Source organism: Canis lupus, chromosome 15, assembly GCF_003254725.2.
Source record: "Canis lupus dingo isolate Sandy chromosome 15, ASM325472v2, whole genome shotgun sequence".
In the NCBI taxonomy this organism is placed as follows: Eukaryota; Metazoa; Chordata; class Mammalia; order Carnivora; family Canidae; genus Canis; species Canis lupus.
Window position 1 is genome coordinate 54,439,298 of NC_064257.1, and position 288,358 is coordinate 54,727,655.

The following is a 288,358-nucleotide window of genomic DNA, read 5'->3' on the forward strand; positions in this document are numbered from 1 at the left end:
CTCCCTCACTGAGCAGGGAGCCCAACTCAGGGCTGGATCCCAGGATCCCAAGATCATGACTTGAGACGAAGGCAGATGCTTAACCAACTGAGCCACCCAGGCGCCCCTGTCTTCCCCTATGTTTCACTTGAGGTATAGGATGGGTATGGAGATGAATTTTCCCATGAATTTGAGAACACTGACACTAGACAGTTATCTTTCTAGGACAGTCTAAGGTAAATATATTTGAGCCAGAGTGAATACCGGTCACTTGAAGGAGCGGAAGCTAGCCTTGGGGTGGAAGGCCACCCAGAGCGTGGGCTAGCGTGAGCATCCTGCTTATCCTGGCCAAAGTTAGTCATCCAGCTAACGCCTTGTCCTGGACCATCTGTGGGCAGTCATTTAGAGAATCCATCTCCTTGTCTTTGAGGACAAAGGGAATGAATTACCATTCCTCCTTTCCTACCCATGATTGCTACTGAATTAAGGCATCAGGGGTGGGAAGGAATACACTTTTCCCAGTTGCTCCCTTTGAAGAATCAATTTCTGATTAACTAGAGACCTCAGAGTCCAGGCCCCTCTTATTTACAAAATTCCTCTATGTATCCCTCCATGTGTTCCTAATTTAAAATTCCTGATCTGTGGGTGTTTTTTTAAGCCATAAGGTGAGGCAAATTTGCGTTTTCATTGATAATATTACTCGGTATTTTTAGATTAGTTGGAGTTATTCAAAGCAGAAAGATTGCCACAAGAACTAACTAGTGACTTGTTAAGCCCTCAGGCAAGCAAAAGTGTTCAAATGAAATTCTGATTCCTTAGATAAATTCTATTTGTAGCTGAAGGCCATACCTTGTGGGAAGACCCTCTTGGTGGTCATTTTTATTCCACTGGATAGCAAGAGGGAAAAAAATTACTTCTTTTTTTTTTTTTTACAAACTGCTTTTTAAACACACATAAAAATAGATTAATGTGAGAATCAGCTAATTATTAAGTTATAGCTACTATTATTCATATTTATTGAGGCAAATTGTACTACTATGAATCCGTAAAAAATAGTATTTTAAGAATTCAAAGCACTTCCTAATATCTTTTTCTTTCTGCCTCCCTAGATTTCTGTTTGAAGATTGTTATCATGGTCGGTATACTTCCGTTTTCAACATTCTCAGACCTGTCAAGGGAAAGAAATTTCTCATCCCCGAGAATCTCTCTATTCTGCTATAGGAATTAACTGTCAGCTATTCTGTGAACTATAGTAGCCTGCCTACTTCTGTTTTACATCGTGTGGAGCTGATGTCACGTTATTAATTTTTTTAATTGGCATATTCACAAGGAAGTTCTCTGCAATGAGATCCTGTACCGCTTATTAAACAATTGATAAATCAACTGCAACAACTCTCTGAGTAAATATTAACAGAACCCACCTTAATCCTTATGTTCCCATGCCCCCCATCTCATCTAGCGCAACGCAAAAGTTGTAGTGTCTCAAAAAAATGCATTTCAAACTTATTAAATTTACATTTATATTAAGCATTCGGTGTCTATTTTAGAACTCCACACAATCCCGGTCATAAATACATAACTTAAAATTCTATTGCCAACAACAAATAGCAAATCATTCTGAGTTTGTACGGTGCCCCAAGCGTACTAAGCATTTAGTCAATGAAAATGTCACCCCATCTTAGACTGAATGCCCCTCTCAGTGGCTATGGAAATGAGAAATGAATCTTCTGAAACCATATGAAGGAAAAATAATCTGCTGCCCTTTTTCTTAGCAATAAAACTTTGCCATAAAATGATCATTAACGTGTTGCTGGTTCTGACAACCTCTGATGAGAGAAGCACGCAACGTGTATTCAGATAAGTTCCTGAAGGAAATAGTAGGGAGAAGCACACTTAGTGACATGACTGGGTATTTTTTGGTGAAGGTGAAAATTATAAATAGGAGAGAGTTTCTGTTACCACTAACCTGGAGATTATCATGCACTTTACAAAGCAGCACCATTAATGTCGGGAACATGATTGCATGCTCTCTGGCCCAAGAAGTTACAAAGTAAAGTGAAAATACATTATTGCGGCACTCAGGGGGTTCCCCCTTATTTTGTGTACCCCATCAATCTTCATTTGCATTTGTTCCCACCTCAAATGTAATCCTTCTCTTCTGGAATTATCTACCCGGCACACAGAAGCCTTCCCACTGCCCTCTGCTTAAGCTCCTTCAAGCTCTCCTCCAATTGATTACCCACTTGATCTGCTTAACACAGAAAGCTGATGCTCTGTTCTCAAAGTTTTGCACACAGCCCGTCCCCCTGTCCTTTGCCTGCAGGGTAAGGTCGATGCTCCTCTAGGCAGGCTCTGGCCTCCATACGTGCTCAGGTCTCACACTCTTTGAGCATCTTGCAGTTCCCGACACCACAATTTATGTACTGGTACTTACCGTCTTTGCTTCTTTTTAAATTTTCCCTCCACAGGGGATCCCTGGGTGGCGCAGCGGTTTGGCGCCTGCCTTTGGCCCAGGGCGCGATCCTGGAGACCCGGGATCGAATCCCACGTCGGGCTCCCGGTGCATGGAGCCTGCTTCTCCCTCTGCCTGTGTCTCTGCCTCTCTCTCTCTCTCTGTGACTATCATGAATAAAAAAAAAAAAAAATTTTCCCTCCACAGTGATACATAACCCAATATAGCACTTATTCTACCCTTTGTCACTTTTCTTCTTGTCCCCTTTAGCACGACACTTATACTGCACTTAGCAAATAATAACAGCTAACTCTTCTCAGGTGCCAGGCACTATTTTCAGAATTTCAAGTTTATTCATTCCTTTGTCCTCACAATGAACATGGGGGGTAGGTACACTTAATAGATTTCATAGAAGAACAAAGTAAGATGCTCAGAGGCTAAGCAATTTGCCTAAGACCGTATGCGTGGAAAAGTGATAGAGCTGGACTTTAACTGTGAGGAGTCTAACTCAAGAGTCCATGCATCTGCCCATCACTTTGCCTCTAATAGTGTTCAACCAATTTTTGCAGGCGGTATAGACTCCCAGTCCTTATCTAAGCACTGAAGTCAGAGACATAAGCTAATATCTTAGCCATTACATTTAAGGAAATGTATGCCAGACCTGATATTCACTGCTGTCCCCTAATGTCACTTAATAGATCACTAGGACTATAAACAGCTACTAATAGAATCTACCTCAGGAATCTGTAGGAAATAAATGAGACAAAGTGTGTAAAGCCTTTGGTAAAATGCCCTGGATGTTTTAAATATGCAGCACCTGTCATCGATTATGTCATTGACTTTCTTAATTATGAAATTAATTTTTTTCTATTTAATATTTCCTCTTCTTTTTTTAAAAGATTATTTTATTTTAGAGAGAGAATGAGAGAAAGAGCGAGCATGGAGGAAAGGAGCAGAGGGAGAGGGAGAGAGAAATTCAAGCAGACTCTGGGCTGAGCATGCAGCCCTGTGGGGCTCCATCTCACAAGCTTGAGGTCTCAACCTGAGCCGAAATCAAGAGTCAGACGCTGTAACAGACTGCACCACCCCAGCATACAGTCTATTTAACATTCCTGACACGTCTTATATTCAGTGTTAAAAGAAACTTAGCAACTGTCCTTTTTTTTCTCTCCAAAAGGTTACTTCAATATGAAATTTTATACTCAATGGTGCCTTAAAAATGAAAACAACACTAAATCATTTTTTGACTAAATAAACAAGACTTTACCTATCATCTCTCCCTTTTTTGCCATCACCAACTAGAGCATAGGAATACATCTCTCGTCCTTCTAGAAACTTTCCAAGACAAATCTTAAACCTCGCTGTCCAACATAAATGGTTACATTCTCTAGTTTTGTTGATATACCTTCCTTGCAATTTATTATAAACTCTTTGTTGGCAGGAATTTGCATTCTCTTTTAAAAAAGAAAAACAAACCTGCTAACCATCCCAGCCCTTCTTCCTTACTGCAGTATCTAACACTATATATGTGGATTTTCAAGCTTATCATATCTTTGAATGGGTGGTAAGCGAAATCAACAAAAATGTGAAGTGCCCACATGCGGATACACCCAAATGCAGATAAATCTTCCTAAAAGAAAAATAGAGGAAGAACAGCTACTTCTGACATAATTAGGGTGACTGGAGCCATGTGGAGTTCATTTTCTTGCTTGGCTGTCAGTCAAAATTGGGGATCTTGTAAAAGGAAGCACTAAATTATGAAAAACAGGAGTCATGCTGTATTAATCTCTAAACTCACACCTAAGTAAAAATAAATTCATATAACTTGTTTTGTTTGATGAGCTGGAAAGAAGACCAGGTAGGCATTTTCCAAACTGGGAGAAATGCACAATCAGTCTTTTCATGAATACTATGGTCACATTCATTCCAATATTACAAGGTTATTTCCAAGGCCTGGCAAACAGCCCAAATTCATGTTGCCTGACTGGTTTAAATAGAGTTAATTCTTTCTGATAGAGAAATTTTACTTAACAGATGGTTCACAAACCTGTGTCTATTTAACAGCCAATCTGTTATATCCAAGATGTCATCATTTTGGAAAATAACTTCTATGAAGTATCGTCTTCATAATTTGAAAATATGACGTCAAATGATAATCTTTTTTTTTTCTTTTTAAAGTGTATATACTACGATTTAAAATATGTGTATCTGTGAAAGTATGTGGTCGTGAAATAATCACTGACTGCTACTGCCTGGATATGAAGTATTGCTATTTTATGAATATTCATATGTAAAGTAAATTAATAAAATGAAAATTCATTTTTCATCTCATGTGCTTTGTGCAATTACTTTTGCTATGAAATCTGAGACTTCAGCTCTCAGTTAAGTCTTAAAAAATAAAGAAACTTAAAAAAATAAAATAAAAAAATAAAGAAACTAAAAAAAATAAATAAAATAAAAAAATAAAGAAACTGCCATGGACTGAACCAAACATGCCACTTTGTGGGATGTTTTTTTTCCTTCTATCTGGTACCAATATAGGACTTCAAAAGCAGCATATATTCCGAGATTTTATCTTATGAAATAAATTACTTAATTCATATCACAATAGTAATAAGCTTCCTTAATGAGCTCAGATAAAAGATATTTAGTTGAATGATTCTTTAAGCTCATAAAAATTGCTTCTATTTATTGTGATTATAAAAATGCTGTTTATGATATCTCTTTAATCCTTGGTAGAGTTCATCTGATACTTTTCATACGCTTAAATGCATTTGCAGCTGACACGATAGTTTTCAACCACTGCTCCGTTTAAAGGTCCCTCATGAAATCGAGCAAGCACAAATTTTCATAGGAGAAAGACAGCATAAATTTCTGAAACTAAAAATGAGCCTTCATTAGTAATTTAATTTGAAAGTCTTAAAAATATTTCAAGACACAGCCATTGCTGTTCCTCAATGTAAATTTATTGTAGGACATATGATACAATGATAAGAACTCATAAGTAGAAATTCTAAATTCTACTATAATTAGACATGGAACTTTAATAGTTAACTTTTCAGCTCCTCAGCTTCCATAACCAGAAAAATGAAAGTTTACCTGACTGATTTCATGATTCTTTCCCTTATGAGCATTTTCTGATTCATCTGGTTCTTTTATTTCTACTAGAGAAAAATATACATTCTCATACATTTGTTCTTGTAGGAAGGGAACTGCTTCTTAAAGAATCTTTTTTTTTTTTTCCCCTTGGAGAAAAACAACTTTAGTCCAGAGAAGTACCACTTAGCTGGATATCCCATTAAAGCAGTTTTTATTTCTTAAAAACCTTTCTATCTGGGGCTCAAAGACATTTCTGGCCAGAGAAAGAGTGTAGATGAGGGTAAAAAGATCTTAAAATCTTTGAAACAAAGAAACAGAAACTTAGGAGGAAGGAAAAGAAAAAAGGAAGGAAGCTCTCAAGGGAGGAAGACAAAGTTCTTATACTTAAAATTTCCATTTGTTTAGAAAAATCTATTTTCCAAATTTTTCTTCAACTGTTGACAAGGTAGGATTTTAATATTGTCTTTGCTCATCATCTTTTTATACAAATTTGAGCTGCTAAATGACATTGGCCAATTTCTATTTTGGCCTGTACTGGTGGTTCTGCAGGAGCAAGACTATGTTGTTTGCACCCCACATAGCCCTGTAAAAGGATATTGATTGATGGATCCGTCTATTCTTCTATACATATGCAAATTATGTTTGCATTAATATGAATATTTTCTAGTTACAAAAGGGTATATTTCCTTTATAATTATATAATAATATAATGATGAATATTAATATTCTCTATATTTAAATGTAAACCAAAAAGAAAATCTCTAGTTAAAACTTATGATGTGCTGCTTTGGACCTTTTCTTTGCCCTCCTATGAATCTAATATTGTGTTATTATTCACACTGATAACACCAGGAGGCACATAGAGGAGACTCCGCATCCGTTACTATGGTAACTATTAGACATATTTTAAAGGAGAGCAACCGTCATGTATGCATAGATTTAAAATATTACCATCCACCTTTTTTTTTAATAATTATTGTAGAGAATTAGATATCCGATTTTAAAATCCATTCAAAGTCATATCCTTCCTAATTTTCTTCTCAAGAAACGTATAGTTCGTCATGACAATACAAAAAGCTGAGTTTTTAAGGATAATAAACCACAACTTCTGTTTTTCTCTAAAAATATTTAAATCATTACTAAGAAGTACATAAGCACTAGAGACAGCTCGATCTGGCTGAGTCATAGCTCTGCCACTTATTTGATTTTTCCTGTCATCTGTAACTTTAAAAAAATCATAAAAAGAAATTGGAATATGTAATGGATATATCTTATTTGAATATGCTGACCAAAATCATTTTTAGAATGAGGAGACAAATAAATTTTCTTGTAGTACCTATTTGATTAAAGTGTCATTATTAACATCTTAGGAAGATATTCCTTTCCGGATCATGAATCATAGTATGGTGTTAATGCAGATACTTTCTGAGCTTGTATTTTCAGTATTTTTATTTACTCCTTTTGTCAACACGTATTAACTATGAGTATCAGGCACTATGCTAGGTTCTGAGAGACAACTGGAGTGCCTTGAGAAAAGAAAAGGACCCAAGGTGAAGCCCTGCAAATCTCTAATATGTAGACTTTGGGTAAAGAACAATTGAAAAAAGGGGCCTAGGAAAAGCCAGTTCTTTGAAATGTAATAAAAAACAAGAGATGCAAGGAGCGCTGAGAATAAAGAACTCATTCAGTGGCCAGAGGTAAGGAATGTAACTAATGGATAGAATATAGTCAAAATAGAAAATGAGTATAGTGTATTTGGAAACATGGAAGTTATTAAATTTGGAAACAGGAAATTCAGTGACCTTGACAAAAGCAGTTTTGATGATAAAATAATGACAGAAGATAGAATAGAATGAGCTGCAGAGTTCATTGTAGATTGCTTTTTAAATTAAAAAAAAATCCATTGGAAAAAAATAAAAAATAAAAATAAAAATAAATAAAAATAAATAAATAAATAAAATCCATTGAGGGCAGCCTGGGTAGCTCAGCGGTTTAGAGCCGCCTTCAGCCCAAGGTTTGATCTTGTAGACCCAAGGTCGAGTCCCACGTCAGGCTCCCTGTGGAGAGCCTACTTCTCCCTCTGCCTGTGTCTCTGCTTCGCTCTCTCTGTGTGTGTCTCTCATGAATAAATAAATAAAACCTTTAAAAAAAATTAAAAAATCCATTGAAGCATAATTTATATACAATCAGTGCATGCATTTTCAGCATACAATTAGGTAAGTCATGTCAGATGTACATTGATGACATGAAATGTTTCCATCACCTTTATCCCAATTCCAAGGTAAGCACTGACTTGCTTTCTGTCACTATGGATTAGTTCACATTCTTTAAAATTCTGTATAAATGGAATCATACTGTATTTACTCTTTTGTTTATTGCTTCATGAACTCTACTTGATGATTTTCTAAAATTTCTTTACGCTGTTATAAGTAGCAGTTTATTACTTTTTTTGGGTTATTACTTTTTATTGCTGATGATATTCTATTGCATCATTGTACTTATTTATGTATTGTTCATTATTTATTCACCTATTGATGGACATTTTGAAAATTCCTAGGTTTTTTTTTTTTAATTTATTTTATTTTTTTTTACTATAATAAAGCTACTATGGAACATTCCTTTTTTTATTTATTTATTTTGGAACATTCGTTTAAAACTCTCTGTTAAACCATGTATGTCCATTTCTATTAGATAAATACGTTCCAGTGGAATGCTAGATTGCATGGTAAATCTATATTTGTTTAAGAAATTGGCAGTTTTTCAAAGTGGTTGTACCATTTTATAAAAACACCATCAGTGTGTAAGAGTTCCTGTTGCTCCATGATTGGTATTGTCAATATTCTTAATTTTAGGCATTTTAGTGATGTAGTGAGAGCTTACTGTAGCCTTAATTTGGATTTCTCTAATGATTGATGATGTTGATCAGTTTTCATGTTTTCTTTTTTTTAATTTTTTTAATTAATTTATTTATTTATGATAGTCACAGAGAGAGAGAGAGAGAGAGAGAGAGAGAGAGAGAGGCAGAGACACAGGCAGAGGGAGAAGCAGGCTCCATGCACCAGGAGCCCAACGTGGGATTCAATCCCGGGTCTCCAGGATTGCGCCCTGGGCCAAAGGCAGGCGCTAAACCGCTGCGCCACCCAGGGATCCCAGTTTTCATTGGCCGTTTATAACTTTTTTTTTTTTTTTTTTTTTTTTTTTGTGAAGTATCTCCATAAATGTTAGGGGCTGAACTGTGTCCCACCCCCTAAAATTCATATGTTTTCTTCAATAACTTTTATAGTTTAGGTTTTTATTTTTAGGTCTTTGTTCCACATCAAGTTAACATTTGGCACCAAGGTAAAACAAAATACAATAAAAAATTTCCCCCACTATGAATATCTTATTGTTCCAAAACCATTTGAGGCAAGATTTTATTTTCCCATTGGATTGCCTTGGACATTTGTTGACAATCAATTGAACATATATGTGTGAGTCTAGTTCTAAATTCTTCATTTAGTTCCCCAAATTTATATTTTTATCCTGCCAACACCACACTATTAACTATTGCAGCTTTATAGCAAATCTTAAAGTCTAGTAATGTAAGTGCTCCAATTGGTCTTTTTCTTTTTTAGATTGCTTTGACGATTATACATAATTTGAATCAATTGGTCAAATTCTTTGAAAAACCCTGCTGGATTTTGGATTAGGATTGCTTTAAATCTATAGCTAAATTTTAGTAGAATTGACATGTTAATGACATTGAGTCTTTCAATCCATGAGCATTTTACCTCCTATTTATCCACATCTTTAATTACTCTCAACAATGTTTGGTAGTTTTTAGTCTATAGATTTGGTACTTATTTTGTGAAATTTTCCCCTAAATATTTCCTAATTTTTGAATATGATTATAAATTGAATTGCATTTTTAATTTATTTTTCCAATTGATTTCCTAGTAAATAAAATATTAATTGTTGATTATTGATCTTATTGACCTAGGTAAATTCACTTGTGAAGTCTAATAGATTTTTTGTAAATTTCTTATGATTTTCTGTGTACACACCATATCATCTTATTATGGGTTGAATGCATCCCCCAAAAGATAGATTGGAGTCTAAACCCCTAGTACCTGGGAATGTGACCTTGTATATAAACTGGATCTTTGCAGACTTAATTAATTTAAGACAAGGTCATTAGGGTAAGCCTTAATCCAATCTAATTGATTCTTTATAAGGAAATGGAAATGTAAAGACACAGACATATTGAGAGAACAGCATGTGAAGATGGAAGCAGATACTGGAGTTGAAAGAAAATGAATGTCAAGGACTGACCGACATCACCAGAATCTAGGAACAGACAAAATAGAATCCTCATTCTAGAAGTTTCAGAGGGACCATGCACCTTGATTTTGGACTTCTAGCCTTTAGAATATTTTTTGCTGTCTTTAGCCACCTGATTTGTGGTACTTTGGGGTAGCAACCCTAGGAAAATAATATTCATCTATAAATAAAGTCAGTTTTATCTCTTTCCAACCTCTATGCCTTTTATTTCTTTCTCTTGTCTTGTTACAATAAAATGTGGAATAGAAGTAAGGAGAAGGTGCATTCTTGCCTTGACCCTATATGACCATAATCGGAGAATATGCATTCAGAACTTTCACCATATGATGTTAGCTATGAATTTTTATCAGGTAGAGGAAGTTCTCTTCTATCCTGAATTTGTTAAGAATCTATTGAATTTTATGAAATGCATCTATTTAGATAATCATAGTTTTTCTCTTATGTTCCTTTAAGTTGGTGATAAATCCTCAAATGTTAAACCAAACTTTTCATTATAAGAATAAATCCTACTTTGTCAGTCTGTATTTTTCTCTGTATGTGCTGTCACTTTTAGTTGGATGACACTAAATTTATAAAGAATTTGTTTAAAAATTTTTGTGTCTGTGAACTGCAGTTTTCTTTATTTGGAATATCTTTTCTAGATTTGGTGTTAATGCAACAGTGGCCTCCTGAAATGGTCTCTGTAGGTGAATGTTCAAACTGGAGAAGTGCATTGAAGTATTGTAGTTATTAGTTAAGGTGATTGATAGTATCATTTAGACCTTCTTCAGATCCTTGTTGATTTTCATGTCATTCTAGTAAGGCCTCACAGTGTCTGGTTTACTAACATTGTACAAAACATCACCTTCATCCAAGGGACCCCTTTTGAGGTAAATGAGGTGAGACAATAGGCATACGATATTGGAATTCACTGATTTTGCCATATATAGAACAATCTGGAAGCTCTGGGTCTGATAAAATATTGGAAAAATCTCATAAAGATGTAGCTACAGTGTTATTTTGAATTAGATATCCTGTAGGGGTGAGGCTGTGACCTTCAAGATGCCATGAATACTTTAAATTATGGCCATTATATGGAGCTTTGTCCCCCAGTAGCTAGAATATATGGTTTTAGAATCCAGGGTGGAATAAGAGGGGCTCTGTTGGATTAGTGATATTGGTTCTTGAGTGTTTGGCCAAGGGAAATAGTCTACTGGAGACAACATTAAGAGTTCTGCAAAAGTGTAACCACCTCCTGATCTCTTTTGGGTTCATCATGCCCACATATTAAGAATAAGGAAAGGGGATCCCTGGATGGCTCAGTGGTTTAGCACCTGCCTTCGGCCCAGGGCGTGATCCTGGAGTCCCAGGATTGAGTCCCACATTGTGCTCCCTGTGTGGAGCCTGCTTCTCCCTCTGCCTGAGTCTCCGCCTCTCTCTCTCTCTCTCTCTCTCTCTCTCTGTGTCTCTCATGAGTAAATAAATAAAATCTTAAAAAAAAAAAGAATAAAGAAAAACTAGAGTAATTGACACTAATTATCATAAGGAGATAGGATTGCTACTCCATAATGGAACAAGAGGGGTGATGTTTGGAACTCAGAAGATACACCCTGATGCCTCTTTCTGCTTCCATGGTCCATAATAGCAGTGAACAGGCAATTACAGTAATTACCGTTTGACAAGGGAATAGTCCCCAGGGACTCCAACCCTTGAGGATGAGGTCTGGCTCAGAGATCTTTCCACAGGGAAAACAAACAGGATCACCAGAGGTGATAGTTGTGGGTGAGAGGTATCTAGAATGAGGTAAAGGAAGTAGTTGATAAAGATCAGTTGAATCATTTATCCTGAGAGTTGCAGATGGGACTGTACTTGGTTCTACAAATCCTTCTGCTGTAATTTTCGTTAACATAAATTGTCATCAGACACCACCTTGAAGAAGTAGTGACAGGACAGAATGAACTTGTCGGGGGCATGAGTAGATCTCAGGCGTGCCTCATTCTTCTCTTAGCCTTCGCAGGGTGAACTTCAAGCTGCCAGCATCTGCAACTTTTTGACTGTTTCCTTGTGGTCAGAACTGCTTGAAAGCCAGAAGTACTGGGGAATTCCCCCCCCCCCCCCCAGGAACAATTCTTAACCAATGACTAGTGGAAGCTGGCATATAAACAATCCAGTTCCTTTGCCTCTTGAGCGGACCAACACAGGCTTGAGTTCAAGACTTATCGCCTTGCTAGAGTTTCAGGGAATTAAGCCACTTACACAATGGTAATTTGCTTGTAAAATATCCTTATTAGGTCTAACATCTCTATTGCCTTACTGGTGTTTCTTGGGATCATTTTCCAAATAAATTCGTTGCACTTTAACCCTTGTTTTGGGGCTTGCTTCTAGGGGGATTGAGACTATGACAATATCTCCAGGACCACGGAGAGAACATCATGGCCTGACTCAGATCACTGGATCCCTAAAACTTCACCAACATATTAGGCCCACAATCTCTTTAAGCTTTTTGGGCTGGCACACATGTTTTTCACTAGGGCATCCAGAGTTATTTGCCAATTCTTATTCACCAAATCTGATTAATCAGCAGTATCATCTTATATAACAAAGCATTCTTTATTACATATGTCTAATATAAAATTAATATGTGCCTTGAGCCCTATATGAAAAGGGGCTATTCAAAATATTTAACAACTTGTACAGCACCTAAATTGGCCATAGTGCTGAAGCAGATTCATGGAGGTCTCATGCTGGACCAGGGGCAAATCTTTGTTACTGGATCTTGGAGAAGCCCAAGGGATCCTGGAGAAGCTGTGAGTTGGTCAATGCACTTGAGGGGTGTGGCTCAAAACAGGCCAGAGGGAAGGACAAAGAGCCCAAGCCTCAGTGACATATCATCCAAAGCTTTGTGCCTGAAGCAAGAACTACTTCTAAAATTTTTAGTCTCGTTTTTCTAAAACCAGTTTGAAATGAGTTTTCTATCACTTGTAAAATAAATTCTTATAGCTGATCTATCACCAGGCTAGAGTCTAAGAAAGCAACCTCAATTTCTCTTCTCTCCCTCATAGCTCAGATACTTCCAATTTGGTCTTTTAAATATTTCTCCAATTCATCCTCTCCTTTCTGGTCCTATTATTATTGTTCTATTTAAGGCTTCATGATCCTTGCCTGAGCTATTTCACTTGCTTCTTAATTGATCTTGCTGTTTCTGGTCTTCCTTAAATTCATACTTCTTTCCAAATTTAACCACGTCATTTCCCTTCCTAAAACCAGTCAGCTCTTCTCCATTGCTGCAAAATGGTGGCATGATCTACACCATCAGACTGTCAGCCTGTTTTGCTTCCTCTCTGAGCACTGCTGCTTTGGCTTCAGGTTCCAGCAATATCAAACTGTATGCATTTTCTCCCATGCATCAGGTTCTTTGTCACCTTTATACCTTTACTTACCAACTTTTCATTGCCCTTTTTCCTCCCTAGCTCATGTTCGTTTATATATGAAGTCATAGCTCAGACATGATCTCCCTCTAGAAACTCTCACAGACCCTTGGGTTGAGAGAGATGACTCTCCTCTGTAATCCCACAAGGATTTGTGAACATTTCCATCTCTTCATTTACCACATTGTGTTATAATCATCTATTTATATGTTTTTACCACCCACTCTAATCCCCAAATTTTTGAGAGAGACTGTGTTACAAAACCAGGCACATGGCAGATGTTCATTAAATGTTTGCTAAGTGAATAAATGCATGCACATGTAAGCTAACATTCAAATATGATGCTTTAAAAAGTATGTTTTGAGTAACGTCAGCCTTATGGGTATAGGTGATTGATATCCCAACGGGTCTTTTGAGTCTAGCAAAGCACTTTTGGGTAGATGACTATTAAAACCTAAATTAGCCATATTCACTTTTGAACATAGATTATTAAGTATAAACTAGAAGGTAAATTATTATTATGTCATGAATCTACTAGAAAAGCATTTCTTGAAAGTACATGTAACAAATATGCAAACTGGGGTTTTATTACCTCCTCGATCCCAGTGTAGCTGATGCAAAAAATGCAAAGAGTAGCTTTGGATCAAATGATAATTGGTGAGTTTTACTCACACAAATAGGAGAAGATTAAAAGTATGGTGTTTTTGGAAGCTCATGGCACCAAGTCAAATGTTAGTAGGCCAAATCCTATGAATGTATTCAAAATCTAATAGATTCCAACAAGGATGTGTATGTCATTGAGCTATCATGTTCCCTGTTACCAGATCCATGGTAATGTAGGGAAAGCCATTTGTTTAATTTTTTGATGGTAAATATTTTTTATTTTACAATACATACTTACATATCCACGAATGCTTATGAACATTTGTTAATTGTTAAAAAAGATTATTGCTCATCAGGCATATATTAAAAGAACATTAATCAGTAAATGTTAGAATGCAGTGAATTCATATTTTAAAAATACTAATAAGTTCTTTCCACATCTTTCCCTTCTTACCAACAGAAAGGTGTACAAAAGATAAAGTAATTCTAATATCATATAATAAGACTGATAGATCAAAATTTAGTTCTCATTTTACATATTGTGCTCAGTTGGTTCATAACTAAAAAGTTCATTAAAATAAAAATATGTACTGAGGTAGGTTAGCCACTAGAGGGATCACTTCTCTGAAATGATTCTTTTATGGAAGAGATTCCATTAAACATTAGCAAGCACTTATTGAAGGCTTCTAATGTGGGCCATCCAACACTAAAATGAAAATATGTTGTTTCTTACGTACTGAGAGACTCATGGGGGAACACATTCATAATTACATTTTTATAGTAAAATGTTGAAGTTCTGTATAAGAGAAATATGAACAACTGCTGGAACGCCAACGGAGGTCCTTGTAACTGATCCAAAGAATATTGAGATCAAACTCTAGAATTGTAGAAGGGTTGGAAAACCAACACTGGTTCCATTTCAGAAGACAAGAAGCTTAATTCTTAATTTTAGTTTCAATAATTGAATGTGTCTCCCAGTAAACTTTGATACTCACCTATTTACTGATGCTCTATAGAGTGTCTAACACATGCCAGGCATATGCTAGGAACCAAGGATCAGCCAGTGACAAAAATCCCAGCTCTTACAGAATCTGAGCACACTTGGAACACACAAGCATGTGTACAAGCCACTGTAGCATAACGCAACGAATTTGGATAGAAATAGCTAACATCCATAGAATATAGAAAGGCAATTTAACCTAGATGGGGGAGTGGTGGCAAGGACGACTTTCCCAGAGGGAGGTACTTTTAAGCAGGGATATCAAGAACTCACAGGAGATATTCAGGTAAATATAGAGTGAGAGAGAATTCTGATCAGAAAGAAATATCATATGTTAAGACCTGGAGGCAAGAGGGAATATGGCTCACTGAGGGAATTGAAACAAAGATATGTGGAATTACTGGCTTTTGAAGACTAAGGAAAGGGAGGGGTCATCATTAAAGGGAGCAGTAAGCAGGGTTTGCATGACTCATGTAGAGTTGGGATTTTCGTCCCAGAGCAAGAAGGAGTAGAACAAATGACCCAATTCAAATGGTATTTTAGGAAGATATAGCAGTGCCCCGCCCCCCCCATCTTGAATTTCACTTTCAGAGGTTTCAGCTATCTGCAGACACTTGGGTCTGGAAGCAGATGACCAAATCATCAGAAGGTCCAGAGTATCCTAACGCTACATCACAATGTCTATGTCATTCACCTCACTTCATCTGGTTAGGTAGTCATTTTATCAACTCACATCTTTACAAGAGGGAGGGGGAATAGGGTACAATAAGATACTTTGAGAGAGAAGACACATTCGCATAACTTCTATTACAGCATGTTGTTCTAGTTTTTCTATTTGTTATAAATCTCTTACTGAGCTTAATTGACAAATTGAACTTTATCACAGGTATGTATGTTTAGGAAACAACATAGCACATCTAGGGTTTGGTACTAGCCCTGGTTTCAGGCATCCACTGGGGGTCTTGGATAAGAGGAGATGCTGTGCTCCAGTTGCAACGTGAAGACTAAATCATAGACCTATCAAGGACAACAGGGAGATCTTTTGGCCCATACAAAAATCCAGAAATATCCACAGATTCTTGAGTGCTCCAGTTTCTTTTCACATTTTCCAGGCCTGGGGGCTCTTTTCGAGAGGGGATGACTTACAGCAAGTCCTTTCTTGAAACTCCCCTTCAATCTGTTTTCCCATGGGTTCAGGTTCTGTGAATTCCTTTACTAGTGGCCCTCTTGGCCTTTGGCTGTCCCTTCCTCTCTTCCTCCTTGATCCTCCCAGGATGGGGGAGGAGGTGGAAGAGGAGTCAGAACGGAGAATTTCAAAGTCATCTCGATTCTAGATGGACGATTTAAAAGAAAATCAGAGTTCAAAAGTAAATTTTAATCTCTGTCTGGAACACCTTCAACAACGTGCTGTCCAGGATTTTGCTAAACAGGTGTTGCCCTTTCCTTCCTCTTCAAACAATCTTTTAAAATATTCTTTTATGATGTTGATATTTTCTCAACAATTTAAATCTGTGAACGTTGTGTTAATCATCTGATGTGAAATTCAAATCATAGCATGGCGCATTTTATTACCAGATCTATACATACCTGCAAACAGTGACCAAGAAAGGGTAGCTTATGTTCGGACAGAAAACTTTGCCGTGATACCCAAAGCAGGTTCATAAAATTAGTTGTACTTGATGGGGTGCAAGCGGAAGCAACTTTGCTCTTCCACCTCAGCTCCATGGACTTGCCTTTGGGCTCCTCTCTTCTGCTTCTGCGCCATATATTGGACAGAGGCCTCGGCCTTTTGGTGCTTTCCATCTATTACTACAATCTCAGTTTTAGTTATGGAAATGTCTCTCCAATCCAATAATGTCATAATTTTGATCTGTCACAGCTCCTCCCTGTCCCAGCTCAGACCAGCCTGGGAATTCGGCAGCTTAACATGGGGGATGGCAGATTGCTTCACACTTACCCCAGTGTGCCCCCCACCATTACCCTCTCTCCTCTCCCATGTTTGCTGATGGCTCCCCGGGATGAGGAGAGGTGGAGGAAGGAGAAGAAAAGGACACATTCCTCAGGAACTGTTGCTCTTGCAATATGGAATGTGGGCCTTCTGTCATGGCAAATGCCCAAATTATGCTTCTCTCCTATTGGGCCTGAGAACGCCACATTCCCATCTCCACCCCCCTTCCCCAACACTGTACTGTTTCCTAACTCAAGCAGTGAATTTTTTGGCTAATGTTTCCCTTACAATTGCCACTCGACTCTTGCCCCAACAGTATTCACAGAGGAGCAGTCACTGGTGTAATGTTCTTTCCCTATGACTCACACCTGGCTACCTTCCAGGCTATTGCCTCTGGCTTTGAGAAATATTACACTTTTCTTGCCCACCAAATTCTTTACAGACTGGCCACTTCCCTGGCAGCCACAATCCTTGCTCTGATTTTCAAGTCACTCCAGTCCTAGATTTTGACTCTCCCAGAGAGGAATCAATCACCATTGTCTCAACCAACCACTCACCCCCAAGCCACAGGGATCACATACTTCCAAGGACCTTGCCACTGTGTTCAGAAAGAAGGTTTGAGTTTCTGCAGCTTCGTGAGCACCCAGGTGGTTACAGAGATATATTTCCATGTTTCTGGCAAGCTGACAAACACTTCATTCTTCACAGAGAAGTTTCTCAATCACCCACATCAAGGGTTCTTATGCTTTGTCCTCAGCTTTGGGACCTGAACCCAAACTCCCAGATAATAGGAAAAGCTTCACCTTCCCTTAACATCCTACTACAAAAAGATGATTGATGGTGGCTTCAGGAGATCATATTTAGGATGGTGCTAGGGTTCCAGGAGCTTCAATCCACAAACACAAAAAAGATCAAATCGAATCACAAAATTAATGACCCTGGGTTGAAATTCTCCATTAGGACATCAACTCCAATTCTATAGCCAATAATTTAGTTAATAGTAAAAGAATCCTTTTACTCTACTTGAATATCCTTGGAGACAAAGAAATCCCTACATCTCAAAGCTGACTACCCCATTTCTGTATAATTCTATAATTGGCCAGTTTGGATTTACCTTAAGTTGAACTTGACCTCCACGTGAATTTCACTCCACGTTTCAGATTTATCCTCTGAAAACTCATAGAACCTGACCAGTCATTTTACCACAAGGTAGCCATTTAGTTTTAGGGGAAGAATGATCATTTCCCTTTTAGATTTCTCTTCTCCAACCTAAGTTTTTCCCAAATATTTCAAATGTCTGCTGTATGGCAGGTCTTGAAATTTCCTTATTATTTTGGTGTCCCTTCTCTGTTAGTTCCCATTTATTCAATATCCTGTTTATAGTATGGGGGCTGGAATTTATGACAGTATTAGGAAGGATGAAATGGGGACTTGTTTCCTTTAAAAGTTAATTTTCAAACAAGAGAAACATCATGACTCTCATGCAGATATAAAGATGAGTACATGTTAAAGATTTCGTTAAACTCAGAATCAGGGCAGCCCAAGTGGCTCAGCGGTTTAGCACTGCCTTCAGCCCAGGGCGTGATCCTGGAGACCTGGGATTGAGTCCCACGTCAGGCTCCCTGTATGGAGCCTGCTTCTCCCTCTGCCTGTGTCTCTGCCTCTCTATCTCATAAATAAATAAATAAAATATTTTTTAAAAACTCAGAATCAGTGAGGAAACCAGGCAGATATAACTAGCTTAAAAGAGAAAAAAAAAAAAAAAACCAAAAACAAAGACTGGAAACATTTATAGATCAGGAATATTGAAATGATTGTGCAAGTGAAAGCAAAATTTCCCATAATGGTGGAGGATTGTCAATTGAATTCCTGCTGGACAGGACAGAACTTGCGTGTATATAGACAAAAATGATTTTACATTGCTAAGAGCTATCTGCAACTTATGGAGCTGTAAAATAACTTTCATAGTTTCTCCAGGACCAGAATCAGATAACCCAGAGGTTGTCCTCTAGAATCTCAGCAATGCAGATTTTTCCAACTGAAACACAGATTTTTGCCTACACTTCTCATGCTCTAGATACTATTTTCTTTGAATTATGGAAAATAATGATATAGAACTCAACATTTATATCATCAGAGAACTACCACATAGCTTTTTAAGAAGTTTTTTTTTTTTTCATGTTTACAAGGATTGATAGGAAATCTCAATAAACACTGAAGTTAGCCTTAGCTTACTTAAGAAAAAAAAGTAAGATCAAAACCATGTTTGCCCTTCTATGGGTATCTAAATGAGGTTGATGTTAGCAGTTTGCCCCCACCCCATCAAGTTTTCAACCTTACAGGGACCCTTGGGTGGCTCGGTGGTTGAGCATCTGCCCTCGGCACAGGGTGTGGTGGTGGTGGTGGGTGGGGGGTCCTGAGATCGAGTCCCGCATCGTGCTCCCTGCATGGAGCCTGCTTCTCCCTCTGCCTATGTCTCTGCCTCTCTCTCAGTGTCTCTCATGAATAAATAAATAAAATTGTTTAAAAAAAATGTTTCAACCTTACGTAGTCTCTGGATTTATCAGCTCCAAACTCGTAAACAAATTCAAGGGCATTCAACAAATGCCAACTTAATTCATAAGCCTTAACCATGACAAATAAGAGTAAATAAAAGTGTACATTTGTTTGAGGAGAAATTATATTCTGGTTGGACAGGGTAAGGGGAAGATGTGTATGAATACATTTATAAGACAAAATATAACTCATTTATAGGCAAAAAATAAACTGGAATGTTTCCAGTGAGCTAATATTTTAGGTCAGAAGAATAAAGAACAACTCAATGGGAAGATTGCCTTCCCAGAAACTGTGACAGGGTACAGAATACTCTTGGAAAAGGAAGCAAAAAGAATGGATCCTAGATTAAAATGGTTAGAAATATTGCTAGGTCACTCAAGAGTCTTGAACGTCAAGCTGAAGAATTTTTATGTAACTCATAAGCAAAAGAGAATAATGGGAAGTTCTTGAAACTTTTATTTACATGATAAGAACAATATTGTGATTTATTCCGGCAGAGCTACGAGAAAGACTATAAAAGGCAAAGACTGAAGAGAGGATGCCACTAGGAAGTAAAATTTATAGGACTTGGTAGCAATTTTTTGCCATGGAAGTAAGTTAGGGGTGAAAATGGACAAGGAAGAGAGGAAAAAAAAAAAGGAAGATAAATCCAAGGTTTCTGATTTAGGTAAAAATCTGCATTAGATTCCTAGGGCTGCCTTAAGAAATTACCACAAACTTGGTAAGCTAGAAAAAAATTCTTTCACTGTTTGGAGGTCAAGGTATCATCAGAACCATGTTCCCTCTAAAGACTGGATGGACTCTGTTCTAGCTTCTTCCTAGCTTCCAGTGGCTCTTGGCAATCCTTGGTGTTCCTTGGCTTACAAGTACATCACTCTGATTTTTGCCTCTGTCTTCTTGTCACCTCTGCTTTGTTTTTTTTCTGTGCCTCTGAGCACCTCCTTCTCTTTTTATAATGACATTGGACTTGAGGGTCCACCCTAATCCAGTTCTCATGATCCTTCAATATTTGCAAAATAACTTACTTCCAAATAAGGTGACATTCTGTGAGGTTCCAGGTAGATATACATTTTGGGGAGACGTTATTCAATCCATCACAGATAACCGGGAGAAAGATGGGATTTTAAATGCAAATAAATGTTTTGCCCTGTCCTCTTGGAAAAGCAGGTTTCTGAGAAGGTAGATTCGAGTTAGAGTTCTGACAGCCAGAGTGGTGGAATGGTAGGTGTTGGAGTAGACTGACTCTTGGCTCAAAATGTAGAGCCAAAGATGATGATGATGATGATGATGATGATGATGATGATGATGATGATAGATGGAGTCAGCAGCAAAGTTAAAATTATAAAAAATATAAGACATTTTAAAACAGATATTCAGTCTACACTCATGAAATAAAGGAAAGAAACCAGATAAGAAATAGTTTCCTGGCTCCCCAAATACTACCAAAATGAGCTGTTGAGTTCATTACTTACTATGTAAGGAAGAGTACTGCCCCCCACAGAGCTTCCATAGTGTCTCAGAACAGGGGCGGGGGAGGTAAGGTCAGAGTTTATTGACAATGGGAGTTGGCTTAAGATGGGTCTTTCAACACAAGGACTTGATTAGGCCTGGGTAGGAATCACCTACAACAGTCCAGGATTGCCAGAAACAGCAAGATTAGGATTTTTGAGAAGAGAAATTCAAAGAATCCTAGGGTTCAAACATTTAATGCTTTCCATTGGAAAGACGATAGAAAAATTTTGTAGTGGATAAGCCCATCATTTATCTGGGTAAGAGTCTACAGAGAAAGTAAAATGCTAACGAAGATAATGAAACAAATAGCACATTTTTAATAATGTAGACAGTGAGCTGTTTCCGTTCTCGGTGACCTTTCTGAATATGAGAGTAGATAGCTTCACAGTAGAGACACCAAGTCACAGTGAGCAGATTTAGGATAAGGAGTCAGAAAGAGAATCTAGAGGAGTTCCTTCACATGCAGACCATAAAGGCCAGGCAACTAGGTGTTTTTTTTTTTTTTTTTCTTCTTCTTCCTCTTTTCTTCTTTTTTAAGGATCTATTTAGCCTTGTCAAGGGTTAAAAAGCAATTTGGGGCACCTGGTGGCTCAGTTGGTTAAGTAGCCAAATCTTCATCTCAACTTGGGTCTTGATCTCAGTGCTGTGGATTCAAGCCCCATGTTAGGCACCATGCTGGGCGTGGAACCTACTTAAAAAAGCAAGCAAGCAAGCAGGAAAGAAAGAAAAGAAAGAAAGACAAGGATAAGAGTTCTGAGTTTCCAGAGTTTGAAACACAAGTAATAAATATAGGAAAAAAATGATAATAAAAATAAAAGGCATTAGGAAAGCTAGTTGTATTTAATAGCAAACAGTGAAGTTTGTTTCAATAATGTGGTATATAGGGATCCCTGGGTGGCACAGCGGTTTGGCACCTGCCTTTGGCCCAGGGCGCGATCCTGGAGACCCGGGATCGAATCCCACGTCGGGCTCCCGGTGCATGGAGCCTGCTTCTCCCTCTGCCTGTGTCTCTGCCCCTGTCTCTCTCTCTCTGTGACTATCATAAATAAATAAAAATTTTAAAAAAAATTAAAAAAAAATAATGTGGTATATATAGTAGACCTTGGTAAAGTTTCTCAGTATCCAATTATCATCTTTCTGAATTTGTGGAGTACTATACTTCCCAGCCTTCTTACAAATAGGCAAAACTATGTGACTAATTATGATAAACGAACTGTGAGGAGAAATAACGTCAATAACTTCTACATGTATATTTTGGGCTGAGACCATGATAGTCTGTTGCATGATTCTCCAACTCATACCTTTCCAACTACTGTGACTGTGGGGGCTGTACACTGGGAATCTGGAGCCCCTAGATAGGACCAGACTGGATCCCTGACTCATTTGAAGGAAGTTTCTCTGAGAACCACTGGGCTTGAGTAGACTTTCTACAGAGAAGAAATACATTGTGTGTATGTGTGTGAATCCATTACAGTTTGGGTATTTTATTTTTTTAGCAAAGCTTATCTTACTCTGGCTGATACTTGTAGTAAAACTATATGCCAAAGTGTTTTTTTTTGTTTGTTTGTTTGTGTTTGTTTGTTTCTTAAATAGGCTCAACACGCAATGTGGGGCTTGACCTCATGACCCCAAGATCAAGAGTTACATGCACTACCCACTGAACCAGTCAGGTGCTTCATTATATGCCAAATTATAAGAATGACAAAAATAAACAAGTGATGGAAAAGTAGCTAAAAAAGTATAAATTGTCGTCTGAAGAGCTTCGATGATGAAGCAAAGGAGGAAAATTAATTCTCAAGGTTCTAAATGATGTACACTTTGATACTATAATTTTCTAAAATTTGGATCATAGAGCAGCATTAAGAAATTCCAAATTAACTTTTTAGATTTTCTGATCATAAAATTAAACCTCTTTTAGCAGATAATGCCACTTGTTACCTTCTGTTCCCCATGTTTGGTTGTAAAATCATATCAGAATTCACACATTTGGTGATTTGCCAAGAATTTGACCTCATTGCCAGGAATTTGATCTTATTGAAACCAAGGGCCTATATTAAGTCAACTTATTCTTTCCAAAAATATTTTCTGACACTGGATCCTCTGGATTGTTGAAATATATTTAGGTATCATTTATATAAGAAATACTTTAAATTGTTCTTAATTTATCATACACTCTTTTCTTGGGCAATTGTTTTTATACTTTTTCCACCAGTTGCCAGTTAAGTACAATGTGTTCTCATAATTCCAGGAAGTAGTGTTAGCTGTCAAAAATGATGTGTTGCATAATCAGTAACAATAAATAGGCTAATTCTTTGAAGCAATTCCTGCTGGAAGGTGTGTAAGAATATCCATTGGAAAGTGCCAGAGTATACCTGCCAACAACTGAAACTTAGGAGTTGAAAGACTTAGGGAGATAAATAAGGAAATATGCTATAACTGTCTTGAAATATTGAAATATTAGACCAGGAAACTTTGTGAAAGTACACAGTGATCCCTTGTTTTATGTGGCAAAGTGTCTCTTATAGGCAAAAAGTTATCTATTATTAACCCACTTGCACTGCTGGATCCTAACAGTGTGTTTTGTAAAACAAAAAAATAAAACAAACAAACAAACCAAAAAAACACACACATGTCAATATGGAGGAAAAAGAATCCTTTGCTATTCAATACCCATCCCATGGAAGGTACTCTATAAATTTTTGGTAAAAAGGGAATGAATGAAATGTAGTCACTGAGCAACTAGTCTGAAGAGTAAAACCCTCTCCCTGTGAAAAATTTAGAAAAGGCTTAAGAAAGAAGACTCTAGTTAACAATATAAAAGCTTAGATGATTAGTAGATAATCTTTCCTCTTGGAAAGGGAGGGAGTCAGAGTGTTAAGTTGAGGTCTGAATAGTAACTGACTGAGTTAGGGTTGGGGGCCTAGATCACTTGACTATAGGCCTAAGTGGCTGAGCCAAGTTGAGACTGTGATTTGAGAGGCAGTCTTGGGAAGAAGCCAAAACAGAAGTAGGCAGATGTCCAAAAGAATCACCAGAAGTTCTCTTCTGAAACAGAAAAAAACAGGTTGAGGTAATGGAGTAGAAACCAGGAAAAAAACTAGAGGGCTGGGGCCTGAACAAATTCTTGGAAACTAAGGAAAATAATTGCAATAGCTTAGAAAATAAAGTGAAGGCACTAATGTGGAGATCCCTAGTAGTATTCTGATATCTATTCCACCCTTACTGTCTTAGTAATAACAACCTTAATGTTCATTGGATACATTGTGATTTAGGAAAAAAGTAAGGACATTCTTCCTTCCTCGCAGCTAGTTAGGGCCAAGTGACTACATTTTGGCAATGAACTATAGCAAAATGCTAATATGAATCAGTGGCAATACTTATTGCATCAGGCAAAATCAGACATTGTTGCATGGAAAAAAAACAACTTAAGAATGAAATTTCATTTTTATGGACCATGTAAGTCAGTACTATATATTAGTCTCATTTAATTTAATATATTTCCTTTTTTTTTTAAATGTTCTTTTTTTAAATTTTTATTTATTTATGATAGTCACACAGAGAGAGAGAGAGAAGCAGAGACACAGGCAGAGGGAGAAGCAGGCTCCATGCACCAGGAGCCCGACGCGGGATTCGATCCCGGGTCTCCAGGATCACGCCCCGGGCCAAAGGCAGGCGCTAAACCGCTGCGCCACCCAGGGATTCCAAGAAGTCTGGCAAAATCCTGGAATAAAAAACAAAATGTAAACTTAAACTCATATAACACATTGATTAATAAACATTAATCCAAAGACATTGTAAAAATTGTCCAAAAAAGAGAAAGATTTCAATGCAAATTTATATTTTCCATTGAACGGAATATTGATGAATACAATAATAATTTGATCTCACAGCAATCTGCTTATAATTATAATTTATTACCAACTCCAGAAAAAAGTGAGCAACGCCTGTTGATAACGATTAAAAAATAAAATGTACTTGAGCTTGTGATTTGATTGCGTGAATTATGATGAGAAATCATTCCTTTTTGGGGTTGAAGGAGTAAGCTACTGACATGAGAAAATTCTCTCTTTCATCTCTCAAGGTTTTGAGTACCTCATAAGCAGAGGCACTGACTGCTTTTGTTATAGGTTATCTTTCCACAGATATTTGTATAGCAAACAGCCTTGGAATATAGAGATACTGTCTCCCTCTGGGACAGAGGGCTGGTTTGTTTATTGTCTACTATAACAATGAAGATAATGTCTCTCTCCTGAGCAAAGGTTGTGTGTAGATTTGCTTGTAATCTTACACAAGATTAGAGTGTGCTAAGCCAGAGAACCCTTTCCTGTAACACAACCCCCTGTGTGTATAGGCATCAAGAAGCCCTGCGGTAACTGGGGTCTGTGGAACTGGTGCAAAGGAATGCTGATGCTCGGGTTATTGCTATTGGTGTGAGTAATCAAGTTGCCCTCACTCTGATTCAGGGTAGTGAGTAGTGTCTTCTGTGCATCTACGAAACTGTGGCAATCTAACTTCGCTTGCAAGCAAGGTACAATCTCAAACCCTTCCCAATTCTTGGTAGCTACTGAAATTTGGAGACCTCAATACTGTCTGCCATATAGAAGTAAAACACTTCTATCTATAGAACACTTCTATCTATACACCCCAAATCACCAGGAACAAATAAATGGAGTAACCTCCTTATGCGGGAAGTAACTCATGACAGCCTAAGGAGTTACAAGAAATCATCTTCCAATTGGTTTGGGATAGGCCAACACTCCTGGAACACTTAGAATGTTTTTAGCAGCAGCTCTAAAAGAAGCCAACTCAAAACTCAGATGTAGAAACTTCCTATGTTGCGGCCTGGCAACAAGAGGTAAGTGGGACCAATCGAAGTCTTTGTCCAAGGATGCTGATTGGGAAAGAGAACCCGACCGCAGTTGCTACTGCCTGGACCCGACAATGAGAAGTGCTACTAGGATCTAGTCAGAGCTGGGAAATCTCAGGCAAGTCAAACTTCTGAGGAAGAAAAATGCGAGTAGAGAGATAGAAGGAGAGCTACTCTATGAAAAGTTGGAAGAGGAAAAGTGTAAATGCACAGAGGGTAAGAGAGAAGCAATGAAGCCGCTTGGCCTGAGAGAAAGGGACGGAGAGCCGGAGCGTAGCTCATCCTCGGAGCTGCATGGTCTCCTGACTGTTGCCCCCTTCAGTTTCCTTTCCTGTCCATGCCCGTTCCCACAGTGAGACTCAGTTCTCATTAAATTGTTTGCATGAGTTTATGTTCCTTGCAACAATGACAAAACTCTACAGAGAACATATACCAATGACGTTAAGGTACCTCCTTTGTTTCCTGTTAAGGGTTAATTCTGAGCCCTCAATAGGAAAAAAAAACCCTGAGTAGTTAATAAATCACTTGTAAAAAAAATCACAAACACAACTTGCAGTCCATTACTCTTAAAATTCAAATCATTACGTGTATATGTATTGTTATTGGATAATCATCTTGAACTCATTGAAAATAAGTGATCAAAAGGGACCTTTTACTTGTTTTAAGATGTCACAAAACATTTCCTCCACAAAGGTTGCCAGAAGTTTCTTTTTGTCCTGATGGCATCAGAAATCACATAAAAAAAAAAATCTATGACTAAAATGTTTTTTTTTGTTTGTTTATTTATTCACTTGCTCCTTCAAACAACATTTCTTAAGGTGCCTTTTATACTCTGGGTACGAAAAAAGGGGGAATATTAAAATAAAAGCAAGATACAGGTGTTATTTTCTGAAAATACAGTCTAGAGGGGTCAATAGAGAGCAAAACGTCAAAACAAAATCATGTTTGTACAGACAAGAGTCAGGTTCATAGCAGAGCTACTGTGGTGAACAATTTCAGGAGGCACCATTGACTCAGACCCTGCGCATTCTTTCTGTATGTTCTTTGTATTCAGCACCTTGTATGAAAATGGTACCCTGAGGACTTGAGCAGCGCTCTGGTCCTGACTTACAGCCTCGTATCTCATCACACGGAAGGAAATACTAGAGCTGGATGTGGGAGTGTTACCTGTGGTCAGCAAAGAAGAGGGGTGGAATGCAATCCAGACAGTAGATATCGTTCATTCTGGATTTGACTCAGCATCCCTTCCTCCTTCCTTCTATGTGCATGCCTGAATTACAGGGAGAGAGAGCTAAAACCCGTTTCCTAGACCTCCTGGTAGCCTCGTCTGAATGCAATTAGGTTATGCTAATTAGATGCATTCATTCGAAATTTGGAATGTGGCTCTTCTAGTAAAAGCCATTTTCTTGCTGTTATTTTAACTAGCAAATAGTGTCATAGAGACGTTAGAGTTTATAAAGAGAGTCGAAGGGGCACCTGGGTGGCTCAATCAGTTGAGCGTCGGAGTCTTGATTTCAGTTCAGGTCATGATCTCAGGGTCCTGAGGTCCAGCCCCACATAGGGCTCTATACTCAGAGTCTGCTGAGGTTCTCTCCTTCTCCCTCGGCCTCTCCCTCCTCCTCCCGCCCTTCTTTCTCTCTCTCCTTCTCTCTAAAATAAATAAATAAATCTTGAAAAAAAAAAAGTCTGTAGCAGCTAGACTTACTATCCAAGCGTCTGGTGGATCTAAAGGCAGTTAGAGAATCAGCATACCTGGTTCTAGTTACCAGCATCGTGTGCCTTTGAACTCATCACTCCGGTAGCAGACCTGTGACTCTCCTCTGCCAGCCCTTCTAATCACTTTGTAAGCATTTAATTTCCTGCATGAAATCCCTTTCTGCTTGAAATATCTGTCTACCACACTAAACCCTGGCTGATACAGCGTGTTCAAAGGCGAGGAGATATGAGCAAAAATCTTGCGGTCTGGGAGTGACTAGCTGCTAGGTATGTTGAGCCAAAGATGCTTTTAGTGGCAGAAAATACAGATGAAAGAGTGTGTTTTGTAAAGATTGTACAGAGTTTTAAAGTTCTGCTTCTCCCAAATACTTGGCATCTAGTAGATTTTCGTTAAATGTTTGTCATATGAAATAGTATTTAAAATCTGTGGTGTTTGGTCTTTGTCTTCTTGTAGAGGTGGAGCCAGTGGAGCTAGCAAAGAACAATTAAAGGCTTCTTAAGGGAATAACACGATGAGATTTGTGTTTCTCCTTTATAATTCTCCAAGGATAACTTGAGTTGGAAAGGGCTAAGGATAGAAATGCTATAATAGATGGGTCTGTAACTTATAAGGCTATTGAAAAAAAAACCAAGTTCATAAATTTGGTCACATTGTTTGCAAGGTTTATCATGTGATTTTTAAATAGTTAAAATATTGATAAAGTTTGAGCTAATAAACATAATAAACTTTGAGTTACTGAGAATCTTTAAAAAATTAAATATTCATCAAGATCACTTACTTTGAAAGCTATCAGATGGAGGTAATTATAAATTTGTTAACATCATTGCCACACAGTGGCACCAATTTGGCTGGGTAAAAAGATGTTTTTCACACATATTTAGCCACTATTATATGAGTTTGTTTATGGGCCTCAGACTGTCTATGGCTGATATGGGAACACAAGGTGGTATTTTATCATATAAAATGATTATGTAGGATGTTTTTGTATTCTTTATCAGTGTCAAATAGAGGTCATCTATAGTCATGCATTACTGCATTCGCTGAGTAATGTGTCCCCAAACTTTGGAATGAAATTTGGATGGGGGAAATTTGGAGAAGACCAAACTGCACAGCCTATCTTGCTAACTCATTTAAGAGAGGAAACTTTAAAATATTGGACATTGTTTGAGAATATGAAAAGGAAATTTCAAGCTACAAGGTGACAAAATAGTTGGAGAGTTGCAATATTTAAGAAGACACTTTCTCTAACTTACATTTCTTTACGGGAAAATCAGCTGAATTATGTGAGTTTTAATTTATAGTCTTTGGAAACTTCCTTTTAAATAAAATATAACCATCTACACATATCTCTGTTGTATCACTTACCAACATTGTATTATAAATATTTTCAAGTATGTCTGTGTGACAGAGAGAACACTATGTGCTTTTTCTGCCCATTTCATTTCTTTCTGGCCAAGTAGATTCTATTTTCCATCCTTCTTTATCATCAGGTTGGGACCAAATGATGTATATAACTAGTAGGCTTGCTTATAAAACCCCCTACACAGTTTTCCACATTCTATCTTCCTTTTCCTCTTTTATGGCGATTTTAAAGATCACACACCGAAGTTAATGGAGCCACTAAATAGAAAGAGCCTGAATTTCTGAGTCACTGCCCAGAAGACTCTCACGGTCAACAATTCCCCTCCCCTACCGCACACATATTGATCCATATGAGGCTGTGATAGAGGCTGGAAATTAACCTTCATTATGTTAAGCTGCTGTGCGTTTGATACTGTTTATTATAGAATCAAACCCACTTTGTCTCATTAGATTGTGCACGCTCCCTGAACTCAGAGGTCTTATTTTACTTATCTCTATCTCTAGATATTTACTGTAATATCTGGGACAATGCCTAACATCTATTAAGTATTCAATATATGGTGAACAAATAAATAAATGAGTATTCTAGACAAGAGATTAAGAGGTACCTTTAACTGCGACATTGACAGGAAGTAGTACAGGCGTATCTATTTACAGAGATCTTCATGGATGAAGGGGAGTGGGAAGTACAGGCTTCCAGGTATAGAATGAATAAGTCGCAGGGATGACAGGCACAGCATCGGGAATGTAGTTGAATAGTTGATGGTATCGTAATACCATCAGGTGACAGGTGGTAGCCACACTTGTGGTGAGTATAGCATACTACATAGACTTATCAGACCACTGTTGTATACACCTGGAATTAATGTAACATTGTGTGTCAACTATACTTCAATTAAAAAAAAAAAGATGTCTTCGGTTGCAAAATTTTCTTAAAAGAGAATGCTTACTTTCTTAAATATGCAGTTCTTCAGAAAACAAGCTGTATTTTAAAAGTATATGGCTTTTAAACACACAGCAAATACTGTGTCAGTATTCACACCTTTTTAAAAACTTTTCTGAGTGTATCTGGGATTGTTATCAATGAGAGGCAATGCAAACTGAAATTAGTTTCATGTACAAGTTTTGGAGTCAGTTTGATTAATTTTAATTCGTGATGCCACATGTTGTAACCTAATTAACTCTTTAATTTATTATGTGATTTAATTTTTAAAGCAGTTTTATGTCTACTGGAAAATTGAGTAGAAAATTCAGGGAGCTTGCTTATAACTCTTTCTTCCTCAGTTTTTCCTATTATTAACATTTTGTGTTAGTGTACAAGACTTTACATTGTGCAAGATGTGTTTAATTTTTTGTTGTAATTGATTAGCCAATCTTGGCACATTATTACTAACTAAACTCCATACTTTATATTAGGGTTTACTTTTGGGTTCTTTATTGTGACGTGTTGTAAATGTATGATGACATGCAGCCACCATTACAAGATTAGATAGAATATTTTTATTGCTCTAAAAATTCCATCTCCTCTTTCCTCCTTCCTTCTGAAGCTCTGGCAACCACTGATCTTTTTACTGTCTCCATAGTTTTGCCTTTTCCAGAATCTCATATAGGTGGAATCATGCAGAATATAGTCTTTTCAGATGGTTTCTTCTACTTAGCAATATGCATTTAAGTTTTCTTCATGTCTTTTCATTGCTTGATAACTCACTTCTTTTTATCACCAAATGATATTTCAATGTATGGATGTATCACCATTTATTTATCCATTTACCCATTAAAGGACACTTTGATTTACTCCATATTTTGACAATTATGAATAAATCTGCTTTAAATATTCATGTGCAGATTTTGCATGGACATAAATTATCAACTCATTCAGGTACACAAAGGAGTGAGATTACTGGATCATATGTTAAGAAAACTGCCAAACTGTTCTCCGGAGTGGCTGTACCATTTTGCATTCCCATCAGCAACAAATGAGAGTTCCTTTTGGTCCACATTCTTATCAACATTTGGGGATGTCTGTGCTTTGGACTTTAGCCATACTAATAGGCATGTCATGGTTCTTAAATTTTTACTTCATGGTACTTAATTATTTCATTTATTTATTTATTTATTTATTTATTTATTTATTTATTTATTTATGATTTTTAATTTATTCATGATAGATACGCAAAGAGAGGCAGAGACACAGGCAGAGGGAGAAGCAGGCTCCACACAGGGAGCCCAACGTGGGACTCCAGGATCACGCGCTGGGCCAAAGGCAGGCACTAAACCGCTGAGCCATCCAGGGATCCCTCTTTCATTTATTTTTAATGTAAAAATAGGAAAATAGTAGGGAATTGAGGTCTACACCTGAGAATCCAGGCTTAATTGATGTGGGTCTTAGATCCCTTATTTAAGTGTTAGACTCAACTTTAATTTATGAACAAGAGGAGACTTCAGGTGGAAAACATGCCTCTGAGAATTAAAATTCTATGCCATTTATTTTATCCTTCACTCACTCCAGTATCTTCTGGCCTACATTCAAGTGCAGGTCGAACTTCTGTGATGACTGAATGAAATGACACTGAGGAGACAGTCTCGACTCTGGAACAAATGGCCCCACTCTTGGCCCTGAAAGTAGTTGTACATAATAACCCTGCTTATAAATTTGAGCTTGTTATAAAATAAGCAGGTGGGAAATGGGCATTAGCAGCTGGCCTAAAACTCCTTTAGATGCACTGAATCTTTTACTCTCATCCCTGCAGCTGGGAGTTCTGACACACGGATGCATAATGGTCATAGAATGGCTAAATATTAGGACACAGGCACAAAGCTAGGGACAGTGATACAGTTGCTTATTGCAGAGCACCCGAGATCTGTTAACATTCTGCAATGACTATCAGGTGCTGAGTGAGATTTTTAAACGTGCTGAGAATGGATAAGCTAAATTCCTCACCACAAAAGCACATTCTACCGTGGTTCACACTTCCCTTTTGGCATAAGCTTCAGGATGACTGCTCTAAGCTTGACCTTCATATGTAAATATTATTTGAAAGATAAAGGTCAAAAATTCACGCAATTCTGAAAATTTCCAACCGCTTCTCCACTACTGATGCTGAGAGGAGAAGTTGGAGAATGGGCGGTAGATGTTTTCCTTTATGCCTGCTTGGTCATGTTATAGAAAAACTTATTTTTTTCTTATTTTTCAAATGGAAAGCTGGGGTAAACCTGGCTGACAGGCCAACTGACAATGTTATGATAGTACTAGAAGCCAACTTATTTGCTAAATATACTTCAGTGCAGCTCCCTGGTGATTTAATGATATTGAAGTTTATCCAAAGGGGTCATAAATTCACTTTTATATGTTTTGACATTATAGATAAAGAAATTACTGACACTTTTCATAATTTAATTATAAGTCACACATAGCTTGTTTAGTACTAGATCTAAATATCCTTAGAGCATGCTCACTTACTGCAGATATGTACAGAAGAGAGCAAGAAGAAGATGTTTCAGCTTGATTTCAAAATTAAAGCTAGTGTGTTAAAGCTATTTTGTAAATACCAGACACATTGAGGGTATTTGTTCCAACTAATCATTAGTTATATAGTATGATTGCTTAGACATCATCCTTTCCTTTCCTTGATTCACATCATAGTAAGGCCAATAAATGTTTACTAACTGTGGTGAATTATATATTCTTTTTCCACAAATATTCAGTCTTTTCTCTTGCCACTGAGAGAAATGTACTTCTATACCCTGTGAGTTCTGGGTCTGATTGTGTAGCTCGCTTTAACTAATGGAATATGGTAGGAGCGCCATTTTGACAATTCTGGACTTTAAAAGACAAGTTTCCACCAACTTGTGAAGCACACGTAAATCCAATTCACAACCTGAAACACAGCTTTAGCACACAGCCTGCAGCCAACAACAAGCAATATGAATAAAGTCTGAGTATTTGTAGTGTAAGTCATTAAGATTTTGAAATTTTTCTTTCTTTTTTTTACAACGGAACATAATATTCTTGAAGCTAAAAATGGAGGTATCAGCACTTAGAAATGAACCATTTTCCACAATAACAACAAATACATAAATAGTTCTAGCATTGGCTTGGGTCTTTTTGGTGTGCGGCAAGGAAATTTATAGGAATCCAGAAAAATGGCCACCCATGTTATGCAATAAGGAAATATTTAGCTAAACTGTTGAATGAAAATAGCTAGGAGGCTGAGAATGTACTTAAGATATTTAGTGTTTGGAGCGGGTTGTCATTTGATACGCTTATAAAACTGCTATAAGAAAGAATAAGCTGAGAAAGGATCTCTGTGGTTTGCAAGGGAACATAGAGAGTCAAAGGAAATCTAGAGGACTAGAGAATGAAATGGTTTCTCATCTGCAGGTAGTCAAGATGAAAATGAGAAATCTCTTGAGCCAAAATGCTAATTGATACTCATGACATAGCCTGGGGGGCAAAAACAAGGCAAGGCTGTGACAATCACAGATTTCTTTAAGACTTCTGATTGGATTTGTGTGGCCTCCGCTAATTCTCTTCAACTGGATAAAATGGCTGAGGAAAAAATGACAAATCCCAGGGAGAGCTGATAAACATAAAACACTTAGAACTAAGTCTAGTGAGGGAGACATGGCTCAAAAGGAATTTTGACATGGCTATAGCCCTGGAATAAAAACCTAAGTTAACAAAGTTTCTGAAAGAATTATATTACTAATGGTACGGCCAGCCTGGATGTAAAAGGCATATGACTGTAATAAACAGAAACGGACATTTGGGCCTCAGTTCTGTGGGCTGGGAGCTGGCTAAGAAAGCAGTTCAGCCCCCCAAATCTCATAAATCTCAATGGCCTCCTAAATTAGGAGCAAAGAAATAATGAGGGAAAAGGTCTTCCCAGATGGTGGTTCCAATACCCATGGAGGAAGTGGATCAGGGATCTATTCCCAGGGAGCCAAATGGGGCCTATCAAGAAATATCTCCTACCCCCAAGAATAGGGAGGATGTTGCAACAATTGGCCAGCAGGATTTCCAAATTGCTGTGGATCAATGATTGTTTTGTGTCTCCCACTTTGCCTTTTCAGATGGTAATGTTTACTGTGGTTAACCTGCTTTGCCCTGAAATGATGCTGTGTGTGTGTGTGTGTGTGTGTGTACACAGATAAATTGTGTTTTTATTTCATAGGCCTCAAAATCAAAAGGATCCACATTTAGACATTATATAGACACGATCAAGACATGGAGTTGGACCCTGGTGCCATGATTAGAGGACACTTTTGGATGTCTTCTTTTCCTGCAGTGGAGGTGAGTACATTTTGTGGGGAAAGATACAGATGAATGTGCTCAAGATGGCAGACTGAGGTAGATTGTATTACTGTTCATCAAATATTCATTTGAAATGAGTGTATTTCCCCATCCCACTGAGGTTGGGCTTAGCCATGTGACTTCCTTTAGCCAAAAAAATGTGGAAGTCACATTGTAATAGATCTGAGATGAAACTTTATGGAATATTTGAATTCTCACCAGCTCTCCTGTGCCCTTGCCCTTCATCACATGAGCATCGCATCCCAGGTGGGGGTGCTCTATAGGTGCATCCTGGGATAATAAGAGATGCAAGGAGCATACCTGGACCTGATCCACAGATCTATCTGCATGTAATGTGGAGGAGAGGTCAATATTTGTTGTCAAAAACTACCAGGATTTTGAGGTTTATTACTCAGGTAATCCTGTGAAATCTAATACTGTCATTTCCAAAATCATAATTTCCTAGTGCCAGAGCCAGAAGAGAACCTGATTGCTGAATGTTTGGAACAGTACTTTGGGCAAACAGAATGTTTTAAATAGTCCTAACAGATAAATATATTTGCAAAGCCAAGTATTAGAAACTATTGACTAGAGGGGTTAGAAAAAAAAAATCTCAATAAGTAAAACCTCCTGGTGTTTCCTCACACATATTAAAGGACAGATTGTATTATTCACCCATATTCACTCCTCCCTCCAACAATTGGCTAAGAATAGACAAACTGAAAAAAAGATATATTTGGTAATGATGATCAGCTTCCATTTTTTAGACCAGAGGGTTTTGATGATCAGTGGAATCATTTTCACAGAGAAAAGTAATTGAACTAATATTTTTTCTCTGACTTTATATACTTGTTTTTATTTCTGAGTGGTGGCAACATATACTACATTGGAAAAGGGAGGAAAAAGTCTTTTTCAATTATTACTGAAACCTGTAACATATAGATTACTTAGGGACAGTCTTTAGAGTATTTTTGTAAAAATTCTGTCTCTTTGACCTTCTAATGAGATCTGCCTCAAAGCTCTCTTCTCTGAAGCTGTGATGACTGAGTACATGATTAATGTATTCAGAGGTAGCCAAAATATGTTATTTAACTACTACTTATTTAAATATTATTCCCTCTTTTTTTTTTGTCATAGAAAAATGAAACACATACTGTTAGACTGAAGAAGAAGGAAAGGAACATTATGTGTGGGGGAGCTGAGGATGCTTTGACACCTGTGGGACCTCAGTCTGGTCTGGGGGATTATTCATATTTGCTATTTTTGAGTTCATGAAACAGGTCCAAGTGGCAGAGGTAAAGATCTGGGATGTCTCAGTCTGGCACTCACATTTCATTTGGGCTTGATACCAAGACTAGCAGAGTGACAGACCCAAAAACTCCAGATCAATGATCTTCCCAGCTTGATACTTGCAGCTTTCATAACAACTTCCTGGGTAGTTTTGAGTAGTTTCTGTTATATGTCTATAAAAGCTGCATTGAAGCTCTCCCAAGGAGCTTGGGATTGAGGTAAATTGGGTTGCCGTCTGAGAGTTCAATAGTAAAGAAGGTTTAAAGAGATATGTATTCAGTGGTAGAGGCCCAAGAATTTAGCCCTGGGGCAAAAGTATCAGGTAAAAATATTAATGTAACTGAAAAATAGACGGGTCCAACCAAAGGAGGATTAGTCCTATAAGGTAGACTTATAATTCTGACAATTATAAATCTTATAATTGTCAGAAGCAAGTGTTGACTGTGCCTCTCTATTGTCTAGGGCCCCCCAAGATTACACTAGAGCACCGTGCTATACTACAAATGTTCAAGGGAAGCACAACGATACTAATATCCATCTGTTAGACGCTGAACAGACTACTAGGCACCTCATGGTTCGAATATCAGACAGTACTACATTCCTTTCAGTGAAGTCATATCCTTGGAGAGCTGGGTGTTCAGCAATTTCTTTGATTAGTTGCAAGTACCACGTGAAAATCAACATGGAATAGAAATGGGGGTGTTGTCACCCAATCTGCTTTCAAGGTTTGAAAAGCTGTGTAGTGTCCAACAGGGGCATGCCTATTAGTTCTTAATAATGAAATATACATATATATAGTCTTTTCAATTTATACTTTTTTTTTCAAATGGCTCTATGTTATTAACAAATGAGTACTTAGGAAATTAATGAACTCTATTTACTCTCCAAAAAGAACTGTTTGATATTTCCTTCATCCCATGGGCACTGTGAAAAGAATTGTGAGGTACTCAGGGTATCATGAACTGAGAAAATTTGGAAGCCTCTGGAAGCCTGCCTTCCTTCCTTCCTTCCTTCCTTCCTTCCTTCCTTCCTTCCCTCCTTCCTTCTTTCCTTCCTTCCTTCCTTCTTTCCTTCCTTCCTTCCTTCCTTCCTTCCTTCCTTCCTTCCTTCCTTCCTTCCTTCCTTCCTTCTTTCTCTCCCTCATGTTTAAGTAAGTTCAATGCCCAATTTGGGGCTTGAACTCATGATCCTGAGATCAAGAGTAACATGCTCTACCGACTGAGCCCACCAGGCACCTCCATTCTATTCTCTTTAATGTCAACACACAGTGGATTCACATGCCTAACTTCTAGTTCCAGTTCCTTGTCACCAAGGTTCAATATCCATTTCCTTTGGAGGAATATTGCTCAGATCTGAGAACTCTGGCACTTGGGCTACTTAGCAACTGCACCATTAATTATAAATTAATAAACAAGTACCTTTTCTATTTCCCTCACAGCTTTCCTAAACAAAGAGAATGAAGTTCTCGGGGGGATACAAGAACCATACAAATTCTCACTATAAATTTATACCATAGCATTCTGATTATGCGTCAGTCTCTAGTTACTCCTGAAAGTCCATGGCTGGTTGGATGATAGATATTTTTGAGCTTGGAAGGCTGAGAATCAGACTCTGGTCCTTAGAATTTCGATATGGTAATGATGCAATGCTGTTAGGCTTTTTGGAATACAACAGTCTGTCTTACTTCAGGTACTATCCTTGGATTCTTTTTTTTTCCTCTTAAATCTGGAGGAAGTCTGCCTGGATTCAAATCTCATCTCTGTCACCCACCATCTAGCTGTGTGACCTTGGGCAAATTACTTAATCTTTCTGTATTTCAGCTTTCTCATCTATAAAATGAGGAAAATAATTATTACTTTAGAAAGTAGTTGTGAGTATTAAACAAAATAATACATGTTAATTTCTTAGAAGATATCTAGCATATTCTAAACCCTAAATAAATATTTCTTCTTATTTTTGTCTTGTTCTTCTGAATTGTGTTATTGCTATTTTTGGTCATGTTTGCCATGTTTCTTTCATTTTTCAAGCTTCTACATTTTCATCAAATTTTTCTATGTTCACACCTAACACTCAAATGTAAGTTGGATGTCTCATGAAAGTCCTGACTATAATCCAAGTCTGTGAGTGTGGAAAGTCAGGAATACCAAACATACTTCATTTGCTCATCTATATTTGCATGGTCCTCTCAGTTAGAAGAGCCATGTGGCCAGTTTTGGTCAATTATATGTGAGTGAAAGTGAAAAGGGATTTTTTAAGTGATTCTCCAGTCTTTTCCCTACCTCAACAAACAGAAAGAACTTGTGTCTTAGAAGATGTAGCTATGAGATAGTGGTGCCTCCACTAAGCTGGATCCTTCATAACTTAGTGGAGTAGAGTCAGCAGACAACTTATATTATATATGTACTATCATTAAGAAATAAACATTTTATGTGTTAAGCCACTGAGATTTCCCAGGTTAGCTGTTCTACATCATATCTAAACTCATACAGTGGGTGTAAATGACCCGTAGGCACCTACTTCATAATAGTGAGCTAACATCAAAGGAATAATTTATATTTAATAAATACTTGCTGAAAAACCTGGAAGTATAGTGTATACATCTTCTAACTTGGAGTCTCTAGAACATCACTGACAGTTGTCAGCTGGGGCTCTGTTCATTTGTAAGTCCTACTGATTTGGCGTCCAAGCTGGCTCATTCACAAGGCTGTTAGTTGATGCTTGACTTTCAGTTGAGAGCTGATTTGGGGCTTTTGACTAGGACAGCAATACTTGGCATCTCTGTGTAGCTTCAACCTTTCACTTTATGTCAGTTGGCTCCTCAGAGGGAATAAGCCCACACGAATGAGCATCTTAAGAGAGTCAAGGATGCAGCCACAGTCATTGTATGGTCTAAGACTTGGAAATCCCAGAATGTTCCTTCCAGTGCATCCTATTAATCAGATAAATAAGTCACTGAGGGTAGTCCCCATTCAGTTAGAGTTTACTTCTCAAAGGGAAGAGTGAAAAATAATTTGCATTTACAGCCATCTTTAATCTATCATACCCCCTCTAAAACACATTAACTAACATCCACATTAGTCATCCATATTAATTAACACCACATTAAAATCCACTCACACGTTAAAATTCTTGCAAACAGAGCATTCATGCTTTATCATAATTGAATATCTGTACTAGTGCCTATTTCCGAGATTTTGTCCATTATTTATGTTCATAGTAATTTAACTGCTGAATAAACTCACCAATAGCACAGAAACATCTTCAAATTTTTCCCGAGGTCTTCCACAGTGCCTAGATTTTAGATATCTAATAAATCAATTTTGAATAAATGAAATGAGACATATATATTCTGTATAGAGGGTCAAAGTTAAAAGCTTATCAAATCAACATGTAAAACGTAAACACATCAAGAATTTTTTTTCTTTCTGTGTGGGTGAAGACTTTTTAGTAAGACAGTAAAACAAACAGTTAGAAGCTTCAGGAGTTATTTTCAGTTTTCATATAAAGAGTGATAAATATACTCTTTTGGCCAAATGGATATTGACTTGAGTAAATAGTGTTTCTTAAAAATGCTAGGAAGAACCAAACATTTCAACGCTTAGGAAAAATGTCCTAAAGTAAAGATAGTGTGTGCATATATATATATATATATATATATATATATATACACTATATATAGTATATATATGAAATATGAGATATTTATATATATGAAATATGAGATATATATGAAATATGAGTATATATATGAAATATATAGAGAGATATATATCTCTTATATATATATATATCAAATATATATGTATGTATTTGTAGTGCAGTCAGAAGAAAAGAGAAAGAACAGATCTCCTAAGAATTCTTAAGAAAAGTATTACAATTAGTGTTATTGAGAGTTTAAGACATTTTCCCCCCAAGTTTACTTGGTTTGTGAGTATATTGGCTTATTCTGAGTTTGCATCAGTTTAAAACTCAGAGGATTAAAATAGAATTGCCAATATTATGTCTACATATTCATGGAAACCAAATGAAGCTTGAATCATATAATTTGTAACAGGACTAAAGGAGGATTGAACTTGCTTCTCCCCCTGCCGCCCCTGTCACCACGACAGAAGCAGCCTGAGAATGGCAGAAAGAATATATGCCTTCTAAACTAAAATCTCGAGTCATTTCAAAACTCTTTCCCTTTGAATTAATTACATACTTTAGTTTGATGCTATGTTCTAATGTAGTCTCCTACATGAGCCCAAAGATTCTCCAAAATAGTCCTTAGAATTCTATTCAGACAAGAAAAATCTGTTAGAAATGAGTATATATAGCACAATATGGAAAAAAATTGTTTTAAATTTAAAATGGGAAAAAAAAACTTTAATTCTGTTTGTAAGACCAAAGGCTTACAGTGTTTCTTTTCAACACATACTTCAAACATCCTTTCCATTGTTATTCATGAATTTTATTATAAAATTCCTTGGCTTCAAATTGCTCTAGGGTTACCAGTTTTTTTCCTAAACCTGCGTGAAAAATTAAGTATTTCTCTATTATTTTGCTGATTGTTCTTTACTATTATAGAGTTTTCTCCCCTCTTGTGCATTTACTTAAATAATTCCATTTAAATTTAAATCGTAAATATATAAATGAAAATCTACTCAATATACTAGTAAATTAGCTATTTACTTAGATATTTACATATTTTGGAATTCAAGGGAGCTTGATATTCTTTTTGAACTACTCAGTGAAAATGAATTTTCAAAATTCAAGAACAATATTAATTGAAATTCCTATCTTAATGGTAAGTGAATTTTTAGTACAAAGTAAGACTTTTCTGCAGTAGTTTGAATAACTGATGAATTAAAGATAGTTTCCTCTGGAAACTACCAAATTATAAAGCCACATCTAACTTTATAAAGTATTGATTGATTTATAAAACTGGTCAATATAAATCCTGCCTTAATGCGGCATAAAAGACCTGATTATAAAGCTGGTAATTGTCTTCAAATGTTGTTAATTTGAAAAAGAGCAATTTGTATTGATTAACTAATAAATCTGTAATGAAAATAATAAGACAAATTTTTATCACCATGCCTAGAAAGGGCATTGGAAAGGAGACCCAAGGAAGGAGTATTATGTAAGACTACCGAAGGCACCTTATGTGCCCTGTGGTGCATGGGCATATGTAAGCGGAAGAATCTGGTGGTGGCTGGGAGGGAGGTCGACAGAAATAATTCTCTGATATTTTTCTGAAGGCTTACAGGCAGTCTTCTGGTGTCTAATATATTTGTATTTTTTAAGGGCTTATTGCAGATGACCTTCTTGTGTATGTCTGAAATAAACTTTGTTAGAGTGGTCAATTGCAAGAATTTAGGGAAGATTACTATCATGACTCTGTTTCTAAAATTCTAAAAGGAAAGCAGCATGAATTCAATACCCACTAATTCAGACAGTTACATGATATCCAAAATAGTAAATAGATGAAAATGTTGTATCTTCTTTAGGTTTATTTCCTTTGAAATTTTAGGAAATTTATATTGTACAATTGGGTCTTAAGAGCAAGACCTAGGGATTGCACAATGATAAGGAAATTGTCTAATTAGCCGTTTCTTTCTTTTTTAAAAATTTTATTTTTATTTTTTTTAAATTTATTTGACAGAAATTTTTATTTTATTTATTTGACAGAAAGAGAGAGCACAAGCAGGGAGAGCAGCAGGCAGGGGGACAGGGAGATGCAGGCTCCCCGATGAGCAGAGAGCCCAACACAGGGCTTGATCCCAAGACCCTGGGATCATGACCTGAGCTGAAGGTAGATGCTTAACCGACTGAGCCACTCAGGCACTCTTAATTATCAGTTTCTATCTTTTTTTTCCCTGAAAAAAAAAAAATCTGAAGTCAGGAAATAGCTGAAGTTGAATAATAAATAGAAAATAAATAATTCCATCTAGCCAAGAGGTTAACCACATACAAAAGCCGGGCATTTTTATTAACTACAGCATTATTTTCCTTCTACATTACCTTGTTAATACCTCCTTCCATATCCATGGTATCATCTTTAGAAACTGAGTCTTATAATATTATATTATAATATCTGCTCTTTTTTTAAAAAAAGATTTTATTTATCTATCTATCTATTATTTATTTATTTATTTATTTATTTATTTATTTATTTATTTATTTGAGACACAGAGAGAGGCAGAGACACAGGCAGAGGGAGAAGAAGGCTCCATGCAGGGAGTCCGACGTGGGACATTGGACGCGATCCCAGGTCTCCAGGATCATGACCTGGGCCAAAGGCAGCGCTAAACTGCTGAGCCACCAGGGCTGCCCCAATATCTGGCCTTTTAAAAACCATACTCACGAGAGGAATTTAAGTGGTGACTATTATTACTGATCTATAGAGATCTGTTGTGTAGTAAATATTTGCCACACTTGGTGGTACCCAGCATTTGCTGATGGTCTTCCTTTACTTGAGAATGCAGTTCCATGGTAGAATGTGAGGAGTGTTCCTAGCTGCATTGCCTTCAGGCATGATTTTCTGTGTATTTGGTTGTTTCAACCAAGATAACTCATGTTTTTCATCTCTCTCTAACACACACACACAGACACGCACACACACAAACACACACTTCCTGACAAAGAGGAGAAAATGCCTTATTATCAGATGTTGATTTATTAAAATACATAATATTTATATATATTTACTAGCATTTTCCAAAATACATAAGAAAAATGTCTTGAGGAGAAAAGTATTATAAATGAAAAATATTTCACATTCATCAAACTTCCCTTTTTTCATGTGCTGGACATTGGAATTTGATGATGAAGATAGAAAGAATATTATCAGGGCGCCTGGGTGGCTCAGTCGGTTAAGCATCTGCCTTCAGCTCAGGTCATGAGGCCGGGGTCCTGGGATTGAGCCCCATGTCAGGCTCCCTGCTCAGTAGGGAGTCTGTTTCTCCCTCTCTCTGTCCCTTGCTTGTGCATGCTCGCTCTCTTTTTCTCAAATAAATAAATAAAATATTTTTTTAAAAAGGAATAATTTCAATGGTGAGGCTAGTATGCAAACATTTCTCTCATAGTGATCTATATACGTATCAAATATTAAACCAGATTAATTGCATACCCAGTGTGATTTTCTTTAACACATACACGTATTACAGGGTAATTCCTGATATCAGAGAGACCAGCAGGTGTGCTGAGAATGAGTTGCATGCAGGCTAGTCAAGGTGCAGTATTTGCAGAGTAGTCTGTGCCCCATTTACAGTCGAGCTATCCAAGGTGCACATCTCTCAGACAGACCAAGTCAGATTCTTCAGGGAGTGGAGCAAGGGATATTCATTTTTCATATGCATTCTCTGGATGGTTGTAAGATACACTATGGAAAATTTGAGGGTAAAGTGTAAATTTCTTCTCCAGAAAGACTTAACTCTTAAGATGAAAATAGAGGAATTAATAATACCTTTAATATTTTGCAGCATATTTAGCACATTCAAAACGTCGGGTTGTAATTGTTACCTTTTTAAACTGCTAAGTTTAAGATGACAATGTTTTCCTCATCCGACAGAAAACTGCAGCAAAAATGCATGGTTTCAAATTCTTCCAATTAGGAAAAGTCCTAAGATTAGGATTAGAATACAATAGTCTTAAAATTCCAGTTGTGTACACCATTTAATTCCTTGCTATTTTGATTTCTTAAGCTTCTTTTCTGCCGCAACACCACTATGTCAAGCTTCCGCAGTAAGGCACAGTATTAAGGCAAGTATTAATAGACCAATTTAGGCCATAACCCCCAAGTGTCTCAGCAATCTGTTTAATTTGGCTATGACAACTAACCCAGCTATAATATTTCAACAGGTTTGAAAAGTCACCCAGAACCATATTTTAGAGTATGACTCAGGTGTAGGCTGGACTAAAGACTCAGAGGTGTATTTCTTTATGCCAGCATTTGATTGACCATGCAGAACTTTCTAACAGGTCTGTTTTTGTTGCACTATTTGCCCTGGCTGGGGATCCTAGTTTTCTGGTGTTGAGTCCTAATATCACTAGAATCTTGAGAAATACCTGTGTCTTCAACCCCTTACCTCACTACAGAGCATAATCGGTATTATAGTCCAAGCAGGTAGACTAATATAGAATTATAATAAACAATTTTTCAACATTTTCCTTTTGGCTAGTGCTAGTTAGAACTGTTGTATCCTTTGCATGCAGAATTACAACAGCTAGTAGAAATGAATTAGTTAAGTGGGTGTTAGAATACGGTGAAGATTCAATGGAATGGCTCTGGGTTTAAAGTCTTAGAGATTAGGGAAAATCTTCACTCTGCCTCGGTGATATATTCACTGGGATCATGTCCAAATCTATCCTTGGAAGAGGCAATTGTAGTACCAGCTTTTAACCTATGTTTTTTTGTGTTCAAAAGGTGGATAGGTGACATCCTTTAGAATAGTCATGCAATGCACTAACATCATTGAACACATTCGTTCTTTTGCTTACTTTTTCCAATGACATCCAGTCTTTGATGTTGATCATTTTTGTTGGCTCATTAATTCAATTTTCCTTTGTTCAATAAAATCTCCAAATGCTGATGTTGAATTGCCAGGAATAAAGATACTGATGATAGAAATGGCACCAGAGAAATCATTGCTATTCTTGGCCACAGACATTTCCAGTCTGAACAATAGCTGTTTTCTTCATGGCTTTCACCAATGTCATATTTTAAGCAGAGATTTTGTGAGCTCAACAAATGAATGGAAAAGGCTGCAAAATACCTTGCAGAAATATTTCACAGGTAAGCAGGAAATTTGGAATAGATTATCAGAACAGAAAAGTTATAAAGAGATGTCTAGGGCAAAAGACAAAGCAAAATTGCTGAAGCGTTCTTTAAAGTACGGTGTGATTCAGTCAGCAGCTTAGCTACTATTTTTGGGTCCAGCTGATTTTGAGTCCATGGCTGTATGGAGAATTAAAGGAGGGAGGTCAAAAGATTAGGCTATTTGAAGATTTAAAAACTATTAACAATGTAAGTTTCATAAGAATATAATGATCTTAAGGTATTTCATAGCTCAGTATAATATAGTTCATATACTTTATAATGATAATTAATTGCCTAAATCAAAATTTTCAGATTGCAAATAGAGTCAAACCTAGAGTTTGATGGATATAATGATAATTAGGGAGGATAGAAGTAAGATGCTTATGTTATAGATTTCTTTCTTTCCTGGCTTTTCCATCAAAGCATGAATAGAAGGTAACATATCCAAAGAAAACTATAATTGCCAAAACCAAAAGTTCAGAGTAATAAGGAGTTTACTAAAAATTATCTAAAACCTAGGGAAATTTTCTGAGTTTATTCAAATCTTTATCTTTTTATCTCTCCAGAGACCCTCAAGAGTGATGGCCGCCCCTTCAACAGTTCTTCCAATCTTCAAAATCTTTTTTTTTTGCTATATACTGTTTTTTTCTCTTCACTCCTTAGTCATCTCTATATAATTTGAATCAGTGTCATGATAATGAAGATAATCCTTCTCAGGCTCTTTCTTTTGGATCACCGCCACTATTCCTGGCAATCAGAGGTACAATGAAAAATTCTCATTATTGGATAATAGTAATGACGGTTGGTGTGGGGGGAGTAGAAAGACATATACTTTCTTTTTTGTCTCAATATATAAGTAAAAAAAAATGCCCCGGCCTAACATCTCTAGTTCTCAAGGCTCTTAAAAAATAGACCAAATTGCAATACGTCTCTTGTTTTCCCACCTGCCTGAAATGACAAAATAGTTAGTGTTCCTCCTTTTTTAATTTAATACGACACATTTGTTTACACCTAATGTAATGGTAATGTTTAATGGTAAACATTAAATAAGTATGCGCTGAAATGAATTTTACACTATGAGACAAAAATAGTAAGGCTGGGCATAAAATTTGTAGTTTAAAATTTATCTGAGTGAAGAATCTATGGTATACCAGTGAGTTATACACTTTCTAAATTATAAAATGTGATATAAAACTCATGTGTTATTATGATTTTATATCTTTTTTTCTATGTGCTATGCAAACCAAATCTTGTACTTTGAATATAACTATTACTAACAATAGATTTGATGATAGAGGGAAGAGTTGGAGCCACTTCTCTAACAAAATCTTTTGAGAACCAAAGAAATACAGAATGTAAATAAGCTAAGATCTATGATATACAAATATAATGTAACCACATATTTTTTTTTCTGCTGGAATAAGTAAAACATTAAGGGAACTGCTCATAAAAGCCAACCATAATAAATGTTTTGCTCAGTAAAGCCTCTAATCTGAATCTTACATACAGCCTTTTCCTTGGGAAAAACAAAGTCACATAGACCCCACAGATACTGCAGTGTAAATCTGTCCTCAACTCATTGCCTCCTTGTTGTCCTAGGCTGTGGTGGCTGGAGCCTACTGCTACCCGCCAACTGCTAAATATTGTTAGATATTCTGTGAGCCAATTGTTAAAGACAGCCATTAATAAATATTAATTTACATAAACTTACAAATAAATAAATTACATTAAAATTAAAGACAATAATTAAAAGTCATCACTTTTTAATGATATTACCACTTGTCACAATTATTCTTTCAGTATTCTTTTGAGATGATTTATGTCTGATGATGGAAGTACTATAGAATTTGGTGATATTGTACATCTCTTCCCAAATCCATAATTAAGGATCTCATGTCACACAAAGAGTGGGAATATTTTACGGGACTTGGTAAATGTTATAAATCAGGGATTGTTTCCCCCCTTGCAGAGCTGGTTGTTAAACATTTCCTAGCACATCACTATTTCTAGGTCACCATTTCTGTTCAGGTGTGTATAAGAATATGATGAAAGTCATCTGTATAGAATAAATTGCATCCTCACCATCCTAGAAATTATTCCCCAAGGCTACAGTTAGGAAAATATTATCATCCAATAGCCTATCCATTTACAACGAAAGAATGGAAATTTCGATATCCTCTGTACATGATGCATGAGAGCTTTTGCTCCTAGCCACAGCACCGCACTGACTTCAAATTCTAGTTCATTCGTATTTGACATTAAGGTTCTTGCCACATGAGAATTTTACCACTAAGTGTGCTTGGCCTTGCACTGGCAAAGCATGCGGACTTCCTAACACAAAGATACCAAGTCCAAGTCTCAGGCAAGTCTCTTGACTATTACTGATCTTAAAGCTTCTCAGGTATATCTAAGTGTTGAAAAATTAAAACTGACTTTCAATTTTATCATTAATGTATCTTGTCGTGTTTTTTATAAGTCCCCACTAATTGCATATTTCTCCTGTCCCTCTCATATTTTTGTTTCCTAAAAGGCAAAGCAAGAAATTCTTTGCAACGTTTTATTAAAGAAATTAAGTCCCACTGAGACAAAATAGTCCCCTAAAAGTGTCACATTTATGACACTTTCTAACAGAGAGTGAAATTATCATTTGGTGAGTGGTCTGGGGACCTGTTAAACTAATTGATTCAAATTCAGGTATGGAAAAAAAAAACCAAATTCAGATATGGTTTATAATGATACATATTTTAGATGTGTTTCTCAATCATTTTTACATATTGCCTCTCTAAAGAGAAAAAATAAAAGTAAATATAAATTCTTCCTAACAAGAGAAACTAAATACTAAGGAATATGGTTTTGTCAGATAAATTTGAGCTTTGGGGGTCATCAAACAGTACCATACATGTTATCTTTGCACCCCCACCCCCTAACCCAGAGCCAATTTTCATCATGTTGGGGGTAATGTCATCCCTGTTGAGAATGCATATGTCCTTCATTCTGAGAGTGTACTTCAAAATGTCCAAGTTTAGAAGATTTGCCTTTTATTAGAGAAGCTGATTATATGGAGACATCGCATATATATTTATCAGATTGGCTTCTTTCAGTTTTCAGACACCAGGTTAGACATCCAGGGATACTGTATTAACTCATAGGCAGTCTAGAGAAGTGGCATTCACTAAAATGATCACTGGATATATGTAGCAATTTATAGTTAAATTAGCAAAATAAAAAAATTCATTTCACTTGTCATAATTTGCATACTTACTTGCCAATTATGTCTTATTTCTTTTATAAAAGAAATAGTACAGATAATAGAATATTTTCTTCATTACAGAAAGTTGTATTGGTAACACTGCTCAAGAGCCTCCTACTCAAAGTGTGTTCCATGGACCAGGTACTGCTGTCTAGTTAATTAAAAAAACAGATTCCTGAGCTCCATCCCAGACCTACTGAATCACAATTTGCACTTTTCATAAGATACCCAGGGTTTCATATGAGAACATGTCAGTGCCACCAAAAAGTCATTCTTTGTCTGCCTTTAAATATTAACTTCCTTGCAAATACACCACATTAGGATGTGCTTAGTTCTTGAGATGTAGAGGTCAATACTCTATCTGCACTATTTTTTTTTTAAACCCAATGCCCAAACAACAATTAAGTCATTGTAAACTTATTTTATAGATAAGGATGATAATGATATGTTTATGACTTTCCAAGTTGTCTTGTTTAACTAAACAAGTTAATCATTTGCTATAATTGTTTGAACCCATACATCTTTTAAATTTAGAACCTCTCCTTATTATTGGGGCCCTCAGAAAAAAGAGGAATGCAGCAAAAGAAAATCACAGGCAAAGTGCTGTTTATCATAATGTGCCTCTTTTTTGAATCATGAAAATGCTTTGGTCAAGATAAGAGGACCAACTTCTAATAAAGGCAGCTCTCCGGGAGTGGCAGTAGATATTCACCCTTGTAACTGCAAATTTTAGTGAAGTTAAACTAATTTTTAAAATAAAGATAAAAATTAATCTATTCATCATTATCTATACCAACCCAAAGATACTTAATATCACTGTAAAATTTTAAAAAATCAATTGAGTTCTCAAAGTTGCAGAACCACTCACTGTGGCCTCCTTTGAAACTGAGAAAAATCTCGCTTCACACATATTGTATAATATCTCTTCACTTTGCATCAATAGTAAATTGTTTTATGACAATGATATTATTAACATGTCAAATATAAGACTTATTACTGTGAGTCTTAGGTAAATCATTTGAATATAATTATGTTCTACATACTTGTTCTTGAAGATGAGTATTCATTTCTTCACAAAAAGCCAAGATTCTAAGATAAACAGTTCTTGTAAAGATGTATAGGGCTTAGTTCAGGCTCTGAAGATAATTAGAAAGTTTTGCAAATGGGCTGGTCCTGAATTCCAACTCTTGAGATAAACCAGGGATCCAAATAAAATAAGCTAATCTGGCTCAAGTTTTATAAAATCATGCCAAGATTCCATCTTTAACTGGTTAAAAATACAATATACTTTGTGATGGCCAAATAAAAAATAATCACATTATTTTGTGATGAAGACTACGGTCCATGTCTTTCTTTGAAGTGAGATTAAATTTATTTTCTTCTGGCTCAGCTTCCTCAGTTTCAAGAGTACAATTTGTATACCTGAATTATTAAAGCAATCCTTTAAAGTGCAATAAAAAATTTCAAACTTCTAAACTTGTAGACCTTCGAGGAGACCTTTCCTTTCACTCACCCTCACAGAGATCTTTTCCCTCTTGCTGTATTTGATACTACTTTCCAAAGCTGAGAGACAGGATATTAAAAATATATGTACATGTGATAAGGACTCAACAGCCCCCACCTACAATGGTTCCCAGTCAGCATGCTGCACTAACTAAAATCGGTTTTATGTTGCAAAGTCCTGGGGTAGTTTTCATTTACCTTCTACTGTCTGAATTATCAGATGGCTTATCTCCAGCTGTGACAGGTTACTTGAATTTTAAGAAATGTGACTGGGAATATATGGGACAGAACATCATACTAGAGCCTAGAGCACTATCTGTGGACGATAGGCTTGGCCAGGATACTGAGAGGACAGTTGGAGCTGCCCTATACTCTGGGATGACATGGATGGAGAGCAAGGTATTAGAGAGGGAAGATGAGAGAACAGGCTCATATTTTATCTATGTCTCATTTTGTTCAGGACTAAATGAGAAGACTATTAGCTGAACTAGAGCTTCCTAATTCAATCAGGAACCCTGTATTTAAAGTCTGAAGCTTGGGGCTCCTGGGTGGCTCAGTCAGTTGAGCATCCAACTCTTGGCTTTGGCTCAGGTCATGATCTCAGGGTTGTGAGATTAAGCCCATGTTGGGATCCCCACTCAGCACAGAATCTGCTTGAGAGTCTCTGCCTCTCCCTCTGCCCTCGCCCCCAACTCATGCTCTCTCTTTGAAAGAAAGAAAGAAAGAAAGAAAGAAGAAAGAAAGAAAGAAAGAAAGAAAGAAAGAAAGAAAGAAAGAAAGAAAGAAAGAAAGATCTTAATAAAAACGAAGTCTGAAGTTTGGTGAATTTTAAAGACTAAGCTTTATTAATTAAGCAGCTGGTTTTAATTCAAAGGTTATGCCAAGCAAAGTATACAAAGCAGCAAAGACATTTCAAATACCAATAAAGATGACTCCAAAAAACATTCTTGTAAAAAAGTTTTTGGGTATTTGTTAGAAAATAACTTTTTATCTGAATACTCTGCTGATACTTCTCTCAAATATCCACTTCACTGTTACATAGCTCATGGTCCAAGATAGCTATATTATAATTCACATACTTCTGGAATATAATAGTCCCTTTTGTCTTACCAGAGAAAGTATCGTAGTAAAGTACTTAAATAAAAAATAATAAGTAAAAGAGAAGAATACATTTTAGTAATTGAAAATTATAAATTTATACTGTTGCAATATGTTTATAATTTTCCAACTAATTAAATAAGTTAGCTATTTGCCATAATTGTTTTTACTGTTAGTTTGAGAAAGTAGTTTTTCTAAAATTGTATAAAATAACATGCTTAAATAATTGCATAGAGAATAACATAATTGAATAAACGTATGGAGAACAGGACTGATAGTGATATAAATTCTAAGAGAGTGTAAAATTGCCTATAAAAATTATCAATAAAATTACATTTCCAAGAATCACAAAAATTCACCTGAATGAAATTAACTATATTAAAAAACACTAATCATTATACTTGTGATTATATAAAAAGATTCCAGGGCATCTGGGTGGCTCAGTGGTTCAGCATCTCTCTTCAGCATGGGGCGTGATCCTAAGATCCTGGGATCAAGCCCACATCCAGGTCCCTGCAAGGAGCCTGCTTCTTCCTCTGCCTGTGTCTTCCCCTCTCTCTCTGTGTCTCTCAGGAATAAATAAATAAAATCTTTAAAAAAAAAAAAAAAGATTCCTACCTGTAAAAACTTGCATTTAAAAAATCCAACACTCTTTGTGTATCTTTATGATATAATGTATCAACATGATGAGAACTACCTTCAGCAAAACATTAAAAACAACAGTTTTGAAAATAGATTTTCATGAGTATTTCAGAGCAACATTATATCCTGTTTATAAATTAACAGAAATTATAAGGACTTATTTTGTTCACTCTAGTTATTAAATCTTCCTAGGAAGAATCCTTACAAAATACATGTGCTGTAGAAAGTATATTAAATCATTTCTAATTAGCGGAAGTACTTCTATGCTTATATAAGCATTTTAAAAGTGTCATATTTATAGACAACTAAAACTTGGCTAGCTAACATTTACTTCTTGGATTCCAAAACTATATCCTAGGAAACATAATAACATTTAAATTTTTATATCCCCCACAATTCTCCAAATATCTGACTTAGTTGCACTATTTAAATATAAACTATAAAATTTCAGCCATAAATGCTTAAAAACAAAAGCAATCATTTAAATTATATTTTGCATTGAGTACTATTAAAAGTACACTGTGCATTTTATACACATTTTATATAAATACATTCAATATAGTACGTTACACAGAACTACATGTGATACACTCACAAACAATTAAGAGATTTTCAAGGATAATTTGATTGAATCTTATTTCTGTTTTGTGCATTGGCTTTAGAATCCAATTCTGGGATGAAATCTGTTATTTTTCATGATTAGTTATTTGAGTGATGTTTATTTATTCTAAGGTAGGTAGACACTTAGACATTAAGTGTCCCAATTTTCTCTATCTCTTTCTCACTCTGATAAAATGGTAGAGAATTTTCTAATGGTAGAGAATTCCAAATTTACAAAATTCTGAATAATACTGAAAAACAGATGTCAAGTCTTCTTGATATGGATAACCTCCTGTGTCAGATGTCAGAAGTTTTCAAACAGGAGGATTTAATACAGGGATTTTGCTACTCACATGTAGCAGGCTATTTAGGAGCAAAGGGAATCTGCAAAAAAATGGAGCAGAAAGTAGCTACCACCCCAGGGTTGGGGAGTAAAAGGAAGAGAGCAGGGTAACCAGAAGCTGCAGGCAGACCTCTGAGTAGCACTCCCTTCCTGACTGTGGCTGAGCCCTCCGAGCAGGAAGAGTGAAGCAGAAGAGGCTGACTGCTGAAACTATCTGCCTGCCACTCTCCCTGCTTGTGCTCTCTCTCTCTCTCTCTGTCAAATAGAGAAATAAAAATCTTAAAAAAAAAAAAGGAAAATTGCTATTGAAGGAGTCTATGAAGTGTAATCTGTAGAGATCCACCTGTAGCTTTAGACCCCCTATAGAAGGATGAATTTGGAACTAAGATGCAATGTATCAAAACCCACAACTATGATAAAGCAATTATTGGCAATATTTAGTTATTACATTCTTTTTTTTTAAGATTTTATTTATTTATTTATTTATTTATTTATTTATTTATTTATTTATTTGACACAGAGAGGGAGCACAAGCAGGGGGAGCAGCAGAGGGAGAGGGAGAAGCAGGCTCCTTGCTCAGCACTCAGGGCTCTATCCCAGGACCTGGAGATCATGACCCGAGCTTAAGGCAGAGCCTTAACTGACTTAGCCACCCAAGGGCCCCATTACATTCTTTGAATATACCTATCAAAGTATATTTAGCTCTAATTAGAAAGTGTTTACATCGAACTAACCAATGCTAATAAAATCTTTTTTTCTGCTATAAAGCTACAACTCTTTGATACTTAAGTTTGTCATAGACTTACATCTTCTACATATTAGATTTAACTCTACATTTCATTAAGAGTTATTGAAATGGCAAATTCAGAATATGGTGTTATGGAGAAGAAGAAAACCTCATAATTTGCATCACAAACACCAGTTTTTAATCCAATTTGTATCATTAATTGATTTTGGACAAATTTTTTAAGTTGCCTGAACTTCATGTTCCTCATTGTGGGGTTTATTTAATGATTCTGAATGTTATTTCAAAATTCATGGATTAGGGAGTATTTGATTGAATTAATTATTGAAGAAAAATACAATAAATTTTGCTGTTTTCAGAACAGTGAGATGATATGCTATAGAAGTGACCTTACATAAATTAATGGGGCTATGAAATTATAAAGAAATTATTTAATCCACTGATTTGCTTTCAGGTACATAGATGCCTTGGCATACAAAACTAACAGAAAAGATCCTCTTTAGTTATAGCACTTTGTTGAAAGAAGTTGAAAGAAGTGTAATAGAAATGGGTCTTTGTTTTGTATAAAATTGTTGCATCATTGCTGAAGTTGGAGAAAATACAATCAGATATGCCCAGAATCAGAAAGCCATTGTTAGTTATTGTCTAAATTTTGCTTTTCTCCATAAATGTTATGGTATTGGGAGGAGTACAAAGTAGTTATTTTAAAAGTCAATAAATAGAAATTCCTAAATGATCAATCTAGCATATATAAAGGGATTGAGATGTGGAATAACTTAGCATTTAGAAATGTTGCCATTTTTCTGAAATGTCAAAATAAGAATCAAAGTGACATTAGCAAAAATATTGGTTTCCAAAGCACAATAAAATTCAGTACTTTTTTTTGTTTAAATGGAAAGGACCGACCAGACAAAAATATAAAAGAAAAACCTGGAGTCTTGACGCTGAACCCAAGCTATTATGATTCTGGAATTTATTAAAAGGAATAATTCATGGGACATTTGGAAGTAATCTTTCTGCTGTATTATGCATTCATGAGCTCTTTATTAGGATATTGTTGCTACTTTTTGGTCACCGCACTTTTTAAAAGATGTGGACAAACTGGAACAGATCAGTGAAGAATGAGGAAGGAAAATGAATAAAAGGATAGAAAATAGTAACCTGAGGAAAGATTGAAAGAATTGTGTTGCTTATAATAGAGAAGAAAAGCCCACAGGGCAGTCTGAATATTGTAATTATATATGTGAGGTATTTTCACAAGATTATAACTAATTATTATTATTATTATTCTTTCTTCATGTGAATGTTAGCTAGAACAAAAGAAAGGTATGTAATTAAAGAGCATTTTACTGTGTATATATATATATATATATCCCCCAAATTAAACTGATGTTTGTTTGTTTTTCCATTTCTTTGTTCTAGTGAAAGAAGTACTAGAAAGTTTCCTCAGTAATACTTAAGAAGACAAATTTCCTCTGAGATCTGGAAGTAGATCCCTCTGTCTTTCTGAGCAAACAGAGTACACGCTTTTGTCTATTAAATGGGCTATATAGGCATCTTTTGTGTTTTGAATGGTGTTGGGCCAGGACATTTAGTCTCAGAATCCTTACGAAGGCAGATAGATAAACTGAGAAGAAAGGGCATCTGGAGTCCTTTGAGTTTTGAGAAGTATAAAGACAAGGTTCTGGAACAAGACACGTTCAGAACTGCAGAGACATCTCTTGAAAAAAATTTGAAACAGCACTCCAAGAGTCTGGGCAATGGCTGAATATGGCTCAGAGAAATAAGCACAAAGCAAGTCGACTATATCAATCAAAACAGTGTAGATATTTGTTTCATAAATTCTTAGAGAATAGATGAGAATCCTTTGAAGATTTATGGACTCCATCACCTAGCTGATTGTGGAGGACCAGTTGTCAACAGAGACACCATGTGGCAGGGAGAAGCAATGGCAGTAAGAGAATACTAAGGAATGACTTTCCCACTTAAGTAGGGAGAGGTTGAAGCTCAGGAAGAGAATTGGATTTTCCTTCTAAGATGGATGTTTCGGACTGTAATAGAGATACAACTGCATTTACAGCCCACCATGGAGAAGTAGCTATGTAAAGAAGCAGCTAAATTAAGAGAATATTTTTAAAGATAAAGGAAATAATTAAAAGGTATGAAAATAGGTTGAAAACATCTATTTTCAAAGATTGTTTCCTCACGAAAATCTGTTTTTAATATGCCTAGATGAGATTTCCCATTATCAACTCTGATGGCACCCTGAACCTCTACTTAGAAGTCATTAAAATTGAAATTCTGTATTTATTGCTATCTTACTGACAAAAGTCTGTCTCCCCCTTTAGAATATTGATTCCACAAGAACACATCTCACCTTAATATCTTCAGCATAGGCTCACTATGGGATCACAGGATCACCATTGTATCCTCAACCTCTATCACAATGGTGCATGACATACATTCCATCCATAACTTGATAGATAACATACATTGAATAAAAAGGCACTGAATATCATTCTTTAATAGTTTAAAAATTTAAATTATGTTATTTAAAAAACAACAACAACAACAACCAAAAACAACCTTCTCAAAGTAAAAATCCCAGGCCCAGAAAATTTCACTGATGTATCTTTCCAAACATTTAAAGAAGAAATGAAAATAAGAAATAATACCAGTCAGACACAGATTCTCCCAGGAAGTGAAAAGAAAAAGGACAGGGAGAGTGGGGACTAGTTCCTTATACAAATAGCATCCGCCCTTTGATTCAAAACCCTGGCAAAGAAATTACAAGAAAGGAGGGGCACCTGGGTGGCTCAGTCCATTAAGCATCTGCTTTGGCTCAGGTCATGATCCTGGGAGTTCTGGAGTTGAGTTCCATGTTTCGCTCCCTGCTAGCAGGAAGTCTGCTTCTCCCTCTGCCCCTCTCCACTCGTGCTCTCACTCTCTCCCTCTCTCTCTCTCTCTCAAAAATAAATAAATAAATAAATAAATAAATAAATAAATAAATAAAAGCCTAAAAAAAAAGAGAGAAATTACAAGAAAGGAACTTTACAGACCAAATGTAAACGTGAATGCAAAAATTTTTAACAAGGGGGATCCCTGGGTGGCTCAGCGGTTTAGCGCCTGCCTTCAGCCCAGGGCATGATCCTGGAGTCCCAGGATCAAGTCCCACATCAGGCTCCCTGCATGGAGCATGCTTCTCCCTCTGCCTATGTCTCTGCCTCTCTCTCCCTCTCTCTGTGTATCTCATGAATAAATAAATAAAATCTTTAAAAAAATTTTTAGCAAAATATTAGCAGTTAGAATTTAGTACAGTTGACCCTTGAACAACACAGGGTTTCAGCTCTGAGTCCACTTACACGTGGATTTTTTTCCAATAAATACAGTACAGCTTACTTTATTGTAAGAGTACATATATAATACATATATAAAATATGTTAATCAACTTGTATACATATACATACACACATACACCAATACCAAATGAGTTTTTTCTCATGTAAATTTGGTTTAATATTAAAAATATAATCTATGTAGTTTACCACACTAAAAAAAAAGACAAGGAGGGAAATCACATGATTATTTTGATAAATTTATAAAAATCATTTGACAAAATTTAACTTATTCACAATAGAAATTCTGAGACTACTAGAAATAGTAGGGAAATATCTTAATCTATAAGTTCTATAAGAATATAAGAGCAAACATCTTACACAATGGTGAAATATTGAAAAGATTTCCTTTGAAATTAGGAATGAGATAAGGAGGTTCATTACCACTATTTCACTTGATGTTGTGCTGAAAGTTCAGCCAGTAAATAGGGCCTTGCCCTTTCCTCTTAGGAAAGGTATATAATAACTGGTAAAGAAGAAATAAAATGATCACTATTCATAGACATAGTAACTGTGTACCTAGGAAATATAAAAAATGTATAAAAAGTTAGAATTAATAACTGAATTTAGTAAGGATATTGGATATGGGTTCAATCTACAAAAATTGTGTGCTACAAAGAAAAAGTACCATCATAATAGCAGCAAGAAACATCCAATGTCTAGGAATAAATGTATCAAAAGATATTCAAAGCATCTACACTAGAAACTAAAATTTGTACCAAGATTGAAGAAGGAAGTAATTTATGCTCATTGGAAGGCACAGTATTGTAAAGAAGCCAATTTCCCCTAAGCATGTATAGATTCTATGCAATCACAACCAAAATCCCAGGAGGTTTTTTAAAAATCAAAAGTGATAAAGTTATTCTAAAATGCATATGGAAAGAACTAACAATAGTAATATCAAAGAAAAAAATGTTAGTCACTACCAAGACCTATTTTAAAACTACTGTAATTATTAAAACATGAAATTTGTGCAAGGATAGAGAAGTTGAATAAAGGAATAGAATAGAAAGCACAGAAATAGCCCCCATATACTGTCATCTGATTGTGGTGGATGCTCTGATGAGCAGCTCATATTTTCCTTAATAAATGAAAGACTTGTTTTTAGCTGCTGGTAAGGCTCCTAAAAGACTGTTCTCAACTGTCAGCCCTTCATGGGGACTGCCTTGGCTAAAAAAAATCTGTCTCATTCAAAGCTGCACTTATTTCTGGAGTTACCAGCATCCAATGACTGATCAGCATGAGAGACGCAAAGGCCCGTAACCTCTCCCTAACTCAACACAACTCTGAAAAGCCATTCTAGCTCCAGACCTCTCCATGAAGTCCAGAGGCTCTTTCTTGTTGGGAGGCATTACAGATCCACTTCTCTCTCTGTCCAGTCTTCTTTCCTTTCTATCTCTTTTACATTTCTGGGTTCCCAAGAGCACTCCTTAACAAATGTCTGGCAAACTAATCTTTATCTCAAAGTCTGTTTAATAGAGAAGCCAAATTGCAGCAGTTAGTGCCAGGAAATGTTTAAAAAAGCAGATGCTGATATGTGATTTCAGAGCTGGATCATCTGTTGCCTGACTGCAACAGGAGGATAACTGGACTGCCACGAAGTGCGCCAAGTAGTAGCCCAAATTGTAGCTGCTGGGCCAGATGTGGTTTTCTCTCCCGAGTAGAATAATAGGTGCATGGAATATAGCCATTGATTTAATGAAAGTGTTCTTTTCCAATCTTATCAGAAAAGAGGATCATAAATAGAATTTATTTATACTATTGTAATAGTATAAATACAGGAGACATTTATAGACTTTTAGAGTTCTGTCCCAGAGCTACGATAGCTCTCTTGCACCTTGCCATGATATAGTCTAAGGCAACCTGTACCTCTCAATATCCCACAGAATGTCACTGGTCTACTATATTAATGCCATTATACTAATTGGACTGAATGGACGAGAAGTGGTTTGTGGATCAGAGGCCTTAAGAAGATACATGTGTTCCAAAGGTTGGAAATAAAACCCGCAAATTAATTAAATAAATAAATAAATAAATAAATAAATAAATAAATAAATAAATAAAACCTGCATATATTCAGGGACACATTGCGTCAGTATAACTTTTAGGGGTCTAGTGATCTTTATAAAGTAAAGGGTAGATTATTGTGTTTTGTACCACTAAATAGAAGGAACTGTGCCATGTAGGTTCATTTGGGTTACAGAGGTACCACGTGGCATATCTAAGAATATGGCTCTGACTTCTGAATCCAGTAACACAAGAGTTAGCCACCTTTAAGTAGGGCACTGAGCAGAAAAAGGCTCTAGAATCTGCTCTCTAGAAAAACTCTAGGTTATTAAAACTGACATACCCTATGGTGTTTAACGTATCAGTAGTCAAAGATGCTATGAGAAGTTCATGAAAAGTCTCAGTGAAAGATTTATAATAGACCCTTAGGGTTTCTAGCATGGTCATGTCCTCTTCAGTGGATAATTACATGCCTTTTAAAAAACAGCCTCCTGGTTGAAACCACTGAATTATAGATAAAAAGATTAATGAAACTGGATAGAGGGTCCAGAAATAGTTTCACAGATCCAAATCAGCATGGAAAAGATGGACTAATCAATACATGATCTTGGAATAATCGAATAAATATTGGGGTAAAAAAAAAAATAAGACCATTTTTTTTCATACCAGCACCAAAGTCAACTAACGCCATTTGGATTGGGTCCTAATTGTTAAGATAATAACATTTGGGCCTCCAAACTTGTTTGGGTTTTCTTGAGAATTTCATTGACTTTACAGATTAATTTGGAAAATGTCATCATCTTTACAGTATTGAATAATCCCCACTTAGGGGTGTGGTCTGGTTCCTCATTTATTTTGTTCTTTCTTCACATTCTTCGGTAGAGTTTTAAAGTTTTCTTGATGTACATATTACTTACTTTTTTTTAGGTTTTATTCCTAAGTGTTTGTTTTTCTTATTGCTCTTATAAATTAAATCCTTTTTAAGTTAGTTTTTGTTTTATATGCACTGAAAACTTTGTCATTTAAAATATTTTTGTATGTTGTATTTACAGTATGTATTATTTGTAACTATAGATTTAAAAAAACACTTGTTGAAATCTTGAAGGCCTCTCCCCAGATGTCACCATTCCTTCTTTCCCCAGGTTCAACATAAATAAAGAAACTAAAGAAATGGAAAATGGAGGCCCAAATGGAAATGTCTAAACTGTAGAATGTAACTTGATGGGAGAGCCAAACAGGCTTGCTATGTCCCAGAATTTGGCAAATGTAACCCACCTACTTATAAGCCCTGCTAAGCTGTCTTCAATTAATTCCAACAATGATGGTTTTCTCCTACTCTTCCACTGCTTACATCGCATGTGGGTTTCTGTTGTTTGTGGACTCTAACTCGGAACCATGCCGTAAACAGATTTTGGAAAATATAACCCCAGGCTTCTTCTCTTAAATATAGAGGAGACCTAAGAAAAGAGTAGCAATGATTTGAGCTGTCATTGACAGGGGCCCTAGGGGCACTTCCACCATTCCACATGCTTTTTTCAAACACAGCCACTCCCAGGAATTTCCTATGATGGCTTTCATGCTGCAATGGCAGAGGTGAATATTTGCAAAAATGATAGTATTGCTGGAAAAGTCTCAAACATTAATGATCTGGCCCTGTAGAAGAAAAGGTTTGTCAATCCTTGCAATAAAAATCCAATATGCCTTTCAATATATACTATGAGTATTGGCCTTTTGAGTCAATTATGACTATGGCTTCTCAAGTCAATTTTGGTTATGTATCTCCTTGAATATCATCTACAGCATCTAAGTTTATCCCGTATCCTTCTTCTTTTATGTCTCTTTTCTTATTACTAGTAATATGTAATATGTTCCTAATATATTTTGTTTGGTACAAAATAAGACTTTGCCAGAGGTTATTTCACTTAGTTGGTATAATTTGTTCTTTATTTTAATTAATTTTTGCTTTTGCTTTTATGCTTTCTTTTATATTTAAAAGGAAATAACCTTGTTCTTTTTATACAACTTCTTGGATTGAATGTCTAAATCATTTATTTAAAATATTCTTGTGTTCTAATAAATACACTTATAAATTTTCTTCTTGGTAATGCTTTGGTCTAAATCCATTACTTCTGAAATACAGAGATTCATGATTAATTTTGAAAGATTGTATTTTAAGTTTTGATTTTCTCTGTTACTCAAGTGGTATTTTGAAACGTGTTTTTAATTTTGTAAATGAGGGCTTTATGTGTATGTATGTTTCTAGTCATTTATAGTTAATTTCTAGTTTATTGCATTGTAGCTTAAAAATGAAGCCTTGTAGATTTTTTCCCCCTGAAATTAGTTGGGTTATTTACTATGGCTTTATAAGTAGTCATTTTCTACTATTGCAGGGGCAAAGAATTTGGGTTTTGCATAAGATTATTTAAAAATTAAAATTTTCCTTGTAATTTTTTTTGTTTATTGGTTATGAAGTTCTCTCTGTATTAAACCACTTATGTTAATTGTGCCATTCAGATTTTAGCTTCAGCATCATGTGGTCCCAAACCAGACAGAGATGGGAAAAAGACCCACAGACCAATTTAGGTGAAACAAGATCATATATCTTATTAATAAAAGAAACAAAAGAAGCAAAAAAACTGTACAAATTTTATGTCTTTTGGGTTTTCTTGTCCATATGATCTGATAATTTTTGAAAGAAGTGTGTTTAAAATCTTCCACTATGATTGTAGAATTGCATACTTCTCTTTTTATTTAAAATTTGTTTATTTTTATTATTACTTAAACTAAAGAATTTATTTGGGATTTAGAATTGCAACTTGAGAGTACAGATTCAGGAAACAACTCAAATTGTGTTCCAGTAGGGAACAAAAGTTAGGGGCTTTTAAAGACAAAAGGGAATGCTGCATATGTTGTTTACAAATAATTGTGATTGATGTTGGTGGCAAAAATCTAATCTCAGCTACACAGAATTGGTTGGTAAGGCTGTCACTGAGTAAAAGTCCATTACTGAAACAAGTTGCAGGTGTTCCTGTGGAGACCCTGGAATATTTGTGGTTTGGCCCTGTTCAGAAGCTATGGTTCACCTAAAGACTCCACAAAAAAACTGCTAGAACTGATAAGTGAATTTAGTAAAGTAGCGGGATACAAAATCAATATACAAATATCCATTGTACAAAAATTTCTCCACACTAATAATGAAGTAGCAGAAAGGGAATTTAAGAGAATGGTCCCATTTACAATTTCAAAAAATACCCAGGAATAAATTTAACCTATGAGGTGAAAGACCTATACTCTGAAACCGATAAAACACTGATGAAATAAATTCAAAATGATGCAAATAAATGAAAAGACATTGCATGTTCATGAGTTGGAAGAACAAATATTATTGAAATGTGTATACTACGCAAAGCAATCTACAGATTTAATGCCATCTCTATTAAAATACCCGTAGTGTTTTTCACAAAACTAGAACAAACAATCCTAAAATTTGTATGGAAGCACAAAAGACCTCAAATTGCTAAAGTAATCTTGAAAAAGAAGAACAAAACTGGAGATATCACAATCCCAGATTTCAAGATATGCTACAAAGCTGTAGTAATCAAAACAGTATGGTACTGGCACAAAAATAGACACATAGGTCAAGGGAACAGAATAGAAACCCAAGAACTAAACCCACAATTATATGGTCAATTAGTCTTCTCTTTCTCTCTCTCTTTTTTTTTTTTTTAAAGATTTTATTTATTTATTCATGAGTGACACAGAGAGAGAAGCAGAGGCAGAAGCAGGTTTCCTGCAAGGAGCCCGACATGGGACTCGATCCTAGATTCTGGGATCATGCCCTGAGCTGAAGGCAGACACTCAACCACTGAGCCACCCAGACGTCCCACTTTTTTTCTTTATTAGCAGAATTTTTTGTTTTCAATGTCTTGGCTATAGAATGTGATGAATGAAAGTTTGTGATTGTTCTAAATTCTTTAAGTAAAGCTACTTATACTTCTGCTTATACTTATGTTAATTGTGCCATTAACACATGTGGAAATCTGGAAACAGCCATTCTGCTGTGTCCAGTCTTCTCTAATGAGGTCGAAGGCATTCATTTGTGATATTCTTATCTTTTTTTCTTTTTTTTTTTTTCTTGTTTATTGAAGTGTTGTTGGTCCACAATGTTACATTAGTTTTAGGAGTACGACATAATAATGTGAGAAGTCTGTATGTTACGTTATGCTCGCCACAAGTGGGGCTACCATCTGTCATCATGCAATGCTATTGCACTACCACTGACTATATTCCCTACCCTGGACCTTTCATCCCTGTGACTTACTCTGTAACTGGAAGCCTGTACCTCCCACTCCCCTTTGCCCATATTGCCCATCCCGCCAGAGAGAACTTGCATCTGTGTGTCTCCATTACCCATGCATTCTTTCATGTTGCTACTTTTTCCATACTTTTCCCATTACAGCCCTTACTATACCCATCATAAGTATTTTAAATTCCCTGTTGGATAATCCCAACACCTGTATCCTATCTGAGTTTGGCTTCTGATGCTTACTGTGTGTCTCTTTAGATGGTTTCGTTCTTGCTTTTTATCATGCTTTGTGGTCTTTTTCATGAAGGCTGTACATACAGGAACTGAGGTAAATGGCCTTTAGTGTGAAGTTTTATGTTAATTGTTAATCTAGTTAACAGTTGGACTTTACTTACTGCTTGATTAGTCATCGGTGCCAAAAACTTCAAAAATTCTTCTTGGGTTCTTATTGTTGTCTCCTTTCTTGACCTTGGACTTTTAAAAGTACTTTTCAGGGAGAGTCTGTTTCTCTCAGCTTTAGCATATGGTTATTATCCAGACTTTTGGGTGTGACCATTAGGTATGGATGAGGGAGGGTGTTCTATAATCTCCTGATTAAATCTCAGTCTTTTCACTGGGGCCTGTGTATCTGGCCTGTGACCTTCACAAGTGTTTCTTCTTGTATAGCTTCCCACATAGGTGAACAGGAAGGCTGGAGGGGGCTGGAAGGAGCGAACAGCTTTGCCCCTGGAGAGTAGGTCTTTGTTACAGAGAAGGCTCTGGGCATACATCACTGCGGTTTACTCTTCCTTTCCCGCTCTCTCCAGTCTTCACTGTGACAACCTGTGGGGGTTTCTCAAAGTAAAGCCCATGAGGCATGGAGCTCCCTAGGACTTCAGCCCCCAGGAGTGTCTCACTCTCATACCAATTCACACTCAGCCTCCAGTAATTTCTCAAAATGACCATTAAAGCTTCCGATGGCTCCAGTGTATGGTTCTAGTGGCCTCTGCTCCAAATGAACAGATTTCAGCTGCAAGACTCCGGATTTTCCTATCTCTGCAAATTTAATTCTCTGATAGGTCTCAGAAAAATCATTGATTTCCAGTTTGTCCAGCTTTCTCTTGTGAGGATAGGAATTGCAACTCCCAAGCTCTTTATATCTGAAACTGGAAGGCCCTAATCTAGTCTTTATCATTATAAATATACTTGTTTGGGGCCTCATTTAATGCTTTTAGTGTTATATCTTACTTTATCTGATTTTTAAAATTATCATTTGTTTAGAACCTTCTTAGTCATGTCATTATTATTAGCTTTTCTATGTAATTTTATTTCGTTTTGTGCCTTATAAAAAGCACATAGCTGGATCTTTTCTTAATCTAACCTGGCATTTATCCTGTAATAGGATAATTCAACCCATTACTCTCATACTGTCATTGCTTTGTGTTGTGAGGATTCTGACATTTGATTTTCCGAATTGATGATTTGTTGTTAGCAATCTGTTTTAAGATTTCCCTTATTAACCTTTTTTATACAAAAAAATCATGTTATTGTTGTTTTTAAAATTATAAAACTTTTTCATCCTCTTCTAATTTTTTTGAAATGTTTTCTTATATTAAGGATTCATTTTTATTTCCTTACTCCTACTGAGGATGTCTTCCCCAGGTGCTAAGAATATAAAAACGAATTCAATCACCAGTTGGCTAGGAGCCAATGGACTGGCAAGCTGTGACACCCAGGCTGAGAGCCCTGTTTGGAAGCCTCTAGGTTACTAAGCTCTTATGGAGCGAGCAAGAAGATGCATTTTTCTCCTGGCTTTCCATTCCCCTGGCACAGTCCTTGCCTCAGTAGGATACAATAGGTAAGTGCATTATGCTTTTCCTGTGCTCTGATCACAATGCAGATAAGAACAGTTCCTCTGTGACGGCCATGGCAAGGGAAGGCATCACCCCAATTTCCTTATGCAAGTTCTTTCAGACTGCATGGTCTTGCATGATAAAAATTGCTTCTTGCAGAGCCTCTTTGTAAAAGAAAACCCTTTTAAGATTGATTCCCCACATTGGGGTGCCCAGGTGGCTCAGTCAGGTAAGCCTTTGATTAAGCCTTTGGCTCAGGTCATGATCCCAGAGTCCTGCGATAGAGCCCCACATCGAGGTCCCTGCTCAGTAGGGAGTCTGCTTTTCCCTTCGCCCTTTCCCCTCTCTCATGCTCACTCTTTGAAAAAAAAAAAAAAAAAAAAAAAGATTGATTCCTATGTGAGGTGGATGGGGGGGATGGGCATTAAGGAGGGCACGTGATATAATGAGCCCTGGGTGTTATATGCAACTGATGAATCACTAAATTCTACCTCTGAAACTAATAATACACTATATGTTAAATAAATTGAATTTAAATTAAGAAAAAAAACTAGGGGTCCCTGGGGACTCAGCGGTTTAGTACCTGCCTTCTGCCCAGGGCATGATCCTGAAGTCCAGGGATCGAGTCCCATGTCAGGCTCCCTGTATGGAGCTGGCTTCTCCCTCTGCCTGTCTCTGCCTTTCTCTCTCTCCTTCTCTGTGTCTCTCATGAATAAATAAAGTCTTTAAAAAAAAAAAAGATTGATGCCCATGCTTCTCCCTAAGCTTGTGTCCCTTGGCCCAATCCTCCAACACAATTTCTCAACACACATATGCTCACAAACTAATTACCAAAGAGGTAATTTTTAAAAGAAATAATTTATTAGTAACAGGGGAAGCCATATTTAAAGCATCTCATTAGTTATTATTAACTCTTTCCATCTTCTTGAATAACTATTAGATAAGGTAACTTTCATATTGGAGTCTGTTCAAATACAGCAATATATGTCTGAAGAAGACTGAAGAATTTTTATATTTTGTTCTTTGTAAGCCAAAGAAAGCCTTACATTTGAATTTGCTAAAGTAAAGAAATATATCTATATCTACGTAATCAGAAAAATGCTTCAATTATTATTTCGTATCTGGCCACGCTTAAGCCCTCACATTTCAAGAAACAGGCCTCTTCATTTTCACGATTTATCAGGATAGTATTTGGTGAAAATGAAGAGGCCTATTTCTTGAAATGCATTTTTGTCTACTTGTCAGCATGGAGATGACAAAGTACATTGCCTCCAAAACAATGGAAATAATATTAAATTCACTAAGCTTTATTCACATGTTAACATTCCAGTTTCTTTTGACCTTCTTAAATTTTGGCATACATCCTCCTTCTCTGCTTTTCTGATCTTCTAGATCAATTCCATTTGGAGCTACAAATTTGTTAAAAGCAACATTTAAGTGTTCATGACGAAACCAGTGAAATTGCATTAAATGCCATCTATTGTAAATTTTGAGATATATCGTTTCACTAACCTAATAAAATCTCTATTGCCTTTAGCTATTCCATCAGTATCACTGAACTTGATTTGGCATCTGGTTGAGACAACTTCTGTCTTGGTTTTCAAATGGAAGCAATTAACTCAGTCAATTGTACATAGTTTTCCCAGGAACTATGCTAACTAAAACAGAATGTCAAAAGATGAAGAATTATTTCTAGATATTTCTATATTTCTTCTGACGACACACTAAAATAAGAACAAGAACAACAACAATAAAAAACCCATAATTTTCTGAGGCATAGACTCAGGTGTCAGATATGATATTTACTTCTTTTATGTTTGTTTTCTTCAATATGTCTCATTTTATTCCATATTAGAAAAAAAGGTGTTGAGTCGTTTATCCTTAAGAAAGCCAACTAAGTGATTCATCTGGGAATTTTCCAGAACACATGGACAGAAATTTATCTTAAATAGCTAAGAATTCTGACCTTATTTTGTTATAGATTTCTTCAGAAATTAGGCAGATGAAATCCTGAACTCATAAATCTAGTGGAAAGGATTTCTTAGGGATCCTCCAAAGCCCAAGTCTGAGATACAAATAACTCTCTTCTTTTCTTTTAAATATTCTCAATACAAGCCTGCCTATTGCATGCAAATATGTAAAGTTCCTTTTATACAACTGCCTTCTGTTCTGGCCTCAAGCTTTTAGTGGCTCAGAGATCCCCACTTACTGGCACAGTAGTCAAGGTGGAAGTTCCTTGAATAGCATTGATTTGTGTTAGAGTGTCCATTCTTGCCAGTAATATTTTTATTTTTGTTTTTAGATACAAAATTATTTTGTAAATACCATTGGGAAACAGCCAGTTATCAATGAAGGATATAGGTTGATTGATGCTGAAGTTTTGTGTGCAATTAACTGGAGACATTTAAATTCTTTTAAAAATCCCACAAATAATCCTTTAAATCAATTTTACAGCTATTTAATAAAAATACCAAAAAGGAATTGATATGCCAGAAAAATGAAATAATGATAACGTGCTATGTTGGAATCACAATATGTTACATTGGAAGAGGTTTACTCTCAGTGCAAATTCATTACATTGTCTGCTTAATCTATCTTAAGGAAACTCTTTAATATTTGGAAAGAGTTCAGAATCAACATACCCTTTTGTGAATCATACTTCTTCAATGTAAATCCTCTTGTGTTTTATCCTCCACTTGAAATTTTAACTCTTCAGCATGGTGTTCAGTGTTCTTCATTACCTGATCTGACTTGCCTCTCCAGTGTTATCTTCCCCTTTCCTACAAGGTTCCAGCCATACTGTAGTTCTGAATACCTGTTGGGTTCACACTCAGGTCAAATGTCCATATACATCCTGGTCTGCATGTTTAGAAAAAAAATCTTTGCACCAAAAAGGACTTTTATCTATCAAACTTCTAGTTATTCTACAAGGTTCATTTTAATAATCTCTTTTGGGAAACCTGCATGAGTCCTCCAGTCTGAGCTATGTGCCCCAGAGTGCTCTGTACTTACCTGTGTGACAACTCTTAACCACAGTATTTTTCAAATGTCTGTTTCCACTACTTTGCTTTGTTTTGTGTTTTTAAAGATTTTGTTTATTTAATGACAAAGAGAGAGAGAGCCAGACAGCATAAGTGGGAGGAATGAGAGAAGAAGATGCAGCCTCCCCCCTGAACAGGGAGCCGGATATGGGGCTGGATCCTAGGACCTGGGGATCATGACTTGAGCCAAAGGCAGATGCTTAACCAACTGACCCATCCACATCCCCCTGTTTCCCCTACTTTGGATCACTTTCAGGTAGGTATCATTTCTTACTGGTTTTTATATTTAAGTTGCCTATGTAATGTTTGGCCCACAGTAAATATCTAAAACATGTTTTTATTCAAATAAAAATAGAGAAAAATGAGCTATATAGTATTACTTCAGTCATAATGAGTACTTTTCTTACTTAAAAAAATACTGTCTACTATTGTTCTAGCACTCTATCATTTCTATCTTCATAAGCTTTCAATAAGCAGATCACTCCTAGGTCTGATTAATTTATAAAGAAGGTATAGGAAACTGAATTGAATAAAATGGAATAATAAACAAAAGAAATTTAACACAAAATAAGAAATAAAAATCAAAAGTCCATTAACTATTTTGTCTTGGAATAAAAAGTTATTACTTTGAAGTATCAATTTTGACTAATGATGGAGTCCATAAATGCTTAGGGAATTCTCTTCCTGTTGGCACTTTTTATTTTTTATTTTTTTCCTGTTGGCACTTTGATGACATACATATGGTGTTGAAAATGTCAGACTGCTCTCTGTTAATATTTTTGGAGACTTCTATCTCTATCTATCTATCTATCTATCTATCTATCTATCTATCTATCTATCATCTATCTATCATTTATCTATTCATCTATTTTTACCAATTCGATTTTCCCTTCAGTATTGTGTTTTGACTTTCCATATATTGTCTTTAAAGTTCTATACGATAAATCATTTACACAAAACAGAGTATTTTCATGAAATGAAAATTTTAACAACTCTTCTATCTTTCCGAGATTTTAATTCTGGCTCTAATACATAGAATACATACTATGTATTTCATACATAGTATGAAATGTACATAGAAATACATAGAAAAAAATGAGAAAAGATATCTACCTCAGAGTTGGAAATACTGTACATAAAGCTTCTGGTATAAGGTAAATAATTTATGCTTGTTTTGTATCCTTTATCTCATTCTTACCTCTTTTTCTTGTGAACCTCATCTCAGTTATTGAAAATGCCAGACTGTAGTCTTTTATTATGTTAATTATCCTTTCTTAATTTTCAAAATCTCTTTCCTCTTTACTTCCAGAATTTTACTTCCTTATCTATTTTAACAATTCTTCCATCTTTCCTCTAAGTGGAAGCATCTCCAAAGAGATAGCTGGATTTCTTTCCCTGTATTTTCCCTTAGTGTATCAGTTGGTATTGTGCCTTATATTACATTGTCATCCTTGACTTTCTCCTGCCAAATATCACTATTTGGTGCCTCAAAACAATGCATCCGAAATAGAACATTTCATCTTTCTTACAACTGCCCTTCTTCTGTCCCATACTTCTATAAATATCCCATCAGCCACCTACTTATTCAAATTCAAAAACCATGAGTGGTACTTGAGTGTTTTTCACTACCCTCCACATTGAATCGCATTATAAATAACGTGGATCCTTCTTTTGAAATCTCTCTCACATATATTATTTTCTCTATTTCAGCGGCTTTTTCAAAGTCCTGTCACACATCTATCTCGGCTATCCATTCTAGTTGCTGTGTCCAAAGTCCAAAATAGTATGTCTGAAACCTTTCCTTCTACCTTCAGAATAAGAAAATAAATTAATAAACTGATACCTAAGTAGTCAATAAAATGAGAGTCTTCACCGTGCTTTTCTTTTTGTATCTGCTTATAGTACTTGTCAAGGGCTAAATTATATTTGCCCCCCCCCCTCAAATGTCTACATTGAAGTCCCAACTCCAGTATCTTAGAATGCAACCATATTTGGAGATAAGATCTTTAAAGAGGTGATTAAAATGATCTTGTTAGGAAAGAGCCTTAATCCAATAAGACAAGTGTCCTTATAAGAAGAGGAAAGGGAAGAAAAAGAAGGGAGGGAGTGCCTGGCCGCCTCAGTTAGTAGAACATGCAACTCTTGATCTTGGGGTTGTGAGTTTGAGCCCCACATTGAGAGTAGAGATTAGTTAAAAAGTAAATCTTGAAGAAGGAAGAAGAAGAAGAAGAAGAAGAAGAAGAAGAAGAAGGAGGAGGAGGAGGAGGAGGAGGAGGAGGAGGAGGAGGAGGAGGAGGAGGAGGAGGGGGAAAGAGGAGGAGGAGGAAAGAGGAGGAGGAGGAAGAAGAAGAAGAGGAGGAGGTGAGGAAGAGGAGGAGATGGGATGACCATATGAAGAGGTAGCAAGTGAGGCAAAAAGAGAGACCTTAGAGGAAACCAACCCTGCTGGCATTTTTTTTTTCCTGCTGGCATTTTGATCTTTGAGTTCTAGCCTCCAGAACTGTGACAATAATTTCTGCTGTTTAAACTCCAGTCTATGGTATTTCATTATGGTAGCCCTAGTAAATTAAAATGATTTTGACTTGGGTCAGATACTTTCCAATCAATAGGACATAGTACAGTTGAATATGTAAGGGGAGAGAAAGACAGCTCTAGCCAAAAGAGCAAGCAAAACTGTAGACACAGAGCTTCAGAGTCAGAATGTTTTTTGAGCAGTTTTATTTTTATTTCATATTGAAGTTTATTGTAGATTACCTAGCCTTTCAGAAGAAGCCTTTCAGCATTTTTGTTTTTAAATGTTGGAAGGCCTTGGTATGTTTAATGATGGAGTTAGTAGAGAAGGTTAAGATGAAGGTAAAGGAAAGAGAGAGGAGAATTGATGTACTATAGTTCCTGCATAAAACACAGGTGATAAGATTCAAAGCACAGGTGAGGGAATTGACCTTGGAGAGGACAAGAAACATAGAAGAGGAGATGTTTTATTTAACTGAATGGAAGGAGAAAAGAAAAATTCTTATCATAAGTAGATTTGTTGAATTAATCTTGAGGAATATCCATTCTGATGGCTTCCAGTTTCTCACTGGTTGACTGAGTAGGAAGTGGGATGTTCGGAGGTTTGAGAAGAGTGGAGAATGTATGAAATAACCATGGAAAACAACAGCAAACATAATAATATTGTTGTGTTTTTAAAGGGCCAAACTATTATAAATGTCATTTAAGCTACTGGTAAGTAATTAATCTGTTCACTCAGTTTTGGAGAAAGCAGGTAGTTGGCTTCACCCAGGGTTGGAGTTTTATCAGGGGAATACAGCAAAAGAGAAATGAAGCAGTGTAGTTCAGGATATTAATAAAAAAGCCATTCCTTGAAACTGCCTAACTGTAATTTTTATTCCTGTTTCAGCCACTGAACTGAAGTAGGACAAACAAAAGACACAAAATAACTACCCTATTGTTCCTCTGTTTTTGCTCATCCACATGCTTGCTTCTGCCATTCTCATTCTATCATGTTCCATATGCATTCCCCAACAACTGATCATCACCAGTCCTGGGAATTTTGCTTCATATACATCCCTAATAATCTCTGGCTTCTTCTATTTTCCAAGATGCTGCCTATGTTTGGGCCCATATAATTTTGTGTAGACTTTTACAACTTCCTCAGTACTCCTCTTGTTCCTTGTTTTGTCTCCTATCATTGTCTCCAAATGGCTGTTCAAGTAATCATTCTACAGAACAGACCTGATTATATAATTCCTTTTTCTTAAGTGCTTTGCTGCTATATTACAGCCCATAAAATGAACAACATTATATACGAGACCCTCCATAATCTGGCCCATCTCAACTTCTCCAGCTTTGTTTTCTGTCCATTTTTCCTCATATCATCAACTCTTTATATTCCAGTAAAATAAAACTACAAAAATATGGATATATCATGTAATCTATATCTATGTCTCACACATGTTTTTCTACTTGTTACGAATTCCTTTTTCCCTTTGGTCAATCTGGAATATCAATTTTAGAAAACCCAACTCAGACATCCTTTTGATAAGCAATGGGAATCCTTGCCCCTAGAGCCCCAAGCCAGTAAGAACTCACTCCTAGGAGGCCATAGATGCCTTTTACATGAGTTTTTTGTTGTAATGATAATACTCTAATGTTACGCTATTAGAGAGTGGTACATTTAAAAGAGGGGATAGTATTGTGCTTGGCTTATTTTAAGATTGATGGATATGATATTCATTGGTGTGGCACCTGTGGACCAGCACTCCTTCTTGCTCATTTTTAGTGAAAACTCTAATTTTTTTTTCTAAGGCTCAAGTCTTGGAATCATTGTGGAATTTTTCTTCCCTTCCATCTGTTGCCAAGTTTTCATTCTTCCCATTGCTAGCAATGCTGTCCTCTACTCTTGTTCTTGGCATATTATTTTAGGCACAAGACCTACCCCCTGACTGAAGCTTGTTTTGCTAATTCTTGATTATCCACTTCGTTTACTATTAGAACTCTCAAGATTTAATGCTAAATGCTGAACTCTCTCATGATGCTTGCAGTTTGTTTAAATCTATTGTTTGCTATGCTTCTCACAGAAAGAGAGCTCATTAAGGAAAGTTACCATGTTTTATACTTTCTAGAACTGTTTGTATAAACTATTGTATAAACTTTCTGAATTAAGAGTTGTCTCTTGCCTCTCCAGAATGTCTGTAAGATTTAATCATTTCTGTTTATCTTCACGGCCTTCATCTCATCCAGTCCTGTGCCTTATGTCATGATTACTCTAAGATCCTTTTAAACAGGCTCTGTGCCACTGGTCTCTTAGCTAACATTCTCCTCTTAAATAAATGCAAAAAGCATTGTTTTCACCATCCCTCTAATCTCCCAGGAGCCTATTCTTATACTGTTTTTTTGTTGGTTCATTTTATATATTGTTTACTGTTTTTTACTGAGCAGCATTTTATGAGTACTATTTCTTGGAACTCTAGGTCTATAGAAACTTAAACTTGTGGCAGAAAAAAAAAACCCAAAATAAAAAACAATAACAAAAACAAAACAACATGGATAAACACGTTAACAGAGATATTGGGTTAAATAACATTGAAATGTTCCTTTTCTTTTTTTTTTTGAAAAGTTTCTTTATGACATAGCAAAACATTGAAAATGCTAAAAGACTTTAAATATCTGAGAAGATACAATAGACAAAAATTCCAAGTTTATTTGTCATTAACTATTTCTTTTTTTTTCTCATGAAGCATACTGAGATCTGCCTTTGCATAGCACACACTTTAGGAAATGGTAACTGAGAGATTTTATCCAAACATTTTATTCTGATCCCATTTTTCCTAAGCCAACCCAATGCTTTATTGATTTTCCTGTTGGCTTCTCTTTCCCAACCAAGCCAACCTCAGAATTAGACTTTTATCTGTCATCTCTCACCCCTTCTGCTGATGCTGCTGTCCTCGAATAAATGTTCTTCTCCTGTACCAGTACTATATATAAATTCCATTGATAAAGTAAGTTTTAAAAATTAGGTTAGAGAGATATAAACTTTACAATCCACAGCAAGCTTAAGTAGTTCAAGATTACATGAGCTTAATTTCCTTGGTGAACCTGATTTTAAAGTCTTACTTTAAACCATAATAATTTGATAAATACCATGGCTTCCTTTCTATAACTTACTTTTAATATTTGTAGGACCATTACCTATTTACTTGCTTATTCTTAAAAAAAAAACAAAAACCTGCTAAAATAGAAAATAGAATGTTGGTTCTTGTCCATCTCTTATGCCATATACCTAAATTATAAATGGAGTTTACTGGTGTGAAAAATATGAAACATTTCCCACAAAGGCATAGATTTAGAATTCATGATTTGCACATTTCGAACTTTCAGTTGATCTAGCTTGATATTAGAAAACCTAGAAGAACAAATTTTTAATATTGACCATACATAGTATTTCTCTAATATTAATTGCTTACCTAGGTCTTTAAAAAAGAGAGATAACAACAAAAAAACACTGCTGATATTGTTTACAAGTTTCTAAAAAACAGATTTTTGGATTACTTTTTAAACTGATATGACATATTTGCTTTGGAGACTGGAGGAAGAGGGGATGTTGTCATCAACATTTAAGCCTTGAAATCCTGGTTGCTGGAGGAAAACATGACCTCTTCTCAGATCTGCAGCAATGATGATGGTCAAGATTCAAAGCTTGTCAAGAGAGGCAACTCTAACTTTGCTCAGACTTGGTAAAAACTGCAAATACTTTTGAAAGATTCCATTTGACTGGAAGATTTATGGGCTGAGTTACTAGTCATCTGCTTCTGCTGCAATAATTGCTACTATTGCCCCAGAGGAAGGTTTGGCTTTGAGTAGTCCTGAATAAGCCAACCTATCACATGCTAACTATGAAATAAAATAATACATAAGGTACATAAACCAATTTTTGGATGATGGTTGCCTTGTAATATCTACCTGGATGTGAAGAGCTTTGGCTAAAATCAATGATTTTGATAGAACTGATTTTGGACTAGCTTTGATGACACTAAATAAGTTGATTTCTTTTTTCCTAAGGCACATTCTTGAAGTTCAGTAGCAGTTATTTCCATGTTATTTCCATAGAGGTCAGTAATTTTTTCTCTTTCTTTTTTTTTTTTCTTTTTCTTTTTTTTATTTTTTCTCTTTCTTTGCTCAGGACTTGGGACCTATATCTGATTTACCTAAAAGTGATATCCTATCATGTAGGTGTTTTTTTTCAGTGAATACTCTAACAAAACATTAAAATCTTGATCTACTTTAAATTCTTGCACATCCAATTACAGATTGTTTCTCTCTGTGTGAGTAAGGGCTGATGAAGGATTGATAGATGATACAGAGGGCTTTTAACTGTTCAGAATTGTTTCTTAATTAGATGAAACGGTACAATGCTCAAATTCATAAATAGGAAGATCTTATTGATGTTTCTTATTTTATCTTCTCAAAATTACATTACAATTAATGTGGCGTTTTGGTTGTATATGAATGTTATTATAGGTGTCATGGGATATGATTGAATATATTATTCGTAGTCACAGGACACAAAAATATTTTAAGGGCCGTTTCCAGAATCAGACATACTTAATTGTATAACTCTCTCAATCATTGATTAGCAAAGTTATTAGCAAAATTTGTAAGAGTTCTATGATGCCTCTGAATCTCCATCTATAAGTTGTAATAAAATAGCATTGACCCCATGAAGTTGTTGAGGAGATCGTGAATTTAGCATGTTTTGTGTATATCTGGGAAATAGTATACCTTAATCAATAATGATAATTATTTTTACTGCCATTACACTGAATCAAAGAAAGTAAGTGAAAAATGATTCACATGTTAGTTCATATTTAGGCCTAACCTGGATTTGGAAGTAAGAGCCTGAATCTGTACTAGAACAGCCTCTTTGGCTTCAATTTCCTAATGTGCGATCAGAATTCTGTCTATGTCTAAAAATCAAGCTGCTTTACTCACCTATATGCAACCAGAATCAGAGTCTTAATATTCTATAGGACATTAAAGATGGAACAACCTCATTTCCTCCTCTTCCAACTCTATTATCCTAGATGAGTTAATTTCTCTTTTGAAGATTCTGATTTCTCATGAAAAGATACAGGCATGAAAATAACTTGCAAAGGTATCTTGAAGTTTTTAAAGTATAATTCAATGACATTCAATGACATTCAATGACAGTTTTAAAGTATAATTCAATGCAATTAATAAAAAGTGGCTATTATTATTTAAAGTTAGTTTAAAAATAATTAGGAGATTGGAGAACTTTTTAAGGATAATATGCTACTTGGAGAAACATGGAAGTGATGATCTTGGGCTATCAAATATTGTTTTCATTATTCCAATACGTTAAAACCGGCTGCTCATTGACAATTCCTAATATAAATTTTGCTGTCTTCTGAACTCATGAATATGTCTTCTGACATATTAATCTAATTATCCTCTGTTGTAATCTTCTCTTTATTTATATTTATAGTCCCATTATCTATTTGTGAACAATCTTTAAAGAAAATGAATTGGGGAAAAACACATCTAAAATAGCTGGACATAGGGTGCCTGGCTAACTCCTTGGGTAGAGCCTGTGACTCTTGATCTCAGGGTCATGAGTTCAGGCCCTACATTGGGTGTGGAGCCGACTTAAAATAAATTAATTAAAAAATAAATAAAACACTTGAACATGGTGGAAGAATTGGGAAAGGTGGTCAAAAGGTACAAACTTCCAATTATAAGGTAAATGAGTTCTGAGGATTTAAAGCACAACATGATGTCTATAGTTAACGTACTATATTATATGTTTGGAAGTTGCTAAGAAAGTAGATCTTAAAAGTTATCATCACAAGGAAAAAATTGTTAATTATATGTGGTGATGGATGTAGTAATTATTTTGCAGTATATACATATATCAAGCCAATATGTTGTACACCTAAAATTTATATTATGTTTGTATGTCAATTATATCTCAATAACATGGGGAAAAATAAAACAACTGGGCATGCTTTTCTTGGAAAATATATGGTGGTTATAATAGCATTTGGAGTGAAGTTATGATGAAAAATCTTATTATGATTTATAATCTGGACTACAAACAAATCAACATGATGCATAGAGAAGAAAAATTAAAAGGGAATTAATTTATATATTCCAGAGTAATGTTTTAAAACTCCTAAAGGCAATAGCAAGAGGGCTAAGGGCTTATGCCATATGAAAAACTAAGGTGGCAGGAAACACCTCTCTTTTTCTGGTGTTGGCTTCTCAATCTAACACAAGATATTTAGGACAGCATTTACATTTGATGATCAAATAAGATAAGTATTATAGGCCACATGAATCTGGGTACATAGGAAATAGGGTTCCTATTGAATATGTTGAGCTAGGCCTCATCATAGGATTCCAGGTAGATGTAAATAAAGGAACAAAAAAGCAGAAAGAATTGTGCAACAGGATCCCATTAATAAAAAAAAAAATCAATCATTCCATTAAAAACAAAAATAAAAAGAGGGGAGGTAAATTTATCTCTCTTCCCTGGACCACTTATTTAACATAAATTAAACTGTTTAGTTCTTAGAACAATTCCACAAGTTATGTGCTGTTCTTTTCATTTTACTGATGAGAAAACACAGCATTTAAAGAGGTTAAGCAAGTAGTCCAAAATTTACTCATTCATTCAACACTGTTCTAGGTGCTTAGGCAGTAACAATGGACAAAATCAGACACAAATCTCTGCCCTCATTGAGCTTATATTTTAGTGAGGAAAGACATGCAACACATATCAATAAGTTGTATGATATATTAAAAGGCAATAAATACTATGAAAAAGAAAAGGGAAAACAGGTAAAAGGGAATCATAAATCCTTAGTGGGGGGGGAGTTTGCATTTTTAAATAATATTAGATAAATGTCCTTGAGAGGGTTATGTTTCAGAACCAACTGGAGAAGTCAGGGAGTTGGACATGACTGGTTGGAGGAAGAGCATTGGAGTTTACTGGTGTGAAAAATATGAAATGTTTAAGGTTTAAGGAAGAGCTGGAGCCAACAGCCTTAGGTGGGCCCCAGTGTGGCACCAGCATGTTGAAGCAGCAGCAAGATCAGTGTGGATGAAGCCTAGAAATTAAGAGGAAGAGTGGTTCAAGAAGGCAGTATTTGGAGAGGGTGCATACCAATCGGAACCTTGTAGGGTACTGTGAACACTTGGGTTTAGAAACCAAGTGAAGTGATGAGTCATTGCTGGGTTCTGGGCTGAGGAGTGACATCATCTGACATGTGACATGTTTTGAAGATTTTTGGCTGCTGTGTTGAGAATACCAGTTGATAAGGGAGGCCAATGGTAGAGGCAAGGAGAGCAGCCAGGAAGCTATTACAATAATCCAACTTAGAGATAATGGTGACTCAGTCCATATTTGTTACAGCAAAAATAGTGAGAGACAGTTTCCTCATAGTTTGGATGTTGGGAGGGAGACCAAGAGAGGAATCAAAAACAATTTTTGAGACTTTTTGGCCTGAGCAACTGGAAGAAAGTGGTTGTCATCAAATGAGAAGGCTGAGTGTGGAACCAATTTGGGGGAGAAGAACATTAGTTTCATTTTGGATGTGTTAGGTACAAAATGTTTATTAAATGTTCAAGTTGAGACACTGAGAAGGCAATTGGATCTATGAGTCTAGTGTTCTGGAAAGAAGTCTAGTTTGGAGAAATAAATTTGGGGGTCAACAACAGTGGCACTGAAAGCCATGTAACTGGATGAAATTACTAAGACAGTGAATGGAGACTTAAAAAATAGAGAAAGTAGACTAACTCTTGATAGGATGAGGGAAATAGATTATTTCATGAAATTATCAGGAAGCTTTCCCTTTGGCAATACAAAGCAAGCTATATAAATAGAGGTGATTTGATCATTTTCATAGACTCAAAATTCTGAACTTCACAGATTTATAAATCTGGTAGAGGTCATTTTGGGTCACCAACCGTATTTCCTAAACTTGGGGCAGAAACCAAAAACGAATCTAAACCTATCTAAACAGTTGGGCATGGTTTTCTTATGAATTAACTAATTCTCCAATATTATATCTGTAAGTGGCACAATCAAAAGACAATACTAGGGAAGGTAAGTCAGTCAATTTTAGGTATTTGCAACACATAAGCTCTTCTAAATGGGTTTCTAAGATTTTGTAAGTAAAAGGTAAGTCTATTTCGATATAAGAATCTGAATATCCTATTATTCCAAACTCTTAGTGATACCTTGATTATGAGAAAACCAAGTTTAAGGTTTTCTTTGATTTCTGAACTCCCTTGGTTGCATGAAACCTATTATCCTTCTCTAGAGGATGAAAAATGATTTTCCCTCTACCTTTCTAGGTTCTTGGCTAACCTTTCCTCCCACACCCCAATAAAAGACAGATTAACAGGAGAAAGACAAACAGAAGTTTAATAACGTGTGTACCTCTTGTATGCTTGGGAGACAACCAGGAAAACTGAGTAACTCTCTGAAATGGCCCAAGCCACGATCTTAAAAACCGTCTATTATTAAAGACCAAAGAAGACGTTGGGGGGGCAGGGGGTTGTCAGGGAGGAAGGCTAGTTATGGGAGGTTACCAGGAAAAAACACAGTAACTAAGGGTATGGCTGTTATACAGATTTAAGTCAATAAGGTTTCCTATAGATTTAGATTTAGGCATCCTCCTCTCTCTGGTAGAGAGAAAAAGAGAGGGGGAGAGGGAGAGGGAGAGGGAGAGAGAGAGCAAGAGAGAGAGAGAGAGAGAGAAAGACTCTTACAAATGGAGGCTTCCCTTATAAATATGAACTTTTTTTTTTTTTTTTTTTTACACAAAAGGGTGACTTCTACTCAGTTTTCACTTATGTCTGCTGTTCCTTAAAAATAATCCACTCAAAGTTATCCTTATTCCAAAGAGATATATTTTGGGGTAGCAGATTCTGTTCCTCCCCACTTCCTTACACGGCTCATTCTCCAAAACCTCTATCTTCTTAAACTTATATGATCAACGCAGATCTCCTTTATATACTCGTAAAACCCAAAGTCCTATCCTGATCCAATTTGGAGGCTCCAAATAGGGTAGCTTTTTAAATAAAATAATGATCAAATGCTAACCTTAGCAGAACACCTTGTGAAGCTTATAGAACATGGTCATATACAGGGAATGTTCCTTTCCTATCATATGATATGGGATGAAGTATTTATTAGGGGATACACCGTCGGTCCAAATGTACAGTGCTTTCTCTCTTTTTTTTTTTTTTTTTGCTTTCTCTTTTTGTAAAGATTTATTTATTTGAGAGAGGGCCCACAGGAGTAGGGGGGGGCGGAGGAGGAGGAGAGAGAATCTCCAGCAGATTCCTCTCTGAGCCTGAAGCCCCACCACCGTGAGGTCAGGGCCTGAGCCAAAATCAGGAGTTGGAAGCTTAGTGCCTGAGCCACCCAGTGCCCCTTAGACGACACTTTCTCAATAAAAAAAAAAAGTTAATTAGCTATACCGTCAAGGGGTAAAGGGAAAGGTTTGTCTATCACCCAAAGGTGCATCGTCAAAGGCGAGGCTCCTAGAAAACCAGAGGAACCAACCAGCGCTTTACCACCAGAAGGCCAAGGTCTTACCTGACTCAAAAAGTGTAACCATCAGACGTTGAGTCTGGTAAATGGGATGTGAATCCCTTAGTACGTTCGAGCTTCACCTTCGGCCACGACCTGCGTAAGATTTAAAGGAGGCGCAGAGGTCGGGGCGTTCCCGCAGGGCTCGAGGGCTTCGCTCCCCCGGGCCGGTCTAAGGTCGCTTAGAAAGGTCGGGCTTTGGGAGCTGCTGGGGGGACTCGGGGGCCGCGTCGGGTGCAGGGGTCCCGGGACGCGCCCGCTGGGCTCGAGGGCATCCGCTGTTCTCGCGGCTCCCGGCGCGGCTGCAGCGCTGGGCCGCAGGGTCCCCCCCGGGCCGCCCCCGCCCCTCCCCCTCCCGCTCCCCGGCCCCCGCCCCCCGCCCCCGCCCCCCGCCCCCCGCTCCCCGGCCCCCAGCTCCCGAGCACGGCGGCGGCGGCGCGTCACGGCGCAGGCTCCGCGGCCCGAGCAGGCGCGTCAGGCGGGCTCGGCGGGGGCGCGGGCGGCGGGGACGCGGCTGCCCCCGCGCTGCGCCCGCCGCACCCCCGGGAGCCGCCGCCGCGTCCTCGCCGGGCGCCGCGGGCGGGGAGCCTCGGGTAAGCGGCGGGGGCTCCGCTCGGCGGGGCGGGGGCGGGGGCGGCGGGGGCGGCCGAGCCGGGCTCTAAGGCAAGTCCCGGTCCGGCGCCCGCCGGTGGAGGCGCGCGGAGCCGGCGCGGGGAGAGGGGCGCGGGGGTGCGGACGGGGGGCGCGGGGATGGGGACGGGGGTGCGGGGACGGGGACGGGGGTGCGGGCCGCGGGGATGCGGACGGGGGTGCAGGGATGCGGGGCGCTGGAGGCGCGGGATGCGGGGATGCGGGGCGCGCAGGGGATGCGGGGATGGAGGGTGCTGGGGGCGCAGGGATGCGGGGCGCTCGGGGGATGCGGGGCGCGGGGGCCGCTCAGGGGATGCGGGGCGCGGGGGGGGCGCAGGCTTTGCGGGGCGGCCCCCGGCGCCGAGCGGTCTGCGAAGCGGCTTGGGCCGGCGGCCGGCGGAGGTGGGAGGCGCCGCGGAGCGCGGGCGGCGGGGCCGGGGCCGGGGCCGGGGCCGGGGCGGGCGGTGGTCCCGGGGGGGGGGGGGGGGCGGCGAGGCGGGAGCCCGGGGCGCGGGGCCCCCGGGAAGTTGGCCGCGGAGCCGCCGCTGTCGTGCGCGGGGGCCGGCACCGAGCCCTTCGGGTGCAGGAGAAATGGTAGAAAATGAGAATTCCGGGGAGAAAGGGGGATGCGGAATACGCCGGAGACGGAGGAGAAGCAAGAGTCAAGGGCGAGATGGGCGTTAAGTGAACGGGAGGCACCGAGAGGCCCCTCCGTCTGCAGAAAACGGTGCTGGAGAAACGGTTTGTGGCCTGGAAAGGAAGGACTGCAGGAGGCTTAGACATTCCGGCTTCACGACACGCTTCAAGTTCTCCCTCTTTTTTTTTTTTTTTTTTTTTGGATGCGTCCGACCGGCAAGAATATAATTCTCCTTTGAGCATAGAAAATGTTATTAAAATAGGACTAAGAAGATTATTTGGAAGAGTCTGACCATACTTGCTGGGTTGTTTTTTTTTTTTTTCATGTTATATTACCTAGAATTTGTGATGTCGAAAATCATTTTCAGTAAATATTAGTAACATGAAAGTGGGAAAGGCAACCTTAAATCAATGTGCACCCTTTTGGGGTAAAAGGTAACTTGCAAATTTAATGTGTACAATTAAGAAGAATGAATTTAAAGTGTGAAACTTTTGAAACTAATTTTTTCTTTTATCTCTGTCAGTTCTTTAATAGTTAGAATTGTCTTTCCCATTAGAACAGCTTTATTGCTTTTGAAAAAAATATACATGCAAAATTTAAAAATAAAGAGATTTTTAAAAGAAATGAGAAACTAAACGTACAAGAGGACGATGACCATTTTAAGCACCGTGTTAGACATCCTTCCAGGTAGCTTTCTAAACATGCATTGATATACTGTGCAATTCAATGTCAATTTACGATTTTCTGTGACTATAAAATCAGAAATGTTGCATATACCTCCTTGGGATTGTATTTTCTATGGGCCGTTAGTCCGTTATTTAATCCTTACCACTAAACATCACAAATATATATTGAAGGCTAACCACATAGGTTTGAGCAATGAAAATCTCATGTACAAATGCACTCGTCCATTGGATAGTAATGGTCATACGCCTTAGAGTCGTATTATTACTGCTTTTTGTAAACATTTTCTTGTTCTTTCTTGTAGATTGATCTCCTGAGATTTAACTTTCAAGATGAAGTTTTTATTGGCGATAGCCTTTTTTATTTTAATTTCCTTGTGGGTTGAAGAAGCGTATTCTAAAGAGAAGTCTTCCAAGAAAGGAAAGGGGAAAAAGAAGCAGTATCTATGCCCATCGTACGTTCTTCATGTCTTATATTATTATATGGAGAAATGTTACTGCGTTATCAAAGTAAGGTGGTTTATTGAGACACATATCAGCAGAACTTTTCTTATCAGAATATGTACCCACGAGAGAGGTTTTAGAATGTGATAGCTAATTCCTAGTGTTTAAGGTAAAGTTTTATAAAGTTTTGCTCGTCCTCTGGGATTACATGATTTTTATACATTTTCTATAAAATCATAAAAAAAATAACTATTTATTTTTTACCCTACCTGTGCAACTATAATCAGATACTAAAATTCCATGTTTTGAGCAAATACCAGTTCAAAAAGATGGCTTTTTAAAAAAAATTCCTAAGAATGAATATCAGTTTTAAAATTAGTTAGCCAAGGTATGATTTTAGGATGTATTTAGTTTATGTTGATGCATGGAAGAAGAAAATTCACATGATAGGTCAGTTTTTTATTTCAATATTTTTCTGCAAAGGACCTAGATTGGAAAATTAGGATATTTTTCAAGAGCTGTGTCACTAAACTTGAAGTTACCTGTAAAAACAAAATTTAAATCCAAATTGCCCACTCCTTTTGTGGTTTGGACTTTCTTTCTTTTTTTTTTTTTTTTTCCAATAGGAAGGGTTAATATTACTGGCAAATAACAGCATATCTTTAATGGTACCTAACGGTTAGAGCAATTGAAGAGTATGTCAGTAAATAACTTTCACAAATATGTGTTTTTAGGTAATGAGATAACCTATGCAGTAATCTGGAATAAGAATTCATTTGCTGTTACGGGTCATCTTTTAATTAAGATTTTTTAAATGCCGTATTGGTCACGGGTAACGCTTCAGCATCAATATTACCAAAAGGTAGACTAGAGGATTCTGTAAGAGATAGTAAGGCACATTCTGGGAAGTTTATTTTGTTAAGAAAGGATATAAGAATTGGTATTTTGGAATGGATACTTTTATAAATATATGAGATTAGAAGTCTGGAGACAGAGTCATGATGCATATATAGTCTAGCATTAAATAAAGCTCCCAATTTAGAAGTATCTCCTGGTTTATAGTCTTGCATTAAATAAAGCTCCCAATTTAGAAGTATCTCCTGGTTTTCAAGTTTATTAGTCCTGCTTGTTTGAGTGCTGCAGAGTCTGATATCAGGGCCAGATTTCTGGGTTTGTAACAGGATGGCCCTGATAATACTGATGTGTCCCTCCTCGGCCACCTGCCAATTGGGTATGAAGTATCTGATGGGGCAGGTTCAGGAATAATCACCATCTGCAGCTTTCACTACTCTTGAGTGTTCAGAGTTTTTGCATCACAACCAGGAGATAAGCGTTTTAGGGAACTGGACATTGTCAGGCCTTACTCCTCCCAAGCGAAAGGACGTATACTCATGTTTTAGATATTTTTATATTAACTTTTTACTTGATGAATGTTGGCATATTGATATAAACTGTTGCATGTGTCTTACAGTCATGGTGATCCTATGTGTAGAGTCAGGCCAACTTCAGCCAGTCAGGTTTCTCTATATGTGAAAGTTGATAGGGCCTTTTTCCTCTGCCTCCTGCCCACCTCCCCTCCCCTATCAAATGTCATCAATCAGAGTTCTGACAATGGTGACAGCAAGCCTTAGGATTACCACATTATCTTTTTTAAAGATTCATTTTATTTATTTATATTTTTACAGATTTTATTTATTGCTTGATGAGAGACACAGAAAGAGAGGCAGAGACATAGGTAGAGGGAGAAGCAGACTCCCTGTGGAGAGCCTGACCGGACTCAATCTCAGGACCCTGGGATCGCGACTTGAGCCAAAGGCAGATGCTCAACCACTGAGCTACCCAGGTGTCCCTTAAGATTTATTTTATTTATTTTAGAGAAGGGTAGGGGCAGAGGAAGAGAGTCTTCAAGCAGACCACCCCGCTGAACATGGAGCCCAACATGGGCTCGATCTCACAACCTGTAAGAGCACCACCTGAACCAAAACAAAGAGTCGGATGCTTGATTGACTGAGCCATCCGGGCGCCCTTAACTACAGACTATCTTACAAGAGTTCTTTAGAAGACATTTTGTCCCTTTTCAGAATTACACTATTGTCTTACATATAAACTGGTTATATCCTTACAGTATCTATAGTTATTAAAGACAAATTTTTAAAGTTGTTTCTAGTAGGTTAAGAGTGAAACATTTAGGTTCTCTTTTGGTGAATATGGAAATCATCAAATAGAAGACCCAATATACACTTGGTAAGCCCATATCACAGTATTTTAGGCATGCTGTATAATTAATTGAAACTTTATTTTTGAAAAATTTTACCATGAAATTTAAAAGTATAATTTTATTTTATTTTATTATAATTATGAGACTAAAAGATAAAACTTTATTAACAGTTGCCATGGTGATGCTGCCAAAAATCTGAGGTATTAAAAAGTAGATGTGCCTTGGAGAATAAGATCTTTTTTTTTTTTAAGATTTTATTTATTATTCATGAGAGACCCAGAGAGAGAGAGAGAGAGGCAGAGAGAGAGAGAAGCAGGCTCCCCGCAGAGAGCCCGATGTGGGACTCAATCCTGGGATTCCAGGATCATGTCCTGAGCCAAAGGCAGGTGCTAAACTGCTGAGCCACCCAGGGATCCCCAGAGAATAAGATCTATACATTTTTTTGTTTGAGCATTTTATTAAGAATTTTGATTTATTATCACTGATGATGAACTTCAGAAGACTAGAATTTTCTGTTTGGATACATTATATTAAATTTTGTTGAACATCCAGATTAAGAATCTTAGCTATAATAATGTGCTGTAAAAGAACATGCAAATCATTTGTATATTAAAGCATGATCCAGTTAGCTTATCTCATATAAATCGATAAAGTATAAAACATTTTGACTAAGAGGAATATTTGAGATTATGAAAGTTAGGCAGATACCACCATAATGCCCTTTAATATAGCGATCTCTTGCTCAGTGATTTTTAAAATTTATTTAGACTTTTTTTTTTTAAAAGAGTTGCTGAAACAGTGGGGTTGTATACACGTATGCAGTTAATGTGTGAGTATAGCAAACGTTTCCCCTTCTACTGTTGTAACAATATCCTCTCCCCCAACCAAGACTATAAATAAGAAGAAAAAGGTTTTAAAGTGTAGAGGAAATAAAAGGCTTGGGGTCCTTAACATTGTGGGGTTTAATCTTGAGGCTGAGCTTGAATTGTATCATAAACTTTTCCTGGCTCTTTTCCTACTTTTTCTTTAACTCACATTGTTTTGAGATGCTATCACATAAATTTATGCTATTGTTTTCTGATGTATAAGTGAAACACTGGTACCACATTGACAAGCAATCTGATAAATTTCCTTTCAAAAACTTCAGAAATTTAATAATTATTAAAATATAAGAAATAAACTGTAAATGAGAAAATGTTTTTGATTAGGTCCTTGGATACAATGTTTTATCATATAGCTTGAATTTCACTTCAGCCTTCATCTGTTGGTCTCTCCTCTGACTATATAGTCTGCCTGAGAGATTCTGTCCAAACCTATGCTGTAATTACCATCTATTCACTATTAAGTCTCTATGTCCATCCCAAGGTTCTTTGAAGAATGGCATATCCATTCATCCAGTGTTTCGGGCTGGCTACCCTATTTTGATCTCAAACTCAATGTAAAATGATAAAACCTGAATTCAGAAATCCTCTCCACCTCTCCTGATACAGTGTTCCCTTCTCCAGCAAATGGTACCGCTACCTCTTTAGACCTTCTCTTTCTACAGTAGCATCTAAAATTCATTAGGGTCCAAGACTTGGCGGTTCAGAGTCTTTCTCATCTCTGGAATATGTCCTTCATTTTCACTCCCCTGTGGGCACTGCTTTAATTACTCCTCTCCACACATTTTGGTGAACACTTTATGAGTCATCCTGCTTCTTTCTTGTCTTCCTGCATCAATCATGTTGGACATTGCCCCTAGAGTATGTTTTCTAAATCTTCAGTCTAGGCAGGTAGTTCCCATGCTTAGAGCTCTTGAAGGGCCTCCCTAGCTTTCTGTGGCTCCACAGACAAGACTCTTGCTGAACTGGCCTCTGGCTCATTTCTTGGCTCCACACACAAAGCTCTTGCTGAGCTGGCCCTCTGACCCCTCCAGCAGTATCTTTCTATCCCAGCCCCCCTCCCAACCCAACACGTGTGAGTCAGGTTTTGTACACACTTGACCTTTCACATTGCCTTTCTCTGAAATGCCAATGCTTTCCTTTTATCTTTTCTTTCTTTTTTTTTTTTTTTTTTTTTTTGCTTTCCTTTTTTCTTTAGTTAACTCCTGCCTCAGTGGTTTTGCCCAAATCCCTGGCTATAAATAGCATCTTTCACTGTTCTACAAGTGGAAGGTTTTTATAGGAAGGAGAGTGTGGCAACAAGCTATCAGCAAAAGAAAGGATTGCTTCAGGCAAGTCTACCTTCCCTTAAGGAGAAGGGCAGGAGATTTTATTAGGTAGATTACCTCATCTTTTGGAGGATGGAGAGGGCACATGTGACAGATTCCTCATTGATGCTGATCAGAAAATTCCTGACTAACCAGTTAAGACTATGTCTTTAGGGTAGGTGGAAATGCAGTTGGGTTAGGCATTAGGTCCGTTTTGGTGACTTGGCTTAAGTGACACCATTTTGGGCAGTGATTTTCTTTTTAACACCCCTAAGTCTGTATGTCTGGCCCAGACCTCTGAGGAGCGCCACACCCATATAACCAAATTTTAATCTGACTGTCCCATAATGACCTCACACTCAAACCTTGCTGTCTCCTTTGAGAAAACTTTCCTAATCTGATCATTTGACTTAGATAATTGCACTCTGTGCCTTCATAGTTCCCTGATTGCCTATCATGTTCATAATACTGTATAGTAATCATCAATTGTAACTGTCTGCTTTCCCCCCCCACTAGATTGTAAGCTCCTTGGGAGCAGTGTCTTACTGACTCAATCACCAGAGATCAATTGAGTGCCTGAAAGGAAGTATCCATACAATAAAAATTTGTTTAATGAGTGAATAAAAACCTAAAGATATTTGGCTTTTGCTAAGGTACTTGATTTTTGTTAGGTACTTGAAAATAACTTATATAGTCCCTGTGGGCCATATTCAGAAATATGGTCTCAAAATAGGGGCAACGAGATGAGTTAACACCTGGGTAATTAGTGGAACATCTCTAGCTTAGTTGGTTTCCTGGCAAAATTTTGGCCTTATCATGTTTAACATTTTACCAATGACTAAAATAAGAGTGTACAGAGGAAACACCCAAACTGGGGATCATGTGATTTGGGGACATAGAATGAGTATCTGAGCTAGAACTAGGATCTACTATGATCTTGAAGGGTTGGAGTAATGGGCTAAATATAAAAAAGATAAATGGAAGTATAAATTGGGCTTTTGTCCAGAAATCATCTGTGCAAGTATAGGATGGGAAAACTTGGTATGGTAGAGAACATTTGGGAAAAAATTTAAGTAATTAATGATTTATAAAATATGTATATGTATAGTATGTATATATGTATTATATGTATATAATACAAATGATACAAATGAGTATAGCTACTTAAAGAAACCAGGATTGGTTTTTTTGAAAGATTTATTTATTTATTCATGAGAGGCATAGAGAGAGAGAGAGGCAGAGACACAGGCAGAGGGAGAAGCAGACTCCGATTGGGACTCGATCCCAGGACCTCAAGATCACGCCCTGAGCTGAAGGCAGACACTCAACCACTGAGCCACCCAGGCGCCCCAAGAAACTAGTATTTTTATTTTGCCAATTTTATGTTAAGTGTATTTTCTTAATAGAATGATATTTAAAGCAAGACTTACAGAGATTTCTGCATTGTGCTAGTCAGTATTTTCAGGGGAGAGAAAAACGATTCACATCATTAAAATCATGTCATATTAGGGAGATTAAAAAAAACTGAGATACTGAGAAGTTGTTTTGAAATGATTGAAAAACTATGACATAGATGAGAAAGTAGACTTTGCTGCTTGGCACCAATAGTGAAAACCAGGATTAATGAGTAGAAGCTATGGGTGGTATATTTTTAGCTCTCAGGAAGAACTTTCTGGTAAGAGTTCTGCCTAAATATAATTGCCTGGGAAGGGAGTTAGTGGAGTCCCATGTAACTGGAGGCACTTGGCATGAGGGGTATTATTTGACAGATACATTTTATAGAAAGTTTGAACATTGGATAGGTGGTTAGACTAGATGGTGATATCTAAGGTCATTTCAGTTTGCCAGATTTTTAAGAATCTTTGATTCTAATGTATTCTATTTTATTACAGTCTTACTATTGATCCATAGAAGAGAAAGAATAATTTGAAAATTTTATCCCAATACAGATTTAAGCCGATCTGCCTTGATTTTTGGTGCATTGTCTTGGAAAGCTCTACCACATTAAATAAACATAGCTTGGTCTGTCGTTAATAAGAAGGATTTAAAAAACTTCAGTGATAGAGTTTCTTCTTGGAATTTCCTGCACGATCATATTTTATTGTTTTATTTTATTTTTTTGAACGATCATATTCTAAAAGTATCTCTTTCAAACCCAGAAAGTCTTCCTCTTTTCTGACCTAAACCGATAGGAAGAAATATGTCTCAAATAGTGACTGGTGGATGGCAGATATTAGTGATCTAATGAATGGCTGCCATAACTTGTAAGAATGCATAGGTTTATGGGCTTGTATTTATAGGTGTTTTACATATGAAAGCAGAACATTTTAAAATATATGTTCAGAACTTTTGATTGAATAAACCAAAACACAATGATCTCAACAACAACAAAACGTTACTTGTCATTTCGATATGTGCTCCCAGCAGACATAATTACACTTTTAAATACTGAATTTAAGGGTGCCTGGGTAGCTCAGTCTATTAAATGTCCAACTTTTGATTTCAGCTCATGTCGTTGTCTCAAAGTTACGAGATCCAGCCCCACTTCAGGCTCTGCACTCCATGGGAAGTCTGCTTGACATTCTCTCCCCCTCTGCCCCTCACTCACTCGAATATGCGCTCTCTCCGTCTCTCTCTGAAATAAATAAATCTTTAGAATACATACTGAATTTGGCTGGGCTGTAACGTCTTGGCACATGCTGCCATATTTTACCATCAGTAAGCCTAGGGAACGTTTTACCACTTGTTGAGGATGGTTTGAATTTCAAGTATCTGATAGCTTACAATAAGTGCACAAATGTTTACAAGTTAAATTTAAAATCTTTGCCCATACTTGTATCTTAGGTATGGGGAAGCTTAATAATAAGCCCTTGCTTGATACTAGATGAGGGCTGTTATTATTTATATTAGTCATGTTAACTTGAATTTATCTCGTCTTCTTCATGATCTTTCCTCCAGACTGTTGGCACTCTACCTTTAAAATCATGAAAAAGAAGTTTTTACTGTGGTTTTGTGTGCATAACAGGAAGCATTGTAATTTCTTTATTTTAGTTTGTTCACAAACCAAAAAAAGATTGTGTAAAAGTATTTGGTATTTTTTATGATAATTTTTTGTCTCCTTTATAGAGAGATATTGTACTGCTTAATGATAGCATTTGTACACGTCAGTTTTATGTGGTAGAAGGGTGGGTATACTGAATAATCAAAGCTATTCTGTGTTGGCCAAGTATAATATTAGCTATTTTATACCTACCATTGATTACTAGAGGGGGTTGATTTTAGTTTAGTTCTAGTTTCTGCCTAGTGGAAATGTTCAAGAGAAGTTCACGATAAATGGCCAAAAGATGAAAGGCTGATTGCAAAAGGGTAGGAGTAGTCTTTGTAATGAATACAACTGAAATTTGCCTATGTTATTATTACTATAACATATCTAGATTGAATATTCCACTAATGTTTAGTTGCGTATTGTCTTACTACCTACTGAACAGTGCCAGCTTAATGGCATGCCATTCTTTTGCCATCAACTGAATTAATGATCTTCCCTTTCCAAATAATTTCCCAGGTTTTGAAATTGGCATCTTCATTACTCTAGCTACTCAGGCATGAAACTTAAATAGAACCTGTCCTTCTTTCTCTGAGAATGATTTCCTATATCTGTCATGTTCATTGCATTTCCACTTACCATCATTTTGAACAGTTTTCATCAATATTTTTCTAATTATTTTTCCTATTTTTTCTCTACTCATTATCATTCATCTTACATATTGTTTCCATTTTCATCTTGTTAATATTATGTTCAAGATCCACAATGGCTTCTTACTGCCTGATGGATCCCAGTGCAAACTCTTTACTTTGATTTTCATGGGTTTCTCTAGTTTGCATCCCAAACTTTATGTGAAACTACCCTCTAATTTTAGAAAGGCTGATCTATCATTGCTTCTTAACTTCTCTTGCTATTGCTTATGCTTAGACATGTTTATGTTTAGAGTGACAACTTCCAGCTTAATCTGTATAGTTTTTAACCAGTCCTTTAGGACTCATCTTAAATATTACCATGCCTTATGAAAGTCTTAAAATAATTAGAAGTTTCAGTTGAGAATTAGATTAATATAAATTGATAGCTTGCAATAGCTGCTTAATACTTTCTTGGTCACTGATAGAAATACTGTGTTTAAGAAGAAAAAAGTGTTAATATGGTGGATATAAATTCTGGTTACTATCATTTGTGATGGTTAGAATTACATGAGCGTTTGTTCAAGGAATCACGATCAGGGTTGCAGAAACATGAAAATTTGTTGTTTGATCTATTACACTGTGGATTGTTTTCCTTGAAGAATAGAAATTACCTGCTTTATTATATAAGATAACTTCTTTAACCAAGACCAAAGAGAAGCATAGAGGAAGACAAGTTCAATTTTAAAGGATATAGAACTGTCCAAAGGTAAAATGGATTTCTTTGGGTGGCTCTTTGTTGCTAGAGTGACTAAACATAGCTTGGGTAGGGCTACCAACCAAATCAAGCATCACTGGAAAGTTACAGAATCTAAGTTCTTTTCATCCCCAAGATTTCATGAGTCTATGATAAGAACTACTGTTAACTCCCTCTTCTTGAACTCTTCAAATCCTTTTTGTCCATGGTGTATGTTTTGGCATTTGATTATATTTAATACTAATACTCTTCATATGATATCTTTTATTTTCTAGTCGAACCATATTATGTATATATTGACTCTAATACATGGAAATATACACACCTCATCATATATGTATACACACATCCATCTCATCTCAAATATTTACAATTGAGATGGTTAATAATTAACTCTAACCATATATAACAAATGTCTATACACACACCTATTTAGCCTGCATAAGTGAGGCTCTTATGCAAAGAATCTTGAAGTTGGTAGAGTATAAAAGCACATATATACATATATATATTCACATATATTTAATAAATATGTGAAAGCGTATATATATACACATATTATACACATACATATACAATTTTATATATCCTACTACTTCAGAATTCTTTGCATAAGAACCTCACTATGCTTGCTAAATCAAATGGAATAAAATAGATGACTGGCTATATAGAGGAAACCAATCTTTTGGTGAGTCAGTGGCTCACTGGAATTGTGATTAAAGGTAACACCTCTGAGCATATATTATTTAAAGTTCCCTTTGTATGTCTGCTAAATCTTGATGGCTTGATAATACAGGAGAAAGAACACTGCTATACCTCAATTAGTACTTTGCTGATTGGCTTTATGACCTTTCGATAAGTCACTAATTTTAGGGAGACGTGGGTCATGTATAGGGAAAAGTTTGATCTTCGTAGTCTCTTAATTTCACTAATTCATTCATTTATGACAGCCATGTCTTTTAAGACTTAAGGGTTTTTTTTTTAAGATTTTATTTATTTATTCATGAGAGACAGAGAGAGAGAGAGGCAGAGACACAGGCAGGGAGAGAAGCAGGCTCCATGCAGGGAGCCTGATGTGGGACTTGATCCCGGGACTCCAGGATCACGCCCTGGACTGAAAGCAGGTGCTAAACCGCTGAGCCACCCAGGAATCCCAACCAAGTTTTATTTATGATTCTTTTTGTACCTTTATATTCAGGATTTTGTTGTTGTTGTTTTTAGGATTATGCTTTAAGATTTAAAACCAGTCAAGCCAAACCAACAGAAAAAGAATACACAAAATTCTGTTTCTTGACCAAGTTAATTACAAAGAAATCTAAATTTCAGACTTGATTTATCAAAATGTAGGTATTTAATTGTATCCCAAAGTAAATTAATGTATGTGGCAAGTGAATCGTTTGCATTCCTAGCTTACCAATTTTTCACAAATTAAGGAACTTGACTAACAAAAAATGTATCTTTTTTTCCCCTTTTGGTGGATAATACAATAAAACAGTGAAGAATGGAGTATATTTGCAGAAGTCTCTCTGTTCTTTTTGTGCTACTACCTGGAAGACGCACAGCACCGCTGTGTTCCAGAAAGCAGAGAACCTTTCATAAATGAGTTATAAATGGGTTCCTTTACCATACACATTTTATGAAAATTTACACTTAGAATTCATGAAGCAAATTATTCAAATTTATGTACATACAAATAGCTCCTCTGAGAGATGATGTAAATATGAAATAATATTTCTAGAGCTCTGATTGGAATAACAGCAAAACACTGATTAAATCACTAATAGAATATGTTTGGTAACTTGAAACATCTGACCTTTATTAGTTCTCTCGTAAGAGAACAATAGTATGAATTCATGACTGTTCAGGAATGCTTACTGCTCTGATTCCTGAGAATAACCTAATAAAAAGGCCAACCTATTACTGCGTGGATGTGCAGTGAGTATTCTTTTGCATCAATAGTTAGGTCTCTGTTACACCATAGGCATAACTGAAAAAATGATCCAAAGGTCTAACTGCAGCACTATTTAATATCATCCAGAAGTTTCATATTCATTTGATTATAATATTTTTGGCTTAATTCTACATATGTAGATGTTTTCAGTTATTAAGAATCTGTATTGATTTATTTTGTGTAGTGATCTAGTCTTGGCTGGGTCTTCACTATGTTTCCAATAATCCTTTACTTGTCCCTTAGTGGCTCTATTTTTCTGTCTCTCTAATAATTGTTTCATCCTTTACCCTGCCCCTTTGAGTCTTAGAATAAAGGCTTAGTTTTCACTTCAAAGAAAAAAAATAGAAGTCATTGGGCAGAAACTCCCCCAGTGTCTCTCTGTCTTCACTCTAAAGCTATGTGTAACATTATCCTTTCTTTTCTCCTTTGCATCTGACTTAACAGGAAAAGGGACTTCCTTTTGTTCATCCCTGGACCCATTTCTTCCACCCTCTTCTGAGACCTCTCTCTATTACCTTACCTTTGCTCTCCCAAGTTTTCTTTTTTTTTTTTTTTTTTTTTTAAGATTTTATTTATTTATTCATGAGAAACACGGAGAGGCAGAGACACAGGAAGAGGGAGAAGCACGTTCCCCTCAAGGAGCATGATGTGGGACTCCATCCCCAACCCCAGGATCATCCCTTGAGCCAAAGGCAGACGCTCAACCACTGAACCACCCAGACGTCCCTCTCCCAAATTTTCGATATGCTTTTTCCTTTGGCTGTTTTTTTTCTAAGGGTTTACAAAAATAATGAAGGGTCTCTCAACTGAAAAAAACAAACAAACCAGTTTTTATTTTCCTATTTCATTAACTTTTTTTCTCCCTATGTTCACTGTCATGTATCTTAAACTAATAGGCTACAATAGTCTATAGTTTCTCAGGGATGTTCATTATTCCTTTTCTTTCCTTGAATTTCTTTAAATTATGAAACCCGTACATTATTATGGTAACAAATGAAACAATATGTACCACTTAATATTCTGAATACTTGCTCTTCTGTTAATATTAACTCCTGTGACCATTGTACTTTTTGGTAAAGATACTTTTATTCCTTTTAAGCAAATCTACTGACTTTTGAGTCTTTTTGTACTGGATAAAAACTAATGATTGTCTTTTGCATCCTGACACAGTCTCCTATCCCACCCACATACCTTCTGGCTACTGCACTCAACTCATTCCTGGAACTATTTTCTACCTTCCTGACTTCAACTGATTAGCCGTCTTCACCTGCTATTCCTTTTTTCTGTCTGTACTGAAATCCTGGTTTTTACTAGATATTTGTTCTTGGTCCTTTTAGCTTCTTACTCATCAGTTTTCCCATGAGTAATTTCTACTGGTATCTGTGGTTATTCACAAATCTTTATCTCTAGGTGTAACTGCTCCCATGAGTTCCCCATAATTATTTTCAATATCCTACTGGACCTCAGAGTTAACGTATGAAGCCAGCCCTTCAGTCTGCATTTCCCAGCCTTGTATTCAGCCTTTCATGAGGAATGGCAACAGCACCTTTCTTTTCTTCATGAACTCGCTCCCTGATCATCTCATCGATTACTTAGTCTGTTGATTCTTATTGAGAAATGACTCTTGCATCTTGCTGTTTCTCTCCATCTTTGGAGGTCTTTGTCAGGCTCTCATCATTTCACCTCGAATCTCTTATTGCTATTACTTACCTAGGTGCCTGGTTTCCATCCTGTCTTCTCCACTTTAGTTCATATTGCATGACAGTAGCTCTCAAACTATTGATCTCAGCACCTCTATACGATCTGAAACGTTGTTAAGGACACAAAGAGTTTTAGTTTATGTGTGTTTTGTCTTCTAATACTGCCTTATTATAAATTGAGACAAATATTTTGAATGTTTTTAAAGCACTTCTAATAATGTACTCATTACATGTTAACGTAAACAACTTAATTCATATGAAAGTGAAACTAACTATATTTTCAAAAATAAAAATAGTGGGGAGAGTGACCATTGTTTTACATTGTTGCCTATCTCTTTGATGGCTGGCATAACGGGAAGAGAGCCAGATTCTCATGTTGGCCTTGTGATATATTGTTTTGTTTGAAGTAGGTAAAGAAAGGATGACCTCACACAGACATGTGATTAGAAAAGGGAAGAGTAGTTTAATAGCCTTTTCATAACTGAATATTCTTCTTTAATGCCATGCCAAAATTTACCAACTGATAATTATTTTAAAAGCTAGTTGCAAAAAAAAAAAAAAATCTAGTTGCAATGTAAATTCTCAAATCAGATCAGTGAATATTCTGTTTTCTGTTGCACTAAAATCCACTGGTTTTACACTTTTTTAAAAAGATTTTCTTAGTTTTATTACTCTTTATTACATTTTTTCAGTGTCTTAATTATTTTTTGGAACAATTTAATTTCTGCTTTTTTTCTAGTTTTACTAAGATATAGTTGACCTATAGTATTGTATTGGTCCAAGCTGTACAACATAATGATTTGATATATGTAAATATGGTGAATTGATCACAATAGGTTTGGTTAACATCCATCAAATCTGCAAAGTTACACATTTTTGTTTTTCTTGTGATGAGAACTTTTAAGATTAACTCTCTCAGCAACTTTCAAACATACAGTGTTATCTTGTTAACTGTAGTTACAGTGAATGGCTCTTTTTCCCTAACATGATTTTATTACATCCTGCCTTGGTCAGTAGGAAAATACCGGTTTGCTAGGTTTTACAAATGTTGACACGTTTCATTATACAATATCAAAAAATCACATCCATTAAATGTCACTTCCGATCTCATTGGAAAGTCTGTTAAGTATTGGAAAGCTGTCAAGCTCATGAGATGAATATTAACATTTCTAAAAATTCTAGTTTGTGTGAAAATTTACATTTTTTATTGACAACAAATCCCATGCCCTCTATAGTTTTCTTGAAGTTATATGCTCTCTTGATTCACTGTTGAAAATTTTTTGCTAAGTACCTAAGACTAAATTACCATAATTTTTTTATGGGGTTCCATGAAAACGATGTTCCATAATAAGTAGCTAGTTTAACTAGAACATCAGTCCCCGGAATGCTTTTCTTAGGAACAGTTAACATAGTTTGGCATGCAGTAGAAGTGCTCTATAGATCTTACCTGTTTTTTCACACAGAATATTAAGATGATGTGGATTTAAATTTCAAAATTCAATAAAATTAGCATTTTTAAACTGCTCCTTTAAGAACATTACTTAGGAACACTATTTTTCAAATTATTTATTTCTTTAATTACTGATAGCTTGTAGTAGTAAAGAATACAATGACTATTGGTATATATTGGTATTATTTTCTTTTTTTTAAGATTTTATTTATTTATTCATGAGAGACACAGAGAGAGAGAGAGAGAGAGAGAGAGAGAGGCAGAGACACGGGCAGAGGGAGAAGCAGGCTCCTTGCAAGGAGCCCGATGTGGGACTCAATTCTAGGTCTCCAGGATCAGGCCCCGGGCTGAAGGCGGCGCTAAACTGCTGAGCCACCTTGGCTGCCCTGGTATTATTTTTTTATTTGTGCACCAGCAGCTTTTATTCACTTTCGCTTTTGCACCATTAGTGCAAATGTCAGTATAGTGAAACAATGTAATATTTTTAAATTATTATTATTATTATCATGAATATAGTTTTGACTCTGTGGACCACCAGAAAAGGTCTTGGGTACCTTCAGGTGTTTGTGGACTACACTTTGAGAACTACTGTTTTATAGTGTCAACAGATTTGTGGTGCTCAGTGTATATCCAATCATTTATTTCTCTTTCTTTTTAAAAAGATTTATTTATTTGAGGAGGGGGAGGGGCAAAGAGAGAGGGAGAGAGAATCTCCAGCAGATTCCCCTCTGAGTGAGGAGCCCAGCTTGGGGCTCAACTCCAGGACTCCACAATTATGACCTGAGCCGAAATCAAGAGTCAGATACTTGACCGACTGAGCTACGCAGACATCCCTGTCCCTTTTCACTTCTATGTCTACCTCTAACATGTTCCTGGCATTTAACTTCTCAGTGGTCCAGATCCCTTTGTGAGCCTGTACTGTTGTTCCTACTGTAATCACCTCCTCAGATTTACCCTTGCCTTCTCCGTTTTACCAGTTTCATGCCTCCTTGCCACTCTAGCTCCAGCTCAGAAGTCATCCAGTCTAAGAAACTCTTACTCCATGCGTAATTATTTTTTCCATGCATAACTAAATGATTAAGAAATAAAATTAATAATGATAAATTTTAAGGGAAACTAGTTGAATTAATCGAGAGGAAGAAGAATTGGATTGATGTTCTGGAGAAGAATTGGGTTCGCTCTGTTACTAACTCATGGTGTGTCCTCAGATAAGTAACCTTCGATCTTAATAATCATGATTTGTAAAATGAAGGAATTAGCAATATGATTTATGAATTTCTCACAGTAATTGGGAGAAAAGATTATTTGGAATTTTAACATGTGGAAACAATATCTTGAGTCAGAAGACCTTAGTTCTGTTCTAGAAGACATTAAAACATTTGTGACCTTGAATGAACAATTGTTATGCCTCTCTAGTCTTCAGTTTTCTCATTTATAAATTGGAAATAATCTCTACCTGCTTCACAGAGCTTCTCTGATAATTAGAAATTGTATATGAAAGTGTTTTCTGAACTGTAAAATTTCTACAAAGTGCATTACCTATGTTTGTGTATTATTGAACCCTTTTAAGGGGTTCACAAGAATTTTGCATATTTTATTCTTGGTCCCATTCTTCTGTCATTACTTAGGCTAATTTTTATAGGCAGAAAAAGTAATCATGGAGAAAATATCTGAGAAGGTTGTTTAGATACAAGTTTCTCATCGATTCATGATGCTAGGACTTGGGTCAGTGCAACATTTGTGGCACACTCTCTCAATGCAAGGGTGAGTGCCATGTGCTTGGCATATGACCCTATTTAATTCAGTGCATCTATATAGCAGGAAACATCATTCACCCTTTATATATGAAAAGTTTCTGTTGTGGAGCATGTTCATGTAGGTTTCTTAAGTTCATAAGTTTAGTAGTATTCTAGTTATCTAATCCAGGTGGGTATTTTCGGCCAATTTTTCCTCATACAGCATATCATAGTCCGTGAGATGGAAGGCAAGAAAACCAAGATCAAATAGCTTTCTTTTTTTTTTTTAAATTTTTATTTATTTATGATAGTCACACACACAGAGAGAGAGAGAGGCAGAGACATAGGCAGAAGGAGAAGCAGGCTCCATGCACCTGGAGCCTGACGTGGGATTTGATCCAGGGTCTCCAGGATCGCGCCCTGGGCCAAAGGCAGGCGCTAAACCACTGCGCCACCCAGGGATCCCTCAAATAGCTTTCTAAAGGGCATATCCCTGGCTAGGAGCTGGGAGTAAAACTTAGGTCTTCTGATTCTTAGTCCAAGGTTTTTTTTTGTTTTTTTTTTTGTTTTGTTTTGTTTTGTTTTGTTTTTTGTTTTTAGCTTGCTTTCTTTTAGCTTTTATTTTTTATTTGCTTTCTTTATTTAGTTGTTGCTTTCACCAATAAGAACTCATTTTTCTTTATCTTGACTTCACCTATCCTTTTTATATTTTTATCATTTTCAAATAACATATTAGGCTTGCTAAGATTTAAAACTCATGGAAGTTCTGTCTCAATAATGAAATGTCAGTTTCTGAGCACACAGTCTTACAGTCTTCCTGTTCATCGATGTGTGTCCCAGCACATAAAAACCAGTCATTAGTTTGATTCGTGGTATTCAACTTGGACTTTAGTTACCAGTGGAGTTTTGTAAATCAGAAGTCATTCTGAGCTACAGTTGTCAGGAAACAGTATAGGATGCATTCTTTCTTCATATTGCATATACTCACTCAATGAGATCTACAAAGGCATCACTACAAAGGAGATGAAGTGTAAAACACTTTGGCTCTGCTTTCTTTTTTTTTTTTATAATTGTCTCACACCATTAATGAATTTTTTTTAATTTTTATTTATTTATGATAGTCACACACACACACACACACACACACACACAGAGAGGCAGAGACATAGGCAGAGGGAGAAGCAGGCTCCATGCACCGGGAGCCCGACGTGCGATTCTATCCCGGGTCTCCAGGATCGCGCCCTGGGCCAAAGGCAGGCACTAAACCACTGCGCCACCCAGGGATCCCTTGGCTCTGCTTTCAAGAGAAAAAAAGCAATAGTCCAGTTCTTTGGTGATAAAATAGGGAATTATTTTTCAGTGACCACAACAAATTTGGACACATGCATTTACCCCTTTCATATAGAATATTAGAGAATTTTAGTTTTAACTAACCAAATAATTCTAGTATCATCTTTTAGTTGCTTTGTACAATCAATCTGTCTCTATTTTTTTTTTCATTTTTTTTTTCATTTATTTATGATAGTCACACAGAGAGAGAGAGAGAGAGAGAGGCAGAGACACAGGCAGAGGGAGAAGCAGGCTCCATGCACCGGGAGCCTGACGTGGGATTTGATCCCGGGTCTCCAGGATCGCGCCCTGGGCCAAAGGCAGGCGCTAAACCGCTGCGCCACCCAGGGATCCCAATCTGTCTCTATTTTTATGTATGTATATATGCAGGTGTTTGTGTCTGCCTGGATGGGTGCATACACATGCATACACATATAATTAAATACAAATGTTATTTTGTGTGTTTTGTTTTAAACATTCTGAAGTCTAATATGCAGAGAAATGCACTAATCATAAGTAAAATAAGTTCACATTTAGCCATGTAACCAGCACCCAGATCTAGAAATAGAACATTACTCAAATCTTAGAAGCCACTTTATGTCTTCTTCCAATTACTCGCTGCCTTCTTGAAGATTACCATACACTGTATTAAACTTGCCTGTTTTTCAACTACATATAAATCCAGTAAATCTCTTTAAGGAGCACCTTAGTCTGTTCCTTTTATTTGTGAGATTCATCTTCAGTGTTCAGTCATTGTCATCGCTGCTTGTGTTCTGTTATATCATTCACTGCACTTTATTTTTCTAGTCTACTATGGAGAAATTGGAGTTGTTTTTAAACACACAGACACACATTCTGATAAAGACTCTTATTGAGGACATATAAAGAACTGCTGGAAATTATTAAGGAAAAGGCAGGCAACCTAATTGAAATGACTTAAAGTCTGTATAGCCAAAAGGCCAATAAGCAGATTCACTAGTCATTAAGGAAATGCAAATTAAAATCACAGTGAGATACCATTGCACATCCACCAGAATGGCTAAATTTTTTTTTAAAAGAGGAAAATGCCAAGTGTTAGCGAGAATCTGAATTACAACTCTCATATCCTGCTGGTGAAAGTTCAAATTGGCATAAGCCCCTACTAAATCATTTTGACAGCATCTAAAAAAATCCCTGAATTCATATTCCCTCTCACCCAGCCATTCTGTTCCTAGGTACATACTCAGTGGAAATGTGTATGTATTTACCAAAAGATACAAGAATGTTCATAGAGACACTGTATGTAATTACCAAAAACATAATTCATTTTTTAAAGCCTGGATATGTTCTTTTAATTCAAAATTTCAAATTTTTAGACTAAAATAATAGTATTGCATGAGGAATTGGAACTTTGGCAATAGATTGAGTTGTCTAGAAGAAGAATTATATGAAAAAGGTGAAATAGACATTTGGAGCTACAGTTAAAATATACACGATCAAGATTGACTCTGGAAATGTGCATATTCTTGCTGACCAAAATTATAGATATAGTCAATTCTGACTTATCAGTGGAATGGAAGGGAGTCATCCTATAGGCAGCTTAAATAAAAGGCATAATCATTATTATTTTGAGTGTACTTATATTATTCTGTGATTTCACAATTTTTAATGCAAATTTCCAACGTAGAGCAAACAGTCTTTCTGGCCCTTCACTGATATACTATCTGCTTCTCATTTCATGTTTTAAAAATGAATCATCTATAGTTTATTCAGTTACTCTTTATTGAGCATTTCGTATGTGCCAGGCCCTGACCTAGGTGCTTGGGATATAGCTTTGACCAAGACAAAGTTCTTGCTCTCAGGAAGTTTGATACTAGTGGGAGACAGAACATGAACATGTAAACATGAGTTTTTAACATGGTAGGTAGTGATCAGGGTTACGGGGAAAAATAGATCAGGATAAGGAGAATCGAGGGTGTAGGGGGGGTTGCTATTTTATGCATATTAGTCAAAAATATCTTTCTGATAAAGTAAGATTTGAATCAGGAGCTGAAAGAAATAAACAGTAAAGCCTTGGAGATCTCTCAGAGAAACAATGATTCAGGGAGGGGAACACCAAACACCAAAGTCCTTAATTAGGCTTTATGTGTTCAGACAGCAGTCCAAAGACCAAGAGCAGAGTGGGTGATGGGAAAAGTCAGAAAGTTCATAGATCATTGTAAAGGTGATTCCCATGTTTTGGGTCCAGGCAACAGAAAGCATGAAGTTTTTTTTAATTTACTGAGAAGTCTATTAAAGACTACATTAATAGTAGATAGAAGGTGAGGAAAGTCAGGAGTTTGGTCTTGGTCATACTGATTTTGGGGTCTCTATTACACTTTAAAGAGGAAATGTCTAGCAAGCCATTGAATATAGGGTCAAAAATTCTGGGGAATGGTGTGGTATGGGGCTATGAATCTGTGAGTTGTAAATTAATGAAATGGATGAGGTCACTTAGAAAGTGACTTAGGAAAGAAAAAACATCTGAGAGATGAGTGGGGATGTAGTTGAAGAAATGAGAACAGGCAAAGAAGAATGGGAAGAAGCACCTAGTGAAAGTAAGACTGTAATTAAAGATCATGTCTCTTAGACCTCAAGTCAAGAAAACCTTTTAAGGGGCACCTGGATGGCTCAGTGGTTGAGTGCCTTCCTTTGGCTCAGGGCGTGATCCGAGGTCCTGGGATCAAGTCCCACATCAGGTTCCCTGCATGGAGCCTGTTTCTCCTCCCTCTGCCTGTGTCTCTCATGAATAAATACAATCTTTAAAAAAAAATCTTTTAAGAAGGTTGGACAGGCATAAACAATATCAAATAGCGCCATTAGATTGAGAGAGGTGAGCATTGAGAATTGGTGATTGCATTTGACATCATTGACCTTGATAGCACTTGTTTCCATAGACGGTTACAAAATTATGCTGCATTGGATTTAAAAGACATTAGCAAAGAAATGGGGGCTGAAAGCATTAAAATTCTTCTGAAGAATTTTTATGTAAAGGGAAGCAGAGTAGTAATGAATAGTCAGAGGGAATGTAGAGTCAAGAGGAAGAGTTTTACAGATGGGGGTAATAAAGTGTATTTGTAAGGTAGCGAAAAGGTTCTGGTAGAGAAAGCTCATGATGCAGGAGAGCAGGGACAGTTGCTGGAGTGATTCCATAAGGGCAGAAACTCACAGAGAAGTGGAAAATGCAACCTTAAATAGCATTTTATCTCTTTTTCCAGCTTGTCTACAAGGTTCAGAATGATAGATAGAAGAAAATCAGATAAGCAATTGTTTTGCTTAAAAGTCCTGTTACATCGGGAAACATGAAAAGGGACTTCATCTGGTATCAGCATATTCCACCTACTGTCCTTGGCATTTATTTATTCTATGCAAGACACAGATACCAAAAGAAAATCTTCTGATAGATAACAGAGTTATCAACTTTATTTCTCTTAAGTCTCCATTATATAATCATGCAGGATCTGTACAACCTGTGCAGGTTTTAATTGACTGATACCCCGTGCCATGCAGTAGATAACTGGTTATGGTTCATTGACCTGTCTCTGCGGGTTCTGGAAGATTAGTTTACAGAGCTGAGATTGTTTTCCTTCCATATACTTGTTTGCTTGTCTTTGGAATCCCATTTCTAAGCCGTATTGCACCTACTACCTTTCAATAGTATGTAAAATTTTAGGAAAAAACCCACTTGAGCAAGAATATTAAGACTTCCTTATGGATGGCAGTGACCTTGTACAGGAAGGGATAAATTTTACAAGACATGAACTGCTACTATCTTTTATATATTAATTCAAGCTCTTCATCTTAAATGAAAATAGAAGTTTTATTTTTGAAATAGAAGGGTTTTTTGAGTTCTTCCTATAGAAACGACCGATTGCTGACTCAACTATTAATTAGGCCAAAGAACTTTTATTTGATTAGAAAACCAAGTTATTAAAACTCCAATTGATAGTATTCATAATTCTTAAATCTTAGCTCATGTGAAAATTCTTAAATTTCTACTTCAAAAAGTCTGCCTATGTATATCAATTCATAATCACCTTCTGTATTTGAAAGTCTTTTATCCTTATGTTACGTCCTACCAGAATCCAAAATATAGAAATCAAAACTGATTATTTGATATCAAGGAACATTTTAAATACTTATATTGAATTTTAAATCAATACAGACATTTACTTTATTAATTACATAAATAACCTATAATTATTTGAATTTTGTATTAGAAAGGACCACTAAGAGGAGTTAAAAGTTAACATATCAGGAAGTTGAAGTAGGATTCTTTCCAAAGGCCAACAACTAAATAATAGGTGCCAAGAAGCCCCATGTACCAAAATTAGGGAACAGATATCTTACACAAGTCACACCAAAAAAGGTGGCTGAAAACTGGCTTGTGACCTTTAGCTAAACACCTGCCTCGATCTTAACCTCTCAAAGGGTTAAGATTGTAGAGACCAATTGGGAGAAATTCTTTGGAGAATGTTACAGGCACAGAGATGGGTGGAAAATGTTTTTTGTTAGTCTCAAACGTAGAGAGAGGCAGAACCATGTCTGCCCCCTGTATTTGGGGAGGCTCCTAGGAGACTGGTATCTGATTCTCACTGGAGAAGTAGGAGGCATGGCTGTGACCATCGGCTAGAGGCAGCAGAGGGGGAGCTACCAGGACATGGAGATTCACTTTTTGTTCGTCGGGAAGAAGAATACTTGAGTATTTACCATGACTCAGATGTTGGTCATGTGAGAGAGAATGAGAGAAGTAGACAGTGACAGTGACAGCAAAGCAAGCAAGCAAGTACCAGCTTGATGTTTAAAACCAAGGAACTTTGCCCCAAAGGGCCTGGGAGGGTGCTGGAACCCCAGTAGTGTGCCTGTGATTTGTGGACTTCTGAATCCCTGGACTGAAGGTGGGAATCAGGAGTTGCCAGCTGAAGAAAGGCCATTTCATGGTCATCGAGATGAGAAGTTCTCGAAGATGAGATTTTGAGAAACCCACAAAGACACTGTAAACTAACAAGGCAGGAAAACAGAGCAAAAGCTAGTCCTGTCTCCAGCCCCTTGCTCAAGAAGACTTGGCTAGGGGAGGGAGTGACATTTTTGAATTAAGTTTAGGATTTTTATTATCACCAGGGACTGGGCATCTGAATTATAGGAGTGACAGTTCTAGCGCCACCAGAGGTGCCAGTGGAGACTTTTTATTATCAGAGAGTGACTGCAAATGTTAGGAGATCTGCTAGAGATTTCATCCAAATGTAGTGGAAGTACTAGCTCACAGAGAGGGTTTGGATGGGTGTAGGGGGAAAAACAGATTTTTTTTTTTTTTATCATTTATAATGGAGTCTTCTAGAATCGAGCTCCCATTCATTAAGAAGTTACATTGGTTTCCAAACACTGGTTGATAACAAAACAGGCTTATCTTTCATTATCCAGATGCCACCACATATTTTAAGGAAGCAGCTCATCCCACCGAATGACATCCGCACTTGTTGCCTTCGTACCTTGTAGTAGGATTTTTGTCTGGGACACTCATCATTGTCTGACGTGCATGCCTGCGGATGTGTTAATGAAGATATAATTCAAAAGAGATCATTTCTGCTATCTCACAAATAATCCTGCACCTTAGAAATGCCGCAAAGAGCAGTTACAGCAGAAACAGATCAATAGCAATGACTTTTCAGCAATTCACTCAGCTCACCCCTGGGTGCCAAAGCCCCTTTATACAAAGGCTCTGCGGTATTTCTTGGTGCTCTTTCCTCTAAAGGGCTCTGAAGCTTGAATGATTTGTTTCAGTTCCCGATTTCTCTCTGGCCTCTCTTAATATCTTGTTTTTAAGTCTTGGTTTGTAGTAGCAAGAAAACCACTTTTACTAGCTCAGTACCATGATCTTCTAGAGACCAGTAGAACTAGAGTCTTGATTTGGAAAATAAGATACATGATTTACAGTATGTGTATATGTAAGAAATCAAAACATTCTACATATTTGCTTAACCAGACCACCTATTAATAAATTTCAACCGGTTTGGACTCCAGTTTTTTGTTTTTGTTTTTTTCTGACTGGGTTGTCTTATTTTGTAAGAGACTTCTCTTCCTTCGCCTACGTCACAAAATAGGTTACTGTGAATTGATATATAACAAAAGTATGAGGTGCTATTCTAAGCTCTTTACTTAAATTGTCTAGTTGAATTCTGAAAACAGGTCTTTCAGGAGGAAATAATTTTCCAGGATTGTTAGCCCCTGTGCCTCAATTAGCTTACCGATGAACAGGGCTGATAATCCTGGAAAATCACTTCATTCAACATCACTCCTGTGAGATTTCACCCATGTTGCTGGTATAGCAGTAGTTCTCTCCTCCTCATTGCTGTGCTGTATTTAATATGCTGTCTTTGTATATTTGTCCAGTTTTCTGTCAAATGAAAGACAAATCCAAAATTAAGGTTTTATTTGAAAGGATTGTTGCAATAGAGAGAATGCTCTGACTTTAAGATGTGTAAGCATCTCAAAGGTGATGCCGAAAGGGCTTCTCTTGTATTGCAGCAGTAAAGGAGGCTGGAAGGAAGCAGGCATTGGGAGCGCAGTGAGCAAGTGGCAACAGTGGACAATCGTTCTTTGCCGCGAGCCAGTTCTTGGAGGGGTGCATTAAGGAGGGTTTGTTCTGCTTTCCACGTGACTGCTTAATCTCAGGGAAATGGGAAAATCAAGGGGCCTGTGGGGAGGAGGGAAGCCTAACCCAGATTGGTTCAAGTGAAGTTGCCAGGCACCTAGTTCAGAGTGGTCAGTTGGGACAGACAGTTCAGGTACTCATTTCTGCAAGGAAAAGGGGGAGTTTGGAGGGTTTCTGGTCCTGTCCTAAGTAAACAAGGGGTTAACCATGAGTCTTACCAGGGCATCTGGGGACAGGATCTTTGCAGTAAGGCACTTCCCGGATGCTAATGGGTGGAGATATTTCCTAATGTCCCAGTGTTCCAGAAGTTCAGGTAAAGTTTGAACATTCCTGTTATTACTGTTGATGAACATTCATAGTGCTTCCAGTTTGGGGTCATTGCTATTTGGGTTTATTAAAGGTGTGTTATGCACATTTTTAGACGTGCATTTGGTGGACATAAGCATATACCGAAGAGTAAAATTTCTGTATCAGAGGGTACGTGTATATTGAACTTGGGAAGATATGGATGGTTTTCTGCTTATGCTCCATCATGAATGGATGAGAGTTCCAGCTGCTCCACATTCATGCCCAAAGTTGATACTATTAGCATCAACTTGAATTTTAGCCGTCTCATGTAGGTATAATGATACTGCAGTGTGATTATAATTTCCATTTCCCTGATGATTAACATCATTGAGCATCTTTTCATACATGTGTGGAATTTTTGGCTATCCTCCTTTGCAAAGTGCCATTTCAAGTATTTGCCCACTTAAAAAATTTGTTTTTCTTTTTCTTATTGGTAGGTGGAAGTTCTTCATACATTCTAGATAGGATTCTTTGTCAAATGCATGTACTACAAATCTCTAACCTTTCTCATGCATTTTCATTTTCTTAATGGTGTCTTTTGATGAATCGAAGTACTTATTTTGAATGAGCTCTGATTTATTATTGTTAATGCATTTGAGTTTTTAAAAAATTTTTCTTTGTTCCAAGGTCTTGAAAATAGTCTATTTTGTTGTTGTTGTTGTTTTCTGAGAGCTTTGTTGTTCTATATTTTACATTTAGTTGCCTAATCTCCTTCAGTTTATTTCTGTGTATCATGTGGGGTAGGGTCAAGAGTCATTTTTTTAAAAGATTTTATTAATTTGTTCATGAGAGAGAAAGAGAGAGGCAGGCAGAGACACAGAGGGAGAAGCAGGCTCCATTCAGGGAGCCCGATGTGGGACTCGATCCCAGGACTCCAGGATCACACCCTGACCCAAAGGCAGACGCTTAACCATTGAGCCACCCAGGTGTCCTAAGACTCATTTTTAAAAAAGGCATATCCAGGGGATCCCTGGGTGGCTCAGCGGTTTAGCGGCTGCCTTTGGCCTGCCCTTTGGTATATACATACAATCAAGTATACAGTTTTTTAGTCTATTCATCTGTCAGTGGGCATTTAGGTTGTTTCTGTATTGCAGCTGCTGTGAATGCAGTGACTCTGGGAATACAGAGTCCCACATGGGGTTCCCTGCATGGAGCCTGCTTCTCCCTCTGCCTGTGTCTCTGCCTCTCTCTTTCTCTCTGTGTCTATCATGAATAAATAAATAAAATCTGTAAAAAAAAAAAAAAAAAAGACATATCCACTTAATGCAGCACGTTTATTGAACAGGCTATCCTTTCTCTGACTTCCAAACAATAGCTGCACAAATAAGTCAATAATCAGCCATTCGATTCACTTAAAACAAAGGAAACTGATTTTTTACTTTTTTCTTATGTTAAGTTGAGCAATAACTCATTCAAAACTTATTGTATGTATACATCCGGTATAGATTTTCTATTTGTAGGGTTGTCTCTGGAAATTTAAATTGTGTTTAAATTTTTCTTTTTTCATTTTATTGTGGTAAGGACATGTAGCCCTCTTAACAGATATTTGGGTGTAATACAGTATTATTAAGTATAGACACAGCGTTGAAGAGCAGATCTCTAGAACTTACTCATCTTGCATAACTGAAATTTTACCGTTTGATTAGCAACTCCCCATTTCTTCTCACTGCAGCCAACTAGCATTTTCTTCTTTGCTTCTCTGAGTGTGACTCCTCCAGATACGCCACATAGGTGGAATCATGCAGTGTTTATGCTTCTGTGAGCAGCTTATTGCACTTAGCCTAATGTCCTCCAGGCTCACCCTTGTTGCGTGTTGCAGGGTTTCCTTCTCGTTAAAGGCTGGATAATACTTGATTGTATGTATATACCACAGTTTTTTAGTCTATTCATCTGTCAGTGGGCATTTAGGTTGTTTCTGTATTGTAGCTGCTGTGAATGCAGTGACTCTGGGAGTGCAGATACAGGGAAGAGCTGGGTTTCTAGCCTACTCGCTGTGCAGCAAGGTGGTGGGGTAGAGCTGTGGTAAGTGCCATGTGCTCGAACAGCTGCTTTGTTCTGGGTAGTCCCCAGGGACTAGCGTGTGCGTTGGGTCCCATCATTGCCCCAGATGGGCAAGATAGGAGCTGGTCCCTTGGATAGCATCCGGATAGCATCATATGAGATGTGAGGTCTGACTCTCCCCCTCCTCGGGGAGAAGCTGAGAGCTGAGGACACCTCTGGATAGTATTACATTATGCTTTGCTGTGCTAGGGTGGCAAGAAGGTACCTCCAAAAAAAAAAAAAAAAAAGAAGGTACCTCCACTTTTCCTACTAATTTCATTGCACCTGCTTGGGTGTAGAGGCCTTGACTAGCTTTTGGATCTCTGACAAAGGGAATTGATCTGTGCATTGCTGCCAAGTTGGTATGTCATGAGGGGAAAGTGGGTCCAGACCTTCCTGTTCCATTTTGCTGAAGTCATTCCTAGTCAAAGCCTTCAAAGGATGCTTGCCCTTCCTCCATTTCCTACCCTACCTCTCAATATACTCCGCCCACTCCAGTCTGGCTCCCGTGTCTCTCAGCTGAAAAACAGCTCTCCTTTTTGCTAACTCCCATGGAGGGATTCATTCTTCACCTTAACCTCTCAGTGGCATTTGGTCCCATTAACCAGCCCTTCCATGAAATAGTCTCTCTCAAGTTCTGGGGCCACCACATACTTCTGGATTTCCTTCTTCCTCTTAGGCAATTTATTCTTAAGACAGTTTGTCTTAATTGTTGGTTTATCTTCCTCCATCTGCTCATTAAATGTTGGACTTCCTCAGTTTTTAATTCCATATTCTTTCACTGCAACCTCTCTTTTTAAACAAGTGATTCATTTGACTATTAGAACCATTTGAGGATCTTTTAAAATCCTGATGCTTGGACTTCATCCCAAACTAATTAAATCTGGCGTGGGATGAGGCATCAGTAGTTTGCAGTTTCTCAGGCAAATTTAGTGCACAGCAAAGCTGAGAATCTCTAGACAAATCCATCTGAACCCACACTTTAAAATACTTTTACATCAGAATAACCAACATTTGGGTTTGATTCCTTTTTTTAAAGATTTTATTTATTTATTCATGAGACACACACACATACACACAGAGAGAGAGAGAGATAGAGAGAGAGAGAGAGGCAGAGACACAGGCAGAGGGAGAAACATGATCCCTGCAAGGAGACTGATGTGGGACTTGATGCCAGGACTCCAGGATCATGCCCTTGGCCGAAGGCGGTGCTAAACCCCTGAGCCACCCAGGGATCCCGGGTTTGATTCTTAAGTGCATAACCAGCACATGGTACCATGCATGGCATACAGAAAATGCTCAAAAGCTTTGTTAAATGAATTCAACGAATGACTGAAGCCAGGGAGATATTTAACATTATAGATAATTGAGTGATGATTATGTTTCTGTTGTTCTTTAAAAAATTGTATTATTTACTTGATGTTGTAGGTTGAGTTCTCTCTAAGACAGACTATGAGATAAAGATTTCCATGCAGAAAAAGACTGCTTTGGAACAACACTTCTTGGGAAGGAAGAAGCAGGTTCAAACACAGGAGCAATGCAGTTGTATTACAGGTGCAATGCTGAGGCATCGGTCTGATGCTGCAGGGAGCTCTGAAGCTGGGATGGTCTTTCAAAGTTGTCTCAGTCAATAGGAAGAGACTTGAATGCTTTTGTGTCCCCATATCAAAGTGTTTGGGAATGTGTTGCCTCTGGGGCAAGACACCTTCCTTCAGCTGAAGGTTATTCTAGAGTGACCCAGCTCAGAGCCTTAAGCAGACAGCGTTCCTGGAGGGAGCCTCAGTTCCAAAGGGAGGATGGGGAGGATGTGGCACCTTAGCATCCGCAACAAGTAGAACCAGATTAGCAACCGAATGGGATCTTAGAGGTCACTTTATATCGACCTTTGATTTAAAGGTGAGAATGCTGAGGCTCAGAGAGGAAAGTGCCCAGTATGATGTAGTAATCTTATAGTCTGTCTGGGCCTGGAATGCCAGTTTCTTTACTAGTAGACAAGTGTTTCTTCACTTATACCCACACTTAACTTCACTGTCTGTGTGTGTGTGTGTGAGTGTGGGATCCATCTTATCACCATTTCTCTTAGGCCAGAAGGGAAACATTTTACATTTATGCTCTGTATGGGATATGGCGAGAGGATAAGTGCAGTTGTAGTTGCAGTAGTAGCAGAGGAAGAGGTATTATTATGGATTTGTATTTGTGAGGCCAGGGTGTAGTACTCTTTCTGCATAGTATGGAAAGTAATTGCGTGGTGAACGTTTTGAGGTTTGAGTTTGCTTCCTTATATTATGAGGTTTGTGTCAAATTAGTAAACCAATAAGAAGTAGTGAGAATGTGTCATGTTTTATACTATTTGAGAAACATACCATGACAGTTGAAGATCCTTGTAGGATTCATAGGATGAGTAATCTCACATGTGATAGCAAGTTAAAAGAAAACAAAAAAAAAAAAACAAAACAAACAAAAAAACACACAGCCTTTGATGAGATTGGGAAGTTGCTGGTATCCAGAATCCAACATCTCTGCAGATAGATGTTTCTACTTTGTTAAAAATGTTTTTCTTTGAGCAACGGATGATGTAATTGCATAATTGAAGGTAGACGAGATTTGAAAATGTTTCCACAGGATCCGACAGTTCCTTAAGCCCAACTGAGGGATAAATAAAACGGTTGCTGTGAAACACTGTTCTTAATTCCAATTTTTGGCCTGTTAATAACACAGTAGACCCTGCCACACAGATGCACCTATACCCATAAACACATTCTTTTCAAATAAATATAAACTAATTAAACTCAACTAATCATGTAAAAGGTATCACTCACTGTATTCATAAACCTTCTGTTCACAGTTTAATCTCTGAAAACAGAATGGAAAATAAATATAGAAGCTGTCAAGAGAGGTAATAACAAGTTATACTGTAATTAGGAAAATAAAAAACAAATAAAAACCCTCTATAATAACCTTGCAGTTATCTGGATTCATATATAACTACTGACTTAATTTGTTACCTGAATATATAAAGTGTTTGTCTGTGTATGTCTATCTGATTATCTAGAAGAGTATTTCCACTGCTTTAAAAATCCTCTGTGCTTGCTGATTCATCCTCTCACATCCTGACATTTTTACTCTCTCCATAGTTTTGCCCTTTTCCACAGTGTCCTATAGCTGTAGTCATCACATAGTAGCCTTTTCATATTGTCTTATTTCATTTAATAATATGTATTTCTGGTTCCTCTATATCTTTTCATGGCTTGGTGGGTCATTTATTTTTAGTGCCAAATAATATTCCGTTGTCTAGATGTACCACAATTTATTTATCCATTCATCCACTACAAGACCTCTTGGTTGCTTCCAAGTTTGGCAATTATGAATAAAGCTGTTATAAATATTTGTGTGCAGGTTTGTTTGTGTAGACATTAAGTTTTTATATCCTTTGGGTAAATACTGAGGAGCCAGATTGCTGGATCATATGGAAAGAGTATGTTTAGTTGTTTTGTTTTTTTTTAAAGATTTTATTTATTTATTCTTGAGAGAGAGAGGCAGAGACACAGTAAGAGGGAGAAGCAGACTCCCTGCGGGGAGCCCAATGTGGGACTCGATCTCAGGACCCCAGGATCATGATCTGAGCCGAAGGCAGACGCTCAACCACTGAGCCACCCAGCTGTCCTCAGTGTGTTTAGTTTTGTAGGAAATTGCCACCCTGCCTTTCAAAGTGGCTACACCATTTCTCATTCCCACTAGAAATGATTCAGAGTTCCTATTGTTCCATATCTTCATTTGCATTTGGTGGTATCAGTGTTGTAGATTTTGGCCATTGTGATAGGTATTTAATGGTATTTCATTGTTGCTTTAATTTGCATTTCCTGAGACATATGATGTGGAGCATCTTTCCGTATGCTTATTTGCCATCTTTATGTCTTCTTTGGTGAGGTATCTGTTAAGGTCTTTGGCCTTCTGCTCTTTTTTTTCCCCCTCAAATAAACTTTTTATTTTAGAACAGCTTTAGATATACAGCAAATCTACCAAAATATAGTTCATAAATACTCTGCCACTAGTTTCTTCTATTATTAACATTTTACATTAGTAGGATACATGTGTTTACAAGTGTTGATACACTGTTATTAACTAAAGTCCATGCTTTACTCAGGTTTCCTTAGTTTTTACCCAATGTCCTTTTTCTGTTCCAGGATCCCATTCAGCATATTATATTACATCTAGGCTTCATGTCTCCTTAGGCTCCTGTTGGCTGCGGCAGTTTCTCAGACCTTCCTTTTTTTACATGACCGTGACAGTTTTAAGGAGTACTAGCCAGGTATTTTGTAAAATGTCACTCGACTGGGATTTGTCTGATGTTTCTCTCAGGATTAGACTAGAGTTATGTGTTTTGGGGAGGAAGGTCACAGGATTCAATGCCATTCTCATCACATTTTATTAAGGGTACATAAAATCAACATGACAACACTATTGAGGTTAACCTTGATCATCTGGCTAGGGTAGTATTGTCAGGTTTCTCTGCTGAAAGTCACTCTCTTCCCCCTTCCCATAGCCTACTCTTTGGAAGGAAGTCACTGTGCACAGCGCATGGACTAAGGAGTGCAGAGTTATGCTCCACCAATTAAGAATAGGGGATCTATTTGAAATTCAAATTATTTGGATTTCTGCAAGGAAGAATTGTCTCTTCTCCTCCACTTGTTTATTTATTTAATCATTTATTTGCATCCATATGGACTCATGGTTTTTATGGTATAGTTTAGAGTATAACCCAGTATGAGTTTATTTAATTGCTTAAATCTCTCAGATTTGAGCATCTGGGAAATCTTTTCCTTGGCTTCTGTGTCCCTTTGACCCACTCTCAGTGTGTCTTTTTGAGCTTACTCTCAGTCACGACAGGATATCTGATCTTTGTTTTATTCTTCTTTTCCTCTCATTTTAGATGAGGATACAAGCATTTGTTGCTACCTACAACCTGAGGTATTCAGATCCAGGATCCCTCAGCATTGTAAACTTTGTGTGCATTTTTCAGGGAAGAAGATAGATTTTACCAGATTCTTAGTGTTGTTTATAACCTATAAAGAGGTAAAGAATCACTGTCTTTGAGTAAAGAGGAGAAATAATACAACCTACACATTTTATGTACCTTTTTCTTTCCATTCTGCTCTGTGCTTGCCTTAGTTTGTGTCCGGCTGGAAGCTTTGCAGCTCCCACACCCAGATTACTCATGCTGGCATATACTACAACTGCTTTCAGGTCTGCAAAGAACTTTGACCGTTGTTGTTGCATTTATCACTCTATAAAAACAAAACCATTCCATTGGACTCAGATTCCTGATTGGGGAGAAGATGTTGAGTTCATGTGCTCATACACACCCGTTTTGAAATGGAACTGTGCAGTAAAGGGTCCTGTAGAAATAAGACTGCTCTACAGTTAATGGAAAACTGAGTTTCCCCTTGGAAAGAAATTTCTGGATTTTTCCTTTAGTGCTGGAAAACATTACATCATCCAGCTATACAGCCTGGTACATTCCTTGCATAACTTCACATATTAGTAATGACATCGGTTCAAGTTTAGGCAAGTGAACAAAAGAAGCCTGGTTGTAAAAAGGCTTTTGATATAAAACATTATTTTCTCTAGTCATTTGATCACTTTGCCTGACTAAAGTAAGTTATTTTCTTAAATTAATATCACATTTCTATGGAATAAATTCTGTTTTATAATAATAATAGAACTGTTGAAAAAATAATAGAACTGTTGATTTCTTGAAATAAAACAAAATGACATAGTCAAATGCATAAAATATTGGATTGAGATTCAGAATATAAAGACTAACAATGAAATATGCAGTGTGTGACCTAATCAAATGCATTTAACTCTTCTTATCCTTGCTTATTTTGTGTAAATAGTACTAGGCATTTTCCCAAATTACAAAGTCTATATAGCACAGTGCAAAGGAAAATGCAAATTCTTGCAGCTCTCTGGCAGAAAGTGCTGTAGCTTTTAGACTGTTAAAATACATTTTAACATGTAGAGATGAATTTAATTTTTTTTTAGTATTGACTGAGCGAAAAAAATTATTCCTACTGTTTTCAGGAAGGAAAAACCCCTGATTTCATGCATGTGAATATGAATTAAATGGGATTTCACTTAAATTTTAAAATGTCTTTGAATTTCTAATATAAAGAAAGGTGAACTACTAATTGATACTCCTATCAGGTTAACTATAGCAGACATGAAAATATATATTGATACAAATAAGAATAAAAGAAAGAGGCTATAATGTATTTGATATATTCCTTTTTTTTTTAAACTTGAATAAGTCTTTGTTGACCAACATTATTTTTTTATGGTTGTTAATAAACAAGATTTTTTGTTATGTTTTATTTTTATTTTCATTTATTATTATTATTTTAGCTGTGGAAAGAATGAAAAACATTTGGGGATGTCTGGACGGAAGAGGTACTCTGATGAGTTATAGAAAGAGCAAATTTAGATTTTCCAGGACTAATAATTTTTGAAACTAGTAAGACTAATTAATAGAAACTCAGAATGTATATATTACACACACACACACATCTATATATACACACATTTATATAATATATATATCCTAAAGCACTATATGGATGGATGGTGATAAAATAGGTAATATTCACTTCCATCATGGCAAGTTTGTGGTGAAATGGTAACTAGGAATCCAGATTACCAGATTTCATTATTAACTCTACCACCTTAGGATACTCTCTTCATCTTGCTGTCTTAGTTTCTGTGTGTACCATGTACTCTGTTGCTCCGTTAACTCACCTACTGCATGCTCTTCTACCAATCAGGATTTTTCTCTTTCTCTCCACTGAAGAACAGCTCTCTGGGTGGTTAATAGTCTCTCCTATTTTATCAAGGGAGTGTTTGTGATAATCAAATGAAAGAATGTAATGGACATGATAGTTGATTCCTCAACTATAATTAAATTATTCACTCTGGACTACTGATCTGAGCCATCATGATTTTTTTTCTTTTTTCTCTTTGCCAGTGATGGCCATTTTTTTTTCTCCTCGGGTGAGTAATGGCCAACGCTGGGAAGCTTCTGAAGAAAACAAAAGAACAACAAAAATAATTGTTATTCTAAGAGGACACCTCAGGAAGAAATAAATGCTCTTCACCTGGATGTGATGTGTGGAACCACTCCTGCTTTAGTGCCCACAGACATCCTGAGGTTGAAGTCAACTTAGAAGAGCTGAGCAGATAGAGGGTGCCTGAGTGGCTCAGTAGGTTGAACATTTGACTCTTGATTTCACCTCAGGCCTTAATCTCAAGGTTGTGAGAGCCCCAAGTTGGGCTCAGTACTCGGCGTGGAGCCTGCTTGGGATTCTGTCTTGCTCTCCCTGTGTACCCCCCCTGCCCCCTGCTCTCTCTCTTTCTCTCTCTAAAATAAATAAATAAATCTTAAAAAAAAAGTAGAACTGGATATGGAATGTATTTGAGATAGTGTGTTTTTCATGCTATACAACTAGTATATGAAATCACAAAAATATAGAAGCCATGATTCCCACAAAAATCATGCTGTCAGGCAGCCTGGGTGGCTCAGCGGTTTAGCGCCACCTTCAGCCCAGGGCCTGATCCTGGAGTCCTGGGATTGAGTCCCACGTCAGGCACCTTGCATGGAGCCTGCTTCTCCCTCTGCCTGTGTCTCTGCCTCTTTTTCTCTCTCTCTCAAGAATGAATGAATGAATAAATAAATAAATAAATAAATAAATAAATCTTAAAAAAATCATGCTGTCTGCATTCAGTCTAGTTGGTAATATATACACAGATATGAAAAAAGCTATAATACAATTGTCAAACAGTATATTTATGTTTGTCTTCACTAGAACACAATGAGAACAGAATGAGGCAGGATTTTAGGAAGGCAATCTTAAAGGACAGCCTGGGTTTAGATTAATACAATAAGTGGAAGTTACAATATTCCAGGAAGGGGGATTTATTCTGAACCAGTAAATGGAAGAAGGACACAATTTGGTAGTGAGGTGCGAGGACTAGAAAGTCAGTTTGACTGACACAACTTACAGCCATAGGAGAGGAAAGATTTTTTTCCCTTCTATCCTCGATAGCTAGGTCTATGAAACAAATGACAACAGGCATATTAACAGGAGAAAAATATACAAATTATTAATTTTTAATATCACATTCACAGGGCCATCAGAGCAAAAAAAAGTGAATATCCAAAGAGTAGTGAGATTTAAGAGCTTATACTGTGACTTTTTTTTTTTAAGATTTTATTTATTTATTCATGATAGTCATACAGAGAGAGACAGAGACACAGGCAGAGGGAGAAGCAGGCTCCATGCAGGGAACCTGATGTGGGATTCGATCCCGGGTCTCCAGGATCGCGCCCTGGGCCAAAGGCAGGCGCCAAACCGCTGCGCCACCCAGGGATCCCTATATTGTGACTTAATAAAGAAAGGGGAGGAGCATGTGTGCCTCTTAAGGGAGAGTATGGGATTTTTAGGAAAGATGAGTGGGCCTTTAGAAGAATAGATGGGAGGTATGATAGTTTGTGACAAAGTTTGTTTGGGTGTCCTCTCCTGTGATAAGAGTCCATCTTCTTCAGTTGATAAAACTAACAGGAAGGAGGGTGATTTATGACAATTTCTTTTGAAGGATCTGTCCATAGGCAGATAGGAGTTCAGAAAAAGCCTCTCCCACATTTGCTCTTTTTCAGGTGGCTTTAACTCAAAATAATCCATGTGCCAAAGAGACATCTTCCACAGCTGGAAGAAAAAGATCAGGCTGGAAAGTTCTCTACCACCAAAATTAGGGTTAATTGTTTTTATGTTGTCTGATTATTTCATTGCTTAGAAGGAATGTACTGTAAAGAATTTTACATCAAGAGACACAATAATGCAGTCCTTAATTGATCCAGTACAAGTGTATTTTGTAATCAATCAATTCTATTTTCCTCCGCTGAATGAGAAATCTTGTAGATGGGTTTGAACACTAATTTGCATCCTAACATCCAATTTTCCCACATACTCTCATTCTCTTTAGAGTTTTCAATCTTTTGAAAAGAGATGACAGTTGGCTCTAGGGAAGTTACAATTTCACCTGAAATGAAATGGAAAATCTTATTACCAGTCCCCAAGTCCCTGTAGCTGTGATAAGGCCATGAGAAGCAATTTTTAAAAATCCATATAATCTCCTGCATCTTTAGGAGGTTTAACTGATTATCGTGTTTTCCTTTAATATTTTGGACTCTGATATCTACTTGAAAAGATTGTATCAGTTTACAGTATTTTTTTATTTTTATAAATTTCTTTATATTAGTCACATCTCACCTCCAGTGGTCATATCTTATCAGCAGATTGTATGATAATTAACTCAGAACAGACTTGCCTGATAGGGCTGAGCTTTCAAAACAAAGCAATTACTTCTAAGTCTGCTTTATATAAATTAATACCACTTTTGAAATTGACACTTCCAGCATATCAATACAGAATAAAATAGTGCTGGATACTCCAAGTAATTTTAAACTTCCTTGTGATTGTCATGGATTGTGTGTGTGTGTGTGTGTGTGTGTGTGTGTGTTAGGACAATAATTATATAAGACTTTATGAGTGGTAAACTGAAACAAACAGTAAACAATAAAACATTTTTCACTGGATTCCAAGGAGGTGTGTTTTTTGCTTGTGCTTTTAAGTTCTTTCAAACGGTACCAATTTGGTCAAAATTCATTCTTTGAGGTTAATTAAAATAGAAAAATATGGCATATGGAGAAAAGAGATAATTGTATCTTGTAGCTCTGTATTTTCCTTGTTTAAACGATCTGGTAATAGAGAAACTTCTTTTACCACGCCCCCTTCTCCCCAACATATTGAACTCAATAAGGACATTCATTGGTTATTTCTTGGGCAAAACCACTTTATAAATGTCAGCATGATAGTTTAATCAATCGTTAGACTGTCTCTCTGGCCATATCCTCTTATAGTATTCACATACTCCTTCATTTAGGCAGAGGTTAATATACATTATTAAAAAACTATTTTTTTGCAGGTTTTTTTCCCCTCTTATCTCATTGTCTGCACTCTCCTTGTGCTTTTTTACATTTTGATTGCAGATTGCTTCTGAACAAGTAAGATGTCTGCTCAATTTTATTTAAAAGAAAGTAACAGTATTTAGGACATTGTTTCATGAATTTGGAAAATTAAGTGCTAAAATATTTTTTTCATTTTTTATGACAACTATCTTTTGGGCATCTGACAATGTCTACTATTTTGATTTACTTCTGTTTGGAAAAGCCATGCTATAGTTGTGAATTTGTCACAAAAAGCATCTTTTCTCCATGGAAAATTACCCATTTCTAATGGTGGCTATTTCTAAATGCTTACGAGACCTTTGTTTTGTTTTCTTCTCTTACAGCCAGCAGTCAGCAGAGGACCTTGCCCGAGTACCTGCCAACTCCACTAGCAATATCTTGAATAGGCTATTGGTCAGTTATGATCCCAGGATAAGACCAAATTTTAAAGGTTTGTTTCTTACTCCCCCCATCTTCAATCTTTGCAGTTTAAAAAATTATGTGTATAAAATTGTTTAGTTGTGATATTCAAAACAAGGTGTCAAGTTGGCGTGTTACTGTCCTGTGATGTGCTTAGATTTAGAGCAATTTAGTGACAAAGATATTCAAAGACAAGCCAAATATTAGTTTTAATAGTTTCATACGGTTCCCAGTTAAAAGTACAAAAATAGGTATATTATGAATTAGATTAACCTCTGTCACAGGTTTGCTAAGCACTTAGTATTTCTAACCTTAGTGATTTAAATTTCAAGCTCTGGACACAGATCTGGCTTTCATTCACAGACGACAAAGTTATATTTGTAGAATAGCCATGTACTCATTAGGGACAGACAATAATAGTTCTGATATGTATTCATTCTTTTAAAATTTTTGTTAGCATATCACATTGATAAAAATTTTCCTCTACTTTTTTGCTGAAAAAGGTGGCCATATGGTTTTTTAAATCATGTTAACTTTGTGAATAAAAGCAACTGTGTTTTCTACAACATAGATCGTTTCTCCTCCAACAGAATATTACTATTTATCACACCTTTCAAGAACCAAAACCATACTTGCAATAAAAGTCACAAGAAGATTATATAGTTGTGCAAATTTTCTTTCTTTCTTTTCTTTTTTTCTTTTTTGTCCTGTTAATGAGTTAGGAAAAGCTATATGAAAAAAATCTCTAGAAAACTGTAATCCTTATTGCTGGTTGAAGATAGGTATTAATGTAGATCAGAAACATTATAAAGTTTGATATTTTTTTCTTCTTTACAGAAAAAAAATGTCTGCAGCTGTTTCTAGTCAACTGAAGTTATACAACTATGTTGTAAAAACAGGGTTTTTTGTTCATTACCAGAACCTATTCAGTTACTTTCAACAACAGCCATGGTCTGGGTTGTCACATGTCTACCATATATTGATTCACCACCTGTTTTTCATCAGTCAGTGGTTATGTGGCTAAAAGGCTAAATTCACATTTTCCCTTTGTTAGCCTAACCAGCAGCCCCACAACGAATAAAAAATGAAAAAAAAAAAAAAAAAAAAAAGCAAGCAAGAAAGAAATTTGCAACATTATACCTTAATTCTCACTCCATGAACTTTCAAATTATTTTCCAACAGGTCAGGCAAAAATCTTTATAATGGTTCTGTTATGTCTGGTTAACTTTGCATATTCATAAATTAAAAATCAAAATATAGTCATTGTAACTAAAATATATTGAATACTGCTTTACTACTTAAAGATTAGAAATGATTATAAAAATGCAAAACTTAAAACACATAAACTTTTAAAGAATATTGTACATTTTCTTAAGGTAAATGCCATAGTTCAATTTAAGATTTCTTTAAAGGTAAGCATATTTACTCAGAGTCTCAACAATTTAAGAGATAAATATTTCTGAATAAGTAACATGAGGAAATACAACTTAACTCATTTTTTATTTTTATTATGATCCCTTATTTAGAAAAATAAGTTAATAGCAACTGTGAGCAGGGAATGCTGAGACAATAGTTTTAAAGTTTTACATCCTATGTGGATTGGAAAAAGTATAAAATCAAGTTTATAAACCATAAAAATATGAAAATTCTGACCAAGTTTTTCATAGCTATTAAATCTATTCTTAATTTTTTTTTTAATTTGTAGGCATTCCTGTTGATGTAGTAGTCAACATTTTTATCAACAGTTTTGGATCCATTCAGGAGACAACAATGGTAAGATTACAGGCAGTTTTATAGTTTTATTTATCAAAATTTTAACTAGAGAATAGTGAAAGTAATAGTGAAACTGAAAAATAAGGAATAACTCTAAGGTGGATGCCTGGGTGGCTCAGAGGCTGAGTATCTGCCTTCAGCTTAGGGTGTGATCCCAGGGTCCTGGGAATAAGCCCATATCAAGCTCCTCACAGGGAGCTTGCTTTTCCCTCTGCTTATGTCTTTGCCTCTCTCTCTCTGTCTCTCATGAATAAATAAATAAAATCTTTAAAAGAAAAAAAGGAGTAACTCTAAGGAAAAATGCATACTTTCTTCTAATATGAAATATCCAACTTCCAAGGTGTGTTACATTAGTGATTTCAGTGTCTATATAATTTTGCAATTCAAATGTAGCCTCAATGCCAACTGAAACTTATAGACTTGAAAGAATTAATATACTCACTCTGAACAACTAATTGGATAACATTTGGGAAAAGTATGTATGCAATGAATATTCTGGAGCAATGTTTATTTCCTAGTATACTTATATGTATGAACATTAAAACATATTTACATGTTCATGGTTTATTTTTCTCCTAGTTTCCTATGGAGAAATTCTGTATTTCCTCTTTTATGTTAATATTGTGATGTTTGGATTGAGAACCATAAAAAGCAAAGAGGAAAATTAAGTTTTATAAGATATGGCAACAGAGCTCCCTAAAAAAAAATTATGTAACAAGGGGGAAGGTCAAGGAAAGGCAAAAAGAGAAGTGTGAGAAGATATGACAGGCAGGCTCCTGTCTTGAACAGAAAAGGGGTTGGAAGGAGTGGCTGCTATCTGTGATGAGTTGGACTGCAGGGACAAAGGCTTCTATAAAGTAGTAATTTTATTAGTAGGTTACTAATTAGTACATTAGCAGATTTTTTGAATGATGTGTGATGTAATTACCCCTCAGCTTCTTAAAAGACATTCAATGAAATCTACTTGCTGTTTGATGTTTTAGAATATTAGATTTTGTGCCCTTTTTGAAAGACTACATGATGAAATGATACTTCAAGTGGGAGAAAGAAAACCCAAGTTTTTTGTGTTTTTTTTTTAGATACTTATATTTTATTAATAATATACATTTTGGGGGGCACCTGGGTGGCTCAGTGGTTGAGCTTCTGCCTTTGGCTTAGGTTGTAGTTCTGGGGTCCTGGGATCAAGTCCCACATTAGGCTCCTTGGAGGGAGTCTGCTTCTCCCTCTGCCTGTGTCTCTGCTTCTCTCTGTGTGTCTCTCATGAATAATTAAAATCTTTAAAAAAATAATAAACCTTTGGATTGAAAGCCTAGTAATGGATAGGGCACAGTATAATGTTTCAGGGAATATCTCAGGCTAGAGAAAGAATAACTTAAAATATTTATTCCTTTATTTCTCATGGAAGCATAATGTGTTATAAAAGCACCCAAATATTGCATTTAATTTATGACACCTGTTTTTGTATCTAATTGCCATGAGAATGTTATTTTTTGTAGAAGCATATAGTAGCCCTTGAATAATTGATTTTCTTAGTGTGTAATTTTTTTAGGGAATTAATTCAAAAGAAGATTTTAGAGTCAAATTCATTTACTTCCAGTGACTTTTTAGTTCACCTAAATGACAGGAACATATAGATCACCAGAAGAGAGCTCTGGAGTTAAGAAACAGACTACCATATAGCACTCAGGAGACAAGTGTAGCACTTGTGAACTGAAAATGTGGTTAGTCTATCTAAGCACTTCACTTTGCAGTTAGAGATGTCATTTTCTGAAGGTGAAACTTTAAGGGAGTCTGTTTCATCCCTGTACTCTTCTGTGTGACCTCTTTCGTCTTTTATGTCATCATTACACTACTCCTATATCATCCCTGAAAGATGTTCTGGCCTGTTGGAAACGTTCCTACTCTATCCTGCATTTGGGGACAGCTAATGCAAGGATATTTTTTCTCATTTGCATAAAGGCTACCCATGTGTCCCAGCTCAGTAGGTATCATTAATATATCTCTTCTTTAGTAATCATTGAGTGCCTTCCAAATGTCAGACACCTAAGCTTCCCCAGGTCGCATCAGTAGTTATTTGATTCTATCAGGTTAAAAACACCGGGAAGATGCTGGAAAAGGCAGAGGAACTTTCTTACAGATTATTTGAGGGTTATAATGAAATATTGCATATTTATAACATAGTCTCATATTGTCCTCCCGCAGGGATTCATCATTGCAGCTAGCCCAGAGCACTTACTGCTGGGACCAGATTCAACTGATTCTCATCAGAGAGTCTTTGTCCCTGCTATTTATCCTTGATTTCCATCTCTTATCTTCTAATCAGAGCCTTTTATGGCTTCTCTGACTCACTTTGTGCCTTCTTTTCAATCCAGGTCTTTCATCTCTATCACTTGTTACTTAAATCTGATAGCTTCTTTACCGTAATTAAACTATCTTTGTGTGTTTTTCTCTTATTCCCTAATGGACTGTAAATCTTTTAAAATCAGGAATAGTGTATCCCACTTCTTCATTTTCCATAAAGTACAGCAGATGAAAGGTGCTCCATAAATGATAAACATATAAATAAATAATTTCTGTGTTAGCTAATATTGATCGAATAAATGAAAAACAAATTCTCCCATTTGCCTAGCACAAACTGAGTCAAAGTAGCCATAATACAATTGACAGGGGAAATTTAAATATGGACTCATGTTGATCATTTATTTGGTTAAATAACAGACTAAATAATGTTATTATTGTAGAGTGTTAATTTTGGAAATTTTAGAGACCTTTATCCAGAGGAGCCAAATTATTTATGTTTGCTATTTCTTTTTCTGAAATAACCTGGATGAAAATCAATCTGCCTTTCACTTTATGTTGTGTGAATAGCCTAAAGTTTCATGCATCGAATAGATTTAAATATTTTACTTTATTGTAATTATCATTTTTTGCTTTCAACAATGTTTATTTTGTACATTGCCATAAAACAGTTTCCTAGACATGTCTTTTGAGTCTATTATATTTTATAGATTTGCTCAGTATTTTCAAAAAACAGTCCCTCATACTTGTTCTTTCCTAATTAAGAAAGTCACAAGCTGTTATCAGTATATAAGATAACATTAAGATGTCATCTAAGGAAAAAAAAAAAAAAGACCTAAGAAAAAAATTTGTTCTTTATTCCCTGATACGAACACTGGTCAAGAATAATGATGATGGACTCAGTAGAGTAATTTAACGGGTATACACGTACGGAGAAGATGAAAGAATATTTCTTTTTATTTTTCTTCCAATCACCCACAGTGGGGTTACTTTATTATTATTTTTTTAGCTTTATTGAGGTATAATTGACAAAATTGTAAGAAATTTAAAATGTACATGATGATTTGGTATATGTCTACATTGTGAAAGGAATCCCCTCATCAAGTTAATAAACACATCATCACCTCACATGTTAATCTTAATTTTAAAAAAATTTGGTGAGAACAATTTAAGTTCTACTCTCTTAGCAAATTTCAGGTATACAGTGTTATCAACTGTAGTCACCATGTTATACATTAGATCCTGACTTTATTCGGATATTCGGACCTTATTCGTCTTAAACTGAAAGTTTGTACTTTTCTACCAACTTCTCCCTGTTTCCCACACCCCCAAACCCCTGACAACCAGTTTTCTACTGCTTTTCTGCCCTCCAGGCTCATTCATGCTGTTGCAAATGACAGGATTTCCCTCTTTTAAGAGTGAGTGATATTCCATTATATAGATATAGATGATATAGATGTAGATATAGATATATAGATATAGATATAGATAGATACACACACACAAACACACCACATTTTCTTGATCCATTTATCCATTGATGGACATAGGTTGGTTCTATTCTTTGGCTATTGGAATAATGTTGCAAGGAACATGGAAACACAGATATCTGCACGATTGTGGTTTTGTTTCTTTTGGATGTATACCCAGAAGTGCGATTACTGAATCATATGGTTGTTCTATTCTTAATTTCTTGAGGAAACTCCATACTCTTTTCCATAGTGGTTATACCAGTTTGTGTTCCCATCAGCAGTATACAATGATTTCTTTACTCCACATCCTTGTTGGTAATTGTTCTCTCTCTCTCTCTCTCTCTCTCTCTTTGCTAATAACCAGAGAACATATTTCTTAAAAACAAGCAAACAAAAAAGTCCCCCAAAACAAGGGATTGGGAAAACAGAGTATTAGATTTGTCTAAATACAGGATATACATTCATGGAAACAATATGGTGGACATGGTATAAGTTGCAATATTAGGCGTGTGCTTGAATGTGTTATGTACCTGATGTGCTATATACCCTGAAAAGAGTGAATAAATGACTAAAATAAAGCAAAAATATTTTGCCTCTCATAGTAGCTCTCTGGAATGATGACTCTTGGGTTGTCATGCATTTTCAAATTCATTTAGTATTTCATGGTAAAATCTCATTCTAAAGAAAATACTAAAGAAAATAAACCATTTATACGTTTGTTAGTAGCACCACTGTTATAGTTGTGAGTTTGTTTGTTAATATCCCCCTAGAAATTACCCCTATAAAGATCTGCTGAAATAAAGGAAATCCTAAAATCTGGGAAGCTTTAATATTGCCCCAAACTTTTCTCTCCCATTCAGACCTTTCTATGTCAACTGGCAGTTGCTTATTCCAGAAGGCATAATGCAGGAAGCAGAGCTCGGAGTGACTGTGACATCAGTAGCTGCAAGTCAGGTGGCAGACAGATGTAGGGCACCTTCTGAAAGCAGAGGGCAGCCCATTCCCTTTTCCCAGCAGATAAAGTTGATTATCAAAGAAGCAATCAAGGTTATAGGCATTCATATTTTTGTTAGGAAGTTTTAACCAATTCCATTTGGAAACCATTTCTTCACGCTTATTTGTTTTTTTAATTCAGATGCTATTGGTGACTAAACAAAAAGTAATCTCACATTTATTCAGAAGCCATAATTGTGTAGTGAGGGAGAAATTATAGCCATATTAATATTCCTTAAGATCTTCCACACTTCCATGGTTATATGCCCCTTCAGTTTGCTTTATGATCTCATTTTATAGCTTTATAATTCCTATTCCTCATTTCTGTGTGTTTTTTGCATTCACTACCTTACACTTTTGTAAGGTATCCTTATAAATACTGTAGGTGATATTTATTGACATTAATTGTAACATCACCAAAATTGTAAAATAAATGCAGTCGTCCTAATTTGAAGTTCTAATTTTATCAGCTCATATGCTGCTGTCTGTGGCAACTGAAACAAGAGTATTCAGAACAGTGAGAAGAATGGTTTTTTAGAGGTGAAGTGGCATCTGTGCTATGGTTATGTTTATAATATTTGTTGACTTTTCCATTCAGTTCCTACCTTTGGCTTAAATCACTGGGATTTTCATAATTGAAAATGTGAACTATTGCAATTGTGGGGAAAAACTGGGTAGTATGGTTTATTATAATAATCTGTACACAGACACTTCATCTCATCAGAAATACCTAAGGGATCTTTCATGGAAATACATATACAATCTATATTCTTTCTTGGTTTAGGCTTGCTTCATAATTATATTGAATTATTATTGCACTGTAATTCATGATCCTGTCAGACTTTCTATGCCTTTCTGCTGCATAACTTGCTATTTGTCTTAATAGATTTCAAATTCTTTTGAGCAATCCAGTGTGCCTATCAGGAAAAAAGAAGTCACATTTGGGATTTGCTAAAAGAGTCGAGTTCTAGTTTTTGGTAATTATTCATCTTTGTTGTTTTAAAAACAATTTTATGTGTTTCTCTTTATATAACTTACATTTTCTTCCTTAAAACTTGTCTTAGCTTACTATTCCTTTTATCTTGTTGCTTTTATTATTAGCTTTCCAGCATTACTTCATTGTAGAATAATACTAGACATTTGTCCCATTTTTTTTCTATTTTACATCTTAGATATACAAACCTTCCAAAGGTTTTTACATTTATTTTTTTTTCATATGATCTATCTTCAAGTTTGCACCCTGTGGGAGGCTAAATAATGTTCCTCCAAAATGTCCATGTACCTAATCTCGGAACCTGTGGGTATGCCTTTTTATCCGATAAAAGAAACTGTGTCTGTGATTAAAGTAAGGATCTTGAGCTGGGGAAATTATTCCGGTTATCCAAATGGGTCCACTATAATTAGAAGGGTCCTTATAAAGCAGGAGGCAGGAGGATCAGAGTCAGTAGTGGTAGATGTGATGAAGACAGCATGAAAGTGCAGTGACACAAGGAAGTGATGTATCAATCAAGGAACGTAGGTGGCCTTGAGAAGCTGAAAAAGCAAGGAAATTGAATCTTCAAATCTTCCAGAAAGAGTCAGTCCTACAGATACTGTGACTTTAGTCCCATGAAACTAATTTTGATGTTCTGAACTCCAGAACTGTGAGACAATAATTTATGATCTTTTGGTAATTTTGTTACTACAGCAATGGGAAACTCCTACATATGCTGATGAACACTTGTTAATGCATTTTTTTTTCTCCCAAATTCTGTTGGAGGATTATCTGATTACATAGAATTTCATCCCGAATGCTACTGGAGGGTTATCTGATTTTGCATATAACTTATTCCATATATGGAAATGGCAAAATAATCCATGGTTTCGAATTCAGTGATTACTAAAAACTCTCACTTGTTAATCAGAAGGACATAATTTTAAAGAGAATGTGTTTGAGGTTGTTAAAAATATATTTCTTTCTCTTTTTTGTCAAAGTTACTTTTTTAGTGTCTGCCTTAAAATGAAGAATAGTGTAATTTGTCATGGATACTCTCCTCTTCCCTTTTTCTCTCCTACCTATATTATTTAGAAGTATTGGTGATTAAACATCACAAGAGTATTATATTAGGCAATAAAGAAGGATGAGAAATGTTCAAGTTTAATTTTCTTCTTCCAGTGATTTGTCATTGTTATCAGTTGATATAGGAGAAAATAAATTAATGATATGAATAATACTAGGCAAATATCCTAACCTGTCAAAATTTGACAGTAATATGTATTAAATAGAAGTATGTTGTGTACTTTCTAAATATGCAGCCCAGCAGACTGCTAGTCTTAAGTAGTTTATAGTTAGCACCACTGTACCACCTAGCAGGCACTACTAATATACATGGAATATTGGAATAGGTCTAGAAAATTTTAAATATTCATAAAGTGTTATTACACAATAAACTAATTTTTTAACAATATGACATGTTGGGAAAAATTGCTAAAATGTAACCTAAAAAATTTTAGTGGCATTTTGTTAACTTGCAATTCTTACATGAAATATCTAACTTCACTAATGACTAAATTTAAAGCCTCTTCAAACCAGGCTTGTTACAGCTCTGTTGACAGAACTTTATTTATAATGTTGCCAGATGCTATGAGAGCTGATATCCTTTATTTCCTTGAATGCTAATTTTTTTTATTATAATGTAAAGACTACACATGAGTTAAAGATTGCTATGTGAGAGCCAGGTAAAAATTATAACTAACCAGAATAGCTGTCCTAATATAATACAAAGTATAAACAATTCTTAATTATTAAATTATCAATAATGCAACTTAACCACTTTTCATGTCTTGTGAAATGTTTTATTGCCTTGAAGAAATAGTTGAATTTGGGTGTTAATTGGGACTGAAAATTTTGGAGAACATCCATTTTCCAGATAATGACTAATAGTGTACTCTTTGGAATGAACAATGAGTAGTATTTGTCACCAAATTCTTTAAAAACAATTAAGTAATTTCCCACTGATAAAAGAAGTCTGTTTCTGATGGGAATTTGTTCATTGCAAAATAAATGATAAAGCTATAATTATTGTGATTGAATAATTGAAAATGAAAATAAATAGGTTTCAAAGATATTTCTCTTAATATAGAACATTTGAAATACCAATAACTAGCAATTATTTAGGAATGCTCATAAAACATTAACCAAAGCAACTAATGAGCTTTTGTCTTTTAATGAATGTTAAACTCAAACTATTAATTTAAACTGTAAAATTTTAAAACATTCTTAAGAGATTATAAACTAACTACAATTCGAATTGAATCATAATAATATGTAGCTACACAGCTAACAGAAAAGTATCTATGAAGCACTTTTATAATGAAATAATAAGATATAATGACCAAGACTGATATAATGAAATAAGAATTTCCAGTTTTTCAGTGATGCTCATTGTAATACAACTTTGGAGTTCTACTAAAAACTAAAGTTAGGAAAAGGATTACTGTAGAGACTTGAAGCTTATGTGGTCTGTTGAGCCTACAATGGAGGAGTTGAAAGCAAGAAGAATAATTCAGCAGATGCTCAGAAGCGTGTTTTAGCACAGTGTCAAGCTTGGTAACCTTGAAGTAGATTATTATTAAGAATAATTGCTGGTTGGGGCACCTGGGTGGCTCAGTAGGTTAAGCGTCTGCCTTCGGCTCAGGTCATGATCCCCAGGGTCCTAGGATCTAGCACCATGTTGGGCTCCCTGCTCAGTGGGGAATCTGCTTCTCCCTTAGCCCTCCCCACTTCCTGCTGCTCATGCTCTCTCTTTCTCAAATAAATATATAAAATCTTTAAAACAAACGAACAAAAAGAATAGTTGGTTGACAGCACAGTGCAGAACAAACTGAATGACTTACACTATAGGGAGAATTTTTTTGTGTGGCCAAAAAAAAATCTTCATCTGTGTTACCAACATTATAAAAGGTTAACAGCAGAATGAAGGATATATCCTAATAAGGCAGTGTGCTTGTTTAGCCCTTCATATGGCCCGGTGCAGTTCTATACTTGACATACTCACTCATTTAATCTTTATAAAAACCCTATATTTGTTGGCATATTATCTCCATATTATACATAGGAGATTTTTGTCTTCTGTTCACTTCTTACTCCTCCATGATCTTGCTTTTAATATGCCACTCTATCAAAAATTCATTTGCTAAAATTTTCAGTGGCTTCCTCATTGGCTGCAAGTATTCAGTGTGATTGTACTTGACCCCTATATGACACCCAGCTGCTATTTACCTTCTCAAAGCTTTGGCCAATTTGATTTGGTGAAATCACATTCTCAGGGTTTTCTTTTTTCCTCAGTCTTCTAGCCTGCCCTTTGAATGCCTATCCTTCCCAGGGTTATTTTTTTTGCCTTTAATTCCTACTCTAATACTTTTGGCCAAACTCTCCACTAGTCATCATCATCTTCTTTTTGTTTTGGTTTTGGTTCTGTTTTCAAGATTCATTTATGTCATATGTGTATCAGAGCTTCATTCCTTTTTATGGGCAAATAATATTCCTTAGTGTGTATATGTATAGGGGCATACCTTGTTTTATTGTGCTTTGTAGATACTATTGTTTTTTATAAATTGAAGATTTGTGGCAACCTGCAATGAGCAAATCTTTTGGTGCCATTTTTCCAATGGCATGTGCTTGCTTGCTGTCTCTGTCACATTTGGTAATTCACAGAATATTTCAAATTTTATTATTAACATTATATTTTTTATGATGATCTGTGAGCTCTGACATTAGTCTCATAATAGTTTTGGGGCAGCAGGAACCATGCTCATATAAGGTGGCAAACTTAGCTGATAAATGTTGTGTGTGTTCTGACTAACCAGCCATTTTCTATCTCCCTGTCCTTGGCCCCCTTCCCTGAGATACACAATACTGAAGTTAGGCCAATTAATAACCATATAATGGCTTCTAATTGTTTAAGTAAAAGGAAGAATCACATACTTCTCACTTCAAATGAAAAGCTAGAAATGATTAAGCTTAGTGAGGAAGGCATGTCAAAAGCTAAGCTAGGCCAAAAGCTAGGTCTCTTGCACCATTTAGCCATGTTGTGGATGAAAGGAGAAGTTCTTGAAGAAAATTAAGAATGCTACTCCAGTAAATACATGACTGCTAGGAAAGCAAAGCAGCCTTATTGGGTCAAACCAGCCTCAACATTCCCTTAAGCCAAAGCCTAATCCAGAGCAAGGCTCTAACTCTCTTCAATTCTGTGAAGGCTGAGGAAGGTGAGGAAGCTGAAGAAGAAAAGTATAAAGCTGACAAAGGTTGGTTCACGAGGTTGAAGGAAAGAATCCGCAGGTGTGGCAAGCTTCATTGTTGTCTTCTTGTAAGACATTGCCACAGCCTTGACCTTCAGCAGCCACCACCCCGGTCAGTCAGCAGCCATCAATATTGAGGCCAGATACCATCCACCAGCAAAAAGATATTATGACTCACTGAAAGATCAGGTGATGATTAGTATTTTTTAATAATGAAATATGCTTAAACTAAGATATGTACATTCTTCAGACATAGTGCTATCACATTCTTAATAGACTATAGTACAGTGTAAATATAATTTCTACATGCACTAGAAAACCAAACAATTCATGTTATTTGCTTTTTGGCAATATTCACTTTATTGCAGTGGTCTTAGAACTGAACCCACAATATCTCCAAGGCATGCCCTTGTACCCCATTTCTTTTATCCTTTCATCTCTTGATGGACACTTGGGCTGTTTCCACCTTTTGACTATGGTGAATAATACCGCAATGAACATGGATGTGCAAGAGTCTCTGCTTTCAGTTCTTTTATACCTAGGAGTGAATTGCGGGATCATATGGTATTTCTGTTAACTTTTTGAGGACAAAGTATAATTATTTAAAAGTTTAAAAAGTACACACAGAGAGGAAGTGAGGACATGTTAGTGATTTATTTAACTCATTACTGAGGGATCCAGCGGGATAGTAAAGATGCTTCAGTGAAAAATTCAGGAGCCTGAAGTGAAAGAATGAATGCTGAAATTAGATTGCTAAATTAGATACAGGCTTGTTAATGCCTCACAGGGCAATAAAGGCATAATCTTTGGAGATCTCTTTTCTACCTGACATAGAATATTTGCATCCGTACCATGAAAAAATCATTTGCAATTTATGAATCTTCTGTACATTATCTGCTTTTAGTTATTTCTAACTAATAGAAAATGGCAAGTCAGACAAAGTTCCCCTTTCCTCAAGAATCATAAAGCCCTTAGGTGGGCTTGTTATACAGTGTTTCAGCATGATATTGAAAGGGCAAGTGATCATCTTTTTTCCTTATTTCCAAATTTTGATTATTCTTATCTTTGTGTTTATTCCCTTTCATTTGTTTATACTTTGTTTTGCAGTCACTCTTTTTCCCCCTATAACTTCTTCTTCATATATATCCTTCTTGGGATTTATTACTTTGTTGAAATTTGTTTATTTTCCTTTAAATTTTGATGCATATTGCCAAGTAACCCTCCAGGAAAGTTTATAAATTTATTTTGCTACTGGTGGTGTATGAATATGTCAGGTATCCATGCCTCACCAGTGATAAATATGATTACTAATCATCATTTCCAATTCTATGGGCAAAGGGGGAAAAATAGAATCTTGTTTTTTCTTGTTTTTCTTTTCTAGTGAGTCAGAATGTATCTTCATGTTTATGGTTCTTCACAGCAAACTTTGCTATAGAGTTTTTCGTGAGATTTGTTGCTTAAGGGATCCCTGGGTAGCGCAGCGGTTTGGCGCCTGCCTTTGGCCCAGGGCGCGATCCTGGAGACCCGGGATCGAATCCCACATCAGGCTCCCGGTGCATGGAGCCTGCTTCTCCCTCTGCCTATGTCTCTGCCTCTCTCTCTCTCTCTCTGTGACTATCATAAATAAATAAAAATTTAAAAAAAAATAACACTTTAAAAAAAAAAAGATTTGTTGCTTAAAGGAAACTTGCAATATCACTGTTTTTGAGAGAACTATCAGATTGTTTCATACAAACCATATTCATACTTTTAATGTTAAATATCATTCTACCTTATATGAAAACAACCTATTTTACGAATCTGTTCTTCCGTAGTGGATTTTAGATTATTACTAAGGGAGTTTTGTTTGTTCTTTTGTTTTTGGACTATTACATAGATGTATAGAATAGACATCTTTGAAATGTATTTATGTACCAAGTACATTCATTTACTTTTAAATGTAGACTTTCTTTTTTAGAGCAGTTTTAGCTTCACAGCAAAATCAGAAAATAGAGAGTTTTCATATCCTGTGCCTCCCCCTGCCCACAGCTTCCCCAGCTATTGGAGGCTGCACCAAAAGGATACATCTGCTGCAATCAGTGAACCTGCAATAATACACCATCACCTAAATTCTGTAGATTACACTAGGGTTTGCTCTTTGTGTTGTTGATTTCATGGGTTTTGACAAATTTTGGAACATATGTATCTGCCATTATAATTTCATACGGAAGAATTCCACTACCCTAAAAATCCTCTATGTTCTACATACGTGTTCCTCTCTCCCTCCCCTATAACCCCTAGCAACCACTGATTAATTGATCGATTGATTTATTTTCTGTATCCAGGTTTTGCCTTTTCCAGAATGTCATATAATTGGAATCATGCAGCATATAGTCTCTTCAGATTGGCTTCTTTTACTTACTGGCATGTATTTAAGGTTCCTGCATGGTTTTTTATGGCTTGATAGCTCATTTCTTTTTTTCTTGCTGAATAATATTCTGTTGTCTGGTTTATCTGTTCACTTACTGAAGGACATCATGATGGTCCAAGTTTTGGCAATTATGAATAAAGCTGCTTTAAACATAGATGGGCAGGTTTTTGTGTGGGTGTAAGTTTTCAGCCCCTTTGGGTATAAATATCAAGGAATGTGGTATAGTAAAAATGTATTTAGTTTTGTAAGAAACTTCCAAACTGTCTTCCAAAGTAGATGTGCCATTTTCATATTTTCATTCCCACCATTGGCAGTTGAGAATTCCTATTGCTCCACATCCTCATTTGCATTTGATGTTGTCAGTGTGCTGGGTTTGGCCCTTTCTCACAGTAGTGTACTGACATCCCATTAATTTACATCTCCCTAGTGACCTGTAAAGTGGAACATCTTCACATAGGCTTATTTGCTATCAGTATATGTTCATTGGTAAGGTATCTGTTAAGATCTTTGGCCCATTTTTTAATGGGGTTGTTTTCTTATTGTTACATTTTAAGAGTTCTTTGTATATTACTTCTTGGTCTTGACTTTAACTGATAATCTTTCCCCTGACCACTCCAAAACCTCTGGCTCTTGCTCTGGCCTCCTCCTACTGATGATCTTGATTATTTCTCCCATTTTAAGTCTCTTGATATTCAGTGGTTCTTTTGTATTGCTAATAAAACACTTAAGAAACAGTGACTTTTGCCTCCTACTCTAGTCCTGCCCTTCCCAGACATCACCATCTGTCAGAATTTTGCCCGCCCTCAGAGAACCTCCACTGACTCACTGTCTGCAGCCTTCCCTGGCCACTGTCTGAAGTGATCATTTATTCTCTCAGCAAGTGCTATCACCCCTAGAATCCTTACCAGTTATTCCCTTACTTGTTTAATTATCACTTCCTGATAAAATTTTTATCCCTCTCAGACTGGTAGCTCAGACCTTTGAACATAGAAAATCCTTAGTGAATTACTGTTTACTAAATAAACAAATGAAGGAAGAAATGAATGATTAGCCTAGCACAGTAAAACAGATGGTTAACTGAGATTATTTTGTAATCATTGAATTTAGTCCGTAACATAATAACTAGGGAATATTTTATTTTGTTAGTCCATAAAACAAACTCACCAGTGTTAGTTGACGTATCTTAAGTGAAATCTGAATAATATTAGATCAGATATTAATAATTAATATTAATAATCAGAAATCACTTTGCCTTCTAGTACTGCATTGTATTCATCTGTATATAGCCAGTGTATATAGCCATAGTCTTTGCATCTGGTACACAAAAAATACTTTTTAAATGCTTTTCAAGATAAATAGAATTTAAAAAAAAAAAGAATTAATAGAATTAAAGTTAGTTCTGATGTTCAGTAACCAATTGAAACTTATAGGTGGCATCTTGATAACAGTAGAAAAAGAATGCTGTCAATAGTAATTGTTAGCCCTTTCAACTGGTGCTAATAATATAATGATAATAATGTTAATGATACATATAACAAATTAGTTCACATTTGAGTATTCTCTTTATTCCAGGTTTCATGCCTTAGGTACAGTCTTTCATTTGATTCTTGTGAATGATTGAAGATTCATCTTATTGATGAATTTGAAGGTCAGGGGGGTTAATTGACTTACCTTAGAGAACATAATAGGACATAATTCAGACCCAATTTGTCTAATTGCCCCATCTTCAGGTATCAGTGTAGGTGTCAATTCTCTTGGTTACTTTTAACTTATCCTGAGACTGGATGCCCCATTGCAATCTATTTTCATTTTTCATAGTCTTTTTCAAATTGTTTTATATTTGACTGATTGTCAATATAACCACAATTATTTCCTTAAAGTCTGGGAGCACTCACAGTTGTATACTTAGTACCCAGAGCATGGAAGGGAGTATGTGGTATATGATATATTCTGTAGCTAGATTTCTCAAGGATGTTTAATGGAAAGGAAACTAATTTATATAGCAGGTACTATATTAATTTTATGCTAAGTATTTTATTGAATTATCACATTAGGAATTAATATTTCTGTTTTTTTTATATTAAGAAACTGAGCTCAGAGAGTTAAGAAACTTGCTCAGGGTAAGAGCTGTAAGATTCAGAGCTAAAACTTGAGTCAGGAACTTTATAGTTCCAAACCCATGTTGATTCCATTATAGTAGACTATAATTTGATTAATACAACTGTAAAAATTATTTATGGTGATATACAGAATAAGAAAGGGGTGGCATTAAAGCATTCTTATATCATTTGTAATTTTGTAATTTTTCCCACAGATAGGTTTTGCTTGGTCAAAGCCTTTGATACTATGTAGAGAGCTTTTTTGGGCATTAATCAACTTTTGGCTGCTCAAGTGCTTTGAACTTAATAACTGATATAAGGATATCAATGATATAAAGATATTCTTAGATTGATGGAAACATTGATTAGACCTCAAGAAGGATTTAGAAGAATGAACTTCACATGGAGAAACACTATCCAAATTGCTATATAAATTTTAAAAGAGGGGCGCCTGGGTGGCTCAGCATTTGAGCATCTGCCTTTGGCTCAGGTCATGATCTCAGGGTCCTGGGATCAAGTCCCGCATCGGGCTCCCTGCATGGAGCCTGCTTCTCCCTCTGCCTGTGTCTCTGCCTTTCTCTCTATCTCTCTCTCTCTCTCTCATAAATAAATAAATAAATAATCTTACAAATAATTTTTAAAGAAAAATAATTTTGCTATATAACTTTAGAGGAGTTACCCACACCATTCTGGAGATTGAATGGTGGAACATAGAATAGAGCTCCCAAAAGAATGTATGTATGTGTGGAGATTTTAGGTAGAATTCAATATTAATGCAGGGTAATTTCCGAAGTTCTACCCCAAACATTATAAGGTGGCTTCTTTTTAATTATGAAAAGTATGCTGAGGTTAAGTCTTAGCTTTGCTTTACTTCCTGTCAGGTATTTTGAGTGTTATTATAAACTATCAGTATAATGTCATTGGAAATTAATTACTAAGATGCCAACTGGCATACATTCCAAAATGTAATTGTTTCAATCTACATAAGGAATACCAATAGGTCTTATTATCTGTATCTCTAAACATACATCTAACATTCTATTAAAATAAGAAAACCTAGTGTTACATGCAAATGAAATGTCTTGATTCTAAAAGCCACATTGACACAGCTTCCTGGAAGTGGCCTCCAAACCATGCTGACAGACTCTCAAGTATATGACAATCCCTCAACTGTTACTTTACTTTTTCATCTGTCTCTATTTCTGGCAAGGATTTGAAGTGTGTCATAATAACCAAAAAATGCAAAGAAATAATTGAAATAGGACTAAATATTCAAGAGCCCTGCAATGAATGATAGTCATACGATGATATAAGAGACAGATTATTAACTCAATTGGCTATAGAATTTAGCCTTCAGTCTCCCAGCTGCCAGGCAAAAAGAAAAACACGATGAGATTCTTTAGTCTTGCTTTCCTGCCATAGGGAGCATATAAGAGAATCAGGAGAGTATTTTTAGTATGAACTCTAAGGAATAGATTTAGTTTTGCAAAGCTTTTAGGCTACATATGCCTAGCATATACTAAATGCCTATATAATGATATTATGGTAATATATCTATAAACAAATGAAAAATTAAATAAAAGAAGAATTTATCTTGCATTATTTTCATATAGTGGTCATTGGCCAAAATAAGGAGTCACGGCTTTAATAACATGTTTATAAAAGATACATAGGCAATTTCGTCTGGTTAGGTTAAGGACCTGTATTTTATCATGACATCATGAGTGCAGGTTTTAAATATGGTAGTTTAAAGATGCACCTTTTGGTGATTTACCTTTTCATAAGACACAGTACATAGAGAAGCTAATAAAATCTTTTTAGTGTATGTAATTTTAGAATACCGATAATTTTAGCAGATCATTTCAAGGATGCTTTTTAGCAAAGGATTTGAAGTTGGATACTGTTAAGTGCTCAAAGTAATGTCAAGTGTATGTCAACCATGTGCTTTAGCTAAGGTGGCATAATTGGTATTTTATCAGAAAATAATTAAACCTAGTGGCACCTGGGTGGCTCAGTGGGTTAAGTGGCCAAGGCTTGATTCAAGTTCAGGGCATGATCTCAGGGTCATGGGATCTCAGGATGGAGCCCCGCATTGGGCTTTGCTCTCAGCGGGGAGTCAGCTGAAGATTCTCTCTTCCTCTCCCTGCACTCCTCTGCTTAGGCATGCTCTCTCTCTCTCAAGTAAATAACTCCTTTAAAAAAATAATAATTGAACCTATTATGTATTGCTTTTAAAGGGAGGGCCTGCATGTTTACCTGGAATGGATAAAAACTTGCATCTGGAAGCAACATGAGGTCTTCTGGAAGCCTCACTATGTGATGTGGATGAGCCTTTGTCTTGAATGTGCTTGAGTTAGTTCTTATCACAATAACTGTCAGATGTGAAGCAATTAAGTCCCATTATGAATTTTCAGTTAGATCTTTGTTTTGACAAACAGTTCATATAGTTGTACAATGCAGCTCTTTATTTTTCAGAGTTCTGGGCCTCCTTTATTCCCTCCTTAAGGGGATTAGATTAGAAAAATGTTATCTTTTTTTTTTTTTTTAAATCAGTGGTGTAGATATGTTCAATGTCAGTTTATATAATCCTTAATATATTTGATTTTGGTGCTCCAGTACCATCTGCCCATGATTTTTTTAAAGATTTTATTTATTTATTCATGATAGACACAGAGAGAAGCAGAGACATAAGGGCTCCATGCAGGAGCCGAAGTGGGACTCAATCCTGGGACTCCAGGATCACATCCTGAGCTGAAGGCAGACAGTCAACTGCTGAGCCACCCATGATTTTTAAAATTCAATCAATGTGTATTATATATGTTGAAGTTTTCATAAACTCTAAGTTTAGAGTAGCTATGAGATATAGGTAGTTTAAATCTTATTTCTCTCTCTGTACTTCAGTATACCTTACCTCTCTACAATTATTATACAGAGTCTGAAAATCATATGAGAAAGTAAATTGTCGAAGCTCTTTTAGACAATTACTGATCCTTTATTATGCTTTATTTTATGTTATACATATATAAAGCATGTGCATTTATGTTTAATAGATCTGTTTGTTCTTATTTCTTTCTAAAAGATGATCTATAACCTGTTCCTACTTATTTATTTGGATTTTGATTTGAAGTTTATGATTTAATTCATTTTGATCCTGTGGAAAGGTTATCAATAGTCGGTACTTTTTGAATGATTAAAAACAAGGAAGCTGAAGCCCAAAACAATGTTTGCCTTGAACACTTTTATGCATGTTCTGAGTATAGAATATAAAATTAAAATATAAAGACCAGAGCATGATGCTCATGCTAAATTTGTATATCCTAACATCCTGATTTGTGCCAGAACCCCATTTCACTTGCAGATATAAAATGTGTTAAGCTATTAAACATGTTTCTAGGTTCACATATTCTTAAAAATCTATGTCTTGACATAATTCAATTTTTACAAAGTTTTAAAATGAAAATTTTGGGGGATAGATGAAAAACAGAAGTAAAATAGCCATCTATTTAGATTTCAAAATATTTTTCTACTATAGTTAAATAAACCTAACACAAATTTTGATGTCTCATTTGTCCAACTCAGATTCTCACTACAATCATGTACATGTATGCGAAGTCAAGGATAGTTTTGCTTTTTCCCTCTTACATATATACATATGTGTTATATATATACATTGTATATGTTTGATACATATGTACATATCATTTTTTATAGTTTGCTATTTGGTAAAAAGGCAAGTAGAAATATATATTTTCCATTGGTTTCTTAAATATTTTTAATGAAAGTTTATTCTACTTTTTTGAGGAATGATAATGACAATATTTAACAGTCTCACGTTTTTACAATAACATCACTTAACCAACTGGCATAATTGGCATTTGTAGAAAGGTGAAGCAATTATTAGTAAAGCAATATTTGGTGAAGCAATTGTTGGTGCTAGCAAGTGCTATGGAAATTTCTGTGGAGAGTGATTAAATAGACACAAGGGTCTTTTTATACTGCCCATGGAGCTCTTTATATTTAGTGACCAAGACGTTTTGATACTGGTTGATATCCGAAGACTAAAAATATTTGTGCTGCTTATCACTGAAACTCTTTTTTATTCTGGTGCTGAATATATTCTTTCAAGTAGCAGTAAACACACACAGGCACACAATTTTTTTTTTTTCAGGACTATAGAGTTAACATCTTCTTGAGACAGAAATGGAATGATCCCAGGCTGAAGCTCCCTAGTGATTTTCGGGGCTCAGATGCATTGACGGTGGATCCCACAATGTACAAATGTCTGTGGAAACCGGACTTATTTTTTGCAAATGAAAAAAGTGCCAATTTTCATGATGTGACCCAGGAAAATATCCTTCTCTTTATTTTTCGTGATGGAGATGTTCTTGTCAGCATGAGGTACTTTTTAATATTTTTGTACACATATATGTATATATTTTAAGTCAGTATATCACAGTGAAACAGATTAAGAGGCTTCTAAGACCTCTGTTTCTTCTTTCAGGTTATCTATTACTCTTTCGTGCCCTTTGGACTTGACCTTGTTTCCCATGGATACACAACGTTGCAAGATGCAGCTGGAAAGCTGTATGTAAATAAGACCCTAAGTTGACTAGCAATAAAAATGCTTAAAATCTCTAGGCAGTACATTCTACTAATATCTTAGATAACAATGGTAAAACTAATGCTTTTGGTTACAAATAGCCATTAGAGCAATTTATTTAGGAACATGATATAGTTATTCTTTTGCTGTAATAGTTACTAAGGTAAACATTTACTTTCAGCTTGTGTAGGTATACTCTTCTAACTTACCCAAATTGCCATCTTCATTTGAGTTGGTAATAGAAGTCAGGTAAGGGAGAGAACAATATCTTAATACCTCTTCTGCTGTTAAAGCCACATGTTCAGAACAGAAAATATGAAAACATTGAAAAACAGTCCCTAAATCCTAGCAAGTAGCCATTTGCTGTGGATGTCTAAAAAAATATTTTTTTGCAGAGTTAGAATCTTTGTGTTTCATATATTTTTCAGTTTATGAAAGATACACCTTATTAAGGTATGAGGTATATTAATTGAAATGATCATTAAAATGGTTTATCTTTAATTGATAAATATATCAATGACTTTGTTGTGATGCTTCTCTTTTGAAAAAAAAGGTAGGACATAAAACTTGTAAAACTAACACTAATATAAGGAATCCTTAGCCTGAATACCTATAGACTATGACCTGTTTCAGCAAAAAAGTAAAAAATAGTAGCCTTGTCAAATATCTTATATATACTTGCTAGGTAACAGGCTTTAAAGTGACTTTGTGGTTATCTGTTGTTTTTTTAAAGAGAAAAATGTACTGAAGCTAGAGGCTAAATTTGAGCAATCTCTACTGCTAAGTATAAAATGAGATTTTGCAGATGTTTATATGTATATATGTATATTTTTGTGCATGTGTTGTATGTATTTATTGCCATGTGTCAATATGTATTTGTGTAAAAAATTCCAACTGAGTATTTATATTCAAATCTATTGCCAGATGCACTGGAGTACTGCTTTGAAAAATCCATGTACTTTAGAGTTGAATAGTAGGCCACTACATGCTATAAAACCCTATAGGATCCCTGCATTGTAGCCATATTACCTAAACCCAAAACGTGTGCTTCAGCATTTAGTATTAATGTCCACTTGAGGGACTGTTTTACTGCTCTCCTGTGGCAGTGCACCTCCTTTAGAGAAGTTTGTAGTTATTTCTTCAAAAATAAAAGTGATTTCATGCTTAAGTTGTTTTTTTTTTATTTTTTTCTTAATTTCCAGGTAGCATATTGTATACTTGTGAGTGAATATACTCTGAATATATTCTGAAAGCTAGTATGATTTATTTATTATTTTTTATTGACAACAGTTCAGAAATATGACAGCAAAATGTGCTACTATATGTGACATGGTGAAATTGTAACTATTTGCAATATGCTAATTGTTTTAGCTTGTTCTTTCTTTAAGCCAATTATCTGTAAATTTATGCTGATGTCTTCCTTGATAGCCATAATTTTATCTCTTTACATTTTTTACAAAGATTTCATAGAAGAATGGCCTGTTATCTTACCATTTCTATGTTTAGTAATTTGATTATTAACATATTAAATACTAATAATTATATTTCAAACTAATATTTTTATTTTTATTTTTTTTTGTTTATAGTTGGCTACACAACTGATGATTTACGATTTATCTGGCAGTCAGGGGATCCTGTTCAGTTAGAAAAAATTGCCTTGCCTCAGTTTGATATTAAAAAGGAAGATATCGAATATGGTAACTGTACAAAATACTATAAAGGCACTGGTAAGTAATATTCTTCAAATTTAACAAAACTAGTCCTATTTCAAAGATTCATTTTTAATTTTAATATATTCTAGGAACAAGTTAGGAGAAAAGTAGTTAAAAATTAGTTCAATATTTATAAATAGTTTATCTTTGCGTTCAGATATTTAAATCTTAATGTAAAATTACATTTACTAAAGTTCTTAAAAATGTTTATTACTACATAGTTTTGTCTTTCTTTATGTAATTCTAGACAAGAGATTTTCAATTTTTATTTTAGTAATATGAACTCTCCCAGGCTATGGTTTCCTTAGGTGTTGCCAAGAAACTCTGCTTCTGACAAGATTCAGTTTGGGGCCAAGTATTATGGATTTGATCAGTGTATCCGTATACACTTGTCTCTTGTCTTTTAGGCAGGTTTTAGATGTTGGTTGACGCATATTCTTAGTTTTACAAAGCATTGATCTTTATGCTGAGCAGGAAGCAGGAAGCGAGGGGAATAACTGGGCATCAGTAAATATTCCCTGTATAGTATTGTTGGCCTAGGTTATGGAACGACTAACTGTGAAAGCACAACAAATTAACCTCACTCATTACATTATCTCAAGCTTTGCAGAAATGAAAATATAATACTAATCAATACTTCAATATGATTCATATGCAACATTTGAGTCACAACTGATAGTTATAGTTATTGAGGGTTTTATATATTAAATGTAATGTTTTTCCCTTAGTAATATACATAAAAGGCTGATTGCATTTTGCTCATTACATTCAAACTAATAGTCATTTCAACTTGTAAATTACACGATTCTAATTTTCTGTGAGAAAGTAAACAAAGATATGATAAAGATGCTAAGAAATAGATACAATTAGGAGTGCCTGTGTGGCTCAGGTGGTTAAGCGCCTGATACTTGATTTTGGCTAGGGTTGTGAGATCAAGCCAGTGTAGGGCTCTGCCCTCAGCAGGGAGTCTGCTTGAGACTCTCTGCCCTACCCCTAGGGTGCTCTTCTGGGCCCACCCTCTCTCTGGAATACATAAAGAAATCTTTAATAAAAGAAAAATAGATATGATTTAGCTTTAAAATTATTGCAACATTTATGTTGGCTTACAAAAATAAAAGTATATTGTAATTGTATAGAATTCAGGAAGATCAGATATTTGAGCTTATAATGCCATCATAACATCATCAAAGGTAAAATATAGTATTTAAAAAGGCAGAGTTGGGTAGACCGGGTGGCTCAGCGATTTAGCACTGCCTTTAGCCCAGGGTGTGATCCTGGAGACCCAGGATCGAGTCCCATGTCGGGCTCCCTGCATGGAGCCTGCCCCCCGCCCTTTCTCTCTCTCTCTGTGTGTGTGTGTGTGTTTCACGAATAAATAAATAAAATCTTTAAAAAATGAAAATAAATAAATAAAAAAGGCAGAGTGAACGTTTGCATATTTACAGTGCTACAATAAAATACAGCACTTAGGTACCTTGGGGATAAAGTTAGTTTAAACACCTGTTGTCGCTGACCTTCACGTATAACTTAATGGATTATATAGCATTTACATAGAAAAAATTCCTTCTCTCATAGATCTTACATTAGAACAAGAGAGATAATAAGCACATACAGTGCTAAAATAATTTATAAGGGTTTTTAAAAGGAAAACCTGAGAGATCTTAAAAATTTGGCCATCAAAGAACTCAAGAAGTCATAGATACATACACTTTTCGATATGGAAGTGATCTTACGGACATTTCTGAGCCATTTCCTTTTTGTAAGACACAAAACGCTGAGGAGCCAGGTGACCAAGGGACTTACTGAATGTTAGAGGCGAATCAGTGTCAGCCTCTGCACTAAGCACAAAGTACTCTTTTTCTATGTACTCACTCAAATTGAAGAAATGGAACAGTGTTTATAAACTTTTACAGGTCACCTAGTAATGAAAAAATTAAGCTGGAAAGCCAAGAAAAATCTTTTTGGAATTCTTGCATAGAAGCACATATTTAGTAGATGGCTTTTGGAATTCTTGCTGTATGTCAGGCATTATTTTAAGAGCTCTGCAGGAATTCTATATTTTAATCCTCACAACAGTCCTATGAATTCAGTACTTATATTTTCCCTACTTTACATGTTGGGATGATAAAGCAAAGACACTTACCCAAGGGACCTAAGTGATGCACTGGAATAGTGAGCCTGACGTTGCTATACTGTCTGTAGTGAGTCTGTTAAACTTTGCAAATAGTTATCCACATCTAGATTATATGCTTAACATTCCAAAATGAATAGTCTCTAAATTGTTTCGAGAAATTTGAAATGACCCCATTGAAGTTTTAAACTTCGTGTAAAAATGAAAGCAAAACTAGCCATTTTATTTCTGATTTTATGAAATAGCATAAAATTACAAGATAGCATTGAAAATTCTGGGGATGTTTATTTTTTCATCGTTAAACCTTGTATCTGGATGTCTCCATTTGCCATAGAGCAAGGAATAAAGGAGACATCCCTGCCCTTTTATAGATCTATATTGTAATGTGATACACACGCAAACGAAATACACAATTCATTTTATTTCTGAGAAGACAAGATGTGCTATGTTAGAGTATCTGAGAGATTACTCAAGATTATAAGAAGTAAAGTTTCTGTGTATTTTTTGAGTTATAAATAAGTCACTCATCTCTCATTAGCTATAAAAAATAATAAAAGAACTATGTCTTACATAATAATAATAATGGTCATTTACTGTGTTTTAGTAAGCATGCTTTATCTGTGTTTCCATGAGCCATCATATGAATACGTAAAACATATTTTAATCCTTGGATAATATTTAGAAATGTATTTAGAAATATAGAACCTTTTAAATATATGAATGCTTAGTAACTGAAAAAGATATAGACAGCAACATTTATAAAATGATGGACAATATTTTCTTTAACTTGTACAGAAATTATCAGAAATAATGATTTGGCTTTAACTTTATTAAAAATTGCAGTTTTTAAATAATTATAGATTTTACAAAGGTGGGGAGAGATATATAGGAAAACAAGTATACAAAAATACTTAAATTGCAAGCCTAAGTGAATAATAATGAAATAAAACCTCACAGGAAATAGAAAGTAAATTGAATTTGCCAATGAACATTTATATCAATTAGCTGCCCACCTGCCTCTCATAAATGTAACAGTACTAGGAAAAGATCAAAAAAGATCAAGAAATGTTTCTCATAAAAGTTTATGGAGCAAATCACTATAATACCATGTATTTTATTGCCAAATTCATCCCAGTCCTGGGAAGCTCCCCTAGTGGGTGCCTTCATAAAAGGAGGGGGTGGCAACTGGCCTCAGAGTACAGGGCTCCTGGTACGTAGGCTGTCATTATACATGGTGGGATGGAATGCAAAAATTCATTTCAGAGCAAGCAACTCTATCGTACGTTGTTGTAATATTTATGATAATTTAAGTCACCTAAAAATATGCAGTGAGCACATACATGCTGTTCTCTCTGTCACAGGCACCAGTAAACATGACATGAACTTGAGTCAGCGATATTGTTGCAAAGCCAGGTACTTCAGAACCACTTTTAGGAAATAGTATGAGCCTCTTAATTGCAGAACATTGGACTCAGAAAAGATTATATTTTGGAATTTTTGCACATGATTGCTAGTTAGAAACATACGTTTTTGTTTGTCCAGGCAGGAAGTTGAGATGAGTGGTAGGAAGAGAAAAGGGAGGGGATTTTCACTGTTTGACCTCTTGTATCTTTTTAAAACCTATCCACAACTTAATTAAATTGCCTAGTTTTAATGAAATTAAATTTTTAAAAAAGACAAGCATGCTGCATTGTCATTTTTTGTTTGTTTTTTTTCTGATATAATTTGGAAACATTTGACATAATTAGAAGTCACTTCATTTCCAGTCAGCTCTTTATTTGTGTTACATATTAGCCCTCATATCTTACGATCTTTCAGAAGTGGCAGTGATTATAATTCACACTGGGAAAAGATTAGGTTTCTGATCTAAGTTATTTTATATGAGGATGTGAATAGCTATTATTTTATTTAATATTTTTTAAAACCCTCTTGTGTGCCAATACCACCAGAGGTACCATTGTTGAGTGAATTCAAAGATCATTCTGGTGCTGGAAGGGTGTATATTCTTCCTAACTAGGAAAATTAGATATTACCTTTAAAATATAAAATAGCAAAAAGTAATATTGTCCTTTCCCCATAATTATTTCACTTATTCATTCATTTATTTCAGCATTTTAAAATAATGACATTTAAGCTGAACACAAATGGAGATATTTTAACTTTCTGTTATTTTCATGTAACTTTGCTTTTTTGAATGGTAAATGACATTTCTATCAAAATTAAGCACTTTAGGCATTATATATTATATTGAAGTTGCTAACTGAAAGGCCTGACACATTTTTTTTAAATGTCTCAAACATCTAGCAGCGTCTCTTCTATACCAATGCTAGAAGATTATTTTGTCACTTCTTTTGTTTCCCAAGTCAGCAAAAGCCATTGTGAGGCTGCCCATAATTTGTGATTAATTAGGGAGGCTAGTTGGTGTCATGGCATCTCTAGAATTATTTTGGAAGGCGATTTCTGCATTTGTCTCAGCTTCTGAAAATGAAGTCCTTTCCCTCCTAAAGCAAGTTTGAGGTGCCGGAATGGAGGAACGGAGAGAATTGAGAGGAATGTCAGATATTTGCCCTTTATACTCTTTTATAGATATAGATTGAAAACACTTATTTCTTAAGCTTGCTAAGATTTACTTCCAATATGCTTAATTTTTTAAGGTTTAAATATGCATGGGAGTCTTTGTAGACTGCTATGCTTTCTAGATAAGAAGTGGGAAATGTAGCTGAAAAATTATACTGACAATACATAGTCGTGGAATGTCTCTTTTTAGACTTATTCCACTTTGATTTACTGCTCCCTATATGACGCCTTTAGATCAATTGCTCTGAGGGTACCCATGGGTAATGAAAAGTTTAAGTTCATTGCAAATTCTCTGAACAAAGACTTAAAAGCTGAGACACTGACATAGTGGAGCAGCATGTGGTATCTATTTCTCAATGTCATAATAAAGTTGTGAAAGGTCAGGTGAGACGGGTCCCATAATGTCAACCTTTTACACGAAATAAATTATATATTTATAGAAAAAAAGTCTTTTTGTGGACTTTACTTTGTGAAACTACATCAAATAGAAGTGACTTACAATGTACAGGTACACTGTTGATTTTTATAGTTGGGCGTAGGTGAGTCCCTCATATTTCTAACATGTTTGTTTCTGAAAGGGTACTACACGTGTGTGGAAGTCATCTTCACCCTGAGAAGACAGGTTGGGTTTTACATGATGGGTGTTTATGCCCCAACCCTACTGATAGTGGTTCTCTCCTGGCTGTCCTTCTGGATCAACCCGGATGCAAGTGCTGCCAGAGTGCCCCTGGGTAAAGTATTCTGTGTTTCTCTCTCATGTCAGGAACATGTTATGTCCTTACATAACTAACCATATAATCAACTATTTTTAAAACAGACTTTTAGAATTGATGGGAACCTTTTCCTTGTCTTTTTTTTTTTTAATACTTCCTTTAAAACCTGACATTGAACTAGATTTTCTTAACGTTTATGCACTCAATAACTAAGTTTTTTTTTATTTTCATATCTTTGGCTGTTGTAAACATTTAATCTGTCCTATTTTGATTTTCATGAAATAATTATTACTAAGTAATTTTCACAGATAACTGAAGTCCGAAATCCCCAATAGTCCCAAACTTAAACACAAAACTATTTTGATGGGAATCTTTCTAAAAAATATTGTATACTATCTCATACTCTTCACCAAGGAATATATGGTACAATATATCTTTTTAAACATGACTTCATGTCATTTTCTCAAACATTAATTATTGTGACCTTTATCATCAAGGAGGAGCGAGGGAGAAGAGCTGGTTATCCATGCTGTCCCATTTGTTACTTTTAATACTGTCACACAGAAACAACATCAGCCAGTCTTGAAAATTGTGTCTTCACAGGAGTGAAAAAGTCTTTGCTTCATGAAATAATCTCAAGAGCTCTTCTAATGAGTCAAATGAATAAACTTAAAAATAAGGACATGGTTAAAACAAATTTTGATTGTTTAGAGTGTTTTAAAATGTTTAATTACCATGTTGTATGTGTCTGTATGTGAGTGTGTTTTCTGAATATCACCTGGAACTTATATAGGTAAGGCTGTGGAATATCTGACCTTTTAGTGACTGATTGGTTGCAGCATTTATTTTTTATTTCCATTGAAAAGTCCCTGTACAAATCTCCCTCCTGACATGTTGGGAGAATTAAATGAAATGCAGATTTTAAAGAGTAGGAAACCAGGAAAGGGCAATGAAAATGACAGTTTTACCTGGATAAGAAATTTGATGGTTTATATTTAATAAGAGCCACAGAGACTAAATCTATATCTTAATTATCAGAAACGTGGGAAATTTCATCCTAATGTTTATGTATCTGGAATGAAGACAATGACAACCCATTAACTCCTTTAGAAGGTGAAAATTAACTATGTAGTATATTGTGCTGAGAATAAAACACCTAAAAACTAGATCTGTATTCTTAGACTTGTCAAAAAATATCATGCATTTCCCCCAAATAGTTATTTTTTTGCTTATTAGAAATATTGTACTCTTATGCAGTGATATAAATTGAAACGTCAGGCTTACAAGAGTACTCTGGAGACATTTCAATCCCCGACATGTTTTTGAAGGATTTTTCTCTGTAAATCCCCATCTATTATAGGACTTCTGATATGAAATCTCTGAACTGTCCACTTAGCATCCAGTAGTACTGTTGTATCAAGCAAAGTGTTTAATGGTTGAAAGCCAGCCCCTTCAGTTAAATCTGGATTTAATTCCTGTTCTCTGCTTACTAGTTGTGACAATTTAAACAACAAGCAGATCTAACTTCTTTAAACACACTTTGTTGAAATGTCAATAGAGATGAAAAAATACTCAAGGGTTACTTGGAAGATTGAAAATGAGTGGAAAGTGCTTATTACAAATTCAGGAGTTAATAATACACCTCATTTATACAGTACTTTATAATTTATAAAGCATTTTTACACATTTGATTCATTTGGCAAGTATTAATTGTGTGCCAGCTACATACTAAGCAATATTCAAGAAGATGGGCATACAGTTAACAAAGTAAATAGCTAATAGATAGTTAATAAAATAAATAAAACTACTGAGCCTCAATGAGGGTATTTTCTCTTAGGAAGAGACACCAAATAAATATATATGTAATATGTAAGATGGTGACATATAACTTCCAGGCATAGAACAAATAAGCCATGGAGGTGAGAAGTATGACATAGAGAATATAGTCATTAATATTGTAATAACAGCATATGATGACAGATGATGCTACAATTAATCATGGTGAGCACTGAACAATGTCAGCTAGATGTGATATTGGATAAAAATGTAATGTACGTGAAGAAATGAATCACTGCGGATATCTAGGAAAGAATGAGCCGGAATAATAATCAAGGCCAGCATTCCTGAGGCAGGAGCATGCATGGAGTATTTTGGGGATACCAAGGCCAATGTACCTGGAGCAAAATGAGTAAAAGGGTGATAAGTGGATGAGGTCAGAAAGACAACAATGGTGAGGAGACCATGTAACATCTCCTGGGTCATTCTGATGATTTTGGCTTTTATTCTAAGTGAAATGGGAAGCCCTTGAGAGCTTTTGGACATGATTTGCTTTAAATTTTAACAGATTCTCCTTGCCTGCTTTGTTTAGAACCCACTAATAGGGGACTTGAGTGGAAGCAAGGAAAGCAGCTTGGGAGCTATTTTAATAATCCAGGTGAAGCAATCATGGTATGTGGCAGGGCGTAGAGATGCTCATAAGTAGATGATGGATATGGTAGAGATCAAGAGATTTGTAGATGTGTTGTATATAGGATTTAAGAAAGTAGACTCAAAGCTGACTTCAAGAACTTTTTTTGGCTGAGAAGCTGGGAAGATGAAGCTGCCTATAAATTATATGGGAAAATCTGAATGTAAAGTAGGTTTGAGAAGGTGGGCAGACCAGAAGTTTCCTTTTAGACATGTTAAATCTGAGATGTCTTTTAGGTCGGGTTATCAGATAGTTGGATACGCAAGTCTGGGGTTTCTCGGAGAGATCAAGGCTAGAGGGAAAAATTTCAGAATTGTCAGGATATCGATGATCTTTAAAGTGATGAGCCTGGAGTGCAGGTAGAGAAGACATCTAAGAGTTCAACCCTTGAGACTGAGAAGATGAGTAACAACCAGTATGGCATATTTTTGGGGAGCCAAAAAGAAGAAGCTGTTCTAAGTGAAGGAAGTGATCAGTCAAGCTGCTTGTAAATCAAGTAAGTTTGGGGCTAAATATTGTCATTGGACTCAGCAACCTGGGGAAGTCACTGGTGTTCATGATAAGGACCATTTCCGTAGAGTAAGGACAAGAGGAAAGCTTGGTTGGAGTGACTTCAAGAGGGAACAGGAGGGGAGGAACTATTGGTATCCAGTATAAACAACCCATTGGAGATTGTTAACTGTAAAAAAGAAAAAGAGAATAGGGAAATAGCTGGGGTGGAGATACAAGTTGAGAGGGTTTCTTGTTTTTGTTTTTAAGGTGGACAGAGTCTTAGTATGTTCATTTTCAATGGAAAACAACTAATAACAAAGGAAAAAATAAGAGATGGAAGAAGTACATGAGCAGAGTCCTTAAGAAGTGAGAGGGGATGAGTTCTGGGAGACAGATTGGCCTTTGCGAGGACAAAGTGGATTTGTTCCAGGGATCAGCAAACTCCTGTAGAAAGCCTGATAGTAAATATTCTATTTGCGAGCCATATGGTTTTTGTTGCAATTCCTAAACAGTAAGAGTTGATAATACATAATTGAATGGGTGTGGATGTGTTCCAATGCCCTATGCATCAGTTTACTAACCCCTCATCTACGGTATCAGGAGCAAAGGCAGAGTATATAGGTATAGACAGAGATAGGTAAATAGATATGGTAGTGGGGGCTTGTGAATGAGTCATTTTCTCAATAAAATAGGAACAAGATTCATGAGTTGCTAGTGAGATAGAATGGATTATTGTGAGTTTCAAGAGAGAAGGTAGTGAATGGACAAGGGGTAGGGATGTATTTATGGTTTTGAGATGTATACATGTTGTTACTTGTATTTACATTTGACTGTATCTTATTGCTGAGCAGTATTTCATAGTATGGGTATAGCACAGTTTGTTTTTCTATTCCGTAATTGATGGACATTTAGATTGTTTCCAGGTTTTGGTTATTGTAAATAATGTTGCTATGAATAATTGTGTACAAGTCTCTGTATGGCTATACCTTTTTCACTCTCAAGTAAATTTCCAGGAATAAGATTTCTGGATTTTAAAGTAAAAGTATGTTTTACTTTAAAAAATTAATTTTTATTTTTATTAAGTTTTTTATTATAAATTAAAATTTTTAAATTCCAGTAGTGTTAACATACAGTGTTATATTAGTTTCAGGTGTAAAATGTAGTGATTCAGCAGTTCTACATATCAGCTAGTTCATCATGATAAGAGTCCTTTAATTCCCTTCACCTATTTCACCCATTCCCCCCTCCTAGTCATCTCCGGTAATCATCAGTTTGTTCTCTGTAGTTAAGAGTTTGCTTTTTTATTTGTCTCTCTCACTCGTTTTTTTTTTTTCTTTTGCTCATTTGTTTTGTTTTTAAATTACACATATGAGTGAAATTGTACAGTATTTGTCTTTCTCTGACTGATTTATTTCACTTAACATTATACTCTCTAGCTCCACCCATGTTGTTGTAAATGGCAATTTCATACTTTTTATATTTGAATAATATTCCATGGTATGTATATGTGTATATTTATGTATATACCACATCTTCTTCATCTGTTCATCTATGGATAGACACTTGGGCTACCTCCATAATTTGGATATTGCAAACAATGCTGTAATAAACGTAGGAGGGGCATTAGTGTTTTTTTTTGTTTTTGTTTTTGTTTTTTTTTTAATTTTAGGGTAAATACCTGGTACTGCAATTACTGGATCATAGGGTAGTTTTATTTTGATTTTTTGAGGAACCTCCATATTGTTTTCCTCAGTGGTGGCACCAGTTTGCATTCCCACTAAGAGTGTACAGCGTTCTTTTTTCTCTACATCCTCACCAACACTTGTTTATTGTGCTTTTGATTTTAGCCATTCTGACAAGTGTGAGATGATATCAAAATATGTTTTATTTTTATAAAATACTATTATAGTGATTATCAAAAAGAGGGTACCATTTTACATTCTTACCAGTTGCTTCACGTACTCCATAATATTTAATTTTCTTACCTTAGTGTAGATCTCTAGTATAATCTTGAATAGAATTGTTGAGAGATGGCTTATTCCTGATTCTAGGTAGAAATAACTGACCATTCATTATTGGATGTGGTAGTAGCTGTAGATTATTTGTAGATGTCTTAGTTGGGTTGAATAGATTCCATTTTCTTTCTAGTTGGCTAAGAGTTTTTTTTTTATCATGTATGATAAAATTTGATTGAATTTATTTAATTTGACTGAATTTTGATTGAATTTAAATTTGGTTGAATTATGCCAAATACTTCTTCTGCATGTATTTAAATATTTAGATGGGGTTTCTTCTTTATTTTGGTGAATTATATTGGTTGATTTCTAGATGTTACATGAGTTGTAAAAATTATCAGTGAAAAAATATGTTCATAATATTTCCTTATCCCTTTAATGTCTAGCTGTAGTGGTATCCCAGATTTTGTTCCTGATATTGTTAAATTGTGAATTCTATTCTTGATCATTCTAGCTAAAAGCTTATCCATTTTATTAACATTTTCAAAATCTGTTTTCATTTATCTTTTCTATTTATTTCCTTTTTGTTGATTTTTAACTCTTTATTAATTTTTCTTTTAATTAGTTTGGATTTAATTGGATATCTTTTTGATACTTGAGGGAGGAACTCAGTTAACTGATTTTAGATCCTTTTTTCCTCTTCTAATATGAGCATTTAAAGTTATAAATTTCTGTATAAGCACTACTTCAGCCACAATTCAGAAATTTTAATATATTGTATTTTCATCTTCTTTCAGTTAAAAATATTTTCTGATTTCCCTTGTGATTTCTTCTTTGGCCCATGGATTCTGTTGATTTCCAAATATTTAGAGTTTTAATAAATACCTGAACATGACTTTACTTTTATTTTAATGATTTTTTTAAATTTTGTTAGAGAATATGATTTCAAACTTTTTGTTTGTTGACACTTTGTTTTTCTTATGGCCTAGATCAGCATGTCTCCTGGTAACCATACCATGTTCACTTGCAGAGTATATTTTTGTCATTGTTGGGTGTATTATTCTGTAAATATCAGGGGAGTCAGTTGGTTGATAGTACCATTGAAATCTTTTATGTCTTTTGCTAGTTATTTTTATAGCTATTGGTGAGAGAGATATTAGATATCTCCAACTATGTAGAATTATGCCTCAGGTATTTGGAAGCTCAGTTATTAAACCTATACATATTTATAATTTTATCTAAAAAGAAATCATACTACTTTAATGTATGATTTATTGTATCACACTACTTTAATAAAAATATATTCCATGCAAATAGAAACAAAACTGGAGTAGCTATACTTATATTAACAAAATAGACTTTAAAATAGAGACTATAATGAGACAAAGAAGGGTATCACGTAATGATAAAAAGGCCAATCCAGTAAGAGAATATAACATTTGTAAATATTTATGCACCCAGCATAGGAGCACCTACATATATATAGCAAATATTCACAGACCTAAAGGGAGATAGACAGCAATGCATAATAGCAGGAGACTCTAATACCCCCATTTATACCAATGGATAGATTACCCAGACAGAAAATCAATAAATATCAGCCCTAAAGAGCATGTTAAAACATATGGACTTAACAGATATTTGCAGAATATTCTATCTAAGAGCAATAGAATACATATTCTTTTCAAGTGTACGAAGAACATTTTCTAAGATAGATCATTGATAGGCTGAAAAACAAGTTTTAATAAATTTAAGAGGATTGAAATCACATCAATCAGTTCTTCAAACCACAATGGTATAAAACCAGAAATTATAAAGATTTCTTTATTTATTTGAGAGAGTGCCTGTGCACACATAAATGGGGGGAGGGGCAAAAGAGAGAAAGAATCTCAAGCAGGCTCCCCACTGAGGTCAAAGCCTAACGTGGGGCTGAATTCCATGATCCTGATCATGACCTGAGCTGAAACCAAGAGTTGGACACTTAACAGAGCCACTCAGGTGCCCCTGAAACTAGGAATTAATTATACAAAGAAAACTACAAAATTCACACATCTCTAGAATTTAAACAACATGCAGCTGAACAACCAATGGGTCAAAAAAGAATCAAAAGAGAAACTAAAAAATACCTTGAGAAAAATGAAAATGTAACATACCAAAACTTACGGATGCAACAAATGCAGTTTTTTTTTTTTAACAAATGCAGTTTTAAGAGGGAATTTCATAGTGATAAATACTTGCCACAAGAAACAAGAAAAATCACATATAAACAACCTAACTTTATACCTGCAGGAACTAGAAAAAGAAAAATGAAGTCCAAAGTTAAGTAGATAGAAGGAAAAGAAGATTGTAGTAGAAATAAGTGGAGACTAAAAAGACAATAGAAAAGATCAATGAAACTAAAAGCTGACTCTTTGAAAAGAAACAAAATTGACAAACCCTTAGCTAGAGTCACTGAGAAAGAAAGAGAGAAGACTCAATAAAATTAGGAAAGAAAAATGTTACAACTGATATCAGGAAACATAAAGAAAGGGTCATAAGAAACTACTAGGAACAATTACACACCAACAAATGGACATCCTAGAAGAAATGGATATACAGCCTACCAAGCACAAATCATGATGAAATAGCAAATTCAAACAGACTGATGACCAGAAAGGAGATTGAATCAGTAATCAGAAACCTCCTAAAAAGCAAAAGCTCTGGACCAGACAGCATCACTGGTATATTCCACCAAATATTTAAAGAAGGATTAATACCAATTTTTCTCAAACTCTTCCAAGACATAGAAGGCAGGGGGAAACTCTTCCAAACATTTTACAAGGTCAGCATTGCTCTGATACCAAAAATGGACAAAAATGCCACACTCAAAAAAGAAAACTAGAGACCAATATCCCTGATGAATATATGTGCAAAAATCACCAACAAAATATTAGCAAACCTAATTCAGGAGTACATTAAAAGATCATACACCGTGGTCAAGTGGAATTTATTCCAGGGATGCCCAAATGGTTCAACATATATACTTCTGTCAGCATGATACACCACATTAACAAAATGAAAGACAAAACTCCTATGGTTATCTCAATAGATGCAGAAAAGGCATTTGACATATTTAACATCCATTTATGATTTTTTAAAAAATCTGTCAACAAAGTATATATAGAAAGAATGTACCTCAAAGTAATAAAAGCCATATGTGATAAGCGCACAGTCAACATTATACTCAACAGTGAAAAATTGAAAGCTTTTTTTCTAAGATCAGGAATAAGACAGGGATGTCCACTCTTTCTATTTTTATTTAACATAGTATTGGAAATCCTAGCTAGAGCCATTAGGCAAGAAAAAGAAATAAAAAGCATCTAAATTGGAAAGGAAGAATTAAAACTGTCAGTTATTCACAGATGACATGTTATGTACAGAAAACCCTGAAGACTCTATCAAAAAAAAACCTGCTAGAATTAATAAATGAATTCAGGAGAGTTGCAAGATGTAAAATCAACACATAAACATCTATTGTGTTTCTTTATACTAATTATGAAGTATCAAAAAATTAGGAAAATCCTATTTACAGTTGTATTAAGAAGCATAAAATATTTAGGAATAAATTAACCAAGGATGTGAAAGAGCTGTACATTGAAAATAAGTCATTAATGAAATAAACTGAAGACAATGCGAAAGAATGGAAAGATATTCCATACCTATGGATTGGAAGATTAATATTGTTAAAATACCTTTAATACTCAAGCAATACACAAATTCAGTGGGATCTCTATCAAAATCCCAATAGTATTTTTCACAGAAATAGAATAATCCTAAAATTTGTACGTAGCTACAAAAGATCCCAAGTAGCCAGAGAAGTCTTGAGAAAGAAAAACAAAGCTGGAAGTATCCACACTCCCTGATTTCAAACTATATGACAAAACTCTAGCAATTAAAACAGAATGGTATTGACATGAAGAATAGACATGCAGATTAATGAAACAGAATAAAGGTCCCAGAAATAAACCCATGTATATATGGTTGACTAATTTATGACAGATGAGCCAGGAATATGCAGTTGGGAAAGGACAGTCTCTTCAGTGGTGTTGGGAAAATTGGACAGTCACCTGCAAAAAAATGAAATTGAATCACTATTTTATACCATACACAAAAATTAACCCAAAATGGATTCAAGACTTGAGTGTAAGACCTGAAACCAGAAATCTCCTAGAAGAAAACAGGTGGTAAGCTTCTTGACATAAGTCTTCATGATGATTCTTTGAATCTGACATCAAAAGCAAAAGTAGCAAAAGCAAAAAAAAAAAAGTAGAACTCTATCAAACTAAAAAGCTGCACAGCAAAGGAAACCATCAGTAAAATGAAAAGATAACCTACTGAATTAGAGAAAGTAATTGCAAATCATATATCTGATAACAGGCTAATACCCAACATATACAAAAACTCAATAAATAGCAAACAAACAAAAATCCCCCAAAACAAAAAACAGGAAACCAAATCAAAACAAAACAGAAAAAAAAATCCAATTAAAAAATGTGGAAAAGACTTGAATAGACATCTTTCCAAGAAGACAGACAGAGGGCCAATTAATACATGAAAAGATGGTCAACATTCTCCCAATCTCATTTTGATTTATCTTTTCCATTGTTAGCAAACATAACAAACCTTTAGGTAAAGACTTTTGTCTTTAGCTACTTCTTTAAGTATGGAAGTAAGTATGCAAGTAATTGTGGAACTTCTATAAATCATATATTTCATAACATATAAATTATACATAAAATTCTCTTTCTCTGGTACATAAGACACTAACTGCTGCTAAAAAGGAATTTTTTAAAGTAATTTTTTAACAACTTTCAGTCATAAGTGTAAAAAGATTAATAATTTAGGTTACAACTCAGACCTCCAGCAAACCATACATACATACATACACATACATTTCTTTCTTGCATTCTTATCATCTGGAACAGGAGTTTTTCAGGAATCTCAAAAAGTGTTTCTGGATTCCCACATGATATTAATAATATTTTTCCCTTTAGTATCCTTTGATTAAGGCATTATGAAGTGATAATATCCTAATATAATTTAGTAGTACTTCTAAATGAATTTTTATTTCATTAATTATAATTCTACATATATGCATTTGATAAATAGTGTATCACTTAATGTGATAAAAATTATTTGGAGTTTAGACAGGTATGTGAACACTTGTAATGGCTTCTTGACCTCTGTTGAATTATGGCATTTATTACTGCATTAGCATTATACTCCTTAGCAACATCCTTACTGCTGCAAATGGCAAGATCTCAATTTTTTTTTTATGGCTAACATACACTATATGTATATACCACATCTTCTTTATCCATTCATCTATCGTTGGTGACTTGGTTTGCTTTCATATCTTGGCTATTGCAAATAATGCTGCCGTAAGCTTAGGGGTGCATACATCTTTTCAAATTAGAATTTTCATTGTCTTTGGGTAGATACCCACTAGTGGAATTTCCTTCAATTGGTTTATAATTTATTAAAGGTCAGACAAAATTTCACTATGCATTATTGAACAGTGAAGTAATTTTATTTGAAGACTATATTAAGATAATGCTAGCTTTGACATTTGTGTAAAGAAATACCATTTGCTCAGATTCCTTTTTTTATTTTTTTAATTAATTATTTATTTATTTATTTATTTAGATTCCTTTTTTTAAAAGAAAGATTTTATTTACTTGTTTAGAGAATAGGGGTTGGAGCAGAGAGAGAGGGAGACAAAGAAAACTGAAGCAGACTCCATGCTGAGTGTAGAGCCCAATAAGGGGCTCAATATCATGCCCCAAGATGGTGACCAGGGCTGAAATCAAGAGTCAGCCGCTTAACCGACTAAGCCACCTAGGTGCCCCATGATTTCTTATTTTGGGATAAAAAAATGGATTATTTCCTATTTTAATATGATTTCCTGAAGAGAAGGTATACAGTGATGTTCACATTATCCTCCTCCATAACTCATCTCCATTTCTATTCTTTCATCTTTGAGATGATAAAAATCTTAATAGAATTGAGATTGGTTTCTAATTTAATACCTGGAATTATAAATACCTCCTTTCTCTCCCCCCAAATCTATTAATGTCATATCCCTCCCTACAAAAGGCAGTCCCCTTCTCTGTTTCTTTGGTCTCCTTTCTCTGACACTCCAGCATCTTTTCCTCACAAAGTTTTCTGCATTTTCAGCATGACCTCCATCTGCACGATATTGGCTAATCTTTCCTTTTACAGAATTCTCCAATGCATTGTGCTGTGTCATAGTCGTTAGTTGTGTTTCTTAGCCTTTATCTTATCTAACCTAACTCAGTATTTTCATGCCAAAGTCATTATCTTTTCTAAGTCTCTTCTTCCTATCTTTTATGGGTACTTTTCTAGTTATTCTTTCAGAAAATTATCTCAATCTTTTCCTCCTTCCTTCAATCAATAACCAAGTCTTTTAAAATATTCTCTTCAAAATCCTTTCATATCAACTCCATTCTTCTTTTCTTCATGCTTTGTTTCTGCAACTGCTATTTTTCCCTTTCTTAGTGTGTTTTGTACATCCTCACCAGAGTAATGTTATTCAACATTCTGTTGATAATGACACTTATCTTCCCTCAACTTACAGTTTCTTAATATTTTCTGCCAAGTATCGTAGATTCATTGTAGGGCCTTTAGGATCGTCTGTAATATGACATTATTCTTCATTGTCTTATGAAGTTTCTAATATATAAGGAAAAATTCAGATATACTACTGAGTTCGATATGTTCTGTGCTATTGATGAATGTGAAATGCTATGGAAACATTGAGAATAGTGTGTCAACAGAGTCTGTCTCAAGGAATTAAGTAAGGCTGGTTTTCGATTGATAGTTTGACAGATAATAATTGACCAAGAATAGAAAAATTGACTTGGAAATATGATTTGCCAAATATGCCCATAGGTATAATTAACTATAATTTCAGGCAATGAAAGTGATAAGACCTTGGATTTTAATGTTATTTTCCACTTCCAGGTTAGAAACATTAAGACCTATATTAACTTTTAAAATATAATCCTATTAATTAGTTCTTAGTTTTCCTCAAGACTAAGGGTAATTAGTTTAATAGTAAATCAGATGCTTGTTGAGTCTTTATATTCTGTTTCCATCTGCTAGAAACCTTTCTTTCTAGTGGAGAATCTTGTAACTCTTGAATAGTTGCCAAAAAAACAAACCAACAACTCTATTTCAGGAGCCTCTGAATGCAACTGATGGAACATATTTTTCAGTATTTTCACTTTTTATTAATACTAATGTAGTACTTACCATATTCCCAAGACAAAAGAGAGCCACATACATCTTTATTAGGATAACATATTCATTAATTCTCAAGAATTAATGGTCAAATCTAAGAATAAGAGTGCACTTGTCCCCATAAATGAAATGGACTCACAGAGGCAAGGCACACCTGCTTCCTACATGGCTTAAAGTACATCTCCCTTGACATCATATAAGATTTTTTTCTGAACTTGTGTGCTACTGGCAGTCAGTGCCAGAGGGTCATGTTTGCCTATCCCCTCTTCTGAAAATATGAAGGAAGGGAGAAAGAGACAAAGGGAAAGGTTGGGAGTGTGGCAGGTGGAAAGAAGAGGAGGGATATACACTAATGCAGTTTTCCTTTGGGATTTTATAATTATTTGACTTAAATTGGTATATAACTAGTTAACTTTCCACAAATGGTTAATATTACATATAGCAGAATATTCTTCTTTCCTTGAAAAGCTGAAATCACTTGTTTCCCCTGAAATAATCAGGGATCCTCTATCTTTGTCTTTTCTATTAGATTTTTTTTAAATTGTGAGCCTTATCAGAAAATTGCTTTATATGTTCTATTCTTGCTCAGTTCTTCATAGGGTAAAATTCAGTTCCATAACTATCTAAAATAAAGCTGAAAAATGAAATAACTCTCAGTAGAGAGCTTTGTGGCTTTCTCTGAGATAGCACAAAATAGTTTTAGACATCTATAATATTTAAACCAGGTCTAAATGGTGTTTTTACACCTTGGTTTAGATTTCTATTTACTTCTAAGTATCAAATATTTACAAATGCCTCCCACTGCATTCACTCACTAATCCTTACCTAAAAAGTATGTTGGTATCATTTTTTCTACTCTTTGAGCTTGGAAGAGCCTTGACGAGCATTGGGACTTAGTAGAGAGGGATATTGTCAAAAAGTAGTGTTTGCAGAACATTTCATGGGGGCAAAAAGCAGCCCTAACTTCCGTTTCTGTTTCTGTAGGTATCTTCTCAGTACTCAGCTTGGCCTCTGAGTGTACAACCCTTGCTGCTGAACTTCCCAAAGTATCCTACGTGAAGGCTCTTGATGTGTGGCTCATTGCGTGTCTTCTCTTCGGGTTTGCTTCACTGGTGGAATATGCTGTCGTCCAGGTGATGTTGAATAACCCCAAAAGAGTTGAAGCAGAAAAAGCCCGAATTGCTAAGGCTGAGCAAGCAGACGGGAAAGGTGGAAATGCTGCTAAAAAGAATACTGTGAATGGTACAGGGACTCCGGTTCACATTAGCACTTTACAGGTAAGAATGAAACCAGCTGGAGAAATTATTTCCCTCATCCTCTCTGCAGTAACAGGAGAAATACTTTTCCGTGGTGTGCAGGTTTGATAGAATTGGTGTTCACTCCAGATGGAAAGGAAGTACACGCAGCATACTTTCTGGAAAGGAAATAAAAAATACTAGGTCAAATACTAATTAAGAAAAGGAACCAACACCTTATTAAATTTCTAGAAGACTTTTCAAGGAGTTTAATGATACACTTCTGCTTTGCTGGCTACCACTGAATGTGGAGACCTTGCCAAAGCTATAGACCTTCCTCCTGTTTCTTACTTAATAAGTTGTTACTGAAATGCCAGAGGATTGCTGGAAGCACAGACCTTCTGCCAACATGGAAGACCTCAGGAAGCCTGTGCTCTTGATAAAACCCCCTACCTGCTCCCTATCAAGTTAGAAAGCTTCACACAGAATATGTCAGACACACTACATATTTGTTACATTCCTGGCCCATAAGGAAACTACACCCATAGTGTGCCCAGTGGTGAGTACCTATAGAAGGATTGCACCTGGCCTTATCACTTGATCGTAGGTCTAAGAATAAAAGGCAGTGCCTTTAGATTCTGATAAATTCTGGAGCAATGGGCTGTTTCATGGATTAAGGATAGGTGTCCACTTACCCTGATATACCACTGATTGATGCCTTCTATTTGGGAAGACCAGTAAACCACAGGACCATTTCCTTTGAGCTTAGCATGGCAAATTCCATAAGAGACTAATAGGTTCATACCACCCTACAACCTTGAAAATCTTGCCTCCTCTGCCTTTACTATTGCCCCATTAATATAGGGCCATTAGTCTATTAGTTTGTTAACTACCACCATGTGCCTTACCTAGAATTACACAAGTATGCCGCTTATGTATTTTTAAATACAAAAGCAGGAAACCCATTTTTGTATGGTACTGCCTGAAGCTACATATTTTTAGAAAAACTTACTATTTTTGTCTTGTTAAGTCATTAAACTCATTTTTTCATCTGTAGCCAGGACTCTGCAATGTTAGTTGCTACCTTGTGGGAGGGTTCTTCAGGCCTTACAACTCTTGCATACCCTAACTCCCTTTATGAAGAATAAGTATAAAATTTTCATTAATGCAGAGCTATCATGACCTTAGAGAAGTCATATATTTGGCGTATCTTTTTCCATCCTTTTCCATCCAGCATGTCTATATCATTATATTTGAAGTGAATTTCTTATAGACAATATATATTTGATTATGACTTTTAAACTGCTCCACCACTCTCATGTTTTAATTGGTATGTTTAGATCATTTAAATTTTAATGTAAGTATTGCTATGTTAGGGCTTCAGCCTAAAATCAGTTTTATGTTTTGACTTCTTTTCCAAGTGTTTTTCTGTGTCTGTCTTATTTAGTGGTTGTTCTAAGTATTAATTACATGTACATAACTTCTTACAGTCTACTGGTATCTTTATTTTTACCAGTTTGTGTGATGTGTAGAAACATTACATTCTTTAGCATCCTTTTAACTTTCTGTTTATGATAGAGTTGTAAATATTTCTTAGAACCTAAGCAGAAAGTATTATACTTCTTGTTTTACTATCAAACATAGTTTAGAAAACTGAGAGGGAAAAGGAAAGCTTATTGTATTTATGCCCATTTTTGCTTACCGTGTTCTTGCTTTTATTTTGATATGTCTTTCATTGTTTTCTTTACTTTTAGAGAATTTATCCATTATAAAAATGGATAATGGATAATAATGATAATAAATTATTCTGGTTTTCCTTCATCTGAGGAAGTATTGATTTCCCCCTTGTTTCTGAAGGATATTTTCACTACGTATAGGATTCTGGATTGACAGTTCTTTTAGCACATTAGAAATACTGTGCTGCACTCTTCTGGCTCCCTATGGCTTCTGAGAGGAACCCATCATGTGTGTTGCTTTTCCCCTGAGGGTTGACTGTCATTTTTCTCTGGCCACCTTCAAGACTTCTTTTGTTCTTTATTATTCAGAAGTTAAATTCTATGTTCTGGTGTAAATTTCTTTGGATTTATCTTGTTTGGGATTTGTTCAGCTTGTTAAAAATGTAGGTTTAGGGCAGCCCGGGTGGCTCAGAGGTTTAGCGCCACCTTCAGCCCAAGGCCTGATCCTGGAGACCCGGGATCGAGTCCCACATCGGGCTCCCTGCATGGAGCCTGCTTCTCCCTCTGCCTGTGTCTCTGCCTCTCTCTCTCTCTGTGTCTCTCATGAATAAATAAATAAAATGTTTTTTTAAAAATGTAGGCTTAAAGGGACACTTGGGTGGCTCAGTCAGTTAAGTGTCTGCCTTTAGCTCAGGTCATGATCCCAGCCTCCTGGCATTGAGCCCTGACTCAGGCTCCCTGCTCACCAGGAAGTCAGCTTCTATCTCTGCCCCCACTCCTGCTTGTGTGTACCCTCTTTCTCAAATGAATAAACAAATTCTTAAAAAAAAATTAAATACAGACTTATGTTTATTGGCAAATTTGGAAAGTTTTCAGCCATTATTTTCTTGAATGCATTTTCAGATCTGTCTTCTTTCTCCTGTCTTTCTGAGACTCTGGTGATACAACTCTTAGATCCTTTGTTACGCTCCCATGGATCCCTGGATCCCTGAGGCTTTTCATTTTTTCTAGTTCATTTTCTCTGTTTTGTTAAGATTGGATAATTTCTTTGATTGTATCTTAAAAAAAAAAGAATTTATTTATTTATTCATGAGACACACAGAGAATTTATTTATTTATTCATGAGACACACAGAGAGAGGCAGAGACACAGGCAGAGGGAGAAGCAGGCTCCCTCCAGGGAGGCTGATATGTGACTTGATCCCGGGATCAAGCCCTGAGACAAAGGCAGACACTCAACTACTGAGCCACCCAGGGATCCCCCGTTATATCTTTTAATTCACTGATTCTTTCCTTTGCCCCTCCCATTTTTCTGTTGCGCTCACCCACTGAGATTTATATTTTGCTTGAAATGTGTTTTTCAGTTATAAAACTTCTCTGTGGTTTTTCTTTTTTCCTGAGTTTTTTTTTTTTTTTTTTTTTGGTATTTCTTTGCTCAGGTTTTCTATTTTTCAAAGGTTTCAAACAAATGTTCAAAACACCTGACTGAAACATTTTTTGTCATCCATGTTTTAAGGCCTTTCTCAGATAATTCTAATGTATTTTTCATCTGGTGTTGGTATCTACTGACCATATTTTTTAAAAATTCAATTTGAGATCTTCTCTGTTTGTTTTTTTTTTAAGATTTTATTTATTTATTCATGAGAGACACACACAGAGACAGAGGGGAGGGGGGGCAGAGACACAGGCAGAGGGAGGAGAAGCAGGCTCCATGCAGAGAGCCCAATGTGGGACTTGATCCCGGAACCCCAGGATCACGCCCTGGGCTGAAGGCAGGCACTAAACTGTTGAGCCACCCAGGGATCCCCAGCTACCCAGGATCCACAAGCCACCCAGGGATCCCCTCTGGTTCTTTGTATGATGAGTGATTTTCTTTTGAGACCTGAACATTGTCATGTTATTTTATAAGACTCTGGATCTTGTTTAAACTTTGTTTTAGCTGGCTTTCTCTGACTGTGCCCTTTCAGGAGAAGGAAGGGTGCTGCATCATCAGTATTTCCAGTGGAAGAAGTCCGGATCCTCACACAGTGAGGTTAGGGGCTCTTCAGTACTGCAGGGTGGGATTGAGGGTTTTTAATTCCCCATTGGTCTCCACTGATACTGCAGCGGGGGTGTCCTCATTATCACTTTGTGGTAATAAATGTCCTGCCTCCTATGACATCATTCCCAGTGTGGAAGAGGGGAAGCAGTTTGTTTCTGCTGGGTGGGCAGAGCAGGGCCTTGTTAATGCTCTATGGAGATGGAAGTCCTAGTTCCCTATTTGGCCTTCTCTGATACCACTGCAGTGAGAGTATTGGGTATTTTGTTACAGCTTCTTAAAGGGAGAAGTCTAGTTTCCCACTTTGCTGGCATGGTGAGGATGGGGTGACATTTTCTGTGTGTGGTGTTAGACTCAGTAGAGAGATTATTGCCTAAAAGCCATTTGTCTTGCTAAGCTGCTTTTTCTTTTGTCCTTTGGATAGAAGAAGCAAACTTTTTTGGGGCTATTTTTATCTGCACCCCTTGGCATTTTAATTTCAACTCCTTCAGCTCCAAATCTGGGATATATGAAACAAAAAACACACACAGGAACTCATCACCATGTTGTTCCATGGGTCTTTAGGTCCCCAGCTGATCCCCATTTACATCTCCCAGTCTTTTATCAGTTTATTTTTCCAGCCTACTAATCTACCCACTAACTTATACCCTAACTAAGTGTTCTGGAGACAAAGAAAAGAAGTTCTATAGAATAGGTGCTTAGTTACTTTAAATATGGAAGAGATTTTCAGAGTACTATAGAATATATCAAGATTATTTATGAAAATAGATACAAAAGATAAATAGGATCTAGAACATTGGACTGAATTATGTTATTTTTTATTGCACAATATTGTATTAGTTTCAGGTGTACGCAATGTGATTTGTTATTTATGTACACTAGGATATGGTCGGCACAATAAGAGTAGTCACCATCTGTCATCATATAAAACTGTTGTAAAATTATTGACTATATTCCCTGTGCTATAATTTACATCCTATGTCTTACTTATTTTATAAATGTAAGATTGTACCTTTTAATTCCTTTCACTGATTTTATCCATCCCCCTTCCCCATCCCTCCAACAACTACTAGTTTGTTCTCTGTATCTATGAGTCTGTTTCTGTTTCATTTTGTTTGATTCCACATGTAAGGGAAATCATACAGTATTTATTTTTCTCTGTCTGACTTTTTAAATTTAACATAATACTCTTACATATGGAGTTGTTGTAGATTTGTTCTGTCCATGGGAGGGATGAGATCAGGATCTTCCTATGCCATCTTGAGCTCTCCCCAGAATTATGTTATTTTAAATTTAGCTTTCAGGTGTTAAAATAATCACCCAGTGAAGAAAAGTTCAACATATTTAAGAACTCCTATATTTTAATTCTCTGTGTTTGGGGTTGCTAGTAGAAGCACATGTGTCTGGAGTCTGAAACTGTTACATTTTGCAACAAAAGTCATAAAGTGATGCTTAGGGAGTTTAAAAGTCCACCAGAAATAAATCTCCAGAAACAAATGTAATTTACTCTTAATGCTTACAGGCCAAATGCAATCTCTACAATGAGCATTGTACCTACGTAATAGTACAGAATATATCCTGAGATATACTTCAAAGCAAGAATGAGTAAAAAAATAACTTATCTTAATGTATCCATCAAACTTACAGCCAATGTGTAATCTGATCAATTCATAAGTCTGTTACACATTGACATAAAAGAATATTAAAAAAGAAATTTAAAAACTTGTTGCCTTTTTAATTTAGTGGTTTTGCTGTGAAAAATATATGTTTGGTTTCAAAATGCATTTGCCCCAGTATATTTTGCTTTCAAAACACAAACTCTTGCTAAGTCATTTCAATGAAATTTTTTTTGAAACCCAAGTTCAGCTGCTTGTCACTTGAAATGCAATACTCAAGAGACAAGTGTTGGTTGGAAAAGAAAGATTGCTTTATTTAGGAGGCCGGCAATCTGGAGAGACAGATGATTGGTGTCCAACCAAGGACCATCTCCAAGTTTCCAGGGTAAGGAGTGGGGCTTTTATTTATTTATTTTAAGATTTTATTTATTTATGAGAGACACAGAGAGAGAGAGAGAGAGAGAGGCAGAGACACAGGCAGAGAGAAGCAGGCTCCACGCAGGGAGCCCGACGTGGGACCTGACGTGGGACTCGATCCCAGGACTCCAGGATCACTTCCTGGGCTGCAGGCGGCACTGAACCACCGAGCCATCTGGGCTGCCCAGGAGTGGGGCTTTTAAAGGGGAAATTTAGGGTAGGAGATTATATACATATTGATGAAAAGGGCAAAGAAACTTATGACTATTCATGAGGAAAGGTGGAACACACACATTGAGCAAGTGTATATGTAGCATACATCTCCTGTTCACTTTGGGGTGGTGACTTAACACCAGAAGGAAGCAAAATTCAGCCTCTGACATCAGGAGGTTATCTCAGGACAAGAAGGGCCTATGGACATGATCCGAGAGCTGGTGTAAACTGGAATGGGGTCTCAGGCTTATTATCTCTGTTAAGGAATGCAGAGCCTTGCTTGTTCATAGGCTGGCACCATATCAGTTGACCTTGAGTTCAGGCTTCTGCAGAAACAGCTAAAGTGGGTTTGTTAGTGGGTCTGAAAAGACACAATAGTTGATTAGGGAGAAACAATTCTCTGAAAAACAAGCTTTACACTTTCCGCTAGTTTCAACTGCATTAACCCTGTGGGGGATGGTTTCAAAATGATACGTCATTTATTTTTAGACAGAATAGCAATAGTAATTAATGGAAGCACAATGAAATTTGGATTATTGGAAATTCTCATTGCTGATTTTTAAAATAATGCTGTGTTTGCAAAGGAAAGGAATTATTTTAAAAAGTGTAAGAAATGGGGATCCCTGAGTGGCTCAGCAGTTTAGCACCTGCCTTTGACCCAGGGTGTGATCGAGTCCCACATCGGGCTCCCTGCATGGAGCCTGCTTCTCCCTCTGCCTGTGTCTCTGCCCCCCCTCCTCTCTATGTCTATCATGAATAAATAAATAAAATCTTTAAAAAAGTATAAGAAATAAGAAACATCAATGATAATGTAACCTAGCTTTTAGCATGTTTTTATAATTTTGCCTGCATTCATAAATCTGTCATCATACATATATAATTATCTAAGTTATTTATCCCCAGTCCTTCCTCAACCATTACAGTATTTTGTTTACTAATTTGTTTGTTTACTTGTACAATTCCTTTTTTTTTTTAATTCAACAAAAATGTGAAGACCTACTGTTGTTAATATCATTCTGTTCCCAATGCCTAGTATGTGCCATGCGCTATTCACAAGGAAGGTCTTGCGAATAAAAGATAAAATAGTGTCATTGCCTTTGGATTTTTACAAGTTAAAAAAATACAACCTGCTGTTCATGCTTGAATGAGATAGTTGTTTCCTATGGTAACGACCGGTTTTTAAAAACAAGGAATGACTTAAATTTGGTAAACTATGTAGAGATTATTCCCTTCTGAATCTATTTTTATCATCTGCAGGAGATACCATTATTCCCATGAAATTATACGTAAGTCTGCTGGTTAAGAAATCTTGTATAAGGTGATTTGCTTTTCAATGTGTGACGCAAACTGAAAAGGACCACGGAAAGTTCTTAAAGTTCTAACTTGAAGCATTAGGAAGTTCTTAGCCACATCATTTTTTATTCTTGACAGTTTCATTATCATACTACCTCATTTTTGCTGCCAGTAATTTTCAGGAGTGACAAGTTTATATGATGAAAGCAAATGAGACACATATTTACGTGAGGAAAAATTGAGAAATTATAAATTGGAGGTTAATAAAACCAAGATCACTTTTAAGAATATGTTACATAGGGTTACTCTCTTATTTATAAGGAGTTTATTGAATCCCTCTTGATGTGATATTATAATTACTCAAAATAGTATTACACTGTAAACACTTTTCTACTTTTATGTACATATTTGATATAATTATGTGTAGAGAGTATTAACTAAAAAAAATTATGTTTGTGTATGATCTCCAATGAACGGATAAAGGTGAGACCAGCCAACTAGTTAATGAATCATGACCTATTTCAGGAACCTGAGGACTTCTTATTTCTTATTTAGTTGTGCCACATAATCAAAAGATATTTCTATAGTAGAGGTCCTCTCCTTCAGTATATACACACACAGGTCTACTTTTTCAAATAAAAGAATTTTCAAATACATTTTCTAGGTGAGGTTTTATTTAATAAGTTACATGATTGAATATTTAGTACGACCAAGTTGAAGCTCTTTGCAGTACTTCTCTGTTATTCCTTTAACATTGAAGAAATTATTCCTCTTTAACAGACATGTGTACTATATTTAAATAATCTCTCTGAATAAATATGACATCCTAAATCTACATTTTGAATTAACTGTGTAGATAAATTCTAAAATCATTAAAATTGCTAGCAGAATCTAGAAATATGTTTTTGTAAATAAAACAGATTAGAAAATTTGAAGTATTTATGTGTGACTTAGATTATAATACCATATAAATTTTATTAACTTGTTTATTTATTTATAGCTTTTATTTATTCATGAGAGACTCACAGAGAGAGGCAGAGACATAGGCAGAGGGAGAAGCAGGTTCCCTGCCAGAAGCCCAATGCAGGACTCAACCCCGGACCCTGGGATCACGCCCTGAGCTGAAGGCAGACGGTCAACCCCTGATCCACCAGGAGTCCCTGATAAGTGGATTTTAAAGTACAGTTAGTGAATCTAAACCTTTTAAAGTAGAGAATTCTAAAGGGAGAAAGTGAAACTGGAATATCCACAGAGTCCCAGATTGTAAAGATTGCTCTGAGACCCTGAGGATAATGCAAACATTTGATATGTAGAGTCTGTTCTCAACTTCTATTCCAATCAAGGTAGCAATTTTACTCTTTACAAAAGTTCACTATATACTTAGTTCTCAAATAGCACTGGAAAATTAGAGCTTTAAACGTGGTCTTCTTTCTGGTGCACTTACAAGGAAGGTGTGAGAATGTAAATGTGAGTCTGTGTGTGTGTGTGTGTGTGGTGTGCATGATGGTACAGTTTAAATGACAGATTGCTGGGGGATTTACATAGTATAAAGTATATGCAAATAAAGTCAACAGTTGTATAGAAATAACATTCCCAGTACATGTTCATAATTGGAAAAAACTGTAAATTACCTACAGGTATTATGACAGGAGATGCATAACACATTTTAGTTTGTTTTTTTCACTTAGTATATCTTAATTATATGTACTATCCACCTCTAAACACTGCCATCTGGCTCTTGCCCAAAGAATGTGACTCAGTGTTTGTCCAGATAGAGGGTAGAGTCCTGCTACCCGAAGTACTGCTGGGAAATAATGTATTTAACTTTTTATTAGCCCCCACCCCCATAATCTGGTAAAGGTAAACAGAATCTATATAACTAGTCATCGTATTATAGTAATAAGCCAAAAACTAGAGTAGCTATAGTATAATAACAGTATATAATGATAGATTTCCTTTTTCAGTAAAAGCAGTAAAAATAATGGAGATTCCAAAGGTGAATCACAGAACTCAGGAGTAAAAACCATAGGAAATTAAGCAGTAGAATCAAGAGTTTACCCTTCAGAGGCCTTTTGTAATATCAGTGCTATCTTAAAACATTGGGGTTAAGGGCAGCCCGGGTGGCTCAGCCGTTTAGCGCTACTTTCAGTCCAGGGCCTAATCCTGGAGACCAGGGATCGAGTCCCATGTCGGGCTCCCTGCATGGAGCCTGCTTCTCCCTCTGCCTGTGTCTCTGCCTCTCTCTGTGTGTCTCTATGAATAAATAAAATCTTTATTAAAAAAAAAATTGGGGTTAGCATCTCTTGTTTCTGAGAGCATTCCTGATCTCTAGAGAGAGGTCAATGGAAAATAATTATTTTGTATATTATAGGGACTGGATTCAAATTTAATAATTCAGGTATTATCAACTGAATAATCTCTGTGACATATGATCTGGCTGAAATATACACGATTTCTTGGATTCTCTGTGTATGGTTGGCTACGCCACTTTAGTCAACAAATTAGGAATGAATGAATGCCTTTCACCAGTATATCTTTGGTTCATGATCATTGTGGCCATGTTTTGGTTCTTACTTGTGGGTCCATTTTGGAGTTTGTCTCATTGAAGAGATAAATGTTGCAGTCCTTTGTAAACCACCCTCTTTGGAAATAGAATCCATGGGGAAGTCAAAGGTTAGAAGTAGCAGAAGGTTTCTGCAATCCCTGTATTGTGGTAATATGGTCTGTGTCATGGTTAAATATTGCTTATTGGTATTTCAGCTGAGAACTCTCACAAGCCTGGGAGCACCTAAGATAAATGTTGATTTGTGCTTTGATCTCTTGACATAAAGTAACCTATCAAAAGTTTATCCCATGACATAAGCCTTGTTATATGGGCAACATTTTAGAGCCCTTAAATGTTCAGGTAATCTGATGGCCTAATCAGTTACTATTAAATCTTTTTGTCAAACAGAAATAATAGTCAACTGATTAAACCATCAGATTTTAAAAATATCCTTTTGAAGAGATATTTTATGAATAGAAAAATTCTAAATGTACTCTGTCCTTAACTTTCATTCTCAGGTTGGAGAGACGAGATGCAAAAAGGTTTGCACTTCTAAGTCTGACCTGAGGTCTAATGACTTCAGCATCGTTGGAAGCTTACCAAGAGATTTTGAATTATCTAATTATGACTGCTATGGAAAACCTATTGAAGTCAACAATGGGCTTGGGAAATCTCAGGCAAAGAACAACAAGAAGCCGCCACCTGCCAAACCTGTTATTCCAACAGCAGCAAAGCGAATTGATCTTTATGCAAGAGCATTGTTTCCTTTCTGCTTCTTGTTTTTCAATGTTATATATTGGTCTATATATTTATGATAAATCTTTTTCATTTGTGTAAAATAAAATGCCATTTCATTGTGACCAACCTCATTCATAAATGCCAATCTGAAGAATTTTGCATTTTCATAGCAATATATTGCATTTTGGATGCCATTTGATTGTATAAAAATGTGGCACCTTACTTTTGAATGGCAGCATGATCTTGTTACTTCTGTGCTCTACTAATGATGTATATATGTATAGCAAACATACTGCTTTAGGAATAAATGAAGGATAACCATACTACATAAAATAAAATCCAAACAGTTCTCTTCAGTTAGTGTAAATTGCAAATACTTCAGAAAATTCTGATAACAAAATGATGTGCACGCTGGATCCTGTTATGATCACCCTTCTAATGTATGTAGTATTTCAAATTTACTTCCTTGTAACTTTCAGAGAAAGCCATCTTGTATAATTTTAGATGGTATTATCACAGATTAAGCAAAATTATATTACATATTGTTTAAACTTTGTAAGTAGAAATATATCAGCTATAATTATGTGGGCTCTGTGGAGAAATAAAGTTCAAAAAATTACTAATTTGTAAAATCAGCTCATTTTAAAGTGTGCCTGTGTTGTCAAAATGCCAGCTTATGAAACACGGTAATCGTTTTTGAAACAGAGGGAAATCTAGATTTACATAAATTCATACTGAATTTCTGATGGAAATAAAAAGATAGATACATTGATTAAGTATTTCTGACAAAAGAAATTCTATTAAACCCACCTTAAAGCGTTAATATATTTTCATGGATTTCATTTTGTTGATACAGAATATATAAAATCGTGCCTTAAAGAGTCATAAATATTTTAAATCGGAATATAATAATGGATATGTAATTTCACGTAATTCTTAAGAAACCAAGAGGAAAATACCCTGTTACTGGAAGTAACTCGAATTTGGGGGAAAAAATCATTGGAGGATTTTAACTTCTTTATTAAAATGCTTACATATTTTTTAGGTAAAATTAAATTTCTTTTTCCGAATTCATTTCTTTTTTTATTTGAATACTTTTTGGATTTTTTATAAAACATTTAAAGTTTAAGTATGTAACATCTGTTTATGTTAGGTCTCACTGCTAGTGGTATTTTCTCTCTTACTAAAAGTCTAGACTACTTAGATTTATTTACTTTGACCTTGTTTCAACCTGAAAATAGGCACTTTCTGGTCTATAAGTCTCCCATTTTCTAGTGATATGAATCCAGTGTACCTTTTTATTTCTCCATAGCTGGAATTGGAATTATCCATAACTCATATAACACAAACATAAGATCAAGTGAGTATATTTACATTATTTGGAGAGTTTTGTTGCAGCTGAGAGTTTATATGGTCAATTCAATAATAAAATGTGTTTAAATATTGTTTATGCAAGTTGCTATGTGTAATTCAATGCTATTTTATTAAAGACTTTAATTTTTAAAAGATTTTCACTGATTACCAAATTTTTAAAAAATAAGATGTAATCTAACCTCTGTAGTCCTTCAGCACCCCCTAGTTGTAAAAGCTCAGCCATCTGAATGGTTTTATTTTTTTTTTTTTTATTTTTTTTAAATTTATTTATTTACGATAGTCACACTCAGAGAGAGAGAGAGAGAGAGGCAGAGACACAGGCAGAGAGAGAAGCAGGCTCCATGCACCGGGAGCCTGACGTGGGATTCGATCCCGGGTCTCCAGGATCGCGCCCTGAGCCAAAGGCAGGCGCCAAACCGCTGCGCCACCCAGGGATCCCCATCTGAATGGTTTTAAAATGCCACAACTAACCCTATGATGGACTTGAATATCCTACAAGGACCCAAGGCAGTAACATTTTAATGGTACTGTGCTAGGAAAAAAATGCCTTGAGCAGGACTTAAACTATTTACACTTTTTACTTCTAAAAATTATATTTGCTTATTGTATGTTTTCTATATTCTTGCAAATTTCATTCATATTCAGGAGTTTGATTCAGATACAGAGTTTTAAGTGGGAAATGTACCAAATGGAAGACAGGTTTCATTAAGCAAGAATTCATTTATTTAAAAAAAATGTGAATGAGTTCCTTTCTGTAATATAATATTGTAGCCTCTTAAGATCAATTTTAATACCCAACTATAAATATATAGCTATTCCAGGATTAAGTGAGTTCTAGAACTTCAAATGGAACATTAGATCGTGATCATAACAAAGAAGTATAATTCATGTCCACTTATGGTTGTTTTGTAATTGTTATCTCAAAGATTTAGTCACTTAAACCCAGAGTGTTCTGGTCTGTGTTTCTAAATATTATGTCTTTCCGGGAGACTTGCAGTGTATCTACCTGGATATCCTATCTCAGATTCAGTGTCTCCAAAATAAAAATTATCTTCTCCTCACAAATCAGTAGGTTTTTTTTATTCCCTTTTCTTGTTAAAGCCGTGACTACTGTAGTCCACCATATTAAACCTTCCTTCCTTCTCTCACTCTATACCCTTTCAAGAATATAAGTGTAGAGAGTCTCCCTCTCACCCCTACCACCTGTCCTATTTCTGCTGACACACCCCTAATTCAGTGCCTTTGCCCATTCTTTTCTTTTTTAAAGATTTTATTTACTTATTTGAGAGAGAATGAGCAGAGGGATATGGAGAAGCAGAATCCTCACTGAGCAGTGAGACCAACATGGGGCTCGATCCCAGGAATCTGGGATCATGACCTAAGCTGAAGACAGACAACCAACTGAGCCACCCAGGCCCCAACACTTTCCCATTGTTTAACAGATTTCTGCAGCAGTTTTTAATATCACTCTACTATAACTCAGCTGATGATGATAATGATGATTTTTGTTAGGCAAATTCCATACCCAACATGGGGCTTGAACTTCAACCTTGAAATTAAGGGTTGCATGCTGCACAGACTGAGCCAACCAGGTGCCCCAACTCAGTTTATTTCTGAACCAATTGTGGGATATTCATTTTGTAATTATTCAAGTAAGATATGAATACCTTGATGTATTAGAAAGCAAGATGTATTTAGCATGAACACTGAAAGTTGTTGCCATGGCCTTCTTCCTTCAAGCTCTTCTCTCTTCCCCAGAGGTCATCACCTAACTCCAGGCATTTACAACTCTATCCAGTTTTTAAATATAAAAGATAATGTAGTACAATGGGATTTAATATAAGGGGGATTTTACCATATGTATAGTTTTCCAATTTCTTTATTTTTCATTTAATGTGTCTTGGAGATCTTTCTGTGTGAGGACAAATTGGACATTCATAAATCTATCCTCTGTCTCCTATTATTCCGTATCATGAATGTGCCTGAATATAGCTTCTTCTTAAGCAGAAATTTTGATTGTTTTACTTTTCGAATACAAAATAGTATTGCAATAAATATCTTTGTGCATATATGAGTATACTTCCATGAGACAGATTGCAGAGGTGGAGTTACCGAGTTAAAAGATGTATACATTTTAAATTTGAGGGTGTTCTCCTAGATTTCCCTCCAAAAATCTACTAATGTTAGTTTTCATCATGATACACCCAAACTCTCACAACCTAGTCATCTCTTAACCTACTTTATGTCATTGATATACCACTTTTATTTTTTAAAAGCGTTCTTGAAGTTGCTTCAGACTTTTAGATAACTTGTGAAAATACTCCAAAGAATTTCTGTTTACCATTTATCCAGATTCCCTAAATGTTAATTTTATCATACTTAACTTTATTCCCCCCCCCACTGTGTATGTGTGTATGTGTGTGTGTGCACTTGAGACATTTTTTCTTCTGAAACATTTAAAATAAAGCTGCAGATATGATGTCCCTTTACCTCTACACACTTTAGTGTCTGTTTACTAAACAAGGACATGGTATCACAGTAGTATCAGGTATCAAGAAATTAACATTAATACAATGCTATAATCTAGAGTTCTTATTAAAATTTACCAATTGCCCCACTTTATTTTTTTTAAGATTCAATCCAGTATCACATATTTCACTTAATTATCATGACATTAAGTTCTTTAAAATAAAGCTTGATCATGGCATCCTGCTCAAACATCTTTGATGTCTTATGTTGCCCAATGAACTAAGTAAAATTCTCTCTCTGACATTAAATTTTCTCCTATCAAAAGGTTAGCTTATCTCTGTAGCTATCTCTCATACTACCCCTCTGCTCACATCTTAAACTCCAACCAAACTGATTTTGACCTTCATGTGCCATGTTTAGCAATGATTGGAATGCTAATTTCAGCCAGGTTCCTTACCTTTTATGTTTCGCTATTTCTTTTAAGTGTGCCACTCTTGAATGTCATGTCTCTTTACTCATTTAAACTAATATATTTTCATTCAACATTGTTTTTTGGTCATATGGTTGCATCTCTAATGAAAAATGAAGTCAAAATATTTCCCATTACATATGCCGTGTTCAAATTAAGGTGCTCTTAAAATAACTCAATTTATCATCTATATTACTGAAAATTTCAGTTTACATAAATAGTTGAATGTAAAATTTTAAAATACCAAGCCTGAGATGAGAATTGGTTTGAAATATTTTTATAACCTTTAATCAAGACTTTCTTGTTAGAATATTATTGCCTTGCTTTAGAATAGCAGATTTATTCCAATTATATTTTCAAATTAAATACATATGTTTACACAGTGTATCAATAATTTAGCATTCGCTAATTCCCTCCCCCCCTTTTTTTTTACTAAACAACAGACTTTCTTGTGATTAATATTAATGGAAAATATGGATGCCACATGCAAGATTGCTTATACCCTTAGCGTGTGTATATACATATATGCATAGACTTAATATTTTAATACATTTTACATTTTCTTTATACCTATATTATTATATATGCTTATATATTATTTTATTTTGTTCTTACCCAGCAAGAACAATGAGAAAATTGGAACTTCTATATTCTAAACAATTAAATGCATTTACATTTCCACAAATACTTTAAAACTCCTCAAATGTTACACATCATGCCCAAAACAATTCTTACCAAACCCTCTTACAATAGAATACTGAAAAAAAAAAAATTGTAGATCGTTAAATACTTATTGGGTACTTCATATGCTAAAGATATTGTGTGAGCCAAAAATTGTAAATACCGGGACTCCATTCTTAAATGAGAGTCACTAGTGTGAGAGGGGACTAGATATGCTAAATACACAGATCACTATAATACAAATCAGAATGCATAATGAATATTACCAAAGCACAAGAAGAAGGAACAAACTGATTTTGTCTAAAAAAAAAGACCTAAAAAAAAAAAGAAAAGAAAAAGACCTGTCTTCAAGAAGAGTGAGTGCGAAATATTTTAATATAAGCTGATTAAGGGTCATTTTACCGTAGATCATAGAATTTTGAAGCTAGATGTTAACTAAAAAAAAAAAAGATGACATGTAAATTGCAGAAACATTGCATTGAAAAATGTTAAAATGCTATTTGAATTTATATCCTAGTTGAGGTTGCCGAGGAAATAATGAACAGTAAAAGGAAAGGTTCCTTAGCTGGTGATGTAATGCGCCTTACCTAATGTTTGCCTCTTAACTAAAACTCCCATCTGATCTTAATCCTATAACTTGAAACATTTTTCAGTAAATCCCAATTTGCAGCCCGAGGCAACTGCAGTTCAATTAATATCATTCCCAGTGAGGCGGTCAAAAAGAATCGGAGCCCTCCGCCCCCGTTTAGCAAGAATGCAGTCAAACTACAGGTCCTTTCCCAATTACCTCATCAAGTAGGGGTTTTATTAGTCAATTAGCATTGCCTCACCCTATGCCATTGATGACATATAACAGAAACCCCATTTTGTGAAATGGTAAACAAGATGAAGAGGCCAATGACTTTAGTTTTTGAAAAAGCTCAGCTCGGTTTATTGTATGTTCCCATGGGATGTTCTTTCAAGTGTTTATTAGGGTTGGAAGTGTAGCAGGAGGAAATGGCATTTTACAATAGTAAACACCCCGTCCTCTTCTCTTTGAGGACTACACCTCCTGCCATCTAGCTGTTAGGGATCTCCTCCTTCGGACACGAAGTTAGAGCACACAATGGCAGGATCATATCTGCTTGCTTTACTGACAAAACTTCAACATTTTTTATAAATCCAAGTCAGAATCTTGAGCTCGCCTGCTGCAAAGATGATCTTTAACTTATTAACTGAAAGAATTATATGGAACTCATTAAGAGGGAATACCTAATAAATTCTGCCTCGGACTATTATAAAGCCTCATTCTAAACACAGCTGCACTTGTCTGCTTCATTCATTTGTACAGTCAAAAGCCCTTTCATTCAAAACTCACTGGAGTTTCCAATCAGCCCACTGGCATCTTAGAAGAGCTTTCAAATTTCTAGGTGAATTCATTTAAATGTCTAAATAAAAATGTGAAATTTCCTAAGAAATATATGTGGAACATGCATCATATAAAGATAATCCTAGGTCTAAACCATGACAAAAACCAATACTGTGTGTAAACACACCAGCAGGCAGGAGTGGGTAGTAGAAAGACCCTCTGGACTGGAAGTAATAATACCTGGCTTATAGTTCTGGGTCTGCCACGGTGCAACCCTGCAAACCTGCTCAAAGAAATTTTTTCTTGAAGACCCGATTTTTAAAGGAATAAAAATAATGTAAGAATGACCAGTTACAACCTACGAGTCTGCCTTTTATAGCCTGTTAGAGGCAAGGATTTGGAAACACACAATCGAGGCTAGAATTCTGCTTGCTAGTGTTAATCTTGGCTAATTATTTTACATCTGCGGGCCTCAGGTTCCCTATTTCTGAAACATGGGTAGCAATGATAAACTCATAACGTTATTGTGACAATTTAATATATTATTATATGCAGAATGCTCAGCAGAGCTCCCCACACAGAGTAAGTGCAGTAAATTATGGTTATTTTTATCGCATTTTGCCTCTTACTACTATGACTACACTATTTCTAGCATGAAGCCTATTGCTAAAGAAGTCACCATTTTTCAAAATTTCCTTATTAAAATAATGAGTGTTTGGCCAAAATATGCACTGACATTTTGACAATCAGTGCATATGACTTCTGCCCTTTAGGTATGTTAGCATCCATAATCATGAGATTGATTTGGAATATAAAATAATTTAAGGATAGAAACAAGAGCAGGAACTGTAACATGCATATTAAGATATTATTGGAAAGTGTAAAAAAACCCAAAACAACAACAACAACAAAAAACCCCCCTGGAATATTTACTTGGAAGTCCATAATTTAAACATTAGGTTGTGAGTAGCAGAATTCAAGAATACCGAAAATTCAGAATCCACATATTTAAGAGTCGCATTCTCCATTTATCTTATCAAAATAGATAAATGAGAATATTTCAGAATTTTTAAAAAAGAACACAGGGAAGAATTTCCTGGATATGTTACCCATTTTGTTCAAATTGAACTCAATCTCTTATAACTCATGCATGTATGGTACTAATAAAAGATAATTAATGCTCATAATGATTTTCCTGGAGAACTGGATGATTTTGAAGTTCTTTCTGAAACAAAGAGGGAATACTAAATTGTGTTCAGTAGAATTGTCGTGTTAATACACTTTATTGTCCTTTCATTCTTTGAGGATTGGTAATCCAACTACGTACTGAGCATACTGGTTATTCTCAATAAAAATATCCAATTAACCCAATTCTATACAAATAATAATTGTTCCATTCTGAATTCATATAAAAATGTATGAGGCCAAACTCCAAGTAACAAAATTATATTTAACTCTTCTTAAGACAGCATACTGTATATTATAGCCCTACTAGTTATGCATTGATGAAGAGGCATTTGTTAAACACTTGGTACTTCAGAAGTATAAGATACTGGGAAGACACTAAAGTAAAAAAAAATGAGTGTGTGTGTGTGTGAATATGTGTAGGTGAACATATGTATACACATATATGTATATAGTGTAATAGCAATTGGTATTTTATTTGCAATTAAAACATACTATATGTTGCCCTTTTGGAAGTACTAAAGGGCACCTATTTTATATATACATGGAACAGTTTCACATTAAGGTTACATTAGGAGCTCTTTGAGAGAATGCCTATTTAAGGATCAAATAAAATAAGTGTGTGCTAATTGATATGAACCAGATGGCCCACAGAGAAAACTTAGTCTCAACAGATTGTTCCATTTATTTATTTGTATGCTATTCATTGAAAAACCACTCCCATTCTTGTATGTACCCCTGGCTCATGCTGCCCCACCTCATAAAATGAACTCTACATGCTCCCCTGCCCCCATCCTTGTCTACATCAAGAGCAACTCCTGTTTTCTATGTGCCCAATGGTCCAGGAAGGAAACACGCCCAGCTGCCTCCCTATTCGCTTAATCCAATTCTTCAGGGTTTACACACAATTCAGGCTGACTCTAACTCCTTGCACACAGGCGAGGTAGTCCCGTCTCCTAGGGGGCTTTGGCACTTGAATATCCTGTCTTAGTAAAACACCCCACCTTGCTATCTACTCATGAGGCATCATCCTTCATCCCAACACAAATCCCAGCACTTCTTTCATTCTTCCACTCCTGTGGCTCAACCTCCTCCAGTTCCCTCCTTTGCACATGTTTCCACATGTTTCCTTTGTGCCCCTGGGATATCCATGCCATTATAAATGAAACCTTAGCATCCTTAAGCTTTATGTGTCTTATTCCTTCCCCCGCCTTGCCTGTACTTCATCAGAACTCTTCAGAGAGTTAAGTTCAATATCAAACTGTGAAATAGTTGTCAAACTGTATCTGTTTCAAGGGGGCCCTGTTTATTTTCTCTCACCATATATAGGGTAAGGGACTTGAACAAGCATCTTTTTTGTTCTCTAATAATTTCCCAGATTATTACTCTACCTATGTGTCTTAGTCTGCTGGAGCGAGAATAAGAAATCACCATAGACTGGTGACTTTAACAACAAACATTTATTTCTCACAATTCTGAAGTCTGATAGTTTGAGATTAGAGCGTCAGCATTGTCAGTTCTTGGGGAGCGTCCTCTTCTTGGTTTACAAAGAGAGGGCCATCTCCCTGTGGTGTCTTCGATGGCAGAAAGAGAGCGAGTTAACACTCCAGCCTCTTGTTATAAGATCAACAATCCCATTCATAAAGGTTCCACCCCCATGGCCTGATTACTTCCCCAAAGCCTAAACTCCAAACACCATCACTCTGCAATTAGGATTTCAACATTTCAACATATGGACTGGGAGGGCACAAACATTCACACTATTGCACACCACTGCACTATACAAAACCCCTTTCTTTTGTTTTTTATTTTAACCCCTTTTTTTTTGAAGTGTGAACTATCTTTTTTTTATTATGATTTTAAATGTATGTGTGTGTATCTATGAAAGAGAGATTGAGAGAAAGGGGTATCAGTGGGAACAGAAAAAAAAATCAGAAAAAGGTAAAAAAAATATATATATATAAAATTACCTATATTCTAACACTAAGAGTTAACTCACTTTACTTTCTGGCATATTTGATTTAAATTTTTAAATTCATTTTATTAATAAGTCACATGAATACTTTGTCTTATTTGTTCTTTTATTTAGAATTATGAAAATTAATAAAAAGAAACCTCACGAAAAGGAGTTGGGAGGCCTGAAAGGGAGACTCTGGGGCCCACTTGTTTTCACTTGCAGACCCAACATGAAGAGACATGCCTTGCAGTTGACAGTGCTTGAGCTACTCCTTACTCAATAGGAGGAAGAAAGGTCTTGCTTCTCCCCCAGAAATGACCTAACCAATGAGAGATGGTCACAACTCAGCCAATGAAAAGTCACTATATTTCAAACTTCCAATTTCTCCAGCGGACTTTTTGGTTTATAACAGCCCTCCTGTGATGTTTATAATACAAACCACACATTTATTTTTTGTTTATAATAGACCTTCTATAATAATCACCTTCCTCTATAAAGAGCATACTTTTCCTTTGTTCTCCAGATTTGTCCATGGCTTGTTTGTCCTGAATTGCAATGTTCTGCTACTGCCAGATGAACCCATTTTTGCTGGCAAAATAACTGGCAGTTTCATTTTTAAGATTAACAGACCCTAAAGGATAAACCTGAAATAGTCACCACTTCCAATTATTTATCATGATCCTCTGCAGTTATACCGGGAGGCAGGTATGATTATCAGTTAGTTTGTATTTTTCCAAACATTATTTTATAGTATTTCAAAGGAAAAATATACACATCAGTGTTTTTAAATTTACATAAATGATACGTAACTAAATGTATTACTCATGACATTAGGTTTTTATTTATTTATTTTTATTTATTTTTACATTAGGTTGTTTTAATGCTATTCACATACATAACCAGGTTATTCATTCATATGTATGTATCACATTTAATTAAGAATATTTATGTTGATTCAAATTTTTCATCACTTCAAATAGCTGAAATAAGCATCCTTGTGTACATACCCTAGTATTTATGTGAGAATGACTTTGTGTAGTAGACAGCTATAGGGAGAATATCTGTACAGTTAAAAAATTAATTTAAAATGCAAAATCTTTCCTTAGGGTAGCTATATCAATTTACACATCTGCCATGATTGTACAAAAAATCTTATTTCCATCCCCCATTCAGCAAGTGATACAGTCAGGATTTAACAGTTAGCAATTTACCCAGCTAACGTGCTGAATATACTCATTGTCTCAATTTACAACTATTGACATGATTATATTTTTATTTTTATTATATAAACTATTATGTTGTTACTGGGTTAAAAGATTTTCTAACTTACAATAATACCTGTGTTCCTGAGATAAGCTGTTTTTGTTTGTGGTGCAGTATTTTTAGCATATAGCTTTTATATTTAATATGGCCTTTTAAGAGTTATATAAAATTGCTATATCTGTATTTATATATGATATTGGTCAAGATAAAAATCATATTCTTAAGTCATCCATATTCTGTTTATGCATCAAGTTTACTGTAGTATCATAAAGTGAGTTGAGTATCTTCCTTTTTCTTTCTAGACTCTGGAAGAAATTAAATAGGTCCCAGAATGAATGATTCTTTGAGTTTTTCTAGAAATCTCATAAAACAGATCCAGTCTTATGCTATTGAGGGTACATTGGGAGACATTTATGAATCTGAGTGCATTTGAAAAAAAAAAGTATTGCTCTATTCAGGCTTTTTCCTTGTTAGATAAATTTTGATAATTTATATTTTCTCCAGGATATTATCTATTGCATTTAGGTTGTTAAGTTACCGATGATTTTGCATGAAATAGTGTGTTGTGGTGTCTAAAATATCTGTTGTAATCTGTATTGCTTTTTATCTTAATTTTATTTACTCATGTTGTCTCTTTTCTTAATTGCATTTATACAGGTTTTCAATTCTGTTAGCCTTATCAGAGAATTAGTTTACTTCTTTATTGATCAATACTGTGTGATTTATTTTATATGTGTGTGTACTGCTTCATTAATTTCTATTTTTAGCTTCAGTATTTCCTTTCTTCGATTTTGTTTGGATCTATTTTGATGCTCTTTCCTAAACTTCTTGACTCAAATGCTCAGTCCTTGTTTTCTCAACTATTCTTATTTTCAAATAAATGTATCTAAAGCTACAAATTCATCAGCAACCACTGCTGCATGGCACACACTTTTATGTGCATTTTTTGTTGGGGTGTATATATAAAGGCTTTTAAGTTCCTATCTAATTTTTTCTGTGATCTGAAATTATTTAGGAGTGTGGCTTCTACTATCTGGATTCACAGGACATTTGGCTATCACTTTGTTAGGAATATCTATTTTTTGACCATCATTTCACTGTTGATTTCTTATCTTACTATATGTGGCTGATTAGTATAATCTGTGAGAAAATTATTAAAAATTGTCATTTTCCATGTATTTCTTTTGATTTGGCTTTCTATACTTTAAGGCTTTATTAATTTCTGTGCATTAATTTTATATCCTGCCACTTTTTTTATTGGAGTTCAATTTGCCAACATATAGCATAACACCCAGTGCTCATCCCATCAAGTGCCCCCCTCAGTGCCCATCACCCAGTCACCCCCACCACCCGCCCACCTCCCTTTCCACTACCCCTTGCTCGTTTCCCAGAATTAGGTGTCTCTCATGTTTTGTCGCCCTCACTGATATTTCACTCATTTTCTCTCCTTTCGCCTTTATTCCCTTTCACTATTTTTTATATTCCCCAAATGAATGAGACCATATAATGTTTGTCCTTCTCCGATTGACTTATTTCACTCAGCATAATACCCTCCAGTTCCATCCACATCGAAGCAAATGGTGGGTATTTGTCATTTCTAATGGCTGAGGAATATTCCATTTTATACATAAACCACATCTTCTTTATCCATCATCTGTCGATGGACACCGAGGCTCCTTCCACAGTTTGGCTATTGTGGACCTTGTGGCTATAAACATTGGGGTGCAGGTGTCCGGCGTTTCACTGCATCTGAGTCTTTGGGGTAAATCCCCAGCAGTGCAATTGCTGGGTCGTAGGGCAGATCTATTTTTAACTCTTTGAGGAACCTCCACACAGTTTTCCAGAGTGGCTGCACCAGTTCCCATTCCCACCAACAGTGCAGGAGGGTTCCCCTTTCTCCACATCCTCTCCAACATTTGTGGTTTCCTATCTTGTTAATGTTCCCCATTCTCACTGGTGTGAGGTGGTATCTCATGGTGGTTTTGATTTGTATTTCCCTGATGGCAAGTGATGCGGAGCATTTTCTCATGTGCATGTTGGCCATGTCTATGTCTTCCTCTGTGAGATTTCTGTTCATGTCTTTTGCCCATTTCATGATTGGATTGTTTGTTTCTTTGCTGTTGAGGTTAATAAGTTCTTTATAGATCTTGGATGCTAGCCCTTGATCTGATACGTCATTTGCAAATATCCTCTCCCATTCTGTAGGTTGTCTTTTAGTTTTGTTGACTGTTTCTTTTGCTATGCAGAAGCTTTTTATCTTAAGTAAAAATAGTTCATTTTTGCTTTTGTTTCCTTTGCCTTCATAGATGTATCTTGCAAGAAGTTGCTGCGGCCAAGTTCAAAAGGTGTTGCCTGTGTTCTCCTCTAGAATTCTAATGGATTCTTGTCTCACATTTAGATCTTTCATCCATTTTGAGTTTATCTTTTTGTCTGGTGTAGGAGAATGGTCTAGTTTCATTCTTCTGCACGTGGCTGTCCAATTTTCCCAGCACCATTTATTGAAGAGACTTTTTTCCAGTGTATAGTCTTTCCTGCTTTGTCGAATATTAGTTGACCATAGAGTTGAGGGTCCACTTCTGGATTCTCTATTCTGTCCCATTGATCTATGTGTCTGTTTTTGTGCCAGTACCACACTGTCTTGATGACCACAGCTTTGTAGTACAACTTGACATCCGGCATTGTGAAGCCCCGGCTCTGGTTTTCTTTTTTAATATTCCCCTGGCTATTCAGGGTCTTTTTATATCCTGCCACCTTGCAGAATACCTGTAGTTCTAGCACTTTTGGGATAGAGTTTTTTGGGTTTTTCACGTACAGTGTCATGTCATCTGCAAAGAGTGAAAATTGACTTCTTCTTTGACTATTTGGATTCCTTTTATTTCTTTTTGTTTTCTGATTGCTGAGCCTAGGACTTGCAGTACTATGTTGAACAACAGTGCTGAGAATGGACATCCCTGTTGTGTATCTGACCTTAAGGGGAAAGCTCTCAAAAATGTTTCCCCATTAACAATGATATTTGCTGTGGACTTTTTGTGTACAGCATTTATGATACTGAGGTATGTTCCCTCCATCCCTACATTGTGGAGAGTTTTAATTATGAAAGAATGCTGTACTTTGTCAAATGCTTTTTCTGTATCTTTGAGAGGATCATATGGTTCTTGTCCCTTCTTTTATTAATGTAGTGTATGACATTGATTGATTTGTAAATGTTGAACCACTCTTGCTGCCCAGAAATAAACCCTACTTGGTCATGGCGAATAATTCTTTTAATGTACTGTTGTATCCTATTGGCTATCTTGGTGACAATTTTTACATCCATGCCCATCAGGGATATTGGTCCATAATTCTCCTCCTTGGTCCAAAGATCCTTGGTGGGATCTTTTTATGGTTTGAGATCAAGGTAATGCTGACCTCATAGAAAGAGTTTGGAAGTTTTCTTTCTCTAGTTTTTGAAACAGCTTGAGAAGAATGGTATTAGTTCTTCTTTCACTGTTTGGTAAAATTCCCTTGAGGAGCCATCCAGCCTTGGATTCCTATTTATCAGGAGATTTTTTATTACTGCTTCAATTTCCTTGCTGGTTATGGGTCTGTTCAGGTTTTCTATTCCTTCCTATTTAAGTTTCGGTAGTTTATATGTTTCCAGGAATGCATCCATTTCTTCCAAATTGCCTAATTTGTTGGCATATAGTTGCTCATAGTATATTCTTATAGTTGTTTGCATTTCTTTGGTGTTAGTCATGATCTCTCTTCTTTCATTCATGATTTTGTTAATTTGGGTCCTTTCCATTCACTTCTTGATAAGTCTGGCTGGGGGTCTATTGATCTTATTAATTCTTTCAAAGAAGCATCTTCTAGTTTTGTTGATCTGTTCTACTGTTCTTTTGGTTTCTATTTCACTGATTTCTGCTTTAATCTTTATTAATTCTCTTCTTCTGCTGGGTTTAGGCTTTATTTGCTGCTCTTTCTCTAGCTCCTTTAGGTGTAAGATTAGGTTTTTTATTTGAGGCCTTTCTTATTTCTTGATAAAGACTTACATTGCTATGTACTTCCCTATTAGGACTGCTTTTGGTACATCCCAAAGATTTTGAACAAATGTGCTTTCATTTTCATTTATTTCCATGAAAGTTTAATTCTTCTTTAATTTTCTGGTGGACCTATTCATTCTTTAATAAGATGCTCTTTAACCTCTGGGTATTTGCTTTACTTCCAAATTTCCTCTTGTGATGAGTTCAAGTTTTAAAGCATGGGAGCCTGAAAATATGCAGGGAATAATTCCAATATTTTGGTACCAGTTGAAACCAGATTTATGACCCAGTTTGTGATCTATTTTGGAGAATGTTCCATAAACACTAAAGAGGAATGTATTTTCCATTGCTTTAGGATGTAATACTTTGAATATATCTGTGAAGTCCACCTAGTCCAGTGTGTCATTCAAAGCCCTTGTTTCCTTATTGATCTTCTGCATATATGATATGTCCATTGCTGTAAGTGGGGTGTTAAAGTCCTCTGCTATTGTTTTATTATTATCAATATATTTCTTTAATTTTGTTATTAATTGATTTATATAGTTGGGTGCTCCTGTGTTAGGGGCATAAATATTTACAATTGTTAGATCTTCTTGTTGGATAGACCCTTATAGTGGTGGTCTTCATCTCTAATTACATTCTTTGGTTTAAAATCTATTTTGTCTTAGATATAAGGATTGCTACCCTAGCTTTCTTTTGATGTCCATTAGCATGATAAATGGTTCTCCACCCCGTCACTTTCAATCTGGACATGGCTTTGGTTCTAAAATAAGTTTCTTATAGACAGCCTATGAATGGGTCTTGCTTCTTTATCCAATCTAATACACTATATCTTTTGAGTGGATCATTTACATCCACTCAATTACTCCATTTACATCCAGAGTAACTATTGAAAGATATGAATTTAATGCCATTGTATTACCTATAAAGTCACTGTTTCTATTTATTGTCTCTGTTCCTTTCTGATCTATGTTACTTTGGTGCTCTCTCTTTGCTTAAAGAATCCTCTTTACTATTTCTTGCAGGGCTCATTTAGTGACCACAAATTCTTTTGATTTCTGTTTGTCCCAGAAGCTCTTTATCTCTCCTTCTATTCTGAATGACAGCCTTGCTGGATAAAGTACTTTAGCTGCATATTTTTCTCATTTAGCACTCTGAATATATCATGCCAGTCCTTTCTGGCCTGCCAGGTCTTTGTGGATAAGTCTGTTACCAGCCTTATGTTTCTACCTCTGTAGGTTAAAAATCTCTTGTCTGAGTTGCTTTTGGGACTTTCTCTTTGTTTCTGAAATTTACAAGCTTCACTATTATATGTCAAGGTGTTGACCTATTTTTATTTACTTTTAGGATGTTTTCTGTGCCTCCTGGACTTGAATGCCTGTATCCTTCCCAAGATTAGGGCAGTTCTCTGCTTTGATTTGCTCCAATATACCTTCTACCTCCCTTTCCTCTTCCTCTGGGACTCCAGTTATTCTAATATTATTTTGCTTTATGGTATCACTGATCACTCAAATCCTCCCGTCATGATCCAATAGTTGTTCATATCTTTTTTTTCTCATTTTCTTTATTCTCCATAATTTTATCTTCAATATCACTGATTCTTTCTTCTGCCTCATTTATCCTACTAGTTAGAGCCTTCATTTTTTATTCCATCTCAGTAATATCCTTTTTTATTTTGACCCAATTAGATTTTAGTTCTTTTATTTCTCCAGAAAGGGATTCTCCAGTGTCTTTTCTGCTTTTCCCAAGACCAGCTAGTCTCATTATAATTGTTATTCTGAATTCTAACTCTGACGTCTTACTTGTATCCAGCTTAAGTCTCTGGACTTAAGGAAGTACTGCCTCTTGTTCTTTTTTTCTGGGGTGAGCTTTTCTGTCTTGTCATTTTGTCCAGAGAAAAGGAGGTGAATGAGAGAACAAATACAAAAATATCAACCACAAGCCCTGAAAAATATGAGCTAAACAAATCAGAAGAGATCAGAAACCAAAAAGAAAAAAAAAAAAAAAGGGAAAAAACTGAATATAATCAAACAGGTGGACAGAATAGAATAAAATACTAGGCCTTATGTGTGTTTTGGTCTGTTTGTTAGAAAAAACTAGATCTCAAAATTGCAAAGAAAAAAGATAAAACTTACATATATACAAAAATAAAATTGAATACAATGAAAGGAAGTGAAAAATGAAGAATATATATAGTAAACATAAAAATGAAAATAAAAAAAAACATTAAAAAAGAATTTATAAAATAAGAAACTAGTTGAAAAGGGAAAAAGAAAAAGAAAAAAACTGAAAGACTAAAGAATCGTGAGAAAATAATTGAATTCTATATACTATTTTCCCCTAACACTGGAATTTTTCAGTTCTGTGTGATCAGTAAACTTGGTATTAGCCGGATATTCCTGCTGGTCTTCTGGAAGAGGGGTCTGTTGCGTTCTCAGGTGTCTTTGCCAGGATGGAGTTGCCCCCTAACCCTTGCCAGGAGGCCCAACTCAGTGTAAGGCTGTTTGTGGCTTTTGTTCCCCAAATGCTTTCCCTTCCACCTTAGAGGATGATAAGAATCTGGGTCTTTGTTGTTGTTGTTGTTGTTGTTGTTGTTGTTGTTGTTACTTTGTTTTGTTTTGGTAGGTAATCTAGCTTTTCTTACTTATAGACTTTAGAATATTCTTTTCCTTTCACAGTCTATATTTTGACTACATATCCTTTTTTTCTTAGTTCTTCTCAACAGCTAGTGGATTCCTTAAGAGATGTGTCTCTTAGCTTGGGGAAATTTTTTTTTTTAAATGACAACTTCACCATCTTTTCTTACTCCCTTTTTCTGAAATTCCTATAGTCTTCTTAATTTCTTTGCTTTCAAAATTACCCAGCATCAAGTTTACTAATATTTTCAATGATAGAAGTAATCACAAAATCACTAAGAAGCAGTTCAAGATTACCTTCAAAAATGGTATTTTCTTTCTTTTTTTTTTAAGATTTTATTTATTCATGAGAGACACACACAGAGTGAGAGAGAGAGAGAAAGAGAGAGAGAGAGAGGTAGAGACACAGGCAGAGGAAGAAGCAGGCTCCATGCAGGGAGCCCGACGTGGGACTCGATCCTGGATCTCCAGGATCACGCCCTGGGCCGAAGGCAGGCACTAAACCGCTGAGCCACCCAGGGATCCCCGGTATTTTCTTGCTTGATGCATTAGGATGTACACTGGACCAGCTTTTAACGTAAAAGATCTCTCAGTAAAGTACATGGCCACATAATATACACAGAAGGAAGCTTATTTAGTCATGAATCATTTCCCTTTTATAATAGTTGAATAGCTTACATTACACATTCCAGAGAGTGATGCAATTCATACATTTTGGATTTGTTAATCAAGATGATTTCTAGACTCACCAGGTACATCTTCCTAAAAACATTTCATAGGTTAGAACTCTTGCTACTAATGTGTTTTCCAGGTGATTTGCCACTCTTACGTTTATAGGGAGATTTGATTTGTCTTTTTTTTTTTTTTTTTTTTTGGCACATTCACCATATTGGAAAGTATCTATTGTAGGTCTTCTGCTTTCCTTCTCAGTCTACTCTCTAACCTTGGTCAAGATCTCCTTGACACATACTTCTCAGAAACTTCTCAAAAAAATTCATGTTTCATTTTATGGACTATTTTATATTAGGTAATAAAATTTCTAAGACCCTTTGATCAGCGTTTTAAACCATTTAGTGTGTAGGAGGAATTTTCCATAAGAAGCACGCTAAGTGAGACCGTATCATTTCACAGTCCTTTGATATTTTTTTACCGACAATTTTAACTACAGGAGCTATATTCATTTCAAATTTTAAAAAATGCAGATACATTTTTAATTTTTAAGGAAAAACTCATTTATTTTTTTCTGGTAATTTTTACAAAAGTTATTCTCTCACTTGGCTTTTCAAATCTGCTTCTCAAAATATTTTCTCATTCTGGAAGTCATCATCTACAATAAGTTTGGTTTTATTTAATTCTCCCTATTAGCCTACAGATCCTTTGTTGCTTATAAAACTATAGCAGATAAAGAAAGGGTGTATTTCGCACATCATTTGTAAGTATCTGTTATATTTAAGTCAGCAAATTTGCAATATAATTCTCATTTCTTCCTAACAGAAGCCACGTTTCAGCAACTATGATGGAGAGTGGAGGCCTTCATTCAGTAAATTGTGGATCTCAACAGGTGGGGCATAACCATATTTCATTTACGGTGCAGCTTTTCACAGAGCCTGACATAAAGGGGTCAGGTGTAACACTGCCCATCTTTTCCTCTATGGATAGCATATTGCTCCTTTATCTTTTTAATTCTAATTAGTTGCATCACAGAGATGACAATATCCTTTTTACTCATGGAGCTTAACAATTAAAGAAAACAATAAAGGCCACAAGTTGTTTAGTAACATCTGGCCGTAACTGAGGCTTACCACAGTGTCCTCATAAATACAGCCCACTACTCTAACCCTCTAGCATTCCTGGAACTAAACACTAAATATATCAGATTCCATATGATTAGAATATCTAAAAGTCATTCCTGGGTAAGAATGCCAGCCCTCTGTCATCATTGGTGACAAGTGTGGAGTTCTATTAGAGTTATTATTCAATTACTCAAGGCCTTATATGCTAAAAACTGTAAACTGAATGATATCTGGAGTTAACCACAGGTAATTTGAGTTATCAGGGTGCTCTGTGTCACCTGTTTTCCCTTAATTTTTCAGGTGGAGTTCATTGGCAGAGCTCATATATTAGCAAGAGTCCAATTCCACTTCTCTAAAAAAAAAAAATAATAAGTTCAAGATTTTCCCCCCACATTAGCCATTAGTCAGTGCCAGGTATGAGAGCATTTGGGAAGAATAGACACTCTTTTGGAAATAGCATTCCTTCCTGGGATTGTGAATCACTTATGAATTCCTATTCCATTTGTTATTGTTTCCCCTTGTTTCCATTTATCTCCCTTCATGATCAGTTGTTTTTAGCTCAAATGTCCTAGTCACACACTGGGCTGAGGATTGAGTTGTTTAAACATTGAACCCAAACTTTCAAAGTGCTTCCTTTTAACTATATTGAATAATAACTATTTTCATTGTCTATACCAATTAGAAATTTAAAATATGCTTATAACATTAGTTTTCTCGGGATCCCTGGGTGGCGCAGTGGTTTGGCGCCTGCCTTTGGCCCAGGGCGTGATCCTGGAGACCCGGGGTCGAATCCCACATCAGGCTCCCTGTGCATGGAGCCTGCTTCTCCCTCTGCTGTGTCTCTGCCTCTCTCTCTCTCTGTGACTATCATAAATAAATAAAAATAAAATAAAGATAAAAAAAAAAAAACATTAGTTTTCTTTTTCCATTTTTGCTTATTGATAGCAGTTAAATGCTTACTTATCCAGAAGGGCCAAAATGGTAGAAAATTTATTGTTCCAAACCTTTTTTACACAAAGGGCAATAAACACATGAAAATATGCTCAGTCTCACTAATTACTAAGGAAATGCAAATCAAAACACATGGTGACATATCTCATGTCCATTAGTATGGCTACTATTAAAAAAAGTAAAATAACAAGTGCATGAGGATGTGGAAAAATTGAAACCCTTGTGCAGCACTGTTGGTGGGAACTTAAATGGTATAGCCATGGAAAACAGCATGGCAGTTCTCCAAAAACTTAAAATAGAATTAGTATATAATGCAGTAATTTCATTTCTGGGCACATACCCAAAATAATTGAAATCAGGGTCACAAAGATATATTTGTAAACCCATGTTCATAGCAGCATTATTCACAATAGCTACAATGTGGAAGCAGCCCAAGTATCCATTGACAGATGAATAGAGAAGCAAAATGTGTTATATATTTACTATGGAATATTATTCAACCTTTAAAAAGAAGGAAATTCTGATGCTTTCTAAAGAATGAATGAATCTTGATAAATTATACTAAGTGAAATAAGCCAGTCACCAATATGATTTGTCTATGAAAATTTGTCTATTTTCATAGACAAATACTGTATGATTTTGGTTATAGGAGATACTTAGAGTAGTCAAAATCAGAGACAAAAAGTAGAATGGTGGTTGCCAGGGGCTGGAGGAGAGGGAATGGGGAGTTACTGTTTACTCAGTAAATGATTAGTTTTGTAAGAAAGAATAGGGATATATGGTGCTGACGGTAGCACAGCATTGTGAATGTATTTAATACCACTGAACATTTAAAAATGGTTAGGATAGCAAATGTTGTTGGGTGTATTTTACCACAATTAAAAAATTTTTTTTTAAAAAAAGGATATTCTCTAAATAAAGAGAAAAAAAAAGAGAAAAGAAAAGCCTAGAGTCGAATCTGTGTCAATCCCAGTCAAAACCATTTCTAGACCCCTAGGGCTGCTGGTTGAAATCCAGTGTTATCAGATTTTCAAGCATCGATTCATTTCCAATTGCCATTAGGCACAGTTTCTTATTACATTAGCCATCTCACTATGTGCCAGAGGACATGACATCTCTCAGTTCATGAGTACGTGGCCTGAACACCCACATGTCTTCTTGTTCAGAAAGTTATGAGCTAGCTAGGGATCTATCCTAATTTTCTAATCCCCCTCTTAGCTGGCAACAGTATTTTATTGGTGAGCATCTATATTGACCAATTTAGTTCTCCCTCTAAATCCCCACAGATGATTTTGTAACTGAATTCTCCATATGCAGGGCTCTTTTTTATTGTTCAGTCATCTAGATTGTTCATTTTATTATTCAGTCTATATGCTTGACCATATAGCAAAAGTCTGGCTACAACCCAGGTCTATAAATACTCAAACACTCTTTAGGGGACCTGAGCCTGATTCCTCTTCTGCTTTTAATTAAACATTTCTCAGTTCTATTCATTATGTATATGAACTTGCCCTTGCTTGCTTCCATCAAAGTTTTACTGTCTGCTGGGCATATCATGGCTGATTTCCAAACAGCATTATGGCTCTAAGATTGCAAACTCCCTAGGATTGAAAATGTCCTAAATATGAGAACTCCTGCTAGTGACCAGGAAGACAGTAATGGGGACAAGGAGTTCCTCAGAGATCGTAAGGTCTATGGAAAGTAAGGAAATCTACTCATACGTGTGGAATAGCCCACGGAAATCCCGCCACCTTGTACTGTCTTTAAACTTCAATTTTTAAAAAGATTTTATTTATTTATTTGAGAGAGAGGGAGAAAGAGAGTGAATGGAGAGGAGCAGAGGGAGAGGGAGAGGCAGACTTCATTCGGAGCAGAGCCTGACTCCGGGCTCTATCCCAGGACCTCGAGATCATGTCCTGAGTCAAAACCAAGAGTCAGGCACTCAACTGACTGAGCCACCCACGCACTCCTTAAAGTCTAATTTTTGAGTGAACGTCGCTGTGCTATTCTCTCCCAATTGGAATATTGTTAGAAGACTTAATTCTATTAGAATGCTTCTATGACATCACATAATTCATCACAGAAATTTCTGGCCTTAGATTTATTTGGCCCTTCTCTGGTGGGTAGAATTTTAATAGCATCCCATAAGAGGCCAACACTTTCAGGTAAGCTAGAGTTAGCAGCAGTCTCAGGGAGTCCTCAGATCCAACACCCCTGAGGCCTCAGCGGGGTAGCCTTAATTCAAATTATGCCAAAGGTCTAGTCTCAGTATATTGTGGCTGCAGGTATACCTCTAATATCGTCTGAGCAGCCAAGTGCTAAAAGTTCGATGGGATTGCTTATGACACCACTGTCTGTAACTCTTAATGCTTGTTTCTGCTCAGAGCCCAGGCCAATTCAGATTTCCTTCTGGCGACTTTGTGATTAGGAAGCAATAGGATTCCTAGAGGAGAAAGTTGATTTTTTGCCTTTACATAGCAAGTAAATCGAATAAATCGAAGGGCTCATCACATGGAGTCCTTAACGATCTGCTCTTCACCTCAAGTTCCTGCCTAATATACTGGCTAGACAGGGTCATTCCCATGGCGATTAGTGGGAATCAAAATTCTCACTTCAACCATTCCTTAATCAAAGCAATGAGAATTTACTGCCCTTCAGGGTGGTATTTTTTTGTTTTTTGTTTTTTTGTTTTGTTTTGTTTTTAATCTTGCTTAATGCTAACTACTGAGGAGAGCTCAGGTAATTCCCAAGTCCCTGTTTATCTTGGCTGGTTTAAATTGGCCAAAGACAAACTGAATTTACATCCTTTGTGAGGGTCGTCCCTGTGTCTCGTTCACACATAACACTTACCCCATAGGTAGGTGCATAGTTACAGGCAAGGAGGCCACAGAATAATCTACCCAGCCATAATTTCCTCTCTACCTTAATTTTCTTTACCCACCACATTTCAACCTTGAGCCCTTGAGAATACACCCTTTCCCCCCATAGAGCCATTCCTATCCCCCTGGGGGTGACTCTGTCTTGAGCTCTGGGCTCTTTGGGCTTTGGCATGTGCGCTGCCATCTTAGTCCAGGAGCTTTACCTCATTGTTAAACCCTTTTCCACACTGGCCCCTATATTGATCTCCAGGTCACTGCTATTTACTGAAGAATTGGGTAAGCAGCATTGCAGATCCTACTTTTGCATTTGCCAGATCCCTCTAGATTTGTTTGTTTGTTTGTTTTTTGTTTTTGTTTTTGTTTTTACCAGTTCCTTGCATCCATCCTACAGCTTTGATGTATTTTCTAAGCACAAATCGTGACTGATGATGATGGGTCTCTAGAGGATGGCTCTAGAATATCGAGGTGCCCTGGTGAGCCCCAAGTGCCTGGAATTCGCATCTCTTCCTGAGTCAGGGCAGCCTCCTAATGCCAGGGACAGAAATCCAGATATGTCACTCTCAAGTGGAACTTCTGTTCTTGAACTCCCCAAGGGTTCCGACTGAATCTGAAACTTCACCTGAAGTATCATATATGCTCCGTGGCTTGTTCCTTATCCCTCTCTGGCTTTTATTCCCCTCCTAGTTTTTCCTGGGAGTACTTCATAAATCACTTATATTTGAATCCTTGGCCCAGGTTCTACTTCTAGGAAATCTAACTTAAGGTACCTAACTATACCCAATTTTTATCATTCCTCTGGGGGCAGAGACGTTTATGTCTTAGGGACGGGATGGCAAATGGGTTATGTTTTGTCGCCAGGTTCTCTTCTGACTTCCACTGCGGTCACTCACTGCTGTCATTGTGCATGTCATGGCATCTTTCCTGCTGAATGCAGATGCAGGATCCAAATTCTCTACAACACGCTTTAGAAAAAGCACAGATAACCCTGAAATGTTAAAGTTCTTAACCTCAATATAAAACAACAATAAATAATACCTAACTGGTCCTTTCAAACACTCAAACTCCCACTTTCACTGCCCAGAGAATCTTACATGTAAATCAGATGAAAGCTGCGCTATGTTCTCTGCACAAGTGAGGGTACACCTACGTTTTCTATTTTCATTAGGGAGTTTTACAGGGATCCTACAGCTATATGGTCAGAAAGAAAGAGCACATTATCTTGTTATATGCATGATCAATGGGATATCCTGAAATGATCATCAGTTTACTTGGAGTGTGCCTTTCACTCTTTTGAATTGCATGAACACTGAATTGAATTTGGAAGTGAGTATATTGAAAGATGCAGTTCTTCCTTCTGCTTCTTCATAGAACAGCTTCAGCTTGGCGTCTCTGGTAACCAATCTTTGAAAGACAGTTCTTTCTTTGATCATACTGTGTCTATTGAGTTTTTTGTTGTTGTTACTTATCACAACCTATAGCTATTTTGTAAACTTTAAAAATCTTTTAAAAATTTATTCATGAGAGACAGAGAGAGGCAGAGACACAGACAGAGGGAGAAGCAGGCTTCATGCAGGGAGCCTGATGTGGAAACAGATCCCAGGATGCCAGTATCACAACCTGAGCTGAAGGCGGACGCTCAACTCCTGAGCCACCCAGGTGCTCCTCTTTTGTAAACTTCTATATTAACTTGTTATTGTTGGTATCTCTAATGATAAGAAAAACTGAAATAAAGTTCTCACAAGAACAGGGACCTTATCTGACTTGTTTACCATTTTATTTCCCGCAGTGCACTTGATGGCACCGAGGAGGAATTCCACTAATATGAGGTGAACAAGTTAATGATGAATGAAATAGTAGAAAGAAGCATATGTGAAGGCTGGTCTGTGTGGGAGCTTGCATACACAATGCAGAAATTGGAAATCACATCTTATTCCTCATTACTATGATTTTATTATGTTTTTGCCTCATCGAACAGTGGATCACGCATGGTTCTTGGAGTTAGATATGACCTGTGTTTACATCCTGGGTCTATTGCTTAGTAGTTCAGGGTTCCTTGAATTTCCAAGGCCCAGTTTGTTCTTCTTTAAAATAACAACGTGCCCAATAAGGTTTACAAAGGAGATAAAATGAGGCAAAATGTTTAACATCTAGTATCTGGCACATAGCAAGTACTTAATAAAGGTAACTATTTTAGAACTTACGGCATGCAATATCTTTTATATATTAGGAAGATAGATGAAGTAAATTGATATTAATCCTTTATGTAATAGAGTTATACACACTAATGTGAAAACAAAAGTGTTATTCTGAATAATAAACTCATGGTTCTACAATGAGATGTAAGAGCCTGGAGGTCATCCTGCCCATCATTCCATTTGACAATAATTAAGATTAGTTGTTCATATTCTTGGGGCAACTTATAAAACCGTTTTGAGACATTGCTAAATTTTTAATAGCTTCTGTGAGATTTATACACCAAATATATCAAATAGGAAATACAAAAACACCACTTCAAGAATGCCATATCCATACGTGCCTCCATTAGACCCAAATTCTCTTACTAACCTATGGAGAAACTTGGGTTCTGTAAATTTTATTCTAGTTCACCTTAGCCTTCTTTCAGCACCTTGACTTTATCATAACGGAAAAGCAAGTAAACTCACAAAATTATATTGTGTCATAAAAAGGACAAAATTTCTGTTTTAGTTGCTTGTCCTCTCCCCAGTGTTAAAATACCAACGTCTAACTGGGATACTACCAGTGACAGATTTTTGCATTTATCCATACACGATCTAGAATGCCAAAGATCGGTCATTTGCGGTGCACCAGTGTGCATTTTAAAGCTGGAGCTGGGGGAAGCAAGCAAACAAACAGAAAACAACTGAACAACTAAAACAAAAGTGTTGTCTTTTCTGTTATGACACGATACAAGTTTGTTTATTTTAATTTTTTAAAATAGCTATCCGACCATGATGTATTTTAGCACAGTCAGGTAAGAAACCTAATTATTGTTGCCAAAAAGAGAGTGCTGAATAAGGATGTTTGTGGGCTAAAAATTCTTTTATGGAACTCATTAGCAGTATCAGACACAAAAATATTTATGATGTTATAAAACTGCTGAAAACAGAGGGGGCATTCAGTGCAGTTTAAAGTTTATTTGGGCCTCAAACTACTTTCATAACCTTGAAATTCTCTCAAGCAGTATATATAGTAGCAAACGCTGTTATTCCAAGCCAGTTTTACCAGAGTTTATATAACATTTAAGCAATGGTCTTTGAAATAAGTAGAATGCTACACTCCTAGCAAATTATATGTAAGTGATCAAATCAATTTAAAGGTCTCTAAGATTAGAGAAAGCATTTCTGTCTATAAAGTCATAGAATTTATCCTTTATTAGAATTAGCATTATTTTTTCCATGTCTATCTACTCTAGTAGACGTGCTTGTCTTGCTGCTAAGCATTTGTCTCCCTCCTCCCCATTGTTAAGAGTACCCACACATTCCATTAACTCCTGGCCTTCCTGCTGAGTGGTCCCAACTCCAACTGCTGCATATCTTCTCTCCTGGACAAAGGTGCTGGGTTAAAACTGGACATGTGCCCTTCGCAAGCCAGTTTGGACAACCTTTAGGACATCTTGTTGGAAGACTGCAACCAAAGTGCTTTCTTCCAGCTGGAGAAAATACCAGTTGCTACAACCATAAGAAGAAATAATCTCCATCTTTTCTGGTCAAAAGATGGTCAGAGTGATTGGACCAACCAAATCCGACTATAACTCTGGGGTTTAAGTTCTATGAATTAATACATTTATCTTTTTTTTTTTTTAATTTTTTTTTTTTTTTTTTTTTTATGATAGTCACAGAGAGAGAGAGAGAGAGAGGCAGAGACACAGGCAGAGGGAGAAGCAGGCTCCATGCACCGGGAGCCCGATGTGGGATTCGATCCCGGGTCTCCAGGATCGCGCCCTGGGCCAAAGGCAGGCGCCAAACCGCTGCGCCACCTAGGGATCCCCATTTATCTTATTTTTAAGGTAGTTGGTGCTGGAATTTTTGTTATTATTTGTATTACAGATCTAGCAAACAATTTACTCTTTTTTAGAAAAGGGAACTTATGTTTCTTTTTTTTAAATAAATTTATTTTTTATTGGTGTTCAATTTGTCAACATACAGAATAACACCCAGTGCTCATCCCGTCAAGTGCCCACCTCAGTGCCCGCCACCCAGTCACCCCCACCCCCCACCCACCTCCCTTTCCACCACCCCTAGTTCGTTTCCCAGAGTTAGGAGTCTCTTATGTTCTGTCTCCCTTTCAGATACCACCTCACACCAGTGAGAATGGGGGAAAATTAGCAAGGCAGGAAACCACAAATGTTGGAGAGGATGCGGAGAAAGGGGAACCCTCTTACACTGTTGGTGGGAATGTGAACTGGTGCAGCCACTCTGGAAAACTGTGTGGAGGTTCCTCAAAGAGTCAAAAATAGACCTGCCCTACGACCCAGCAACTGCACTGCTGGGGATTTACTCCAAAGATACAGTTGCAGTGAAACGCCGGGACACCTGCACCCCGATGTTTCTAGCAGCAATGTCCACAATAGCCAAACTGTGGAAGGAGCCTCAGTGTCCATTGAAAGATGATGGATAAAGAAGATGTGGTCAATGGATTATTCCTCAGCCATTAGAAACGACAAATACCATTTGCTTCGACGTGGATGGAACTGGAGGGTATTGTGCTGAGTGAAATAAGTCAATCGGAGAAGGACAAACATTATATGGTCTCATTCATTTGGGGAATATAAAAAAATAGTGAAAGGGAATAAAGGGGAAAGGAGAAAAAATAAGTGGGAATTTATGTTTCTTCCTGACTCATTCAGATACCAGAACGTAAGCATTGCCAAATTAAAGTTGATTTTTTTCTCTAGTCCTCAGTCTCTAATAGTTATATGGGTTTTCCCCTTTGAAAAGCAGGTTTTCTAGAATGTGTGACAACATTGTAGATATTCCTTCAAAGATCCCAAATCGTTGCAGTAACCTTACTCTGCTGATGTAGAAGTGAGCTCAATCTCCATAGCAAGGTTTCACTGGATGTTAGGGTGAAGGAGGGGCTCACATCCCAGCAGTTCAACTTAACGTGGGCTATTAGACCCCTGTCTTCTTTCCCAGGAATTTCTGGCCATCTTCTCTATCTTCTAGGTCCTGCCATGCTGTGTTTCTTCACTTGTCTGTTTTCTGGGCCACTTCTATTGGATGTCTCCTGGAAATTCAACTCTCTACATTAAAAAAAAAGAAGAAGAATTCATCTTTCTCTGCCTCTTCTTAGCTATAGATCCCTCTTCGCACAACCAAGAACTCTGTTAATTAAAATATTAACTAAGCTGAGACTCACTCTTTTGCACTTGAAAGCTGGCAGAGGCTTTGCGGCTGGTCTTTCTTATTTTGTATTTCCACGACATTCTGTGAAAAGATAAACTTATTTTCTACATCATTTGAGTCATGCCTTTCTCTTTAGAAAAGATTTAACTTTATACAACACTTTACCTTTACCCCTTCAATGCAACCTCCTGTCCCTCTCACTAGAATGTAAGCTCTTTGAACACAATTTGTCATAGAAACTTTGATTTCTCTAGAACTAAGCACATTGGTGATCGATAAATATTTGTTGATAGATGAAAACATAACTGAGAAGTAAAAATATAAGTCTATAAGGAACGTAAGTTGAACAAATATTATAGGTATTTGCACGATACTATCCAAATATTCCATCCCCTTATTCTCCATGTAATATTTCTTCCTAAATCTAGACTACTCATTGTTTAATATTACCTGATCTGAGTTAGCTTTTTAAAACTCATTAAAGATAACTGCCCTCAAAGAAAGAGTTTTATGGGATTACGTTTGCTATATTCCAGAAAGACAAACTACCAGAGGGTAATTTTTTTTTTTTTTACAATTCTCATTAGTTTATGTTGAAAATAGCAAACTAATAGTCTTCCTAGGTATTAAGCTAGGATTGTATTCCTATCAATAAAGTTAAATAATAGAAAACAGTTTCAGAAAATCAGACTAATTTCAAGTTTGATCATGCAGGAAAGCAAACCAATCCCATAAAAACTGATCTCTAAGTGTAAACTGCTGGGTGTAGAAGCCCCACAGGTTTTGTTTGTTCGTTTGTTTGTTAATGCAAGTGCCTGACTTAAGCTTTAATTGAAGAGGCATTTTATTTCAAAGAAGCCTATTTTTGACAAACACAGCGCCAGCCCCACAACTAGATAAAGAGCCAGCCACTTCCCCTTCACTGAGGCTCCTTTGTTTTGGAGATCTTAGTTCATTTTGGTAACTGACCATTTGGGCAACTTGTTTCTTCTCTTCCAGTGCCCAGCTTTTATATTTTAAATTCACCAATACAAAATGAGCCTGTGAAACCCTAGGACAACAAAAGCAGAACCCCAAGCCTGTGTGCTCTGTCTCTCTCCCTCTACCTGTGACCTCATTGTATGGCCTCAGCTGTGTTATATAATTTCTTTGTCTTGTAAGTAATAAACCTTTAGTTTTTCATAACTTCCTGGTGGTTATTGCTGAAGAGTCTTGCAATCATAGTGAGAATCACAAAGGCCAGTCTAACCACAACACTGGTTACTGATAGGCTGAGACCAGCACAAAACAATTGCCTTTTTTCAGGTCTCTTCAGGCTGTGTATTGAAAATCGGTAATTTGTAACAGTAATGTTGAAAATTTCACTGACTCTTGCTCTTGACTCCTCCTGTAGAATGCAGTGACTTGGTCCCCAACAAATTCCTTTTCCGTTTTCTGGGAATCTCCAGAGTACTCTCATGTGTGTTCACAAAGTCTTCCCAGGTTCTTCAGGTCTAGTCCTTCATCAATATCAATATCTATTCATTAGGCCATTTTATGATGTAACTTCCCCCCTCACCCCAAGTCTGATGCTGATGCTTTTGTGAGAAAATCTATGTACTCTGTAAGATGTTCCCATAATGGCAAAACCTCAAGCTGTCAAAGTCACATGGAACTCCTTGGATCTTCATTCTGACATAGTCATATCATGATCCAAACAGATTTGGGGGGTTGGGGGGAGGAGGATAGTAATCTAAAATGACACTAATTGTGCCATACACTCTCACAGAGACTCTTGCAAAGCCATCTCTTCCATTATCTTCTCTGTGTAAAGGTATAATCAGTGTATCTGAATTCAAGTTGGACAGACGTTATACTGTCTTTCCTTTCTTTGCCTTTCCTCCAGGTACTCTTGTGAAGTCACTCAAGCAATCAACTTGCCAACTATTGGTAATGAAAAACAGTGTCTTCCCCATCAATAGCTACTGTCTCTGCCTAGTGGTCCCTCTCATATTCTTTTTTCTTTTTTAAAGATTTTATTTATTTATTCATGAGCGACACACACACACACACACACACACACACACACACACACACAGAGGCAGAGACACAGCAGAGGGAGAAGCAGGCTCCAGGCAGGGAGCCCAACATGGGACTCTATCTTGGGTCTCCAGGATCAGGCCCTGGGCTGAAGGCAGCGCTAAACTGCTGAGCCACCTGGGCCTCTCATATCCTAACATTTACATGAATCTTAAGTTTAAGAAAGAATGGCCAATGTGTACTGTACATATTTCCATTTCCTCTTCAAATTTTATTCTCTCTTTTTCTTTGTTCTGCTTTCTGTCCCAGGTGGCTGACTTATAGGAGCTGCATCAATGTCTTCCCTCACTCTGACTTTTCAGTTGACTTTAGCCAAAGGGAACCTGGTCAGGTGACTGGAGGAAGAAAGCAGAGTGAGGTTGGATTATTTCTTCCTCTGTTTTCCTTATGATAGGTCACCTCAAGTGATCTATGTCCTCCAATGAAAGATCATGGCTTCTTTCAAGATGTCCTTCTTCTCATGACTCTCCTCCTCTAGATTCAGGTCCTGGATTCCTCTGTACATTCCTTTCTGCCTAAGAATGTCAGTAGCCCTACTGCCTCTACCCTGGATTATTGTACTGAATTTTGTGGTTTCTTTTACTCATATTTTGTAAGTAGAATATCTTTGGATCATTCTTTTTGCATATATCATCTTATGCAGGGATGCAGATATAAAGTAATTTGTGTTGCAAATGGCCCTAGGAAACAGAACCTCACAATAGGAATCAAGCACAAAATTGCTCACATGTTATGAGGAACAGAGAATATGGTCTTACAAAGGAGGAAGAATGGGACTTGAGTGATTTATGGCAGATCGTGGCAACATGATTATAAACATTTTCACTGATGGCACCATAGAATGAAGGGGAACTGGAGGGAAATCAGGTAGCTGTGGTATTTTATTGTTATGACAACAATAATTATTTAAAATATTGGAGGCATCTAGTCTCTTTCTCTGGCCCCAGAGAACAAACACAGGAGTTCTAAGAAATTAAAATCTATGAGCATGCAATTAGGAATATGTATCAAAATCAAAAAGCCTCTTTGTAGTTTTGAATGAGCCCCTCCTTTCCTGTAGTCTAGGGAATTTATGGCTTGAGGAAACCTAAGTAAACAACTAGTTGCTCTACCAATTAGATATAGATACTACATTAAGTGGCATAATATGCAAGTATATATTATAGTCTCAATATAGAAACTATATTATATTATATTACAGACAATATAGTTTCTATATTGAGACTATATACCACTATATATTGTTATATATTGAGACTATAGGCAAGGAATGGAATTCTGGTGCAGTGAATAAACACATTTGTACAGACTCAGATGAGTTTGGGAGCTTATAAATTCTGAATTCCTCAGTATTGCTGTGTAAGCAGAAGCAGAAGCAAACCTTTCAACTCTGTAAGGCAGCCATCTCCTATGCGGGGGAAAAAAAATTAATATCTGTGCATGGAACAGTTGATTCCCAATATGAAGCCAATTCTTTCTCGCTCCAACATCTCTCATTGTCTCCAGGCCAATAATAATAATGTATAAGTATATATATCCCAAGTAATATTAGCCCACTATACCTTCAAGAGAGATACAGGGACTGCTCTGGGTGTAACCCCCACTGCAGAGCTTGACATTGATATATTATATTGATGACACCATGCTAATTGGACCCGATAAACAAGAAGTAGTAAGCCACTCAGATGCCTTAGTAAAAATACGTATAACAGAGTGGGGGGGATAAAACCCCTCAGAAATTAGAGGGTCGACCTCATGGGTGAAGCTTCTCAAGCATCCAGGGACCAGAGGCTAATTGTGCTTTTACCATCCACCACAAAGAAAGAAGCAAAGCTTAGTAGGCTTGTCTGAATTTTGCAGGCAATGTGTACCACATCTGGGCATGCTGCTCTGACACATTTATTAGTATTAAGTTATAAGGTTGCCAGCTGGACTGAAAGAAATAAACTACATTGGCAGTTTTAGGTTGCAGTGCAAGCCGACATTTAAGCCTTAGACCCAGTAGACACAATGGTATTTGACATGTCTGATGCAGACAAAGATGTTAATATAGAGAGCATGGCAAGTTCCAGTGAGGGAATCTCAGGACAGGTGCCTAAGGTTTGAAGTAAGACCTCGCTCCCCTCTGCTGGCAATTCCTTTCCATTTTAAAAGTAGCTTCTATCATGCCAGTAGGGCCTCCCACATAGTAGGCTTCTGTCCAGAGGATACCACATGATTTTACAACCTGACTTCCCCATCCAGAAGAAATGACATCATCTGATCTGTTGTACCATAAAATTGTACCTGCAGAGCAGCCGACTATTATAGAATAGAAACGGTACCTACTAGACTGGAAGGGAAATGTGCTATGCCAATGGAGTAGATGAGGAGGCTCACTACTCACTATATTTCCTCTTAGTATTCTCTTGCCTAGTAATCAGACAAAAGAAAACTATAGAAGCCCTAACAAAGGCTAGAACATCAAGGACTCAGACCCTGCAGGAATGAAGATTTGGGTCACATACCACGAGTAAAGAACTCTGGCTCGTTGAAGTGCTGACTAAAGTAGCATGAATATGGAAGGAGCGCTTGAAAAAAGTGGCTATTTGTGTCTCATAACCATCCATAGATTTGGAAATGGTTGTAGCTACGTTTTATGCTATTTGCTTCTTTTTGTTTTCTCTCTTTTGTCCCCCACCCCCCCACACACCCCCGTACGTTATGTGAAAAGCACCAGTGGAGTCCTGTTGAATATTTAGGCCAGCGGCTTGCTCTTCTAATTTCTGCTATCACCCACTGAGAGTCAAGCGTATTTTAGAAAAAGAAAACATTTTTTGACAGTTGAATTTGATACTGTGATTATGCGATTTGGTTAAAATGTTTTGTAAATTCACAACGCGTGAAAAGAGAATTGTTGAAAACTATGTTGGATGTCCTGGAAAGGGACACTAACGCAAGTAGGCAAAAAATTTCATTCTAGCTAAGAGTGAGCAAGGCTATCATAAAATATGAGAAAAATCATTAAAAAATAAAAAGAAATTTAGTGTTCATATTTCTTCACAAATATTCTTAAATCTTATTCCATTTTAAAGAGACTGAAATGGGGAACTATTTAGGAGAACCACGGTTAAGGTAATGGCCTGGTCTGGCTTCAAATGATGGAAAATGATTGTACATCTCTCAGTACTAAGTGAAAGCAGGATCTTGAAGGTATGCATGAGTCTTTCTTCAGTTTTTTGTTTTAAATGAATTTTCTAAGAAACAGTAACTACATATAAAATACCACAGGCTGTGATGTTAACTTTACAAAGTCAAACTTCAGATGAAGCCTCATTCATGAGTATCAGAGTTGGTGTTAAGCACTGACACGATGGCTTGAGGGGTTGTATCCCACAGATTTTTTAAATCCAACATGCCCCAAAGTGAACACATCACTTGCCTACATACTTGCTTTCTAGTATTCTTTATGTTTCATCCTGAGGTGAGACAACATTGTCCTGGACACTCTGCCTCATACAGGAGTTGGCTTCGTTTCTCCATATCCTTTACCTAAGAGACATGCAGGTTCACTAACAAGTTCTACTAAGTTTCCATCCTAAATATTTCACTAAACCAACCTTTTCTTCCTACTATTATTCTCTTAACCCGGATTCTTATCACCCTCACCAGGAATACAGCCTCTTATCTGGTCTCCCTACATTCAATGCTTCCCCATAAATACATTCTATACAGCTTCCAGAATGTTGTATCTAAAAGTGAAAAGCTTAAGAACTGATCTTTGTTCCAAATGGTTTCCTTTTCCTGTAGGATAAATTTACCATAATCTAGCTTATTTCATAATCTTATTTACTTCCCATTCTAGAAACATGGGCATTGCTTGTAATTCCTGGACCACACACATGCCTTTACTGATGTCTCTGCTTTTAAATGAAGCATTCTTAAAGTCAGCAAAGATGGCAAAATAAGAAGCCCCTGAACTCCCCTCCTCCCATGAACATACTGAACGTATAGCTTACACATGGAGCAATGACCTTTAAAAGAAATCCAGAAACTGAGTAACTCCTATGCATTGAATGAATGAGAAAAATACCCACATCAGAAGCTTTAGGAAAGCCTGAGATACACTCTTGCCATAAACCCCATCCCCATCACAGTACCATACTATTGTGAAGGAATACCAACTCCCACTTCTCTCTGAAGAGTGAAGGTTTCAGAACCCAGATTTAGTGTCCTAACTTTGAAGATTCCCACTTAAGGGATGGGCCTCCAAAATACCTAGTTGTAAAAGCAAATGAGGCTTGCATCCAGGAAACTCAAAACCATAGTAAGAAAAAAAAAAAAAAGACGTAGTTGATAATGGGCCTGTGAGCACTCACTGTGGCTATCTCTCTCAGGGTTCAGCATGGATGAAGCAGGCAAAAATGAAAGAGGTCCATCTGGGTCCTTAAAAGATGTTGTCTGAGGTTCAGGCATCTAATTTAGCACACATCTAGAGTCTGGCTAAATCCTTCCTGGAGACTGGGGAAGGTAGTGGACCCTTCCCTCGCTTTCTTGCTCTAGGCTATTCTGAGTCATCAGTATTTTCCTAGAAGGAGCTTGTACACTTGTCTGGTTGGTGTCCCAAGATTTTGTGATTGTTGCCTGAGGGGGAGAACCCTGAATCACCTGGCTTTGAGCACCAACAGGGCTTGCATTTATGAGTCCCACAGAACGGTAGCAAAGAAAGAAGCAGTTCTTAATGGGTGCAGAAGCACCTCCCCTACCCCCTATGGCTACACACCAGTGTCTAGACAGAAAGAGTGGACAAAAGCATCCACCTCCCAGTTTGCCCCTGGAAGGGGGGCGGCACCCTGATTCACACCCTGATTCCGCAGTCCTAGGATTCTGTGCTGCACCAGGCTCCCCGCATCTCTCTGCCCATGTCTCTGCCTCTCTCATGAATAAATAAAATCTTTAAAAAAAAAGCAGACACATAGAACAGAGTAGAAAACCCAGAAATAAACCCATGTGTGTATGATAAATTAATTTTTGACAAGAATATACTATGGGGAAAGCATAGTTTCTGCAATAAATGGTGCGGAAAAACCAGATTGCCACATTCAAGAGAAAGAAAGTGGTTCCCGATATTACACCATACACAAAAATCACTCAAAATGGATTAAAGATGTGAACATAAGACCTGAAAAATTAATCTCCAAGAAGAAAACAGAATATAAGGTCCTTGACATTCGTCTTGGCAATGATTTTTTTTTTAATTTTTATTTATGATATTCATTACAGAGAGAGAGAGAGGCAGAGACACAGGCAGAGGGAGAAGCAGGCTCCATGCAGGGAGCCCGATGTGGGATTCGATCCCGGGTCTCTAGGATCGCGCCCTGGGCCAAAGGCAGGCACTAAACCGCTGCGCCACCCAGGGATCCCTTTTTTTTTTTTTGACACCAAGTGCAAGAATAAATAAGGAGGCCTACATCAAATGAAAAAGCTTCTGCACAGCAAAAGGAAACCATCAACAAAATGAAAAGGCATCCTATGGAATGGGAGAAGGTATTTGTAAGTCATATATTTGATAAAGGGTTAATATCCAAAACATACAGAACTTATTCATCACAATATCAAAAACCAAAAATCTGGTTAAAAAATGAGCACAGGACCTGAATAAACATTTTTCCAAAGAAGACGTACAACGGGACAAACTGATACATGAAGAGGTTCTAAATATCACTAATCATCAAGGAAATGCAGATCAAAACCATGATTACATACTGCCTCTCACCTTTTGTTATGGTTAGTATTAAAAAGATAAGAGATAAATTCTGGTAAGGATTCGGAGAAAGGAAAAACCAACTGTATACTGTTGGTGAGGATGTAAACTGATACTGCTATTACAGAAAACAGTATGAAATTTCCTCAAGAAATTAAAAATAGAGCTACCATATGATCTGGAAATCCCACCTTTGGGTGTATATGCAAAAGAAATGAAGCCATCATCTCGAAGAGTTACCAGTACTTCCATGTTCATTGCAGCATTATTCACACTAGCCAAGGTGTGGAAGCAATCTGTCATTGCGCGAATGAATTAAAAAATGTGCTATATATGTAATAATGTAATATTATTTAACCTTGATATGGATGAATCTGGAGGGCATTATGCTAATTGGAATAAGCCAGACAAAGACAAATACTGTATGGTATCACTGATATGTGGAATCTAAAACAAAAAACAAAAAACAAAACAAAACAAAAAAAACCCAAAGAAGTCAAACTCATAGAAATAAAGTAGAAAAGTGATTGCCTGGGGCTGGAGCACAGGGGCGGGGAGGAGGAACAGGGAGAGGTTGGTAAAGGGATACAAATATTCAATTTTAAGATAAACAAGGTCTGAAGATTAATGTATAAGATGATGATTATAGTTGATAACACTGTACTGTATAATTGAAATGTGCTAAGAGAGTGGAACTTAAATGTTCTCACAACAAAAAAAGGATAAATCTGCAAAGTTATCGATATGTTAATTAACTTGATGGGGTAATCCTTTAACAATGTAAACATATACCAAGTAATCGCATTGTACACTGTAAAGATCTTAATTTACTGTTAATAACTGTTACTCAATAAAATTGAAAATTAAAATAAAGATTTTTTTTTTTTTTTTTACTTATTCATGATAGACATAAGAGAGAGAGAAAGGCAGAGACACAAGCAGGCTCCATGCCCGGAGCCCGACGTGGGACTCGATCCCGGGTCTCCAGGATCAGGCCCTGGGCCAAAGGCAGGCACCAAACTGCTGAGCCACCCAGGGAATCCACCCCCCCTTTTTTTAAAATTTTTTTTAAAGAGGTTTTTTTTTTTCTTTAATTAAAATAAAAAAGTGTTCTCCTCGCTACATCCCGGTTCACCTACCTCATTTCTACTTGACTCAGTTCAGATTTTAGCCTTTGGTAACTTTCCTTCCCTGAGCTCCAAGATAAAATGTGCTTAATAGATTTTTCTTTACCTTATCACATTATCTTAACTATCTGCCTATTTGTTTCATTTCTTATTGACCTTCTCATGTGGACTTAATCATTTGCTTACTTGAATGAAGTCTGGGCATTTCTTGAGAAAAGTTTCTGTTGGGTTATCTTTTTACCCACTGTGTCAACCACAGTGTTTGGAACATTATTGGAATTCCTTAGAGTTTATTGAATGAATGAATGAATTGAAATATTGTTTTCCAATAAACATTCCTGGTACAGGATTGTTAGCTATTAGGGTAAAATTCATTAAAATCCATAAAATCAAGGCTCACAAACTAACCGGAAAATAACTACTTCTTTTCATTTTTGGACATTCTAAATTCATTGAAAAAGAAAGGTACAAAAGCCTACTTAACTTAGGTATATGTTTTGGGTCATGTAGTTGATCTTATTGAAATGGTGATTTAAAATTTTGCTGCATAAAGGAAAAGAATGTTGTCTCAATCTGGAATAATTATTAATATTAATATTATTCTTTATCTTAATTTAAGAACTGAAATTTCTATTTGTAGTCCCGATGGACTAAAATCTTCATGTTTTCTTGTCTGTTTCTTTATTTGGTTTGTCTCAAGCAATAGGGTCTCATGTCTGGAACAAGAGTTCCTTCTGCAGGTACTGCAACCTTTGCCATCTTCTGCTGAAAGAGCATGGACCCTTTTTCCTACTATTGAGTTGCATCCAAGCATTTCAGGTGGCCTACATTTTCACAGTTCCAGAAGATCAATAGAAAGAAAGACAATGATCTCTATTTTGATGAGACTTCGTTACTGGGAGGTATGGCACTGACATTCATAATCCACTTTTGATAATGAAATCAGTTAAAATTTGCTCTACTAGTCATTTAAAAATTATCACACTCCTTCTCACAATGACTTTCCTTTCCTTTATGCAAAGGTTTTTATAATGGAATAAGAATTAAAGCTGTGCATACTGGGTACCATATATTTGGTATCCTTAAGCATTTTAAAGTAGATTTAAAAGGAAAATTATTGTTTCTCATGTTGAAGCAAAGATCAAGTGAAGCAGAAATTGAAATCTTACGTATAATACTTATTTCTAGCCTAAATGATAAAAATTGTTTAAACACATGCATAAAGGAACAACAGTAACAACCAACCAAGCAAACAAATGATGGGGTCGGTAGTATTTTTATTCCTTCCATGTTTCAATGTAACTTATCCTTGCTTTAGAAAACAATACTTATGGATAATTACCAAAACTGAACAGCAGAGGGCAGAAAATAGCAAATTCTATTTCTTTGAGCGCGTTACTCTATTCCACTGTAGACCTCGTAGTTTTGAAATTTTCAAAATTGATTTTATTATCGATCAATTTGAGACATATTATGAGGTGAGAAGTTTCTAAGTATTCAAAATAAATTCTAGTACTCTTCATTCGTTTTCATAACTATTTACTTCCATTTAAATTCATTACATTTATATTGACAGTATTCTATCCTTGAAAAAATATAAACTGTATAAATATTATAGCGAATTAGAAAGATTCCACAAATGATAATATTAACATAATGATTCTAACATTGCAGGAAATGTATCCAGGGATGTTGTAAAATGTACATGCTTAACTACATTGTGTAAGACACAGTAATAGAATAGCAGTTCAAAGTACGGGAAATGCCTACTGAAGTTTTTATTTCTATCCTATATATGAATTATAATTTGTCATTAAACAGTAATATTTACCCTGAGTTCTTCCATTTTTTACTAGGAAAAATGATCTATGATTCAGCAAGTTCTTGCTTCATATCGTTTGCTTTTATAGAATATAATTCAGTCATTTTGAGTTCATCTTTGCCTTTGAATTTGAAATAGATTATGATGAAAATAGTTTTTGAAACAAGTTTTTTAAGGAAAAATTCAATTTACATTCATCTACACTTTAAGTATCATTGCTTCTCCACATTTAAGCTCCTTCTCTCTCTCTTCTTTCATTCCAACTTACTGTATATGAAATTGAAGTTCTTGCGGAAAACAACGAATGCCGAAAAAAAGAAAATGGATGGAAATGTATTTTTTACTGTGCTGTGAGACATTATTTATTCACTTATATATATATCTTTTATATATACATCATATATTTCAAATAGGGAGTAATTTCAGATCATTTTTTGTGCCTTACATCACAACTAGTGATTGAATAGATAAGATTAATTTAATTATTCTTCACATGGTAAATTTGGATATATTTTTATTTACATCTCTTTTACTATTTTTATTCTTATTTAGTTTTTAAAAAGCCAAATGTATTTTAATTCACAGGGCCTGTTTTACATATAGTGAATTGCTTATCAACAGACTAAAATAAATTCTTGGTGATAAAATTGGGAAGCATTTTTACCTGTAGTAACTACGATTAGCAATAGATTATGGATTCTCAATTTCCGGTTTATAAATAGATATCTAAAACCAAAATCAGGGGAAGACTAACTGGATATCGCAGAATTACAGGATCTGAAAGCCCAAGAGGCCACTTTGCCCATCTTTCTCATTTCTAAAATGGAGAAATCAAGGCCTGGAATGACTAAGAAGCAAACATGAAATAACAGCCAACGAGGAGCCTGTGATAATTGCACAGGAAGGCAGCATGACAGGCCAACTCTCTTGGCATTCTGAAATATTATTAGTATCGTGGGCTTCAATCTACTGCCTTCTGGAAACAGTCTCTTGTACTCGACCTTCTTTTATTTCTTTGTTTAAACCAAAAAAGCCATAAAACTTAAGACTTTTGGGAGCAGCAGAAGGAATTGCCAGAGCGCGTTCCCAGGCAACTGCTTGGCAAGCACCGCGAAGTGCATAAATTCCGCAGGGGAAGTCTGGTCTTAGATCCTCCCCATCCACTCCCTTCCCACAAACTTTTAATCCCTAACCTCATCTTTCTTCCGCAGTGATCTCAAGCCCTCGGGTTTAAAGTCACGAAAACTTAGCTTACTTTCTCCGAGCAATGATTTCTCAAAACTCAGGGCCAAAACGCGGTGGAATACCTGGTTTCTCACTACGTCCCTGCGAAAGACCGTGCAGCTCAACGATCTTTCTAGACTCACTTCATCTCCTTGTTCTCCTATGAGCCTTTCCTTGAAACGCAGTCTTCTGCTTTCAGTAAAGAAGGGGCTTCTACAGAGCCAAGTCTACATGTTTTTACTGTAGGAGAGAATCTGCAGTGAGGTCTGCGGGACCTGCCCTCAGCTGGCTCTGCGAGTTGGCATTAGGGCCCCATGACACTCTCAAGATGGGATATCCATGCAAAGTATTTCAAAGATTCAGTCTTTATCTCCTCCTGTGCGGCTTTAGTTTTTAAAGACATAATTTGTTTTGTTTTTGGTTTTTTTTTTTTTTGTTTTTTTTTGTGTTTTTTTGTGTTTGTTTGTTTTTCCCTGGATGCTGGCTACATCACATTTAGCAAAACTTCCCGATTCTGGAACAGTTCCTCGATGGGTATTTTGTTTTCCTTGTTCGCTTTCTGGCCGGGTCGGGCGAGGCGCACGGTCCAAGCGTTCGTCTACATCGCTAGGCGAGTGAGTTTTTCGCAGGCTCTAGGAAATGAAAACCACAACCACACACACAAAAATCAAATGTAACACAGCGGGGCCTGGCGAGAGAGCGCCCCGCCGGCGACAGGGAGCGGTTCGGCTTCTGCACAGCAGCCGGAAATCAGCTTTGCAGGCGTGTGGTCCAGGCTGGAGCATCTCGGCGGCGGCGGCGGCGGCGGCGGCACAAAGGTAGCGCAGCCGGGGCCGGGGCCGGGCGCTGTCCTCGGTGCTGAAAGGCAGCGGCGCTCGGGGGAGGCGCCCCCGCTCGCGAGAGCCGAGGTCCGGCCCGGGGGCGGCGGGTGCCCGGCTGGGAGCGAGGCGCACGCGAGGCCGCCGGGGCCGAGCCGGGCGCGGGGCGCGGGGTGCGGGAGGGGGGTGCGGGAGGGGGAGGGGGAGGGGGAGGGGAGGGGGCAGGGGAGGGGTTGGGCGCGCGCGCCGGCGGCCTGCCTCGACTCGCGCACGCGCGCCCGGGACTGCCTGGTCCTCTGTGACTTGCGTGCGTGCGTGTGTGTGTGTGTGTGTGTGTATGTGTGTGTGCGCGCGCGCGCGTGTGTGAGACGGAGGGGAGAGGGAGAGGAGCGCGCGAGAGGGTGAGTGTGTGTGAGCGCACGGGAGGCTGCTGAATATTCCAAGACACCGGGACCACAGCGGCAGCTCCGCTGAAAACTGCATCCAGCCAGTCCTCCGGACTTCGGGAGCAGGCGCGGGGCGCAGGGCGGCAGCAGCAGCCCCCAGCAGGACCTGGGAAATAGCAATTCTTCTGCCTCCACTTCAGGTTTTTAGCAGCTTGGTGCTAAATTGCTGTCTCAAAATGCAGAGGATCTAATTTGCCGAGGAAAACCGCCAAGGAAGGAAGAGGAGGAAAAGGAAAAGGAAAAGGAAAGAGAAAAAGAAAAAAAGAGGGGGTATTTTGTGGATGCTCTACTTTTCTTGGAAATGCAAAAGATTATGCATATATCTGTCCTCCTTTCTCCTGTTTTATGGGGACTGATTTTTGGTGTCTCTTCTAACAGCATACAGATAGGTAGGTACCCTTTTGTGCTCTGCTTTTTGAATTGTGCCTAATTGGGTGGTAATCTTTGTTCACGGTGGACAAATTAATTCATGTCATGTAGACTTATGTCATACCTTGACTGCATTCCAGATTTAAACCGCCTAGAATATACATGTTTTTCTTAGCATGCAGCGAAGGGGGAACCGGCTGGGGCTTTGATACGGTAGAGGGAACGGTGTTCTCGTGTCGGGTCCCCACATTTTATTAATTTTGCCTTGACCTGCTCCTGTCGGTTGGGATCCTCGGGGTTTGGGGGGGTGGTGGGGGGTCTGAACGCCAAGCCGGTGGTCACCGGCAGAGGCTGAGGTTTCTGGCCCCCTGCCCGGCCCCGGGCTCGCGCCTCTGCCCTGACCCCTTGGCTACCGTTTGGAGCCGAGCTGGCCGCTGCCCGGGTCGGTCGATGGGCTCGTCCGGCCTGTGCGCGGGGGCGAGCGCCTCCGGGCCGCCGGGCTCCCCGGCTCCTTCCCGGCGCTGACACCCCTCTGCTTGGTGCTTGTTCTCCGCAGGGGGGCTGTTTCCCAGGGGCGCCGACCAGGAATACAGTGCATTTCGGGTAGGGATGGTTCAGTTTTCCACTTCGGAGTTCAGGCTGACTCCCCACATCGACAATTTGGAGGTGGCCAACAGCTTCGCAGTCACCAACGCTTGTAAGTAATGAATATTCATGTCTTTCGGATGCTGCCCGCGGAGCGCCCGCGAGGGCCGGGCGGTGCGTGTGTGTGGGTGTGAGCGGCTGCACACGCGCGTGCGTGTGACGGCGCAGGGAGAAAGTGGCTGCAATCTCGGGGACCCCCGCTGGCGCGGGGGGGGGGGGAAGGAAGAGGGAGCAAAAGGCGTCGAAGAGTGTGCGCACTAGGGTGGTGGGGTGGGGGCTGGAGCTGGGCTGGAGCTGGAGCTGGCGGGGCCCCCAGCTCGTCTCCAGGCTTCTGGAGAAGCCCCACCCCCCCGCACCCTGACCGCAGGGAGCACGTTGGGGCCCCGGGGCGCGCGGCGGGGCTGCCGGAGGGACCCACGGTGGACCGCCGGCGCCCGCGCCCGCGCCCCAGCCCGCCCCGGGGTTCGAACCCGCGGGCCCCGGTCGCCCGCTTGGACGGGACGAGGTGTCGCGGGGGCGCGGAGCGGGGTGCGGGCGGTTACGTAAGGCCCACCGAGGGGCGCGCGCGGGGAGCGGGGCTGACGCAGGCCCGGGGCTCCCGGCGGGGCGGCGGGCGGGGGAGGCCCGAGCGCCGGGGAGCCCCCCCGGAGACCCGGCAAGTCGCCGACCTCCCATTTTCGTGCCTGCGGTGGCCCCGCCGGCGACGCCTCCTGCGCTCGGGGCCCCGGGGCGCGCGAGGGCGCTGGGCCCGGCTGCAGGCGCGGCCCCGGGATCCGGGCGATCGGGGTCTAGAAGGTTCACCGAGGGGCCCGCCCCCGCCCCCTTCCCTGCACCTGCCGCCCCCCCCCCCCGCCCCGCCGGACCCCGGGACCCGCCAGGCTTCGCTGCCCTGACGTGCCGGGTGCTCAGTCCACAGCTGGGGGGCACGGGGTGGGGGCTCACACGGCCCAGCACGTGGGCTCCGCTGTCCCGAGCTCGGGCCGTGTTCCCCTCGGGCAGCCTGCTCGCCCACATCGGGTGCGGGTAGCTCGGCCACCGTATCGGGAGCTTCGGGGCTCCCTTTGAAACTGCCACCCCGGGGACCCCTGGGGGCTCAGCGGTTGAGCGCCTGCCTCCGGCCCAGCGCGTGACCCCGGGGTCCCGGGATCGAGTCCCGCGTCGGGCTCCCTGCCTGGAGCCTGCCTCTTCCTCTGCCTGGGTCTCTGCCTCGCGCTCTCTCTCTCTCTCTCTCTCTCCCTGTTTCTCTCATGAATAAATGAATAAAATCTTTAAAAAAAAAAAAGAGAGAAAAAGAAAAAGAAACGACCACCGCTCGGAGGAAGAAATGGAGCAATTCCCGTTTACGGACAGAACAGGGACATGATCAGGGTCACGCGAGGTGCCTACCGTCCGATTGTTTATAAAGAACCCATTTGGGAAGGTTTCAGTGCTGTGGATTTTCTTCAAATGTTGAGATCAAATGAGAAAAGACGCCGAAAGGGGCGGGGGTGCAGGGAGAGATTGAGAGGCAGAGAGAGACCCGGAGGGAGACTTAAAGCGGATTTGCAGCTTTAAAAACCCAAAATCTCCGTAGAAGAACATGAACAATATCTTGAAAATTTTCAGTACAGGGATACATATAGAGAAGCCGCGGTAGTTTAATGATTGCAAGTTTTTCTACTTGACCCATTACCCTACAGATTTATGTTACTTGATTTGACATCCTATTTCTATTTTTTCCCTGAATTATGAATTTAACATACACCTGTGCTAAGTATCTACTGTCTGTTCACTGTGCAAATGCTTGAAAAGTACTGAGACCAAGGCCAGACTGTGATTATTCGGAGAATGTAGATTTTTAAAACCGTGTGAGAGTTAATGGACAGGGTACGCTTTTGAAAATGGTCAGTGTTTAAAAAAAAAAAAAAGAAAAGAAAAAATGGTCAGTGTTTGAGAAGTTCAGTCATTGGTGAAAATAACGGGAGGGCTTGATTGAGAAAATGACAGCGATGTCCACTGCATGAAATGAATATTTCTTTATTCCAGGAGAGTTTGGACTGTGTTGGGGCTTTGTTAAGATTAAAGATTGTTTTTGGTTTAGGTTAGGTGACTGGCTTAGGTCCTCAGTGTCAATATTTTTGAATAGATTTATTTTTATTATAGATTTTATTGAAATAAGATTTGCGGACAGAAAAAAATATATATATATTAGGACACTATATAATTCCATGAATTTCCACCCATAGCACATGAAGTTCATCGAAAACATAAATGCACAATTTCATTTGATCGCACTTCTGAGAAACGGGGAAAGCCAAATCTTGATTTGGTACAGATTTTTTTTTTCCCCCTCAGAAAATGAAGCTGAGTGCATGTCTCCAGATCCTAAAATTACTCTTCCATGGGTCATTATTCCAAGACTAAATCAAATTGTGGTGAGCAACTGAATGCCTTTTTAAGTTTGGCATGTGCCACTCCCATGGTATAAGTAATCTTACTGATTGCTAAAGAGAACTAATGAGACATTGTTATACAAAAGAGACACATAGGATAGAATTTTCTGGAGTTGACGTTGACTCAGTGACTGAACAAATAACATTTGTGACTCAGTTTCTTCATTCCCTTAGGAATTTCACAATCTAGAGCTTGTAAAATGAATTGGAGTGTTGTATCCTTCTTCATCTCTTTTTGTTTTGCCAAGGGCAAGAGAAAACTGTGAAATTAGTTTAACTCTTTATGTTCACGTAAGCTACAATCGTGAAGTCAGTAGTCAAGAAATGAATGGAAACCTCTATAATCAAATTTGTCAAGATGAGGCTTGATCATTTTAATCCTGCTCAGGGTTTTTCTCCAGTGCTTGCCTTTTCCGTCAGGAGAGTCCACTATTCTTTACTATAGGAAGTGGAAGCAGCAGCAGCAAATATGTTGATAGTTAAAACCAAAATGACTTTCTCTAATTTCCTCCAGAAATCTAAGGTATTTTTTTTCTTTAACTCCATTCTTAAAGTATGTATCATCCATCAATTTTCATAAAGTAGCTTGTTGTTTCACCTAGTTAAACGGTAAAAATCCCATAGGGTTAAATGTGTGCATCAAGAAAGTGGAGTTTTATAACTTAATAATACAATTTCAAGATAGAAAAGTTCACTAATTTAATTTTGTTCCTGAGATAAAGGAACTTATTTGGAAATGTTTAGGTTGACGCTGATTTAAGGATCCAGCACTGTCCACCAAATGGTTAAGGTTATGCAAATGGAATGAAGTCATTATATTGTTAACTGGGTAAAATGTGCAGGGCACCAAGCTCCCACGTCTTTCCCTTTCACAGTCACAGTGGGATAAGGAAAGTACCTGTTTGTTCCCATTTGTTTCCATGGGTACCTGAGGAAATGAAGACAAATTTCCAATTCTTTCTTTCTCTCTCACTCCCCTCCATCCTCCCCCCCTTCCTTTCCTCTTTCTTCTTAGCTAGAGGTAGTACAATTTTTTTTCCCTGAAAGCTGTTAAAACATAAGCCTTTAATATGAGAAAATTCAAACCATAAAACCAGAAAAAAAAAAAAAAAAGACTAGCATCTGATGTATTTAACAGTTCAGACTAGAGATGGGCTTCAAAAAATTCTCCGTCCCTCCTCCCTTCCTTCCCTCATCCCTTCCTTCCCCCCTCCCTCCTTCCTTCCATTCCTCTCTATCTTCTCCATTCTTCCCTTCCTTCCCTCCTCCATCCCTTCCTTCTTTCCCTCCTCTTCCCTTCTTTGCCCCCTCCTTCCTTCCATTCCTCTCTCCCTCCTCCTTTCTTCCCTTCCTTTCCTTCTCCGCCCTTCCTTCTTCCCCCTCCCTCCTTCCTTCCATTCCTCTCTCCCTGCCCCTTCTTCCCTTCCTTTCCTCCTCCTCTCTTCCTCCCCTCCCTTCCTTCCTTCCCCCTCCCTCCTTCCTTCTATTCTTCTTTCCCTCCTCCCTTCTTCCCTTCCTTCCCTCCCTTCTTTCCCTCCTCCTCCCTTCTTTCTCCTCTCCCTCCTCCCTTCTTCCTTTCCTTCCCTCCTCCTCCCTTCCTTCCTTCCCCCTCCCTCCTTCCATTACTCTCTCCCTCCCTTCTTCTCTTCCTTCCCTCCTCCCTTCCTTCCTCCTTCCCTCCCTTCTCCCTCCCTTCCTTCCCCCTCCCTCCTTCCTTCCATTCCTCTCTATCTTCTCCCTTCTTCCCTTCCTTCCCTCCTCCTCCCTTCCTTCCTTCCCTCCTCTTCCCTTCTTTCCCCCTTCCTTCCATTCCTCTCTCCCTCCTCCCTTCTTCCCTTCCTTTCCTTCTCCACCCTTCCTTCTTTCCTGCCCGTCCTTCCTTCCCCCTCCCTCCTTCCTTCCATTCCTCTCTCCCTCCGCCTTCTTCCCTTCCTTTCCTCCTCCTCCCTTCTTTCCCACCCCCTCCCTCCTTCCTTCCATTCGTCTCTCCCTCCTCCTTCCCTTCTTTCCCTCTTCCTCCCTCCCTTCTTTCCCTCCTCCTCCCTTCTTCCCTTCCTTCCTTCCTTCCTTCCTTCCTTCCTTCCTTCCTTCCTTCCTTCCTTCCCTCCTTCCCTCCTTCCTTCCTTCCCCCCCCTCCCTCCTTCCTTCCATTCCTGTCTGCCTCCTCCCTTCCTTTCTTCTTTCAATATTTATTGAGTGCCTTCTGGTTGTCAGAGAATAAATGAATACTCTTCTCATAGGAGTTACTTTGTTTTTAACCTTTTCCTTCTGCGCTCTTCTGAGTAGCTTTCAACGTCTTATAGACCTTGAGGCCTCCAGTATGCACTGGCCATAACGGCCTTAGGTCTAAGAACCTTAGTATGAGGATGTGAATGTATTCTAATAGTTCTCCTACAAAAGCAATGTATTACAGTATTTCAATTTTTTTTGAAAATAATAAATTTGATTTTGTCATATGTGTACGCACTGCATATTGTATATATATAGTTGAAAAACCCGCAAATTTTAGGAAAATACTAAATATCTTTACATTTTCCAAAAATGTAATAGACTGATTCTGTGATCATTACCAAAATTTCTTTAAAATAAAACTGTCTAAAGCAGCTACAAATATGAGTATTGGATCCCATAAGGCTTTAGAATGAAAACTTTTAAAGATTAAAATTCCTCTTCAGAATCTTGTCTATTTTTCTATGAATGACTTTGACAAATCGCTGTCAATTTTAAAATAATAATTTTATATTTCAATTCTATAAAACTATAAAAATATTTAAAGAAATAGCAGATAAAAATCTACTTTTTCTCTAAGCCAGCAGATGGGGATGTTGGAGAAAGTATTGTTCTTTCATAAAACTGTTGCGCACACTAAATACCTTTTGAGACATTGTAAACACATTTATTTAGAGAAATTGAAAAAATATATAAAGGGCATTTACTTTGAAAAACTTCACTTAACCTGCTGTTTGAAAAAGAACTCCAAGGCCTTCTAAACAGAGTGCCTTTGAATTTATATAGATTATCTTGAATATCCTTGTAAAATTGATTAATAATAATAATAATAAATAATTAATAAAGGCATCCAGAGACAACATTGATTATAAATGCTCTTAGAAATGAGAGAATTTTAAAATTGTGTTTTTTCGGCTTTTTAACTTTGCTTCTCCAGATATCATTCTTAAGGTGTATTTCTTATCATTGAATTTTAGTTGAGGATTGTTGGAATTGTATATCTGTGTTCACTGAATTACTGCATGTTTGCTAAACCTATATTGCATTTTGCATGAATGTGACTGCGAATTTGTATGTATATGTGTGAGCATGCATATGTTTGTGTGTATAGATTGTAAGTGGTTATAGATGGCCTAGGCTACCATGTCTTGCCATTTTTACTGAGGCAATTTCTAAAACCTCGAGTTACCAGCAGATGCAAAAATTTCGCAAAACTAGGATCAACTTGGATACTATTAAGCAAAAATAAAAATAACGTGGTCCATGGACACGTGTACCAGAACACAGTACCTTACAATCTGGTGGTGTATTGTTACATTGAATTTGGGGTTAAAAAGAAAGAAATAGCTTTTTATATGTAAGGATAACTAATTTGTCACTAGGGTTTTTTTTTTGTAGTTAAACTTTCATACTTCACTTATTACAAGAGAATTTTGAGAAAATGATACATTATTCTAAACAGAAATCAGAGAATTGCATCATTCTATTTTACGATAAGAGAAATTAAGTATTTAAATACAAAAATGCTACATAAAATGATAGAAACTTAATATTAATGAGAATTTATCTCTGTGCTATTCCTTTTTGAGGTCTTGCAGGCTTAACCCGCTGACTCAAGAGATATGGAACAGTTCCGTTTCACATCAAGCCTTTAAAGTGATAAGATCATTGCACTGTGACATTATGACAATAGAATGCTGATTCATGCTCAGACCTCAGATCCTCTCATAATCTCTTCCAATAACACTACAAACTTTTGAACCTCCTAGATGCCCCCCCCCCCCCCCGAAATCGTAAGGAAAGCTGCAATTCTTTCCTAATTATTCCAGCATACATTGCTGTATAATTGAGTCTTCAGAGTATGGTTTCTTCCTTCCTCTTCCTCTCTTCCTTCTCTTTCTCCTCCCCTTTGAAAAAAAGTCAACGGAATACTTAATTTGCAGAACAAATGCTATGACAGGAAATAAAATTTAAATTTAAATAGGGATTTTTTTAAGTGAACAAAGGATACGTTACACAGCTAAACTCTTGTATTCGATTTAAACGTTTGATTGGGATGGTAGTAGCTACTGGATAAATTATATTTCCTTTTCTTGTATTTTTTTCCCCAAATGGATTTTACTGAAGCTTCCCTAGATATGATTAAAATATTAGCTGTTTTATTATGGCAATTTTCAGCTAAAATTTCTGAGATTTTTCTCCAGTGATTTGAATAACAATTGCCAAACCTCTTATATGACTAGGTCTCTTCACTACAATAGGGTAATTAGTTGTCGAATTCAAAGTTAAAGTCTCAAAATCTTCCCAATTAAAAAAAATTCAAACATCACAATGTTTTTCAAAGCTGATTTTACTGATTTGGAAAAGAAAGATGAATGGTTCTCACAGTGCAGTTGATTACGAATCTGGCACCTATTATTTTTCAGTACTATTCAATTTATTTTGTCATTTTCAATAATTTTAATTGATAGAATGAAATCATCTAAAAATTAACCTAGGTAATGAAAATGTGGCCTTCTTCAAGGAGGCAGGACCATACCATTGTTGTCTTTGTATCCTTTACAAATCCTAGCTTAGTTCCTAATGCACTGAGGGACTTAGTGATTATTTGTCTATTTAGACACCTTTAATATTATAGCAGATTTTCTTATTATAGAATTATATCTTTTAAAGTCAGAATTTTGCTTTTCCAATCCATTTTGGGTTCAAAAGAAACAACTTACTTGGCGTCTGCCTCATATCCTATTTAGATAGAGGTGTAAGATATTTTTCATTTTCATCTACAAGCTGGATATGTTCAAAGTTATCATCTTTATTCCTTATGGTACATTGATATATGTTAAAATGATTTGCTGAAGATAAGTAGAATATTCCCTTTAAAGAGGATTTACAAATGCTGTTCCAGTGATGCCAAAGCCATGGTTGGTGCTAGTGGTTAGAACGCAGGCTCCATTATAAGGGCCCTGAGAGTGGGTGTGCTCAGCTTCCATTTTAGTTTCAGATTTTCCTGAAGATGTGACTGTACGTATTCCTTGAATGGCTTCAAAATTGTCAGTCTTCCCCCTACGCCCACAATATAATATATCACAATTTTCTGTGTTAATTTTTCAGTGCAATTTTTTTTGAAGTACCAAAATACAGGGTTTGGGTTTTTTTTTTTTTTCTTTTCTTTCTTTTAAAGGATATCTCAGAATGAGGAGTTTATGGACAGTTTATGGTTGTGGACTAGTTGCTCTAACATTTGCACTAATGTGTGTGATTTTTTTATATGCGTGCTTTTTTTTTTTTTTTTCTGTAGCAGTTTACCTTTAGGATTTATTTTCCAGTAATTTAGCTTTGTCCTGTTTTCATTCTATTGATAATTTGCTTTAGCAGAAATACCTCAACTTGTTATAGACTTTTAGTTTTTGTAAATTAATTAACATATTGAAAAAATCATTTAAAATGTTTCCTAGTGATTTGTAGCTTAAGGTCAAAGCCAGTTTTAAAACTGAGAGCCTTGACATTTGTAAGTGTCTTCAACTGGATAGAACAAATAAATTTGGGAGAATACAGGGTTCGTTGTAGGAAGGGAATTTAAAAGGAGAGAATTTTCTTAGATTGCTTTCATGTTCATATCTTTTCACATTTCTCAAATAAATGACACACACACCCATCATGGTTTTACTATTTAGATTGTTCTTATAAAGAATTTTTACTTCATAGTGTCATGTAGTTTATGTATGGGTTTGTTGATACCTATGTTTTTTCCTTACTATTTCAGTATTTAAAATATGAGCACAAACTGGTTTGAACTGAGTGCCTGAATTTTAGTTTGTTCAAAAGGTTTTGAATAAGTCATCATACTTGTGCAGAATTTATTAACCCTTCGTGTACAATTCATTGATAAATACTATGATATTCACTTTTTAAAAAAGATCTTATTTATTTAAGAAAGGGCATGAACAAGAAGAGGGGCTGAGGGACAAGCAGAATCCCCACTAAGTGGAGAACACCATGCAAGGGCTTCATCCCAGGACCCTGAGATCATGACCTGAGCCAAAGTCAGATGCGTCACCCACTGAACCACCCAGGCACCCATGATACTCACTTGTTTTATGGTCCCCTCACACTTTCACTCTGCTTGAATTTCAGTGACCCTCATGAGATACTCCTGCAATGCAAATATTTTTGGTCTTAACTTTACAAATTACCCAATTATACTGAAAGGAATGATAGAAATATGGTTATATAAACTGAACAAAATTATATTAAAATACAGTGATTTTACCTGTGTTTTACCTGATTTTTCATCCTTTTAAGAGAATTTGGCCTTAGTCGGTTATTTTTAACTTCAGCATAATTTTAATTGAAACTCAAGTTACATAATTTGATGTAAGAAAAGATTTTCTCAGATTGTAGCCTTTGCAGCTGATATTAAGGCTTTACATTACAGTCCCGTCCTATTCTCTTTCAGATTTAGTTTTCATTCTGCAATACCCCTAGCTCTGGTGTTCATTTCATTGCAGTTAAGGATGTCAGCAGTTTAATCATATGTTTTTTATTTCTTATGCACGACTAAAAGGATAGAATGGAATAAATATTTTGAAATAAATATCTTCAGGCCCAGGGGGAAAGTATTTCTTTTCTTTATTATAAATCAAAACTGCCAGATTTCTTAAAGTGTGGGAAGAGGGCCATGGAAAAGCAAGATAAATTCTAAGAGGCAGTGTAATGTGGTGTACTAGTTAGGGCAGTAGGAATTGAGAACTGAATGTTCTTCCGTTAAGGTTCTCTTTGACTTGGAGTACCCCAATTTGCAAGTGTATGGTCAGTCTTCATCTACACTGGCATTGAACTACTACAAAACAGTGAAGTCTAACATTAATATCACTTTTGACAAATAGAAACTATTAGCTACTTCCAGAGGAAGACAAGAAGGAAAAGAGGCATCTTTCATGCTTCTATGCAAAACACCAGTTTTAGACACTGTATTCTTCTGAGCTTGTAAAAAAATTTGTGCTTGGTAATTATGAGGTAAAATACTGACTGAAAAGTTTTGGAAAACATTGTAGATAAAAATATGTAATGTGGAACATCCTACTAGACTTTGAATTTAGGAGGGGCGTGCGCTGAATCATAACAAACTTTACCTCCTATTTGGGTTCCTGAGACATTTGTAGCAACTGAGCAACTGCATGACAAATGCTAATAGGGCTCATCAGTAGAACACAGAAAAATTTATCTTTTAGTGTGTTATCCTGGGATTTCTTCAACACCTAAATAATATTTTAACAATCCTAGTTATATTTAAAAATATGTTAGCATCTTAGAAGAACATTCAACAAAATGAATGATAGTTCACAAACAATGTATAATTTTTGTCATTAAAGTAAATCATTAAAAAAATTTTAAAGGACATTTTGGCACTGAAATACAGAGCACAATGAGTAGTTTCAATCCAAAGAATAAGGATTATAAGGAAGATCAGTTTGGTCAATATATTTGAAAATATTGTCATATATATTTTAGTGATACTAAGTTGGAACATTTTTAACTTATTCCTTAAGGGCTTCATGTAAGCTATTTATTGTGGATTACTGTTAGAGAGACTGTTTTCCATGTTAGAGAGACTGTTTTCCATGATCCAGCTACCACAGAAATTGCTCCTACAACTCTAGAGTTGTAGAGCAACCACAGGAGGAAGGGCTTCCTTTAAAAAAAAAAAAAAAAAAAAAAAAAAAGCCTTTATCTCAAGCCTTTGGCAAAGAAAATTCTGGAAATGATGATCTCCAGGGGTGATAGGAGAGGCGTGTGCCTTGCTAGTTTTTCTGGAAGGATACATTTCAGCTCACGTCATGGTTTTTTTCTTTATTCATGTGTTGTGAGGAATTGAAAAAGTCCAATCTTGTTTTTAGTTTCCATCTGAAATAGAGATATTGAGCTTTAAAATTCCCAAGCACTTTCACAATTTATAGCTTTATTTGTTTTACCAGCTTTTTTGTTTCTGCAAAATTTTGGTGTTATTACTGAAATTTTAGGAAGCCAGGCAACAATTCACAGGAAATGTCAAGACACTATGTAGCTTTAGTTCTTTGATGGGAAGAACTAGAAATCTTCATCTTTATACTTAGAACACAGACAAGTCAAGGATTGTCATCTTAATCATTAACGCACGCAGTTTGCAGCTTGATGTCATGGATGATAGAATAGCATTGACTAGGAGTCTGAACCTGGAACCAAATTCTAGTCCTATTGTTCGACGAGTGGCATTAGACAAATGTAATCTAGGTGAGTCTCAGTTTCCACCTTTGTAAAAGGGAATCATGCAATACAAGGTTGTGTGGAAGGTACACAGTAGGCATACACACTGTGTACTGTGTTTGGCGCATCTGGTGGCGTGAAAATGAGGCAACTCTTAACCGTTACTTTCTGTGTTAGGATCTTTAGGCAGTTTTGACGTGTATTGATATAAGAGGTGGGTGATCAAGAAAATTGCATTTCTGGGTTCTTGTTGGAACCTGTTCCTACTGTGTGTATACCAGGGCAGGGCATATGTTGTTTGGTGGCAAAGACGAGACTAGCAAAATAAACCACATAAGCCACTTAAAGTTATGCTTCGTGCACTAAATTATGAAAATGATTTTTAAAGACTGAGGTGCTGAAACCCGGGTGGTACTACATCTTTCCCTTTGTAGCTTTTCACTTACATTTAGGATATCAGCAACTTGGCACTCTTTTGTCCCTGGTAGATCTTTCTAGCACTTAATTAAGATATTGTTTGATAACTTTTTTGAACTGTGCACACTATAGATTCCTAATGTTTTATTTCACTTAATTAATTACACTATATTTATTTAAATTAAAAGCGGTCAAGAGAACAGAGGCTTTGAAGTCAGGCAAACGGATTTGAATATGATCAATAGCTTTATGATACGAAGCATGTTTTGCTCTTTGTAGAATGAAGCTGTTTCCTTCTCACGCCTGATATTATTGGGGGGCTTAAATGAGAAAATGAATGGCCTTAATTAGCTTGTCGTAAATAATCCAAATATCCCTTCCTCTGCGTATCCTAATGCTTTACTGGAAACCAAACAGCAGGCTCACAGCAATGAAGGAGAATAAAATTCTTGCCTTCAGAGAGCTTATGTATTTGATTGTTTTGTATTTATGTCTCACTTTCATCTTTTCAAAACACTTGCAGCTCTGTTTGGTCTCTACTGTAGTAGCTATGTAAAGTTTATAGGACAAATGGAATTATTATATTGATTTCCAGATAAGAAATCAAATTAAGTGAATTGTTCCAAGCTACTGCTGGTTTGTGGAGGAGCTCCTGCCTGCAAAACAAGCCCGCTGCTTCCTAGGCCAGAGCCTTTCCCCATTCTAGGTGGCAGTGAAGCTAGTGTCTTAAAATGAGCAGATATGGGTTTGAAATTATGGCTCCAACATTTACCAGTTATGTGACTCTATATATATCAGCTAAACTTTCGAATCATGTTTCTTCTTCTGTAAAATGAGAGTCATTATGATACCTGCCTCATAATATAACTGTCAAATTTAAATGACAATAGTTGTCCAATATAATACAGCGATTAATTGCTAATTTTAGTGGTTTCAATCCCCCTTTGTGTATGTTAGTTACATATACTTGGCTTCATCCTTTTGTTTTTAAAGATTTATTTACTTATTTGAGAGAAAGAGACAGGGAGAGACAGAGAGAGAGAGAGATGGGAGGAGCAGAGGAAGAGGGACAAACTGACTCCCTGCTAAGCACACATCAGACACAGCCTTGCCACTGATTCCAGAATCCTGATTTCATGGCGTGAACCAAAATCAAGAGTCACACACTTAACTGACTGAGCCACCCACGTGCTCCTTGGCTCCATTCTTATGGATGCATGGAAGAGAAAGTAGCTAAGGAGATCTAATTTAGCCCTCTATGTCATTTTCAAATTAATAAACTTCTTTAATATGGCCATTCCAACTAATATTAAAGATTAGGGTTTTATTCTATTGTCATTGTTAGGAAACTGAAGGATATGCACACCTTATAATAATTTTATTGTGTTCTTGATCCACAAACCTTCTCCCCCAAATTCAACAGATAGAACTGAAAATCATGAATAAGTTAACAAAAAGGTAGATTCTGGTTAGCTTTAATTGTGAATATCTAATTTTATTCAGTTACTACTTTTATCATCAATATATTTGAGCAAGTAAAAATGATGGTAGATGTTTCCCATGAATACAGTGACCTTAACACAGGACAGGTTCTTTGTGACTTCTTCCCTGTGGATCAATTATCTGCAATTTGCTGCTGGTTGGTTGGCCCATTGTCAGCTTCCCTACAAGTTCCTTCCTCAGCAGGAATAAGGGAGGCTCTCTTTTCCTGCTCTGTTGTGTTGGAAAGGTCTCAAAGGTTTTGAAAAACTCTCAAATAACTATTTGTCTAGAAACCACTTCTTTTGGAGAATAGAGAGACCCTTTTCGAGGGCATGTAACCACTGACAATAAGTAAAAATAAGGAAAGCCCATGAATGAGCTAAAATGTTTGTTTATAAACTATTCATTACCTCATTTTAGGTTAACTTTCATTAATCTGACGCTGCCTCTTATTGCAGTAATCAGCATGTGAAATCTCTAGGGTATTAAGAACCTGGGTCAAAGGTATTCTTTTAAAACAAATCCATATATTAACAAGATAAAGTTATATTAGTGACTTGATTTGGACTGAGGTAGAAGGCATCAGATAAAAGTCAAATTCTTATCTTCAAAATACTTATGTCAACCTTGTTAGTATGGATCAAAACTTTTAACAGGATTTTCTTCTTTACCTCTTTTCTCAAACTTTTAGCAGATTTCTGTTTTATGCCAATCCCTTGATGATATCTGAGGTGACAAAGAAAGATAAGGCTTCTGTGTTGGAAATTATTCATAGGTCCAAAATCTTTTTTATAACAAAGGTAGTAGTTAATCTAGGTCGGCTAGGTGATCTTATTATTATGTTTGTGTGTAGTCATGGCTTCTAGATTATTTATAAATATTCGTAAGTACCTTGGAACTACATTTGAATCAAAGTATCTTAAAAGTAGAAATGGTAATTCCAAAAATCGTGAAAAAAAACATAAAATGGTCTTGATGGAAGCTGACAAATAATGATCTTATATGCTGATTTAGAATATATTGTTGAAAAATGGATGGCCAAATGAGGAAGTAGTGATACTAACTATAATATGAATTGAAGATTTGTCAAAAAGCATTGTAATTTTTGAATCATATTTGATAATTTATATTTTGTTTTGCATGATTTTCTTTTTTTCCTTTTCTGCCAAAATGTTTTAAGTTCTTTGAACTGGTGTACACTATGGAAATTGCTGGGTGGTCTTTATATAAATTAATTAGATAAGGGTTATATAATATAATTGTCATAAATACTATTTTAACTTGTTATTGAAGAATTAAGTTACAATTTTAACATAGTAAGTTTTATGAAATAGTTAAAAATGTTGCTGTGTATGGTTACTTTGAATAATTTGAACTAACATACTACTAGTTCTCTTGTGAGATTTTGTATAATCTAAACTTTGATTATTATAGCAGTTTGAGTATTTCAGGTAGAAGATTCTAATTATCTAAAAAGTTGATGTAAGGGTACCTGGGTGGCTTAGTTGGTTTAGTGCCTGACTCTTGATTTCAGCTCAGGTCTCGATCTCAGGGCTGTTAAGCTTTGCCAGGCTTTGTGCTCAGTAGAGTGTCTGCTTGGGATTCTCTCTCCCCCACTACCTTGCTGCCCCTGCTCCCCATGCTTGTGCTCCCTCTCTCTCAAATAAATAAATCTGAAAAAAAAGATGTAGTTTTAATGTATAGAAAAAATATAAAAGAATTAAAATATTTGTGAATAATAAAATTTTGGTGTTTTGAATGATTTAAAGCTTAAAACATGGAAAAAATTAGAATTTAGATTCTCAAGGTCCTAACATTTTAAAGTTTAAAAATTCTGAAGAAAGTAAATTTTACATATGGTAATTTTTTACAAAAGGGAATATAATAAATATTGAATCTTTTTCTCTGCCTCAATTCTTCTTTCAGATTTCTAGAAATTCTAGTATAAATATGCACTATACTGTTTGTATTTTGATTGCTTCCGACTTGGCAAAAATTGGAATACTGCTTTTATCTGTAGGGTTTCCTTTTTTTTTTTTTTTTTTTTGTAGTCCTTGTATAGCATTCTCTCGTTATTTAGCTCTGTTTTTTGTTGGCGACTTTTTCTACCTTTTGCTATCTATTTTAATATCGTGTGCAAATGAGTTTGCAGAATAGATTCCAGTGAGTGGAATAACTGAATCAAGACGTGTTTGCATTTAGAATTGTGCTAAATGTCCAAAAAAGATTGATCAATTTACAATCCTATCTAGAGTGTACGAGTGTGACTGTTTTCTCCTGATCTTACTAGTATAGTAGTGTACAGTATCAAATTTTTAAAGCTTTGTCACTGATATTCAACTGCTTAAGTTTATAATAACTTTTACTAATGCTTGAAGTTTCTAAACATTATTATTTGCATTTCTGTGTGTGTGTGTGTGTGCACTCATGCACTTGTTTGTAACTTTACCCAGTTTTCTGTTGGGCTCTGGATCTGTATTACTTATGGATATACGTGTTAAAGTAACATACTTTATTGTGTCATGTGACTATTTTTTTTCTTTTAACCTGTTTACGATTTTTCAGAGTCAAAATTTTAGTTAATGATTTTTAAGAATACACATATTCTTATATTTTAGTCAAATTTAGAAATTGTTTATTTTATTGCTTCAGGATTTTTGTGCCTTGCTCAGCAAGACTTTTCCCACTTAAAGTTATTTAAAGAAAAACAACTGCTCATTTTTAAAATTAGTATCCATCTTATTTTGGTTTCATGATTCAGAATAAATCTTTGATTCATCTGGATTTATTTGATATAAATACTAAAGTAAGGATCTAGCTTTACTTTTTCCTTCATAAGGTAAGCCAACTGTCACTACATATAATGCTAAAAAATACATTTTTTCCTTATTGACTTGAAATGCCATCAGATACTCTTCTTGAGTAAACAGGGAATTTACCCAGAAAATGAAATAAACAAGATTGAAACTCTATTACAGACAAAGGAATGTAAAGTAATGCAAGATAGTTGTTTCCTGAGTGGTGCTATTCTTGTAAAGTGTGCTTTTGTGTCACTGGGTCTCAGATCAATAAAAGAGGATGTCAGATTTTGAACATTAACTGAGCCCAGAGAGATAAATAAAGGATTTTGTTATGTTTTTTGGCTTGTGTCACAACACTAATATTACTTAAATGGACGGCTAGTTTCGCATATGTCTCTACCTATATCAAGGTTTAAGTAATGGGTTATGACTATGAGTTGGCTTTTGAGGATCACTTTGAAGTTAATTCAGTGTAACAATCCATATGTGTTCACAAATGGAATATTAAAACTAAAGACCACAATCCATATGCAATGAAGAAAGGTAAAAGAACTCAGATATGCATGGTTTTATTAACTAATATATAGCTTCAGCCTCAATTTGTTGTAAGAGCTTATTATATGGTCTCTCTAAAGCCAAATATCAACCTATTTATGGCATAAATCTTATTTAAGCTGGAATGCTAAATAAAACACTAATCTGTCACTTGCATCAAAAAATACTTTCAGTTTGTCTTATCGTATATGATACGCATTGTGTATTTTTGGCCAAACATCAGGGAAATTTGTAAATCTTTAGTCACTGCATTCTGTGGAAGTTTGAACTTAATGTGGCCTAACATACATTTTCTAATACATGTTCTTCCCATGATCATTAAAATGGGAAGATTTTTTTTTTAAATTTTTATTTATTTATGATAGTCACACACACACACACAGAGAGAGAGAGGCAGAGACACAGGCAGAGGGAGAAGCAGGCTCCATGCACCGGGAGCCCGACGTGGGATTCGATCCCGGATCTCCAGGATCGCGCCCTGGGCCAAAGGCAGGCGCCGAACTGCTGCGCCACCCAGGGATCCCTAAAATGGGAAGATTTTGACTTTCAAGATAATGATTTTATAAAATATATTTCTTTAAATTTCTGAAAGACTCTAGTCATCTGTTTATGTTTTAATATATCTTTAGATGAATAGAAAAAAATTTACCTGGGTGAAAATAAAAAAAAATTACATCAGTAGAACTGCAGTGTTAATATTTACGGTAACACTCTTTTAAAAAAACAAAAAATATTTTAAAAAATATTTTATTTAAATTTAATTTGCCAACAAATCATATAACACCCAGTGCTCATCCCATCAATTTCCCTCTGTAGTGCCCGTCTCCCAGTCACATTACCCCCCACCCTTCTCCCCTTCCACAACCCTTTGTTTCCCAGAGTTAGGAATCTCTCATGGTTTGTCTTCCTCTCTAATTTTTCCCCACTTGGTTTCCCTCCTTTCCCTTATGGTTCCTTTTCCTATTTCTTATATCCCACATTTGAGTGAAACCATATGATAATTGTCTTTCTCTGATTGACTTAATTTCACCCAGCACAATACCCTCCAGGTCCATCCACGTCAAACTAAATGGTAAATAATTATCCTTTCTGATGGCTAATATTCTATTGTATATATAGACCTCATCTTCTTTACCCATTCATCTGTCGAAGGACATCTTGGCTCCTTCCACAATTGACTATTGTGGACATTGCTGTGATGAACATTGAGGTACAGGTGTCCTGTCATTTCACTACATCTGTATCTTTGTGGTAAATACCCAGTAGTGCAATTGCAATCCTTTTTATAGGATTAAAAAAATTATTTGAAACAGAAAGAGTAAGAGAGAGAGCTCACAAACAGGGAGAGGGGAAGAGAGAGGAAGAAGGAGACTCCCCACTGAGTAGGGAGCCCAATTTGGGCTTAATTCCAGGATCCTAGGATCACAACCTGAGCCAAAGGCAGACACTTAACTGACTGAGCCACCCGGGCGCCCCTATGGTAACACTTGTTAAAAATTAAAATGTTTTGTAAACATTGGCTTAATCTCATTTCTTCCCTTACTCATAAAGGCAGAGCAAGGTGAGGAAGAAAAATCCATTTGATGCCACTTTACTGAAAATGGGTGATGTACCACTAAAAGGAATACATACTGCAGTTCTGATGTCATAATGGAGCAGAATGAAGGTAGATTAAGGAGGCATATTTTTCAAGAAGACTCCATGGAACACAGTTCCTATTCTATTTCAAAGGATTACTTTTGCTTTTCTTTTGCCACACTTTCACTTGTGTCCAGATGGCTATTAATATATGTCATAGTAATTTTCTGTTTTGACTTAAAGCCTCACAGTTTGTATTATTTTCCATTTACTTTTAGGGTTTTTTTTTTTTTTTTTGCAAACTTATATTTCAAAGCACTCAATCATATTTGTCTCTGTTTCTATTCATTTTTATGTAGTTCTAAATTTTTTCAAGACTCTTGTATGTCATAATTTTCCTGAGGTGAATCTAATTATTGAGGACATGTTTACTTAAATATTTCTCTAAATTAAAAAAAGTAAACAAATGAATAAATGAGAAACAGAATCAGACGGACCTGTAAGTACAGAAAACAAACTGGTGGTTGCCAGAGGAGAAGTGGGTAGGGGATGGGCAAAATGGGTGAAGGGGAGTGGGAGATAAAGGCCTCCCATTAATGGAATCAATAAGTCACAGGAATAAAAAGCACAGCATAGAGAATGCAGTCAGTGGTATTGTAATAGCATTGTGTGGTGGGTGACAGACGGGAGCTACACTTGAGAGCATAGCGTAATATATAGAGAAGTTGAATGACTATGTTGAACACTTGAAACTAATGTAACATTGCATGTCAACTATATTTATAAAAAAAATTCCTCTGAAATTAATATAAAGATTTCTGAAGCTTTGATTAGAATACTTTTCCTAATTATAGAAGTTACATATTAAGAAATCTAAAAGAAAATAAATATCATCACTAATTTAACCAAGAAATAATCACTTAATAGTTATGTGTGTTCTTTTCCAGTGCTTTTGTACGTGAAACATTCTTGGATGGCACTAAAGACATTTGTATACTTAATTTTCTTAGCTTCATAGTATTCATACCCATAATTTAGGTCATTTTCTAATTTTACAGATTTTATTTGAATCCTTCTTTTATCCATTATAAAATATTGCTGCAACTGAAAACCCTTCTGCATATGCGTTTTTTCTCATTTCTGGTGACTGAGGTGTAATTACAGGATCAGAGGTCTTGAAGCATTCAATTAAGTATTTCTGATATACTCTAAGGAAGTTCATACCAATTTATAATCCTATCAACAATCTATGAAAGGTCTAATTTCACAGACCCTCAATATCATTTTTATCATTTTAAAAAATCCTTAGGTAGTAGATAGCTAGAAAAATCATCTTTGTCAATAAAAGTTTTTCATGCTTATTACACATTTATGTTTCTTTTTTCACAAATAGTTTATTAAGATCTTTTGCTCAGTCTTCATCACCATCTTGGTATTTTTTTCTTGACTTGCATGAATTATTTATACAAGATAACAGTGGCTGGAGAAGATTGGGCTAGGGAGTTGAAAATGCAATAATTAAATACTTTGGCCCAGACAAGGTCCATGTTACTTCAGCTTCCATGTTGTAGGTCACAACTATTCACAGGGCCATGCACATCTTAAGGGAGTGCAGACTGATCATCCTTGACTCTCAAAATCTGAAAACTGTATATTGGTGAATATGACTAAAGTCTACTACAGAAACTTATGTAATTATTTGCCCTGGTTTATTATCTTCCCTTTCAATTTTAAACACAGTTAATTTTTTATAAAATATTGTTCCAGAGATAGTTCTCAAATCCGCCCCCCCACCCCAGTATATTGCATGTGTTTTAAGCTTATAAAAACATAAAAGGACAGAATGGAAAGCAATGCTTGTGCCCTTCCTTACCAATCTCTGATCTCACTCCCTAGGCATGCGCGCGTTCAGCATTTAGTCATTCTTCTAGTGGTTAATTCTACTAGTAGCATAATTATATTGTTAATTTTGTATTTTTTTATTCTAATTTATAATATTATCTTTGAATCCACAGTTGTTATTTCAACAGTTATAGGTGCTATGCTTCCATTGTCTACCTTATGAGTTGATAATGTTTTTGATTCAAGACAGAAAATAAAGACTCTACTCTGTATTTATAATTAGTTGGCTCTATATGCATATGCTTTATATGTAGGTTTATCCTAAAAGCTAAAAATCAATAAGCATTATTTCATAATTATAAGTAGCTGTGTGACCATTCTTTATTGCAGAGCCAAGTACCATGCCTTGTTTGTGCTTTCGCTTTTACGGCTTTTTTTTTTCTTTTCTGAGTATTTGAAATTCCCAAATTTTCTTATGCATTACATGGTTTTAATATATTTGTAGGCTCTTGCTGTCAGATACTTAGATCATAGATCTACTCTTTCCAAAGACTTCTTCCCGTCCTCCTTCTGTTGGTTGCTCCTGATCCTCCTGTACAATGGACATCCTGAGATAGCACAGTCCTTTTGTGGTTGATCATGTATCTTTCTGTTTCTTGGCCTATTCCTTCATAGGCTTTAAATCTATTTTTATTTATCACTTATACTTTCTTTTAAGATAATTTTATGAACATAATAATAGATAATACAATAATAAAACTTTATCATACATATGGGTTTGGTGGGTGTTGATTTCTATGATGAAAATTGTTATTTCCTTAGAACTTGGAAAGAATTACACACTTCTATCATCAGATGTTGTTGAAAAGTCTAATTCTTAGAGTTTTGTGCATTTATTATTTCCTTTCTTGAAGCTTTCAAGTTCTTTATCTTTAATCTCCTAAAAATTCACAGTGCTACACCTGTATGGAACTTTTTTTTTCCATCCTACTCAGCACTCTTTGAAAACAGATTCTTCCTTAAGATTTGGGAAGTTCTTAGTTATTATTACTCAGAGTATTTTTCCTCTTCCATTTAATTGTTTCTTTCCAGACAGCTATTTAGGTTGATTTTGGTTCCTTCTCATTTAGAATTTAATATAGAATATCATAAACATTTAAAAGTAGGATATCCATCAGATTTCTTTCTCTTTTTAAAAAAAATATTTTATTTATTTATTCATGAGAGACACACAGAGAGAGCGAGGCAGAGACACAGGCAGAGGGAGAAGCAGGCTCCCTGCAAGGAGCCCGAGGTGGGACTCCATCCTGGATCCTGGGATCACGCCTTGAGACAAAGACAGATGCTCAACCGCTGAGCCACCCAGGCATCCCCCATCAGATGTCTTTATATTACATCTTTAAACAATATTTTCACTAGTATAATGCAATTAAAATACATCACATAGCTTCATTTTGCTATAGAGAACATCTAACTAGTTCTGAGGTTGTCCTGAATGATTATTCCTAAATTATGCTTAACCAGATCTTCACTTTTTCCCTTCCTACTCATTGCATGGTTATTTAAAAATATGGTTCTTGTGGTATTTTAAACTTTGAAGAATCACTAGGTGAGAGAAACATATTTGTGCGTGATGACTGAAACAATACCAAAAGCAAAGACTAAACATGAAAATGAGGGAAACAGATGAGCAGGAAAATGTGAGCAATGACATAAATAACAAGAGATTATTGGTTCAACCTATTTCACATTACTGATTCTTAGTTTCATCTTGGTTGTCCCCTTTCTTGTATTTAATTATAAGTTGTTTTTCTCTCCTCTTTGCAACAGTTCTATAAAACCTATATATCCACAGGTTTTATCTTTGCCATCTCATTCTTTTGCAAGACTTCTTTATGTTGGCAACATAATCACATTTTTTTTTCTCTGATATTCCGTTTTAGGTGTACGGCCTTTGAATTTTGAATGTGATGATCATGAGAAGCTTCATTTCTAGGTTCTTAATCCTAAGAATCAATTGGGTTAAAACTTTGCCTATGTTTTAACAGGTATATCACTAATGATTCAAAAATGATTGCTCAGTAGAAAAATATTAAATATATTTGGTAGAAGAAAAAAAGTCTGGAGATTTAGGGATTTTACTTTTTATTATCAACCTTTCCTTGCCCTTTTCCCTATTGATAATGGAGATAGTCACTAGCTTCAGAAAATGAAAGTACACTGAAAGGGCCACACAAATGGTTCATTAATGGCTGGGAGAAAGTGCAGTTTACTAAATAATTTTTTGTTTTTTTAATGAAAATCAGGAAGATTGATTTATATGCTTTCTGGTGATAGAGGTACTGGGAAGATTGCTAGTCTCTATAACTCTCTGAAGAGTTTAACATTTCTTCCCTAAATTGTGCCTATAGTTGATTCTCTTATTCACATTGGTTATGTTCTATAAAATCCCTGTGAATGCCAAATTAGGGAACACTGAACCATTGCTCCTAAGGAAATAGAGTTAGATTCTGTAGTCACAATGTTTCCATCACCTGATTGACACATAACTTCTTTTTAAAAATATATATATATTTTTTTTTCATGAGAGACATACACAGAGAGGCAGAGACACAGGCAGACGGAGAAGCAGGCTCCACACAGGGAGCCCGATGTGGGACTTGATCCCAGGTCTCCAGGATCATGCCCTGACCTGAAGGCAGACACTCAACCACTGAGCCACCTAGGTGTCCGGATACATAACTTCTTCTATGTGTTTCTGTTTCAGACACCTTATTTAATACGTATCAGTGATCCATTCACATTGAACACATATCTAAGCAGTTTATCTAACACATACATTTTCTCAATAAGGTACATCAACCTTCTTACCCTTAGGAACACTTGACAGTTGGCACTGGTCTTGGGACCATGTTCAGCATTATGCTTGGGAATTTTATTTTATTTTATTTTATTTTATTTTATTATTTTATTTTTTATAATGTTATGAATTTATTTATGTATTTGACACAGAAAGAGAAATCACGCAAGCAGGGAGAGAGGCATAGGGAGAAGCAGGTTCCTGGCTGAGCAGGGAGCCCTACGTGCAGCTCCATCTCTGGAGTCTGAGATATGACCTGAGCCAAAGGCAGACCTTTCACCGACTGAGTCACCCAGGTGGCCCATATGCTTGGACATATTAAACAGCAAAATCACCAACAAAACACATAAAAACACAGAAAATTTGGCACTAAATAAACTGCAAAAAGGACATTTTATAGTCTGAGAGCTAAAACAAGAAGGCAGAGTGTTGCCCTGTTCAGCCTCAGCTGGTCATTACTGTGTGTATTGGGCCACGGCTCTGTCCGTGAATGAATGATGGTAAAAGGGCATCAAGTATTGGTTTGGGGATTACAAATAAATTTTAGTTAGTAGTTGATTTGCACATGCTAAATCCACTAATAATAAAAATTGAGTGTTTGATTTGAGTCAGTTTTGGCAATTCAAATCGCTTTCCTTTTTCTTTTTTCTTTTTTTCTTTCTCTCTCTCTTTCTCTTTCTCTCTCTCTTTGAGTAGTCTGATAAAATTGAATTTCACCTTGCTTTGAAATGTTTATAATTACCTATGCTGATAAATCACCTTGAATTTGAAAGGATGAGAAACGGACATTACTTTAAACTCTGTGGAATAAATTGAAGGGAAAAGAAAATGCTTATTTCCACAGATTCAAGTTCATGATGGTACAGATGAAGGACAAAGCCCTTTCTTTCATTTTTTCTTTAAAGACTGTCCCCTAAATGAGAAAAGTCTAAAACACCAAAGGGCATTAAACTCCTTTGGGGTGTTTAAGCAATGATTTCTGTGTTGTGTTCTAGATTTTTTCCACTTGTGTTTTGCCCATCTTCTCACTGGGAAGGTCCAAATGCCAAAGGAGACAGAGAAATGAGAAGTGCAGATGGCCATTGTGTGTATCTGTGCATAGTGTACACACCATTTGGCTGTATGTTAGGATGGATATAGGCTTCATAGGGGTTTAACAGAATCTAGGTACAATTCCTTCTTGTAAATTTTTTTTTAATTTATTCATTTGAAAGAAAGAAAGAGAGAACATGAGCAAGAGAGGGGAGGCAGAGGGAGAGGAGATGCAGACTCCCCACTGAGCAGGGAGCCAACATAAGGCTCCATTCCAGGGTCTTGAGATCATGACCTGAGCTGAATGAAGGCAGACACTTGGCTATCTGAGCCACCCTGACACCCCAGCATTCCATCTCTTGTGAAGGATTTTTCTAGGCACTGAGGAGGTTGTGATGAGGAAGACTGGAAAGGTGTACATCCTCATGGAGCTGACATTAGAATGGGGTGAGTGATAATAAACTGATCAACAAACAGAAAAGAGGCAATTGTAGGTGGGGTTACATACTTTAAAAGAACTCAATAGGGACACATGATGGAAGAACTAGATGAAGATACTGTGTTAGGTTCATTCTGGGGGTAAATGAGATGGGAGCAGAGGCCAGAGAGACTGGAATCAGCCTGAGGGATAAAGGACAGGGGGAAGAGCATCCTCGGTAGGAGGAACAGCAAGTACAAAGGGCCCGAAAGAGAAAAGTCTTGGTGTGATTACTCTTCTGAAGAAACCCAGAGGAGTTGCATCATGGTAAGAGCCAGAGAGTAGGCCAAAGAAGCTCAAAAAATCAGTGCGGGAAGCAAAGCACACAGTTCTTTTTGGGCCATAGTAAGTAGCCTACGTGTTGATTGGTGCACATTCAAGGTTCATATATATCTCAGACTGGAAGGTAAACAGTAAAAAAAGATCTTACCCCTAATGACTTAGGTTTATCCGAGTGAATGTCAGCAAAAATAGTCAATGGGAAGAAGCAAATACTGTTTCTGTACTCACAAAATCATTGTAGAAAGACAAAGCTATTTTCTTTTGATTGGATTTGGATTTCCCTTTGTCTTGGAGAAGAGCATCTGTTCATTATGAGAAGCTCCCCAGAAATGTCTTAGGCATCAAAGAATTTCTGTGCTTTGGTCTATTGTGCTATGAAGCGCCCTATATAAACGAGGCTACTGATAACTACAGTTCCGTTATAATTCAGGATCCTCAACACTTGTCCCTTACTTGGTGTCACAACTATTTTCTGAGCAAAACATGTGTCATCTTTGACTTCCAAACTTTTTCCTGTGAGAAATTGGTGATCACGAATAGGGAAGGCCTGGTCTGGGGGGTGGGGGTGGAGGGTGGGGGGCCCGAGGGAGGGATCCCCAGTTCTTTCCTCAGATGAGACAGAGTTAGTTGGGAGGATGAATGAGTTCCTCCCTGAAGCCATGTTGGCGGCTCCCTGAATACTCTGCCCTCTGAAAGTGAGTGTGAGGAGAAATGTGGAATTTAATTTGCTCATCTGCTGGTCTGTCCTCTTTGCCTTGGCCAAACCATGATCTTCTTTGGTTGAAAAAAAAAGAGCTACTTGAACAACAATAAGTCCAGAAGTATTGCCATTTTCTAAAAATCTACATTTTCCCAATTCACTTGTCTAATTGAGCTACGTAGCGCATGATGTATTTTCATACACTTTAAACTGGTAGCACACAGAGCGAAGTTCTTACGTTGAGTGCAGCAGGCGCTCTGTGGAAGCAGTGATTCTCCCTGTGATCCCCATGGTTCACTACTGTTTTTATTTCCAGGTAATTAAGGTGGTGTCATATACTTTAGTGTTTGTTTATGCTGCCAGGTCCAATATACATCCATGGAATGAACTCTGGTTTTCCTTTTTTTTTTTTAAATTGTATTTATTTATTCATGACACACACACACACACACAGAGAGAGAGAGAGAGGCACAGACACAGGCAGAGGGAGAAGCAGGCTCCATTCCATGCAGGGAGCCTCACATGGGATTCGATCCCGGGTCTCCAGGACCACACCTGGGACTGAAGGTGGAGCTAAGCCACTGAGCCACCCGGGCTGCCCTGAACTTTGGTTTTCTTGTGAAAAACGAAACAAAACAACACTGCTTTCCCTTTCTCCTTATCTGGGTGATAATAGACTTGGGGTTACTTGTCATTCAAAGGAACAGAATCCAACCTAAGAACAGTCCCCTTGAATCTTCTCCTATGTGCCTCATTAGGGGATTTATGCTTTCTGAATGGTTTGAGAACAAGGTTTCCTTGGGGGGAAACTGTTGAAACTCAATAACCTGGTAAAATTGAAAGATGAAGAGTCTTTGTTGTATTGCTAGAAACATGATAAGTGAAATGAAATCCAACTATAAAATACAAGACCCTGGGATGGATGCCATACTAAATAGTAAAGGCAATAAATTGTCAGTCTTTGGGGGATGATTTCTAGGGAGAAAGATTTCAAGACCTCTCCTGATAGTCTATTTAATCACAAAATAACTCTTCTTGTCAAGAAGTTCTATCTTATGTCTAACTTAATTTGTCTTACTGTAATTTAAGTGTCCTTTCTTGTATTCAACCCTTGAGAAAGAAGCAAAAAATTCACTGCTTCCTCAGCATGATAGGATTCCACATACTTGAAGATGATAAATAAACAATTTCCTTTCTTTTTTTTAAGATTTTATTTATTTATTCATAAGAGACACAGAGAGACAGAGACACAGGCAGAGGGAGAAGCAGGCTCCATGCAGGGAGCCTGATGTGGGACTCGATCCCGGGACCCCGGGATCATGCCCTGAGCCAAAGACAGATGCTCAGCCACCTGAAAATAGGTGCCTCTCATCTATTTTCTAAGACAGGGATTCAACTCAGGCTTCTTCAAGCACCTGGATTCATTCTCTGGTTTATTCTTCTATTCATATAGAACTTAATACCTATTTTATGTTTTATTTTAAAAAAAGAATTGAGACCTACTAGGTGCAATAGTAATAATTTCTAGCTAATTCTGATGTTGGTTGCAGCATATATTCAAGATAACATATCATTTAATATTAAATATGCAACAGTATTACATTTAGTTTTGAAATAGCTACATTATATTGATGATACTTATCCAATATGTAGGTCAGTATCTTGCTGACCTTTTTATTTTTTTAATTAATTAATTTTTTTAAAAAAATTTATTTATTTATTCATGAGAGACACAGAGAGAAAGAGAGGCAGAGACACAGGCAGAGGGAGAAAGCAGGCTCCATGCAGGGAACCCGACGTGGGACTCGATCCCGGGTCTCCAGGACCACGCCCTGGGCTGAAGGTGGCGCTAAACCGCTGAGCCACCCGGGCTGCCCTTGCTGCCTTTTTTTTTTTAAAGGATGTTTGTTCAACTTTATTATTATTTTTTTAAGTAGATTTTATGCTTGGGTTTGAATGTGGGTTTGAACTCACAATCCTGAGATCAAGGCCTGAGCTGAGATTAGGAGTAGGATGCTTAACCAGATGAGCATGAACTTTAATAAACACTTTTTATGATGTGACCCTGCTCCCTCTATGTAAGTTTCATACTTCAGTAGTGATATTACTTCATTCAAACATAAATTATAGAGTGGAAATAAGATTTATGGAGTTTGGTTTGCTTTTTACAAATTCACTTTGGAATCTATTCAAGATTTACTCTTGTAAAGGGCTTTGAGCTACATATCTTATTATGTCCTCTGTAATATCAAATATTGCAATTAGGATGATGTTATCTATAGTTGATATGCTACCTCTTTGTAGTTTTGTAGAGATTTTCACTGCTGGATTAGAGCTTATTTTTCTTCTCAGAAATATTGAGTAATCATTATTTTTAATCTTCACTTAAGTGCTTTGAAATATGTTCTCATACTCTCATATAAAAATATATTGTTTAAATTTTAATTTTTCATTTCTGTTTATTTTCACTTTGGATTTCTATATTCATATTAGAACATTATATATCACAACTAGTGATAGAATTTGAAAGCTACTTCGTTTTACAATTGTAATTTATAATCACATTAACTATGCTTTCATTCATTTCCTTTCAATTGATAGGAAGATGTTTCTTGCCTATTTTGTTTTGTGTCAATCAGATAAAGATGAAAGTCTGTAATACTTGGGACTCATCAGCAAGTTTTTATTACATGACTGAAAATTATGCCCTTCCGTAATCAGCAAGTACTTTCTAGATATATTTCCTGGGACTCTGTGCCAGGCCCTTTGAGGAAGCAAACACAGAGTCATCTTCTCCTAGCAGGTTACAAATAGTCTAGAAGAAAAAAGTTAAACACAAAAGATTTGAAGATGGAATGCTTATGTCCCTAAATATATGTAGGATGTGGATCTAGAAAATGCAGAGATCATTGTGATTGATGAACCTGGGAAATGCTTTTGTATTTTGTGGAAATAGAAGAAAAGAAAGAGTTCATGAGCATAACCTGTGACCTTTACATTAGTAAGGTCCCCAGAAATGTACTTAGAACAAAGAAAGAAATCAAAGAAGAATGTGACATGAGGTCCAAAGAATGGCTGGTTTTGACTGTGCAGGCACATACATAATCTCACAGCAGGTCTTGTCACATTAGTCTAGAAATGGGACTTGGGCCAGGCAGGAGAGCAGGGCATCTGGAGCAGAGTTGTAAGCTTGACACCTGGCTGTGCAATTATTTGAAAGAGGTGGGGCATTTGCAGTTCTTGAGAGTCCTGGGGAGAAAGCTGAGATCAGAGCTATCTAACCAAAATGGAGACACAAGGGCAGTTCTGATTAAAAAGGAATTTCAGGTTTCGACCCAGAATAGGAGCACAGGAAGGTATGTGCAGGAGGTGGATTTCAAAGAGCAGAGTTAGCGAAGCCAGCAGGGCAGAAGCGGAGTCATCATGCAGATGGCACATACCTTATCTGGAGGAAGCTGACAGGGCTCGACTCTGGATTCCACTACAGAGAAGCCTGATCTTTGCTTTTATCATCCTCACTGGGAAATCACTGATTTATCAAGTTTAAACTTTGCCTGGTTTGTAAAATCCTCCTCTAACATCGTATTCTTTGGACAATAAACTCTCTGCCCTAGCCAATATCCCCTTTCTTTCATAGATGTTTTTAGTATGTCCTATGTGCCAGACACTGTGCCCAGGGGAAAGAAGCTATCCTCAAGGGGTCCATAACCTAAGGAGTCACTTTATGAACCTCCAAGGACGTTTTAAAGTTCCTGAACACTTCCTAATAGAGTGCCTTCAGATTTTCCTCCAACTATTCAAGAGCTTAGAACAACCTAGATATAAAATTTTTTTATCTCTCAGTCATATCTCAAAAATGTATTATTTATTAATGTTTTCATTAATTTTTATATTATTTGTATTTGATTAATGTTTATATTATATATAAACATATTCATAATACATTTTATATTATTTGTTATATTATAGTTTTATTATTTATTACTGTTTATATTATTTTGTATTTTATATATATATAAAATACGTATATATTTCAAGTTCGTGTTGAAAGGATTTATCTAAGCTGTATATATATATATATATATACATATATACACATATATATATGTGTGTATGAAATTCTCATACACTGTGAAGCTTTTCTGGAGCATTTTAATCTTTACTGTCCTAGTGTCTTCAGAACTTCCAATCTATTTCAACTATTTTGAGAAATTATAGAGGTGGAAGAGATTTAAAATCATTTATTTATTTTAAAATGTTGAGAAACAGGGACGCCTGGTGGCTCAGCGGTTGGGCTGCTGCCTTCAGCCCAGGTCGTGATCCTGGGATCCGGGATTGAGTCCACATCAGGCTCCTGCAGAGACCCTGCTTCTCCCTCTGCCTGTGTCTCTGCCTCTCTCTCTCTCTCTGTGTATGTCTCATGAATAAATAATCTTCAAAAAATGAAAATAAAAAGGTTGAGAAATGAAGCCCAAAAAGATAAGATGGTTTAGTTAAGGTTAGCACAGCTATTTATAGAAAGAGCTAAGATTTGTACCTAAAACTTCTGATCCTTGAATCAGTCAGGTGTCTGACAAAGTGCTGGGATATTGAAGATACTCAATGAATGATGGCTGTTATTCACTAGGTATCAGTCTTGTTCCTCACTAAAGTATAGTTTCTTTAAGAATTGTGTGTGCTTTGGCGGGATGAGCACTGGGTGTTATGCTATATGTTGGCAAACTGAACTCCAATAAAAAAAATAAATTTAAGAACAACAACAACAAAAAGAAAGTGAACAAACAGCGTACAGAATGGGAGATAATAATTGCAACTCATAAATCTGATAAGGGACTTGTATCCAGATTATATAAAGAATGTTTATAACTCAATACTAAAAAGACAAAACAAATTAAAAACAAAAACAAAACAAAAGAAACAAACAAAAAAAGAATTGTGTGTGCTCTACACTTGGATTGTGTATCCTGGATTACCAGCATAGAACTGAGCCAGTTGTAGCCGCTAAGCATATATTTACTGATTAATTGTTAATACAAACCTCTTTCCTATGGTCTTCATATGGAGGAAGTAGAAACTGAAAAAGAACCACCACGTTAATGTTAAGATCTATTATCATTGTGTCTTTATTGTAAAGAATATTTGGGTTCCCGAGCCTTGCAGTTAAGCAATGGACATGTACTGGGGCTGTTACTCTAGTAAAAATGATTATTGATTGTTTATATTGCAAAGAAGTGACTGTTGTGATTCGCAAATATTTTTAAAGCTACCGTTAAACAGCCGCTCCTCAAATTGAAATTAGTAATTATGGACTGCCAAAAATCATTGCATCCCACAAATCAAAGGAACATGGCTCCCTTGTTCTTAATAGATATTTAAAACTCCAAGACACAAGTTGAACTGCTTCACAAATACGGAAATATTGTTCCAATGGAAAGTAGCATTAGAAGCTTGCTGAAAAATCTTCGTTAGTTGATATACATCTGAATTTAAAGCAAATTACTGTAACTTATACTAAGGAAAGAGAATTCTCTTAGGAAAGAGAATGCCAAGCTTTAGTCTTCCTATCTAATTAGAACACAGGGATATTGATTTATTATATCAGGTATAATTATATATGAGGGTATTTCAAAAACTCATTTTCTTAGGGGATGAGTAGTGTGAAGAAGTATAGCTTTAGAAAGAGAAACAGAAACCTAATTTCCTAAATTTCCTGGACTTGATGCATTATGGCACTTATCAAAACACCTTATATATCTTCCAGTTTTATATTCAGAAATGTCATTGCAGATGAAGGAAGGCAGTAGCAACTAGGAGAGAGAATTAAACTTGTGTCTTTGCGCTGAGAGAGATGGATAATTGTAGAAAAGAGACATGCCACGGAAACTATCTTAAAATATTTAAAGCTTTTTAAAAAAATTCTGACAGAGTGGCTTATTATAAGAGAAATATAAGGTCACTTTCATATTCTTAGTGGGGCAGAACAAAAACAGTATGGATTTCTAGCTAGTATTTTTTAAGAAAATTTCTGTCCATTCATTCATTCATCTATCTCATTGGATTCTGTTCGCTTAAAAACTCCACCCTATGAGTTATTTTATTTCTGTAGCACTTTTTTTTTCTTTTTAATTTTATTTCATTTGTCTTGGTAGTGACAACCTGCTGATTGTCCACTATTAACGTTGACATCATGAATGGATTGTGAAGCCAATGAAGATGCGTATCTTTCTAATAAAGAAGAACAAGTAGAAATGAATGCTCTTCCAAGAATACTGCTAATAGCAGAGACTGCTACAATAAAATGCCCATTTTCTAAGATTATGCTTTGTTTGATATAACTATAAGAATGGAAATTCATTGGAAAATTGATATTTATTTATTCATTCATTCAAGACTAACACAGTTGTACCATTAGGCCAGAAGTCAAGATCATTAGTCCAGTGTTGTCTGAGGATTCTTGGGGTTTGTTGATATTCTATAAGAGGTCCATAAAGTCTAAGTTATTTTTATAATAATATCAAGACATTGTCTTTCCACTTTATATACTTTGTGATCTATTAGCATGAACTAAAAGCAGTGGTACTAGACTGTACTGAGGAGCCATAATATTTGTCACTCTCACACATCCAAAAAACAATAAAGGGTTTGCTCAAGAATGTCTATTGTAAAGCAGTAAAAATTGTTGATTCTACTGAATCTCAATTCATAAGTAGACATCTTTTTGTATTCTGTGAAACAAAATGAAAATTATATGTGAAGCACCTGGTTGTTTACCAATTTCATAGACCACCTCTTCAATTGAAAGAGTAACTGGTTACTTAGATATAGTTATTTCACCAACAGTTTTTGCAAAAGAGCAAAGTGTGTCACTTTAAGGGAAAACAATTCACAGTTTTTGGTGCCAATTACAATATTCAAGCTTTTATGTAAAAAATAGAATTTTGGAGAACTTATATATCTGTCACTGTGAGTTTGTCACCTTCCCAGTAATAAAAGACTTCTCAGATAAGATTAGTGGTAACATGAAGGAATACAAAATTTTGATATTAATATAATGAAAGTATCAACATTTGGAAGATATGCTTAATGTATTTTCCAAATGACCGATGCATAATATTACAGAACTATGCATGGGTAAAAGATCCAAAGGATGGAATAGACCAGTGGATTTTAATGAAATGGAGTACAAAAACTTCACTTATATGGGTTTAGATTCCACATTATAACTAACCTTTAAGAAACTACCAGTTACCAACTTTTAGTGCGATTCCAAAGAATAACATCCACAATTATCTGAAAAGGCTATCAAAACACTTGCCACGGGATCCCTGGGTGGCGCAGCGGTTTGGCGCCTGCCTTTGGCCCAGGGCGCGATCCTGGAGACCCGGGATCGAATCCCACGTCGGGCTCCCGGTGCATGGAGCCTGCTTCTCCCTCTGCCTATGTCTCTGCCTCTCTCTCTCTCTCTGTGACTATCATAAATAAATAAAAAAAAAATTAAAAAAAAAAAACACTTGCCACTTTTTAAACTAATAGGTATATAAAGACAGATTTTCCTAATGTATTTCCATTAAAGTAAAATACAAGAATCCAGTTCTCTCCTTTTTTAACATTACAGATATTTGCAAAAATGGAAAGCATTCTTCTGGACAATAGGGTTTTTCATAATAATATCTTAGGATGGGCTTAATATTCTTGTTTGTAAATGAATTAAGTGAATATTTTACAAATCTTTCAGTTTTAATTTAAAATAATGTAAATTGGAATAAGTGTAACTCTTATAAACAAAAGCTCAATACAATCCTTGGTAAATTTTTGAGTGTGAGAGAATGATGAGCCCAAATATTTGAGAACTGCTGTCTGAGTCTGTGGAGATTTTCTACCGATAGGACTTCAGAAGTTGAATTGACAACATGATAAAAAAAAAAAAAAAAAAAAAACAACTTACAAATTTGGAACTTGAAAATTTTGTTTGACCTCCTACACCAAAGTTATGGGAATTACTATATTAGAAAAATTTGCTACTATATTAGGATCTGAACTTTCAGAGAGGCTCTGTGGCTGATCCTCTTTCAGACCCCACAAAATTGACCCAAATAAGAATTTCATTCGAAGTTTTAGCCCAGTGCTGAGTCAAGCTCAATGATGCTTATCATGCTGCTTTCACCAGGGAATAGTTTATCTTATGCTAATCATGGAAAAAGCAAAATAAACACTAGAGAAAAATTCCTTTTGTGTCTTTTTGTAAAAGATTTGTCAAATACAGGTAAAAATAAATCTATTTATCTGAAGGGTAGTCTTTTCAGAAATATTTTAAGGTGAAGTGTGCACATACACTTTTGTTTTTCCAGCAGTCTTGGGATTAGATTAAAAGGGAGGGAAAAATACGTACCTTTTTCTCTGTCCAGAAACAAACAAACAAAAAATAGGTAAGTGTGATTATACTCTAAGGATCAGAAAGTTTTTTAGTTATTGAAGGGAAAAGTTACAATAGTCTATTAGTGTTTGTGGACAATTAGACAATTATTTGGCAAAGATCACATTAGCTCCCCACTTCTTATATGTAGTCAAAGAACACAGAAGTTTTTCTTAGAGTCTAGAGATGGAGATGGTCTTCACATACATACAAAGAACATGAGGCATAAAAGGAAAGATTAGTAGATTTGATGACAGAAAACTTAAAACAAACCCATCTGTATTACTCATTTGAAAAATTAAAAAAGGGATGCCTGGGTGGCTCAGCTGTTGAGCTTCTGCCTGGCTCAGGGCGTGATCCTGGGGTCCTGGATCGAATACCACATGGGGCTCCTTGTGCGGAGCCTGCTTCTCCCTCTGTCTATGTCTCTGCCTCTCTCTCTCTCTCTCTCTCTTTGTGTCTCTCATGCATAAATAAAAAAATCTTGGGATCCCTGGATGGTGCAGCGGTTTGGCGCCTGCCTTTGGCCCAGGGCGCGATTCTGGAGACCCGGGATCGAATCCCACGTCGGGCTCCCGGTGCATGGAGCCTGCTTCTCCCTCTGCCTGTGTCTCTGCCTCTCTCTCTCTCTGTGACTATCATAAATAAATAAATAAATACCTTAAAAAAATCTTAAAAAAAAAACAGATTGGGACATTATTTCTAAAACATGCAATTGACAAATGGCTCATATCCATAGTGCATAAAGTCTGTAAAGAGCTCCTACAAGTCAGTAAGGAAAAGGCAATATAAGAAATGTTAAAGATCAGGAAATACAATAATAAGATATATATATATTAAGCCAATATATGTATCAAATTTGTCAAAATGACAATATTATAAAGATTGGAGCTATTCAGAGTTGAGGGTATTTCAAAAACTCTCATGCCCATTTGGAAGAATTTTAACTTGGCCCCATGTGTGTCTAACCTAGAAAGTCTGCATCTAGTAATTTATTCTTGGGGTATTCACATCCATACTCAAAGATATATGTATAGGATGTTCATTGTCCAATGGTGAAAATTTAGAAGCAAGTTAAATGATTACTAGTCATGAATTAGTTAAATAAATGGTAACAAGTCAATTTGACAAATGTTGTAGTCATGAAAATATATGTAGTTTTATGAGAAGAAATTTCATCATATGTTAAGTATAAAATAATGTGTGTATGTGTACATGTAATACTTGTCTATATGCATTGATAAGATGTTTTTGGAAGATGAACAAACTACTGAAAATTGCTTTATATTAGTGATGTGGTTTTAAGAGATTTTCACTTTCTTTTACTGTTTGATTTCTCTCTTCAAGGTCAATATTAACTAAATTGATAGTTTAGTTAATGTAATAATGTAATTTCCCTGAGTTTCAGATATAAATTCACTCATTTTAGTATTACAGAAGCGTGGAGAAGTGTCAACTAGATTGCAGTGGCCAGCTCCTCAATTATAAGATATTAATTACCTGAAAGGACGGAGGAGTTCATAGAAGCTTTACTCCCTAAAACTCAAAAGGCCGGGTGTGCCCATAATTTAAGAATTAATTTATATCTCAAATCAGTTATTTAAGTTGTATCCATCTTGTGAGCTGATTATGTTCTTTGAATTTCACTAGAAAAATTCAATTCAATTAATATTTAATGGGAGTACTATATTCAGGAAATGTGTTTAATCTAATTACATTTACCACTAACCCACTCTCATTGTAAAATTTTTAAAAATGAAAAGGAAAGAAAAAAGAGTACAAGCATAGTACAAGGCAGTATATGAATTACCAAATAATTATAAACCAGCAGGAGCTACAACTTCAAAGATGCATGAATTAGTTAAACAAATGATAGAAAGTCAGTCTGACAGATTTTTGTACAGTCATGGAAATATATATAGTTTTATATATAATGAGAAGAAATGTCATCAAATACATTATAATATTTATAATTGTTTTCCGTTCTCTTTATTTTAATTCTACATGATTTTCTTTGTCCATTTTGTTTCCTATCAAGTCTTCCCCTGCTATCTCTATCTGTGAGAGTGCCCGGTACAGATATCTGGCTCTAACTCTCGCAGTATAAAATATTGTGATTATTGTTATAAAAATGCTGTATGTATATAATACATGTCTATATGTAACTTCAGAGAAGGAAAAATGGGATAATCTGGAATATGGATATTGAGGAGGAGGAAATTAAACTGCGTCTGGGACAATAGTTAGGATTTAGTTCAAAGACAGATCTTGGAGGTCCTGGAATAGATATTAGAAATAACAGAGAAATTATCAGCAACTCTCTCATTCACTTATGAAACATTTTCCGTTATTTTTGATGAATTAAAGAAAAGGCTTTGCTGATCATCCCTGATCATGCTTATTACCTTCTGAGTTTTTAAACATTTTTGCCTTATGAATAAATGACTGAAAAAGAGCTAAAGGATTATCCAAACAGGTAATTAGCGTTTAAAGACACATTTTTTTTTTCATATATATTCTTTACTATTAGCAGGTCTTCTTTAAAAGCTTATATGAGTGCGCTATTTTTTTTTTTTGCATCTATTATTAGCTGCTAGCTTCTTCTTTTCCTTATGGAAGCATTGCCATAGATCTAGTGCCCTTCGTTTTATGAATGAGGAGACAAGCACAGAGAGGTTAATGTCACATGCTGTAGCAAAACCAAGATTGGATCCATCATTCCCCGACGCCAGGCCCTATGGTCTTTTTACTGTGCCACACTGTTTTCAAATATATCTTGTGTTTTCTGCTTTCCAGTGTTTAATCTCTCTCTGAGGTTGTTATTTGTTCATGGAATTTATTTTGCTCTCTCACATCATTGAAGATTTTATCTTTAGTGCTTTGGAGCCTGAAAGAGTGAATGTGTCTTGGAAATGTAGGTCTAACTGCTTACAAAGATCAATGAGCCCTTTGACTACTTTCTCTAAATATTACTTATAGTAGATATTTGAATTGGCTCCTTGACTGAAATGCAAGGAATAACAATGTGAAAAGCAATGAATTTGTAAAAATCTACAGGATTAATTTCAAAAGTGTTACTATGCCTCAGCTTTATTTGCAAGAGCAGAATATAATTTTCTTTTGGCATTGGTCTTTTAATCTGAAAAACTATGAAGATTATGTATTTGATTAAGAGAGAAACTATGGAAACAAACTAAATTTTCTACTACAAATAGTTTTATCCAATACAGTTGAAGAGTATGAAAAGCCAATTGCTACGGCATCTTGCTCACTGGAATCTCAATATTACTGATTCTTGAAAAGTTCTCAAGTTCCCAGAGGTTCTGAAGAGGAAAGAAACAAAGAAATTTTAGAAGATAAAGAAGTGAAGGGGGAGGAAAAACATCTTTAGATTACTTTCACTAGGGTTTACAAAATTATTGGGCATCGGATTATAGCCTGGCACACTGGGAATGGAGAACTCTGTCATTTTAGTGAAGCTTTCCTGGATAAGTCACTTCATCCCTTTACATGTCACTTTCCTTAACTATGACAAGTTGGGTTGGTCTGATGACCAATGGCTCTGTAATTCTGTAGATGGATTATTTCCCAGGCCATTTGCTGTTTCAAGATGATATGAACCTTATGTTCCGTTCATCTTAAGTCCTGGAGGAGGAACAAAGCTTTAAAATGATTTAAGAGAATTATATCATCATATAATTCTGTTTTCTGTTCTCTTTATTTTAATTCTACATGATTTTCTTTGTCCATTTTGTTTCCTATCAAGTCTTCCACTGCTATCTCTATCTGAGCCCAGTACAGATACCAGGCTCTAACTCTTGTGTTACTCCGACACTTGTATATCCAGTTGTCACTTGAATTTGATTAGAACTTAACACATTTAAGGAAGATTCCTTTTAACCCACTGCCAGACAGTGGGTTATACCTGTATTTTCCTTCATGTCACTTAACCTGATTAAGACTGTCTTTGTTCATAATTAAAATTTTTTATGTCTCTTTCTTGCTCACAAACACTCCTTTCTTGCTAGCTTAAATACTGGCACAGTTCTTTCCTTTCCGTCTCCAAATTCGGAGATTTCTCCTCATTCCTATTCTTACTCTTGTGGCTGCAAACCTAGGTCATACTTTTGTTACAACAGAGCTCATTGTCTATGTGTTTGGTCTTCCTTGTAATCCATTCTGTACACTTTATTTTCCTGATGTACACGTCTGGTCATGTCGCTCCTTTTGGAAGCTGTCTGTGGCTTTTCATTATTTAGACAACAATACAGTCTTCTCAGTCTAGACTTTTCAGGTCTTCACTCTTTGGCCTCATCCTTCCATTCCAACTCTCCCCTAGACATCCTGTTGTTCAGTCGTATCAGACTACCTACCATTTTTAAATTCATACTGTTAATTGAAATACAGATTTGGCTTTGTGCAAAAGAGACCCCATATAATTGTGACTTAACTGGTATAAAAGTTTAACTCTCTGTCACATAATAACCCAGATGCCTATGTGGTCATTTAGGAGCCCAGATACTCTACCACCTGAAGCATTTTGGGCCTTTAGCTTGATCATTGGTTACTTGGTCCCATGTCTCCACTCTTAGTAGCATGCAAGAGGAGGTGTCGAAGAAGAATACACCCTCTGCGTTTGGAACATATTCTGAGATTTGCATGCACCACCGTTTCCTCTTACATGTCATTGGCCAGAACTTAGTAGCACTTAGTAGTGGGGCCATACTTGTTGCATAGAAGACTAGAAAATGTGATCTTGATATTAATTCAATATTTGCATAGTTAAAATTGTTAATACTATGGAGAAATCAGGTAAGAGATAGCCAGGCATTTTTGTCACACTCCCTAAGCTACTGTTAGTGGTGGTCTTCTGCTCTTCCTTCTCTTTCTCCTCTTCTCTTTTCTTTCTCCTCGCTCCCCTTCTGTTCCTTCTCTCCTTAGCTCCATGGCTTTTGCTATCATCTTCGTTGAGATGGCCATTCCTTTACTTCTACCTCCCTTACTAAATTTCCTATCCATTGTGTGAATCCAGGCCAAAACCATATTGTTCAAGATTCTGTTATTTTATTTTATTTATTTTATTATTTGATTTTTAAAGATTTTATTTATTTATTAAAGAAAGAGAGCACAAGCCAAGTGAGCGGCAGAGGGAGGGGTGAAGCAGGCTCCCCACTGAGCAAGGCGCCTGATGTGGGGCTCCATCCCAGGACCCCAGGATTATGTCCTGAGCCGAAAGTAGGCATAACCATTTCGGCATCTATTATGCTCTAGGTATGACTTTATTTATTTTATTTCACCCCATCAACAAATACACCAATCAGAACAAAAACAAAAACAAAACAACAGGATTGAGAAGTTAAGTAACTTGGCTATAACTATTCAGCTAATAAATTTTAGGGAAATATCTAACTCACCTAATGGTAAGCTTGCCATAGATAGTTTGCTGAAAGAGAATTTGTGGAAATTAGATTGGTTGAATTATTGAAGTTTTTCTTTTTTAAAAGTTTTTATTTCCTAGAGCTTCCTGGCATTTCTTTGGCTTTGTAATTTTCCAGTCCAGATTGATTGAATATAATCTGTGTATTTACATTTATCTTGTGTTTAATATTTTTCTGAAGATATGTGTCCTTGCTGTAAAAGCAGTGTATTATCTTATATACCAGTCTCACTCATGTTCCTGATTTTGCCTTTGAATCAGTTTCTGCATAAATCTCTGGAAGACCCGAGTTTTGATAGGACCCCCCAAAAATATTTTTTTCTTTCCATTGTACCATGATGCCTCATTGATTATATGCTCAAAAGTCTTGTTGAAGTAATTTGAAATCTCTTGCTAGGAAATACAGTATACTTTATCCATGTTACCTTATGGTCTTTTAATAACTTGTTAATTTTTTGTGACCCAAAATAATGCCAATATTTTGGTTCTAAATGGAGACTAGTATAAGTATCAAACTTCTATGAGTCAAAAGTTTTCATTGTACAGATTATTTGTGATCTTCATAAGCATGCTATCTGAATCTTCATATGGCAGTTTGGAGAAAACAGCAGTCCTGCCTTTTAAGCAGTAAAGCTTATTATTTCTCATCCTTTGATTTCTTTTTGTGTCCTGTCCTTCTCAAATAACAGTAACTTTTGCTGCTTGGTGGGCTTTAACTTTAAATCCAGGCATTTACCAGTTTCTGGGCCAATAATAAGAGAGTTAGCAGCAAGAAGATCAATACTTTTTGCTATGTCGGTTAGTGGGCTTCCAACGAAGTTATCTTGCTAATCATTTCTGTTACTTCAACGGGGTCAAGAATGAATCCTGAGTGCACATGTGGCTTCTGAGCCTCTCTTAACCTCTCAAAAAAGTCCTGGTGCAAAGATACAGAAACTACCACAAATATTCTTAGGAAAATCTTTCCATTTTAATTTTTCAATTATGTTATACTTCCAAAATGATTCATCACTGATCAAAGATATTTAAGTTAGATGAGAAAAAGATACACAAAACTAAATTCCCAACAGCAGTCAAGTTATGCTACTATATATGAGACAGGCAATGTAAACTCTTATTTATTTAGCCCACAGTAGTTAACACATATTTATTTAAAATGTGACTTTTCTGGTTGTCATTTAAATTTGTCAAGGTGAACTAAGAATAGCAAGATTCCCACAAGTAGGTCACAATCTTACACAGTTATTTCCTCTGAATGGAGAAGCGGAACATGCACTGCATTAAGCACAATTCAAAGTAGCTGATATTACTCCCTGATTCTTTCAAGGCATTCTCTTTTCTACTAATATCATACTTCATTCCCTGAATAATACTCAAAACAATAAGCAGACACTAATATTTTATGTGAGGATGACTGTTTCATATTTGCTTTACAGAAATTATAAATATTTAGACTTTTTCAAATGAACTAATTTCTACTTTTTGGATATCTCCATTTGGAGTGTTGTCTCTGTAGTGGTTCAAGTATTTTATAAGTGGTTTAAGAGCTTAATACACCAAATAATCCATTCACACTCTTGTTCCTATTTAAAGAATGCAGACCTCATGTATTATAATTTTATTCCATTTTATCGGAGTTAATTCAGAAAATATGGACAAGCAGGTGGCATCCAAGGGTTTTGCTACTTCTGAAGAGATTAGCATATAAACACATCACAACATATGGTTAAAGGTTCATTTACAGGTGTGGCAGCTTCTGTATCTTGTTGCCCTAAATCAATTTAATAGTCAGTGTGTTGGGTTAGCTGCCTTGGCAGAAATCTTTAGCTATTCTTAAAAAAAAATGTATCTACACAGTTTGGATTGTATGAGCATTTATTATAATTGCAATAAATTCAATGGCTCTAGTATCTCACTAGAGATTAGGGAGGTGATATTACCTTCTCCAGGAGACTCAAGGTCATAGGTGCTGATCTTTCAGGTGGGAATTATCACTCAAAAATCCTGGAATAATTAAGTCTAACTTTTTTTTCCCTAATATTTTCTTCTCTTTACCTTTCCCATTTTGAACCTTACTGTTCATCACAAAGTAAAGAAATATTGTCATCTCTTTTAGTGGTGAAATATATTAACAAAGGAATATAGAATTTTAATGGCCCCAAATGGAAATATCTAAGTTCAATACCACATGTGCAAGGATGACTTCAGAAAATGTATCATGTATTGGTTTTTAGAACTGCATGCAAGTTTATGAGTAAAAAAAAAAAAAAAAAAAAAAAAGGAGGGATATATTCATTTTTTATTGCTGCTGTAACAAATTGCCACAAACTTCATGGTTTAAGACATCCTAGATTTATTATCTATAGTTCTGGAGGTCAGAATCTGAAATTAGTCTCAGTGAAGGGTGAACAGCAGCAGGGTTGCATTCCTTTTTGGAGCTGTTGTGGGAAAATGCTTCTGGTGGAGGCCACCTGTGGTCCTCCACCAGTGGTCTTCCATCTCAGTTCTGACAATGGCAGGTCAAGTTTTTCTTGTACGGCTCCTGCATCTTTCAGATTGCATCACTCTGGTGCTCTTCTTCTGCATTCCTCTTCCACTTCAAAAGGCCCTTGTAATTGCACTTGAACACCTGATTAATCCAGGAAAATCTCCCCATCTCAAAATCAGATGATTAGCATGCAACCATAAATCCATCTGCAATCTTAATTCCTCACTGCTGTGTAACCTAACATATTCATAAATTCCAGAAATTAGGAAGTGGAAATCTTTAAGGGACCATTATTTGGCCTGCCACAGGTGATGGAGACATTTAAAACAAAAACAAAAACAAAAACAAAAAAATAGGAAGATGTGAAGAAAAACAAAAAAGAGAGTCGATCAGGAAAGCAGCTTGCTAGTCTCCACTCTACAGCCAACTAGTTAGTAAAGAAACTCAGAAAAGCTGTTCAGTTTCTTAGTTTCACAGTTTACCATTTCAGTAATTTAATAATAAATACTGTCCTCTGGGAGCCTCTGATACACTACTCATTCTTTCTTGTATGTATTATCTCATTTAATTCTCAAAACAACACTACCCCCTGTGTAGATAACCAAACTTGAGGCACATGGAGTTTATGCAACATTTTCTTGATCACTCAGCAGTAAGTGGAGAGGTATGTTTTCGTTCATAAAGTCTGACCTAACTCAGAATTTTTAAACATTAGGCATGTTGCTCTGATTGGAATAAGATAGTGATATTTTATCTTTTCATTTATTTATGAGTTAAATCGGTCAATGAATGTTAATTGGGCACCCACTGGCAGACCAGAAACTCTGGTAGACATTGGAAATATGGTGGTAAATAAGCAAAACATAGGTTCTGTCTCTGTGAATTGGGATCTAGGTAAGGTAAAATATAGATGTTGTTCCTATAATTCTCTGTTGTTTTGCAAACCAGGCCAAAATGTGGTGGCTTCAAACAATTATTTCATTATCTCATATGATTTTGTTGGTTGACTGGTATCAGCTGGGCAGTTCTTCTTCCCCATATAAATTCAGCTGGGCTTCATGCATCTAGAAAACCTAAGATGGCTTATTTTTATGACTGGCAATTGATGCTGTGTGTTGACTGGTGCCCCTTGTGACAGCTTCTAACTGCATAATGACTGCATTCCAAAGGGTGTCCCAAGAATGAATATTTCAAGGGGGAGGAAACAAATGCTGCCAGTCTTTTTTAGGACTAGGTCAGGAACTTGTACAGCAGTACTTCTGTATTCTTGGCTAAACAGCCATAGAGCATGTTCATATTCAAGAGGAGGAGTATACTTAAATCTTTTATGAGAAGAGTGACCAAGGAAAATGTTGTGGTCAGCTGTGGCCCATCACAGACTAGAATATAGAAAATAAGAAAGAGATATGTAGAAATCAATGGCTAAATCACACAAGGACTCATAAGGATTTGGGAATCTGTAATACCTGTGGTAGGAAGACCTTAAACTACTTTAATCAAGGAAATTTATACACAATTCATAATTAAATTATGAATAAGATCACTGTGGCTATAACATGGAGAATGGGGTGAAGCTCTAAGATAATAATAATGGCGAGTTGGACTAGGAAGGTAGGTAGGCATGAAGGAAAGTCAGAACTGGATGATATTTAGAAGGCCTATTTGACAAGACATGGTTATTATCTTGTGAATAGGTAGATTCAATCCAAGGTAGATTTGATGTGGAGAATGAAGTAGAAGAAAATAAGGATATGCTTTCTGTCTTGAACAAATTAAGATTGTTATTTTTTGAATTAGCTCACAATGGAAGAAAAGGTTCTGAAGGAAGAATGATGAGCTCAGCTTTAGAATCCTTTATTGAACTTAAAGTCCTATGAAACATCCAATTAAAGTTGTCTAGAAGGCAATTGGGGATATGGTCAGGATATAGGAATAAGAGCTAGATTGTAGATAGAAATTTTGCAGTTATCTCCACAGGCATAATTGAAGGTATGATTGTGAATGCAGGTATCTAAAGGGAGAATGTGGTTTGAAAAGAAAAGTATGCTTAGGACACAATCTAAGGAATATCAACATTTAATGGTTAGAAGAAAGGTCAGAGGTTAGAGAAGAAGCATTTAAGGAGGTGGGAAAAAATGCTTATGTCAAGAGCAGTTTCAAACAGGTTATAAGGATCTCTCTGGAATACTGAGAGATCAGGAGGAAAGGGTGGTCAGCAGGTTTGTGGGAAGGAGCAACAGGACACTTGGGGACATGAGTTTGGTGAAGTTTCATAGACCCTTTGGGGCATGCTAATGAAGGATTGGAAATGAGCAGCTGGAGGTGGTACGTGGGCCATGAACTTGTTTGAAGATATTGGATTGTAGGAGAGAAGTGAGAGTGGAGGAGTCTGAGATGTTGAGTAAAGTTCTTGTTTTTACCTTTGTGGCTTTGTTTTGTTTTGTTTTTTAAATTGAGAGACTTGAAGAGAAGGAATCTGTTAAAAAATAAAGAAACATTTGAAAAATCTAGGAGAAAGAGGATACTAGTTTGTGCTAAAAATATTTTTTTAATTTTTAAAATCTTAAAGTGTGAGAATTCTGGAAAAACAGCATCACTAATCCTGGAAGAGATTATTACAAGCATTTTGTCATCAAAGACCTATCATTTCCTATGTTATTCATACCATTCTAATTAATATTACTGACATTTTAAGTCTTGTATGCTACAATTTTAAGATATGAAGATGCCCCTGACTTGGGCAATATGTGAGTGGTGAGGATGCTTTTTCTTTCTAGAGCTTTTAAGAAATGGACATAGTGCATTTGTCCTTGGGATTTTTTTCCAGGGGCATTTATGAGAGTTAGGACTATCTCCAAATCAGAACTTTTTTAACTTTAGAAACTCTTTCTTTAAAATTCTTCTTGACATGGCTGAATAACAAGTTTCTGGATTCCTTTGAAATTTTAGGACTTTGAAATTGAAACTGTCTCAACTCTTGAATATTTTATCTAATGCGTTTAAAGGAATTCTTTGTATGGAAAGTCAAAGTGTTGAAAGGAGAAATGATCAAAGTTTCTAAAACTTGGGAGAGAATAAACATGAACTTTTTCACCAAATTTCATAATATTACAATTAGAGCACATCCTTGAAACCCAAAGAAAGAGTTTAGGGAAAATCAAAAGAAATACCACTTTAAACAATCTGTTTTAAATTAATGAACTATTAACCAAAGAGGTGAGACAATGTGAAAATACAAATAGATTAAAGGGGATTCATGAAAGAGATAGGTCTTTTGTAGTCTTTGAATTGTTCAAGGTTACAGTGACTATTTGGCGTTTTGGCCTCACATGATTTCACAAAATTGTTCTTCCATGTGACTCTCAGATAACAAATTACATATGGCCTGAGGAGAACTGTGGTCTTTCTGGTATGGGATTGCAATCTCATATATTTTCATGTCTTAGAAGTTAATAGTATAAAATATTACTGAAATAAGGAGGCCAACTGCCTATAGTAGAATCTTAGTTTTGTGGGTTAGTAGATGTGTGTCTTTGGGCAGATTACTTCATCTAGCTATGTCTTAATTCCTTCATAGTGAAAATAAAAGATCTAACATAGTAGTTTTATGAAATATTAAAATAGATATATTAACATAAGTAAAGAACTTGATGTGTCTGTCTTACTATTATGCCAAGTTACTGTAGTACTGGTTTTGTTGAAATGGAATTTTAAATGGAACCCAAAGCAATTTTAAACTGAACTCAATATTTCTATTTTTTTAAAGATTTTATTTATTTATTCATGAGAGACAGAGAGAGAGAGGCAGACATAGGCAGAGGGAGAAGCAGGCTCCCTGTGGGGAGCCCAGTGTGGGACTTGATCCCAGGACCCCAGGATCATGAGCTGAGGATCAACCCTGAGCCACCTGGGTGCCCCACAATTTTTCTATTTAAACTACTAGGGGACAGTGCTAATACTCCAGGAAAGTTTCTTTCTAAAAAAAAAAAAAGTACAATTTGTTTTATGAGTAATCAAGTTTTTACTCCACTAGATCATATTTAGTATTTAGTCATTTAGTCGTTAATTAAATTTTATTCCACTTGCATTATTACTCAGTTTTGAATCCAGGGTCTGATATTTTCTTGAGTATAGTTTTCATTTCTTAATAATTAGTTGTGAAAGAATTAGAAAAGAAGAAAAGAATTTAAAACCAAGGCAAAGGGGCACCTGGATGGCTCAGTTGGTTAAGCGTCTACCTTTAGCTCAGGTCATGATTCCAGAGTTCTGGGATCAGGGAGTTTGCTTTTCCCTCTGCCCCTCCCTCTGCTTGTGTACTCTCTTCTCTCTCTCTCTCTCTCTCTCTCTCACTTGCTCTCTCTCAAATAAATTAGTAAAGAAAATCTTTAAAAATCAATCAATCATCAATCAATCAATCCATGTTAATAGCCATTTAAAGTAGGTCTTTTCTCTTTCTCAATTAAGAAAATGTAGGTATGTAGGTATGCAAACGGGTTGGAGAGCATTAGAGGAGTAGAAATATTCCATGTGAACCCCTACCCATCATAATATGTACCTATGCAGGTATGTATGTGTATATACACACATATACACATATGTAATGTAGGCTTTGGTGTAGTGATGATACTGGGGGGTATGGATGTTCAATTAGTGTGATTCTATTCTCTCATCAGTTCTAATTGAATCAATACTCTTATCTCATCTGATGCCACAAGGGAAAGTGAATGAAAGAAAAAGTATGTAAATAGAAGCATTGTTAGAATCAAGGAAGACAGCCCTAAATTAGGTTCCCCACTTGGAAGAAAGGAAAAGATGAAGCACAAAGGTATCTGTATGTTGTAACTATGATCTAAGATAGACAGAAGTTACAGTAACTGTTCATTAAAGTTTCACCTTTGCTAGTGTCTAAAGACAGTTCTAAAACACAGTAATTTAATTTGACTATTAGAATTTGAAGGAAGTAAGAAATTATCTGTAACAACCACTCTTTTTATAAATTAGAAAACTTATGACCTAAAAGTTTAAGTAACCTGGCCAAGATCTCATAGTCAATGAAAGAGCTGAAGTGATATATAACCCTGGACTGGTGTCTAGCCTGAACTACTCATTATCATCATTACTGGAGCATCTTCAGAGGCATGCCATGAAATTTCAATTTTTTAATTTCTTAACAGATTTATATGAGTCCAGGTGTTTCAGTATTTAATAAGTATATTATCCTTCAGATAGCAAATCATGAATTCACCTTCCATTTTCTGAAATATATTTATAGATATAAGTATTTTGAAATATAAATTTAAATGTTTATAATTTCAGTTATGTAGAAATTTATTTTTGGCATCTACAACTTTTATGTAATATAGGTACCTCTTCTATTAAGATGGATAATGCATGATATACTTTGGAGCTTTTTTTTACGCTCATACAAAAAGATCTTGAAAACTGGGCCCATCCCAATTCTTTTTAATTTAATCCATATTTTTCTATCTTATATAATTCAGAACTTCTTTATATTAAGATCTGACTTCTCCCATTAAAGATAGCTTCTTAAGAAGCTTTATTTAAAGTGATTTTGATAAAATTCCTCTTATAAGTACAAAGCCTTTCAAATTAGTTCAAATAATGCTCCTTTAATATGTATAACTTAAATTAATGTATAATATTGCGTTTCCTGAATGAGAATCAGAGCTTTATCTGGTTCAGGAGACTAAGTGAGCCTATTATCTGTCAGACTTAGATTTAACTCCTGTTGATGATGATGGTGATGATGATGATGATAATGACGATAATGGTTTCACACAAGTTCTTTTTTTCCCCTGTAAAGAAATATTTTTACTTACTTAGGTGTAAACTATTTCAAGTGCTTCTATGCTTCTTTTGCCTTGTGCATTTTCAGGAACTTGGCACGCGTTCCATGTAATGAGTCTCTTAGAGACACCTGGAAGTTTTGGTGCTCCAAAAGGCAATATGCCATTAGCTTCAAGGTACTGGCTCATACTGAGAACACACCACCCGGCAGCCTCCACAGCTATGCTTTCAGGTTTCTCTTTGGCATGCAATTCAAGGGGCTCAGTTTGTGTTAAAATTTTTTGAAGATTTAAAATGTGTCAGAGATTGGGTCATATTTTTCCTTGTTATTAAGATAACCTAAGTGGCATTTATTTGCTCATTATTCTATTCAAGATTTTTAAACCTCTTCAGACCACTGTTCTAGGCCATTTCTTATGTTAAGAATTGGAGATGAAAAAAATGAAATATATACTCCTTGACTCCAACTCGTAATCTGGCCAGGAAAACATTCAAGTAAACTGATTATTAGACTGTGACACCCTTACAGTCAAGGGTAACACAAAGTGCTGGGGCAGTGCCAGGGACCTTGGGACTCAGATCAGATGTCAGGAGAGAGTTCAGATGGGAAGTGAAACTATTAAGGTTCATCTTGGATCATGAATAGGAGTTAGTGTGTAGTGAAGACAGAGAGTTGGATGCATGGGGATATGGAAAGACTGGTAATTCTTTAGGTGGGTTGAAAGAACATTGTATGTCATAGGAATTGCAATTTATTTTTTCTTTTAGAGTATACACTTTAAAACCAAGCCATTCGTTTCCATGTGATATTTTTATTTTCAAGCACTAACAAACTCTATCACTTCAGAAAAGGAGGTATTTGATTAATTTTAATGAGACCTAAACATACTAGAATATAGGAACATAGGCATTTTATAACTGGTTAACACTAGTAGGTTCCTATGTTCTCGTACTTCAAAAACTGCTTTTTGGTACTAGAAGGAATGCTTTTTGGAGGTCTTAATTTCGTTATTTGCAAATTAAGCACATGTAGATTAAGGAAAATTCAAATTTTCAAAACGTGATAGGCCAATCAGTGCATTTTTATTTTAAAAGCTTTTTGTTACTCTTCGTACTTAGATTCATAACAACACTGTAATGTAGCTAATGTTATTTACAAATAAAGAATCAGGGAGGTACAGGGAGGGCAAATGACCACTATCAAATAGTGATAATTAATAAAGTCAGGAATAAAATAGAGATTTTTAAACATCATTTTTTTAGAGGTTTTTAGGCATCAAATTAGATGCTCCTTTCATCAAATTGGAGTTTTACATTTGAACTCAACCTATACTTTTACATGGCCATCCTTATGTTTAAATACAAACTTAGTTGCAAGGAGAAAGATGGGGCTGAAAACCCATTTATTACTTTGCTTATCAAGACATTTTTTTTGTTCAATTACATTTCTAAAATAAGATTGGATGACTTAAAGAAATTAAATGAACTCATAATGAGAATAATAGTAGTAACATCTTGCTATTGAGTCCTTAGAGTTTTCACTATTTATACGTGAGATAATTAAAATTTACTGTGTTAGTAAATGCCAAAGCTGGCTTTTTTTTTTTTTTTGGCTTAGTTAAATTTAAGTTTATTTAGAAATTCTGAGACTCAAAGCTTTCATCTGAAAATTCTACATCTTATATTCAGTTTGAGAAAAGCACATATGTTTTATTGTATGTAAATTTTTAATAATATCTTTTTTTAAATTAAGGAATAGTTGACATATAACAGCATTTTAATTTCAGATGTACTACATAATATTTAGATATTTGTATTCATTGCAAAATGATCGCCACAATAAGTCTAGTTAATATCCATTACCATACATGGTTACCATTTTTTTTTTTCTTTTCAAACTTGCCTTTTTTTAAACAAAAAATATTTTATTTATTTATTCTTGAGAGATAGAGAGATAGAGAGGCGGAGATACAGGCAGAGGGAGAAGCAGGCTCCGCCCAGGAAGTCCGATGTGGGACTGGATCCCGAGACCCCAGGATCATGCCCTGAGCTGAAGGCAGGAGCTAAACCTCTGAGCCACCCGGAGGTTTAATCCTTTTTAATTCAAGTTTGTTTTACCCTAAAATGTTCTCTTATGTTACATCAAATTACCAATGTATTTAGATTAGACATCTCGAGAGGTCTTCTGGTGGCTTATAACATTTATACATTGTTTGTTATTGAAATGATCTCCTTTATTCTTAAAAACTGTTGAGCACATAAATAAATAGAATATTTGGATTGTTGCTTGGCTGAAGATATGGCCGTGCTTATAAGTAATGAAGTATTTGGAAGATAAGTGCTCTTATTATTAAGATATCAAAAAACTATAAAGCTTGTGAATTGAGGAATCGAAGAAAAAGAGAGCTTTCTGAAATCCCTTAGAATGAAAACAGAAAAAAAAAAAAAAAGTAATTAGAAAGGTGCCCAAAGAAACCTCAGGAAAATTTTTGTATATCTTGGACAATATTCAACAATAAATAGCAGTTATAAGGAAGAGATGTTTGTGTCAATTATATATTGCTGCATATACCATGCCTCTAAAAAAAAAAATCAATGGCTTAAAACAGCAACTGTTTTGTTTTCACGATTGTATAGGTGGGCAAGGAGTTTCTTCACCTCATCTTGCCCAGGTTCACCTAGGAGTATGCATTCTGTTAGTGAGCTCAGTAGGAATGATTGGGATGACTGGATCTCTGCTCTCTGTATGTATGTGTGTGTGTTTGAAATACTTAGATTCTTTAAAAAGAGGACAAGAATTTATGCCATGAACCAAACAAGAGTACTGACAGAGTTTTCTGGCCCAACAGCCTCTGTACCCCCCACTCCAGCCCCTTCTCTGCCACTGCTGAGGACACCCCTACTTGAGGTGAGATATGATCAGCTTTAGAAAGCAGATGGTGGGGCTGAGACCAGGTCCTGGGGGTGGGAGGAGTCCCCTACATTGTTGAGGCCACAGAGCAGATCCAGCACCACTGTAATTGGCTGAGGCCATTGGTATTTCTTCCTGGTAATTATAAAAGGGAAACCGACCCAACCACAGCAACCCTGAAAATCAACAAGATGACCTGGGAACCTGGCCATCTTGGGACTTGGCCACCTTGGTCCTGTGTGCACAAGCGAAGCCATTCCTTGGGCTTCGGTGTTTGCGCCATCTCTTCTGACCTTACCTCTTCTGCACCGACCCCACAACAGTTTTTTTTTTTTTTTAGTATTATTTTCAAAAGTAACATGTAATTTTGTAAACGTTCTGTAGAAGTTCTATTTCAATGAGGCTACACTTCACACACAGTCTTGGACCAGTGTTGTAAGAGGCAAACCTCAGTGTACAGGTGCTTGCATCACCTTTGCTCGTAGCCTACTGATCAAAGCAAGTCATATGCCATGTCTGAGTGACACATGAGCGTAAGTAACAGGAGGCATGATGTATTTAGATCCATTGGCATAACGATCTATTCCAGTCTGCCCTCTGGCTCCAGTGCTTTGTGTGCAAAATACATTCACCTCCCTTCTAAAACCCTCAGTCTCATCCAATCATGGCATCAAGCTCCAAGGCCATCATCTTATCATCTACATCAGATTAATATGTAGAGAAGCTCTTTGGGTGGAGATCTTCTTTAACCAGAGAACTGGCAACTAAAAAGATAACTTGTATTTTCTTCCTTTTCCTCCTCTATATACACACCTTACATACATTTTGAGAGGAACAGGAAAATCTCCATAACTCAATAATTGGATGAACAAAAGGTACAAAAAAGTTATTGTTCCAAAGCATTTGCTGAAATTTAGCTGGCATATGCTCCAGGGGTATGGAATGTTCTTTCCTGGGTCATCCTGCTTCGTGGAAGCTTCCTTAATTCATTGTTCTCTGTTGTGATTGGCTCTGCCTTTTGGATACTTGGGTCTGTCTTTCCTTTTTGATGAGACATGCTACGTATTTGTGGTTGAGTAGCCTTCTCAGCCTGCTTATTTTCATAGAAAATTCATTTTGAACTGCTTCTGTACATTTCAGTCCAAGCTAATTACAAAAAGACAAATTGAAAATATGAAATTAGGTAGCAGGAGTTTGTCTTTTGGGCCAGGAGGTGGGGATGAGGAGGATATGCCTTTCTTTATTCTGTACCATTTTACTAGCACTACTTTTGCTTTTGGAGTAGGTGGTGCTTCTTCCACAAAATATGTTACTGAAACTTTACAAAAATCCCAAACAAGGTATCACAATTAACATCCCCTCATAGGCCTGTGTAGAACAACACTCAGGTTTAAGCACTACCTGGTCTGGGGTCCAGAAAATACATATGAATTGAAACTGAAAAGAGAATGGACCAATTTCACAAAAAAGGTCAAGAAACAAACTGGGTCAAATACTTTATTCATTTCTAGTTTGCTTTATACATTTATAAATCTTCTCTTTTATAACTTTAAATATATGTCAGGGAAATACCTAAGAAAAGTCAAGGTTTTAAAAAATATTTAGATTTTTCATTGTGAAGAGTAGAAGTTTAAGCCATTAAAGTATCTACAATCTAGACCACCTACTTTCCATATAAAAAAAACTCTCCGAAAATCCCAGAATCGCCTCCAAGTTGTTGTGAGGAGCCACTCAGATGGAATGCTGTTTTGACTTAATTTTGTTTATGCATAAGGTAGTGATGATAGCAAAATTAAGTTTGGCCCCGTCAGACTTTGCAGACCTGTGTAAAGTCATGGTTGAGGGAAAATGGTTCTTTCTATGAGCAGAGGCAAATCTCCCTAAATAATCTGAGGCCTGAAATGTTAGGCTCAGAGTGAATATGAAAAATACCCATAAAGAAAATTATGATGAATCTGCTATTGTCTAAGTATTAAGTTATTTATAATATGGGAACTATAAATGCCAATTAAGCTAAGTTAAAATAATTCTTAATGAGCAAAAGCAATTTCTTTGGTGCAAAATTCCATGTGAATCACTGGCATTATATGTGCAGGAAGTGTGTCTATTACGTCTTTAATGCTATTTACTGTTTTCTAATATTTCCTTATTTTGTGACTTTCATTTCACAGATTTTGCTAATTTACATTTAGCTAATTTATCCTCATATTAGTCCCTTTGACCTTTGATTTTAAAAGTTATTAGAAATGAATATGCTTTTTGAAGTAAATTAAGACATTCACATCAGTATTTTTATGGAAAACCAGTCAAATCTTTACCTGTAAAATAGAGATAATTAGATTTATATTATTACCCGGCGATTATAGTGTAAGGTCAAAGAGATACTGAAAGGAGACATGAAATCAAAGAGATATGAAATCCTTTCCAAAGGTGAAGGTTTAGAGTTGTCATTAATTAATAATTAATAACCTAGTTTCTTTTTTTTTAAGAGTTTCTTATTTATTCATGAGAGACAGAGAGAGAGGCAGAGACATAGGCAGAAGGAGAAGCAGGCTCCCTTTGGGGAGCCTGATGTGGGACTCGATCCCAGGACCCCTGGATCAGAACCCGAGCCAAAGGCAGATGCTCAACCACTGAGCCACCCACGTGCCCCTAACCTAGTTTATTTATAATAAATACTCATTCTTGGATGATACTGGAGAGTTTTTAATATTGTAGCATCAGTATAACACATTTATATTTAATGAAAAGCATAGAGATTTCTGCGTAAAAGTGGGTCTCGGATTTCTGTAACACAAAAACACCTCAACATTTATCAGCTTAAGTGTTTGTAAGTGGAGTGACCCAGAAGTCACTTGACAAGACATAATTATGAATCTTCTGAAGCTCAGGTTTGAGAGAATTTGATATTGTGTGCGAAGGAGAACTGGGCCAGCTAGCGCACTTAATTAACCAGTCAGTATTTATTTCTTAACATAGCTTGGTTGTTACTTTATTGAGAACAGAAAAAAAAAAAAGAAAAAAAAGACACCACTAATTAGGACACTGCAAATGACGTTAAGCTCTCTCTGCATCGACTTGGTGGATTTACATTTGATAAGATGTGTTTTCTGTTTCACATCTGATACTTGGTGACCTTAACCAGGTTTTTTATAAGTCCCTATCTCCAAAGCATCATTATTCATTTAAGTCATGTTACTAAGTATATCAGATGTATTAAAAATTATACAGCCTATTACAGCAGACATCCCTATACACAACACCCCACAAAGGAAATAAAACATCACTAATAAGGTTGAAATCCTTGAGCCTCCTCCACTGCTATATGCCCTCACTGTCACTGTCTCAAATTTGATATTTCTCATTTCTATAAATTTCATTATATTTTTACCACTCATACATTTGCTTTTTAAAAAGAGCATAGTTTCTTTTAGCTTTATGTAAGCAAATGAGCCATCCTTGTAACTTGGATTTTTTTCATTCTCTCACACTTGGTTTTTTATATTTGTAGTTCTAGATGGAAATAATGAAATTAAAAAATGAAACTATTCATTCTCACTGCTGTGTGGTAATCTGTTGGGTTCACCACAGTATGTGGTCATGTTTGAAGGATGTGTTCATTGTTCTGGTGATACAAACAAAGTAGACAAATATTTTATATGTCCCCTGGTGTGCATGTTCCAGGGCAAATGCCTAAAAAAGAGATTATTGCTGGTGTGTATTTCTTCAATGTACAGAACCTTGCCCGATTATTGTTTAAAGTGATTATTATATCAATGCATGTATGTATGCCTACTGTGTCGGTTCTGTTTTTTATATTTTATCATTTCTTGGTGTCATGCGACTGTCACTTTTGCCAATTTATGGATACATCAAGTTAACTCACTTTGTCTTAGTGAAGATTGCTTGATTTTCAGTGTGGTTGAGCATTTTTAAATTTTTGTGTATGTCTCCTGTGTCCTTTTTTTTTTTTTTAAGATTTTATTTATTCATGAGAGACACAGAGAGAGAGAGGCAGAGACATAGGCAGAGGGAGAGAGAAGCAGGCTGCCTGCAGGGAGCCCAATGCAGGACTGGATCCTAGGACTCGGGATTACGGCCTGAGCCAAAGGCAGATGCGCAACCACTGAGCCACCCAGGCATTCCCTGTGTCCCTTTCTTAATGCAATATTTATTCATGTCATTCTTAATTTTATATTGGGTTATATTGGGTTACTTTTCTTTTTCTTAGTTATTTGTTTCTTAGTTACATATCCAGGATTTTTATCCACTTTCACTTTTCTTGGTGGCGAATACCTTGGCCAATATTACGGCTTGCCTTCTTCTTTTTCGTTTTCTTTTTTTAAAGATTTATTTTGGAGAAAGAGAGAGAGAGTGTATGTAGTGAGGAGAGAGGCAGAGGGAAAGAATCTCAAGCAAACTCCTTATGAGCGCAGAGCCCAGTGTGGGGCTTGATCTCACAACCCTGAGATCATGACCTGAACCTAAACCAAGAGTCGGACACTCAACCAACTGTATTATCCAGGCGCTCCTGCCTTTATTTTCTTTGTGGTGTTTTTCATATACATTTTTATAAAAACTTTTAAAACAGTTGAGTTTATAGTATTTCCCTTTATCATTTTTGCTTGTGTCTTGCTTAAGAAATTTTTTTCCTACATTCAATTTATAAACATGTGGCCCTATAGTTGTTGTCTGACTTCCACTGTACATCTCTGTGTCAGTGTGCCCCAGCATTTTACAGTTATGGCCACCAAGTCCTTAAAAAAGTTAAGTGAATCATCGAAAGCTGTAATGGATATTGTGTGGTCTGGCTCCAGTTAAATACTATTTTTTCTATGATACATGTTTCCTTAATGGAAAAAGATTATCTTGCTTATATCTTACATATTTTATAAGATCTCTTCAAAAATTTGGGGAAATTGGGTTCATTTTTTTCTCATTAAATAGATAATTTATCTTATTTTTAAAACAAGACAAATACCAATAATGGTATTGAGATTAGAAACATTTTGTTGAATGAGAAGGCTCTACATTTAGTATTTTTTCATGTTGCCTTACATTTCTTTATCCCATATAACTTTTGGGATGTTTTAAGTAAATACGTGTCTTTTAATTTTGATTAGATATTGGGGGGTATGTTACAATGACAACTAGAATGTTGAGCAGAAACACAAGTAAAATTTTAGGGTGAAATAATGAAAAGTCATCTACCCCTAATAAAATATTTATTTATTTTTGACCTTGACCTTTTTCTACTGCTTCATTGCTAACCCAGGTGTGAAGTGGCAAAAAGTAAATTGGAACTCTGCTTTGATCAAAGCTGAGAAGGCAGCGAAGATTTGATTCAGAATTATATTAGTCTGGTCATGAATCTTCTGCTTGAAGAAAAATGGTCTCCCTGAATGTGGGCTTTTTTTAAAGATATAATTAATTAATTAATTTTAGTTTTAATTTTAATTCCAGTTAGTTAACATACAGTGTAATGTTAGTTTCAAGTGCCCAATATAGTGATTCAACACTCCCATATAACATACAAGGCACTCCTTAATCACCATCACCTGTTAAACTGATGCCTTCCGCCCACTTTCCCTCTGGTAATGATTAGCTTTTTGGTTTTTTTTTTTTTTAAAGATTTTATTTATTTGAAAGAGAGAGAGAGAGAGCATGCACGAGCTGGGGGAGGGGTAAAGAGAGAGGGAGAGAAAAAAGCTCACTCCCCTCTGAGTGGGAAGCCTGATGTGAGGATGGATCCCAGGACTGTAAGATCATGATCTGAGCCTAAGTCAGAGGCTTAACGTACTGAACCACTCAGGTGCCCCCATCAGTTTGTTCTTATAGGTGAGTCTGTTTCTTGATTTACCTCTCTCTTTCTCTGTTTTTTCCTTTCCTCATTTGTTTTGTTTCTTAAATTCCACATATGAGTGAAATCATATGGTATTTGTCTTTCTCTGACTGACTTATTTCGCTTAGCACTATACTCTAGATCCATCCATGTTATTGCAAATGGCAAGATTTCATTCTCTTTTAAGGCTGAATAATATTCCATTGTATATATGTATGCTACATCTTCTTTATCCATTCATTAATTGATGAACACTTGGGTTGCTTCCATATTAAAAGATATAATTTAAATATGTTCCTTAAAAACTTTCCAGAACATGTTGGCAGATTGAATTTAAATTTTAAAATGTAAAAAAAGAAAATTAATTAATTAAAAAAAAAACCTTTCCAGACAACATGGACATAAATAAGTGCATATATAATAAAAAAATGCCTTAGGTTTTAGTACCTGAGCATTGCTGAAAGTAAAGTCATTGCCCCCAGGGTGCTATGTTCTATTTATGAAAATTAATCCACTTGTTACAATTGTTTAGAGATATCAAATTCATAAAACTTTGCTTAATTAATTGATATAGTTATAGTGATTATATTAGGCAGATTCCTACCATGCTCCATTTCATTTTGTGATGGATGTAGATACACAGATAAGAAAACAATATATCAGTTATTGAAATTAAAGATTTTTAAGAAGCCCTGGTTACGTGACTAAGTTCCTATATATTTATCTTCACTTAGTTTGTTACCTCAAGGTCATTTTCTTGTGACTTGTTAGCAGAAAAATTATAGTAAAGATAGAATATACAAATTATAAATATCTATAAATAAAATGTCTAGCTACGTTATTTAACCTATTTGGATGTCTTTCATAGGGTAACATGCGAGTACACACACACTCTAGAGGTCCATACATTGAGAATATATATTAGTGAAATAAGTCAATCGGAGAAGGACAAACATTATATGTTCTCATTCATTTGGGGAATATAAATAATAGTGAAAGGAAATAGAAAGGAAGGGAGAAGAAATGGGTAGGAAATATCAGAAAGGGAGACAGAACATAAAGACTCCTAACTCTGGGAAACGAACTAGGGGTGGTGGATGGGGAGGAGGGCGGGGGGTGAGGGTGAATGGGTGACGGGCACTGAGGGGGGCACTTGACGGGATGAGCACTGGGTGTTATTCTGTATATTGGCAAATTGAACAACAATAAAAAAATATATTTATTATTAAAAAAAAGGCTGGAGAGATATTTTTCCTTAATACCTGTTTGACTTAAGATATCTATCACCACATCATTACTTTGGAATTCATTTTCTCATCTATTGTAGTATGTTTCCCTGTTCTTCTTGTGCTACATTTCTAGTTAGTTCCAGACTATCTGGGTTCAAATTCTAGCTCTACTATAACTAACTGCGTGAACTTGGGAAACAGTCTCTCTGTATGCCAATTTGTTGGGAGGATTAAATGACTTGCTATATGTAAGGCCTAAGAAGAGTTTCTGGCACATAATATTTTATCTAAGTGTTGGTTATTACTTCAAAGAATAATGGTCATGTAGAGATCAGTTTCACTGTACCCATTTCCAAGGCTTTTTTTTTTTTTATTGCAGTCCATTAAAGCATGGGTTCTGGTTCTACAATGATACAACAGTAATATACAACATAATATAACAATTTACTCAAAGGGAAATTTTATCTTATAAAAAAACCTGCTATATAACTTCACAAATAATTTGGTAAAGTCCTGTCAAATTGCATTTGTTCTAGTGTTGCTGAAAATTCTTTGAAAGCATAAAATATGCTGCATAAAAGAAAATTATACTCAAAAAAAGAGAAAAGAAAGTTATACTCACCCACTCACATATATAGGTCTCTCCCTTCCTCATTAATATTTTTGGGCACTTTGCAAGATTAGTGTTCCTAAAAGTACATCCTTGGCTGGTTACACTACTCTATCTACTATGTTACCCTGGAAGGAGCAGACCAGCCATTTAGTGCATATATTAATCCAGAAATTATGCCTTAGTCTTCCACACTTCCATGCTAAGACTTACTTTATATTGTTCCCATTGATAAAAGATTCATTGTTATCCTTGCTGGATATGACCAGAACATTATTCTTAACATTTAAAAAAATCAGAACAGACTTTTTGATTCTTTAAAACATTATTTTAGAAGTTAGGGTCCTCCCCACATTGTTTGTTTTCACAGCAGAATTTGTTAGGGACCTGGCAACTATCTAGGGGCTCTGAGAAAGGCAGGCAAACCAAACCGAGTGGTTCGGACTCCAGTATAGATTTTTGTTTCTGGTTTATGTTTTGCCATTTGCATTTCATTTAGCCACCTTAAAATTGTCAAATATCCCATTTACTCTGATTTATGTACAAAATCACATGTGTTCTCTAGAACAAGGCATCCATTCATTGAGATATCTTTGAAATGATGGCTTTAACTAAATTCATATGTGCCTGTTTTCAGTAATCATATGCAGCTGAAATCACGTTAAGTGTAAGATATATACAATATTTATATATTTCCTTGCAATTAGCTGTCTTCTACCCATTTCTATTTTTCCGGCTTTGTTTTCAGAGAAATTAGTTATTACAATAGTAATTTACACTGAACTTTTGTGCTGTCTTTCCTGAATGCCTCTTTTTCAGCTGCTCATTTATTGTCCACTTGCTTTCATCACTCTGAATGGTTTTTCTCTATCTTCTGGCTCTTGCTAATGGGGAATTATTGCTTGGTTAACTTTTCCTTTGCCTTGTTGCACCTATGGTATGCTGGGAGTAGGCTATGAATAATTTTAGAATCATATTGATAATGACTAAATATTGATTTATATAACTTGTGTTATGTTTTCTCCCATATTTTTTCATTCTGTGTGGACTGCATAGTAAACTGAGTGGAAAGTTGGAAGAATTATTCATACAATATGTGGGCCTTTAAAAAGCCAGTGTAGTACGGGAAAGAAAGAATTATGAATTGTATAAAAGAATTGAATTTTATACATTGATCAAGTGTATCAGATGATTATTCAAATTGCCACTCGATTTTCATGGCATGGTGTATACTGTTCAATTTATTATTAATTTTAGACATGTAACAGAAATATAAAAATAAGGAGAAATGATATCTCATGGTAGAACGGTCCAAAGGTGAGTTGGCCAATATTCTTACAAAAATAATGACTTTTTACATAGAAAAATCCTAGAGAATCAACCCCAAATTTCATAGAACTGATAAAAGAGTTCAATAATATCATTAGTTATACAAGTGTATTTTTTTGAAATTTAAATTCCAGTTAGTTAACCTACAGTATAATATTAGTTTCAGGTATAGTGATTCTTCACTTACATACAATACTCAGTGCTCATCACAACAAGTGCCCCCCTTAATACCCATCATCTATTTCACCTATCCCTCTTTCACCATGGGTAGAAGAAATAAATAAACATTTTTTCCAAAGAAGACATACAGATGAAAAGATGCTCAACATCACTCATCATCAGGGAAATAAAAGTATTTTAAAGCAGATAGCTTTCTTACCTACTGGCAATATCTAATATAGAAATATAAAGAAAAAATTTCTGACAACAATGGTAATAAAGCTACAAAGTATCTAGGGATAAACTTAGTAAGAAGAATGCAAGGTGTGGATAAAAATTAATAAACCATAAACCAGTTCTGTCAATACATATTGGCTATCTAGCTAATGATGTTGTAAATGTTAATCTCTGTCAATTAATGTGTTTCGATCCACCCTAACCAAAATCTGGAAGAGAGAAATGTAAATCAGTAGGTAGGAAAGCTTTGCAAAATTACACTGAAAGCTATTGGAAATGATTATTTTTAAAAGGAGGAATAATTAAAATACTTGTTTCCTTCTTGAGATATAGACCTGAGCGCAAAAGAGAACTTGGATATGATAAAGGTACCATTTTAAAATTGAGAGGAAATCAGGGCATCTGGGTGGCTCTGTGGTTGAGCCTGAGACTTTGGCTCAGGTTGTAATCCCAGGGTCCTAGGATTGAGTCCGGCATCAGACTTCCTGCAGAGAACTTGCTTCTCCCTCTGCCTATGTCTCTGCCTATGTCTCTGCCTCTCTGTCTGCGTATCACAAATAAATAAATTAAATATTTTAAAAAATTAAAAAATAAATAAAATAAAATAAAATTGAGGGGGAAATCAATAAAATTAAATTAAAGGAATTGGAATACTGAATATCCATGTAGAAACAAAGTCAGTCTACTTTGCATAACATCCAAATGTTAGTATTAAGAGAATTAGTTATGACAACAATAATCATTAAATCAAACATAATTAAAAAAAAAACTTAGGATGGATATCCTTATTACACAAGACACAAAATCTAGGCATTGTCAAGGAAAAGACTGAATATTTGGTTATAAATATCATTATTTTAAAAATATTTTATTTATTTATTTGATAGAGAAAGAGAAAGAGTGCACTCATGAGTTGGGAAAGTGACAAAGGGGAAGGGAAATGATCCCAAGCAGACTCCACACTCAGCATGGAGTCTCATGATCTCATGACCCTGATCTCATGACCTGAGCTGAAACCGAGTCAGCAGCTTAATTGATTGAGCCACCCAGGCACCCCAACAAGTATCATTATAAACAAAATACAAGACCAAAGTGAAAGAGAAAAAATACGATCTTTACATATAAAGGCAATTAAATGTATCAAAATTTATGCAGTAACTTGATAGTAAAAAAAATATGGAAAATACAGGAATAGACCATTAAAAGTTAAATATATAAAAATAGGTGCACTTTCTCATTAATGATGGAAATCCACATTTTTCTGTTTACCAGAGGGGTGGTGAAGAGATTCATACAAGCACACATAGCTAGCTGGTCAGTGGCAAAATCTGGACTGGGACCCGTTTCAAGATCTGTCCTTCCACTGCTTTTCTCATGACATCACAGCTACCTTGCAATTACAATGCTGTCAATGTCTAGCTTTTTCTTTAATGGTTTAAAGGCAAGATCTGGAGTCCCAACTGCTTGGATTTGACCCCGACTATATCATTTTCTAGAGAGATTACCTCAGAAAATCATCTTTTTTTCAAGTTTTTTAAATCTGTAAAATGTATAATATCAGGTCCCATGTATATATGAGTTTTAAAAGAGTCATACTTGAAAAACTCTACAATCACAAGGGTACAAAACCTAAATTGTCATTTTAATTTTTTTATAAGATTTTATTTATTCATTCATGAGAGACACACACAGAGAGAGGCATAGACATAGGCAGAGGGAGAAGCAGGCTCCATGCAGGGAGCCCGATGTGGGACTTGATCCCTGGACCCCGGGATCATTCCCTGAACCGAAGGCAAATGCTCAACCACTGAGCGACCCAGGCATCCCTAAATTGTCATTTTTAAAACAGCAGATAATTGCTATTGTCACATGGTAGATTGGAAAAAATTAAATGGGTAAGAACTATTGGCTGTTGAAGAACACCAAAAAATAAGAATTTCTTTTTTTTTGTTTATGGGATGTGAATTGGTACACTGTATTTAGGTGATGATTTGATGGCATTGATAACATTTTATTCAGTATAATGTTCAACCAAGCAGTTCCATTGTCTTATTCTTTTTTTATTGAATAATAGTTGACACATGGTATCCCATTAGTTTCAGGTGTCCAACTTAGTGACTTGATGAGTTTACGTGTTAGGCTATGCTTACCACCAGCGTAGCTACCATCGGTCACCATGCAACACTAATATGACACCTTTGGCTATATTCCTTATGATATGCCTTACATTGACATGACTTTTTCTTTCATAGCTGGAAGCCTGTGTCTCTTTCTCTCCTTTACCCATTTTGCCCACCTCTTACTCCCTTCACTCTGGCAACCATCAGTTTGTTCTCTGTATTCATATGGCTGATTCTACTTTTTGTTTATTGATTCATGTTTTACTTTTTTGACTTTCCACATATACGTGAAATCATAGGGTATTTGTCTTTCTCTGACTTATTTCGGTTAGTTTAATGCCCTCTAGGTCCATGCATGTTGTCACAAATAGCAAGATCTCATAATTTTTTATGATGAGTAATATTCCATTGTGTATGTGTATAAGTGGCTGTGTTTGTGCACCACATCTTTATCCATTCATCTATTAATAGACACTTGGATTATTTTAATATTTTGGCCATAAATAATGGTTATAAAGTATATAAGTGATATAAATAATGTAATAAACATAGGGGTGTGTATATCTTTTTGAATTAGTATTTCCATTTTGGGGGGTAAATACCCAGTAGTAGAATAACTGTATCATTTGGTATATCTATTTTTAATTTTTTGAGGAACCTTTGTACTATTTTCCATGTGGCTGCACCACCAATTAACATTCTCACGAGGGCTCCTTTTTCTCCACATTTTCTTTTTTTTTTTTTTTTTTCCACATTTTCGATAGCACATTTTTCTTATCTTTTTGATGCTAGCCATTCTGACAGGTATAAGGGTTATCTTATTGTGGCTTTGATTTGCATTTCCCAGATGATTAGCGATGTTGAGGATCTTTCCATGTATCTGCTGGCCATCTGTAAGTCTTCTTTGGAAAAGTCCCCTCAGGTCCTCTGCACATTTTTAATTGGATTATTGGGTTTGTTTTTTGGGTTTTTTGTTTTGTTTCATTTTTTTTTTTGTGTGTGTGTGTGTGTGTGTGTGTGTGTGTATGGAGCCATATAAGTTCTTTTTGTATGCTTGTATTTTGTATTATATCATCAGATATATCATTTGCAAATACCTTCTCCTACTCAGTAGGTTGCCATTTCATTTTGTTGATTGTTTTCTTCGCTGTGCAGAAGCTCTTTATTTTGGTGTGGTTCTGATAGTTTATTTTTGTCTTTGTTTTACTTGCCTGAAGAGGCATATTTAGAAAAATGTTGCTAAGTCCAATGTCAGAGAAATTAATGCCTATGTTTTCTTGTAGGATATTTATGATTTCTTGTCTCACATTTAGGTCTTTAATCCATTTTGAGCGATTTTTGTGAATGGTGTAAGAAAGAGATCCATTTTCATTCTTTTGCATGTAGCTGACCAATTTTCCCAGCACCATTATTGAAGAGACTGTCTTTTCCTTTGTATATTCTTGCATCCTTTGTTATAGATTAATTGACCATGCAAGTGTTGGTTTATTCACAGGCTCTCTATTCTGTTCCATTGATCTATGAGTCTATTTTGTGCCAGTACCATACTTTTTGATTATTACAGCTTTGTAGTATATCTTGAAATCTGGGATTGTGATACCTTTAGCTTTGTTATACTTTCTCAAGATTACTTTGGCTATTCAGAGTCGAATAGCCAATACACATTTTAGTATTATTTGTTCTAGTTCACTGAAAAAATGCTGTAGGCAATGCCATTTTTAATCATCTGTCCTGCAAACATGTTAGCACAGGTGCACAAAGATGAACATGCAGACGTGGTTGCTGCAGCCTTGCTTATGGTAGCAAAAAATTCCTGACAATCTAAATATCCTAGTTAGGGTGATGAAATTGTGATGTACCCAAACCAGGGAAAACTAGGGGATAGTTTAAAAGAATGAACTAAGTCTGTATCAGCATGGTAATTTCTTTATTAAATGTCAGAGTGAGTTATGGGACTATTCTGTGCTGTCATTAATTAAAAACATAACAATCAGAAACAAACGAACAAAATCAACTCTAACTAGAACCGCAGCTGTGGAAGTATACATGCCAAATGGTTGTTAATAGGAGTTGCTTCTGGGAAAAGTAGGGAGTAAAGGGGAATTACAGCCTTTTAATGAGTATACTTGTTTAAATTTGTGTAAGAGTTTATTCCTATTATTTCTGAGTTATAAGTGTTTTATTTATGTTATTAAGATAAATTAAGAGCCAAAACATAAATAAATCACTGATATTTTCTTGGGGAAACTCTTTTCACACCGTTAGTTCTGTACTTGCTCCTCTTACTGAAGTGAGTATAACAATGAAGCAAAACCTCTGGACAATGTTAGAGCAAAGAGCCATGTTCCATGAACAAACATTAGGGCATCAGAACCAATGCATCAAGTGTGAATGAGTCTATTGTGCTAAAGTTAATTCCTCCAGTTACTTAGCAATTTAGGAATGTAGGCTAATGGCCCAGAGCATTTCTTAGTACATTTACATAATTGCTTGCTATATGATATTCAAAAAATTTTTCTTCGTTTAATAAACCTTTATGAGTTAACATATAAATGCTGAGGCATATAAGTAGAAACCCTCTCACTTGCCAACAAATGGATGAGCAAGAAAGTCCTGTGAGAGCTTCAGAAACACTTTGAGCCATCCAAAAGAAAGAGAGTTATCAGATCTAATTTGAGAGCATACAGACAAGGAAAACAATAAAGTTCGATCTTTTCCTTTTTTTGGATCTCACCTAAAAGAAAATTCTTTTAAGTAGTAAAGCCTTCTAGTTATTTGAAAATTTTTAAAAATTAAAAAAAAAGACATCACAAAAGCTGAAAAAAAATTTTTTTGTACTGAAATATCATTAAATCTATATTTGGCAAAAGCATAGTCCTTCAATTTTATACATTATAATTACAAAAAATAAGAGATGTGACATTTCTGTGGCATCAAGACCAAGAGTAGCTACGGAGCCTCGGGTATCTCTGGTAGGCAAAAGGTAGAGATAGATGTGAAATAGAAAAGCAAAAAATTGAAGGAAGAAACAGGATAAATGGAAAGGAGAAGAAAAATAAAAAGAAGGAAGAATAAAAAGAAAGCTAATAAAACTTGCAGAGAATAGTAGAATTTAATCTGCAAAAAATTATCATATCTCACATTCAGTTTTATAGGAGTTAAGTTTGCGATGAATAATAAATATGCACTACCTGACATTTTGTATAATTTCTCTCTTTGATGTTTGGCCATAGAGGCCCAAGTTTGAGCTCAATGGGACCTCTGAGGGCACTGAGACATTTGAAGCTGCAATTTGCCAGAAGCATACAGCTGGCTGTGTCACAAGTGGGATTAGATGCCAGGCCTCGAGACATTCAGCCTGGCATTCTTTATCCACAACATTCAAATCACATCAGGTCATGCAGTGCCCAGAATTTACATAGAGCATAAGCTGAGCAAGAATTTGCAGAGAGTAGAACTCTGCGAATTTATGAGGAGGAAATACATGTCCAAGGAATGAAGAATGGGTCTATCTTTTGTGAAATAGCATCTTCTATAAACAGAGGTAATTCTCTTTCGTTTATGTGTCCAAAACCCATCATTAAAATTCACATGAGAGTTATTGCCTATTACTGCCAGTACTACCATTGCTTGCTATCCCCAATGATGAATGAAGCCAGAATAAATGTTATTGATTTTCTAAAGCTGCATATAATATGGGCAACAGCAATAAACTTATGACATTTCACCTCACTCAGCAAACATAACAGGAAGGTCAGGAAGGATAAATGTTTGTTAGAGGGAAAGAAAAAAAATCTATTATTACAGCTTCATAGTCTTCTACTATTGAGTGATGATGCTGCATCACATTTAATATTTATATGAAAAATGGGATCAAAATATATGCAAAAGAGAAGGAATTTATCATAGTAAAGGTTTGTGGCAGGGCTATAGGAAAAATCATCAGTGAGGCAATTTATAGAAAATGTCATTGTGGTGTCTGTGTATTATTCTTCACATTTTCTTTAAATCATTTAGTGTTGTATTCGATAGCTATATAGTGAATGTCTTCACTGGGAATTGTGCTGGTGTCTGAGGAGCAGGAGCAGGAGTAAATGCAGAAGGGTAGGCTTTTGAAGAGATGAGAGTTTTGTCAGAGGTGCTAACTGCCAGCACCAGAGTGGGAGATCCTTCCTGTCCATTGACAGTAAAAGAAGGTGCCCACATAAATTTGTGAACTTTAAAATAATCTCATTAATGAAAAGTAGATAGTTTTACTCCACCTCATTGTGAGAATAGACTATTGTATTTACTTAGATTTTCCACGAAGAAAGGAAACTGTAGTTTTGTTTTTTAGCATGGAAAGCTAATGTTCAAGTGCCTTCTGTTACAATTACCTTTTTTGAAGGAATACTTGTTGTTTATGATAAGTTTCCAAGCATGAACAACTCCATCGAATTATATAAAGAAGACATTTGAGACTGTGAGAACACCTGAGGGTATTTTCACGTGCAAAATGTATTATTGGACATATGTCCAAGACAAAGAAGTTCACCTCGTTCATTTAGCTGTCCAAGTGCATCCTGCACCATTTATTTTTTAAGGTTAGTAACTTCACCTCTCTGTGCAAATTCTCCAGTATCAAATATATTTTGAACGCTTAAAATAATAAAATTTCACAGATGTTCCAAGAATTATCTTCTTATACTAATGATCATGGTGTTTGTTTGTTTGTTTGTTTACCTATTGTGAGAATTAAGAGACGAAGTCTCATGGGTAATTTTACATGAACACCAGTTATTTTGCAATATTATAGTAGAAGGATGAAAAATACTGTCCTGACATGATTACCCCAGTACCAATGGAAATGAAATCATAGGAAGCTCTTTTATATCTTCGTTATCCAATTGGTTCAGATCACGTATTTGTCCAACAAGTATTAATGGTGGACTTGTGAAAATTCCTGAATTGTGTATTGCAGAGACTACAAAATCCCTATGGTTGAATTTTTGTGATTAACCCAGTTATTTCATGATTTATATTTTCCCCAGCATTTCTCTCTATATTATCTAATTTAAACTTTAAACCATTCCTTCAATTTAGGCAAGAGAGGAATTAATTCTCCTCACTCAGTAGACTAGGAAATAAGCTCAGATTCAATGATTCCTCCTACCAGAAGACCCCAGGATGAAACTGGACTTCCAGTTCAGGTATTCTTATTTTGCTTTCACACTGAACCTTGCTCTCAAGGAGATAAAAATCACCCTTCCCCACCGACCCCCCGCCCCAACAAGCTCACTCAAACATATTGTACTTCATACTGTACCTCCCATGAGGAAGGTGCTCATAATCGGGAAAATCATAATTCAGTTGATGGTAAACAGGACAGCCTTCATGGAAGAATTGGTGTTTTATTACATGATATTTAACCAATACCTGCTGTGTGCCAAGTATGTGAGATAAACAGCACTTCATTCTCTGCTTTCAGTTAGCTCAGAGTTCAAGGGCAAAGCCAGACAATTATAACTCAGGTTAACATGCAGAAGTGCAGATTGCTTTAGAACCCCATGTAAGAGAGGCATGTAACTCAGGCCACACAGCGCAGCTAACATCTGACTACTATTATGTATGTTATTCTCTAAGTAATAGGGGGACATCGATGGATTTTAAGCAAGAGAATTTTTTTCTGCCATGATAAGGAAGAGATTTATTTTAAAGGGGGCTATTTGGGTAGTTATTGCAGGTATCCAATCAATAAGTGTTTGGGGACCATACATATGAAGGCAAAGATGGGGGGCTGGAGAGGGCAGATTTGAGAAGTCAAAGGGGCAGTATTGATGACAATTTGTACGCTGGGGATTAAGGAAAGGAAGAAGTCCGGAGTGAGCCTCACATTTGGAAAAGATGGGTTTTATATTAATACATGAACACTTGCTTTATGGAATTGGTGAATTTTACACTAAAGAAAAAGGACAAGTAAAATCCTGGTGCATGATTAATAAATAGTCAATATTAACATTGATTAGAACATGCAATATGTAGGGAGGTCACAAGAGATTTATATGGAGCTTCCTAGTTGTCAGTACTGTTGCAGCTGATTTTTTCTTTTCTTTTTTATAAGATTTTATTTATTTATTTGAGAGAAAGAGAGCACAAATGTGGGGGTAGAGTTGCAAAGGGAGAGGGAGAAGCAGACTCCTCGCTGAGCAGAGCCCAACATGGGGTTCTATCCCAGGACCCTGAAATCATGACAAGAGCCAAAGGCAGATGCTCAACTGACTGAGCCACCCAGGTACCCCTCATATTTTCTTTAATACTAATCCATCTCATAGGTGGATGGGTACGTAACATTAACATTATTATCCTCTGTTACAAATGACCAAACTTAAACAGGGTGAAATAAAGTAACTTGCCCATCCAAGTCCAACTAAATAATAGCAACACCTGGATTCAATCCCTGGTTCTCAGGGTTAGCCTGTACAATTGCTAGATCTAAGGTCAGAACTCCAAGGTCCTTGACTAGAGAATAATAACTTCTCTGTGGTATTTAATATTTGATATTGAAGTTATTGGCTTTTAGACAGTGTAAAACAGTGTTAAATATTTTATGTATTTTTTTTCTTTTTTGTCTTAATTTCAGAAAACTCACACGCGGTCTTTCTTGAAAGAATTAAACATTTTAATTGAAAATTATACCAGCAAGGAAATAAATATGAAATGATCTTTAAAATATGTCTTCAGCATTAATCGTATGCAATACATGTATTCAGTATATTTGCTGCATAATAAAATGCAGTGGACTTACAGTACATATTTTCTCAGGAATTAAGCAGGTAAAAGGAGACAACTCTCCTTTGGTTGTTGTTCAGTTTGGGAACCATTGTACCAAGAGTTGAATTTGACCTTATTAAAAGGGATGAGATCACTAAGATATGTAAAGAAAGAAGACAAACAATTGGAAGACAGATCCTTGGAGAATTCCTTTTATGTAGTATGCTTTAGGATGACTAATATAACAAAAGTATGAATTGAAGGAGCGAGGAGGTTGGGACAGTTCAGGTTGGCAAAACGAAGGAGAATGAAAATGAAGGTGCAGATACAAGAGACGCATAAGAAGTAGAGTATATGAGCTTCACAGAAGTAGGGACCTGGCCTATCATACTTAATGTTGTTTCCCTAACACCTAGGATAGTACATAATCAGTTCTCAAAAATACTTGGTTAATGTGGAATGAATGAAGTAGAATAAAACGGAGACGGTTATAAATGTTATAAAGAGGACAAAGAGGAGTAATACATTAATTATTCTGAAATATGGAAGACCAACGGTTACAAGAGTTATGGTGCCATGAGCAGAAAGGGAAAAAACGATCAACACAAACTCATGTTTTGTAGGATAAAATTTTCAGGATTTCTTCCTCCTGTTTTTATGGATATAGCTGAATGATAGGGAATTAAACATTTTTCCAGTGGGTGATATTGGAGGATGAGAAATTGGAGCTAAGGTAGCAATTCCAGCTAACGTGGACAGTATCTTTCCTGTTTGTTTTGGCAGTTTCTAAGCCTAACATATGCTTATCACATCAAATGTTCACAGCAAGAGTTTGTTCAGTAAGTAAATAGACAAAGGGAGACAAGTGAGATGCTAATGAAGTTTTGGGAAGCATGCATAAAAAGTTGAATTTGACCTTGTTAAAAGGAATGTGACCACTAAGAGATAAGATGTAAAAAGAGAAGAAAAGACGATCGGAAGACAGATCCTTGGAGAATGCCTTTTTAATTTGGGATGTTAAAAAAAAAAAAAAAAAGATGAGAGTGAAAGATAATTAGAGGAAGAGTACCAAGATGGTATGATTTTACATTGGCAGCATTGTGGAGAAGGGATTGGAAAAGAACAAGCCTAATAGCAGGAGAGAGAGAGAGAGAGAGAGGAGATCAAGCAGCAGGCTTTTGATTAATAAATTCAGAGAGGCTAAGAAAGCTTGATCTGAGAAAAGGATGATTGGATTTAGTGATGAAGAGATCTCACTGACAAATGATAGGGAAATTTCAATAGAAAACCGGGGTCAAAGTTTGCAAGGGGTTAATGTCAGAAGTTTAGTGAAGAGGGAAGAGATATTTTCAGTGGGCTCCAGATTTTGAAGTCAGGATTGCTTGGTGATGCAGCTTTTATCAGGCTTTGCACAAGCTGCAAAGGGGCTCTCACCATTCCTGCTTATGAAGCAGCCTATGCTGTTTCGTTGAAGTGAATGGCAATTTAGTATTAAATAAACGTAAAACAAAAATAAATCATGTCCTGTTCTTTTTTTTTGCCTTTCTACTAAATAACCATGCAAGGTTCTCCAGACTGTATCGAGTATGCTACATTAGCAGCACCAATGAGCAGAATGACCCCAGAGAAAAAGATGAGAGGCGGATGCACTATCAGCATTGTTATTGGCTTATATCATCTGGGCTTGTAATAAAAAGTGGAATAATCAGCAAGTTACTTACACCCAGGAGATGATCATTTCTGCTGTTTGACCTAAAGTGTCTTTTAAAAGGACTTCCCTTTGCTGAGTTTCTTGAAGTTAATATTAAATATTTTATTAAAATAGGATTCAGTAAGAGCATCTTTACCTTTGCAATCAGTTTTGAGTCTTAAGACATGAATGCAATTCTAATATTCATGAGCATCATCATTCAGAAAGTTATAATAGTGTTTCATAAGGCAATTGTATGGGCCATAGACTTAAAATTGAAATTTGATCTTTTTTCTTCCTTCCTTTGCTTCCAGAGATGACGTAGGAAAAGAATGAATATATGTAGAGGGTGTGTTATTGCCTAAATAATTTCGGAAAGCTATCATTGGAATTATTTCCACCCCTCATGACACATTATTTGGTTATTCTCAGTGATAGTAAATCTTCTCTTTGAAGATGATATAAGTTAGGGAAATGGCTTTAAGGTTTGGAGGGATAGCTGGAAAAGAAGTTGAGCTCACAGTGAGCAATTTAATTTCTAATGGAGTGAGGAGTAATTCTGAAACAATCCATCTAAGATTCTTATGTATTGTGTCAATTGGGTCATGTATCTATGGAATATTGGGGAAAGCATTAGTGTTGGCATGTAAAAATACCCGTGTATTTTGGGGATGGAATGTTAGAAGTGTAGCACTAAGGTTTTTTATTTTTGTTTTTTGTGTTTTTTTGCTTTTTGTTTTGTTTTTTATCTTGAGATGCTCACTGCAAACTGGATAAACAAAATACCTCAGTTCAGGTCAGCATTCTGACTGATTCCTGGTTGTAAATCTCAATGATATTCTTACCGTGCTTGGGGACAGGGACAGTGATTGACCCAAGATAAAGAGAAGGAGATGAGCAAATGTTGACCAAATGACTGTTAATTGTATGTGCAGAAAGGGACATTAAGAGAGAAATGCCTAGGAAAAAAAGGAGATATAGACAAATAGACAATTGAATATGTGCCATGAAGAGGAAAAAGGAAGAAGGTAGAAGGTTTGGAAAGACCAGGGATAGTCAGGAAAGAAAGACCATGGTTACAAAATTATGCCCATTGGAGAATTAGCAGAATTGCCTGGAAAAAAAAGTGCCTTTTGAATCAGGTGAATTGTAATTTCTTGTGAAGTTTTGTGCAGCTTGTGCCTGTTGTTGGGCTGAAGCCAAGTGTTTCCAGATGGCCACAATAGCCAGGAGGCCCCTTGACAACTCACTTCAGAGTCTAAAACAAATGGAAAATGAGAGGTATGGCTCCTTATTAAGACTGTCTATGCATTCAAACAGGACCGTCCTTCATTAAGCATTTTGCTGATATTGTGGCTGCTGTTCCCATCACAGAAGCCATTTCACTTAAGATGAGGAGAACAGATCTCATTAATAAATCATATCACCTGATATTCCTATACTGTTTAGGTGCTATGCCAACGCTTCATGGGAAATGAAATAAAATAGACCCGGAGAGAATTCTATAGCAATTTCCCCTTTACATATGTAATATGGAATCATCGTAATATGAACAAACTTAAGATTTAAGATGTACATGTCAGTACACATATATCCATGTATAAAATAAAAAATTACCCCAGAATTTGCCTAGAAGAGTTTTAACAATGAAAGCGTTTTTGTGTGTGTGTGTTTTAATTTTTTTTTTACTTCTATGAAGAATGAGCCCAGTCAAACACATTAATATTTTCAACTTCTGTACTCAGACAAGGACAAAATATGAACATGAATAAAGGGCGGAAATCTCATCTCTATTTTATGTTAAAGTTTGAAATAAATGTAAAGGAATACATTTAGTTGTTTCCTGAGATATATGAGACTACTCCACAGAAGATGGGTAATACAAGAGGAGATGCCAATTGATATATTACACAGATAAAACCTAGAGATCCTAGAAAACTTATGTTAGAAAGACAGAAGTGAGTTGAAGATTAGTAAGTATTTAAAGGAAAATGGGAACATTTGATAAATAGAAGGCACTCAAAGAAATAGCCCATCTTGCTTTCCTTTCCTTTCATATCATTTAATACTTGCTGAAAACTATTGCCTATTATTTATTGATTGTCTGGAATTGGTTATTAGAATCTGTATGTATTGTAGCAATGCTCATATTCATGAAGGAAATCTATTTTTCTACAGATATTCTATTTTTGTAAAGGAAATAAAATAAAATAAGTTTGCATTGGTTTTATCCTTTAAATGGGATTAATTAATTTGAAAGGATGCTTGGTATTATGCTCTGGGTTGTTAGATTATGTTACTGGATTGCTCATTTCATTTCCTCGGATTGAAATGACTCTGGAGATTTAAAAACATAAGCTATTTAATCATTTAAAGCTATGTGGTTGACCTGAATTGGTAATCTTCAGCATTGTGGTATGGGTGGTTTCAGACATGGTTTCAGACATTTCAGAAGAATCAGTCTTGGACAAGGTAACCCTTACTTCTCAGATATTTTCAGATTTGTGTTTCAAAAATTTATTTTTGGCTATATTGTAGAGAATCGAATGGAAAGAGAATATTGGATGAAGGAAGAAAGTTGGGCAGGTATCACAATAATCCAAGTGAGAATAGGAGTATTATCCATTAGTAAAAAACCTGGTCTTCAAATCCGGATGCCTAGGTTTGAAGACAGGATCTTTTACTTGTGCAAATGGGCAAATCACTTAATCTGGTGTTTCAATTTTCCTATCAAAATTCATATTTGGGAATAATAAGAGTTCCTGCCTCCAGAATTTTCATGAGAAATAAATGAGTTTACATACCATCGATCATGCCAGGCACAAGGCGAGTACAATATAACTATGGACTGTTAATGAACTCGGATAATTGGGATGGAGATACAAATAAATGGACCGCATTTGAGTATATTTAGGTATTAGAATAAACAATAATTAATGATAGTCTGACTATGAGGAGGGGGTAAGAGAAGGTATTATCATGGGCCATTTACTGAAAAAGAACTATGTGGAGTGAAGGGGACTTTTAAATAAAATATTATATTTTTTAAAGAATTATGGTCCTAAGTCAGAATATTTTGGTAATATTCTTTGTTTTGTATGGGGTAGAACATATGAGTAAGGGAAGTCCATAAGAAAGATGAAAATTAGGAGTTCTGAACTCCATTTAATTGCTACTTGACTGAGAGGCCCAAGTTAGGGATCTCTTTCTGGTGCTATGTCTCTTTGGGTATGATGTGAGTCTTGCATCTAAGTTTTTCTTAAAAAACTTGCGGTCAGCATTAGAATTCTTCATAAGCACTCTGACCTTCTAGTATGAAGCCTCATGGACACAATAAATCCTTTTAAAGACTCATATATTAGAGAGAATGAGATATTATGAATATGTGTAAATGCCAGGTAACTGCAATTTGTTCTTCTTAAAACTAATGATTGTTACTTACACTTTTTTTAAAAAAGATAAATTATTTGAGAGAGAAAGAAAAAGAAAACAGTGTTTGCATGCAAGTGGGGGGAAGGGGCAGAGGGAAGAGGGGAGGGGCAGCTCTTTAAGCTGACTCTCCATTGAGCAAGGAGCCCACATTGGAGCTTCATCTCATGACCTCAGCCGGAACCAAGAGTCAGACGCTCAATGCTCAATGAAATTGAGCCACCCAGGCACCTCTACACTTATTTTCAATATGGTTGTTCTAAAATAGATTTACACTTACATCGTTTGTTAAAAAATAATGCATCTGTTTTCTTGTAGTCAAAATTGCTATTTAATGCTTTGTAGTTCTTTGAATTCCTCAAAGAGAGTCCTACATAAATAAGTGCCCGTACAACGGATGGATCATTGATATGAACTTTATATTTTTTCAATTTATTTTATATTTCATATAAAAGGGCATTAAGTTTTAAGCAAATCTGAGTAATTGTATGTCAATTTCAATGATTTATCCTTTCTATTTTTCCTATTCAGTCTGCTCCCAGTTTTCAAGAGGAGTCTATGCTATTTTTGGATTTTATGACAAGAAGTCTGTAAATACCATAACATCATTTTGTGGAACGCTCCATGTCTCCTTCATCACTCCCAGCTTCCCAACAGATGGCACACATCCATTCGTCATTCAGATGAGACCTGACCTCAAAGGAGCACTTCTTAGCCTGATTGAATACTATCAATGGGACAAGTTTGCATATCTCTATGACAGTGACAGAGGTAAGTGACAATATCCCTCTGCCTTTGTAACGGTTCAAATTCAATGCCTACACTTAATACTTATGTGTGATGTGATGGAGTTACACAGTATGTTGAAGTCCAAGGGTCACTTGACTTTTTTTTCTTCTCTCTCTCTCTTTTTTTTTTTTTTTTTTTGCTGTGTAAATGAATAATGCAATTTTAAACTTAGGAAATAGAGTTTTTTTTTTTTTTTTAAGTTGTGAATGTTCAAAGATATAGACTCTGTCAACCCAGTGCCCAAGTGTTCAGTTGTAATGTAAATAGCATGTGCTGACATCAGCAGCTAAGACCCTACGGTGACTACATTACCAGTTGAAGGTCCGTGAAGTGGCTGCCTTGAAAATTGATTTAAGTAAAATGTGAATAAATATACAAATAAGAACTTCTAGAGAAATGTGTAGCGATTAAATATTTTCATATGCAAACATTTTATGAAGGCAAGTATGATCATTATTAACCTTGCTTGAAAATGACATCCCTGAATCTCAAAGAAGTTAAAGGATTGATCATGTTCCCCTTGAACAGCTGGTACAGTTCGACCCAGTTCTTCTGACACCAGACTCACGCTTTTTTGTAATTCTAGGTTTATGATGAGATGTTATTGATTAGCATACTAATTGGATAAAATCTTGGCTCATTATACTAAAATTATATTTTCAGGGGGAGTTGCTTCCTTCATGTTTCCAGTATCTCTTTTGCGAAGTTTGGTGTTAACAAACCTGCTTGAAGTATGTCATAGAATCCCAGCTGTTCTTTTTTAATTTTGTTTATTTATTTATTTATTTATTTATTTATTTATTTATCTATCTATCTATTTATTTATTTATGTATAGTTGACACACAATGTTACATTTGTTCCGGGTGTACAACATAGTGTTTCAACAACTCTACATTATGCTTTGCTCACCACAATTCTAGCTCCACCTGTCACCTTACATTATTACAGTACCACTGACTACATTCTTTATGCTGTGCCTTTTATTCCCATGACTTCTTCATTCCATACCTGGAATCCCATATCTCCCATTCCCCTTTACCCATTTTGCCTGACCTCCACCCCCCTCTTCCTCTGGCAGCTATCAGTTTTATTCTCTATATTCTGTTTTCTGTATTTTACAGTTTGTTCTCTGTATTTATAGGTCTGGTTCTGCTTTTTTTTTTTTATAGATTCTGATTCTGTTTCTTTGTTTATTCATTTGTTTTGTTTTTTAGATTCCTTATATGTGTGAAATCATGTGGTATTTTTCTTTCTCTGTCTATCTCACTTAGCATAATACTGCCTAGATCCATCCATGCTGTAACAAATGGTAGGATCTCATCCTTTTTTATGGGTGAGTGATATTCCGTTGTGTATATATCACATCTTACTTACCCATTCATCTATTAGTCAAGACTTGGGCTATTTCTATATCTTGGCTATTGTAAATAATGCTGCAATAAACATAGGGGTGC

The 288,358-nt window shown here is 36.2% G+C and overlaps 2 protein-coding genes and 2 long non-coding RNA genes across 12 annotated transcripts in view; 3 read left to right on the forward strand and 1 right to left on the reverse strand.

Moving 5' to 3' along the window:
- Positions 1-24,406: 24,406 nt before the first annotated feature.
- On the reverse strand, positions 24,407-79,405 carry LOC112654362 (uncharacterized). Of its 4 annotated transcripts, none has more exons than XR_004805160.2 (4): positions 79,095-79,405; positions 66,569-66,741; positions 42,909-43,008; positions 40,997-41,263 (listed from the first exon to the last, which is right to left on the reverse strand). It is a non-coding gene; the product is annotated as an uncharacterized LOC112654362 (long non-coding RNA). The 4 variants fall into 4 exon arrangements; XR_003132941.3 differs by lacking the exon at positions 40,997-41,263 and adding an exon at positions 42,516-42,768; XR_007402371.1 differs by lacking the exons at positions 40,997-41,263; positions 42,909-43,008 and adding an exon at positions 24,407-24,597.
- Positions 79,406-79,577: 172 nt separating this feature from the next.
- Positions 79,578-172,504, forward strand: GLRB (glycine receptor beta). Of its 4 annotated transcripts, XM_025438808.3 has the most exons (10): positions 79,578-79,681; positions 81,344-81,493; positions 117,946-118,052; positions 119,727-119,794; positions 138,515-138,744; positions 138,848-138,930; positions 140,533-140,673; positions 145,945-146,097; positions 159,280-159,572; positions 169,846-172,504. In XM_025438808.3, the coding sequence occupies exons 2-10, from the start codon at positions 81,372-81,374 to the stop codon at positions 170,140-170,142; spliced, it is 1,494 nt and encodes a 497-aa protein (XP_025294593.1). In that variant the 5' UTR covers positions 79,578-79,681; positions 81,344-81,371; the 3' UTR covers positions 170,143-172,504. The 4 variants fall into 4 exon arrangements, with proteins under 4 accessions (XP_025294593.1, XP_048950269.1, XP_025294596.1 ...); XM_049094312.1 differs by lacking the exon at positions 81,344-81,493 and having other exon boundaries at positions 79,598-79,681; XM_025438811.3 differs by lacking the exon at positions 79,578-79,681 and having other exon boundaries at positions 81,414-81,548.
- Positions 172,505-211,130: 38,626 nt separating this feature from the next.
- Positions 211,131-288,358, forward strand: part of GRIA2 (glutamate ionotropic receptor AMPA type subunit 2) — a 151,711-nt gene continuing 74,483 nt past the window's right edge. Inside the window, exons 1-4 of one of the 3 annotated variants that reach the window (XM_025438936.3) lie at positions 211,131-211,271; positions 211,858-212,106; positions 212,643-212,783; positions 286,646-286,885. In XM_025438936.3, the coding sequence (XP_025294721.1) occupies positions 212,019-212,106; positions 212,643-212,783; positions 286,646-286,885 (469 nt within the window). In that variant the 5' untranslated portion in view covers positions 211,131-211,271; positions 211,858-212,018. Of the gene's footprint in view, positions 211,272-211,555; positions 212,107-212,642; positions 212,784-286,645; positions 286,886-288,358 lie in introns of those variants that run through there. The other 2 variants (XM_035699421.2, XM_025438935.3) reach the window with 2 other exon arrangements.
- Positions 230,447-245,824, forward strand: LOC118350856 (uncharacterized). The gene is made up of 3 exons (XR_004805442.2): positions 230,447-230,967; positions 234,254-234,358; positions 243,812-245,824. It is a non-coding gene; the product is annotated as an uncharacterized LOC118350856 (long non-coding RNA).

What these genes read in the sequence shown, in the direction of transcription:
- GLRB (XM_025438808.3), top strand. Translation starts at nt 81,372, where the DNA reads ATGAAGTTTTTATTGGCGATAGCCTTTTTTATTTTAATTTCCTTGTGG. An exon ending in CAAGATGCAGCTGGAAAGCT is followed by an intron (nt 138,931 to 140,532) that starts GTATGTAAATAA and finishes TTTTGTTTATAG; the next exon opens with TTGGCTACACAACTGATGAT. An exon ending in TGCTGCCAGAGTGCCCCTGG is followed by an intron (nt 146,098 to 159,279) that starts GTAAAGTATTCT and finishes CTGTTTCTGTAG; the next exon opens with GTATCTTCTCAGTACTCAGC.